The sequence below is a fragment of the Aulonocara sp. 'chitande type north' Nkhata Bay genome, linkage group LG5, assembly GCF_057382095.1.
Source record: "Aulonocara sp. 'chitande type north' Nkhata Bay isolate Kocher_YH1m ecotype deep benthic linkage group LG5, A_spYH_male_GT1.1, whole genome shotgun sequence".
NCBI classification, from domain to species: Eukaryota; Metazoa; Chordata; class Actinopteri; order Cichliformes; family Cichlidae; genus Aulonocara; species Aulonocara sp. 'chitande type north' Nkhata Bay.
Window position 1 is genome coordinate 16,924,318 of NC_141348.1, and position 288,358 is coordinate 17,212,675.

The 288,358-nt window shown below is 41.2% G+C and overlaps 10 protein-coding genes and 2 long non-coding RNA genes across 18 annotated transcripts; 7 read left to right on the forward strand and 5 right to left on the reverse strand.

Moving 5' to 3' along the window:
- The first annotated feature begins 29,513 nt into the window (after positions 1-29,513).
- On the forward strand, positions 29,514-76,463 carry adamts9 (ADAM metallopeptidase with thrombospondin type 1 motif, 9). The gene is made up of 39 exons (XM_086291684.1): positions 29,514-29,792; positions 30,085-30,482; positions 31,772-31,934; positions 35,144-35,481; positions 36,103-36,186; positions 36,267-36,391; positions 36,529-36,569; positions 36,683-36,788; positions 37,731-37,877; positions 38,361-38,502; positions 39,053-39,157; positions 41,429-41,574; positions 41,936-42,117; positions 42,247-42,383; positions 42,728-42,845; positions 43,029-43,124; positions 45,427-45,593; positions 45,769-45,898; positions 46,819-46,945; positions 47,040-47,250; positions 47,371-47,535; positions 49,922-50,083; positions 51,349-51,468; positions 56,740-56,847; positions 56,947-57,114; positions 58,457-58,699; positions 59,580-59,741; positions 59,876-60,052; positions 64,311-64,481; positions 66,008-66,184; positions 68,223-68,393; positions 68,595-68,789; positions 69,874-70,003; positions 70,342-70,436; positions 72,148-72,242; positions 72,392-72,525; positions 72,907-72,998; positions 73,356-73,460; positions 74,278-76,463. The coding sequence occupies exons 1-39, from the start codon at positions 29,696-29,698 to the stop codon at positions 74,365-74,367; spliced, it is 5,820 nt and encodes a 1,939-aa protein (XP_086147810.1). The 5' UTR covers positions 29,514-29,695; the 3' UTR covers positions 74,368-76,463.
- Positions 76,464-85,644: 9,181 nt separating this feature from the next.
- prickle2b (prickle homolog 2b) lies at positions 85,645-179,944 on the forward strand. Of its 3 annotated transcripts, XM_086291685.1 has the most exons (9): positions 85,645-85,826; positions 86,275-86,357; positions 166,931-167,114; positions 171,406-171,519; positions 172,237-172,374; positions 174,298-174,501; positions 175,098-175,284; positions 176,302-177,186; positions 177,343-179,944. In XM_086291685.1, the coding sequence occupies exons 1-9, from the start codon at positions 85,785-85,787 to the stop codon at positions 178,287-178,289; spliced, it is 2,784 nt and encodes a 927-aa protein (XP_086147811.1). In that variant the 5' UTR covers positions 85,645-85,784; the 3' UTR covers positions 178,290-179,944. The 3 variants fall into 3 exon arrangements, with proteins under 3 accessions (XP_086147811.1, XP_086147814.1, XP_086147812.1); XM_086291688.1 differs by lacking the exons at positions 85,645-85,826; positions 86,275-86,357 and adding an exon at positions 124,201-124,272; XM_086291686.1 differs by lacking the exons at positions 85,645-85,826; positions 86,275-86,357 and adding an exon at positions 160,837-161,358.
- LOC147330125 (uncharacterized) lies at positions 131,614-136,605 on the reverse strand. The gene is made up of 2 exons (XR_015129069.1): positions 136,214-136,605; positions 131,614-136,083 (listed from the first exon to the last, which is right to left on the reverse strand). It is a non-coding gene; the product is annotated as an uncharacterized LOC147330125 (long non-coding RNA).
- Positions 138,183-141,659, forward strand: LOC147330126 (uncharacterized). The gene is made up of 3 exons (XR_015129229.1): positions 138,183-138,316; positions 140,933-140,992; positions 141,529-141,659. It is a non-coding gene; the product is annotated as an uncharacterized LOC147330126 (long non-coding RNA).
- A 16,140-nt stretch (positions 179,945-196,084) lies between the features above and the next one.
- LOC147330127 (uncharacterized) lies at positions 196,085-197,218 on the reverse strand. The gene is made up of 3 exons (XM_086294171.1): positions 196,972-197,218; positions 196,768-196,885; positions 196,085-196,636 (listed from the first exon to the last, which is right to left on the reverse strand). Exons 1-3 carry the CDS (start codon positions 197,041-197,043, stop codon positions 196,476-196,478), a joined length of 351 nt encoding a protein of 116 aa, XP_086150297.1. The 5' UTR covers positions 197,044-197,218; the 3' UTR covers positions 196,085-196,475.
- A 150-nt stretch (positions 197,219-197,368) lies between these two features.
- Positions 197,369-205,262, forward strand: LOC147330128 (solute carrier family 2, facilitated glucose transporter member 9-like). Of its 3 annotated transcripts, XM_086291690.1 has the most exons (13): positions 197,369-197,431; positions 197,911-197,969; positions 199,066-199,161; positions 199,250-199,410; positions 199,486-199,610; positions 199,693-199,822; positions 199,944-200,092; positions 200,295-200,482; positions 200,782-200,892; positions 201,031-201,132; positions 204,406-204,481; positions 204,624-204,751; positions 204,851-205,262. In XM_086291690.1, the coding sequence occupies exons 2-13, from the start codon at positions 197,946-197,948 to the stop codon at positions 205,034-205,036; spliced, it is 1,476 nt and encodes a 491-aa protein (XP_086147816.1). In that variant the 5' UTR covers positions 197,369-197,431; positions 197,911-197,945; the 3' UTR covers positions 205,037-205,262. The 3 variants fall into 3 exon arrangements, with proteins under 3 accessions (XP_086147816.1, XP_086147817.1, XP_086147815.1); XM_086291691.1 differs by lacking the exon at positions 197,369-197,431 and having other exon boundaries at positions 197,518-197,969; positions 200,295-200,428; XM_086291689.1 differs by lacking the exon at positions 197,369-197,431 and having other exon boundaries at positions 197,519-197,969.
- Positions 205,263-216,703: 11,441 nt separating this feature from the next.
- On the forward strand, positions 216,704-221,870 carry LOC147330129 (solute carrier family 2, facilitated glucose transporter member 9-like). Of its 2 annotated transcripts, none has more exons than XM_086291692.1 (12): positions 216,704-216,839; positions 217,542-217,637; positions 217,726-217,886; positions 217,962-218,086; positions 218,169-218,298; positions 218,420-218,568; positions 218,769-218,956; positions 219,253-219,363; positions 219,502-219,603; positions 221,027-221,102; positions 221,245-221,372; positions 221,472-221,870. In XM_086291692.1, exons 1-12 carry the CDS (start codon positions 216,816-216,818, stop codon positions 221,655-221,657), a joined length of 1,476 nt encoding a protein of 491 aa, XP_086147818.1. In that variant the 5' UTR covers positions 216,704-216,815; the 3' UTR covers positions 221,658-221,870. The 2 variants fall into 2 exon arrangements, with proteins under 2 accessions (XP_086147818.1, XP_086147819.1); XM_086291693.1 differs by having other exon boundaries at positions 216,705-216,839; positions 218,769-218,902.
- Positions 221,871-229,831: 7,961 nt separating this feature from the next.
- On the forward strand, positions 229,832-233,423 carry psmd6 (proteasome 26S subunit, non-ATPase 6). Its single transcript, XM_086291696.1, has 8 exons — positions 229,832-230,119; positions 230,722-230,927; positions 231,333-231,478; positions 231,584-231,803; positions 231,890-231,998; positions 232,153-232,321; positions 233,050-233,127; positions 233,207-233,423. The coding sequence occupies exons 1-8, from the start codon at positions 229,975-229,977 to the stop codon at positions 233,301-233,303; spliced, it is 1,170 nt and encodes a 389-aa protein (XP_086147822.1). The 5' UTR covers positions 229,832-229,974; the 3' UTR covers positions 233,304-233,423.
- Positions 233,424-233,458: 35 nt separating this feature from the next.
- atxn7 (ataxin 7) lies at positions 233,459-263,374 on the reverse strand. Of its 2 annotated transcripts, XM_086291695.1 has the most exons (14): positions 263,215-263,374; positions 260,778-260,879; positions 259,950-259,992; positions 256,282-256,494; positions 255,995-256,063; positions 247,412-247,516; positions 241,296-241,584; positions 240,549-240,868; positions 240,117-240,199; positions 239,177-239,457; positions 238,837-239,026; positions 238,606-238,727; positions 237,356-238,502; positions 233,459-236,631 (listed from the first exon to the last, which is right to left on the reverse strand). In XM_086291695.1, the coding sequence occupies exons 4-14, from the start codon at positions 256,484-256,486 to the stop codon at positions 236,614-236,616; spliced, it is 2,829 nt and encodes a 942-aa protein (XP_086147821.1). In that variant the 5' UTR covers positions 256,487-256,494; positions 259,950-259,992; positions 260,778-260,879; positions 263,215-263,374; the 3' UTR covers positions 233,459-236,613. The 2 variants fall into 2 exon arrangements, with proteins under 2 accessions (XP_086147821.1, XP_086147820.1); XM_086291694.1 differs by lacking the exon at positions 259,950-259,992.
- Positions 263,375-265,798: 2,424 nt separating this feature from the next.
- thoc7 (THO complex 7) lies at positions 265,799-270,322 on the forward strand. The gene is made up of 8 exons (XM_086294172.1): positions 265,799-265,932; positions 266,167-266,287; positions 266,389-266,516; positions 266,623-266,709; positions 268,041-268,098; positions 269,825-269,891; positions 269,998-270,067; positions 270,160-270,322. The coding sequence occupies exons 1-8, from the start codon at positions 265,914-265,916 to the stop codon at positions 270,219-270,221; spliced, it is 612 nt and encodes a 203-aa protein (XP_086150298.1). The 5' UTR covers positions 265,799-265,913; the 3' UTR covers positions 270,222-270,322.
- Positions 270,323-270,695: 373 nt separating this feature from the next.
- Positions 270,696-275,639, reverse strand: LOC147330133 (interferon-induced GTP-binding protein Mx-like). Its single transcript, XM_086291697.1, has 12 exons — positions 275,246-275,639; positions 274,653-274,790; positions 274,374-274,528; positions 273,778-273,916; positions 273,408-273,606; positions 273,229-273,307; positions 273,011-273,133; positions 272,769-272,910; positions 272,532-272,690; positions 271,724-271,800; positions 271,359-271,607; positions 270,696-271,247 (listed from the first exon to the last, which is right to left on the reverse strand). Exons 1-12 carry the CDS (start codon positions 275,430-275,432, stop codon positions 271,023-271,025), a joined length of 1,872 nt encoding a protein of 623 aa, XP_086147823.1. The 5' UTR covers positions 275,433-275,639; the 3' UTR covers positions 270,696-271,022.
- Positions 275,640-276,744: 1,105 nt separating this feature from the next.
- On the reverse strand, positions 276,745-288,005 carry LOC147330134 (interferon-induced GTP-binding protein Mx-like). Its single transcript, XM_086291698.1, has 12 exons — positions 287,736-288,005; positions 280,713-280,850; positions 280,453-280,607; positions 279,944-280,082; positions 279,429-279,627; positions 279,258-279,336; positions 279,043-279,165; positions 278,765-278,906; positions 278,494-278,652; positions 278,313-278,389; positions 278,005-278,232; positions 276,745-277,139 (listed from the first exon to the last, which is right to left on the reverse strand). Exons 1-12 carry the CDS (start codon positions 287,920-287,922, stop codon positions 276,858-276,860), a joined length of 1,908 nt encoding a protein of 635 aa, XP_086147824.1. The 5' UTR covers positions 287,923-288,005; the 3' UTR covers positions 276,745-276,857.
- Positions 288,006-288,358: the final 353 nt, after the last annotated feature.

Sequence of the window (288,358 nt, forward strand, 5' to 3'; positions counted from 1 at the left end):
TTAACAGCTAAAAAGCTGGTTTCACATCTCAGGAGTTGTCCTGGCCATAATCTAAAAGGACCAGTGATCTGTGCACCCTTTTATGGCAGCTGCAGCCCAAAAGAAATAACTTCAGTTTCAATTTGAAAGACAGAGGCCCGTTTGAGTCCTCAAGCGAGAGGAGATAAATCAAGGAGGCTTACAGGTAAAATACAGGAGTTACCAGGCGCTCTTCATTAATCTTCCCTTCTTTTCTGATTTCTACAAACACAGAGAACATCGTTTGTCGCTGTGATTTGGGAGAGGGGGCAATGTTTATAAGAATGCATCTCTGTGACAACTATCCTTGAGGGCATTATGTGTGCCTTTTAATTCTGTATTTGATAACAGCCATTAGCAAATTAAAGCAGTGAGAAGACAGTTTTTGTTTATTCATCTTTGGAGTGAAAAGTGGTTTTATTATCACTGCCATTGTAAGAGGCCCACATTTACAGTAAAAATACAGAAGGCAATAGCCAGTCAATGACTGAGAAAGTCCACATTTACTGTTAAGTTTGCCATTCTCAGGAATCAGCTTTGTCACCTGAGGCTCAAACAGAAAATATCTCCCTGGTACCTGTTACTGATTTACACGGGAAATCCTCGCAGTGCAGTTGTAGAGGCATGGCAGCGAATCGCAGAGGGCACAGCTATGGAGAAAAAGAAACTGCATTTAATATTTTCGATTTCTTTGTGGATTTAATGTTGTTATTGGCAACCGTGTGACTGTAGTGCATTTTTGTGTGAGTATGGTGATCCTCCACAGGATGTCTCAATAGTTTTTAAAGGGGTGTAAGAAAGTTGGGAAAGGGGGTGGGGATTTTTTTTCTCTGTTTTGTACCAGAAATCCTGACTGATCTCTTTCAGTTGGGAAATCATAAAAACTTCATGTACTAAGATCAGAAGAACAAACAGGAGCGCTTCCTGCTTCTGTTTAGAAATCCGCATCTTAAGCCAGCAAACTCTGATTCTGATTCTGATATTTTCTTGAGCAATAAAAGTTATTGAGTGATGATATCGCATGCGTCTCATGTTGTACGAGCATTGGACAAGTTTCTGTGTGTGTGTGTGTGTGTGTGTGTGTGTGTGTGTGTGTGTGTGTGTGTGTGTAAAGGAGAGGGAGTCCATGTTCCTTCCATGAATTCTTCTCCGTTCTCCAGGGTATCCTCTGATGGTAAGTGTGAGTAAGCACGTGTGTGTCCAGGATCTGACGCCCAGCAGTCAAGGGATGAATGAAGACTGTGAAAGGTGTGTGCATAAGTTGCTCCAGTGGGTCAAAGGTAACTGCCAATACACACCCACATCCCACCCTGTGTTGGACAATGCAAGGGTGGTGGGCTGGTGATTAACAGGACAGGGCTGTGGCTGGACGAGAACGTGGTCTGTCTCATACCTGGCAGAGCCGGATGTGTTGTGTGAAACGCCTGTGAGCTCAAACGTGTACTTCCCCATGCATGTCTGACTGGGGACATACATCCTGGAGCGACTCACGGAGCCACAAGTTTGAGACGGAGGGAGTAAATGGCGCACGGGAAGGGGTTATTTATAACTACTGACCCCCCCGAATATAGAAAGACACTGCTATCAACTTATCACAGGTTTTGTGTTTTGGCAATATTCTCAAGGCAAACTCGGGCCAACAATGTGTTATAAAATCGCTGACTTGGCAGGGCCTCTGCTGACCAGTGGTTTCAAGGAAGTGACAGTTCTCTGGGCAGCATTACATGGTATGTAGGAGCCAGGATATAAACTGAGGCAGTTCTGTGGGAAAGAAGCACTGAGCATGCTCCGTGACCCCCATTGACCAGCTTGTCCACTTTCTGATGGGGACTTCTCAAGAGGAAGAACCCCAGAGGACATTTCTCTGCTCTGCCTGCTGTGCAGAAAAAAACCCTTTTTTGCTTTTCTCTCTGCATGTTTTTACACAGCAGTTCTCTCAGGAAGGATACGTTTATTTAATTTCTGCTTATGTTGACGCTCGCTATGTGCATCATTTCTTCTAATCGCTGTGTATTTGTCCGGCCCTCTGTGTGTGGACAGAAAGTACAGACAGCTCTGTACAAAGTGAGCAAAACACTCGCAGAGATGCTTCTCAGAAGATCGTATCTTCTTAAAGAGTGTACCCAACCCAAAATTTCCCCGCCCATACTTCACCCTGCTGATGTCACATGCCTGCGAAAGCACTGTGGGACTAATAGCACTGTGACGTCTGCTGAGTGAAGGAGTGGGGTCTGATTTGTGTCACTGGTACAGAGTCACCCATAAGAACAGCAGCAGTGTGATGTCAACGCGTTTACGGTAGCTAGGCCTTGTTATTATTAGACATTCTGTTGCACTTGTTTTTTTGGCTTTGCTTCCTACTCTGGGGTTTGACTTTGGCAGCAAGTTAGAGGTTGTTCTCCCTTCTTTTTTTTATTAGAGCTGTCACTGTGAAAATGCTCTATATCCACTTGTGTGAAAGAAACATAAAAACCGCTAAAAACACTAGAGCGAAAACTGCCTGACTGCACGAGCTGACACAAGGTCCTTCTTTTCCTTCAAACACCCTAAATCTCCCCTTTGTGTATATAAGGGAAGTCACTCCAGCGCCCCGCTTACATCTATCTGTCAGTGATGATGTCAGACAAAGAGGTCACCAGAGGTTATCGCATGACTCTCAGAGCAGTTTGGCCCCTGATGTTCTGAACGCTCCCACGAGACTGACTGCGGTCAAATAAGCCGCTCCACGCTGAGTCAGCGTCCCCCGTTCTCAAGCACAGACACACACACACACACACACACACACACACACACACACGAGGGATGAAGTGGCCCTTGAGCACTAGCAGACCTCCTGATTTGGAGTCTCTAGACTTAACCCTGGATGTTTTCTGTGTGTGTCTGTGTGGTGATTCTCTACGCTACTTTACTTCTCAAGGTCTACAAGGCTTTTTCGTTTGACCTTTGATCTTAATGGGGTGTGACTCGTGAGAGGCTCTGGGCGTAAGTGAGTTCTCTATGGAGCTGATGATGTTTGCCAGGAGCCCTCAGATGTTTAACACCCATACAGCTTGGTAAACTTGCAGAGCGCCCGCGTGGATGATGAGTCGAGCTTCTAAGGGTCATCGAGTTTTGTTGCGTTTGCCCTTTGAAGTGAGGAAAGCCATCATTTACCAGATGAAAAGAGTCTGGAGTGTGGCTCTACAGAGTGTCTGCAGTCTCTTTTTCTAAATATATTTTTCATTTTCATTTTGGAGGATGCTGAGGAACAAAGTCTCATCCACTTTTGTAGTTTCTTATTTATGACACGGAGTGGGTTGAGGTTGTGCAGTGCAGCCACGTATCAATATCTGGGGGCTTAAAAATTAAGCAAACATACAGTAGAGGTGCCAAGAACCACAGTTTCTTCTATGACCATTCAAGGGTAACTGTGAATACCAAGTAGATCCCCAGAGAAGGTTAAAATACACAACTTTTTTTTAATGTGGAAACTGTGTTTAGCCTGGCTAAAGTAGAGCCAGGCGCCCTTTGTGACCTGTTTTTAATTGTATTAAAGTTATGCATTTGAGTCCTTGACTTTGCACACGGATGCTGACACAGGCAGCTTTAGCTAGTGCACATAATATGGCTGACTCTGCAGATGAATGTTTGAGTAAATGAATGAGAGCATCGATTACAGAGTACAACAGTATGACAAAACATGCAATCCACACTACAAGTGTACATTGCAAATGATGGACATCTCCTATGTTGTATCCTAACATGATAGCTGTTTCTCTTTTTTGTCTTTTATCATTTTGTATTTTCCAAATTTGCCAGAAAAGGTAGGCCAGAGGAGCAAAAAAAAGAAAAAAGAAAAAAGGGAAGAAGAGGCAGGGGAAAAAAAATCCTTTCCCTTTCATGTGTCTCTCAGGCTGTTAATTAGACAAGGAGTGTTTTATGAAGGCATAATCCCTGGGTGTTCAAACTATCAGTACTGTAAAAGGATGCCAGCAGCACAAACAGCGGGCGAGTGGGAGCTTGCGTGAGTCTGTGCTATGTGTGAATTTATGGGGCCTGATCGTAAACAGAGGAACAGTGAGGCGGGTACGATCAAGCTGAGAACACTGGATAAACTGGCGGTGAAGACGCGGCAACATTATTATGTTATTCCACTTTTAGTTTTCCTCTCTTCCTCCTCCTGCTCGGCACGTTTTTGTTCCGTGTTCACCGTACTTCCAATCTTCCAACGTCTCAGGGATCATAAAAAGCTGTTTTTATATTCACGCCTTCACTCACGTTTCCTCCTTAAATTAATACCCGCTCGTACTGTATGCTTACCACTTTTTGTGAGCTTGTGTATTCTAGCCACAAGGTATGGAAAATGTAGAATGAGACGAAGACTCCACTGAGATGCTCTTTGAAGATATGTCTTTATTTTTATTCCTAGGCCAGCCCAGTGTCTTCTGCTCCCTGAAGGCGTTAAACAGATAAAAAGTCTTTTCAGCGCTGCATTTACAGACGAACATGAAGAAATATTTTGACAGTTGGAAAAATGATATTTTTTACCTTCTTATCTTGAGGTAAATGGGAAGCCTTTCCTTTCTTAAATCAGTTGATTAAGAAGGCACAGTCAGGATATTGTGTATTTTCTGAGAGCAGTTTACAAAGCGGAAAAGACTACTGCTTGAGCTGACCAATTTCTCTCTCTGCTCTCACAATCTAATCCCGTCTTATCTGCACAGCCCCTTCCTCTGATTTTCTCTCTTGCTCTCTGTCTCTCTCTCTCTCTATTGCTGTCTCTCTGTAGGTGGCCTTGTCTTGTTGCTCAATCTAGCCGCAGCCATTTGCACACATGCAGACCCGGTAAATCGCCAATACTCCATTACAGGCCAGGTTTCTCATCATGCAGTCTGCCAGGCTTCCTTATCAGCCTACGGAGCTTTTCATCTGACTCTCTGGTCCTCTGCCACACCACCAGGTTCAGTTTAGCCTCCCACCCCGGGAGTGAAGCTATTTAGACAAATTATCTTTCATCTTTGTGGGCGGACGTTTAGATCAGGGTGGAAACGATGTGTAGGTTAGTTTAGTGTACGTTGGACTATTTGGACTGAAAAGTTGTGGGAGACTTTGGTTTGAAGCCCCGCTCTCCCCATCGGGCAGTGTATAGGATTAGCTGATTTTCAAATAACCGGACTTTCCACATCTTCGTGGCTGCTCACAGTGTGTTTGTGTTTGTGCAAAGGGTTGAGGTTAGCTTAACTGTGTTGCACCCACTCCACTGGGTTTCAGAAGGAAGTGTTTATGGTGAGATCCAGATTTTAGACAAGGTTAAGCGGATTTGAAGCCAGTTTCTGTTGAGGAAATGTAAAAAAAGAAAAAGGGAAAAAAAGACCTCTTGGTAATACTGGCGCTAGAGCAAATACCAAATGCTTGGGGCTCAGTAGTTCCCTGTAGTGCCTGGACTGGGTAACTGGGAGCTGCTGATGGAGACAAAAGCCCACAGCTTTGGACCTCATCTGCCCCCAACTGACTGACTCTGCAGGCACTAATTCTCCTGTTAAACCCTGTCAACCCCTGCTCATTACACCACTTACTGGGAAATCTCTGGTGTATACCTCGGCACAAAAATGGGACAATACCTTTGTGGAATGTGAAATAACAACATTGCACTGTGGGAATATCACACAGGGCCTGAGAATGGAGAACTGCTCATTACGAATAACCATGTCCTGTCTGCCTGTGCTGAAAAATGGCCGGTACTATAACCGGCCACAAACACTTGCTGTCACCTCTTTCTGTCTGCTACAATCACCGTGCACTGCTTTGCAGTTGTATGCAGGTGAACTCTTTCATCGGGTATTCTCAAACAGATTTAGAAGTGCAGAAAGACTGCTGCTTGTGCGATTCAGAGGCTGCATGCTTTTTTTAACTCTGAGACCAAACTGCTCATTTCATTGACTTGACAAAACCGTTCCAGTTTTGGTTTTGTCTGTGACCCCAAGCCATGTTTGCACATGTTCACATCATTTCCATTTTTGTGTTTATGGTCTTGTTGAAGAAGTTCACAGACTAGATATATTTCACCCCATGGCTTTGGATGCCATATTTGTGGCTTCACTTCCCTGCTGCATTTGCAGGACCGAGTCTGGGGAATGAGGGATGATCTTTGATCTGGCAACCCCCCTCCACTCCCCATCCCACCCCACCCCTCTCATTCCTCCCTCACTCATGTTCAAGCACACCCCGTAAGATGCAGCTGGTCTGTGAGCTCATCCCTGCTCCAGCAAAGTGTAAATAAACTTTCTCTGTCCTCTCCCTTGCACATCCCAACTCCATCTTTCTGCTTTTGTCGCTCTTATCAGTTCAACCTTTCCTCAAGGAACTCATCTTTCTCCCTTGGTTGCTGATTTGTCTGACATGCTGTCAGCAGGCCCGGTGAATGCTGTTCTAACACACTTTAGAGGTGGCTGTCACTGAGATGAAATGAAACAAGGATGTTAGGTGGCTTGTAGATGACTAATGCAAAAATATTTTGGGGTGTGCACTACAAAAATACAGAAGTAAAAAGCTGAAAACGTCACTCCTCCGCTTGTACCTGTGACTGAAAAAAATTAGTCATCTTTTTACAGAACTTTGCGGTCACATCCATATGTAGGTGTTTCGATAGCGATAAAGGTTACCTAAAGGTTATCTGTACTTTGTGTGAAGCTTTTCCCTTTCTCTTTTTTCCTTAAGTACATGCTTTAAAGATTTGTGTCAGCTAACCTTGAACTTCAGGCCAAAAATGCGTCTCATACCTCCACTTATGGTGGTGGAAGCCAGATTCTGCTGATGAAATCTGCCTTAACACAATGCAGCAGCCCGTAGTGAGGCCAGGAAGGAAGAATTAGCCACACATCCTCCAAAGAAAGCCCTGGCCCCGTTCATCATATCATCACACATAACACATCCGCTTATTCATTTAAGCCTGGTTAATGTGTTACCGTCAGTCAGCCGGCTCCATTTGCTTTTCCACACTCTCTTGCTCGCTAATATTTGGGCATGTTGTTCGCACGGTCCACCAGCACTGACAGATAAGGAGACTCGGCTCCTGCAAAAGGTGAAGGGAATTAATTGTATGATGGCATTAAAAAAAAAGGTTTAGTGCGTAGTAGTGTTTGGCAGTCTTTTGACCTCGTTCGGGGTTTTCTTGATGGATGCAGCAGACAGATAAAACCCATTGGTGGTTTGTGGTTCGATGATCACGGCTCGTTATGCACAATTTCAGTCCTGTGAGTCTTCTGTGTTCTCACAGAGAGAGGCACATATTGTTAGCAGAGACGGGTCTTCCAGCGGAATCTGCATGAATATTGAAGATACTTATATTGTCTAGACGGAGGAATAATCACACGTGGGGCATCGGCTTTTCACCGGAACAACACTTAGTTTTTATTATTGAACTCTCGCGTGCACTCTGCAGCATAACAGGAAGCATCCTTTCAAAATAAAATCACAACAGATGACAACGAGGGCATACCTATTAACTAGCTCAACACCCCCACTTGCACTCACGTTGTCAGCTTTACATGCATTCCAAAAGAAACAGTTTTTCTTTACTATTTGTTTACACTCCAAACATATATTTCTCAAACTTCAATAACTTCCCCTTTGTTGCTGGCTTTGTCATAACATCGGCCACCATCAGACCTGTCGGACAATACTCCAATATCAAATTTCCAGCATTAACTGTTGATCTCACAAAATGATATTTGATATCGATATGCTTACACCTCTGTCTGTTAACAGGATTCTTTGCCAATGCAATAGTCCCTTGATTGTCCTCAAAAATCTTTGGCGGTCTCTTTTGATGCTCATACATGCTTTGCAACAGTTGTGTCAAGTACAAACATTCTTGTGTTGTTGCTGCCAAAGCTATGTACTCTGCTTCACAAGTTGACAAGGCAACAGTTGGCTGCTTCTTTGTTCGCCATGACACCAAAGTACCTCCTTCATTCAGGCTTACGCAGTAACCTGTAGTACTCCTCCTGTCAGTCACATCCGCAGCCCAGTCTGAGTCACTGTGACCTTGTACTCTCAAATCTTTGTCACTTTTCCTGTAGCACAATGTCTTGTCTTTTGATTGTTTCAGGTACCTTAGAACATGTTTCACAGTAGTCCAATGTTCCACAGCTGGTTCTTTGAAGTGCTGTGACAGCTTACTTACAACAAAACTCAAATCTGGTCGTGTGCAAGAGGTCAAGTAAATAAGGCTACCTACTGCCTCTCTGTACATTCTGACATTGTTCATTTTCTCAGCATCATCATTGTAGTTCAACCTTTGTTCACAAGGAGTTGATCTTGGTTTACAGTCTTGCATTTGAAATCTTTCCAGTATGTTTTCTACATATCTCTCTTGTAACATTTTTACACAATCTTGGGTTTGCTCAAAATCAATACCAAGAAAATGTTTGAGTTTCCCCATATCTTTCATTTTGAATCTTGCAGTTAGCATTTCCTTCACAGTTTTCAAAACCCTTTCATCACTGGCTGCAATAATAATATCATCAACCCATATGATCATGATCACTTTTTCTTTTCCTGTTTTCCTTGTGTAAACACAATGATCTACAGGACTCTGCATGAAACCGTTCTCTATCAAATAGTCATGTAATGTCCTGTTCCAGTTTCGGCCTGACTGTTTAAGCCCATAAAGTGACTTTTCCAGCTTGTAGACCAGTTTCTCATCTGTTTTTCCTTTTACTTCATAGCCTTCTGGCTGCTCAACATACACTTCAAAATCTATTGGTGCATGCAAGTATGCGGTTTTTACATCCATCTGATGCAAAATCAGGTTTTCTTGTATTGCACACTGCATCAATACTCTTATGCTTGTCAGGTTAGCAGTCGGAGAAAAAGTTTCATCATAGTCTATCCCAAAACACTGGTTGTAACCTTTAGCTACGTACCGTGCTTTATATTTTTCTGATCCATCACCACTGTTTTTCTTCACATATACCCATCTACCCCCCACTGCTTTCTTTCCCTCAGGTAAGATTGTTAGGGTAAAGGTGTTGTTCTCTTTTAAGGATTGCATTTCTTCATCCATAGCTGCTTTCCACTCTCTAGAGTTGGGTGACCTTGCAGCTTCACTGAATGTCACGGGTGAGTTACTTATCAGTCTGTAACAGTAGTCTATGTTAGTCAGCACTTGATCATCAATGTCTTCTCCTGACTCATATTCATTTAGATAATCTGGTTTCTTTCTTGTTCTAGAAGGATACCTTCTGGAGTTTTCAGTCTCATCACTAAGTGGGATCTGACTGTTCACTTCTGGTTGGTTGTCAGTATCTGGTTCCTGTGAACTGGTACTGGGGCTTTCCCTGTTCACGTTTGGTCTCTCCCTCACCTGTATGTCTTCATCCTCAGATGTCGTATCAGTTTGTGTTTGCTTTTCCTCATTGTGTTTGGTTACAAACTTAACCAGCCTAAACTTTTGCACTTTGGCGCTGTCTGGGAAATAAACCTTGTATGCTGGACTGTTTTTGTCATAGCCTACAAAAATCCCTTTTGTACACTTAGAATCCAGCTTACCCTTGTTTTGCTTGTAAGCATAACACTCACACCCAAACTTTCGCATTCTGGATAGATTGGGCTTCCGCCCAGTCAGCAAAAAGTAAGGTGTCTGCCCTGTCCGGTTGTTAAAGCATCTGTTTCTCACGATAGCCGCTGTTTGAACTGCATACGTCCATAATTCCTTTGGTATGGCACTCTCAATAAGCATGCACCTCCCCATATCAAAAAGTGTTCTCCAGCCACGTTCCGCTGTACCATTCTGGTGAGGGGAATATGGGGCTGAAGTTTCATGTCTTATTCCATGTTTGTTTAACAATACCTGGTAACTCTTTGCCATGAACTCTGTGCCGTTGTCTGACCTGATACACTTTACCTTCCCGAGTGGGGCTGTATCGGCCAAAAAGATTTCAGTTGCTTGCATTGTTTCACTTTTGTTTTTGAGAAAATATACAAATACTGCACCGGAAAAGTCATCGGTAAACAATAATGCATATCTGTGTCCATCTCGTGATTCTGGATCTATCGGCCCTGCTAGATCCGTATGTACCAGCTCGAGAGGTTTCTCAGCTCTCCTGTCAGGGTTTCTATTCCTAGTCTGGACAAATTTTCCCTGAATACACACCTCACAGTTCAAACTTTCTTTGTCAGTTTTCCCTTTGATTTTCATACCTTCAACCACATTTTGTAGCTTCAGAATGTCACTATGATTGCAATGTCCCAAAATTTCATGCCATGTCTGCACATCAAAACAATTATTACACTTATCATCGTACTCACTTACAGTCTCAAGGTAATAAAGTCTGTTGTGCTCATGGATGTGAAACTTTGTACCGTCTCTGTGTTGAAGGACATTCCTTCCTTTCTTAAAGATGATAGTGGCTCCGTTCGTGGTGGCCGCTCTCACAGAGAAGATATTCTGTGGAAATGAGGGAATGCATAGGGCGTCTTTCAGTGTTGTTTTACACTGTCTCCCTCTGCTGTCAATCAAGCACACCTCTGCATCTCCTCTGCCTTCAGCCACTCCTTTACACCTGGTGCCATCAGCTAATTCCACACAGTGCGTTCCCGGCTGGAAGTTGTCATTAAATTTCTTGAACGCTGTTTTATCATTCAGGATGTGTGATGTTGCGCCAGTATCCACCATTAGGCCTTTGGTCCTGATGTCTTGTGGCTGTTGAGGTGCCGCGTAGTCATCGCTCATCCGGAAGACATAGGTGTCGTCGCTCTCTGCGTTGTCGCCCTCCTCCGAGGCTATGCGTGCTTCATCATTCCGTTGTCGTCTCCTGCAAGTCGACTCTCGATGGGTGTTGCTCCTACAGTGACCGCACCACTGTCTGTAGCGGCATGCTCTGGCCTTGTGTCCCCGTTGGCCACACTTAAAACAGACTATGTCTGACATGTCTCTCCTGTGGTCATTAGCAGCTGCTGCGGGTCTCACGCTGGGTTGCACTCTCGCCTTCATGATGTTATCCTCTTGTTCCATTAAGCGCATTTTCTCAGTGTCCTCATAGCTGCGGAGTTTCGTTTTAAATTCCGCAAACTTGATTTCTGATTCACTTTGCGTAATGTGAACGGAAAAAGGTTTAAATGTTTCTGGTAAACCTTTTAACACCATCGCTACAAGCAGACCATCACTAAGTGTCTCTCCAGCATTTCTCAGGGCTGTAATAAATGTCTCTGCGCGTATGATGTACTCCGTGACGCTCTCACTGCTTGCTTTCTTCAGAGAAGTCAGTTCGGTATAAAGGCTGATAATTCTTGGTTTACCTTTTCCTGCGTAATAGTCTCTTAAAATTTTCAGTGCCTCGCGTCCATCATCGGCAGCTTCTCTCATCACGAGCGACAAACTCTTATCATCCAGGAACTGTATTAACTCTGCATAGGCCTGGGCATTCTTATCTTCGTCGTCCTCATCGTCGTCATCACTTTTCAATATTGTGTCTTTTAGACCTTGTAATCTAAGATGTCCCAAAAATTTTGTCTCCCACAGTTCATAATTCTTCTCATCTCCATCAAAAACCAACCTTGCCCATCGGCCACTGGGTTCACCAGCACGCTTATTCATGGTGCTAACTTAGCACGCTAGCCCCAACCGAACACGCTGTACTTTGCGACTTTTCTGGTGGTAAACTTTCCCCTGGCGTAGCTTCAATGTTTTCCTGGGCCCATAACCTGTTAGCAGAGACGGGTCTTCCAGCGGAATCTGCATGAATATTGAAGATACTTATATTGTCTAGACGGAGGAATAATCACACGTGGGTCATCGGCTTTTCACCGGAACAACACTTAGTTTTTATTATTGAACTCTCGCGTGCACTCTGCAGCATAACAGGAAGCATCCTTTCAAAATAAAATCACAACAGATGACAACGAGGGCATACCTATTAACTAGCTCAACACATATGTGACTATTCTCCCTCACAACATGAAAGAATATGCCTGATTAAAACTATTTCATTATATAACTAACTACAGCAGTGCTAAAAATGGGAATGACCACAATGGAGATTCATAGATTCCACATGGGCAATGTTGGAAGTGCTGACAAAAAGCAAAAACAAACAAACAAAGAAAAATGCTTGTATTCCTTTCAACAGTGTAATTACAAACGAGTTTTGCATTTTTGTAGTTTTTGTAATATTTTCAGACACGCAAGCAACGCTGTGGTCAAACAATCCCCAGAGCACATATGTTCTGATGTATTTGTCAGGAAGCTGGAGATCCCGTTTTAAATCTGAAGGAATTCAGTGTGTGGCAGAAGGTTTTTGTAATGACAGAATAGCAGCCCAGATTCATTTTGAGGTTGTAAACACATGAAGTTCTACAGCATTTCTTGCATATAATAAACAAACCATCTACTGGAGTCTGGAGCAATGGGGTTCAGTCTAAAACATGGACTTGCAGATTGGTACCAGGTGATGCCAAACATGGGTCCATGGTGTCCTTTCAGTATTGGCTTTCATCTGGCACTCAGTGCCAGTTTAGTGGAGGTTTATTCAGTCGTGTTCCCGTTTTGTACATTTCTATTTTTCTGTTCCTGTTCCATGTTTGTGTGTCTTAAAATATGTTGTAAGAACAACTAAGCTGTAGTGCCTCTTCACTTCACTGTGCAATACCTTTTGTGCAATACTTTTGTTAATAGTCAATGGTGCAATAGACCTCAATACTTGAAATGTGCAATTCACTTGTATTTTTATTTTTATTCCTATTTATTCTATTTATCCCCTTCGTATATTTTATTTATATTTGTCTCTGTATTTATATGTGTGTGTGTGTGTGTGTGTGTGTGTGTGTGTGTGTGTGTGTGTGTGTGTGTGTGTGTGTGTGTGTATATATATATATATAATATTCTGTAACTCTGTAACTTCTGTCGGTGCTGTGCTTTTGGAAACCGAATTTCCCAGAGGAACCCATCCGAGGGATTAATAAAGTTTTATCTTATCTTATCTAGATTTGTTGTTTCCAGTGCTACAAAATGTTTGCTTTCTAATTGAAATCTGACTGAAATTCATCTGACCAGCAGCCATTGCGGAAATGAAGTTTTTCACACTTCGGCATTAATAATAATGGATTGCATTTATACAGCGCTTTTTGAGACCCTCAAAGCGCTTTACAATTCCACTCTTCATTCACTCTCTCTTTTTTTTTCTTTTCTTTTTGCCTGTCCCGTTTGGTTCTTTTGCCATCAGAATTATTGTCTAAAGGCGAAGAAAGATGCCCAACGGATTTACTTTACCAAATTTACCTTTTATTGTTTATTTTATTTCGTTTTTATTTTCACTTGCTAGATACGGGACAGACTTGAATGAGGAAAAGAAAAGGGAGAAAGGAAGAGGGGGAAAAAACAGCGGAGAAGAGGGACGGGGATAAAGGGCAAAAAAACAAAAACCAACTAAATAAGCAGACAAAAAAAAACAAAAAAACTATTCATTCACTCTCACACACTGGTGGAGGCAGCTACAGTTATAGCCACAGCTGCCCTGGGGCAGGCTGACAGAGGCGAGGCTGCCATATTGCACCATCGGCCCCTCTGGCCATCACCAGTAGGTGAAGTGTCTTGCCCAAGGACCCAACGACCGAGACTGTCCAAGCCAGGGCTTGAACCGGCAACCTTCCGATTACAAGATGAACTGCCAACTCTTGAGCCACGATCGCCCTAGTGGCATTAGTGTCATTTTTCAGTCCTGGAGGTTACAGCTTGATAAAGTCATCTTTACTTACTGGCAACAAGAAACAGAAAAGACCAGAAAAAGTCCTTGTTTTTATTTCATGTTAGACATTTGAAACGTCTGGATACAGTCTGTTATTCATCCACTTTGTTTCCTCGGTAGTTACTGATTGAATAAATTACCTATTTCAAAGTGAATGTATTGGATTTAAATAACCATATTAAATCGACTATTGTCACATCTGAAGTTGTGCTTTATTAGAATATTCTTCTTTGCCTTCCTTTTCTCCCTCCTGTTTTCTTTCATTGCCTCCTACTTGCTATCCTCCCATTTTCCTCCCCCTTTTCTTCCGTTCGTTGTCAACTGATCCTGTTTACTGGATTTACACACGTACTGTCATTCTAACTTTAGGACACATTATTATTATGCTGAGCTCCAAAAACAGTGGGAGATGAGAAGGCAGCTGTAAATAAACAGCTTTACAAAAAAATAAGCATTACACCCTCATCAATCTTCATACCCAAACTAGATCTAAAAAGCCACAGTAAATAAGTAAAGTAATTGGACAATAAATCTACAAGCTGTATGGCAGTCATGACGGAAATCCACAAACTTGTGTTCTTGGAGATACTTTTTTCTGTTTAGCTTCTCCTGCGTGTCAGAGGAGGCGTAGGCAGAGACGGCGGGTCCCAAGTGATCCTGCCATTTCTACCTATAGGACTTTAAACTTGAAAATCCTATAAATTATTTCACACCCCAGGTGCTGTAGCACTAGATGTCATATGCTGTCAGGTGTTAACCAGTGGTGGCTACGCTGTAGAAATGACACCCAGCAATTGTTAATCTCAGTAATGTTTTCAAATGTATCTGACTGAAAAATAAAGATCTGTCAGCACAACAATCTTAACCCCATATTTGCCCTAATGATTTTTTCCCCAAGGCTGCATAGAATAGGATTTTTGAGTTACAACTAAAGAAGCATGTAGGTAATGGCATCACAGATGGACACCTTTTTGTGGGTATGTGTGTATACGCTCTGTACTTGTGTGTTGTGTGAGCGAGTCAGTTCCAAAACCTTAATATTTCTTTAAAAGAGAAAATATAACAATAAACAGAGACATTTTTTTCCACCACAGGCCTGATCAGTTGATCATGATTGCACCATAAGCAAAAAACAAACAAAAAAAAAACTCTTTCCAGAGGCTTTGTATTGTAGTGATTAACACATGTGCCTTACATGGAAAAGATCCCTGGTTTGAAACCAGGAGGAGACATAAACTCAGCCTCACAGGTCATAACCCAGTGTACTCCTGTTACTGGTCCCCAGCCCAGTTAAATGGGGGAGTTGTGTCAAGGGGGGACATCTGTAAAACCTGGCCAAATCAACATGTGGATCCATCTACAGTGGTGGCCTTGGGGAATAAACGAGCAACTGTGGAAGAGAGCCAGACATTAAAAAACAAATGATTAAAGGCAGAGTGGTGTATAAACACATAGATAGAGAAAAAAGGTGAGTGGAGAAGAAACACCCAATGCATTGTGGGTCCATTGGAGTGTAACTAATGGAGGATTCAATGACAGTCTCAAGGATATAGCTTTCACCAGACTGGCATGCAACTACTCTTTAAAAGCTCCATATGTTACAAGCCAACAGAATATAGATGTTATATACACCCTCTCCTCCAATATGTTTATTCATAGCCCCAAAACTCCAAGCGTGCAGCAGCCACGAAGCTAATGTTAAGGCTTTAAACCAGAAAAACAATATCAATCTTTAGTCAAGAGTCTATGTTCTGAAGAGAAAAAGGATGTTAAATAGTAGCTGTTCTGACCCAGTGATTTCGTCTTTTTCCTCCATGTGTTGGCACACATGTAATGTGATGTGTCCTAACACATACACTCGCATCTATCTGCACTTGCATTTCAGTGGATACCATAAATGTTAACTTCTATCATATCATCTTTCTTTTTTTTTTAGTGTGACAGACCATATGGCTCAGCTCCTCTCCACTTGTGAGCTCATCTCATGTCCTTTCATTCAACTTTCCTAGAAACACTGCCATATGGTAGCATTTCGCAAGCACACCCGTTTTAGAAGCAGACTGACACACAATCTAGCTTAGAATGAAAACACTGCAATATTATACATTTTATGAGCAAGGATTAACAGTCCAGCTCTTTGAAGACTAAACCCAGGTTCACAGGATTTTTTTCTGTTTGTTTTTTCATTCCTTAACAGGGAAAAGTATCGTTTCTGGGGGGGACTTTCTGATTTTTTTCCTCCTTATGGGGTCGAGTTAGCTGAAGGAGATGAAGGGTACTTACAAAGCATAATTAACAGCGTTTAAAAATACAGTTGGGAAACTCGGCAATAAAACGTTTCACTCACTGGTGAGACTGCAGTGAAACGTGGAGTTGGAACACTTTGTGTTTTGCTCAGATGCACATTTTGATGTTTCTGCTGCTAAACCAAGGAGGTTTTGATAACAGTCACTGATTCTGTGTATTATTTTCAAGAAAGAAACCCTGCATCAGCATTTTTCAAAGAAGATTGCGATTTCCATAAACAAAGAGGCTTACAATGTGTTTTGAAAGCACATCTGGACCCCCCGTCATTCTCAGATTCAAACATCCCGAATGGGACCTGAGCTGGAAACGATTTGTTCACCCGGCAGAGCGGGGCCGCCACTCCTGCCAAATTACGAAGGGGTGTGTTGAGGGATGCTGGTGTTTGGGGTGGGTGGCAGTGGATGTTGACTCCTGTGAAAAATTATGATGAGTAGTATCCATAGTTCCTCTGACCATGGGATGTGGTTGTATAGTAATATGGTCCGTTTTTTGTGTTTGAAGATGTAATCTCATTGATTTCCATTCAGCGAGCAGGATGGGAGGGGAGGATGCTCCCCTGGGCTACTACATCCAACCCTTATCAGGCACAGGCAGATTCTCATATAAACACTGATTAAAAGGCTGGAAATGACAGCCTGGCTAAAAGACGCTGCAAAGATCCAACAACACTGAGCCTATGAAAGACTAACTCTAATGAAATTAAACTCCATTATGTATATTCTGTATATCTTTAACTACAGATACATTTTTACTCCTTTTATGTGAGCGTTCATTTCCCCATTTCCTTTTTTTTTTTAACCATGGCTTTAAATCTAAATGTTGAGCAGAAATTCAGTTGTTTTTTTCTCCCTAATTATCTCTGTCATCTCTCCTGTTTATTGGATGGTGTTTAAACCTGTAAAAGAGAACGACATGTCATGTATCGCTAACAACATCAAAGCATGCAGAGCACGACCGTGCCTATCTCAGCATTGAAAAACAGATGTCGCGGATTCAAGGGGGAATTCTGAGTTGATTTCTGCACTTTTATTGAAACCAGAGACTGAAAGAAGGTGGCTGATGTCAGTATCTGGAGCCCCGCATGGAGCCCGTATGGAAAGTTCTCTGATGGTGTTTATGACACACAGTAACATAAGTATGAAAGTGCAGCTTCATCTGGCAGCACCTCTCCTACTTTCTTACTTAGAGATGATGACTGAATTTCATACTTGCAGGGTGAAGTAATGGAAATGACACAAAGATAGTGTTTTAGAATTAACTGCTGGACATTTGTGTGATAACTGCTGTGAAATTCCACAACAGACAGACCTAAAACATATGGGTGTTTGATAAATCCATGCTTTCATGTTGAGAACAGTAAATGTTTTTCCAGAGCCGTTTCATCAGAAGTGTGGGAAAACAAATGAAGACTTAGATGAATACTGGCAAACTGTAATAAGACCCGTTTCTGTGTCAACACTGTGCTGCCACGTACAGGTTTTCCCCTCGGTATCCGTAGCTACGTGGACAAATGTGAAAACCTGCAAATAAATCTGTTAAAGCTTATTTAACTGACTCTTTGGGGATGCCTTAATGTCGGATGGAAGCTTAGTAATCGTGCTAGGGGAAGTTGGCCTGGCACATATCTGCCCTTTACCCTGCAGGGCACTCAGCGACTGTCTTATCAGATACAAAACAAAACTAGAGGAATAACCAGGTTAAGAGCTTTCTGCTAATGAGATGGAAATTGTATAATTCGGTTCATCTGTTGTTCATTTGATGGACCGGTCCTCGTGTAGCCACTTGGGCTCTGGGGGGTGTTCTGAGTGAAGTTTGCAAACACTGATGAGAGAGAAAAAGCTGCAGCCAACTGTGGCTGCTTCACTCAGTGTGGGCTGAAGTTTTGTGGAACTCAAGTTTTCTGTTTGGCTTTGAATGACCAACTTTTACAGAGTTAACAGCTGATATCAGCAACTTTAGAATTAAAATGACTTGAGAAGGTCTTTGTAGTTGCTTTGACTCTGACACAGAACACCGTTTCCCCCAGAGGCCAAAGTCTTTGGGGAGACAGTGTTACAATAAAAATGATTTTCCACAGTGACTTTTGACATGTTTATGCATGTGCTATTGTCGTATAAAACAATTATTTACTGGTTTTACCAAGAAGTCCTCAATTGGAATCACTGCATGACATCTTTTCTTGCTGTGGTTTTCAAGTGATACTCAATTTAAGCCCCAGCTGCAAAATGAAAGGGTTTGTAATTTTCTGTTCTCTGTGGATGTTTTTTTCCTGGATAAATAGTGAAGCAGTGACTCTTTTCTCATCACCTCCCATAGTGCACTCACTTAGTCACTTGGGCACTTTTCCCTGTTTTCCCGCAGCACATCTGAATCCAGACTGCAAGCTCCTGAAATATTTTAGAACTATAGATATGAGGCTGCTGATTCCAGGAGGTCAAACATTAATCGCGTTTCCCTGGTGCTACTGCTCACCATTCTACAACTTTAATTATAACAATAATGGACCATCATTCATCATCAATACTAAAACTGGGCTCATACAGAGAAAAGAATAAAGAAATAAGTACTGAAAAAGGAACAAAGTGAAAGCCGAGAGATGGCCTTGACCATTCATGTGCCTCAGTTTTTCTTTTTAAAGCAGATATTCATATTGAGGTAAAGGACTTTTCTAACAGAGATTCTAATTGAGATGAGGAAAAAAACCAAAACAAAAGCATTTTTATGAGCCAAAGTAAGGACTAGAAAAAGAATGAATTCCTTGTGGAAGGCCATACAGTATATGAATCTGCTTTGTTTGTGTCTGTCCTCTTTCCTCAGGCTATGCACAGAGAGCAGAGCAGTTGCAGATGGCTTGTTTCAGAAAACCACACGTCCAAAAGGGCTCCCTCTCTGCTGTGCATTTAGTATACAAACTACAAAGGCTGTGGTCAGCACACCCTTGTGAAATGGGCTAAAATAGTGTCAGCAGGATGCCCAACAGATGGCAAGCAAGTGATGGAGAGAGCAGAAACCTGCATGAGAAGGACAGAGGAGCAAGGCTTTCTCCCCACAGTTGCTTGAGCTTCTGCTATAATATTAAAGTATGATCTGAAAAACCACTCCAGTAATCATCTGATCAATTGAAATTACTGAAAAATTGCTCACTAAGCGCTTAAGTGGTAAAAAAAAATCTGGCTTTGAGGTTTTCTTTTGCTTTGTATGGTTCACTGCAGACATGCATTTATGTTTCTAATACTGGCCCATGCTTTCCCGCTCAGGTCACAGATTTTACTTTGGGATGATGCCACACGTGCTTTTCAGAGCTCTGAAAAAGTTTCTCCAATTCTAATAAAGAACGGCTGATAAAATAGCAACCCAAATATATGAAATAGAGTAGAAAAACCTGAAACACTATTCTAATTCTAATAACAGCTGAACAAACTTTTGGTCTGGGACAGAGGCAGGCAAAGCGTCTCCATCTTTCACTTCCCAAAGTTATTTTCTTGTGGACTGGCTCCTGTCAACACCGAGTGTATGGCTTAATGTAAGTCTTATGCTCTAAAATGGCTTACCTCTCATATGGTTTCACATTAAATGGAGTGTAAATTGATTTGCGTCCACAGTGCTGCTCATGAATATGTTCAAATTCTCTTTGTTTGCCAAAAACCCGTCAGTGTTGCTCGTTTTCATATGGGAAATGACGTGAGATCCCAGCAGTGCAGATTAAAAGCCAGCCCAAACGTGACCACCATTAGCCGATTGTGGCACACTTCTTTGGTTTAGCCTAAACTTTCATCCCTACTCCTTGATATTTGTGCATTCCTTATGAAAATGGTTACATTTGCACTGTCTGATGTCGAAAACAGAGGCCTGCTCCGCCTACACAGCCATTAACAGAGCAGCTTTCCACCTCTCTTAACTCCACACGCTGCCTTTTAACTTTTAGCTTTGTCTTTGTGTCTAACTTGTCATACCTGTCATAATAAGACATTCAAAAATGAAGAAACAGGTGCCACAATGAGATTGATATGAAGAATTTTTACCTTACTTTGGCTCGCTGATGTTCATGGCCCCCACAACAAAACACGCTTACACATAATAAGAGAGTACCATAATAGAGTATGTTGTTTGCGATGAGTCACACTTTCAGAATGTCTGGATTTACTCAACAACAAAAACCAGAGGCATTTTACAAAGAGACCGACTAGAATTAAAAGTCACCTGTGAGGCTCGAATAAGATGACAACTAGTTTCAAACTAATGTGTGATGATGTGACCTCAGCTATGAGACGCCAACGCTTAAACAGGATAGAAACTGAACCTCAGGGTGATCCAGGTAGGAGTAAATGCAAAAAACACGACAAAGAAGACGGAGAGAGCAGAGCAAGTGTGGGCAGTCCTGATCTCTTTGGATCGATTGCCTTCCCCTGTGTATCTGGAGGCAATAAGAAGCAATGAAGTATGAAACATCTGCGATTTCATTTGCAGATTTTGGACGTTTCACTTGAACTGCACGAAGAGCCAAGCTGTCATAGCATGTCCATGTGACATATTTTTTATTCGGCTGCAGTGCAGTGCTCTTACCTTTGTGTCTGTCTGGAATGGCTGTTTCCTTAGCATTTAATCTAAAGGAATCCTAGATCTCTGAAATGGGATATTACCTGTACTGCTGACGTCTTAAACAGAAAGGTACACAAAACAAAGGCACAGTATAGAAGACGACCAATTTTTCTACAACAGTTTTTTCAGCACAGATCTTCATTTGTCAAAACGGCACGGCCAGGTGTCGAACAAGAGTCAAAATTAAAGTGACTGTCCGTGCTCGTGCAACAACATATAGAGACATTTGTGTGAGGGCTGCAGATTTTTGACTTTTAATGACATTACAGCAAAGCCCAGATCTAATCCACCACCCTCTGGCCACAGAGATTTTTGGGGTTTTTTCTATAGTTTTGATCCCAGATATAATCAGGATCAGCCTGCTACGACTGCTCTAATTTAATTTTAAAGATGGCTGCCTTTTGTGTATATCCCATGAATATTCTGCTTTACATCCTGTTGGAAAAAAACAAAACAGAAAAACATGAAATCATTAAAGAGGTGACTCACAGCTTCTGCATATGGAGCCAATAAGAGCAGCCAAGACAAAGCTGACAACAACAAATTGGTGGTTCCTTCTTTCTTTTAGATTGAACGTTGCAGTTTGCACTTGAAAAGCTGCATTGCTGGTTGGTTGTTTATACCAAATTTGTCATTTTGTTTACCATTTTTTATGCTTCATAATTACAGTGCAGCATACATCATGTTGGATTGTTTAAAAGTTGTAGAACAAGGTTTTTGTGGTTCTACTGTATTGTGAGAAATATGTTTAACTACATTCTTTGAGTTGGATTTCATATCTTAACTCCACCAGTTCTTTTTTTTATGTTTGCAAATAAAATACTACATTTTTAAAGTTTTGCTTCCATTTATAAGCATTATAAATCTTTTGTGTGTAGCATGACGTAATGCAAGTGAGATATTTCTGTGTGTGTGCTCATATTTTCCACTTTCATGCTGTCAGTCAAAGTCACTGTGGCCTTGGTACCATTCACCTCTCTGTGTTAATTCCATGATGCGATTATTGATTGATGAAATCTGATTTGGCCAAAAAATTATTTCTTTGTTAGCTGATGAAGCTAATCCTAAATGGCCTCTGAAAGATTAGATTAAGGCAGACCAGGATTTATGGCCCCGCGATGGAAACATTTCAGGTGACAAGTTGAGAGAATTTTTATATTTACAAAGACATTTTAAATTTTCCTCCTTGTAGAAGAATCATGCACCCCTATTATAAGCCCTTAACCCCCCCCCCCTCACACACACAGACCTTTTTCATACCCTTTTCATTGAAAATTTCTTTGTATTATCGCAAATTTTCTCTGTGGTAAAGCACTCCCCCTGACATCTGGCTGCATACTGGTGCACACTGCTGTGTGCCTGTCAGCTATAGTGAGCTTGCTGGCTCCTCTAGGTCCCAGATGACCCACTTATACGATGGCCTTGCCAGCAGGACCTAGGCTAGCCTATTCTACAAGCTCTGACAGGCACAAAATAGAATCCTTGACCCAGAACACTAAACTATATCCAATATGACAAAGAAGTAGATGAAGCAGAGGAGAAATGGATCTTACTGCAGACTGATGAGTGGCTTGTTAATGAAAAAAAAAAACAGAAAAAAAGTGAAAACGCATACATATCCCACAACCATACAGCGATGCAGAGTATGCAGGTTTTAGTGTCAGTGTCTTTAAACACAATTACAAGTTTCTGACATACAGTCATGTGGAAAAATTAGACAAGGAATCCCCCTTTGAACAAGGCTCACAGACAAATAACACCTCACTGAAAAGTGTTTGACTTTACCTCCACATTTCTGCTTTCTGGTGAAATGGAGGGTGGATATGCTAATGCGCTTAAGATGTCCTCTTCTGTTTGAAAAAAACAAATCAAACACGGTGATCCATGGATTTTCTTTACACCGCCTTAATCTTTCGATTTAACCACAACGTTTAGACAGATATTTATCTGCACATTATCTTTAATACAGTTGTCACAATACTAGATTTTATACTAAGTACCATTGATACCAAGAATTATATAGCACCTTTCTACAAATTTTAAGCACTCAATGCACTTTCTACAACAAGTATCATTCATCCAATCATACACTCCGACGAATGCGTCCAGGGTCAATCCGCGGCCCCTCTGTTTAGTAAATGACCTGCTCTACCACCCGAGCCTCAGCTATATCACAACACAAGGGAACATATCAAAATTAATGACAAAAATAACAATGACGAAATAAAGAGGCATGCATTTAAAAAAAAGAACGATTAAAGAACAATATTGGTCTGTGCAAACATCTCAACGTATGCTACTATATACTATTTAAGATCATGTGTTGATATCTGTCTAAAAGCTATCTCTTGATGTTACAGGTGGACAGGAAAATATTTGCTGCCTAACTCCCATGTTAATATTATCAATTTACTACCAACTATCTTAATAATGACTATCAGGTAAGTGCTAATAGTTAAACAGCTAACGTTAGCATGTGTGCTGGCCAGGTTAACATGTGTGATAACTATGGAATACTTAAATGCTGCTGAAACAGGAGCTTTACTAACCTTGCAAAATTCCTCATCAATACTGGTTGTCAGTCTTTAAGATTCCAAGTTTGTTGTGCTGCCTTCGTGTGTTCAGCTGCTAGTGGGGCTTTACGCCTGCCTGTCTGCAACTGTGATGTATGAAACCGTGTATCAACTAGTTAAGTATCTTTTTTTCTTAAATTGCTGTCTGATATAATGCAGATTTCATAGTTAAACCAGTGACTCCAAGCTGCAGTTCCAGAGGCAGCAAAACAACCTCAAACCAAGACTTTTCCACCACCAAGATTCATAATCGGTGTGATTCATAGTTGGTGTCATGTCAAATAAAAAAGTCACCATAAAATGTCAGTTTTACATGTAATTTGTCTCGATATACCGTCTTTATTTTTAGACTCGGCTTCAAAGAAGTTGAAGTGGTGGCCTGAAAGCCAACAATTTCCATCTGATGTTCCTACTTTTTCACATGACTGAAACATTTGTTGTGTGTACTAATACGCAGAGTCACTTTCACATGAGAAAAAGCATTCTCAAACGTGAATAAGACCAAACTACTAAAACTCTTATCATAACACCATAGTTGTCCAGAACCTCCTACTGCAGACTTTACTCTTCACCCTGTGGATGCATCATAATATTGGTGTGAAAGAATGGATTACCTTCTACAAAGACTTAGTGATGAAGTGGTTCTGTTTGCTCACTCCTCTGTAAACAAAAGAGTTCATTAAAGAAAGCTTTTTGGATTTTAAAGGATCACAGAGGTTGGATCCCCTACTGTATGAATATGGTACCTTTTGTCACAGTGCTACACAAGCTGTGCTGCACTACACCTCTGATGACTATCCCCCTCCCCTCTTGAATCTGTGGAGTGATTAATTTGGTCTCTGGCATGAAGTCTATTGTTGCCATTCCACAGAGAGCCAGAGAATCTGGGAAGCATTCTGATTTTGGAGAGACCTGCTGACAGCTGCTGTACGACTTGGGCAGAATCCAGACCTCTATCTTGTGGTCTGTGAAAGCTCCACCAAAGCCTTAATTGCACTTCAGATGTTGAACAATGTTTTCGCTCAAGCTCTCACCCAACATAAACTTGCCTGAGACTATCCTAAAAAGCCCATTTACAGGATCACCTCCCCCTCCCTCCATTCCTCCCTGGTAAAACTCTCAGTGCCTGCTGTCTGCTTTGCTAGTTAAAGAATAAGAGCATGTGACTTAGCTTGAACATGTGCACCCATTTGTGTTTGTGTGCGGTTGCCCGTCTTTGCCTGCAGGTCTTAGGAAGCCATGCGTCTCTGTGTCTGGTTATTTACCAATGTAGTGTTGGAAGTCCAAGTAGTCTCATGTTGAAAGATGTAGTAAGTGTGCAGCCACAGAAACCATATTTTTTTCTCCTAGGAATACATCTGTTTCATGGCCTGTGGATTATACTGATGTATATTATGTACAGGCCACAGAAATGGAAGCTCTGAGGTATTTATTTGAGACATTTTTCCATTTTAGAAATCACAAGCACAAACAGACGTATGCAATGGAATCACAAAATATTCAGCAAACAAAATAACTCCTCAAGAATTAGCGATATGTATTTTCTGCCTTGTTGGGCTATGGTAAAACATTGGCTTAATGGATGGCAATGTTTGCCAAGTGGACTTTTTTTGGAGTCCACTGTAATATCTCAAAGACTCCTGAATGAATTCATGTAATGAACACAACCAGCATAATCATGCATGGGTAGTCAGCAGGAGCTATAAAGAGCTTTTCATACCTATGACTACATGTTATGCCTATACACTATCACCAGGGGGCAGTATAAAGAAAATACATGGATCATTTGATTATTTTGATTATTCAATCAATGCATTAGTTATGCTATGCTATGTGTTGAATTCATACACAGAAAAAAAATAATGTAGAAAAGTGAAGCCAATGCAGAAGTGACATAAAACTGCATTTCAGCTGAAGACCACCAGATGGCGATAGCTGTGGCTGCAAAAATACTTATAAGTCACATATAAGTCTACAAGAAAATGCCTTTTTGTGTCGACCTCTTTAACACTTTCCTGCTAAATTGACAGGGTCAGTCACTCATTTTCGATTATACTGAAAAAATATTTTAGTATGTTTTGTAAATCTTGGTCATACCATGTTTCAAAATGGAGAATTATCTTCATAAGAGAGAGCATGCTTATTGGCTAACTAACTGTCAATCACATCATTGGTGAATGACCATGCCATGTCAAAGTCACATCCATTTTTTGAGAACCAGCGCTCATTTCGAGACTTTCAGAAGCCAGCGGTGATGTCACAGTAGCTATGTCAGTCTGTCCGTATGCAAACAGGTGTGGGATCATGAATTTAGCATCACATGTGTTTTAATGTGAAATATCTCAACAAATATTGGAGTGCTCAACAATACATTTGGTACACAAATTAATTTCCATCTTAAGAAGAACTATGTTTCCTTTAACACTGATTAAAACTTAAGTGATGTAAAGAGGAAAAAACAGGACAAAAGGAAAGGGAACCCCACCTGACCCACAGCCTGTTCACCCGGCAACCAGCTGACAAGTAATACTGGTTGCCATGCGACCAAACTTTGGACAGTCTCTTCACTCGCATTACTGAACTCATCCTTCATGCTTCATCATGAAAATCTTTTATTTTTTAAGACCTAATTGAAGTCAATTTTGGTGTGCATGCCTATAAATGAATGATCTTGAAATAAAGATTCAGCACTTGGTCTTTTTCACATTCACTACACTACACAGGGATATTGCCTTGTCAAGATCACTGGGCCTGGAAGGTCTGTTGGGTGGGGGCTGAGAGTAAGATCAAGTAAAGGGAGATTTTAAAAGCCAAACAATTAAAGTGTATCTCTTTGAAATCCCAGGCCAGGCTTGGCTACTTCATTCAAGCTTTCCGCCTCCTATCAGCTCTTTATCTGATCTGGAGGGGAAGTGAAGTTTACACTGCTGATAGCTCTTCTGAATGATGCTGCCTGCACACAAATCAGGAAGGGTGACTCTGATGACCTCAGTGACCACCATTCATTGAGAACACGCACACACTACACACGCCCCCAGTTGTAGTAACCGCTTTGTTGAGAATCAAAATCAGCCCATCAAAGATGTTAACCATATGCTGATATTTAAGGTGGAAAAGTAGCTTTTTAATCCATTTTCATAAACGCTGTGTCAACAGTGACTTCAGTAACTCAACTAGCCATTCGTTGAAAAACATAATTATAATTTCTTTTAAATGAATAGCATCTGTAACAATGCAGCAACTGGAACAAGAGTAAATAGCCCTCTGAAGTTGTATTTGCTGTACATAAACATGCTGCCTAAGCACATTTTCTCCCAACTGTTATTACTTACCTGTGATCCAGTGTGCTGTAAAACTGTGTTAAAAAGAATTCTTGGAAAAGAGACTAACTGGAGATAAAAGGGGTGTGTTTAAAAGGGGTTTGTGACCCACAGCTGTCCCTGGGTTGTTATTTGGGATGGTTTTCCAAAAAAGAAAAAAAAAAAGAAAAAACGTGCTCCAGCTGCAGTGGAAGGGCTAGGAGGCTCGGGAATTCTTTTAAGTCATGACGTAAAGGTATTCTTAGGAACCTCAAGTGTGGGTCATTACAACCAGTGATCTCAAATGCTAACATTTTACTGACCCCTATGATCATACTAAACTTGTTCATGGTGGATCATCCATCATACAAAATTAGCCCTTACTGGTGCAAATGGGTGGCCAATTGCCATTTCGCCAAGAATGTTGATTTTGTGAAGAGGAAAAAGCCATGATTAAAAAGGCTGGTGTGAATTTATTTAAAGATGTTCTCTATTAAAAAAGAAAGAAAGAAAAAGAAAGAAAGAAAAATAGATTTCACACGCATATGAAATCAACATAATTACAGAAGCAACTGAGCTATTTTCTCCACTTTTATTTGTTTTATTTTGTGTTTTTGAAGATAAGAGATAAGATAAGATAGAACTTTATTAATCCCTCAGGTGGGTTCCTCTGGGAAATTCGATTTCCAAAAAAGCACAGCACCGACAGAAGTTACAGTTACAGAATATTATATATATATATATATATACACACACACACACACATATATAAATACAGAGACAATATAAATAAAATATACGAAGGGGATAAATAGAATAAATAGGAATAAAAAATAAAAATACAAGTGAATTGCACATTTCAAGTATTGAGGTCTATTGCACTGTTGACTATTTACAAAAGTATTGCACAAAAGGTAATTGCACAGTGAGGTGAAGAGGCACTACAGCTTAGTTGTTCCCCCCTCCTTTGTCCTCCTGTTTCCCCTCCCTCTCCCCTCCAGAGAGGAGTTAAACAGTCTGATGGCGTGTGGGACAAAGGAGTTTTTAAGTCTGTTAGTTGTTGTCTTTGGGAGAAGCAACCTGTCACTGAACAGACTCTTCTGATTGTTTATGGCCGTGTGCAGAGGATGCCTAGCATTGTTCATAATGTCCATCAGTTTCTTTAATGTCCTTTTCTCTGCCACTGTCACCAGAGTGTCCAGCTTCATGCCGACCACAGAGCTAGCCCTCCTGATCAGTTTCTCCAGCCTGGATGAGTCCTTCTTTGCTGTGCTGCTCCCCCAGCACACCACAGCATAGAAAAGTACTCCAGCAACCACCGACTGGTAAAACATCCTCAGGAGCTTCCTGCAGATGTTAAAAGACCTCAGCCTCCTGAGGAAGTACAGTCGGCTTTGGGCTTTTTTATACAGGTGCTCTGTGTTGCATGACCAGTCCAGTTTATTGTCCACCCACAGCCCGAGGTACTTGTACTTGTTGACCACCTCCACCTCCTCCCCCTCTATCTGAACCGGCAGTGAACCTTCTCTGGACCTCCCGAAGTCCACAACCAGTTCCTTAGTCTTTGAGGTGTTGAGTTGCAGGTGGTTTGTGTGACTCCATGCGACAAAGTTCCTCACCAGACTTCTGTACTCCTCTTCCTGATCATCCCAGATACACCCCATGATGGCTGTGTCGTCTGCAAACTTCTGAATGTGGCATAATTCAGAGTTGTAGCCGAAGTCAGAGGTGTACAGGGTGAAGAGAAGAGGGGACAGCACAGTTCCCTGTGGTGCTCATGTGCTGCTGACCACAGTGTCAGACGTGATGTCCTTCAGCCTGACGTACTGTGGTCTGTCGGTGAGGTAGTCGGAGATCCAAGCGACCAGGCAGGGGTCCACCTCCATCCTGTTCAGTTTTTCCTGAAGCATACAGGGCCGGATGGTATTAAAGGCACTGGAAAAGTCAAGAAACAGGATCCTGACCGTGCCTTTTCCCCCATCCAGGTGTGAGTGGGCTCTGTGTAGGAGGTACAGGATGGCATCCTCCACTCCGACACCCGCCTTGTATGCAAACTGTAGTGGGTCCTGGGCATGTTGTACCTGTGGTCGGAGGAGGTTGAGGAAGAGCCGCTCTAGAGTCTTCTGAACAACACAGGCATTCTATATGAGGTGCTTAATTTCAGCTATGCACCTGCACACCCAATGTTTCATGTATAGCCTCATTCCAGGCCACGTGTGTTGATTGCACACAACAAATGAGCTGTGAAGTCATATGCCAGCTGCAAGCAGTTATCACCACATAAGGTTATGTGGGCTGGGAAGCATGCACAGATGCCTTCAATCAAATGAGTCTAAATGGAGTAATCTACCTGAGTACATGTCAGAATCCAGATTATGCACTACAGTAACGCCCGAGTAATTTTGTTAAAGTATCTTTCTGGAATATCTCCCTGAGAGATGACTGACCCAGATTTTTCAAGACTACCCTAATGAAACCATTACCACTGTCCTCAGACAATACCTTTTCCATCACCTACTTAAGACCTAAAGCAATGCCTGTATACGGCTGTATACGGTTGCCAGTTTGAATTTTGTCACTCTGTGATCCCGTGAACTTCTAAGTATACAGCTAAGATTATCTCATTTGCCCCCAGGGCAGGCATTTCCTATATGGGCCCCACCTCACTGTCATAGTCACCGATCTGCTGCGCATCTGTCCACCCCTCTGAAACGTGATTAACTCAACAATAAAAGTCGGTATGTCACTTTGTGTCACGATGCAAATTTGCAGCTGGATTGCGCAACACGTTGTCTACACGTTATGTCAGATTAGTTGGGCAGCTCTCTCTGAGTATAGGTGGTATAGATTGAAACAACACAACTGATAATATTATATTAGACTGATCCCGCCCCTCTAAGCTAGGGAGAGTTGGTTCACGGGCAAGCGGAGCCCATCGCAGTTGAGTGTTGGAGCAGCCCACTCCTCTCTGCAGTATGCATGTTCGTCAGGGAATCCGCGACGCGCTCACGTCCCAGCAGTGTACTTCATCGGCCAGAGACCATCAACTCAAGAGTCTAGGATAATAAAATTGGATGTGGCAGGCGGACCGGAGGCGGAAAGCCCGGAGTTACCGCAGGAATACAGTACTACTAAGGGAATACAGGCTGGCTCTCTCCTCTGAACGTGGACAATCATGCATGTGCTCTTCTGGGGCTTGGGGTTCCTACTATTCCCTGATTTCTTGAATGTAGTCGCATCTACGGGGACATTGCTTTTGAATTCAAGCACGGGTAAAGTATTTTGCTGTGACAACCCCCGCATTTCTTAAAATTTCTCATGCAGCTGTTTTCTAACACTGACGGCAGAGAATGAATGAGTTTTGAATTCAGTCAAGCGAATGACTTGCAGCGTTTAGATGCCTGAAGTTCACTGACTATCGTTTTCTGACTAAAACAACAGATTTTCAAGACAGAAACAACTTTGATAGAATAATAATCCTTAAACCTTTTTACCCACTGATTTATAATGTAAGTAGACTGTTTTTTTAAACCACATTTACATTCTTCTACCTTTATTCCACAGTAAACGAGGAGATCGGCGCTTATGAGGTTGTAACACCGGTGCGAGTGAATGAAGCCGGTGACAAGTTTCCAACCAGTGTGCACTTCAAAAGGAAAAGGCGAAGTTTGGATGAGGGCACAGGCAATAGCACGGATCACTGGGCCTCGCCGAATATCCACTACAGGATATCTGCTTTCGGACAGGACTATCACCTCAACCTGACGTTGGATTCGGGATTTATCGCACCTCTCTACACTGTGACAATACTTGGAGTAGCCAGAGGAGAGAACGTAACGGATTTTGCAGCAGATGAGAGAGAGGAGGAGGAGGAGGACACGGAGTTAAGGCACTGCTTTTACAAAGGACAAGTAAATGCACATGCAGAGCACGCCGCAGTCATCAGTCTGTGCTCTGGACTGGTGAGTTTTTACGCGCGGTTGTACTCGTCGTGCGCGTGATCATTTTACATTCACTTTACTTCTGCAGCATGAGGGCATAAAAAGTTGTGTACGTGTTTTGGAGACTTTTGAGTGAAGCTGTAGTTGATTTAAGAAAAAATAAATAAAACTTTGAAAATTGTTCAAAATTGTATTCGTGGTAGGATCGTGTAGTGGGGCGCATCCAGAAAGTAAGTAACTGATCATTTACCGAGAATCTCGGTTGTGGCTTGCTGCAAAGAGCCCAAGTCGGCTGACTGCACTCAAGTTTACTCCACATTTGTGTCTCTTTCTGGTCCACCGGTAGTCGGTGACGTCTTTAAGACGAAGTTGTTCCAGTTCCCAGGCTTCCTAAAGAGGGAGTCCTGATGAGTGATGCTTTGTAGTGGAGGAAAAGTGCACTCAGAGGAGTTTATACATAAACCACAGTGAGGTGACAGACAAGAGTAATAAGCCAGCTTTGTTCCCAAATGACAAATCAAACATAAAATGCTTTGAATCCTCTGCTCTGCAGGGAACTTTTGTGGGGCTGAGCTGACATTTATGAAGCATATATTATTATTTATCCAAAACCTCCATCCTAAAACAGGCAATGCTGCCTTTCATTGCAGTACATTCTAAAATAACTTATTGTAGTGAGATCCTCTTTTGTCTTGCCAGACAAAAGTTCAAGTGCAGGCCTTTGCAGAGTAATAGAAACAAAATGTAAGCAGAACAAACAGCATCAAATACTAATACACATAGCCAAATCATTTTTTCCTTATGATACACCATATATATATTTTACCATTGATTATCTGGGAGTAGAAACATATGGCAAGCAAACATTATACCAACCTTACCCCTCAAGCTTTCATGATGGTTCTCCATATGTGTGCTTTACTGTCCACGAATCTTATCTGGAACATCCTAGACCTCTAAGTTAACCAACTCATGCTAAACATGCCAAACGCATACAAGGTTTGCAGCATACTTGCCAAGAACATACAGTCTTAGTGTTTTCCTGATAGACATCAACGGTCTCACATTTAGACCTTTCCTCTGTTATAACATGAATGCAAATGTACTTTGTTTTTACCACTGAAAGCTGCTATGTCTGTGTTTTGCTTATTTTTTTACATTCCTACGTTAAGTACAAACTGGTATGTGATCTGCACAGAGCTCAGTACTAAAAGATCCTCGAGATATAGATTATTCTCCTTGGTTTTATAAGCACTTAGAGAATATAGATAGCTGTAGCCTAACTGCTATGTGTCTTCTCTGTTACCCAGCTCGGCACTTTCAGGTCTCCAGAAGGGGAGTATTTTGTGGAGCCCCTTCACAGCTATCAAGGAGAACACTATGAAGAGGAACACACAAAACCTCATATTGTATACAGGAAAAGTGCACCGAAGAAACAGACCACTGAGGAGACCTCAGCTTGTGACACTTCAGGTACGGTACATTATATGATGAGTAAGCATGTATGCCATTAGGATATATAACAGACACGGCTCTGTACCTAAAACGTCAGATCCAGACCTTGCTACTGAGGTGCTGTGTTTGACCAGTCAGCTGACCTAAATATCTGCTCTAGTAAACCCTCACCCAGTGTCCTCTTTCTATCAAAACGGCATACTTCTGCTGCTGAGCATGGACCTCCCAGTGTCTAGAAACAGTATATATTGGTTAGATGTAATTGGTTAATGCACATCTTAGTGCTTTAGTGCGACAGGGGACAGAGTGATTAGGCAATTTTGACATTTGTGTGCCACTATGTACATGGGACCTTTAAATTGGTTTGCGCAGAAATAATCACTGAAATTTAAAGTCTCCACTATCAGCTGTAACAGGAACCAATTATATAATAGTCAGTGAGCTATTACAGTAATTGTACTAAGGCCCTCTAGGATGATATGCTGCTTATCTGGTTAATGCAAGCACAACTTTTCAATTGGTGGGAGGGGCCTCTTTTTCCTTTCATTTGCTTTTTTTTTTCTTATTGTATGGAGTTGAATTCCATACATAAAACTATATCGTTGTGGCGCACTGAAGAAGAATAGTTCATTTCTGACAGCAAAAATGGTCCAAGCTTTTCCTCCTGTGCTTGTCAGGCGGTTGAAGTTTTATGACAAATTAATGCTAGCTGGGAATACTCAGTTTGACAGGGGGATTGTGCACACATGCACAAACACATACACTTTGTGAGGCAGCGAGCAGAGGAGAGGAGACAAAGTAGACTAAGATTTCAGTGTTGATACTGAAGATCACACCTAATCCAAACCACACAGGTATATATTAGTAGCTAACCTTGTCTTTTGAATGGGAACTTCTCAGAATCTCTGTTAGCTGAAGTTTGGTCTGTTTCCATGTCTTTTTCCTGCCATGTGATGGTATGTGTCTCTGACCATCGAGCACCCTCAACATAAACCTTTACTGAGGAAAAATGTATCCCTCATCCTTCATGCTAATGTATTTATATTAGCATAACCATAGCTGTGTAGCTAACCACTGCATAGTTTATATGTCACTGCTCTTTAGTCCTCCATAGACAGCAGAGTTTGAACATTTAGGTTTTTTTTTTTTTTTAAAAACTACCTTAATAAGAATCTGGCTCATCATTTCTAGATTGGAACTAGCAACATAACTTCCTGCTAACTTCTAACGTCACTAAACCTTGTAAATCCTCTTTTTTTTAGTGAATTATTTTTATTGGAGCTGTACTGTTTTTAACTTTCAGTGATGCCTCAGTGTTGGGTTGATTTTGGGAACCGAAGGAATGCCTGGACTCATAAATGACTGTATATATTTTGTACATATATTATTTATTGCAATTACAGCTTGAATTTCTTTTGGCACCAATGTGGAACAGTACTTACATTTTATTGTAGTACTGTAGAAAGTATGACTGTGCAATGACCATAAAGAGTTAAAGTGAACCCGAATGGCAGGGTTAGGGTTAGAAAAACCCCCCCACCATCAAACTAATAATGCAACTGATTAAATATTAAAGTAATTAAAGTTCTATATCTAAATAAAAAATACATTCTGCCATAAATAGGCTACAGTCAGAGATGTAATGACAAGATTAAAGTATAGTATGAAACTATCCTGGCTTGCATGTCATGCTATAGCCTGCACAGTGCAGTACCCACAGCTGCAGTACAGTAATGAGGAGGTTTTCCAGCTCTCGCACAAGAAGAATCATTTGGAAGCTCACACTTATATCGACTCATCTCAGTTTACTGGCTGAACTTCCTGTTGACTCTTGTACTTCCTCTGCTCCTTTGATAAGAAAGTTGGTAGACCTACTTCCATGAAGATGTAGTGTAAATTTTTACATAAGTGATGGCAACTTCAAACGGTAAAATAATCAAAACTAAAAGCAATAAATATGGAAATCGTTTGTCTTTGTGTGCTGGAGATCCTTCTGAAGATGCTTGCTCTCACTCCATTTGAGTGATTGTTTGTGTTTTCATTTTAGCCTCAAGTGACATAAATGAGACTAAACGCTATTCTGGACACGATTCATTCAGCCTTGCACAAAGTGCTATTGAATCTGTAGACCATTCTTTTTATTTTGAACTGAGAATGGAGACACAACACACACACACAAACAATGTACTTTTGATTTGATCAAAATCAGTAAAAAAAAAAAAAAAAAGAAGATAAAAGACAATAAGGAATTAGAAAACGGGCAGGGACAAAATATGAATTTAATATTTAATCATTCACACTGCATAAAATGCCAAAAGGCTTCAAACTTCTTTGGCTGTTGCATTTGACCAGCCTTCAGCTTGCACACAGATTGATCCCTGATTGACTGCAGTGAGCTGACTATGACCGCTCATGCAAATGTGTTTTTTGTTAGAGTGGTGTATGAAAGTTATCCAGTGGTAGCCTTCAGTTTATCCAATGTGACATACCAAAAAGAAGCTGTTACTAGCCACTCCAACAGACTACAGTTTTTAACTATACAAACAAAGATGGAGCTAAGGATGCTGTAAACATATCATACAAGAAAAGACTTTTAACATGATATTTTACAAAATACTTCTCAGTTGAATGTGAAAAAAATATACATGGATTACATTTCTTTCTTGCGGGTGTTTAGGAACGGCAAATTGATCTTTAGCACTCTTCATTAATCATCCCTCATAAATGGTGACACATTGGTAATGGTCTAGTAAGGATGATCTGAAAACAAAAAGACTCAGCAGTTCAGCAGATGTTATCTAAGGACATAAAACCTTTCCAGAGTTAAAGAAAAATGCTTCCCAGTTGTTGGATTGTTCTCGTTTGATGTGTGCACAGCAATTTGTGTACTCTTTTTATGGCTGGGTTCCAGGTTTACCTTGCCTGAACTCTTTGCCCTCTTTTCCTCCCTTTTCTGAGAGAAAAAAAAGGCACTTCAGGCAATGTTCATTTGTCAGCAAACTCTTTTCAGTGGAGGGGGGAGCTTATTTTGACAATATCCACTTCCAGATCTCATATAGCTCCATCATTTAAAAGTTAAACGTGACTTCAGCTTAATAGCAAACACATCTTCTTGACAAAGAATGAATTATTCCTTGCCTTGTTTGAGCGAATATGCTTCCAGTCTTCTCAGGCCTGCACTCTTGTATATTTACATTTGCTCCATTTCTTTTGGCTTCTCATTCTAGGACACAAACACAGACATAAGAGACACAAGGTGAAAAGAAGGCCAGCGGCTGGGGTCAGCACTGTGATTAAAGCAGTCCCTGTGGTCAGTACTGGTGTATTCAATGACCTGGAGTCACTGAGCGCTGGCCTGACCAGCAATGCTTTGCTCAGATCACAGCATGGCAGTGCTAGCGCTAGACCGTCAAATGATAGCAGCGGTGACTCAGGACCTCACAGGAGATCAAAGCGCTTCCTCTCCTACCCGCGCTTTGTTGAAGTTATGCTGGTGGCCGACAGCAAAATGGTGGAGCATCACGGCAGCAACCTACAGCACTACATACTCACGTTAATGTCTATAGTAAGTTCTGATCTCTATGTTTGGTTGGTAGAAATCTTTTGCGCAGATATGGACAGAGTAGGACATCTTCGTGCACACTGATGCACTAAATGTACACACGTGTTCCTCTTTGCTGTTTGCTGTTTGCTGTTTGTGCTGCAAGTCAGTCAGCCTTTGGAGGAGAGTTGAGGGAGGTAAAAGGGCACCTTAGGGCAGGGGTAAACAACATTTTCAAACGGCTCGGGGGAAGAGAGGGCAGCTTGAGGGATAGCCTGCCTGACAGCTTTGATGAATGTTAAAAAATAGGCTCAGGTATGTTACTTAGGCTGCATACTCTCGACCACTTCAAACACCAGTTTCCGCCTGCATCTGGGGCTGAACTGAAAGTCCTGGGGAGGCAGCGATGACCCATATTCTAGTCTGGGGAAAGGCTGACTTGTCCACAGGGGCTCAAGCTGTTATCATGCTGATCCTTCAATCAAACAAAATCTCTGGTACTTGCTTGAAACTGCAAGTAAGCAGCCCATAAAACCACTAGCACTAAATATACAATGTCACATCCAATCTGGCTCAACTTAATTTAAACATTGATTTTCTCTTTAGGTTTGAGGTCACGTTTTGTGTCTTTGTTGTTTTTTTCAGGTGTCTTCCATATACAAGGACCCCAGCATTGGAAACCTGATTAACATTGTGATTGTAAAGTTAGTTATAATAAACAACGAGCTGGTAAGAATACTTAATTTGCTTCCACGCTACAACATGGTGCACGTTCCTATAATTTATTATTTTTTCTGTGTCCTTCTCAGGATGGTCCAGTTATTTCATTTAATGCACAGACCACTTTAAAGAACTTCTGCATCTGGCAGCAGAGTCAGAACGTCCTGGATGATAACCACCACTCCCATCACGACACTGCCATCCTAATCACCAGGTGCAAGAGGAATTGTGGAAGCTTTCATTTTTCAAAATGCAAATATTCCGTGAACCAAAAATGTAGAGGGATCCTGACAAAATTCTAAAATGTAGACTAACAATGACCGAGACCAATTATCTTTGTTTTCACCACAGGCAGGACATCTGTAGAGCGAGGGATAAGTGTGACACCTTAGGTAAATGCATATTTGTTCTTTTTCTTTTTTTTGTAACAGAGTGATACAAATTATAGTAGAAATGTACATTAAATAAATACAAAAGAAAATGAACTGAGCTTCTTCTTATTCAGGACTTGCAGAGTTGGGGACCGTGTGTGATCCCTACAGGAGCTGCAGCATCAGTGAGGACAATGGACTCAGTACTGCATTCACCATTGCCCACGAACTTGGACATGTGTAAGAGCAGCTGACATTTTTCCACTGATTTGTTTTTTCATCAGTCATAAATACTTGGTTTTGTTCTTAGTTACACATCACTAGAGCTTCAGAACACTTTCTAGGAATTTATAACAGCTGATACCATAAATTCTGCACATCTGGATAAAAAAATGTATCCCTGCTTTTCATTTTGAGAGCAAAAAAATCTGTAACCTGGATTCTCAGAATTGAATTTAAACCACTTCTTGGTTTCCTTTGCCCTTCAGCAAACTCTCCACTGTCCAAAGTCCTGAGTAAGCGTTCTACTCTGGAGACTGTTACAGACTTTAATAGTCCTCATCTCAAACAAATGCTCCTTTTCTTATTATTGGGTTGCATGTTTATCTGCATCAGGCTGGGGCAGCATGCTTGATGACTGATTTGCGACAAAGCTCGGTGTTGTAGGCGGACAGCTTAGCAACAAGGAGTGTGATGCCGTACCTGTCCACCATCGACCGGGAGCACATTTGTTTACCCTGCAGGAGCTTGAATGCTTCACTTATTCTTCTCTCAGTTTTCATATAATTTAATATCTTTCTATCCAGTCTTGCCACAGGCAGGCAATACAAATGCTGTGCATTATTTTGTATAGCAACCTTGAATGAGTTTCCCAAAGCCAATAAGATGGTGACAGTAGAAAAATAGAATTGCTGTTTAGATGTTGCTGAAGAAATGAAGTACAGTCAAACACAACACAAATTGCTATTTGTCACTGCCACTTTGTGAAGCACAATAAAACATATCAAGAAGTTGACGTCCTGCCAAGAAGCAATAACCACACTGGCAAAACAGAGCCATGCAGGGCCATGGAAGTACAGCTAGTGGGGACATTTGAAAATGCTCTATTTGTTGCTTGTTAATATAAATAGCTTTTTTTTTATTTTTTATGCCTGAACATGTTTTTTTCCTCTATTCTTCCAGGTTCAACATGCCTCACGATGACAGTAACAAGTGTAAGGAGGATGGAGTAAAGATTCAACAACATGTGATGGCTCCCACACTTAATTACAACACAAACCCTTGGATGTGGTCCAAGTGTAGCAGGAAGTACATCACAGAGTTCCTTGAGTATGTCATACTGTTGTCTTCATCATTGTTCCAAACATGCATGGGGAATAGAACTGGGAAAACGTAGCAAAAATGACCCCCTAAAACCTGGCTAAATATTCTTTAATAACTGTGCAGGTTTACACAAACACACACACGCCAACACACACAGTGCATTGGTAGCCACAGTCAAACTGTCATCATTTCTCAGGGCTGTTGCACCCTCTGGTCTCGTCTCTCGTACACACTGAGAAAGACCCAGAACTCTTGGAGTAATAATATTTAATGACCTACCTCCAAAGCAATGCATAGTATCCCTCCATCCTTGACTTCCTGAGTTCCCCACCACTTACCACATATAGCTAGTTCAACACAAGACGTTTTTCAAGATGTTTTTGTGCAGAAAAATAACCACTCCAGCTGTACTGAGTGTGCTTTCTGTCTGTTTGTTTCTCTTGTTTTTATCCCTTTTCTTTAAGTCATTTTATTTTTATTTCTTAATAGCACAGGATATGGTGAGTGCTTGCTCGATGAGCCCGTTTCTAGACCGTACGCTCTCTCGCAGCAGCTGCCCGGGCGGATATACAATGTCAATAAACAGTGTGAATTGATATTTGGGCCGGGAACGCAGGTGTGCCCTTATATGGTAAGCGGACTCGGTGTGCAAATCTGAACTGTCATGTTGCACGTGGGGGTCTCAGAGGGGAGCGGAGGGAGTTGAGATTCAGTGCAGCAGAGGTTCTCGGATGACTCTGAAGCCTTTAAAGTCACTTGCCACGTTTAACATGTTCTCTTCTGAAACACAAGCAAAGTGAAGCCAGATTTAATTTGAATTTAAGTTAAAAAAGTGACATTTCAGTTTAATAATACAGAAATGTCTTTAAATATGTGACACTATAGTTTCTTGGCTTGTGGTTTTCACTCAGTCTAAAAGGTCACGCAGGCTTAGAAATACCTGGCAAATGAAATTGTTGATGCAGCAAATTTAGTGTAGGGAGGCATATTGTTTGATAGAATGTGCTAAATTGGAAGTCTGCTGGCTTGAGTCCATGCTGTATATTAATGGAGTTGTTTACAGTCAGGGAAATAAACATGACATTTATGAGCCATAGCTTGTTCTTTTAGTTTATTTTTTTTCCTGGAATCCCAGCATTGACTCTTAATGTGTGTGTGTGTGTGTGTTCGTGTGTTCTCAGACCCAGTGTCGAAGACTATGGTGCACAAGTCCAGAGGGCGCCCAGCGGGGCTGCAGGACTCAGCACATGCCGTGGGCAGATGGCACCGACTGTTCACCTGGAAAGGTAAGAGTAATGCTGATAGTGTAATGCATTAGTGTGTAAATGGTAAAGGAGAAGACCCTTGAACTGATTTTAATTAAGCCGGAAGCTTGGGGATAATTAAGTAAGGGGTGGAATGCCATATTTTAATCACTTCAGTTCGGCTGAAGGTGGCGATTTAAGCCTACCACAAGAAAAAAAGTCCATGAACCTTAGCATTGCCTAGTGTTGGTGGCCAGGAAGAGGGGACGTTATACACTGAAAAAAAGGCCATGTTGGATTTACTCGATTCAATAGTGGACATTGGTTGCACACAAATGTTTTGCTTTGGCAGAAACTTAAACAATTGTGTTCAATCAACACAACTTTTTCATATTCAATAAACTTGTGCATTTTGTGTTCATAAAACACGATTGAAACATGTTTAGATGAAGTAAGTTGAGCTCTTGGAATATTTTAATCCTTCACAATTTTGTCATTGTATTTCAACACTATTAAATAACATTTACCCCAATACTACTTGCTCATTTAAATACTACATGTTGTCTTCATATTACATAATGTTCAACAAAGTCTAGAGTCTGGTTAACATAAAAATTTAATGGATCTACAACAACTAACATCCTATCTTTATCCTGGTTGCAGGGGGCTGGGAAATAACCCTGAATTGTTAGGCAGGGTACACCCTAGAAAACTCACAAGTCTGTCACAAACAACCATTTGCACTTACATTGACAGGTAATTTAGAATCATCAATTAACCTAACTCTACCAACTGCACGACTTTTAACTGTGGGAAGAAACCAGAATACCCCGAGAGAAACCAGTGCAAACTAGCCAGATTGTGGATTTGAACCCAGGATCTTCTTACTGTAAAGCAACAGCACTAACCACCATGCCACCAATCCAGACTTAACAAAAGTAGGAAAGCTATGATTTCAAGGCTTGATGCAGAATTTTTTTGTACGTTTTTGTCCTTGACAGGTTAATCCACAATAAATAGCAATAGCATGCACGTGGTGTGTCGTAGTTGTCTGCCTCTTATAACGCCAGTGATTTTCCTACAGTTTGACATCTCGTGCGATCTTGTGAATTTCATGAGTTCAGCAACTAACCACTCTTACTAGATTGTATCATGTCCTCTCAACAAGGACAAATTAAGTTGTTGAATTTCGTACAGATCCTTCATGATTTAATTACGTTCATAGAAGCATGTAATTATTGTGTTTAAATTACAAGTTAATTTAAACATGTAATTTTGTTTTTAATGTAACAAACACCCAATTTCCTTTTTTCAGTATACCAAAAAAAGTAAAAAGAAAAATCTTGCTATTGTTGGTTTTAAATATTCCTTTTTAGTTGGATTTATTAAATGTTTTCTTATGTCATTTGTAATATTTGAGGGAAACACTGGCAGGTTATCTCAACATAATGGACGATAATTTGTTGTGCAAAATGACAAAACAAGACTTGCCAAAAGTCAAGTTTCCACTGACACATGTAAACTCTTGTTACTAGTAAATGAGTGGTGGAAAGCTATGAATGATGCTTACTCTGCCTGAGCTTATAATGAGAACTTTTGCACTGACTTCCTGCTTCCTGTCACTAAGACTGAGACATGAAAGCACCATGGACCAGCCGAACTACACCTCCAGGTCCCAAGACCTGCAGATGCACACACACACAGGCACACACTTGTTTTCATATCTTAGTGAGTACATCTAATTGACATAATGGTTTCCCTAGCAACTTACCCTAACCCTACCATCAAAATCGAATGTCTAACCCTAAGCCTTAGCGTAAACCTCACCATAACTTTATTGTAATCCTAACACTAAAACCACATTTTGAGCCTCAAAAATGCATTAAAACTTGTGGGGACGGGCATGTTGTCCCCATAAGTCCCTGTTGGTCCCCACAAGAATAGTAGCATGCCAATTTTCTGTCTAAACATGTACACTCACACACACAGACAAGCTGAAACCTTTTGGTGTTTGTCTCATCTCTTGTCATGCCAGCGCACACCACACTAATGACTAAAATGAAGTCTGTTTTTTTAACAGTATAAAATGATCCTTCTGTTTGGAGCTGAGATATATTTATTGACTGTAAGGGTGACATTTTCTTGTCCTCTCTCCAGCCAGACACAGTTGTGAATTTTTTTTTTCCCAGTTCCAAATTTCTCCCAGATTAGCTTTAAAGCACAGAAGAGCAGATGGATGTGTTGGCATTTCTTTTTGTTATCTTCTCTTCACTCATCTCTCCTTTACTTTTCCCCTTTGTTCCTCTCTTGCAGCACTGCAAACATGGGCTGTGTATAGCCAAAGAGCATGATGCCTCACCTGTTGAGGGAGCGTGGGGAGTCTGGAGTCCTTTTGGCACCTGTTCGCGGACATGCGGCGGAGGCATAAAGATTGCCATGCGCGAATGCAACCGACCCGTGTGAGCAGCCCGTTCCTTTGTAGTCACGCATGCCTATTGGACCTTGTCTCCAAAGTCAGTGTTCCATAGATCAAACCTCCTTAAGGGAATTCTTTCCATAGCTAATGCTCATCAAAACAGGCTCTCTGATGGCATATCTTACAGGATTGTTTCCTGGTAAATATGGAGATCAGTCAGTCTTCCTGAATAATGGACGAATAGAAAAGAGTAGAGCGTGTGGATAAGTTGGAAATTAAAAACTAACAACAGGCTGAGCAAAGAGAGGGAAATTGATAAACTGATAAGTGTCCTCTGAGAAAAGGTGCTTAACACAAGGGAATGATTCGGTTTTACTGCTTTTATCCCACGTTTTCACTCTCAGGCCCAGAAATGGAGGAACGTACTGTGTTGGTCGCCGGATGAAGTTTCGTTCCTGCAACTCTGAGCCCTGCTCCAAGCAGAAGAAGGACTTCAGGGAGGAACAGTGTGCTGCTTTTGACGGCAGGCACTTTAACATCAACGGTCTACCTCCAAATGTTCGCTGGGTGCCCAAGTACAGCGGAAGTGAGAATCGTTTTTTTCACATCACAGTGGCATCTTAATACTTACTTCATGAATAACAGCCATAATGTAAGCTTTGCATTTATTTGAGTCACCATGAAATAATTATCTGTATTCTATCTCCTGTGTCAGTTCTGATGAAGGACAGATGTAAGCTGTTCTGCAGGGTTGCAGGCAGCACAGCCTACTATCAGCTCAGGGACAGGGTCATTGACGGCACGCCATGTGGACCCGATACCAACGACATCTGTGTCCAGGGCCTGTGCAGAGTGAGCTTTCTAATTCTGTTCATTTAGCAGCAGCGGTTCATGGTTATTTGTAATAATAGCAGAGCAGGGACCATTCTTGAACAGTAACAGTGTTTAGTGGATAAAATAGTAAGCACCTACATTACTAACATAACGCGTGATCTCCAAACCACGCACAGTTTTCAATATATTCCAGCTCAGACAATGGGATTTTTATATTCATAGATGCACTAAAGTTAAGCTAAAATGTGTCTCAAAAGAATCAATTACATATTTGCTATGATTTAGTGATTTTCTAATAAAGTCCTTTAATTAAAAATCCTTAATTTTCTTATTGTGTATTTCCTACTTCCCGTACTGAGCAGCAGGCGGGCTGTGATCACGTACTCAACTCTAAAGCCAGGAGGGACAAATGTGGCGTATGTGGAGGCGATAACTCTTCCTGCAAAACTGTAGCAGGCACCTTCAACATTGTACGCTATGGTGAGTAACAACCTCTTTTATTACCCCCATCAGTCTCCATTTCAGTACATATAAATGGTAATAGCTGTTGTGGCAGTTATTATATTGCTTACACACCTCAGCAGAAAAGCATCGATGGATGGGTTCACTTGTTAGTGCATTTACAGACCTGGGTGCGCTAATGCGCTGCATATGTATTTGCAGGCTATAACGAAGTGGTGCGAATACCAAGTGGTGCTACAAACATAGATGTGCGTCAACACAGTTACTCAGGGAAACCGGAGGATGACAACTACCTCGGTAAGACAGCCAACAATTGTTAATACTTCGATTGTATTTTTACATTTCCAGTCGTGCTGTTTGAAGTCATTTCTGGAGGAATGCGCTGTTAAAAAGATGTGTGTTTATGAGATGCGCTTGAGTGTTTATGAGAAGGACAGCGTTCAGCCTTCAGTGTAAAGCCGGGCACTGCATAACTGCTGTAGATTTTGCAAATACTATGCATGCAAATCCATTAAATGCCTGCGGGTACCAATCCAGCAAGGTCCCTTAGTTTAAAAGCTTTAGTACTTGCTCTAAGGCTCTGTCTCAGCCTGTTCGTACCACTGACCTACTCATGTTTTTTGTGCTCGTGTGTTGTTTTTATTGTGTGCATGTCCTTGATGCAAACTTCTGAACATAGTGTCATCCTTAACTGTGTGTTTCAGTTAGAGCTGGGCGATAGAACGATAACGATATGTATCGCGATATAACTTTTACTCGATAGAGAAATTAAGCTATCGCGATAGACCTCGCCGCTCTTGTCCTCTTTAAAAAAAAAAAAAAAAAAAAAAAGGTCAGCCGATCCAAATTCAGTAGCGCAGAGCCGAACCAATCACAGCCGCAGCGTCACGTCGCGTGACTTGTTACCTACAGCACAAGTGCCAAGCCGCACGTGTGTTTGTTTGGGAAGCAGCCAGCGCGTAATGGAGGAAATGAGTGTGCCGACTAGAAAAATCAACCGAGCGTGACCGAAGAGAAAACAGATGATGGTTCCAACGCCGGAGAGATTGTCGAACGGAAGAGCCATAGAAGTTCCGTAGTTTGAAGGTATTTCGGCTATTTCAAGTCTGACAAAAAACAGAGTAGCGCGCACTGTAAATTGTGCCGAAAGCAAGTCTGGAAATACAATAAACTGGTGCATACGTCACACTGTGCGCCACGTTATTGTTTCGGTGAAATGAATTTCTACAATACTGTTACTGTTAATTCTACTCTCTGCAGTGTTTAAATGCTTACATATACACACAGTTACTGTCCCTCCACACATACGACTCGGTTCTGCTTCTATGCCCCAGCTTTGTTTACTTTTTCCCACCGAGGCTTCTAGACTTCTGATTGGCCAACATTTCTGCACGGTTAGGAATCTAGCGCCACCTGCTGCTTTGGCATGTTCATAGCAGCGTTTTCCTTCATTTCTGCCTTTATGTGTGGACGGGATTATTTTTCAAAACGAAAACGGAAAATCTCCGTTTTCAAAAACACCCGTGTACGTGTGGACGTAGCCTCGGTCTCTGACTGGAAGCGCTAATTCATCATTCGGCTTTTGTCAGACTAAAGTAACTGTTAAAACTGTTTGAAAAGCTCAGCTATACAACAAGGAGAGATTGAGAATTTCCTTTTAGTTCTCAGTTTATTTGATATTGACAAAAGTTAGTCAGTTTTGTCTGTTCTTCTGTAAAACAAACTAAGATTTATTTTTAGAATTAATATTTTGTTTCTAAGTGGAATTGACAATTTAGTCTGTTTTGTTTGTTCTATTTTGAAACTTAAATGCTTTAGTGGCTGCCTTTTGTGTAGTTTGCAATATTTGCCTTTATTTATCTGAAAAAGTCTCATGTTCCTTAAGTACATCTGCCCTGTTGAACTTATTATGGGAAATAAATATTTAAATAAAAACAAGCTGCTGATTATTTCACATTTTACTTGTGAGCAACGGCACATTTAAATCTTACAAATATAGTTATTTGGCTTATATCGTGATAGATATCGTTATCGCCTGAAATGAAAAAAACATATCGTGATATGAAAAAATCTCATATCGCCCAGCTCTAGTTTCAGTGTTTCTATATATTGGGACAACCCAAAGCGGATTGATTGTTTTTTTTGTCTGTGTGCGTGTGCAATAAATGCCACTCTCCACAACCATATTAGTGTAATGTGTGAAATGGCGAGGAAAGTAAAGGCAGGAAATTAGCTCCATAATCGCATTAGGGTGAACGAGTGCAGAAGACTGACTGTTGAACAGAACAGGGTGCCCCTGGATGGGACTTCTTCGGGAACAGAGGATTATTTTAGCCCAATAAGGCTTTACTGTTACCCACTGTGTGTGCCTTACTGTAAATGAACATTTTAAGCCACTGTGTTTTCTAAGCTGCTCTGCTGCGCGCAGAAATAAGTTCATGTTTGTGCAGGTTCCTGCCATAAACAGTGATTTGCACAAATTAATTCACCTTTATGCATATTTTTTTTTTAAATCAGCTAATAAATCAAAACTAGCTTGAGTTTACACAAACTCTTTTCAGTGTGATGAAGCCAACTAACTGTTTCTGCCTCCCTGTAGCCATATCAAATAGCCGCGGAGAGTTCCTGCTTAACGGGGAGTTTGTGGTTAGCATGTTCAAAAGGGAAATCAAAGTAGGAAATGCCATCATCGAGTACAGCGGTTCCGACCATGTCATTGAGAGGATCAACTGTACTGACCGCATAGAAGAGGAGATCGTTATCCAGGTAAGCTGTCCTTATCATGACAATTTGGTATCTTTTGCAGGAGATGTGAAGATAGAAGATGGTGATTTAATAGAAGAGAGGAATGCAGAATCATAAATCCTTCTACAGACTTGATCTTTCAAATTTACAATTGTAAGGTTGTGTAATGTATATCACATTGCCTGCTTTTTCCCAGGTGCTTTCTGTGGGGAACCTTTACAACCCAGATGTCAGGTATTCCTTTAACATTCCCATAGAGGATAAGCCTCAACAGTTCTTCTGGGATGCTTATGGGCCCTGGCAGGAGTGTAGTCGTCTGTGCCAAGGTGAGGGGGAGGCACATGTGGTTTGCAGGGTGAGATGATGGGAAAGGTGAATGATAAACTGTGTGGTCAGAGTAAAAATGAGATGGGATGGAGATGGAATGAAGGAAGAAGAACATTTAGAAAATGCTGAGCAGGAGACCCAGGAGATGGAGGATGCTGTAGTTACCATTAAACATGGTCATTGTAGGCATTTAGCCTTTGTACAAGTGATTAAATATCAGTTTTACACTATGCCGTGGCACATCTGCTTGGCATGACTGTGGAGAGGTCAGAGTACGTGGGTGTGCGGAGGAAGATTGCAAGCAAACTCGAAAACCTGTTATGTGTGTTACAAGTCAATTTTTTTTCTGTTTAAGAATGCCTTTCTCCACTTTTTGACACCACCCTGCTTCAGCAACTGAAGGGAAACCAATAACTCCACAGTTCACAGCAGGATAAACATCTAGCATATAACACATTAAGCTCTCATAGCGTTCAGCTGCAAAACTTGGTAACATGAGGTGCTGATCTATTGCCACATTAAGGTTCATATCGTGCTGTAATTTTACACAAAAGCCAAAGTGAGGTGTACACACTTTTCACGCTGGCATTTATTGCACTCCCGACGATGAGCCATATTTTACTTGAGCCAGATGGTGCATCAACCCAGATAACTACTTGCAGGTCGGGCAGTAAAAAGTCACTTTCATCTCAGGATAAAGTTATGAAACCCGAGATTGTAACTCAAGCTTGAGATTCTGTTTACATCTTTGTAAATTTCTTATTAGTTATAAAACAGATCTCTTTATTTAAATGACACAGCTTTTCTTCAATTTCCTTTGCCATTTTGACTCATGTTTGATTTATTTTTTGTTATAGTGTGTTGCCAAGATGTTTTAGAGTGGCTGTCACTTAGAACCTCAATATTTGTACCCTCACAGGAGAGCGCAAGCGGAAGATTCTCTGTAGCAGAGAATCGGACAGGGTGGTGGTGTCAGACCAGAGGTGCCACGGCACAGCGAGACCTGCTGTCATCACTGAGCCATGCAACACTGAATGTGAACTTAGGTTTGCATCATTACTCTAAACCATTTGATCCATCTGACTGACACTTTATTTGGTCTTTGCAGTGCAAAGATTTACCCACTTGTTCTTTACGCAGATGGCACGTTGCTCGAAAAAGTGAGTGTACAGCCCAGTGCGGCCAAGGATATCGTACCCTGGAAATATACTGTGCTAAAATCAACCGTGCAGACGGCAAGACCCAGAAGGTTGATGACCGCTACTGTAGCGGTCAGCGCAAACCTGATGACAAGGAAGGCTGTCACGGAGACTGTAACCCGGGTGGTTGGGAGTACTCATCCTGGTCGGAGGTACGAACTCTGTTGGAAGTCTGGGGATTTGTTTGTCTGCACTGACCAGATGTTTGTCCAAGTTTATCTCGGGTTGTGTATGTGTTTACACTTGCTGATGCTCAAATGTTTGTGCTGCAGTGCTCCAAGAGCTGCGGTGGAGGAACCCGCCGTCGAGGGGCAGTGTGTCGAAAGGCAGCTGAGGCTGGTGGCGATGAGAGCAAATGCAGTCAAAGGGACAAGCTGACCGTCCAACCCTGCAATGAATTCCTCTGTCCGCAGTGGAAGACTGGAGACTGGTCTGAGGTCAGTTTAGCAATTACTGTATTGTCTTTGCGTTTAGAAGAAAATAAGACCCCAGGGGTATGTGCGCTGCACTCTCTGCACCTTTGGTGGCTTGCTCTGGGGCCGACAGTTTCAAGTGAAGAAAATGAGACTTTTACCTAAGTAGTTAAAGTGGACACCTTTTCAAGCTGCAGATGTATGTGTTTTTGTGTTTCTGTGCAGGTTTTCAACTCGCTCAGTGATTTGTTTGTGAGATTTTTAGACGAGTATGTGTCTAGGGCTACTCAACGTAAAGAATAACAGACTTCTTTGTAAATGCTGGAGTATTAAAGCAGCGGTGATCTGGGTCAAATGTCAAATCCCAGTGCTGATTGTGAATGTCTCAGCTTTAGGAGAGTTACTCCCCTCCTTCCACTCCAAATGAGTGTTGGGTAAGAGGTGATTGCAGGGTGAAATCGTTCTTAAACTGCTGCACAGTTTACACATCGTAGAGCAAGGAGCTTGCAAAGCTGTGGGCTGCATTCCGGGAATTTTTCAGATCTCCCGTGTGGTGTTGCCAGAACCCGTATGCTGTAATATATACATACAGTGGGGCAAAAAAGTATTTAGTCATTGTGCAAGTTCCCCCACTTAAAATGATGACAGAGGTCAGTAATTTGCACCAGAGGTACACTTCAACTGTGAGAGACAGAATGTGAAAAAAAAATCCATGAATTCACATGGTAGGATTTGTAAAGAATTTATTCGTAAATCAGGGTGGAAAATAAGTATTTGGTCACCTCAAACAAGGAAAATCTCTGGCTCTCACAGACCTGTAACGTCTTCTGTAAAAAGCTTTTCTGTCCCCCACTCGTTACCTGTATGAATGGCACCTGTTTGAACTCATCATCTGTATAAAAGACACCTGTCCACAGCCTCAAACAGTCAGACTCCAAACTCTGCCATGGCCAAGACCAAAGAGCTTTCGAAGGACACCAGGAAAAGTATTGTAGACCTGCACCAGACTGGGAAGAGTGAATCTACAATAGGCAAGCAGCTTGGTGTGAAAAAATCAACTGTGGGAGCAATCATCAGAAAATGGAAGACATACAAGACCACTGATAATCTCCCTCGATCTGGGGCTCCACGCAAGATCTCATCCCGTGGGGTCAAAATGATCATGAGAACGGTGAGCAAAGATCCCAGAACCACACGGGGGGACCTGGTGAATGACCTGCAGAGAGCTGGGACCAAAGTAACAAAGGTCACCATCAGTAACACACTACAACGGCAGGGAATCAAATCCCGCAGTGCCAGACGTGTTCCGCTGCTGAAGCCAGTGCATGTCCAGGCCCGTCTGAAGTTTGCCAGAGAGCACATGGATGATACAGCAGAGGATTGGGAGAATGTCATGTGGTCAGATGAAACCAAAGTAGAACTTTTTGGTATAAACTCAACTCGTCGTGTTTGGAGGAAGAAGAATACTGAGTTGCATCCCAAGAACACCATACCTACTGTGAAGCATGGGGGTGGAAACATCATGCTATGGGGCTGTTTTTCTGCCAAGGGGACAGGACGACTGATCCGTGTTAAGGACAGAATGAATGGGGCCATGTATCGTGAGATTTTGAGCCAAAACCTCCTTCCATCAGTGAGAACTTTTAAGATGAAACGAGGCTGGGTCTTCCAACATGACAATGATCCAAAACACACCGCCCGGGCAACAAAGGAGTGGCTCCGTAAGAAGCATTTGAAAGTCCTGGAGTGGCCTAGCCAGTCTCCAGACCTCAACCCCATAGAAAATCTGTGGCGGGAGTTGAAAGTCCGTGTTGCTCGGCGACAGCCCCAAAACATCACTGCTCTCGAGAAGATCTGCATGGAGGAATGGGCCAAAATACCAGCTACTGTGTGTGCAAACCTGGTAAAGACCTATAGTAAACGTCTGACCTCTGTTATTGCCAACAAAGGTTATGTTACAAAGTATTGAGTTGTATTTTTGTTATTGACCAAATACTTATTTTCCACCCTGATTTACGAATAAATTCTTTACAAATCCTACCATGTGGATTCATGGATTTTTTTTTTCACATTCTGTCTCTCACAGTTGAAGTGTACCTCTGGTGCAAATTACTGACCTCTGTCATCATTTTAAGTGGGGGAACTTGCACAATCGGTGGCTGACTAAATACTTTTTTGCTCCACTGTATGGACTGTACTCGCACATAAATAAACACACTCACACTTTTTTTGTTTTTGCGGCTAGGGGCTTTCTAATGTGCATATACTGCTTTACATAAAACCAAGAGAACTTCCTCTATCATGAATCTGAATACTTGTAACTGCTCATTTCTTGTACTAATTTAGCGATTAACTATGTACGCAATTCATGGCGTTATAACCTGTAACATTTATTTATTTATTTTTTTAGTGCCTTGTGACATGTGGTAAAGGCTACAAGCATCGCCAGACGTGGTGTCAGTTTGGTGAGGACCGTCTACATGATCGCTTTTGTGGGTCGTCTAAACCTGAGTCAGTGCAGACGTGCCAACAGCAGGAGTGTGCCGCTTGGCAGGTTGGACCTTGGGGACAGGTGAGTCACCCCTGTATTTATGATTTGTGCAGCATTCAGTACACAGTGCTCGATTGTTTTTGTTCAAAGCTGTAAGAAGTCGGGTCATTTATCAGGTCATTATAGAAAGTAAACCCCAACAATCAGACGACTCCCTATGAGCAAGCACTTGGCGACACTGGGAAGGAAAAACTCCCTTTTAACAGGAAAAAAAGACCCTCCGACAGGACCAGGCTCAGTGAGGGGCGGCCATCTGCCACAACTGGTTGGTAGTGAGGGACGGCAGACAGGAAAAAAGACGAGCTAAATATAAAGGAAGATATGGTAACTGACTGTGGTTGGTTCTATCTATCTCAAGGGTTCCATGTAAAATGGAAAATTTTATTTGCATACTGACATGAGTAAATCTTTTCATTTAAAGAAGACATAATCTATCTTTAATCAATCAGTTTGGTTGAATAATTTTTATAGTTCTATAGCAGATCTTTTTTTCCAAGGCATTTAAAAGAGTATGCTGTATATATAGATTTAGAGCCACTGCTTTCATACTTGCATACATGCAATATGAAAGTCTACCCAGTTGATGGGTCACAGCTCAGCAAGAGAAATTTGCTATTACTTCTCTGATGAATTGGTCTCTAATGTAAATCATCGGGTGGATACACAGACAAGCTACGCTCGTTATTTAGCACTGAACTCTCTGCTGTTTAGAGTCACAGGACATGTCATGAAAATGAAGATACAAAAGCAATGGACAGTCTTCATAGCAGTGTTCCCAGAAAGCCCGTTATATATCTGTGTGCGCACCCATTCTCATTTGTGTACGTGTGCAGAACAGAACACCCAAAAATGCGAGCTATTTTGTGCCCCTCGTCAGAGGATGTGCACATTTTAAGGTATATTTGAAGTGGTTTAATGAAGCATGATCAAATGGTAGCTGAAGTTGCCGCCACACAAGTTTGACCCCGTTTCACTGAAGGCAGTGAGCCAGAAGAAAGCGCGGGATAGTACCCTCTGACTGAGCTGCAGTGGGAAAGCGGCCAGTCCAATGTATATGAATATCCTCATGTATGATTTTTGTTAGAAGACCTTTTTCTAAAGTGAGCTAACATTTTTTCTATATGCTCTATATACTCATGTGTGCAGGGGTTGCTCTGGTGGCTCCAACAAAACATCTGTTTTTTGCTTGCCTTTCTTGTCTTTTTCTCAGTTTTCTTTTTGGCTGACTGTTGCAAATGTTTTCCCATCACGCCTCCTTTGTTTCTTTTTTCTCTCTTTGAACCCAGTGCACTACCTCTTGTGGGCCAGGCTACCAGATGCGAGCAGTGAAGTGCGTGGTGGGCTCTTATGGTGCCGTCATGGACGACACCGAATGTAACGCAGCCACGCGACCCACTGACACCCAGGTAAGAGGTCTTATCGTCCTTTCTTTTCCCCCACAATCTGCTTATCATCTCCTCACTCTGAGAGCATTTTTTTTGCTCCGTGGTTGAGTGTGAAGGAAGAAGATGCACGCTTGTACTGAAAATGTACACAAAAAACCTGGCATTTCATTTCCACCTGGTCTCAATAAAAGCTGTCCCGCCTGCTCCAAATGCAGAGGGAAGTTTACCAGCCTCACTATCCCACCATAAAGACAAAACTCTGAGACAGAATCCCTAATATGTTTCTCTTGAAAACAATTTCACTTGTGTCATCTAGCTGACACTTGAAATGTTTGGCAGAAGCAATGATTGCGTTAAGCCTGGGGCACATGAGAAGGAGGTGACATGCACAAACACTTGCGAGACTGCACTAAATTCGAGTTTTTCTCTGTAATTTTTACTAGAGATGGCACGATACCACTTTTTTATGTCCGATACCGATACCGATATCATAAATTTGGATATCTGCCGATACCGATATGAATCCGATATAGTGTTTTTTAATCAACAAAACTGTTTTTTAAATATCTTGCTGCATTTTGTATAAGTTCATACTCAAGTTTAAAACAACAACTACACTAAAGCTATTCTGTTATACCTGTATGCAAAAAAAAATATTTCATAGTTCAGCAATACTGATCAATCTAATAAACTTAAACCTACACCATTCTCCCTATTCTGGTATTTTAAAGAGTACTTAGCATAAATATTAAGCAACCTAACTAATAGGGTTCCAACTCCCAGCAACAACAAAAATAAATAAATAAAAAATAGGGAACCACCCCTCACGCTCCACCTCATGATGCTTAATCGACGTAATCAACCTTAATTTGATGCAGTGTGAAAAAAAATGCACAGAAATCAATTATTTTTCAAGAAATATTAAATAGATTCAACATCTTTCTTCAACAAAATTGCAGACTGCACAGATGGTACCTTCCCAAAGGAAAAAGTACTATAGCTTACTAGGGTATATATATTAGACTTAATAGTTACTATATACAGTAATTGACTTCTATTCATTTTACATCAAATTAAAACTTTGGGTGTCAGATAATTATTTATTAAAAGCTAGACATTTTAAATGAGAATAAGAAAGAAAAGTATGTCTTTGTGCCCCCTTTTCCCTGTTAATGCCCTATCGGCCCCCCTGGCTAAACTTTGCTAGATCCGCCCCTGCACAGTTACCAGCGTCAGCTACGTAGAAAAAGATCCTGGTGTAGAAAGTAATATTAAATACATTCTAACAACAGCTGATCAAGCTTAAACGTGCTGCTGTTGTTCAGCCGCTGGTTTCTATGGGCTCAAAATGTGGTCATAAATATTTTGTACTTGTAAAAAAGATTTGTATGTGTAAAAAAGATTTGTGTGTGCGTAAAAAAGATTTGTATGTGTAAAAAGAATTTGTGTGTGCGTAAAAAAGATTTGTGTGTGCGTAAAAAAGATTTGTATGTGTAAAAAAGATTTGTGTGTGCGTAAAAAAGATTTGTGTGTGCGTAAAAAAGATTTGTGTATGTGTAAAAAAGATTTGTGTGTGCGTAAAAAAGATTTGTGTGTGCGTAAAAAAGATTTGTATGTGTAAAAAAGATTTGTGTGTGGACTTAGAAAAAAAACCCCTGCAAGTTACAAGTACGGATTTTTGACCCTATTTTTCTACCCTTCATCTGATTGGTCAATGTCATGTCAATCACACATGTAACAATCCAATCAGAGAACAGATGGGTTAGGCTGTCAGAGGGGCGCTTTTTTGAACTGCAGGTCCTTGAAGGGTGATACCGTTTGAAGCTGGAGGATCGCTATATAAATATCCGATAGCAGCTAGGTCCCCTAACTTTCAGTAGCTGTTGAAAGGAAAAAGTTGTGGTATATCAGTGGTTAGAAATAACATTATTACTTTAGGATTAGTTTAACACAAAGTCAGGGCTGACCCAGGACCATTACTGTGAGTCACAGTGCGCAGCATAAAAGTCCTTTCACATCGGATGCAGGATACGCTGCTAATGCTAACTGCTAACTAAAAGCAAAGGATCCAGAATTTGTTACGCTGGCTGCTGGGCTCTGTGGGTTTTTGCAGCTGCTCTACCTGTACTAGATGCACCTGCTCCTTGTCTTTTCTATCTCTGACTTTATGTCCTCTACAAGAGTTTGTTTTTTTTGCTAGTTCTTCAAATGTTCAATAAAAACATGTATGCTAATTCATAACGAAGAAAGCTTTGTAATGAAGACTGTCATTTCCAAAACACTGCCCGCCCCCACCCCGCGGTCCGCAGCGCTGTTGAAAAGGCTGTGGAAGTCCCTGTATTAAACACGTAGACCTGTGACATAAAAATCACCAAACTCGGACAACCACAGACTGTTTTCCTTCGTGGTGATGAAGGAAAACGCTGGGTTGGCATGTAAAAGGGCATTTATTCCCTTCAAAGACCTGCAGTTCAAAAAAAGCGCCCCTCGACAGCCAAACCCATCTGTTCTCTGATTGGATTGTTACATTTGTGATTGACATGACATTGACCAATCAGATGAAGGGAAGAAAAATAGGGTCAAAAATCCATACTTGTAACTTGCAGGGGGTTTTTTTCTAAGTCCACACACAAATCTTTTTTACGCACACACAAATCTTTTTTACACATACAAATCTTTTTTACGCACACACAAATCTTTTTTACACATACAAATCTTTTTTACACATACAAATCTTTTTTACGCACACGCAAATTCTTTTTACACATACAAATCTTTTTTACGCACACACAAATCTTTTTTACACATACAAATCTTTTTTACAAGTACAAAATATTTATGACCACATTTTGAGCCCATAGGTTTCCTCTTTCTGGTGCAAAGTGGGCCAAAAGCAAACTAGAGACACGGACTCGCACAGAAAAGCCGATCAGCTGATCGTTAAGCAGTTTCACCATTGAAGTAGCAGCAGGAGAGGCAGTCGCTTGTTAAGCTTAACGCAGGAATGCTTTACAAACATTCAGAGATGGACTTACACACTTGCTTTACTTCTCTCGGGGATAACTTTGTCGGAGATGAAATGCCGGGTTGCTAGCGAAGCTCCAAATGCTATCCAGACCACCGACAGGTCCCGCATGCCACAGCCGCTCTATCACGTGATGCATACTGCTCCGACGTGCTAACGTTCTGAGGTGAGTTAAGGCGTGTTGCAAGTTTTGTGAGGTGCTTTCGTGATATTTAATGGATCGGATTACATTTTTTATTTTTCTCCGATATCCGATCCAGTAATTTAGGTCAGTATCGGACCGATACCGATACGTAATATCGGATCGGTCCATCTCTAATTTTTACAAACCCCCAATGCACAATCTTTAAAAGATTTGTTGAATTTCTAAACCAACTTTCCCAGACATAATCAGACTGGGTTAAATACAAACAGTTCTTTATGCTTATAGAAGCATAGACAGGAACATCAGCCCACTGTTTGACCAAACCTGCAGCTTAAAACAGCAAAGTTTACCTACCCTGCTCTTACCTCAGCATACAATGGGAATTTGCTTATTATGGAAACCATCAACTAATATAAGCTCCTTTTAAAAAATGCAGTAAGATGGTTTGGGGTTGGAGTCCACCAGCCAGCTGGGTCCTTTCTGTGCATTTTCTCCAGGTACTTTGGCTTTCTAACTCAGTCCATAGACATGCATGATACAGAGATGATCTAAACTGACCTTAGATGTAAATGTGAGGGTGACTGGTTGTCTGTCTTTCCATATTAACCCTGTGATAGACTGATGACCTTCTATTATCTAGCAAACATATCATAAGAGCCTATCCCTGCTGCCTCCTACGATATGCAGCTGGGATAGGCTCCAGTTAGTTCCCTCCATGGATGAATGTTTTAGAAAGTGGTTGGACTGAAGGATGTATTAACTAATTTTTTCCAACTTACAAGCATTATTTTTTCAGACCTGAAGAAGCACTACCTTGCAATTTCTCTGTCTCGTTACCACTTAACTTTCCAATGATTCCAGCACCACGAGTGCACAGTTATTTACCCCCAGTTTGATTTTCACGCATGTTTTGTGTCAAAACATCCTGTATTTGTGGCAGCCATAAATAAATCAGAAATCACAGCTATATCACAGAGGACATGCTTCAAATAAATAATTACCAGTATTTAAAGTAGGCTAGTTCAAAGCCGTGCTTCTCCTCCACTTACCCATGTTGTAGACTGACAGAGGGTTATGTCAGTCTACATCATACGATGTTGGGAAATGACACTCACCCAGGTTAATTTTCTTGCCAATTGTTTGTGTGTGTGTATATGGTGAACTTTGCACACAACTTGCACAGAAACCCCGACAGAAACTTGCAATATTTTGAACTGAATGAGAGGTTTGTTTGGTCAGCGTATGGCGTAAACCCATTTCAGAGCGCTTAGCATGCAGACTCAGGATGAGGCCCCCCTCTAGTCACAGCAGCTCGCAATTCCGGTGCTTGGACCAGCAGAGACCGGTGACCAGTGACCCTGAAGCAGTCGCCCCACCTCGTTGTGATTCTAACCAGCCAGCCATGAAGTGGGCCACCAGGCCACTAGTCCCACCACCACCCTGCACCAGGGCATAGGATGAGAGAGACTGATAGATGGAGGGAGGTTTTAGTACAAGGTTGTTCATGTCTTGGATTTCTTGTAGTATATATTTGTTAATATTCTATTGATGCATGCAAATGCAAGTACAACAGGAAGCATGTGGAGAGCTTCCTGTTACTTTGTTTCTTTTTGGAGGCTGCATGCTGAATGTGTAGCCCAAGTCTGTGCGACCTGATCCAGCACTCATTCCTAAAGACACGGGGTCAGAGGGCACCAGAGGGCATATGGAGGGGAAAGAGGGAAAGGCGGAAGGTGCGGGACAAGGGGGTGGATTAGGGGTGGAGTTTACAACCACGCCAGCATAGGCATTGGAGCCCTGAATACCACTCCACTATGACCTGTTATGACAGGGATCAGGGCTTTATGCTGAGTGGCTTACTGCCACAATCCATAGTTTGAACTGACGGGGCGGACCCTGTTAATGTTGTTTTGGTAAGTTGAGGGGAAAGGGTCGATGGGAAGCATAACTACTCTCAAACGTAGAGCCGAAGGAATATAGTTTAAGTTGCTCACGACTGTCCCATGTCAGAAAAGCTATCTCTGATATTCATGGTATTTTGTTGTCAGGGACAGATGTTGTTACAGTATATTCATTTTGCTAATCACTGCATGAATGGGTGTATGTGTCTCTTCTTCCACAGGACTGTGAAATAGCCCAGTGTCCCAGCAGCCACCCTGTTCCCCCAGGGACCAAAGTCCCTTCCCACCCGGGCCACAAAACCCAGTGGCGATTTGGTTCCTGGACCCAGGTTGGCAGTGCTGTCACATTTTTTGTTTATTTTACTTTTTATCTGCTTTTCTCATTTGGTTGGTTTCCGGTTTCTTAATCTTTCTCTCCCGCAAAACAGTGTAGCGCCAGCTGTGGCAAAGGGACACGGATGCGCTATGTGAGTTGCCGTGACGACCAGGGCGGCGTGGCCGACGAGTCAGCATGCGCCCACCTACCAAAGCCTCCTTCAAGGGAAGTGTGCACAGTCGTGGCATGTGGACAGTGGAAAGTGCTGGAATGGACAGTGGTAAGAAGACCAACATGTGTATATGATTGACTGACTCAAATAATTCAAATAATTAAGAACTTGCAAAAGAGCTTTTCTGCTGACAAAATAATTATTTCCTTATAGTGACAGATTAACCTACATTGTGTCATCAATATTTGCCATCCAGATGTGTTTCTCCCCCCTCCATGTTTGCTCCATTGTTCACTGTAGACTCATTTTAACCCTGACAGCCAGTATCTGCACATGCTATGCAGATGTTAATGTGTTAGCCAGCCAGGATGTGGAGACAGGGTGGCAGCTGGAATGCGTGGATGTTAGACTGGAGGAGGGCTGCAGTGAAGTTATAGGAGGAGAGAGAGAGTGTGTGTGTGTGTGTGTGTGTGTGTGTGTGTGTGTGTGTGTGAGAGAGAGAGAGGAATCAGGAATGAAGTTCTTGAGCTGGGAGATGCAAGGGGCTGTAGTGAGGGGCTCCAGTTTTGTTTACAGATGTTTCTCATCAGAGCCTTAGCGATACAGTTCAGGCAGACTGCAGGTCTGGTCACCATACACATACACAACACACACAAGCACACAACCATGCACACCCACACATGTACTGCCAAGCCAAAGACACTGAAAATAAATATCCTAAATCATCCCAAGGCCACTAAAAATTTCAGAGGCCTATCCCATGTTTACACACACACACGAACAGAAGATTGACAACGGCAGATTTATAAACCCAAAGCAAATCATCTTTTTCTGGCTCGCTGTTACAGAAAAATCCAAACTGAGAGATTTTTGTGACTGCTCTCCAGCCAGTGCAGCTTGCAGCACAGTACAGCTCGATGTAGCGTCACAGTATATACATCAACTTAATGCATGCAGAACCATGTTACAGTATCTGTAATAACATGAAACATCGTGACAGAGTCATGTAAACCTCTGGATAGGTCATGTTTTTTATGAACTGCTGTTGCATAAGTGAAATGGATCACGCGAGACACTGAATGGACTCTGCTAGGGAGGAGCAAGATTGGAGACACCATTAGCATTTGGTGGAAGATCTGCCTTGTGTTATTTTTCTAAAAAATGTCTACTTGGGTCATTTAGAGTGATACTGTAAGTTTTGCTGTAACCTTAACACCAGGTTAAGTCTGGGTTAGCTCTTTGGTAGCATGAAGATGACATCTTTTTGTATCTGACATGGTTCTGTTCATCAAGTCTGGTTTGACCACCAGCAGGTCACAATGAACAGAAATGTCAAGAATCTGCTATCAAAGAAAGTCAGCTTTCCTTTTTATGCCAGTTGGATTTGTGTATATTTGCATTTACCTTTCCTTTTCATTTCTTCACCCTCTCCATGTGTTTGTGCTGTCAGTGCTCAGTCACCTGTGGCCAGGGAAAGACGACGCGACAAGTGCTGTGCGTCAACTTCAGTGACCAAGAAGTGAACGCTAGTGAGTGTGACCCAGACGACCGTCCTGCCACAGAGCAGGACTGTGCCATGTCTCAGTGCCCGTCCCGCTCCAGTGATTCCCGACCTCCGTCCTCACCAAACACCAGCACCAGGAACCTGCCACGTAGCCAATCCCACCAATGGCGGACTGGACCCTGGGGCGCGGTGAGGCTTCCTAAACACAACATCATGCTGGTCAACAGACCTCAGGGGTGTGATATTTAAGATGTTGCATTAATCTTGTGGGACCAATCACTTCAATAAGTAAAAGGTTGGCAGACTTTGTTACCTTTGTGCTAATCTAAGCTAACAATCTTCAAATTCTACTTAAATATCAACCATAAAAACTTCCTATATAGATCTATGCTCTTCTTACAGCAAGGGCAGAGTGAGGATAATTTGGACTATTCTTTTAAGGCGCCCTAAATCAAAGTCGTACCTATATATTATCTGTGCTTTGGAGCTGCAGGGTAGGGTTTAAGAAACATTGTGTAATGTCACACAGTCCTGAATAAAAGCTCAAAAGTTGGACTCTGTTCTTTAGGCCCTTCATTCTTTTTAGGATGAGATCTTTAGAAATAGCACCGAAGGACATTGTGACCTAAATGCCCCAGGCTATCCTGTCCCACTGAGCTCCTTCTCTGTATTGTTCCTGCAGTTTTTTTTTCTTTGTTGTTTTAACTGGGTTACTGATAATCTTTGACAAAAAATAGCCGTGACCTTTAAATAACTCTGGGAAGGATTTAAGATATTTCTGGTCACGCTTCCTTCCTCAGAACGTTATTTTAGAAGCAGAGAAGTTTAGCCATGTCGCATGTGACGTCTCTGCGTTGTCAGAATTTTGTGTGGGCTTTGTGTTCACATCATATACACCTCATATTACACATACTGTATGTGCACTGATTAATTACCGCGAGGCTGAGAATATGTTTGCTAATCGCTGCATTTAAACGAAGCATAAAATACCCACTAAACTCTTTTACACCTGAATAATGAGGAACTATTTTTGTGCCCTCTTATCTCTGTTAAAAAAACACAAAAACAGTGCTCCAGCACATGTGCAGGAGGCTTCCAGCGGCGTGTGGTAGTGTGCCAGGATGAGAACGGCTACCCTGCCAACAGCTGTGAAGATCGCAGCCGACCCAGCGAGCAAAGATCCTGCGAATCGGGGCCATGTCCACAGTGGGTGTATGGCAGCTGGGGAGAGGTAAGAAGGACACACTAAAGTAGTCTCACATAAGACAGGCATATTTTGACATGAAAACATGGCGGTCAGCTCCTTTTTTTTTAATCCACAAACTTGCATCTATAAAATGCGACCTCTCTGTGTGCCGTCCTCAGTGCACGAAGCCATGCGGAGGTGGGATAAAGACAAGGCTGGTGGTGTGTCAGCGTCCAAACGGCGAGCGTTTCAATGATCTGAGCTGCGAGATCCATGACAAGCCCCCAGATCGTGAGCAGTGCAATACTCAGCCATGCCCGTCTAACCCCCACTGGAGCACAGACCCATGGACCTCGGTACGCTCATAAAAAAAACCCAAAACCAAATACTCTATAACCGTTTTTTATTGTTGGTTTTTTTAACCTCACATATGTTCAAATGCATGTAGTCTTACTCTTTCACAAACAGTTTTAAAGAGGCAGGTTGACTGTGGTGCTTTTACACTGGAGATGTCACACTCCAGCTTCTCCAGCTTTTTACCTTTAACCCCCTCCACTTACTGCTCCCTCTCTGCAGCCGGCAACTGCTCAGTCAGTTTTTCCTCAAGACATTTGGAAAGATTCATTTCTGTTGCACTTGAATGGCAAACATGTGCTTAATATGCCAAAAAAGTACGACACACAAAAAAATAATACTTCAGTGACAGCTGTGACCGTAAGAGTTTTTTTCATGAGTAGTTAGAAAACTGTTGTTGAGCCTCGTACTAGTTTTCGCTTCTTTTTATTTTAATAATTCAGGATTACGTTGTATCACAATCAAAGTTAGTTTTGTAAAATATTGTTTTTAAAAGATAATTTATTGAGAGATGTTTTCCTTTTTATCTCTTGTAAATAGTATTAACTTTAAAAAAGTGTCTTATTTGGTGTCTTAGCTCTTTGTATTCGCACATTTAGCCAATCATTGTTCATATGCAAATACTGATGAATGTTTTTGTATATCAGGAATATACAATATGCTGCCTTGTTCTTTTATTATCCAAAGAATGGCCCACGATCTCCACGTATGAGGTGCTACATGATATAGTCGATGTTCTGTTAAGAACGTAAAAGGCACCACCTTACATATTGACTGTATATGGGCTGTAAACTATATATACATCTTTGTACTATATGCATCTATGAAATGGCTATTATATTAGGAATTCAATTTGTTTTAAGGCACATGTAGAGAAGTTACTAATCTTATTTAGACACTTTATTTTACAGTTTATGTATCTACCCCCCTGAAAGCAACAACGCTGTTGTCCCGTAATGACAATGACAGTGAAGGAGACATACGTCAAGTCAAAAGTGCCTGAAACGTCCAGTATCAGTAGTAAACACCAGCGAACAGTGGCTGTACTGCCACTGTAAAATAAAGTGTCTCTTTCCGACGAGTTTGTGGTAGTTAGGCCGGATAGCCTTTGTATTCCAGTTTTGGGTTTGCACCCAGAATTCCTTAGTGTGGCCAAAACAGTAGTTTTAAATCCTTCAAAGGTGCTTAATATGAGTGTATTTATATTATGTTAGTTAATGTTTGCTTTGTACAGTAAGTACTTGGAGTTGCTATATATGCTATGCTCAACAATACCTCACTTGGAACAAAACACAACTCAACTAGCCATTAAACAATGATGACCTGCATAACAGTGGTGCTTTTTCCAAACAAGGGAGATATGAGATATAAATATTTTTTCAAAAAGAGAACCTTTAAATTTTTTTGGTTGGTTAGGTGTTTATTGTGGCACGTTGCCTCTTCTGTACTTTTTTTTTTTTCCATGAGCAGTTTGCACTGATCTGATTGATCAGCTAAATGCAAAGTGTATCACAGATCTGATGAAATAATGTTTGAATTGTCTTTGACTGTCTCAACTTTAAGAGAACGGGCTGTTAAATGTCATGCTTTGAAACATGTAATACCTGTGACCACAGGGGAAGTTAATGGTGTTTTGTATTCAGAGCTCTTACTCTGAGCCAACCTAATGTGTCTACCTCAGTCTCTGTTATGATTGCCCCCCCTGCCGTATCTTGCTCTCCCTTGCACTGGAGGGATTTTGGCTGGCTAAGATTAAGCATGAGTTATCGATGCTACCCTGCGCAGATGCTGGCCCTAAACACAGATCTGTAGCGCGTGTCATCTCCTGCCCCGTAACGCTTAACATTACTGTGAGGACGGTTCAAACTGATCCAGAATCTGTGGTTAGGGTCAACTTTGCCTGAAGCCCACCCAGTTGACTTCTCTTGGTCATAAATGTCTGTACCAACATCACACCTTATTTTAAGGGCCTGTTAACACAGCAGTGAGTACATTTTTACCACACGTCATTTACTAATGAGAACTTTTACTTGTAATGACTCCCACGTGTGACTGTAAGGCAGCACAAAACCAAATCTAGGTTGAATCAGTGAAAGTGGAACACAATAGTGAATTGTATCATAATCCCCTCCAGTTTCATTTGTCAGTCTAAGCAGTCAACCTCTTGTCGCAGAATAGCAGTATAACACAAACACTATATCAACAGGCTCTTGAAATAAGTATAATGTATGTCTCTTATTCACAAATGGCAGTATTAGTCTATGTTTCAAGAATATTTCTGTATATTTATGTAATTACTTGTATTTATTGTTCATTCATTATAATGTTATGTCAATATTTAATTTTTTTTTACAGATTTGTTGGATTTCTGTTCATTTGCAGAAAAGGTTACAATTAAAGTGAAGTAGAGGTACTATCGAAGGCTTTTTTTCATTCTTGCCTGAATAAAAAGGTTTACATCACATACAGCGACCACACCGAGGTCGCTTTAAATTGAGGGAAAGACACGACTTAAAACTTGCTGGTGATTTGCACTGACTGGCTTTAAAAATAAATGAAATGCTGAAATTGCAGTAACTGATCCCTGCGCCAGCCTTTAGCAACATTCATTAATGCTAATAGCATCAGTGCTTGCAACACTATACTCCTGCTGCTAACCCCCATATTAGGATTTCACCAGCCCAAGCTTTTTGATAATTGCAGTGTGTTCATGCAAAGGAAGTGGCTTTTATTGTTTAGTGCTTTAGGTTAAAAAATGAGAAAAGAACGCTTGCAAATAGGTTATAAAGAAGTCCTCTTTTCACGAGCGTTACCCTTGTTGTTTTATGCGCTCAGGGCTTCTGATGACCTCTGTCAGCGAGTATGTTCTCACCATGTGTCAAGAGTTCAAAGCTGTTTCCATTAAGGTAAATCTCAGTCCTGCGGGACAATGCCTCAGCGTACTTCCCATTGCATTTACTGTGCTCATTCACTCTTAATGCACGCTGAGGCTTTTTCGGGGAAGCTCGGCTATGGAGTTGCTAGCGCCCTTTGCCCCCTTTCTGGCAGGCCCCTCTGCTCTGGTCTAATGCGGGTTAATGACAGTGGACCATTGTGGGGGCCTTTGACAGTGACTTGAATAAAAGGTGGCGTCAGCAAGACTATTCAGTGGTGCATTGGCAGGTCAAAGGTCACATTTGATCTAGTGAGGGGCCCCATCCTGATTCATCCCTTCAGCACAGACAGACTTGTGGGAAATTACTCGTGATCTAGATTTAGAAAAATGAAATAAAAGACAAAAGCCAAACAAAATAATGTGACATTGGTGGAGGGCAGATAGATGCCATTCCACAGTGTGTAGACCAAAGATCTGCCACTAAATTTCATGGGTGGAAATCGTCTTCTCAGCTATGTTTATACATCAGCACTGTCAGTTATTTTACACCAATATATGAAAAATAGTAATATATGCTATAATAGTAATATGTCTCCTTAAAATAACCACACTGTGTCGATATGACTCACGTTTGTCTTTATTGATTGTATAAACAATTTACCTGTAAGACAATTACGATAAATTAAGTACATTACAAAATGCACTGGCATGCCTGCGTTTATAAAGGGGAACAAGCACTTTAGTCGTCCCTCCTTTTACAAGGCTTCCTACCTTTTCACCTCGTTGAATGAGGCGAGGGGTCACAGCTTGTTCCTGTCTGGTACAGTCCCTTGCTGATCAGGACAGAGCCACATGCTGGGCCACGTACTCGTTCAACTCTGAGCCTGTCGCTTCCCATCCATCCCCACATGCAACGCCCCCTTTGATTATCCAAGCACAGTCCAGCCCAACTCACTCCTCCCTTAGTGCTGCTGTGTGTGTGTGAGTCTGCCTGTCACACTGAGTTAGCTTTTCAGTAACGCGGTGAACCCGGAGGTGAAACAAACTGCTGCCGGGATGATCAGGCACGCTTTACCATTGGACCACCTCTCCCCATGTAATCGGGTCTCACCTCCTTTTTTTGTGAGTGACAAATAGGGCCCACGAGTTCACAAATACTAATGAGATTTTTTCTTCATTTCTTGTTTATTAAATCCCATTTTTAATGCTGAATAATCAATTACAGTTAAACTTGATATCAACAAAATACCCCCTCAATAAAAACAATAAAAAGGAAATTATTAATCTGAGTTTCATTGTTTTGAAATGTGTCACTTTTTACGCTTTCTGCTTTAGGTTAAAACATACTTCTGCTTCTTATTGGCCTCCTTATTTCCATCTTGCAGTGCTCAGCCTCCTGTGGAAGAGGCTTCAAATCCCGCAAAGTGAGCTGTGTGACCCGGTCAGGACGTCCTGTCCCAGAGGAGTACTGCCAGCACGCGTCGTCCAAACCCAGCGAGCGGCGCCGCTGCAGAGGTGGACGATGTCCTAAGTGGAAAACTGGCAACTGGGGGGAGGTAGGACTCTCTGACCCAGCCATTAAACACTTCTCAGCTATTTGTTCTCACGGTGCCAGACATGTTGGATTTGTTTCTCTCTCGTAGCCCCACTTTAATACTTACAGGCTTACAGGCAAGTATATCCATATGTGTGAAACAGGCCACAGCTGAACCTGACTGCCTTCATGGACAATGCTAAGCCACTAACTGAGGCGTGATTGCTTTTAAACATCACATGGTGGTTTGCCAGGGTGGAGCCAGAGTCTGAGGTGGTGTACGCTGGTGCTACGGTACCGCCGTCCACCAAGTTGGGCAGCAGGATGGATGTGCACCCCTTCCTTTGTATTTGAATTAGAGCCAGTGTAAATCTACCCCTTTCATCTCTATAGCTTCTTTTTCTGTGGTCCTCAACTTCCTCTCCTCTCTGTCTCCATTCATCCCCTCTCCCACGTTTTCTTCCATGCCCTCTTTCCCTTCTTTCTCTTTTTTTAAATTTTATTTTTTGCCTCACCAATGGGAACCACATGTTGGTCTTTTGAATGTGCTACTCGAGGCAATACACTCGCATCATCACGCCAAACAAACTCAACAAAGTGCACCTGGTCGTTGCCTTTCAACACCTTTTCTCTCAATAGGAGTGGACTGAGCACACAGAAACATCTTACATGTCAGAGAGGATGTGCGTCCCCCTCTAAACAGCTGTGGAGCATGACGCAAGGAGAAAATGATACTCCACTCGAGGCTCTTAGTCAAGCACAGCACAGCACACTGGAGTGCCTCAAAGTTCAGCTGCTTCACTGAGTTACAAATAAATGGACACATAAATATGCCTGTAGTAGATGCATCTTTATAGGTTGAGCTCCAGAACACAAACTGCCTTACACCTCCATCACTTTATTTGTCTCTAAATCATCTGTTATTACATAGGCGTTATGTGATCCAGGAGCATTACATTTATATCAGTGAAGTGTGGTCTGTCTGAAAGGAGACAAAAATTGGTTAGTGTAAGATATCGTCTTACAAATATATCTCAAACAGTCAAAATAAGACAGTTGTTTTACGTTTCAGTTAAGGTTAAGGGCAGAAAACGACAGGCATCCCCCCACCTCCCAGTCTCATTCATTTTACCCTCGACACGATGTGCTCTGTATGTCAGCAGAAAGGACACGCTTTCATTTCATCATTTCATTTCTGCTCTAGATTAAACACAGATGTGCCAAACCACTTTCCAGACTTCAATTTTGATTCTTTACATATCTGTAGAACTGGCATTGATCTGATACAGCTTGAACGTTTACACAGACGCTTGGTTGCTTTTATCATTAAAATGTAATTTGCATAGTCTTTTATTATCATTGTTATAAAAGCATCTACCTGACATTACAAATGAATAACATAGTCATTTTGGCAAAAGCATTCCCCATAAATAAATACTTTAGACTAAATCAGTTATGAGTCTTCTATATAAAAATATATTACAATGGATAACTACTAACACAGATTGAATGATTTCATTGCAAAGCTCTTACCTGCCCTGTCTTTAGTGTTCAGCGTCCTGCGGCGATGGCATCCAGCAGCGGGAGGTGTTCTGCCAGTTTGAAGACCAACGGAGCTCGCAGGAGACCGGCTGTCCCCAGCGCTCCCGACCAGCGTCCAGCCAGAGCTGCCGGGTCACCGACTGTCCCTCTCGCTACCGGTGGAGAGAGGAGGACTGGCAACCGGTAAGCCAGTAGAAGTCTGCACAAACAAACACTGTAATCTGCATGCTTAAACAAGTAGTTCTAGTGCCGCGGATGAATTTGCTCTGACATATCTGGGCAAGGATGAGAGTCTCTGCTTCTGTAGGAGGCACAGCTGCCTGTCAGGAGGCCAAAGGGGAGGGGAGCAGAAGAGGCAGATGAAAATCAGGCAATCCCCTTTTTTCCCCTACCCCAAAATAACTCAAGTTCCTCTCATTAGCGAATTAGTCTATTTACTTAAACTCAAAGACGACGCAAAAAGTATTCAGTTTGGCAAAACTGTTAACTGGCACTGAGGATCCAATAACCAGTCAGATGGTTATTCTAATCTATACTCAAACAAAAGCGCTTGAAAATTGGTTGAGAATTCAGTGAGTTGTAATGATTCTCATTTACACAGATCTGCCTGTTACTTGCCCCATTATTAGTGCCAGGAGGGAAATGTACTCTTTACTGCTAAGAGATGGAGTTGGAGATCTCCAGGGTGGAAATGTTACCTTTCTTTTGGATATAAAAAAAAATCAACTTTTGCTGTAAGCTTTTATTTAGGAACTATTTTCTTCCTTCTCTGCTTCGGTCAGTTTGGATAGATGAAGAGCAACAGAGAAAAAATAACTAAATGATTTTGGGGTGAGCTGTCCCTTTAATATTAACCATTTTTATTTGGTGCAAAGTAATGATCAGCTATTTTCTGCAGGATAGAGTCTGCACATGTTTGCTGTTTATTAGAACGGGAAATGCACCAGGAGCTCCTTCTTCACTTTGCTAATGTGATGGTGAATGTGCGTCACTAAACAACATGAAATGCCTTTCTGAAAGAAGAGTCCAATCACTCTGCAGAAGTGCTCGGGGGTCCCTGCCTGGGTGTCCCATTTAACAGCTGGAGGCAGTTAAAACATTTCAACTAGGAAGTATTACCGTGTTTTAGACACTTACACTGTACCCACACATAAGATAGTTACATCTCACACAGGCAGTATTTCTTACAAGGACAGGACACAGTATCCTGTCCCGGTACATCTCAGAATGAAATATAGTATCTTTGGCTACCTAAAACCTGAGTACCTCTCAGGACAGCACAACTCGCTATGACAGATTAAGGTAATTCGGTTGTTTGACAAAGTTAAAGATATTAAGAGTGAAAAAGACCTGCTGGTTGACTGCTGAGTGTTTCTGACACATGTGGAAGCCTTTCTGGACCTTTGATAAATCTTTATGACTCTTGCAAACTTGAGTGTTGTAATATCTGAACCAGCACATAAGCCCCTTTACAAGGCATTATTACAGTACATGATTAAAAAAAACCAACAAATTAATCCCAGTCACCTCATTCTGCTGCTCTTATGCTTTTAATACTTGCCACGGTGACTTGTGCAATGGCACGAAATGGTGCTAACTGGTTTTTATTGTGCCCATTTTGCTTTTCCAATCTTTGAAATGGAAATTTATCTAGTATAGGTCAGGGGCTGATCACGCAATTCTGCACTTACTATTAGATTGTTACACCCTGATCATAGATATCTGTCTCTCTTTCCAGCCTTGTATACCACAAATCTCCTCAGAGATATATTAAGCTGTGCTGCTGATCTGCGCTAAAGCAGCTCTGTTTAGAAAATATACATCATTTATATTAGGTCTGATCTAATGGGCTGTTATAAAAGAATGGGATGAATGGGTACCATGCTTCAAGTTTTACTTTCAAAATAAGAAGATGATTGTTGTCTGACAGTAAGAAAAAAGCTCTTTTTTTGGGCCAAGGGTCTAGGTGTTGAAACTTCATCTATGATCAGACATGCTGTTGGCACGGGATGTGAGCACTGTGTTTTTCTTAACATCTGTATAGCCCAAAGCAGTGCTTAATGACTGAATGCATGCTTTGCTTGAACTGGAGCTTCCTTGCTGTGTGTGCATTGTATATTGCAACTTTAATTTGGCAGTGCCACAGAGTTTCCAATAGTACCGCTCTTTTTCTATTTGTACTCTCTGTGAAAGATTGTTTCCTGTCTTGTCTCCTCTACAGTGTACTAAGTCGTGCGGATCGGGTCGGCGACAACGAGCCTTGAAGTGCGTGGACCACAACCAGCGGGAGGTCCACGAGATGTACTGCGTGAACCAGATCAGACCCCCAGAAATAGAAAGCTGCAACACCCACGCTTGCGAATTCATCTGGATTACAGGGGAATGGACTGAGGTGAGAGTCAAACAAGCAGACATCTAGATCATTTTTTTGTCTTCAGGTCTTAATTGTAAAAGTTGTGTTTGAGTTAAATTGGTAATGCTTTGCTCTTCAGAATGAGCATGCAAATCACCACCTTTCAGTCCAATGACGCGCACATGATGGAAAGTACACTGTTCTCTTTTTTTCATGCCGGTGATTTATGCTATCCTCCAGTGCTCAGCCAGCTGTGGCCAGGGCTACCGCCAGCGTCTGATCTCATGCAGTGAGGTGCATGTGGAGAATGACAACTATGAGTATGGCCATCAGTCTTTGTCCAACTGCCCTGGGACCCCTCCTGAGAGCTACATGCCTTGTAATCTGGGCCCGTGCCCTCTGCTGCAAGAGTGGAGGGTTGGAATCTGGGGACCGGTGAGTGAGTCTGGACTGCCTAAATGGGATATAGCGATTTATCAGTATATCAAAGGCAGATTGATGTCAATCCTAAATGCATGATAAAATGGACTGTTTTTCACCTCGCCAGGCATGACTATTGACTTTAAATTTTATATATATATAATTTATTTTTTTAATAGAATTAATCCAAAATATATTTACTCTCTTTTTTAGTGATGATTCATGGCTTTCTTTGACATTAAAACAGTAGCAGTTGGCTGATTGTATGTGAAAAATCTTGTCTTCAACTAGTGTTTCAGCATTGAGCTTAAACCCTGGTCGAATGAATCGTGTCCATTTTTTTAAAAAAAGTGACACTTCGAAGACAGAATGTCATGTTTCGGCTGTGTGCAGGCAGGAGAAGGACCCAAACGCAAAGCTCACCACGCAGGAATTAAACTCAAAAAGCTGCTTTATTGCAGAATGGCACGAAAAATAACTAAATTAAACTGGGTCATGGATAAACTGACACATAGGGAAACACAGCCATGAGGGCAACTACAACACTGACGAAGAGAAACACAGGGCTTAAATACACTGAGGGATAACGAGGGAATGAGACACAGAAGGAGAGCACAGCTGGGAGTAATCAGGCTGGACGAGACAAGGGAAGCAAAACTAGAAACGCTGACATGAGACACGGACCTTCAAAGTAAAACAGGAAACACACTGACTGAACTCTAAACATGTAAACTTAACAGCAACTGGGGAGACAGAACATAGGAACCTGAAACATGGGACAGAAAGGCACAGTAGACACAACGTGGACATAACAACGCCACAGGGAAAGAGTAAAACAAAACACAGAACCTCTTAGAAAATAAAATAGGAAACCTAATGAAACGCAGACATGACTGCATGAACTTGACAACATAACAGACATGAAACACTTGAAGGGCAAGGGAGACTTAACAGGGACACAAGGGGACTCTAATAACAAATGAACTAGAAAACCTAATGAGCTTAACCATATACTATAAACATCAAACACAGAATTTCTGACAGACTTTCACCTGCAAGAATTACCTTCGGACTGTTATGATAAGTTGCTTCCTTTCAGTGTTCAGTGACTTGCGGAGATGGAGTGACGGCGAGGACGGTGCAGTGTGTATCAGCCGGTGGTCAGAAAAGTGACGGGTGTTCCCCAGATGTAATGCCAGAAGCCAAAAAGGTCTGCAGGAATCCAAACTGTGAGTGCTGAGATAAAACTCCTTTCTTTTAACAAAGGTCAAGACTACTAGGATTAGACAAAATCCAAGGAATGGCTCAACACGACCTAGTCATTTCAGAAATCTGGCCTTTAGTGAAATATTTATGAGCCGAAGCAAACATCAAAGATTTACTGTTTAGCCTGTTTGCTTCCCCACGGTACCGTGGGACGTCAAAGTGTGAGGGGTGTTTCATTTTCTTTGGTTCGATAAAGAGATTTGCCCCACTTGATGTGACTGCCAACATTTGCACATTTGTGCACCGTGCGAGCCCGTATCCCCACAGAACATATATTTATTTCTTCTTGTGTTTCTCCAAGGCCGTTTGCCTTCTAGCTGTCAAGAGATCCAGACCATGAATGGCCCCATGCCAGACAGTGAGCATTTTCTCAGCATACAAGGCAAAACACTCAAGGTAAGATAATATCAGCTTATTACACCACAAATGCTCAAAGCACAGTGTGAGGCCACAGCTGATTTGATTAATAATGGGGAAAACGCAGCTGAAAAGTAGGTTGCTCTTGAAATATTTCTAATATCTTACCCGTTATTTTATGTTTTTTTATGTTAATTATTCCATTTCCTCTATCCAAACTAAATAATTCAGACCCTGTCCGTACAGGGATTTTTGTGGATTCTCCAAATCTTTTAGAATATCATGTACCAAACAAATCCCTTAAAGTGCAACGAATCAGTAGATAAAATGATGATACTGACACAACTCAGGACTTTATTTCTTGCTTGCTAACATATAAAATAGGAAGTGACAAACTATTTAAAACATATTTGCTTGTTCAAATGAAAGGACACATAATCGGTGAGCATTTCACCAAACAGAAAAGATTTTTCTTTGATTATTAAGCTTTACGTAGTTAAGGTGCTCACACACAGTAAAATATACAAGGCTGCGAGCTCCTTAACCAGCGCAGTGCCCCAGAGCCCACGCAAATTATCCTGAAGGTCTTCCCTCCTGAGTTAGCTCTCCGTGTGTGAGAGAGCTCAAGGTCCCAGCCTTGTGCTGCTTAGGAAGGCCCAGATGATTTGTAAGTGTGTGGCTGCCTGTGCTCATAAGTCCTACGTGACACTGCTGCCTGAACCTCTCTGCCCCACCTCTACTTCTGCACCTGAGCAGAAACCCCCACCACCACACCCATATATGCATATCCGTCTCCTCCACATCCCCCCAGTTGTGTCTTTCAGTGCATCTCTCTCTGTTGGCTGTGTTTATCAGTGTAGTTTTGACTCCGTCAAGAACAGTTTGAAGCCAGGTTATGGTGCATCTCGTCTAGTCATCCCGATAACGCTCGCACTCAGCTCACAGCCAAAATCTCCACTCATATTGTCAGTCGCCTGCACTGTGTCCTCTGCCCCAGCGTCATGAAAAAGGAGCCTCCCAAACAGTTCTGGTTTAGTCATTGTGTTTTACAGAAGACAAAGATCTTAAAAAAGCTTTATATACCAAATATATACACCTTTATATTAGTTAAATGAAGGTGTTCCAGCATGTCTTGAGGAGAGATCCTACTGGGAAAAGTTTCTGTCATATTATGTATATTAAGATGGACTTGGCTCCCAGGTGTGGAAAGTGAAGCCAGAGCAAAAGTGCATCAAACCTGCTTTCTGCTTATTTTCCTTGAGTGGAAGCTAAGAAGGTCCGATTTGAGGATCAAAGAATGCTCCTCTACACTGCTCACATCTTTGATCTCCTCACGTGCACACTTAACTGTGCCGGCTGCTTAAAATGAATTCTCACTAAAATCTTTAGGTACTTTTCAGCCACTGAGGCTTGTATATGAGGTTGCAAATAGATGTAGTACTTTTCATGTAACACAGGAAATCTGTCTTTTTGTCTGACCATTACATACTATCATTTGCCAAAATATCCACAAGCTCTTGCAGGATTTAGGGGGTTTTAATTGTTCATTTTAACATTTCTCTTCTTGTCGTTTTTTTCAACTCCTTACGAGTGTTATTTTTATTTCTTTCCTCCTCTCTGCACCTTGTTTGTACTTTGACAAATCTTCCTGTATCTTCCTATCACTTCTATGCCTTTCCCTTTGCCCCACCTCTGGTCTCCCTCCTTTACTTACCCTCTTGCTCCTCTGCTGCTTTTTCTTCCTCCTCAGGTCTTCTGTGCTGGAATGCAGACAGAGGCTCCGCGGGAGTACATCACCTTGGCGACGGGTGAAGGGGAGAATTTTTCAGAGATCTTTGGCTTCAGGTAAACAGGAGGATAACAATAAAAAGCCATTTTCATTACAAAAACTCCACCTGACTCCTGGCAGTGTTATGTTCTCTGTAAATGAAGAAATTCCATGGAAGTGTAAAGTTAAGATGTCAAGCTTATTTGGCAAACGTGTGTTTTCCCAGGCTCAATGACCCCACCCAGTGTCCAGCCAATGGCTCTAGAAGAGAAGATTGCGACTGTCGAAGAGACTACAGTGCCGCTGGCATCACCACCTTCTCCAAAGTCCGCCTGGACCTCAGCAAGATGAACATCATCAGTAAGTTGCCCACAGTCTCACAGCATCCTGTGCAAAATGTTAACTCCACATTACTTCAAAATGAGAACTTCCTTTGGCATTTAATTATGTTCATGCTCACGAGGGTTAATGGGCTCAAGATGTCTTTAAGGTCCATTTAAGGAACACATAATTACAAGGCTTGAGGGGATTAAATGAAACTGCTCTAACTAGATGGAATTATACTGATATGAGTTTGGCTCAGCCTGAAACGCAGGCTGGATTTATAGGTAAATAGCATAAGATTTGCTCACCATGGCAGATGCAAGTCACGATTATTAAGGTTCATTCGAGCTACTATAGCGACTAATGCCTAGAGAGACCTTTTACGAGATCACTTTGTTGCTTTATCTTGATCTATAGCTACAGACTGGCAGTTTGCGTTTACCCACCAAGGCAAGAGTGTTCCATTTGGTACAGCTGGAGACTGCTACAGTGCCGTTCCTTGTCCGCAGGTGAGGATGACGACATCTATTATAATTATTTTGCTTTTCATATCAAGAAAAGCCAAACTGTGGCAAAAAATAGATAAATAAAATGTCAAATAAACTGCTCAGCTGACCAAGGACTGCTTTTCTTATAATCTAATATCTAATCTATATGATAAGTTGTCTTTTATGTAAATAATACAATTCATTTGCAGTCAAATATATATTTTTAATAATAATAAACCCCTTTCCTACTCTGTGATGTTGTGCTTCTTTATTTTTCTGTAGCTCACTGCACATCAGGCACTTAAAGGTCTCTGTATTGAAGCAGAGAGCAAGATTTACTCGCATTTCTGTCCTTTCTCCATCCATCTGTCCTTTTAGGGCCGCTTTAAGATCAACCTGTCAGGAACAGGGCTCAGGCTAGCTGACGACACCTCTTGGATGTCCCAGGGCACCTTTGTAGTGAAGACGATAAAAAAATCACAGGTAAAACATCACATACATGCCCAGAGGATTAATTCACATACTTGCTTTGTGTTTGCACAGGCTGCAGATTAAGCAGACATAGCTCCAAAGGAGGTTCGGTGTTCAGAGCTCCTTGCTGAAAGAGAACCTTTATTGGGCAGCTGCTCTCTCTCAAGTGCCCCCTACAACCACCCTCCACTTTTTGAAATGGAGATCAGGCTGGAGAGTGCTTTTTGGCAGGGCAAAAATAGGAGGAAGTAGAGATGCCAACAAGTGTTCGGAGTCTGACATCCAAAGCCAGCTGGCCCTCCTTTGGGCACTCCAGGCAGTTTAGATAAAGCCTTGTTGGGACAGCGGGATGAAGACAACACTCCAGTGAAAATCAGACAAAGCGCTTACTAGGCGCTTTGGCTTTCATGTCATGGGATAGTGAATTTGGAGCACTCTTCTAATGCAGTTTCCGATTTGCTTCTAGATGTTTGCATGAAACTACTATTAAGTTGCCTGCTTCTGTTACCTACACTAGTGAAATTCTGTTAGCTCACATTTCTCGCTTGTTTCTAAGAGGCTGTTTGCCAACCTTTAGAAACAAACCTGCTTGGTGGGCCTCAGACATTGTGTGTGGTTGGTCTTTTAAAAAAAAAACCCAAAAACAACACATTTCAGGGTGCATTTAAATTTACGCGTCAGGATCTTTTCTACAAAGATTCCTAAAATCATTAACAAGAAAAGCAAAACTTTAAAGAGAAGAATTCACTCAGCTTCTTTTGTACCTATCCTCAAATTCTTGAAACAGCAGATAGTCACAGTACCCATGTTATTATTCTCGTGTCCACAGGATGGCAGCAGAGTGTCAGGAATGTGTGGAGGCTATTGTGGTAAATGTATACCGTCCTCTGGTCACAGTCTGCCCATAACAGTGGAATGAACACAAAGCCATCAAACAGGTGAGGTAAACATTGTGTGAACATGTCCCTCCTTGGTGCTACAGCCAACTTTGAGTTCAAACCGTTCCAAACAACCTCTTTTTCCTCCTGTGTGTTTTTAGCGTAATTTAAAATGATGTAAATACTGTAAAGAGATGGATAAAATTTATTATTTATTGTACTGTGCCATTTATTTTTTATACTGTAATGTAATTTAAGTGTTTTGTTTTCCAAAGCACCACACCGTGCATCAGGCAATAACACCACACAGTTGCCTTTTTGTGAGATTTTTACCAAAGTAATGCGCTTTGTATTTTGGCATTTGCCTGTTTAACTTTTTAATACTGTCATTACGCCACAGTAATTCTGTTACAGCCATTTTTGTTGTAGTTGCTGTTGTTGGTGGGTAGTTTTTTTTAAATAACTATTATTAAAGTTGTATTTAATCCAGTAATGTTATTGTGATGCTCACCAGACCTGTGGTTCTCATGCAGCGAGGTGTCTCCAAGCTATCGGCCTTTTTTTTTATAGCTTCAGAGTTTGTAGACGCATGTGTAGATGGCCATTATGTTGGCCACTGAACGGAGGTGTTCATGTTCCTCCTTTTGTGTGATGAGATGATCTCTTGCAGTAAGTACATCAGACTCTATGTACAGCTACTTCAACTTTTTTCTACATCCTGTCAAAGTCCAAATTTCGCCGCCTCAGTGAGATGTTGTTTGATTTTTGTCAAAATCATCAACAACTACTTCATCTATTAATTGTAGGTTTAGGTCATCAAGCACGTATGCAGGGAAGAGGAGAGTGCATCTTTCGAACTGAGTTACAGCCTCATCAGATGATGAGTACCAGGGTCAGGTGCAATACAGGTCAGGTGTTAGTGCCATGTATTTTTACCGCTATCCTGGAGATGCTGAAAGTTTAGTAAAGGTATAGGTTATAAAAATGGTTGAGTTAAATGGACCAAACATCAGATTCTCTGTGTTCCTGCATATCTCTCAAGTAGTGTGCAGTGGCTGGGGAGAGCCATTAGCTTTTAGATCTTACAAAACAAGCAGGTTATCTTATCTGGAGCAACTTGAAAGAATTTCATAAGAGAGAGAAGGGGGGGGGAGACTTCACCTCAGGCCTATAAAATCCTAGCAGTTATTCCGGAGATCTATATAATGTGATGGTCCATCCCTGGAGACACCCTTCAGACTGCTGAGCTCACAGGCCCTGCAGGCCCCGATTTCTGTCCAGATGCTGCTTGCAAACCATTACCTCCTGTACCTCACATTCTTTTATTCCATCTTTGTTTTGAAGAGTCTATCGAAACTGTGCATACTCATCTGCTCCTGTTTAGATCAACCTGACTTGTTGTTCTGTGTGAAGATATCAGGGTACTTCTTATTTTGTGTAAAAAGTCTGGGTTTTGTATCTATGAAGCCACTGATGTGCAGTATTGTGAGCTGTCCTTGTATTCTGTTTGTTCTGTGTGGTACATCATGCAGCTACATCTGATTAAGAAGCCTTATTTGTGCATGTAAGCTGCTCCATATGGTGCTGTTTCAGTGCCTTATATAAAAATGTGCACATTCAGCCAAAAGGGAATTCAGTGCAGTTTTAATCTGCCGCCAAACAAGTACAAAAGACACAGGGAAGAAGACGTGTTGTGTCTTACTGAAGACCACAGCTGACAGGTGCTCTTCTCACTGCGAATGTCAGAATGCAGTTCTCAGGTGTCATAAAAGAAGGGATTCTTGTATTTAACTGTATTTATCTTATTATTATTTGTTGCATACCTGCTGCATTTTTATCAGACATATAAAAGTGTATTATTGTCTTCATATATATTCTTTGTTTTATATGCAAATATTTATTATTTTCTTTTCTTGTGAATGTACATAAGCCTCGATCATAAACGACTATGAATCACAGCACAGTATTGCCATAAAATGAAGCATCTCGCCAAGCGTTTGTTGTTTTATGAGTGCGTTTATTTATGTGTGTCATATTTGCATAAATTGTATAAGCACAGTTTGGTGGTGCCGCGTGAAAAGGATGATTTATGTATGAGAGCAGATGAAGCAAAGATTGGTGGGTAATAAAATGCCTGGGGTGCACTTGTCTGTCTGCTTTTTGCACTTATATATCATTTTCACTCCAGTTTGTCCTTCACGTGTCGTCCGATTTTAATACCCGCCATAAAAAATAAAATAAAAAAATCATGGGAAGATGATAGTCTGGTTAATGTTTGCACCATAAAATTCTCGCTCCGTAGCACTTCTGATTTATATGGTAACACATTTTATGCCATCGTTGTAGCAGTCGGACTTTTAACCGGGCAAGCATGGAAGCTAATCCAACCTCTGTCTATCTTCATAATTGTGAATTATCGGGTCATTTACCAAGTGTCAGCACTGGTCCTCCAAAATAAATCTAATTCACCAAGTTTTCAGCAGAAGGAAAAGATGAATGTTTATAGTTGGCAGATCCCTAAACTGCAGTGCCAGTTTAGACTCACATCCAGTCATTGTCAGACATTTTCTGTCCATAACAAAATGAAACAAAATCTAAATTTTATAAGCAAATATTCTTCATTTCAAAGGGAGCACAGAGGAACTTGGCCTCTTGAGCAGATGCACATCGGGCAATATAAACAGAAAGAGTCTGGTTCTTTATTTCTAGGAAAAACTGTAAAACTAATGAATACAGTTAAAGTTCAGAGTCTCCAGAGCCATCCAGTGGACTGGATTCTAGTCTTTGCCAGTCTCGTTCTGTCCCCCGGGCCTTATGTTTAACACTGTCTAAACCAGGTCCACAAAGCTCAGTTCCATGTGGAAAGCTGCACATAAAATATTTGCTTGATTGTATTCAGCAGACAGTACGTACGTAACCTGATATTAATATTAAATGGAGCAAGGAATGAAGTGCCAACTGTGTGGAGGCATGAGTATGCAGCACTGACCACCTTGCACCAGCCTCCGTGTTCTAGTTTTTCTTACTGTTTGTGTTGGTATTCCCAGGTGAGCCATAGCAACAGGAGCTGGCCAGTCACTCTGAGGCTGACTCTTCAAATGTCTGTCAGCAGGCTGAGTGAAATGCTGCTTCAGAGCAGCTGTTTAGCAGGAGATGGGGAAAAGTGTGAAAAGGAAAGAGAGAGAAGTCAGTTTGGTGGAGAGAGGAGCTCTCAGCAGCTCCACAAGGCTTGTCTAAACGTAACTACGTGATTCAGGTGTAGATGTGCAAACAGCCCTGGGGTCAGTTGGAGAACTCTGTGTTTCCCCTTTTTAAAAAAGTCTAACAGCGTTGCTATCATGACTGCAGCATGTCAGCAGGTCTCCGTTGCATCAGATATTCCAGAAAAGGAAAGAAAACACTTACGGAGAAGCCTTCTCTCCTCGGCAGATTTAGACAAATGAAATCCTGCTCCGAGTTTCATCGCTCCTAGAAGCCAGGATGAATTTCTCAGGTATGGTAAAAATGCATTTAACATAAAGATTAAAAAACAAACAAACAAGATATGTTTAGCTGGAAGACTGGATCTGCCACTGTTTCCAGGTTTTCATCCAAGATGTCATATCTGATTAAATGACTGGATTTTACAATGACACACTAATACACTTTTAATCTTTACAGCCTTTATTTGATATCATTTCTTATTAACATCTACTCAGACTCCAGCAGCGTGTTATCTCAGGCTGAATACAAGTTCTTGTTATTTTTCTTCTTATCTCCAGGTTCAGTGATCCACAGCACTCATCAGGTATGTTTCCCTTGAAGAATGAGCACTTTTATCGCTGACTGAAGAAAACCACAGAGGTGCTAGAGGTTTCTCTTTCCTCTAAAATGCCTTTTGATTAGTCTGCAAGTGCGTTACCAAGATAGTTAGGGATAGGTGGAGACAGAGAACGGGCAATATTTGATACAAGTGTTCCAACAATAAGTCCGCAAACTGACACAGTATATATCAGATTTTTCCACTGTTGGGGAAATGAATAAACGAACATTTACACATTTACATACTCATACTGCGATCAGTCTGTGTAGCCTCCATACCTTTATATGACTGTTTTTTGCACCCTTGTCTCACAGACCTTCCCACAAGGATTATATGTGTGATCTAAGCTGCTGTATTAGACTTTCTCAGAACCTTTGAACGGCATTTCCAAAAGCTTGCGAACAATGACTCAAAATCAGCTCTGTCAGACTTCTGTAGGTCAAAGGTTCACAGGCTACATGGTGAAAAAATACAAGCAAAAATTGACCTAATTAGAAGATCTGAGCGTGTGGCAGCAGCAGTTCACTGTATAAAAAAAACTCACTTTACCCTGTTTAGCATGCAACCAAAAAAGGAGCTTTTCTTGACTGCCACCTAGTTCTTGCATTGCTCCTGGAAATAGCATGAAAGCTGTTTTTGATTCTGCCAAGCTTGTTTAGACTCTTAACCTGAGAGTTAATGAGGGGAATTTTAAAGTCATGAGTCCCCAGGGTCAGCTTCCCTCACCATCATTATCATCATCATTCCTAAAGGTAATCTGGGCTGACTTTGAACTGAGGCTTAGCAGTAAGCCTGAGGCCCGGCATGCACGCACAAATAATTTGGATACCCAGATACACTGGCGTTATGTGTTACACTTGTTCCTCAACTGCCTTGCCACATTTTTTGAAACATTATCAAAGCACTTGAAAAAGCATTTTCAATAGAAAAATAGAATAGATCTACTATGTACAATAATATCCATCCATCCATTTGCTCCCGCCTATCCTTTTCAGGGTTGCGGGGGGCGCTGGAGTCTATCCCAGCTTGTGCAATAATATACTACAGTAAAAAAAAATTATGATTAAAATGAAGAAAACAAAACTGCCTAGGTGTTCTTCTACAGATTACATTGTTTTGTAATCTAATCCATTTTACATCTACTGTTCTGCATTGTTACTGTAGTTGGAATATGTTCCTTGCAGTTTCTTGCCTGTTCCCCTTCCTTTGTATTCCTATTACTATACTGCCACAGATGCTTTCTCTTTTTCTCTTCTGTCACCAAGTTATTTATCTGAGCAGGCTCCTGCATGTTCACAAATTGTATTTGTTGCATGCAGTAAATATGTTTCAGAAAATGCTCAAAAATCTTGAGGTACTCCTCATTTCTTTTTCCTTCTTAGCAGCCAGGCTTTGTTTAATTTTATAGTGGTCATGACTAATAGTTCTCCTTCTTTTTCACTCATTTTCAGTTTCATTGTTTCATTGAACAACTTAACACTGACCTAGGAATCATTCAAGCACAAAAAGGCACCTAACTCAAGGTATGAACCAATGTTGTGTCATAACAGACAATTTGGCAAAGTGTGCATTTTTTAAATTGCATCTTTAAGTACTTTGTTGTTAGCAGCCACTCACAAATGGTCTGAGTGGAAAAATGGCTTAATGAACGGAAGCAGGGAGACAAAACTGGACAGAAAATCATTGGTAACAGGATTTATGGAGTGATAAATCCAAATCTGAAATTTTTGGTTTGAATCATCATCAATATATATGGAGTAGGTCAGGAGAGATGGACAGTGAGTGTCTACAGCTATCTATAAAACATGGTGGAGGCTTTTTCATGGTTTGGGAATCTTGTCAAAAATGATGGACTTATGAATACAGAAAAGTAGCTTCAATATTTGATCCACCATGCAATGCCATCTGCAAAGTGTCTGCATGCATGGCCAGCGTTCAGCATGCCATTGTTCCCAAACACCGCCAATGCAGAAAAAACATACCTGGATAGGAAAGCACAATGGAACAGTCGGTGAGTGGCCTCCCCAGAGCTCAGATCTAAACATTACTGAAGCAGTTTGAGATCATCTTGATGGAGAATATAACAAAAGGCAGCCAACATGCAAAGAAGAGCTTTGAATATCCTTCAAGACATCTGGAGAACTATTCCTGAAGAATACTTCAGGAAATTACAAGAGAATCAGAATTCTACAAACTCAATGCATATTTGCAGATGTTTCAATAAATCATTGCACTCATTTCCCATTTTCCTGATGCAATATAAAGAAATGAAAGATGGCTAAAGGCCTTTGCACTCTACTGTATGCAACAATGAAGAATCACAATCAAAGAATCACACATTTTCTTCCCCATGTGCTCAGGCAACAAAACACTGAAGAATTTCGTGTAGCTAAAAGGTCATTCAAATGATGACCCCGAGCAAAGGTGAGCTAACCTGAATCTTGAAAGGTAATTGTCTGTTTTGTGAGCAAATGTGGATTCATTTTCCTGTTTCTCTGTTATTCTTTCACACTGCCATCGTTTGACTATTGATGCTTTTTGCCTTCATCCATTGCTACATCTGATTATCTCAAGGTTGTGATTCAATTCAATTCAATTCAATTCAATTTTATTTATATAGCGCCAAATCACAACAAAAGTCGCCTCAAGGCGCTTCATAGATACAGAGAAAAACCCAACAATCATATGACCCCCTATGAGCAAGCACTTTGGCGACAGTGGGAAGGAAAAACTCCCTTTTAACAGGAAGAAACCTCCGGCAGAACCAGGCTCAGGGAGGGGCGGCCATCTGCTGCGACCGGTTGGGGTGAGAGAAGGAAGACAGGATAAAGACATGCTGTGGAAGAGAGACAGAGGTTAATAACAGATATGATTCAATGCAGAGAGGTCTATTAATACATAGTGAGTGAGAAAGGTGACTGGAAAGGAAAAACTCAATGCATCATGGGAATCCCCCGGCAGCCTACATCTATTGCAGCATAACAAAGGGAGGATTCAGGGTCACCTGGTCCAGCCCTAACTATATGCTTTAGAAAAAAGGAAAGTTTTAAGCCTAATCTTAAAAGTAGAGATAGTGTCTGTCTCCCGAATCCAAACTGGAAGCTGGTTCCACAGAAGAGGGGCCTGAAAACTGAAGGCTCTCCCTCCCATTCTACTTTTAAATACTCTAGGAACAACAAGTAGGCCTGCAGAGCGAGAGCGAAGTGCTCTAATAGGGTGATATGGTACTACAAGGTCATTAAGATAAGATGGGGCCTGATTATTTAAGACCTTGTATGTGAGGAGCAGGATTTTGAATTCAATTCTGGATTTAACAGGAAGCCAATGAAGGGAAGCCAAAACAGGAGAAATATGCTCTCTCTTTCTAGTCCCTGTCAGGACTCTTGCTGCAGCATTTTGGATTAGCTGAAGGCTTTTCAGTGAATTTTTTGGACATCCTGATAATAATGAATTACAGTCGTCCAGCCTGGAAGTAATAAATGCATGAACTAGTTTTTCAGCGTCACTCTGAGACAGGATATTTCTAATTTTAGAGATGTTGCGCAAATGGAAGAAAGCAGTCTTACATATTTGTTTAATATGTGCGTTGAAGGACATGTCCTGGTCAAAAATGACTCCAAGGTTCCTCACCGCGTTACTGGAGGCCAAGGTAATGCCATCCAGAGTAAGAATCTGATTAGATACCATATTTCTAAGATTTTCAGGGCCGAGTACAATAACCTCAGTTTTATCTGAATTAAGAAGCAGAAAGTTAGCGGCCATCCAGGTCTTTATGTCTTTAAGACATTCCTGCAGTTTAACTAATTGGTGTGTGTTATCTGGCTTCATGGACAGATAGAGCTGGGTGTCATCTGCATAGCAGTGAAAATGTATGCTATGTCTTCTAATGATACTGCCTAAGGGAAGCATGTATAATGTAAACAGAATTGGTCCTAGCACTGAACCCTGTGGAACTCCATAATTAACCTCAGTGTGTGAAGAGGACTCTCCATTTACATGCACAAATTGGAGTCTATTAGATAGATATGATACAAACCACTGCAGCGCAGTACTTGTAATACCTACAGCATGTTCTAATCGCTCTAATAGGATATTATGATCAACAGTATCGAACGCTGCACTGAGGTCTAGCAGGACAAGCACAGAGATGAGTCCACTGTCAGAGGCCATAAGAAGATCATTTGTAACCTTCACTAAAGCTGTTTCTGTGCTGTGCTGAGCTCTGAAACCTGACTGAAACTCTTCAAATAAACCATTCCTCTGCAGATGATCTGTTAGCTGTTTGACAACTACTCTTTCAAGGATTTTTGATATGAAAGGAAGGTTGGAGATTGGCCTATAATTAGCTAAGACTGCTGGGTCTAGAGATGGCTTTTTGAGTAAAGGTTTAACTACAGCCAGCTTGAAGGCCTGTGGTACATAGCCGATTATTAGAGATAGGTTGATCATATTTAAGATCGAAGAATTAATTAATGGCAGGACTTCTTTGAGCAGTTTTGTAGGAATGGGGTCTAAAAGACACGTTGATGGTTTGGAGGAAGTAATTATTGAAGTTAACTCAGAAAGATCAACTGGAGAAAAAGAGTCTAACTTAATATCAATGGTACTAAGAGTAGCTGTAGATAATATTACATCTGTGGGATGATTATTGGTAATTTTTTCTCTAATGATAAAAATTTTATTTGTGAAGAAGTTCATGAAGTCATTACTAGTTAACGTTAAAGGGATGGTTGGCTCAAAAGAGCTCTGACTTTTTGTCAGCCTGGCTACAGTGCTGAAGAGAAACCTAGGGTTGTTCTTATTTTCTTCAATCAGTGATGAATAGTAAGATGTTCTGGCTTTGCGGAGGGCTTTCTTATAAAGCAGCAAACTATTTCTCCAGGCTAAATGATGATCCTCTAGATTTGTGACACGCCATTTCCTCTCCAGATTACGAGTCATCTGCTTTAGGGTACGTGTTTCAGAATTATACCACGGAGTCAGGTACTTCTGATTTGAGGCCTTAGTTTTCACAGGAGCTACAGTATCCAGAGTCGTACGTAGTGAGGAGGTGAAATTATTAACAAGATAATCGACCTCTGTTGGGGTAGCGTTCAGATAGCTGCTTTGCTCTGTGTTGGTACAGGGCATTGGAGATGATAACAGTGGGTGGATTATATTCTTAAACTTAGTTACAGTGCTTTCAGAAAGACATCTACTTTGATAAAGTCTACTCTTCACCGCTGTGTAATCAATTATTGTAAAAGTAAATGTTATCAGGAAATGATCAGACAGGAGAGGGTTTTCAGGAAACACTGTTAAATGTTCAGGTTCGATGCCATATGTTAAAACAAGATCTAGAGTGTGATTAAAGTGGTGGGTGGGTTCTTTTACATTTTGAGAGAAACCAATTGAGTCTAATAACAGATTAAATGCCATGTTGAGGCTGTCATTTTTAGCATCTACATGGATGTTAAAATCACCCACAATAATTATTTTATCTGAGCTCAGAACTAAATTAGATATAAAGTCTGAGAAATCAGACAGAAACTCTGTCTGATTCTGTCCTTAGACAAGCAGACATCTCCCAGTTTGTCTGTCTGCTCCTTGTTTCATCCTCTTTAAAGGAAACAACACCTGCAGGGTTGTCTGTCTTCGTTCTTATCAGCCAAAACCCAATCTGACAAGAGACGCTTTTTCAAACAGTCTAAACAGATGTCGAAATTCAGCCTCCTTTTCTTAAGCTGTGCACCGCAGCAGTACGACTGCAAGTCTCTAAACTGACCGTGGAGCTGTATTAGTCAGCAGTGACATTTGTGCAATCTTACCACTTCATTTAAAAAGAAAAAAAAAGAAAGAAAAAGGAACCCCATTACGTCTAATATAAACGACCAAAACGGTGCACGGCAACCATCACACATTACTGTTGCATCCCTGAACTTTACGTTGGCTGTCAGAGCAGCATAAAAGCTGCCTGTGAGTCAGATCAGTCTTACACTGATGTTAAAAAGCCTTTTCTCTGGTGATAAATGGAGGGCGATTGTTGGAGAGTCAACGCTGTCAGACCAAAGAGAGGAAGGCACAGAGGAGAGCTCAGTGCAGGTTTGTGGTAAAGTAAAAGAAAGACTGCATTATTTACTCGCTTTTTTCTTTTTCCATTTTTTTTTCTTTCTTTCTTTTTTTTCTTCTTTTCCTTTTTTTTTTCTTCTAAGACACTGAAGCCGAACTTCCTCAGTTCTTCTTTTCAAACTTGCAGCTTGTTGATGCATAAACCAAATACTGAAATCAGCTGAACCTGCTGGTCCCTTATATTTCAAAAAGTTTCATTTATTCTGCATAAGTTTTAAATATTCAAAGCTTCTCAAATATAAGAATTTACTTTTAGGTTATTTGAATTCAAACTGCTGAATTGGTATTTCAACATAGGCAACCCGCCAACTTCACTTTTGGAGCAGATTTTAAAAATAGAATCTGTTTTGTCTTTCTTCTTCTCTTTAGCCCAGCCGGTGCTGTACTGGTGCTCAAGAAACATGTCGGTGTGGAGTGGCATCTCCTTCAAGCTGGTTGTGCTCATGAATCTCCTGGTCTGCTTCTTCTACCCCCTCGAAGGGGTACATGGAGGTCAGTGAGGTGGCACCCGAGTATGAACTGTGACTGCGCGCACATCCTGTTGCTAAAATAGGCGCAAGCATTTCTGCAACATTTCCAGTTAATCAATCGTTTTAGACTAAAACTTTGACACATTTCATTTGACGTTTTCTGTCAGGTGTTCCGATGAGGCTGCCTATCAGTCATTCATGCATGTGACATGCTCACAGACAGTATAGAGATTTTCTTTTTTTCTTTGAATGTAGATATTGTTTCGATGCTGTTTTGCTTGAGACGATTTGTATCTAGCGCCATGATGTTGCAATCAGATTTCTTTCGAAACAAGGGTCAGACAAAGGTTATGTACTCAGGGGGAAAAAACCGGAAGGACAGGGGCTCACTGACATGTTTTCTTCCTGCTTCAAAGCACATCTATAACATTCTATAACTCACAATGGGTTGAGAAATGCAAATATAGACAGCTGTGTAGAAGTTTTCTTTTTTTTTTTTTTCTTTTTTTTTTCTTAAATGTTTTTCCATTTTGGACCAAAGTGCTATCATTAATTCATTCTAATAGAGGAAAAACAAGAAACAGGAACATGTATTTCCTCAGCGATAATTCTGTTATTTGTACCCATCCACTGTAATAAGTGGACATCTCTCTCTCTCTTTTAAAAATATGTGACTTTTAAAACTTGCTCAACTTTCAGCCCAAGTTTGCTGTTAGCTTTTAAGTAAAACACAACAAATTGATTAATTAATCACCACTTTTAACAAAATTTTGTAATAACCTGCTTTCTTTATTTCTTTTTTTGTCCAATAGAAGAAGAAAAAAACCCCCACACTGCCAGATTTCCATTGGCTGTGGATAAACAGGGTGGAGCTGTTACCCGGAACAGCGAGGCTTCATTCATTAATGAAGGAGGTTAATAGGGCAGGACAGCCGCCAGCGCTTTGCGCACTTTTAGACAAATCTTGAGGGGTATTTTTTAAAATTATTATTGTTATTTTTAATCCCGAGTTTTCTCTGTGCTCAGTTTGTCTCTATAGCGCACGACTGTACATCTGCTCTTCTGGGTTCAAGCGGTCATGTTCAGTCGCAGCTCCAAGAGAAGAGATCCCAGCAGATCGGTAAGTTGGCAGGATAAAGTTAGGTTTCCATAGCGCTGCTTCAGCTCCCACTGCACGCGGTATGCTCGTGTTTGTTGTGTGGTTTTCTTCTCTGTATCTGCTCTGCCCTGTTGCTAAGGAGATCCAGTATAATCTGAGCTGTCGAGATATGTAACTCAAGATGTGACACAACAGCACAGTCAGCATGATGATGTTTTCTGTTGCGCACAGTTGCTTTCTGAGCGAATTCTGAAGCGCACACACATATTTCCATTACAAATACCCCCCCCCCATGTGTTTTTAAGTCATATTAGGGACGTCATTTAAAATAGTGTTACACTGTAAAAATGCAATGCGTTCAATGCGTTAAATAGTCTAAATTACCAGCTAATTAACGACAGTCATTTAAAGCCCCATGCAGTGAGGAGTTTAGGGGACCTGCTATTGTGACCTGTGTTTCTTTCTGTAGAACCCTGCAGATGAGACTCAGAGAGGACAGCCCTGTGTCACCTGTGGAGAGCAGTGTCCTGGCTTTGCCCTGCACAAATGGAGGTACAGCACTTGTTCACCCAGATGGGTGAGCGATCCATATCACACCAGTGATGGGGGAAGGTCCAATGTTTCTTTTGTTTTTTACATCTTTACAAGTCACTGAATTCATTCATTCATCGAAAAGGGTTAAAGCGAGAGTCATTTGCTGTGCTCCTGCACCCAGTTTGGCAAAGCAGCCGTTCTTAACACTGTGATTTCTTCTTCAAGAACTGTTCCAAACTCTTGGGCTGTTGAATAGAGTCAGCCATGCATCATACTGTGAGGAAACAATTGTTGTGCCCCTGTGTGCTCCAGGATAATAGTTTTACAGTAGAGACCATTCATGCAGCAGGAAGGATTCAAGCCTGCTGCTTCTGCAGTCACGCTGTCACAACTGTGAGGGTATAAATGTGCTTATGCTGCGAAACAAACTGCATATTGTTGGAAGACGTAATCCTGCTGTGGAGTACGGGAGGATTGGGTTAGAGTGTGAATGCCGGTGACTGTGCTTGTGCAACTGTGGAGATGCTGTGAGCATTGGAAAAGAATAGGCTGCCTGACCCCGCCCCCTAGTAAGGCTTACATGGAGAAGAGAAGTTCCAAACTATAAGTTCAGTAACACTGAGAGGTTTGTGTTTTTACACCTGTGCAGCCTATAAAGTATGACCTTGTTCTGCAGCATGTTAGAACTATTTTAGTACCATTTTTCTCACAGATGTAGAACGCATCAAAAAGACGTTATAACTCACTGCAGTGTTTTGGTAAAACAAAAGTCAGCTGGGTCGGAGACATTTCATTCAGAGAGCGTGGATTTATGAAGTGTTTTGTCTGTTTGATAGGAATCCACAATAGGCTGGGAGTTTCTGAGCCATAAAGACCATCCAGTCTCCTTTGCCGGTAACTATACAGAGGCAACGGCAGCCTCAGGAATGCAGCCTTTAATTGCTCGTCTGTGCAGTCCCACAATAAAAAGTCAACCCACTCCCCACCCTCTACCCCCACCAAGCTGGAATAAAAAAGTCAGTGGACACAGACTGCCTGCAGGAACACGACTGTGTGCTGAGGCAAAAGGCTGTTTTATTGCTCCAGCAAGTCTTTGTGTCTGAGGCTAAACAGAGAAAAAGACAGGGTAACTTCTTAAGGAATGTCCTACTTCCATACCAGGCCAAACTTAATGGGTTTTCATGCTTAAAAAAAATTATTATCCTTTTTTTAAGGCGTAGTTGTAATGTTTTGCAATGCAGTGGACTTAAAGTGACCCTTGGGTCAGAGATAGGAATGAGAAGGGGGGAAATGTGTGCGTGCATGTGTGTACACTTACTGTATGCTCTGGTCACAGTAGCTGTTTGACAAAAACAACACACATTTGTAATAGATTATGTGGTAATATCCACCCTACTGGATGATCTGCCGTGACATTTTGGTTCATATATCCATGTATGCTGAAGGTTCATGCTTTGCTGATGGACTCAACTTAAAACACTGTTGTACTCTTAGTCTTTTCTTTAAGCTGAATTTAAATTTGATGACGAGCTTGATTTCTTATCTGGGATAATTTAGGATTAGTCTTGGGAGTTATTGGGATTTCAGGTAGTTGCTCTCTTTGTGTTGCTGCCATATTTCTTAATATAAATTTAAAACGCTGATAAATGTATGTATTGAAAAGAGAATTTCAGCATTGACATTTTCTTTGCCATTTAATCCTCTAAATGTATTGTGTATGTGTTAGTCCGTAGGGAAATTACTCCTCTGCATTTAACCCATTCACCCAGTGAAGCAGTGGGCAGCCACCAATGCAGCGCCCGGGGAGCAGTGTGTAGGGACGATACCTTGCTCAGGGGTACCTCAGGGTATCCATTCAGTGGAGTCGAACCCCTGACCTTCTGATCATGGGGCAACCACTCTACCTACTGAGCTATCCCTGCCCTTATATTGTCTATCATTGTGTATTATATTGTCTATCCCTTGTTCTTATATTGTGTTATTTGCCATTTGATAAAGTAGCAAAAAATACCATTCTAAATCTGAGGGTAAATGCCCCCTCTGATTATTATCTTTCCCAAATACAGTCTGAAATATTGGGATATGTTTTTTATAAGAATATTAAGAGGAGTAGAATAGGAAGGATCATGGCTGAATGTCCTGTTAAAATTTTGAATGGAGTAAGGGGTCTGGTTAAATCTCTTCCATTTCCACATTTTTATAGAAATGAGCTATTTGTGCTAAAGTGAGGAGGCAATCCCTTTGAGAATATGCTATAGCTGTTGTTTTACTCAAATGCGATCATAATAATTATTATTGATACTTCATTTATCTTGCTGAGATTGAGAGCTCTTTTTCTGGAGAGACCTGTGCACAAAAATAAAAACATAGACAGACCAAAGTAAACCAAATGGTTCTGGTCTGCTTAATGTTAAAGGTTCAGTGGAAGGTCCAGGACATCTAAACGTCTTTTGGGATCTTTGAAGTTGCTGTCCTGATGTGGATACAAAATGGACACATGAAAGAGTTTCGGTTTGCTGGCTGCTTGTGTGTTAGTGTCCATGTGTAACAGAGTAAGTCAAGTTGGCTGCTCTGGGTAGGTTAGTGATAGGAGCGGATTCTCTTCGCTCAACATGTTCCTGCTAAATATTTAATACTTGCCTTTGGCTTGATTGATTTTCTTTGTACTAATGAGACTCATTACCAGCCTTATTAACATTAACCCTGAGTGTGAACGTGCTGTCTGACCCGCCGGATCACATGACTCTTCTGCATGACGCCAGTGTGTTTTCACACCTGAAAAGTTACTGTCGCTTAACCTGTTTTTAACCTGTTTTTGAAGCCTTGAGTCAGTCCAGGCATGAATCAGACTGCAAATCCAATGAGATCTTGCCATTAGCAGTTTTTCATTTCCTCCAGCAGCACAACATAAAACTTAATTTAAGGCAGTAGGTTTAGTTCAGGTTTTGCCAGAGCTGACTGGCGCTGGACAAACCCTGCCCTTGTGTGCAGCGAAGCTTTGGCTGAAACTTCAGCTGGCTAAAAGCAGTTCTGAGCAGATAAAGAGAGAAGCAGAAAAGGACAGAGGAAGGAGGAGAGATGATGTTTGCAGGAGAATAAGAGGGATCACGGTTGAGTTTTAACCCGGCCCTGAATGGCTTGCTGACGTCTGTCCCCTCGGTAACCTGGTGTGATCTGCATAACACAGGCTGGGCCCCTCAATTCACTGTGTTAACAAGACGATCTGGCAAATAAAACTGTCAGGGTGCCCGGCCATTTGAATGGGTTCTGGCTGTTGCAGCACTGAAGAAGACTCAGTTTTAGGTGAGGGGGAAGGGAGAAGGAAGCCAGCGGTGGCCGGTGCCAGATAATGGAAACTTTAGATTTATCACCAAAGCTGTGTCAGTGTATTGGCATGTAGATGGTAAGCATCTTTGCTTGATAGTTTCCAGGGATGAAAACATTCCCTGACCTGCTGTGTTTTCTCCTTTTCAGGGCTTGTTTGGATGCAGAATGCGTCAGCAGTGTCTCCTAATAGCATTCATATGGGTCAGGAAGCAAAATACTTTACTAATAAACTTGGCTTTTTAATGTGTGAATGGCATGTTTTGTTTCTGCCCTTTGGCGGTTTATTTTGAAGGGGTTTTATTTTCACAAACCTGCAGGAACTTTGGCTCTATGCCTGATGTTTACAGATAATGCAAGCCTAGGGAGCTTTGACTCCGTGATATCAATCATAGTTTGACCTTTAGGTTTTCGGACCGTGTCGGGCTAAAGTCAACCCTTCCTATTTCTCTGCTTTCATTAACTACTGGCTTTGTCCCTCGCTCCTTTCCCCCTGCCATTTCTCCTCATATTCCTCTTTATCCAAATCACCCCATAATTGACTGTAACAGGCTGGTCTAGATGGGGATTACGTATGTTGGTCACGGAAATGAGGATGGCCTACACATGTCGCCGGCTGATTTCCTGCAGGGCTGGTGGTTGCCTGTTGAATTCCAATGATATCCTTGAATCAAAATTGAACAGCCAGGCTGAGATTATAGGCTTGAGCAAAATTCCCGTACTATGCCTTCCCTTCTGCATTTGGGAATTTTAATGATAAGCATGGGTAAAGGACTGTTTGTTTGAAACAAGCACACGATTCTAACATATTCCCTGCTTTCTAATACTGATTGTGCACATTGTTGCAGAAAATACACGAACACGTTTATTACTTCTTTTTCCCGACACAATAGTATCGACTGATCTCATCCACTGTGATGGACTGGCATTATACTGGATTTCTTCTTTTTTTTTTTTCTTTTGGTTTGGGACTCATTTGTAGAATCTGTGAGGACGGAGCCTCACATCTGGTTTAGATGCAGCTTGTGGTGCATTCACCAACAGATCAATTTGATCCCTAAGAGAAGGATGGGTGTAGGTCAGCAGGCGGCGTCATATCATCCACCAGGTGGGTTCTGGAAGTGTAACAGGACCCCCTGAGTTGGGTTTCTAAACTCTGTGCTTGCATAATTGGCTTTTGTAATTCTCTATCATTAGAGCTGTAGTCGTTTACTGACAGACTACGTACAGGTAAAAGTAGATTCAATGATTAAAAAACGGTGTGCCTGCAGTTTACAGTATTCACATGCCAAGTTTCAAATAGTTTAATATAACATATTATATAATCACTCTGTGTGTGTGTGTGTGTGTGTGTGTGTGTGTGGGGGGGGGGTGTAACAAATGTCATATAACACAATTTATTAACAATTTTAAAATGGTTTTAAATTTCAACATTCTTAAAAAGCAAAACTGTAAAGACCAGTATATTCATATACCACATATCAGTATGATCTAAAAAGCACTTTTTAAAATTGTTTTCTTGTTTATGTGGTGAAAATAAACTGACCAGCAGGGGGCAAACATGTCTAATAGACACTGAACTGTATTAACCACTTTGTTTACTGGTTGATTGGCTCCATTGTCTTTTAATTCATGCCGTCAGCTTGTTAATTCTTTTCAAAAGGTTTCCAAATTCTTAACAGTTCCCCGTCTATTCCTGAGGTATGACATTAACTCATTATGATAATTGCCATATACAAGTTTGGCTTTTGGCCCAACATCCTGATAAGCCTTCAGCTCTCTCTTGCTTTAACTTTTCCAACATTAGCGCACATTGGCAACTCCCCTTGATTTACATTCTAGTCATGTTCATTCATCCTGGCGTTCGCCCTGGTGGTGATCCATACCTTAAAGGCTTTGTGTGTTGAGCTGCCTTTGAACTGTCATTGAGAATAAAGCCAGCAGGTCAACAAGTGTAACTGTCTGTCAGCTATGACTGTACAATATTTTGTACTAATCCAAGTTAGTGTGGATACCTACAGAATAAGTGGAAGGGGAATCCATGACAAACTTGCATTTGATCCTGTGGCAACCTTTGATATATGTTCATTTAGTGTAACTTAAACTGAAAAAGGGGGAGACACTAAAGTCATCAGGACTGACTTTATGCATATCTCTATTCAGACTGTCTTAACCCTCCCTGCAGCCTTGTACCCATACAGCAAACATGACTAAGAACTGAAATAAATAAAAAGCTCCTAGAGACTGCAAATAGTTTCTTGATTTGTCTTTTAAAGGACTGATAAGTCATTGAAGCTGAAAAACAAATTATTTGACCATCAGTTCATCAGTAAACTGATTTCTCAGTTCAGGAATAGGTGGGTGGTTAGACTGACAGGGAAGGTGAGACTGGTGGAAAATGAAAGATTGACAGTAGTATAATGTCACCTTGTTCTGCCTCTAAAATAAAATGCAAGGGTAATTAGCTTATACTTACCCCAGTCAATAGTTTCCATTGCTTGTTTCCTGCTCATACACCTGTAGTCATTCTGTCTCATAGTGCCACTTATCACTGCGTCACCTCAGCTCATTAACCCTTCATCTTGTGGCCTCCTCTCTCAGTCCTGGCATCCTTCCATTCATGCATCTCCTCATCTCTGCAGTTTAAAGACTGCCAGACCGCTGCAGAGGTTTACACAGTGCTCCACTTCAAAGCCTTCTTTGATTCTCTCCTCTTGTTTTATTCCCCCCCTCCTCAGTTCTCACCGTCTAGCCACCTGTTCTCATTCGGGCTGGGTGTGGAAGGGAAAAGCCTTAAGGAGCTGTGCTAACACCACAATTTGAACACACAATCCTACAGGCATTTCTTGTCTTTGGAATACTTCCTCAGCTGTGGTGATTTGGAGGGGATAAAATGTTCTTTGGTTTTGGGTTTTTTGGGGTTTTTTTGCAGCCAACAGAGGACAGCATTGTACAAGCGCAACATGGATTCATCCAAGTTGAAATCCTCATTGACTAATGTGTTAACTGGAATATCAGAGATGAGAGATTTTTCCATAATAGCAAAGCTTCACACCTGCAGCACTAGAAGACACTGGCGTGGTGTGGATCATTATTTTATTGGGGAAAACTCATATGTTAGGAAAGGGTGACAGTTTCCTTTTGACGTTCCCATTACTTTAATTACTTGTCCTGTTTTTTACAGACCCCCAAATCCCAGTGGAACACAAAGCCTTGTTTGTCTTAATTGCAAAACAGAAGCTTGATGACTCTGCATTGTTAAATTATTTGATTGGTTTATTGATTCAGCCAGCCCCCTCAATATTGGTTGGCTTAAGTGGCATGTGGACCTAAGAGAATTGAGTGTCATCTATTAGTCAAGAAAGGAACCGGATAACCTCTCTATCAAAAAGGACTGAGTTTGGACCATGTCGATGCGTCACTTTGACCAAGTTTGTTAGCTGAAAAAGGAAATTCTAACGTTTTGGATGAATTGCACACATCGCCACAGCTTTGACCCTTTGTCTTCTATTCCTCCAAAGCCCCTTTCACTCTTCATCTTTGTTTCTTTTCCCTTCCCACGTCTGTCTCTGTGTGTAATTTGTCGTCATCTGAAGAGTGGGCGAGGTGTCGTCTTCGTTCTGCTTGCAGGTTTGCGTGAGTCAATGCTGAATCTAATAGGCATGCTGGATGAGCTGTAATGCTCTGCTACTGTTCTGCTGGTTCATGGACTTTGTCTGTTGTGTATCTGGCATTTTCTTAAGCGTGTGTGTGTGTGTGTGTGTGTGTGTGTGTGTGTGTGTGTGTGTGTGTGTGTGTGTGTGTGTGTGTGTGTGTGTGTGTGTGTGTGTGTGAGAGAGAGAGAGAGAGAGTATTAATAGCAGAGAGGCTCTTAAGTGAAGCCTATATTTCATGGATGAGAGAGTAGGCTGGCTCTCATTGCCAAACTGTACAGGTATCTATCAACTGATCTGAGTGCAGTCAGAATGGAGAGGGGGCAGAAAAAAGTCGAAGACAGCTCTGAGGCATGGCCAGCTACCTCTGATAAAGGCCAGAAGTAGCACTGCCTCACCGAAACATTAGAACTCACACACACCAGCAAATGGATAACATTTTATTTTTGTGGCTGTGGTTGTAAATTTTGGGGGCATTTTGGTATTGACAAAGTGTTTGGAAACATTCTGCTATAGCTGGCAGGTCTGTATTCATTCCTATGGTGTTTTAGTCAAAAACTGGTGTCAATAACTATATTTAAGAATCTGATGGTTATTTATTGATTATTCTTATTAGTTTTATTTATTTGTATGTGCTCTTTTTTTTTTTTTTTTTTTTAATAAGAACCTCAGTTGAAATATTTGGATCTGGATCATCTAAGATACTCTAGTACTACCTGGTCCATCAGATAGTACAAGAATAGCTCTGAGGTGTCAAGGCGTGGACTCCAAAGGTGCTTTGTTGTGTTTGCAGCAGATGCTTTAAGATGAGGAATTTCCATGTTAGATTTGTTCAAGCACACTGCTGCCGGGTCACTGTGTGTCCCTGCTGCTGTTATAAGAGAGACAGTCAGTATTTGAGTGGCTGTAATTTTTTTGGCTTGTTTGTTTTTGCAGTTGCCCAAAATTAGTTGTTAGTTATAGGGTGTATGCGAAAAAACTACATACACCCTATAATTCAGTAGCTCGTAGAAGCACCTTTAGCAGCGATAACACAAAGTGATCTTATTCTGTATGACTTTATCAATCTCATATTGTTGTGGAGAAACTTTGGCCCACTCTTCTTTACAATCTTGTTCATTGAGTTTTGCAGGAATTTGTTTATGCACAGCTCTCTTAAGGCGTCACCACAGCATTTCAGTCAGGTTGAGATCTGGAGTTTGACTGGGCAACTGCAAAACTTTAATTATTTTCTTTTTCAGCCTTTCTCTTTAACATATGCTGATGTGATTAGGATCATTGTCCTTTTGCATGACCCAAGTTCAGCTCAGTTTAAGCTGTCGGACAGACGCCCTCACATCTGACTCTTTTCTTTATACTTTGCAATCAACAAGGAACTTTTCTGTATACCAAAGTGCTTTTTTCTTAAATGCTTTGTGTTACTGTTTAGGTACAGAGTGGAGAGACATGATCTGGAAAAGGTAAATGGATAGGCTGATGATATGTGACAAATTACTCAGGTTGAATTTAAGTGCATTTCACTTGCATGATACATGTTTTAGCCAGTTCAGACATGTGGATGTGAAGTAGCTTTACGTTCTCCTATAAGGCTGTGTGTTGCAAAAAAACAGCGTGGGCGCTAACGAAAGACAAAGACATTGAATCACTTGGATTAAGATGGATAGAAATGAGAACTGGTAATGGAGACACCTGACAAAGTTATCTTTGTGATTTGATTGAGGCCATCATCACCCTTATTTTGCAAAATGGTTCTGTTTCTCTAGCTTAACCGCCAAGAGCTCTGCATATTTGAAGGTTAGACTCATTCTTTTTCTCTTCTCCAGCAATCTTTATCACTCATCTGACCGAGTTTATTTGTGCAGGTTGACCAGTTGCCAAGGCAATGATGAATGTGCTCTAAGTTTGCTGCTGCCTTGACAACAAGCCAGATAAGTTGTGTATTATCAGTAAGACAATAGGAGGACCAGTGAATATGGGCGGTAAGCAGACATGGGAGAAGGGGAAAAAAAAACCTGGAAATGAAGAGGCTAGTGTTGCTCATTTGACGTCAGACTTTTTGAGTGGGTTTAAAAAAAATGTTTCTTTTTATGTATGATCTTGGTCACAGTTGAATGAAATGTTAAGCTGCATGATCTGAATACTGTTTCAAAAACCTCCCAAAGAAGAGCATGAAGAGTTTTCTGTTCTTTATTTTAATCAAATGTCAAATTTAGCTACAACGTGTTTGCAAAGATGAAAAGTCACTATGAAACTGGCCCCTCATTTTAAATGGTTACCTTAAATAAGTTATTTAAGGTTATCAGTATCAAAACTTTTGCCAGTGACATTTGGTTAACTCCCTCACCATGAAACGTGGAACAGATGCATCAAAAGAATAAAAAACAGACTTTTGTGGAGTGGTGTGGCCCCAAGAGTGCTTGAGTTGTGGAGGTATTTGTATTATTTGAAAATCTTGTGAAACCAGAGAGCCAAGTAACTCACCAGCAATGTAGCCTTCCCTTGTAAAGTCCCTCTGCGATTTATTTCTCAACCTGATACTCTTGTAGTTGTGACCAGCACACAGACTCCAACAATTTTTGAATGTGATGTTGAAAGAGTTCAAATTAGCTTTGACTGTGATTAGGATATCCAACACTGGAAACATGCATGGCCAAATAGGTTTTATAAAAATAAAAGCCAAATATGCACCTGCAAATGTGATCAGAAGTGCCCGCAGACTCACCTTTGACTCTCTCCATGAATAGTGTTGCGGTTTTAGTGTCTGTCCAGCGTATGCAAAGTATTGTGCTGTAACACTTAGACAGTCTGCACAGTCCCAACTGCCTTCTGTCACATAATAAACCCATGTTATCCTGTTAAGGCTTGACAGTGAATGTGACAGAGTGACTGCAAAGTCCAGAGGCGGAAAACAGAATGAGCTGATGTGCTGAATCAAAAGGCCGTTGTATGCATGTCAAAGGTCAGCTTTTAACCAGCAAATCCCCTTTTCTCTCATCTAATCCACCAAGCTGGGGTTTTCCCACACCACAGGGCACATCTCAGACCAACCAGCGTGCAGACAGACAGGCACGATGGTGCCTGATAGCATCCACAAGGCTCAGACCACAAGTAGTCTTATTTCCATCAAAGATCCTTGGCCTGCAGGTATGGAGGGACTGTGGGTCCAAATTTATTTGAGCAAGTGTTCAGATAAATTAAAGCATAGAAAACATGTCTCTTTGTTATAAAATGCACAACTACCGATTCATTTTTACTGTTGAACTTCCGTTATGGTCTGTCCAAAGGCTAGCGGGTCTTAGAAGATTGGCTCAGTACAGCATCCATGCCACAGATGGCACTGTAGTAAAAGTAGCTTGCTTGTTTCAGTAATGTACTGTAGACATGTTTTCTTTTTTCTTTCCAAAGTCCATTGAGACACTTTTCTAGCTGTGCAGAGTCTCATGAGGTAAATTAACCCTCTGTAAAGTTGGGCATTACTCATTTTCTCCATTATGCATTGTTAAAGATTTTAAGAACGTGTCATTAGCTTGAAACTGATAACAGCTGGCCATATCTCAGTTTCAACCATGCACTAGCTAGTTGCCTTCATTAAACATGTCTTACTATTGCAGCATTTACAGGGTCTAGATCAGACCTTTAATGCCAAAAGCTCAGCATTCTGGTTGTCTATTTAAATTTGAAAGTATTGTCACACATTTCGAATATTACAAACTGTCAAGTGATTCTTGGAATAATGGCTACAAAGGCAAAGTTCCAAGAGAGAGAGAGAGAGAGAGAGAGTGTGTGTGTGTGTGTGTGTGTGTGTGTGTGTGTGTGTGTGTGTGTGTGTCTGGGTTCAGTTGTTAGTAACTTTGTACCACAAAGTGTATAATTTTAGCTATGCCATTGCTATGATTAAAGCTGGCACTGGAGGTAATCATTGTGGAGTAATACATGAGCTGTGCTTAATGACAATAATGGATATCAGGAAGGAAAAGAAAGCAGTTTGGGCTGTAATCCATTTAGCTAAAGACTTTCTTTTGAACTTCTATCCAGACTCATCTGCAGGGGTCCAGGTTGTCTGCACATGAGTTAGTTGCACATTTTATTCAACTGAAAGTTGGTCAGGAATTTATAGCATCAAAAGTTACCAAGTATTACTGCAATATATTAGTGCTGGTAGTCTACTGTATTTTCTTGACTCAATGGGAACCTGGAGGCGAAAGCTAACATACACTGTGAGCAGCATCAACGCTTCTTACATCTCTCTCCAGCATGGCATCATCAGGTTACACGTTTACAGAGAGTCAGCAGTTTAGCCCGGTAAAGCTGACTGGCCTTGCTTTGTCAGAAAGGCTGTGATGTGCGCTGTATATCTCTGCATTCTTAAACAATGAGCTTAACTTCGCCTGAATTCAACCCCCCTCTAACATTATGTTGCCTGTGGCACACATCACATCACACACACACACACACTCATCATTTCCCCCACAGACTGAATCGCTCATTTGGTGTGGGGATCAAAGACTCCAATATTTATAAGTGGTCTTGGGGTGTAATTTGTTTCTCGTTTGATTCTGACGAGACCATTCCCCGTCTCCTCTTTATTTATCTATGTGTTTATTTATTTATCTGTTTAAGCCAAACTTCTTCTTCCTCATTACAGCGGCTTTAATGTCCTCGCTGAGCAGAAGCTAATGGCGATATAATGAACGGCGTGCAAGCACATTGAGAGTAAAATGTAAATTGTTTGCCTGGAGCGCTGGTGGTGAAACAGGAGGGAGACAGATTGGATAACCCGCAGTGTATGGAAAGTCCTGTCTCCTGTCATGTGGGAACACAAAGCTCACACTGCTTTAGCCTGTGTGTGTATATATATATATTTTTTTTAAATGCCACATTTTATCTTCCATCTGGTTGGCTTATGAGACTCTTGACTTTATTTGTTTGTTTATCTTTTAATGTATTCTAAGACCATTTCCAGCCTTTTATGAGCCTGTGTTTGATCTGCATCTGTGACAAGTTTGTGTAATGACGCCACAGTTGTTTCCAGGTCTGGTTTGTCACCCCTTTTCACCTGTTTTTGGTCATTTTAAAAATTGTTTAAAATGTTTCGTTTTTAATGTGTGTGTGTGTGAATGTTTGGTGTTTATCGGAGGGGGTAATAGGAAGCTTCTTTCTTCCCCTGTATTCCCTTAATTGATATTTGATTCCCATAACAGGTCGAATGCAGACAGTGTGCGCAGGTGTGTGTATGTTTAGAAAGACATATCTAAGTGGGGTGGTACTGTGTGTGTGAGAGAGCAGGTGCTAAATGCCAGACACTTTAACTCGAGGGATGTCTTAGATTGTGTAGCCCACGCAGAACTCCGTGCACCTGTGTTTTGTTTTTTTGTTTTTTTTCTCGTTAGCACCGCCACACGTGCCTGCTCGTGCTCCCAGCCATACGAAGAATGGACTATACAGACTTTAAGCTTGTAATATTTAATAGCTTGACACCTGAGCCAGGAAGCGTGTCTCCGTTTATGCCAGATGGTGTTCAGCTGAAATCTCATGTTCCATACTGACTACAGTTCAAGCTGGAATGGAAAGCAACAGAGGACCAAATTGGTGTCTTTACAAAAACCACCCCAAAAAAACCCACAAAGTCGGTGTGTCGCGTGAGAATAAAGCCAAAGGCCATTTAATTAGGCGTGTGTGTCTGCCTGTGTGTGTGTAGGGGGGGTTATATCTATTAATTACTGTTATGTTGTATGTTCCACCTGTGTCTACATGGGTCTCCTCCGGATGCCCTGTCTTCCTCCAACAGAGCAAAGACAAGCATGTCAGGTTAGCTGTGGATGTCGGGTAAAATGCTTAATGTACATAGACATTGGTCAGGAAGCCCTATATAAAGTAAAAAGTATAAAGTGAGGGCAGCGCAGTGGCAGAGTGGTTAGCACTCTTGCCTCACAGCAAGATCCTGAGTTCAATTCCACCATCAGGCCAGGGTCTTTCTATGTTCTTCCTGTGTTTGCGTGGGTTCTCCCCGGGTATTCTGGCTTCCTTCCACAGTTCAAAGACATGCAGTTAGTGGGGTTAGGTTAATTGGAAACTCTAAATTGCCTATAGGTGTGAATTTGGGAGTGAATATGAGTGCGACTGGTTGTCTGTGTATATGTGTTAGCCCTGCAACAGACTGGGTACCCTGTTAGGGTGCCAGAGTGTCAGATTGCCTTTCTATTTGTGCCTCTCTCTTCCTTTAGGTAAGCAGGTACGTCTTGCTATTTGTGGTTGCATGAAGATGGAGTTAAAGGTACTTTAGACAGGCTGGAGAGGACTGTTCGCTCAGTTTCAGCTCCACGTCTGGCCTGTTTGAGTTCCAGATGCTCTAACTCAGACAAGCTGTGCTCGAGAAGTCCCTGAATAATGAATCTCAAGCACAAGAAGACTGGTTGATGTGAGTGTGCAGTTCTTTGTGTCTTGTTTGTGAACTTTTGGCACATTAGCATTCCACTGTGTTTGCTCGCAAGTTGCTTACATTTCTGTTTAATATCTGAGTGCGTGACAGTTATTTGTACTAATTATTGGACGCATTACATTAGATCAATAGAGATGCATCACATACTGCGGGCGCAGTAATAAGCAATCTCATTATTCAATCAGAATAACGACTAAATATGACTATCATAGGTTATTGGCTCCTTTTTTCTTAAAAAATTAAAAAGATATAGATAAATGTGGATATTTGCTTTTTTGACAGAATTTGCATGTTTAAGAAGATCAGTCCAACTCATTTTGTTTATGTGTAAACAGAGTAAGTCAAAAATCAACTAATTGGTTAATTATCTTCAAATTCAACTGAGTGACGGAGCTTTTCCTGCTGTAACTGTTTTGGGAGGGTGTGTGTAAGAAGACTCATTTGAGTTATCTTAGGAGCTAGTGGTGCATGTTATTAGCAAAGAGACAATCCCCCCTGTTGAGCCTGATTAATGATGTAGGACAACAGAAGGGTGTGTGGATGAGGCAAACATAACAGACCTACACTGGACACACACGCACAGAGCCATACACATTTTGTTTGCTCTTACCTCACTGCCTGCCTGGTGCAACAATCAGATTTTAGTTAGCTGACACCTGTGAGCTCCAGCAGGTCATAACAGGTGAAGACGAGTTTATTTTTATTTTTTTAGTGTGTCTGAAACACTTTATTTATTGAGGTTTCTCACATGATGTCATGTGCACATTGAGAGTTGTCTGTTGTATTGGATGCGATAGGATCAGTGATTGCTAAAGAGAAATGTGTATTTCCCAACTAGTTGTCAGTGGTTCCCAGTGGTTTCTGGGCCATAAACCTTCCCTTGACTGCTTTGGTTGCTAGCTGATTGCCACGGCTGCCTGTAGTTTTTCACGGTTGTCTGCAAATACTAACTACTAACTAAGCAGCAGTACAACTGGAAAAGGTGTGACACAAACTGGAAATGGAGGTTTCCCTTTAAAGTAAGAGCAGATGGGCAGTTTTTGTGAAAATGGCCGTCACTTCAATTCAAACTAGCGGTGGGGAGAAAAAATTGATACAGCATAGGACCAAGTTGCAATACTCGTGACCACTTTGATTGGAAAGCCATTGCACATTCGCCTGATAGAAGATAGGCTGCAACTGCTTGCAGGTAGGTTGACTTGGACGGACTGCAATCACTCTCAGAGAGACTGTGGAACATTTGCAGATAAATAAATAAAATGCAGACCAATTGGCAACATCCTGCCATCAGTCTGAATGACTCTTGGTCCATGAGAACAACAAGGGGATAAATCGCAATATATGTTACAGCAAAACTCAGCGTGTCACAAAATGCATGTCACTAAAAAGAAGCAGGGTTGAAATAATACTGTCTGGTGATTCCCAGCTTTAAATCAAACTGCAGCCATAATTTTGGCTGATACTGAGTTTCACAAGCCTCAGTGAAAGTGGAAGCCACTGCCTGACAGATGCGAAGCATCGACAGAGCACTTGGTGGATTTGGCGGTTCCTCTGGAGCATGAGCGTACTTGGCCTTAAGAGTTTACAGTCAGTGTTGCACAACAAGAAAGACATCATTGCCTGCACACGTCGTGTCGAGCATCACTTGTGCTGTCAGGGGCTTCTGACTATGCCGTTTCTTGGAAGTGTTAGTTTCATAATCAGTGAAATGGTGTTTTTTCTTTAGCAGCCACATCTGTGCCACATTGGGTTGTTTTAACAGTGCTCAGCTTTTAGTCAGCACCCTTCATAGTTGCATAATACCAGAAATGGATAGATTTATAACAACAAATGTCAAATTCAATTCATTTCCCAGAACGCTTTGTGGTGCTGATTAAATGGAACTCGTCTTTCTTCATTTATCACTTTCGCTGTGTGAGACTGTGTTCTTACTGTGTTCTTACTGTGGGAAGTTTTTGTCCACATCTGGGTTTTTTCTAAGTTTTTGGAAGGAGAGGCACATCAGGCATCTGCAAAACTAAAAGGAAGTATTTTGAAATTTAAAAAAAAGAAGTATTTTGCCGTATTTTGCCGTTAGTCCACAAAAATTTGGGGACGGCAGTTGGGTGCCCATCTCTGAGCCTGGTTCTGCCAGAGGTTTCTTAATGTTAAAAAGTAGTTTTTCCTCCCCACTGTCATCAAGTGCTTGCTCAACGGAGATCGTCTGATTGTTTAGGTTTTTTTCTGTGTTATTGTAGGGTCTTTACCTTACCATATAAAGTACCTTAAGGCAACTACTGTTGTGATTTGACACTATATAAATAAAACTGAATTGAATAGTAACAGTTTAACAGTGTTACGGCCCCTGGCCTCGTGTGACATGGGGAATCATCTTAACTCTACTATATTTACAGTGGGGCAAAAAAGTATTTAGTCAGCCACTGATTGTGCAAGTTCCCCCACCTAAAATGATGACAGAGGTCAGTAATTTGCACCAGAGGTACACTTCAACTGTGAGAGACAGAATGGGGAAAAAAAAATCCATGAATCCACATGGTAGGATTTGTAAAGAATTTATTCGTAAATCAGGGTGGAAAATAAGTATTTGGTCAATAACAAAAATACAACTCAATACTTTGTAACATAACCTTTGTTGGCAATAACAGAGGTCAAACGTTTACTATAGGTCTTTACCAGGTTTGCACACACAGTAGCTGGTATTTTGGCCCATTCCTCCATGCAGATCTTCTCGAGAGCAGTGATGTTTTGGGGCTGTCGCCGAGCAACACGGACTTTCAACTCCCGCCACAGATTTTCTATGGGGTTGAGGTCTGGAGACTGGCTAGGCCACTCCAGGACTTTCAAATGCTTCTTACGGAGCCACTCCTTTGTTGCCCGGGTGGTGTGTTTTGGATCATTGTCATGTTGGAAGACCCTGCCTCGTTTCATCTTCAAAGTTCTCACTGATGGAAGGAGGTTTTGGCTCAAAATCTCACGATACATGGCCCCATTCATTCTGTCCTTAACACGGATCAGTCGTCCTGTCCCCTTGGCAGAAAAACAGCCCCATAGCATGATGTTTCCACCCCCATGCTTCACAGTAGGTATGGTGTTCTTGGGATGCAACTCAGTATTCTTCTTCCTCCAAACACGACGAGTTGAGTTTATACCAAAAAGTTCTACTTTGGTTTCATCTGACCACATGACATTCTCCCAATCCTCTGCTGTATCATCCATGTGCTCTCTGGCAAACTTCAGACGGGCCTGGACATGCACTGGCTTCAGCAGCGGAACACGTCTGGCACTGCGGGATTTGATTCCCTGCCGTTGTAGTGTGTTACTGATGGTGACCTTTGTTACTTTGGTCCCAGCTCTCTGCAGGTCATTCACCAGGTCCCCCCGTGTGGTTCTGGGATCTTTGCTCACCGTTCTCATGATCATTTTGACCCCACGGGATGAGATCTTGCGTGGAGCCCCAGATCGAGGGAGATTATCAGTGGTCTTGTATGTCTTCCATTTTCTGATGATTGCTCCCACAGTTGATTTTTTCACACCAAGCTGCTTGCCTATTGTAGATTCACTCTTCCCAGTCTGGTGCAGGTCTACAATACTTTTCCTGCTGTCCTTCGAAAGCTCTTTGGTCTTGGCCATGGCGGAGTTTGGAGTCTGACTGTTTGAGGCTGTGGACAGGTGTCTTTTATACAGATGATGAGTTCAAACAGGTGCCATTCATACAGGTAACGAGTGGGGGACAGAAAAGCTTCTTACAGAAGACGTTACAGGTCTGTGAGAGCCAGAGATTTTCCTTGTTTGAGGTGACCAAATACTTATTTTCCACCCTAATTTACGAATAAATTCTTTACAAATCCTACCATGTGAATTCATAGATTTTTTTTTCACATTCTGTCTCTCACAGTTGAAGTGTACCTCTGGTGCAAATTACTGACCTCTGTCATCATTTTAAGTGGGGGAACTTGCACAATCGGTGGCTGACTAAATACTTTTTTGCCCCACTGTAAATCTACTTAAACATTTAGCTACAAAAAATTGAGCAGTTTAGGTGTGTGTGTGCGCGCGTGTGCCTTTGCTTCTACTGTGTTTAACTAGAAGTTGACTGTGACAGAGTTGGACTAATCCTCAGGCTGCCATCTGTTGTTTGACCTCCTCCTTATCAACACATAACCAGCCTCCACAGGTCCAGTGTGTGTTTGTGTCCCCATTCCCAGTAATGAGGTGTGTTTGTTTGTGTGTGCAGGGCATGACTGTCAGTCAGCCATCATGAGCCAGACAAGTTAGGAGGGAGTGGGGTGGGGATTGTCATTAGCACAACCTAACACAGGCCTTGTTTGAGGTTAATAGGGTCATGCTCCTGCTAAAGGTACACATGTGGGACTTATTTCAGACCAAAGGTTAGATTGGCAGAGAGGGGAGACCAGTTTTGGGTCCGCTTGCCTTATGGGTACATGTCACGATCATATTTCAGAATAGTTCCACTTACGGATGTCGGCATGCATTGCAGTTCATGAAGCTGATTGAAATTCATTCTATTCATTCTAAGACCAGCCTGAAGAAATGAGAAGTGAATTCATTATTTTTGTCATTTGTTGTTCCAGCCTTGGAACTCCTTTGTGTTGATTTCCATTTGAAATAAAAGTTTAGACAAGTTTTTCTTCCCCTTTTTTTGCTTTGTGTCCCATTTAAAGCTTAATTGTGTTTGTGAAATATTTTTGTACACAGCAAATCCAGCATGTCCAAATTAACACTGTCAGATTTGATTTCAACACTATTAAAGTGTCTATATGGGTCCACACCAGAGAGTGTTAATTTAACTCTTTTTGGAGAGTTGGTACGTTAACTCTGATTTAGTGTTAAACACCAAATCTGTCTGGAGTTGATAATTTAACACTTGGTGTTAAGAGTTTATATATTAACTCTCAAAGAGTATTTTAGTTTAACTACGTAAGAGTTATCTTCTAATCCATTCTAAAAAGCAGGAATTTTACTGTTCTGACCTTCTAGAAATTTCTTTTGGAAATAAACATTTACTAAAAAGATGCAATGGTTTTTGGAAAACATTTATTCTGAACTGTGCAACACAATTTCAAAACATTTTCTGAAAGATGTAACAGTGTACATGTTCTCGCTTTCATTAGAATTTTGTTTATCAAAAGGTCTGACATAGGTGAGCTGGTAAATGCAAATAACAGCATTCTCATCACTTATTTCTTCAATACAATATGCATGTCCTTCATTCATCCCTTTGTGGAACTTCAACGCACTTCTGCTCTCCCCCATATTCCATCTTCACAAGCATATCCTGTGTGGAGATTGAATAAAAATTGGTTGACACTAATTAATGGCACAAATAATCCAGTAAACAATTGCAGCACAGTAAAAAAAAAAAAAAAAAAAAGGAATCCTCTTATTACTTGTGTAAAGTATTTTCCCAAAAGACAAGGACACAGGCAACAGGTAATACTGAACTAAAGGTAAAACCTCAGCCTTTTTAATTTTTACTTAAACCGTGTGCACAAAACTCTGGAGGGATCTATGCTAACGTAGAACCCAGTCAGGACTGCTGTTTGCTCGTTTTTTTTTATGGGCGATCGTTTTCAGGCTTCAAGTAGCACCATTATACCAACATTTCACATTCTAGACATTGTTTTAGGTGTATTTGACCAAAAGTTTGACTGAAAATTCACATGCAAGCTTTTTTTCAAGGCTGTGGTATTTGCCCGCAAACAATACCTTTCAGCTAGCTAAAACAGAATATTATGCTATCAGCGAGCAACATGGCTAATGCCTTTCACACAGCTTTGTCTCAACTCCAAAGAGCCACAGAAGTAAAAGCTCATAATAATAATTGAAACAATCTTTGAAAAAATGACTTACCAAGCATGGCAAACAACTCAAATATGTAGAGCAAAATGTTCTGAAACGGCTTCACTTCAGCTTCGATTGGAGCCGTGCTGGGGGCGGAGTCTGTGAATTTACTCTGTTGGTGTCATAGCCCCTGTAGGAGTTCAGAGTTAAGAGGTCAAGAGTTAATGTTTCCATTGTAACACCTCCAGATTTGACAGAGAAACACTCATTTTTAACACTCGATTTTAACTACTATCATTTTACACCTCAGAGTTACATTAAAAGAATGTGACTCTGCTTAGAGTAAAATTAACTCTACTTTTGCAAGAAGACTATTAACACCAAAACATTTAACACTTTTGAACTCTACAACAGATGATATTAGGCAGTGGCCCTCGGTGAGCTATGGAGGGATCTTCTACTGCATGTATAACAAACCTATTGTATGTGTTGTGTTTGGGACGCTAACTCTGCCGTCTTGATGTTGCCCTAATTACAGTAACTAACGTCTTTTTTTCAAATATATATTGCTACAGGTTTTTGATTAAGTTCATTTGTCTGGCGCCAACAATCAGCCCCTTGAGAGTCTTGGCCCACTAATCTTGGCTAACAAACCAGTTCTAATCTATCTAGCATTATCATAGCTTCACCACAGTAAGCTAGGCAGCTGCATACTAGCCACTGTGAGACTTGCTATGGTTCATCTTTCACGCTGGAAACAAAGTCCCATCTGTTTATTCTTGTTTTAATTGTTGTTTTATTGGTTCTTGAACTTCTGACAGAGAGTTGATGAGATTAAAATTTCTCTTGTTTACAATGTAAATTCTAGTGCAGAGCCTGATCAAAACATAGCTGTGTGAAATAGGACATTGGGCCTTTTGCTGCCATTTATGGTTCTCTCTTCCCCTCTGCTTTCTTTCACTGTTTGTGAGCAGAGAGTTGTTCAAAGGAACACAATAGGAAAAGGAAACGATAACCAAAATATGAGACCTGCTCATCCAGACAACTTTAAACTTGACGCTTGACTTTTTAGCTACCCAGCAATAGAGCAGATGAAGGACTCTAGCTGAAACTCAGATCACACACAGCTTTTTTCTTCTTTCTTTTTTTTTTTTTTTGCTATTGCCAGCAGCCCTGTTGCTTAGCACCAGCCTTGTCCAGAAGTAATCAAATCAACCTACAATCCTTTTAAAGATCACAAATTAACCCATTTTGTTTAATCTGTACAAAATCATAGTGTAAAACAAATCTAGTTTTTACACGAGGTTGTGAGACCATTTCTTGACTGGGAAAAGTCTCGTGGTCACTGTGGAGTTCTCAGGTGACCAGCAGAGACTACAAGAATTCATCATCACCCCCCCCCCCCCCCCTTTTTTTTTTTTTTTTGTAAAATTTGTTATCTTTGGGAGGAGTAGGGTAATACGTGTTTCTGTGGTTTTCATACTTTGTGCTCAGCGAATTATGTTTAAAGAGAACGATGTTTCCATCGAGAGGAGATAAGGGAGCTGAGAAGTTGGCTGAGCTATGTGGCTCACAATGAGCAACATCCACACGTCACTTCATATCTTACACACTCGCATGTATGTATATTAAATATAATATTGATCTCAGTGGGTTTGATGAGGCATGTTTGTTCTTTTTCTTCTCGTCATACTGAAAAATGTGATTTCCTCTCTTCACCTCAGTATATTTTTACGCCCACTCTGCTTCTGTTCTCTCTTTTTCCATTTCTACGTCACGTTCTTTGACTATTCTCAGTGATATTTCTGACAGGCTTTTTTGGTGTGAGTCATCCCACTTCACTGCAGTTTTGTCCCTAAATAGGTTTGAATTGCGACAGCGTCAGTCTTTTTTTTCTTTAGGAAGATAGCTTTTAGCTCTGCAATGGTAAAACGGTTGAAGCTGAGTCGTGGTTTGTGGATGAAAGCACAGGATGATGTCCGGAGCTGCTGCGTGGGATGTGCACTGTTGGCTGTTTGAACTTTCTCATTCACAAATTCTTGCCTAATGTCCTATTTTGGTATATGTTTCCATGGGAAGACAGAAATTATTTGAGGCAGAGGATTGTTAAGACCTTTTTTTTCCAGGCTTTGCTTGTCGATATATTAAGGATGACAGAGGTGAAAGTAAAAGATGTGTCCCATTCGTAAAACGCTGAACAGAACATCCTTCCTTCACACGACAGTCGTACACTCCTGGCAAGTGTGGACAGTTCCTCTCAGCATTGTTCAAATCCCACAGCTGGGGAAGCATCCAAGGCCAGACCTGTTCAACACACTAGACTGTCTAATGATTTGTGCCGTGTCTAATTTGTTCTCCATATGGTGCATACACACACACACAGACACATAGACACAGCGAAACCTGTCTGACCTTTGTTCCAGCTCTCTCTTTCCAAACTGCTAATATTATTTGCTCTGCTGTTTGAGAGCTGTTTCTAAGGGAAGGTGCTGGTTAGCTGTCCTGATCAACTAGCATTAATCCACTTGATTGGATTTAATGAGCCACACAGGATTCATTTACCACTCAGACCTGACTGGAGCTATGTGCAGCGTACAGTAGGAAATTGGAAAGAATTGCGATGTAGTCTGGAATCAAAACATAGCATCTGTGAATACCTAGCCTTGGCCAAATTACATAGTTACTTTATTAGAACATCTTCTCTGATTGAATCAACAAGGAGGAGCAGTAGGGGATTTGAGGTGGAATTAATAATGCTTTACTCGAAAACATCAGGGAAACGGGTCAAATCATCCCTGGATGAGCTTGAGAGGGTGCAGCGGCAGGTTAAGCCCTTAAGAGCTTCTTCTTTCTATAAGAAAGAAGAGCGAATGAGGTGGGAATGAGATGGGCAGGAAAAAAATTGTATTAGGATATTTGCTTTGTACCCAGGTGGTGTAAATTGACCTATTGCACCACCAGTACATGTTATTAGTAGAGCAGTTCCTTTTTCTCTCCTTTTCTCTCTCTCTCTTTTTTTTTTTTTTCTTTTGAGCTCCTCTTTTCATTTTTGCATTGATTTACATGTTCATGGTTTCAACCTTTGTAGTGCAAAAAACCCTCTAACTTTCATTTTAGCTAATGAGTGCTGAATTTGAATGGGGGTATTTTTTTTGTGATGAGGAAACCATCTCAGGTGAAATTTGCAATGCAAGTGGCATGGATAGTATCATTAGGAAAAATAGGGCAGCAAGGCACATTTGGATTATTTTTTGATTTGAAGAAGTTCCTTTCTTCTACAATTATAACACGAAGACAAATGTAACACTTTTTTTAACCAGTTAGGAAGTTTTTTTGCAGTCTGACTTTACCAAACTTCCTTTTTTTAGTTTGAGTGAAGAGCAATTAATTTAAACTGCAAAGATGTTATAAAAATGTACCACTGTAAATGTACAATGAAATTGTGGGTGCTCCACACCAACTGTGCTGGAATAAAATATAAATGGTCGACAGCAGTAATACATAGCATGCAGGAGAAATATATACAGTGAAGAGGGATGTATACAAAACGAGAGAAATGTATACAAAAGTGACATAAATTTTGTCATCGGGCAGCGAGAGCGGATGTCTGTGTGCCTGTTTTCCAGTCTTAAATGAAAAATTGACGATACCCATGATGCTTCATTTGGGTACAGCTGTTATTTACTTTCAAATGCTCTGAAAAAGCTGATGTTTCTGCTGCTGGGTTCTTTCTGTCCTTCATATTCTAGTTAGATTTGTAAAAGGTTTCTAAGCCTTGATCAATAAGTTTATTAAAAGATAATGACTATCATTATTTGTGAGACTGATACAATTACTGCTGCTCTTTTCTTTGTTCTGTTATCCAATTTTCAATTGGAGCTAACCAAGCATCCAATTGAAGCCAGTTCTTTAAATTAAGCAATTACATCTCTCTTTATTGCTTGTCACAGAAGAAAATCTTTTAATTTACCACCTTATTTTCTTGTGGCGCTCTTCTTTTAGGTTTTGGTGTTTCAAAAGAAATACCTCATGGTGGCTGTCTATAGCCTGGTAAAGCTGCTCTCTTTTGGTTTTGCTAACTACTTCTAAAGTGTTTTTGCATATTTAGAAACCAAAACAAAACGTAAACAAATATTAGATGATTATTTCTCTGAAGTGATTATCTTATATTCCATTGCTGCATGAGTGTTCTCAGTCTTTCTTCCTTAAGAAACTGTTCTGTTCAATACACAGCTGACACAAAGCAGTGTGCAAGATGGCACCACTCCAAATTACTGGTGGGTCTTTCTGGCCATTTGTATTTTTTCTGTGTCCGAGGCTGGCTGGGGCCGGGCTGGTAGCTGACAGCAGATGATCCCTTTTTTAATGAGATTTTTTTCCCCTCCCCTCTCTGTCTCGCTTCATGGCGCCACAAGGGAATCATCTTAGTCAGACAGAAGCCCTGAACCATGAACAGAAAAGCCTGGACACAGATAGGACACCAGCAGACAGGCAGGGAGAACGGGAAGGATAAAAGGAAGGACGGAGGGAAACCTTGGGAGGGGGAGAGGGAAAGCAGAAATTATAGTTATTGTTATATATTGACAGACAGTTCCCCTAACTAGTTGTCAAGTCAGTTGAGATTCTGATGTGCATTTGAAATAAATGAGTTCAGACTTGAATTAGCTTTAGGTGACAGATTAGGCCAAGCCACGTTTTGCTTTTTAACTTTAGATTGAATAGATGCTGTTTTCAAGGACACAATCTATTTCTCATAATGACTATGCATAACTGATGTCTTTTATGTCAGTACTTAGTAATTTTCACAGTATGTAATTTATGCTACATTTGAGACATGGGCCTTATCAAGAACATTATTCAGGTTCTAAAATCTGAAAACATTTTCATCCAAATATTAGATTTACAACTAACAGCCTCAAGCCAGCCTGGAGTCAGAGAGTGACAGGCTCTTTGAGGATAATACTATACTGTGAGGTCTATAAGATTTGATGGGGCCTAAATAATCAAGACTTTCCATGTGAGAAGGATTTAGACTTCTGGTTAGACACCATATTTCAGAGATTTTTAGGGTGAAATATAATGACTTTTTTTTGCCTGCCTGTATCTAAATGTTTTGTGTCATCTGACTTAATAGATCATTAACACTGGGTATCATCAGCACATCAATTAAAATGTTTGGATGTTTTCTAATAATATGGAAGGATGCATAATGTAAAAATATATTGGTACCAGCTCAAAACCCTGTGGAACTCCATGTTTACATCAACAGGGGCTACTGACTTTATATTTACACAAAAAATGAAATTTGCTACATCTTAAAGATGGCTTAGTTTTACAGAGGGCTTTGACATAGAGCAACAGGCCAAATGAAGATCTTCTAAATGAGTGCAATACCATTTCCTTCCATACTCTCATGTTATCTGCTTTAATGCATGCCATTTGTGATTGGTACCAAGGAGTCACCAGACAGTCACCTCTCAATTTTTTTTTATTTTTTATTTTCCCTCCAAGAGGAGCTACAGAGTCCAGCACTGTACGTAGTGAGGGTGTAACACTACTAACCAGACAATTGGCCTCTGTGGGAGTGAAGTCTAGGTAGTTGCTTTGCATTGTGTTGGCACATGGTGTTAACAAGATAACTTAAGCACTTAAGCACTACTTTAAATTTCGTTACAGTACCTTCAGAAAGACATCTAGTGTAATTGCATAGTTGAGTGTTTAGTTCTTCGCTATTTTAAAATTAAATGTTAAAAGATGTGTTAGAGTTAGGGGGGTTTGAGGACATCAGATGCTGCTGGACCCGTCACCCAAAGGAGTGGTGCTCAAATGGTGATTGTAACAGTTGGTTGGTACATCTGAGTAGCAAGAGGAAGATTGGTCATGTGGTGTAAACCATAAGATCCACTCACCCATCCATTAATCATCTGTTTTGTTAGTTTACAGTTAATGTGTCCGGACCGTATTTGCATACATTCATTACATTTAGTCTAGTGGAAAACCAGAGCACAATCTACTCTTGTACATTATGTTAGATTTTACACATACAGGGAGAAATTGAGTTTTTTATTTAATGCTGCTGTAATTATATTAATTTTGTGTGATGGGGAAGACTTTTGAAATAATCAAAGTGGCAAGGCTCAAAGGAAATGGGGTGTTATTTGATCTGTTGATCAGGCTTGTCCACTAGTTTGGTTTAGTTTAAAATATTTTTAAAACTCTTGAATGGGTTTGCCACAGAACTATGAAGACATGCATAGGGTCCACAGACAACGTAGCTTAAAGAATTAGCTGAACTTTGTACGTTTTTGAAAACCTAGTTTTATGATTAAAATGTCTACCTCAGTTGTGCTTTAGTAGTGTCAATTATCAAATGTTAGCATAGCATGCTAATACCCCTTATTGAAACTATGGTTATACTCTGTTATTGATATGGACAGCTGGAGACCCAATAGTCAACTTGGCGTTTTTGCTTTACTTCTTTGATGTCTGGTTGACATCCAGCACTTGGCGTGCAATGCGTCGTTGGTGAGCTGTGAAGTAAAATTTTCCACAATCAGTCTGTGTGGTCCCAAAAAACAGGGAGACACACAAACGTATGCTCTCACTGCCTGATGATGAAGTTTACATCACTTGAACTCGAGCCGACTGTAGCTGACCTGCGGCATGACATGGAAATATAATCAAGCCTTAAGATAGTGATTATCCTAAACAGCAGACGTGCAAAACAGTTTTTATGTGACTATAATGTTGGCAATTCACGACTTCTCTCAAAGCACTGTGATGGACTGTTTTTTTTGTTTTTTGTTTTTCTCTATTTATAACTTATGTTTAGCAGGCTGCATTGTAAAATGACTTTAAATATACTGTACTTACAGATGTATCTCAGACTGCACATCAATCTTATTTTAATAATGTTTCATCAGCATTTTTAGAAAACATTTACAACCAGATTTCATGGGTTTCGTCTAATTAGTGAGTTACTATAATTGGCACTAGTTTATGTTAACACCAGATGTATCGGGGTCATTTATCTGCCCATTAATCTACCAATTTATCTAATCACCATCTAGCCATACTGCCAGCTACCTCCCGTCTTTTCTTTATGACTGATGACTTCTGCACAGCACCAACAAATCATAATGAGCCCATCTGACAACCTTTATGGTGCATTTTAGCCTGAAAGCAAAGGCACAATGGGAAGTCTCAATGGAAAAGCGAGTTCACCACCAATTACTTCCTTTATTGTTTAGGAGAGAAAATCTTGATGGTAGAAGAAATGAAGGAGAGGAAAAGTAGAGTCAAAGATCTTGTGAATGTTTAATGCACAATGCTGTGGTAACCACATCCTCACCATTGTTCAGTGGGATTGTCTGTGTGCATGCATTGTAGCATGTGGGGTCTGATATTCTGCTGCCTGCTGCTTCTAAAAGGCTTTCCCGATCATTCCTTTGTTCCTTGTTTTGTTTTTCTCTCTCTCTCTGGTTCCTTCCTTGCTTGCTGTTTTAGTGTAGCGTCCTCAGAGAGAGGTTGATATATGACATCTGTTTGATGAAAATTGGACTGCGAACATCCCATGTGGCAGATGGAAACGCATCTCCAGTATTTCTCGATGCGTTGTGCATCTGGGTTGAAAAATGAGACTTTAGAGAGGGGAAAGAAGAGGTTTTCTAAAATGACTCCCTCAACCATCGACAATCCCAGACAGAGTAAGAAAGAGAGGATGGAGAAGGTCGGGGAAATATGAAAACGGCAAATGAGGCAGAATTCATTGAGGAAAAGCAGGAAAAGTAAGGCTATAAAACAGAGGAAAACCAACACCAGGCCTCGTTAAACAGGCCGTTACCATGAAGCTTATTGTCCTGTCTCCATCTGCGTTTAAGACTATCTTAAGACCGTCTTTACTTTGAATGCATTTCCTGTCTAAATGTACATCCACTCATAAAGTACAGGAATTAGGCACTTTAACAGCTTTATGTTAAATCCATTAATGAGGAGGGATTTCCTTTGTCACAGTGAAGTTGTTGACCCTTTTTTCTCAGTCTTCTTACTAAGTGTCAGAATAGAGGATGTTCACTGATGGGACCAGTAGCTTAGCTTCCTCACACAGATGCTGATATGACACATGGCTGACTGGAGCTGCATCAGCCGAAAACGTGCTTCAGTTACTGCTTGGGGAATTTGACATTGTGCTTCTTACCTCCCCCCCTCAAAGGATTTCATTTTATTACAACACATTACATCCTGTTAGTTACAAAAACAGTGTCAGCTCTAAAACAATTTTTCTTGCACTAGAGCGAAATGATGAATTCAACAAGCAAGAAACACGAGAAGTCACACGATCATGCAAGCTGAAGTGATTAGCATCTTATTTTATTATTTGTGATCTATAACTCAATACAGTGGAGATATTAAAATAGCCTGAGCAATAGCATGACTGTCTTGATGGGCTTTATTATAATCCAAGCAAGAGGTTTTTTGAGATAATTCAGCATTGAAGTGTTGTTCACGTGAAACATATTCATTCCTAAAAGGAAAAAAAATGGAAATGTGACACACACTTGCATTTAGAAAAGCTTCAAATTAATCTTTGTTCTGACAAATGGCTTGGAGGCAGACTTTAAGTGGGAATGTTGAGGTTTTTGTCTGCTTTGCTACAATTAGGGAGTGATCGACCATTTGCCGCTGCTGTCTTATTTTCCATTTCATTTCCCTGTCTTAAACCCCCACCTTGCAGCACTCATCCTTAAACTGTGACTACATTATGCATGGACCAGAAAGTGTATCATAGTAGATATGAAATATGCATGAGCTTTTGTGCAATGATGCCCCTCCCCATCCCTTGATTTATCCCCCAAAAGGAAGGAATCATTTTGTGTTGTCTGATTCATTTAGGGGCTAGGATCACTGAATTCTTGTGGGGAGGGGGTGAGAGGTGTCTGGTTATTTGTGGTATTTTCTTCAAATGGCGATAGAAATGAAAAGAATGATGGTGGTGATAGGGACAGAGACAGGAGTACGGGATGAAAGCGCAGAAAGAAAATGGATATGGACTTAAAGGTCAGACTTGAGGCTGAAAGAAGGAACAAGGAAACGGACGAGTGAAGTAGGATAGAGAGACAAAAGCAAGTGTGACACATCAACGGAAGATCAACAGAAGGAGTCTTCTGGGGACTGTCAATAGAAGCGATATCAACTGATTGATTGTGTCAGTGTGTCACACGGAGCTGATCTCTAGAGACTGTGTGTGTGTGTGTGTGTGTGTGTGTGTGTGTGTACGTCCTTGTGCGTGGCGGGGCTCAGGGCCTCAGCTGTTGTCAGAGCAGAGGGCCACGCGCCTCTTTTGGAAGCACTCCAGAAGTCCCATATTGTGAAGCCACAGTCCCCACAAAGGGAGCGCCTCCATCTTGTGGAAATGTTTTTGCTCCTCCACCCTGTTCTCAATTTCTGATCGCATTTGTTTGGGTGCAGGAGAGACAGAGCATGGAGATGGCTTTTTAATGATACTGGAGCGCAAGGCACATGTTGTGTGTATGGTGAGAGGTTTAACTTTGCAGTGTTATGCTTGGATCTGGTTATTGAGAGGTTTCCACCCAATATTTTACCCCTCTGAGGTCTAAAGTGAGAGAGGGCTCATTTTTAGGATTTGCATGGCATGCGGCTTTCGGCCACAGTTGTGGCTGTGGTGATAAACAAAGGCATCATCTCTCCCACACAGAACCACAGCTGTGCAGATGAACACGCTGTGCACAGATGACACAAGCACAACTGTCTTGTAGAGAATCTGTTTTAAAATTTGTGGTTCGGTTGAAAGTTTGGTGCCTACATCACTCTGACATTATCCAGTAAGTGGTGACTACTTGCGTGTGCATCACCATGACAAATGGAAACACAAACACACAATGATTATACAGCATACATCCTTAATGACTTTAAAAAGAAGAATTGGGTGCACAAGCTTAAATTTATTTTGGCCTTTCTCTGATCCACACATGGTAAAAAGTATACATACAGTCTTAAGTATATACAGAGACTTGCTCTTTTAATATGTTGTTCTATAAGGTTCTTTAATATGAACCATGAGGCCTATTAACTTATTGTTAGTGATCATGATTGACTACAGCTGGTAGTTTCTTTTTGCAGCATTAAAATGAGAGCACTCATTGTTTTGATCAGTCTGATCGTCACTGTGTTCCTCTGACTTTCCTTTTGCTCTAAAAAGAAGAATTTTAGGTTCGTATGCTGTAAAGTTCTCTTCGATCCATTTCTAAACAATTACATATTCCAAGATCATAAAACAATGATACACGAGTACAAGTTATTTCGATGTTTCTCCCAATTTCTGGAAGAAGACTCAAGCTGTCACCCTCAGATGAGAGAAAACTGTTTTAATATATTCAGAAAAAAACAGGAGCCACCAGGACTCACGTCATCCATGAAGTGCTGGAACACCAGCGTGGTTGTCCACAATGAAGTGAGTTTTACATCGCTATGGACTAGGGTATTGTATGGGGTGTTGGCCAAGGCAGAAGCCCCTACTTAAAAATTGACGTCTTAAAGCTTGACTAAAATTTGCAGCTTCCCACATAGACGAGCAAATTGCCTTTAGAAAAAAGCTTTATGGTCGGACAATGATAAGATTGCGCTAGCAACAGTGACAAGAGGTATGTTTAGAGGAGTAAGGCTTTCTAACCTAAGAATAGTGTATGGACTGTCAAGCATGGTGGTGGTAGCATCATGCTGCGGCTGTTCTGCCCCAGAGCTGGGGCTGGGGTTGTTTTGCTGGATGGAATAATGAAGGAGGACTACCTACAAATTCTCCAACTGGATGTTCCTACAGGAGAGTGGTCCCACATACACAAAACTGGTTTTGGAATTGATAAAGCAGGCTTAAGCTTTTGGAATGCTTTTCTAAATTTTCAATCTCAACCGTATTAAAAATTTATGGGCTCAGTTCAAAGGAAACTAACCAGTTTAGATGAACTCCAGAATAATGCCAAAAACTTGTTGATGACTACCAAAAGCATCCAGTCACCTCTAGTGCACCTTGCTAAAGGACATTTAACAAAATTGTTCCTGAACATCCCAATATATACACATACATACCCTTCCATATGTGTATATGTCCTTAAGTGTATTTTTGTGGATTAGAACTATGTATTAATACATTAAATATGTATCTTGCTTAATCATTCCGCCCTGAAAAAAGAACCAAAGACATTCTTAAAAGTCTAAAATTACTTTGACATTTATGTTCATGATGACTGTAAACTTTTGTATGTAAAATCTGTAGTTATGGTAAGTTTAAAGGAAATTTTTCACAGTTAGTTTAATTTCCTCAGGACCTCCCTTGAGTTCCCCTGCCGTGCATGGCGGATGCTGTCATAACCCTGACTGGAAACTGATTCACCAAACAAATCATTAAACATTTAACAGATGATACTTTCTGTAACTAGCTTCACCTCCTCAGTCCACTTCAGCATATTTGATCTGTTTGTAAATATTCTCTTAGAAGACTCATCTGCTTGGTCACGCAACTTGAAAAGATCCAAAGTTGAAAGTCTTGTCACACTTCTAAAAAACTTAATACAAAACAAGCTATTAACAATGAAATCAGCCCTTTATATGTCCTTTCTTGTACATTCATGGGAAATATTTGCGTAATGAGATGTATTAAATAAACATTTTTGGGAAAGGGTTGGGTTTTCTTAAAGTTTGGAGGCTGCATTTGAAAGCTAGTATGAGACCAAATGTGTAATTTCAGGCAAACATCGGAAAAATGGTGTTTGAAACATCTGGAAGATCATTTAAATTAATCTGAAATAATGATCAATGAATGAACCTCTGCTGCACACTGCAGTTTGCTAATTGTATATATATGTGTGTTTTTTAATTAGATCGGATGCAGTAGAAGCTGAAACAGGATCAAATTCTGCTAGAAGCATAGCATGCATCCTGAGAGTTACACATCTTTAAATTAAAGTCATTTCTCTGCTCATCACTGCAGTGGTGCTTTTGCTTTGGATTGTCCAAAATTTTCAGTTACAGAGCAGTTTCCTTGTGTGCTGGAAAATGTGCTGTACCAGAGGAATGACCCCCAGAAGCGAAAAGAACTCGTATTTTAAGAGCGTAGCTCAACTGGCATTTAGCTACATCACTTCCTTCATTTCCCTTTAAATGAGGGAAATAACTGGGAAACGTTCTTTTGCATCCTGATACATTTCTTAAATTGCTATATAAACCAATTAAAATTTGAATGTGTTTTAATAAATCTCTTTAACTTCTGAAAATTATTTCATCCAGTTCAGTGTAGCTAGCCTTTGCCACTGCACTGACAGCTGATTTTTGCTTTTTGGGGTAATGTGCTGTTTCCTGTTAGTTTGGCTGACAGCTCTATCAAATACTACGAACATGCTATTACCTTGTGTGTACCCGGCTACAAATTGACTGATTGACTGAATAGTTAATATTCAGTCAACTAACTGAGGAGACTACAGAATTCCATTTTAGTGAATTTGCTGTGAATAAATATCTGTGCGTCCACTATTCCCAAGAGATTTCTAATATCCATTGATGGAATAAGATGAACAAATTAAAAGATGAAAAGAAAGAGAAGAAGACACGGAGGAAACGAGGCCCCCTGTGAACTTAATGCCTTGATGTCCTTGAGCTCATTCCCATAAGAATGTGTTTCAGAGTGCATGTGCGTCGTAAGCAGGAATTTTCATGGGCTTTACTTGTGCAAGTAAAACAGCTGGATGTTGTGAAATCCAAGCATCAGTCTAAGTAGCAGGCTCTCAAGAGCTCAGCAAGGACATTGTCAATTCCTAGAAGACTGTTTGCACGAGGTGATGGCTGCTGACTTATTATCGCAGAATAAGACAGCATCTCTCGCCGGTGCTTCTCTCTTTCCTTTCTCACTCCCTTCCTTCCCTTTTATTTCCTCGCTTTTCCATTCCTCTCTCCTCCTCATGTTCCCAGTCCACGTGAAGCACAAACAGATCGGAAACAGCTGTGAAAATTATTCTGTCTAATAAGGGCCAATCTTGGCTTCTCGGTTAGCCTCAGAGTTAAAGAATGGGGGGGGGAAAGCACCCTGCCTCGAAAATCCCCTCAAAGTTTGCGGTGATGCTTTGACTTTGCTCCCTGTATTTGTGTGTGTGTGCGTGTGTGTCTTTCTTTCTCTGCAGGGTTACCCATATGCAATGGATACCAAACATTCTGCCAAAAGGCTGACTGCCAGGCCAGAAAGAAGAAAAGAAAGGGTGCTAACTCCTCTTTCTCATCCCCCTCTCTCCCTCTCTCTCTCCATTTCACTCTCTTGACTGCTCTCCCAGCAGCACAGTCCATTTATTTTCTTCTCTCCTCATCACTCAAGTTTGTATTCTCCTTAAAACAAAGGCACGGCTATTTCGGTCATTATCATCTTCTCTCTCTGTACGGGCCCACTCCATCTTTTCCATCCATATAGTTTTTGCCTAATTGTCAGTTAGTGGTCTTTGGTCTCACCACTCCCCTCATCACCAGGCACACTGTGTGAGAGGAAGAAGCAGTCGAGCTAAAGAGCAGAATGAGCTGACAACTAGACATCATGAGATGAGTTCACTGCTGAGCTGTGTGGACATACCAGGTCACAAGGCAAATTCCAGGGCTTTTTGTGGCTGCACGCGATAAGCGTGGCCTTGAAAAGTGTCTGGATCACAGCTCACACTCTCTAAGGCTTCACTCGTTGAAACGTGAAACTTTGTATCAGGAAATCGTCTTGCACCTGAGCATTTCGCGAGATGGCTGAGATTCTGTTCTCGTTGTTCAGTCATTTTAATGCTGATCAATCTGATTTTAGCATGAAAACTACTTGACTGCTGAAATGGGTACACTGCATTAAACTAGTGGAGTGGGTGCAGCTTTTTGGAGTTTCCAAGGATTTTGCATTATTAACTCAAAATGTGTCTATGTCTGTAAACGTCTGTGCTAACAGCAGCTCCAAGAGCTACTTGGAATCAAATGATCAAATTAAGAAGATGAGGTCAAAAGAGAAACTCGCATTGGTGGTCCTCCCTATAAATAAAGTTTTTAGTGTCTTCTCAGATTTAAATGATTTGGCAAGTAAATGAAAGCAGTGTTTCATGAAATTCCTAAATAAGGCATGTTATTTAAAATATTGATATAATAAAATGGCTCTATTCTATAGAATGATTCAGATTTATTGTAAAGGAATAATCTAAAGTGTCCACTTACTTTTCCAGTCTGATTACTCTGTTTTGCAGACACTGTTTGATCAGTCAGATTGTATGTTTTCCTATCATTGCAAGCTAGATGAAGGGGTCTTGATCAAACTGATTCAGAAAGCTGAGCGTGTCAACTGATTGTATTGTACTTTCTTTTAGTTTTACTTTTTTTCTTCCTCTGCATTTGTTCGGAGCAGCGTTCAAGTTTTCAGAGAAATTTGTTTCTAGATTCTACAATTAGGGCTCAAGAAAACAGCATGTTACATCTACATAGGTTCTCAGTGGGTACTCCAGCTTCCTCCCATACTCCAAAGATATGGTTAGGATTTAGGTTAGTTAATGACTCTAAATTCTCTCTTTTAACCCGGCAGCACATTGGTAACATGTCCAGGGCCTGTCAACCCATGGCAGCTGGGATAGGCGATGGATGGATAGATGGAGTCTGCAATTACTTTGTTCTATTAGCAGATGTGCCTTGCCCATTTATCTTGTGTGCAAGGCATGTGTCTGTATCTTAGACATCAAAAAATAAAAGAAAAAAAGTCTCATTTACAGCACCGTAGAATTACTGTATATACTATACATCCTTACGTAAGATTAAGAATCAGTTGTTTTTGGATTTTTGTTTTGTTTTATTTCCTTGTAAAACTAATATTTCCATATTTATTTATTTTTTACTTTCTGATATCCTCCTTTTTAAAAAAATATGTTGTATAGATGAGAACTGTTTCATATATAGATCGTTTTAAATTGATAAAACAAAAAATCTTTTATAGCAATAACTTACTGTGTATTGAGAGAACGCTGGAATATGAATAACTGCAAATCACACACATAATTGATCTATACATAATGAGCGTTTAGTACAGCTCTCTGCTACAATGCTGCAGGCTTGCTTCTTAAAACAATCAACTTTTATTTTGCAGTGTTTTTGGCCACCTCAGCTTTGCTCTCTTCATGTCTCTGGCCCTCATTTCCTTGTCTCTGTGGGACTGTGGGGTTGATTGATAACTTCATTTGTTCCTCAAGGGAAGAGGGGGATGAGTCGATGACTTATCCTCACTGTGTGTAGATGGAGGGAAGAGGAGATTTTTTTCTCTACATTTTCCTGGACTCACCTCAGGCTCTCTTCACCCACAGCTTCTTTTCAACCATGACAAATGGTCTAATTTTTTAAAAGCATTAGGTCGGTCGTTAGGAAAGTGAGGTGTGAGGGCTTTCTTTTGTCTCAGCAGAGCTCTTGCAGTGTAGTCAGGGGATGCCCTTTTCCTGCTTGTTGCTGCTATTTTCTTCTGCACAAATGGGACCAATTGTGCCTGGCACAGCAGGCGGATTCTCAGAATATTTTGAGCATGATGGGAGGCTTTTGCACCAGATTTGAGTGATGTGGACTGCAGCAGATCAGTTTCCATAGTAGCCAGAAAGAAAACATAAGATGTGGTGATTTGTTGCCTAGAACTGCTTTAATCTATGCAGATGTTGCCAGAAATTGTGTGTTTTTAAAGCTGGTGACTGTAATCTTGTTATCATAATTGTTCCTGTATGACCGTCTTTTTTGGGGGGGCTGTCATGTTTAATCCGTGTTTCTGTCTGTGTTTGATGTGTAAATGTAAGGAGAAAACCTGTGCATGTACTCAGGACACAGAACAAGTCTTTGTTGTCAGGTGCGGACAGGAGCCTCCTCTCTTGGCTGCGGTCCTGCTTGTTCTCCTGAAATCCCTCTAGATTTACAGCTGTGAATCTAGCAGTTCCACACTTCTGAGAACAGTAGGTGCACAGTGTGAGCGCCACTGAAGAAGTGATGACATCCTGCCCACATCACAGTTGCTGAGTGTGCCAGAAACCTCAAGCTCACACCGGTGCAGAGAGATCCTGCTTTCCTGTGCTCACTCTCACTGCACCGTTTCTCTTCCTGTATTTATTTGACATATGACTGGCAGGGAGGAATGGGGGTTACCTCCCTTAAGAGTCAGCCATTTTGGGCTTTGGTTGGTTTAGGAATCGGCATCCCGAGACCCATTACAAGGACGCAGTCAACTCGGGCTGATTTAAGTTATCCGTTGCTCACTGAATGAACATTAGTGCAACTTTGACAGCAGAGGGCTTTTTTTGAAAGTGCTCTAGCAGATGTTTCCATAGACTGCTGCCCCTGTGGATATAGAGGAGGCAGAGCAGACTGATTAACTGCTGAACAGGGACTACTACATTAATACTCTACTTACTATAAACTTAAAGATCAGTCCTTGTACAGCTGCGACCATCTAATTGGCATTAAAATTTAATACAGTTGAACACTGGTGCTCATTCATGCTGCATCCTTAAAGTGTAATATCCACATCTTCAGGGTCAAAATATTAAGCTGCTGTGTGGAAAAGACAGAACACACAGGCTTCATACATTCATGTGCTGCCACATAAATTCGGAACATTTTCCAGTTAGCTGGAGTCAAATTTGTCGCCTGTTAGTTCAAGAAGACCAATCTTTCATCGAATTCATACAATAATCCCATAAATAATCCCATAAACCCAATGTTGGCATAAAAAAGCGCTCTTAACTAAAAGAATACTTTAACATTTGTCACTGCTATTGGCCAAAAAATTTTCCAACATAAAAATGAGGTAAAAGGGAAATCTGACAGTTGTATACTTTAGTTTAAACTGTGTATAATTTGTTAACGCCGGTGCTGTAGAGGTACTGGGAGGTGTGGTACGATGCATTGAAACAGAGCTCAGCTAGACATTTCTACGTGTTCCAGTCTAAGCCAACTTTCTCCTGTCGTTACTAAATATTTACCGTAATCGTGCAGTCATACCTTCCAGTGACAGGGGGGGGAAGTCTGGTGATTGCAGAGAATTTTTTTTGTCTTTTGTCTGAGACAGATTGCAAGAAGTTGCGGTGACCCCTTTTGATCACAAGTCGATTTGTACAGCTTGTCTGGTGGGACACAATCTATCTCAGAGCAGTTGGGGTCCTACTCAGACTGTCTGCAATCACGCCAAACAGATTGGTGAACATTTGCAAATAACTGTCACTACTTTGCAAATGCAGACAGATCACCAGCAGGTTGCAATCAGTCTGAGTCGGTCTGCACCGATGAGTGCAACTTGTCTATGACACATCTCTTTGCAGCAGGGGACTCAAGTGTGAAAGTGACACTGTTGAGTTACTGGTCAATCTAAGTTCCTGCCCTCACCTGTGAACACAAGCTCCGGGTGGTGACAGAGTGAGATTGCAAGCAGTGGAAATGAGTTTCCTCTGAAGGGTGAGGAGCTCGGTCGTTTAGGAGAGGCTCGGAGTAGAGCAGCTACTCTTCCACATGCTAATTTAGCCAACTGATGTTGTTGAGGTATCTGACTAGGATGCCACCTGGGAGCTTCATTGGTGAGGTGTTCCAGTGTTCCAGCCATGAGCAGGCCCTGGGGTAAATCCAGGACATACGGGAGAGATTACACCTCTCAGCTGATTTGGGAGCACATTGGTGTGCCACTGGAGGAGATAGAGAGAGGGAGGTCTGAGCTGCTTAGACTGTTGGCCCTCATGACCCAGACCAAGATAAGCAGCAGATGATGGATGGATGGCTTTTTTTTTTCAAACCATATGTGGTGAAAAGTCATAGACATTTAGGGATGAAATCAAAACCGCTGCAGAACTCCATGTCAAGCATTAAATAAAAATGGTTGATTACTTATTATTTTTGTTTTTATTCTGGAATGTGTTCTTCTATGAAAATAAGAACTACCAATAACATGTTAACTCTTACCCACACGTTGTGTCACTTTGCTCATCCATCAACTCTCAACTGACTTTAATCTTCACTTGTACTTTCTAACTCTCTGAAAAATAACAGAATGTGCATACTCCAACCAGGAATGTTGCTTTTGTTTGCACCAAAGTTTTAGTCTAAAGTTTGAAATCCTGCTTGGTCGTCTGAATCCTCATGCATCAACTCTACATCCCATTATCGCATGATGTCAGCAAAAGAAAACTGCCAGAGCATTTATGGGTTAAGTGTAAGTGGGGAATGAGCTTAGGAAAAACGCTGACTGCTGCTGTCAGGCCGTGGGTGGGGTTAATGTTGTGGACTGTTTGCCCTCTCAGCAACCAGCTTGGTGGTCAGCCCTGATTGCATCCGTCTGTTGAAAAACTCTCGTTCTGTCACTTCCTCTTTTGCTTTACTCACACACATACTGCCCTCACCCTGCTGACCATCTGCAAGCTCATCTCCTCATCACCCCAGCTCAAGGCGATCCTCTCTCTCTCTCTCTCTCTCTCCCTCTCTCCCTCTCTCCCTCCCTCCCCCACATACTCACTGATCACAGAGCAATGAAAACAGATTTTTTCAATTAAGAAGTGCCGCTGAAAGTGTTTGCTTCAGGCTTCTGCCCTGCTGCGGCTCTCTTTGCCCCCTCCTGAGATTGTCTGTCGGTTAGTGTGTTTCTTCCCCCCTTCCACCTCATTCCCAGCACAGCCAGGGGGGAGGGCAGGAAGCGGTGAGTAACTTTTAAACATTGTCATCCTTTTTCCTTGAGCTGATTTGCGGAGACGAGTTGTCTTTGGCATGGTGTCAAGATTTTTCCCCTGGGTGGTGTAAATTGGGCATTTTTGACACCTCCCCCTTTTTTTGATGATTGATTAGTTTTCTTAAGGCTTGTCTTAACAATATAGATTTGAAGGAATGTTTTAATTTTTAGGAGTGTGTGCGCATACCACAACTATCTGGCCAGTCTGTGATGTGCTTCTGTAGGTTTACATCTGCACATGTCTGTGCTTCCAAAAGCATGCGTAACGTTAAGTGACTCTGCCAGCAAGTTGGTGTGCATTTGCATCTCTGTGATGTACGTTCTCTTTTTCTTAGCAGTACATTATCACAGAGTAATGACGGCTGAGTTAAAAACGTCACTTCAGTCTTGTCTTTTCCGTTCCCTCGAGTGCTGCTTTGTTGGGCTGCCAGTGAAGCTGTCAGAAGTGGGTTGCTTCATCTTTAAACAAGGGGGAAAACATGTGTGTCAGGGGAGAAAGAGTAAAAATGGTTAAAGGTGGTGGGATGGATTGAATTAGAGGAATGGAGGAATCAAAAGTGAACGACAGAATGGAGAAGAAGGAAAGGCAGTTGAGAATCAGCACCTTGTCATCTCAGCTGTTGTGATTTAGATTGGCTGACAGCACACAAAGCTCCCAGCATCTCACAGCTGTGCGACATGCCTACCCTGTTTTATTTTTAACCTGGACACCTAAATTAGGCTCCTAGGTCCAAGCAGCATCCACACCATTGTCTCCAAAGCCTGTATGTATGTGTGTGTGGCTCCTTATCTTTAGATATGCATGTGCCAGTGTCTGTGTTTGACTGCGTCAGTAGATGCCTATATATGTCAGTGCTATGATATTCTACCACACAACGCTGAGCGCTCCTCTGGGCTGTGCTCTGACTCAAATCGAGTCAGATGTGACAAGTTTAAGAACAGTTTACATGTGCAAGATCCGGGGTCGGCTCACCAGCCTTTATTGACCGTGTGAGTGTGTCCGTAAATTGCCAAAGTGCATTCCACACAGACGTGCTGCCAGCTCTGTTGATGGCACCTTCGTGTGAGAGGCTGGTAAAAGACTAACATGGAGGGGGGAATAAAGGGGAAGAGAAAGAGGGGCTTGGATAAAAAGCAACTTCCTGTGCTCCAGGGAGCCGACAGTATCTTCACCTGGCCTGTGAGCAACGGTCCACAGAGACTAGACCTATTTAAAAAATATTGAGCAAAATCATATCATCAGGAGAATTAAAATGGATTTATTGACAGTTCCTCTCCTGTCATCCTATTACCACTTGTTTCCGGACCTCAAGACAAAAACATCCCTCACTACAAGGTTTCTCTGCAGTGGAAGAGTAGAATCTGCTTAACTCACTAAACTGGAAGGAAGACTAATGTAAGGGGTCAGGGATGATCGGAGGGGCATGCAAAACAGGGGGATAAATGGATTAAATTCTGAAAGCAGATCTTTAGATGCTCCTCAGGCGGTGAGTGTGGCAATTGATTTGATGAGTGAGCGGTCCCCACACCCACATCCCCCATCCTTCCTCCTGCTGCCGGTCCTGCTGCCTGCATTTGTGCACCATGAACCAATCAATATCAGGGAGTTGGCTCGCAGTGGTGTATCAACTTAGAGTTACATTGATCTTACTTGCATTGATCTAACTCCTAATTATGTTTTATAGTCTGAATACGTAAACACATCTATACACTCTAAATGTAATAGCACTAGAGAAAACATCATTTTTACTAATCACAACATCAAATTTATAAATGATGGAATTTTGGTTGCATTATTTTGAAGGCCCACCTTTTTAACACTTTGGATTTTAGCTGTGAAATTTCACCTCCCACATCATTCCTCACATGTCCGTCTTCTCCTGGCGATGTAGCACCGTCACAGCCGTGAAACGAGATGCATGTTAATAAATAAGATCAAGAATCCGCAGCCATGTTTGTGTGGTCAAAATAACAATGATACTGTGTAGCAGGTATAATTTTTGCCATGTTCAGTACATGGAAAGTGTAGCTGTCATAGTTCATCCTCCAACACATCACAAAATCCTGTAGGATTCGTCCTCTAGGCGCTGTGAATATCTGTGCTGTTCTAACTAGTAGCTGTGTGACTTTGTGGCAGGTGAAAGATCAAAATTCTGAAATGCTGATGTCAATACATGAAGAGTGAGGCTGCCAGAACTCATATTTTTCATCTTCTTCTTCTTCTCCATGACTCTTTTTGCACAAACATTCACTATAATTTGTGCAAAAATGAAATGATAAACATTCCCATCCTGCTGCCAGCGCAGCAAAAATGTGCTTGTACTTGTCAGGCTCTATGCGCCTCAAACAGCTGGACGAAGAATATAATTTAATAGCAGATGAAAAGGCACGAGATACAAGGCGACTTTGTACCTAGAAGAAACAGAGTTTCCTCATGTGCAGTACTTTATCTCCGTCCAGTACTGGACTACATCAGACACATAGGAGACATAGCCAGATGCTCGCTCTCAGTTTGGCTAAATTAGAGCCAGTATGATGGTAGTTGAATGAAACGGCAGAGAAATTGGGTAACTGGGTCATGTCACATTTACCACTCCTTGCAGGGGGATGAAGGGAAGAGAGTAAATGGGGTCATTTTAATTTAAAAATTATATCTGCAGTAGCCTAATTAAACAACTGATTGCAATTAGAATTCTCTGTGTACTTAGACTTTTTATCACACTGGCCTGGTCTTGGATGTGTTTGAATATGCACACGCATGTGTGTACACAAAGCTCTGGAGACAAAGAGTGCGTCCTGAACAGGCTTGCTGCCACTATGCTCTGCCAAGCTCAGCCACTGATAAGGTTGACCACAGGGAGATGTCTGCACTCAGGACCCGTCAATCAAAACACAAGAGTCTGCCTCCACCCCTACTTCACAAGAGTGCGATAGGAGAGATTAGGGGGAGGAGTGTTGTGAGTGAGAGAGATGGACAGGCAAGGAGACAGATATAGAGTCTCACGGGCATAAATGGATAGAGGTAGTCAACTAAGGGAGAAGGGGGAAAAACACGACACAATCCATGAAACTGTAAAAGATTAGTAAAGTGAGCAGACAGTGATAGTGTGTGTGTGCCTGTATTCTCTGTGTAGTGGATCTATACAAGGATTGTGACCCGCTTGTCATGTGGCAGCCAAACCACCTATCTTTAATAATGCTCCATACTTTCACCCACTGTTTTTTTTTTTTTGTAAAAAAAAAAATGTACGCCTAAAGCCTTGATTAGGTTACAGAGAATAAGTCAGTTACCATAAAAATCTCATGGAAATCAAGTCATTGTCATGCTGAGACCTGGATGGAACAATAGAGCTTTGTTGAAGGCTCGCGGCAGAAGACATTTTTGGTAAACACAGCCCAGACTAAAAAATGTGGTCTTATAGCAGCAGTGTTTTGCAGCATAAGAGGTTGCTGTGAGGTGCAAGATAACTTGAGTGAGGAATGGAGACACATAGCATACTCTAGTTGAACTTTATCTCTCAGAAAATTTCTGCTGACAAGGGAGGAAATTTGTTTTTGCTTATTTTTGGAGATCTTTGCGTCACACTTTATTAATTTCTGTCCTCAATAAGACACAGAAAGGGAGAAATATGTTAACACTTGACTCTCTTTATCCGTTTTTGCCTCCTTCCTTTGCTCTCCTATGTAGACTCGTCAGTGATCAAAGATGCTCCAGATGTTTGTTTTTTACACATCATCGTTCACCATCTCTTGGCATGGTTTGAAAGTGGCTGAGGACCTCTTCCAGTTCTGTTGAGTGTTCATTAAAAGAGAAGTGATGGATTAGGCTTTTGTGGGATGTGCATTAGCTTTAGATCTCCTGCAGGATTTAATAGGGGAAAGTGACACATACACAGCCCAGTTGCAGTAGTAAGGGCAAACTCGTTTGATTTTTGACTCTTGTTGACGCTCTGTATTCTTATCATATAAGGAATAAAGTGCCCTGTCACAACACAACAAACTACAACACACCACCTCTGTCTCTGGAAGTAGTTTCATGGTGGAAAATTTGGCAGTGGAAATTCTTTGTTTTTGATCCATCTGCTCCATGTGCCACACTAAACAGAGCTATTTCTGGTTTCACAGCAGGCTGAGGAAGTGCTGGCTCTCTTACAGTTCATTAAAGTTTTGATGGAGAATAATAATGAACTGAATCACAGCTCCTTATTACAGCTGTGTTCATAGCAGTTTTTCTGTTTTTCCCAGTGCATTCAGTTTCACTATTTACTGTAAGCAATTCCCACCTGGGAAGTTTGAGGACTGAAGGATATAAAAAAAACAACAGCAGCAATAGAATAATATTAAACACAAAGTGAACCCGTCTTCCTTCATTAAATAGGTTCTTTTAGATGTTAAGGAGGAATTGACTTAACCAGGCTGGCGGAGAATGAAGACAACCGGACACCTGCTGCAGATGGGGAATCAGTGAACTTTTATTGAGACAGAGACAACCTCTCAAAAACAGCTCACATCAAGAGATTCCTAATATTTGCTGTGAGGATGGGTATATATTCTCTAAAACTTACAGGAGGGGGTTGTGAGGAAAGTGCTGCATTAGCAGAAAAACAACTCCATAAAAGGAAATCGGCCTTGGGTGTTCTAGTCTCTTCGCTTGCAGATATCTTTCACCTGCAGGATGAGGCGATCGCTTCTTATCGCTCTCAAGGCCAAAGTCGTGAGCACATTTTTATTACACAGTTGCACAGTAACTTTAAAGCTGAACAATATTTAAAGCTGAATAATGTTTGATCAGATTATATTTTCTTCAAATCCCCCTTTTGACCCATCTTAAATGGGTCAACACACAAAAATAAGTAACATTCAAAGGAACACAGAGACGTGTCGAAGCCTGGCTCGAAAAACTCCTCGGGTCTTATCATTTGTCTTTATCTGTCATTGCAGATGAGGAGAAAAGAGTCCAGGCACCACCCTGCCCAGGGGTCGGCTGCAAGCAGTCTCGGTTCCCGACGAAAGCAGTAACAGCTGTCCTGCACACAAGGGTACAACGAGTTAGTGCAACCAGGGTAGTGACACAAAATTAACAGTTCCTGTAACTCAGCAACCAAAAAGCATAAGTAATGATAAAAATGTGGAGAGTACAGAGTATACTATAATAATGAGAGATATAAACGTGAAAATGTGAAAGAATAAATCAACCGTAAAATAAACTCAGAACGGTAACTGCTAAGGACATTCAAAAGTGAATATGGTAAAACTGGAGAGGAAGTGGTGGGCAAGACCCTAGGGGCTACATTTGTCAGATTGGGACTGTCAGAAGGGGGCGAAGCTTTTGAACTTGAAGGTGTCAGAAGTGTCGGGGGCCCTTCACAGATCAGGATTATGCCAATGGGAATGAGACCCAGGGCCAGGAAGCAAACAAAGACGCAACATCTTTGCCTGCCTGTCATTTCAGGGGGAAAGGGCCAAGACATGTTTACTTAGCTTGGATGTCGTCTAATAGAGGATGATGGGGCACAGAAAGGTGGTCCAGTTCCCCCCACCTCGCCAAGGGCGTGTTCTAGGAGTTAAAGAGCAACAACCTGCAATCTGTACCAAAAAATCTTCATAGTCCCACCGGAAAATCATAAGAGTAATAAACGATTCAGCTCAACAGACAAGTATCATGTTCAGGTTTCTCCAATCATTAAATCACTATTATTGCCACAATTTGCTTTATTCACCCTTTGGGCAATGTTATTCCAAGAGAGAGAGAGAGAGAGAGAGAGAGAGAGAGAGAGAGAGAGAGAGCGAGAGAGAGCCCCTAATGGCCAGTTAGTGGGCTCTAGGTCAAACTGTCCCCAAATTTGTTATTTGTTATTATTACTTGTTTTCATGTCACTTGTCTGTTTTCTACTGCACCCCTCTCACCAAAGCAAAGCAAACATTAGCAGCACATTGACCGTAGTCAGGCATCCTCATTCCATAGGTGCTATAAAACATTTCCTGTAAAAGAATCACAGTTTTCAAGACAGGGTGTGTCTCCCCCAACACTCTCACCAGAATACAGTTTAATAGCATCCCCAACTCCTAACCCATAAACACCGTTTCTTCACACATCCGCCCAGAAATCCTGTAATAGAAAAACATTAAAACTGTAACCCTGTAGGGAAGAAAATGTAAATGGTAACGCTGCGCAGTTACCTCTGTAAGCAACACAAGACACAAAAATGGCATTTACAGGTTCACTCATCCTCGAATATTTTGTCATCCTTCTACTCCTGTAAAAGAAACCCACATAAATTCATCCACCCTTTTATCCTATCTAGGTGGAGGTGGTTAACCTTGAGTCATGGTCAAGTCTTGTCATCTTTTACCAGTCAGTCCGTTTGTTTTTATTCCCAGTCTTTCATCCATTCATCCGTTCTTTGCTGATAGTGAAACCTGTCGTCGCATCTAGTTTCCACACTCAGCAAAATGACGTCATCTCAAAAAGAAACAAGAACTTGAGTTTGGATTACCTCGCTGAATCCTTTTTTAAACAGGGACTCTCGTTTCTAATTGTCCCCACAAGTGTTTCCTCCAGAACCCATTTCAATGCGGAGAAACTCACTTACAACAATTTTCTCGCCGACGTGTAATGCTTGTAATTTCCGATGTGCAGATCTGCTTAAAGAAAAGATTCACAAACAAAAATCAGTAAATATAAAACAAAATAAAATGAAAAATAACAAAAACAAAATGCAGACGCCCGGGTCTTAGGACTTGTCACTGAATATTCTTCCCATCAATAAAAAATACCAACCTAAACCTACACAGAGTCAAATCAACACCACCTCAACCTTTTCATATTCATAAACCTATATGTTTTGCGTTCGTGAAACAAAATTGAACCATTAAGTAAGTTGAGCTCTTGAAATGTTTTAATTCTCTTAATTCTGCCAGTTTATTTCAACACTTATTCAATGACTTTTATTCAACTGCTACTTGGTCACTCGACTTTTACCTGTTCAAATTGCCTAGGGTTCAACAAAGTCTAGATCCCCGTTTTCATGAAACTTGAACGGTGTACGATGATTTACTTACAGTAATTTAGAATCATCACTCAACCTAGCTCTACTACTGGCACTGCGTGACTTTTCTCACACTGGAAACCAGAATTTAGTACAGAACTTTAATGCCTCAGGCAATCGCGTTCAAGGGCTGCCCCCCCTTCTCTTCTTCTTTGTCCGTGTGTTCCTCCTTTATTAAATCTCCATCACAATGACGTGGCGCTCTGAAATAAAACTCACACTGTTAATTCCTCGTTTTCACTCTGCACCACTGCTCAGAGTGTTTTCTTTTCTTTTTAGTGTAGAGTAAACAATTAAGTCGAGGCCTTAAGCCCCAGATATCTCGCACGGGCATCATTTTCATAACCAAACCGCTCCGGACTCTGCTCCCCAGACCACACAAATGCCCTCTGGGCTTATTATTATAGCAAATTCTGTATTTGACTTTGTTGTGTGCAGCATTGAGCCTTTGTCAGTAAAGCATTCTTCATTGCAGCAGCTGGAGCATTGTGTGTCACTTCTTAGTAAATTAAATCAACATTTTGATTTTAGTGCATGGGTATGTATCAGTTTTTACTCCCTCAACAAGTGCATAAGTGTTCATGTGTGTGTTTCCCTTCATTCTAAGTAGGCGCATGCAGAAGTGTGTGTTCGTGTGTTGGTATATGTTTGTGTTCATCACCTTCCTGTTCTGTAGTTTAGGTAAACCAGCGGCCTGACGCATGGCCTAGGGTCCTCCCCTCCTCTTTGGGTCTGTTTATGTTGTCCTTACTTTGCTCCACGGCCTTCTGCAGCTCTGCTGTTCGGCTCTTCTCAGAGGTCAGCATCCTTCTGCTCACCGTCCCTTTTCCTCCGGGCTTAATGCGCGTCTCGTCACAGCTCTGTCAGCTGACGCAGCCTGGGAATTTCCCCCGTGTAGTGAAACGGGCTTTAGGTTTAGTGCTCTCCGTCTCTGCTGCATGAGATCACTCTTTTGCAGCACTGTTGACATCCTCAAGTTGTTGTTGTGAGTCCAGCTGCTGTGGCCTTCAGGGGTCAAAGGGTCAAAGATGGTCGCGGAGAGGGCAACGATGGTAGAGGGGAGGGTAGGAGTCCAGGTCAGCTTCGGCTCTCAGAAAAAACAAAAACAAAACAAAACAGGCGAACAGGAAAATGATGTTGTGTTGGCTGTGCTGTGTTGGCTGTGTTATCCCGAGAGGGGAGAAACAACGAGATCTCGTCTCCCCCCTTTTTTGTTTTTGTTTTTTTTTTTTTTTTTTTCACCATATAATCAACTCATAATCCCTCAAGTTGACAGGACAACACAGGTACGTGTTAAAATTCTTAAGATCCTGTTTAGAAACCTAAAAAGGAATTTCCTATCATTCAGTAGTCATTTGTCTTAAACAATCAACAAAAACATGTCCCAAGTCGACCCTTTTAACCACTAAATTTGTCGTGTCCTCACTTAATCCTCAGACCAGTGTCTTTGTCTTTTGACGTTACGTTGTTGTCCTGCAACCCAAAGCGTTTAATTGTCAGTAATGTATAAACTATATCATTTAAAAACAGGTGTATGTTAAGTGTCGCTACTTTAACCTTGCATGTACGTGCACATGTATGTAAGCTGTTTCTTCATTGCATGTATGGGTGCGTCTGTATATGGGTTACTTTAACTTTTTCTCAAACGAGGCATGTCTCTAACACGCACATGTGTCTGTTCCTCACCCTTCTCATATCTTTCTCTGGTTGTGTGTGGTTTTATTTGTTTCAGTGATTTACCAGGAACATCTTTTCCTTTTCTCCATGTCTTCCGCCAGAGGTTAACACTGGTGAGATTCAGGGACACAGCACCCAGAGCAGTTCAGCGAGAAAAACCCGCCTCAAACTACATTCTCTCTTTTTTGTTTTACCGGGAGGGGTGAGGACAACTCTGGTGTCCAGCCGTGAATTTTAGCCAAAGCTTGGCCTGTCTTCTGCTGCCGTACTCAGGCTTCCAGGTTAAGAAAAAACACCTGTATGAAGACACTAAACATACATTTAGTATTTGTATAAACATAACTGCCTAAATCATTGAACTCTTGAGGAGGGTGTATTTCAGAATCAGAATCAAAATCAAAAACTTTATTGTCATTGTCATGAGACCGACGACATTAAGAATGGTCCCCGATCATTGCATCATCCCTAGTAATATCAAATATAAAAAAACAATAAAATTCAATCAATAAAATAGATAGAATACTTAAAATACTAAGTATTCCCACCGTCATGCTTCAGACCGTGCATAGATTAACACAAGAGTGGCATGGTGGACATTTTTGTAGTATTCAGATGTGTTATTTGCAGTTGGATAACAGCTGTGTTTGAGTCTATTAGTCCTTGCTCTGATTGCCCTGTACCGTCTGCCTTAGGGCAACAGTTCGAACAGGGAGTGGCCAGGATGTGAGGTGTCTTTTATGATGTTTTGGGCCTTTTTAAAACAGCGGGCGTTGTTTGACTCTTTACTAACTTTAAAACCCCACCATAACAATTTCTCACTGACAAACTTCTATGCATCCATTTAAACATGCGAAGCCAGCACAAAATCACACACATACCCCTACAGCAAAGCTTTAACATAACCACAATGCAACTCCTCCCTTAAACGGGAGAAATCACCCTGAATCAACCAACTCTATATAAAACGTCAAACAAAGATAAACCACAAACATTTCTACACTTCTGTGTCTTCCACGCAGCACAATAGGCAGAAAAACACCGATTACTCACAGTCTACAACAAAAGAAAAACCTGCTCTTTTCACAACTCTCACAGCTAAAGTCAAAACTCTTACCCAGTGCCTCTGAAATAATAAAAAAATCACCAAATACTCGATTACTCTTTTCACTCGCTCCCTCTCACTCCCTTCTTCCTCATACAGCATACACGCTCGCTCCCGCGGACCCGCTCGGCCCCGCGGGCTCACTCGGCCCCCACCTTTTTTCTCTCACAGAGACAGAGAGAGACCCTTTTCCTTTTTTTTTTTTTTTTTTTTACCTCGGTCTATCTGCACAGAGTTTACCTCATCTCTTTCCTTCTATGGGCATGCACACTTCCTGTCTCACACACACAGCCCCTCTCTCAGAGAGAGCAGAAAAGAGTTTTTCCTTTTTTCAACACTCAGGAGAAATTCAACAGACAGTTTATACCACTATTTTACACTTTATTTACACACACCGGTAATTTATGTTCTATTTACACACGGGCCCGCATAGACATATGCCAGAAGAGGTTACCCCTAACTTTTTGACTAATTTAAAAGCACCTATAGCCCAGGCCTAGCCTTGCTGATCAATTACCGTTTCAAGTACGCCGCCTTGAAAACGGCCTCATTACTAAGTTCTAGTACTTTAAAACTGCTTCCTTTCTGTGTCTCACCCCGCTCATCACACCTGCACCTGCTGCTGCTGAGTTGGCTTCTTCCTCTTTCTCTTTTGCCTGCATAGCCTTATTCTGCCAAATTATTCCCCAGTTACCACTACTCCCCTCGTCCTTTCCCTTTTCTTTCATTAACCTTTCAGCTGTTTTCCTCAATGACTCTTTCTGCTTTTTTGCTTCTTTAGGCTGGTGTGTGGAGTTGATGACTGTCTCAACACATGTTAATTGTTCTCCCAATGTGCTAAGAATAACACCGGGACCCCAACCATCATCATTAGTTTCTCGATCTAATTCTCCATCCATTTTACTGTCAATGGAGGAGTATTCTTTTATTGATTTTAAAGGAGAATTTGGGCCAGCTGGGTTTCTGCCTCTGTTAGGCACTAATCAGCTGGGGCGCTGCTTTAAAGGTGAGTCAGCACTGAAATATCCCTTCAGGTGTTACCAAGCTTCTACCAAACCGGAGTCTGGCGGGTAACCTTGCCTAGAGCTTCCTGATAGGGGTGCTAGTTGGTTGTCACCTTGTTCACACGTCTCATTCACACTTCATACATTACCTGCAGTCACTCATTACCCTCCTTATGTATGTAATAAATGTGTAAAAAAAATTCTATGTGTGGTGTATTATTTTAACCAAAAGAGGAACCTAGTTCCTTTAATTGTGTAATCTGTGAACAACGGAGAACCAAACTGTCCTGCCCAGTGTTCCACAGCAAGCATTCAGCGTGTATTTATGTGTGTCCAATATCAAACAGAACATCAAAACATTTAAAACACTAAAATCATCGGGGTTTTAAGAAGAGATCCGTTTTCTCCTATTGATCAAAGGGACCCGTCCTTTGGACTCCAACCAGTACTTCTCTTTTTTAAGTTTTAGAGGATCTTTTCTAATAAAGTCCTCTGGGCCTTCCTAACCCTTCTGTAGTTTAGAGAATATTACTAAAAAATATTCTCAAGGCCTTTAACCTTTTAATTTGTTTAGAAAGGCGTTACTAATAAACCCTTTCAAGGTCCCAGACCTGCACTGAGGTATTTATCCGACACCGGAGAGCAACCCGTCGGCTGCAACCGTGGTCAGACCTCAGTTCACTCTTATCTTTATTCACTTATTCACTTATTTCTTATTCACTTATCTCTTATTCACTTGTCTGATTCTCAACAAGCCTTAAGTAAGCCAGACAATTTTGGTTATGAATTACTAGGAGTTTGGACACTAAGTATTTTTATAATGTTCAATATAGCAGAAATAAAAGGTCTGCTTACCTTGTTTTTGTGTGCACACAGCTTTTGTCCAAACTCCGTTCACTCAGACCACGGCCGATGTCCTCCCATCCGTCCAGTTGACCTGGAGCGGATCCTGTTCCGTGACGCCAATTGAAGGATATAAAAAAAACAACAGCAGCAATAGAATAATATTAAACACAAAGTGAACCCGTCTTCCTTCATTAAATAGGTTCTTTTAGATGTTAAGGAGGAATTGACTTAACCAGGCTGGCGGAGAATGAAGACAACCGGACACCTGCTGCAGATGGGGAATCAGTGAACTTTTATTGAGACAGAGACAACCTCTCAAAAACAGCTCACATCAAGAGATTCCTAATATTTGCTGTGAGGATGGGTATATATTCTCTAAAACTTACAGGAGGGGGTTGTGAGGAAAGTGCTGCATTAGCAGAAAAACAACTCCATAAAAGGAAATCGGCCTTGGGTGTTCTAGTCTCTTCGCTTGCAGATATCTTTCACCTGCAGGATGAGGCGATCGCTTCTTATCGCTCTCAAGGCCAAAGTCGTGAGCACATTTTTATTACACAGTTGCACAGTAACTTTAAAGCTGAACAATATTTAAAGCTGAATAATGTTTGATCAGATTATATTTTCTTCAGGACGGCTTCTCCATATTGACCTCAACCAGCAGGCTCATGATGATGTATTACGTTTCTACTGTCATATGTCTTCTGTTTGGGTCACCCTTACCTAGTCCCAAACATGGGGTGTACTCTGAAACTCATGGCCACTGGTAGGCAAAAACAAATATGCCTATATGAAATTGAGAGTTGAATAAAAAGCATTTCTGCCCAATTCCAAATATAATGAAGGCACTGGGTTGGCTAAAGACCTTAGATTTTTGTCATGTCAAAGATTTTTCTTTTTACACCATATGTCTAAGTTGTTAGAAAATCATTAGCTATGTTAGCAAGCTAACAAATAGGCCTATGTGTTAGCAAGCTAACAAAGCTACACTAGCTTGCTTACTTTAGTTAGTTCATCAGCTCATTAGCTGTAGAAAAGCTTTAGCTTAACATATATGTTAGGGGTATAACAATTCACCAGTACCACATTTCATTTCACATGTGATATTGTAAATGTTTCTACTGGGTTCGGTCCTAATTTCAGAATGAAAATGTAATTTAATCTTATACAGCAGCAACTTGTCAATCACAAGTTAGCCCCATGCTAAAGCATACCCTGTTTTGTCCTTATCTTTGATGCTAAAGCTGGACTACAATTAAAAAAATGAACATCATGGTGTATTCAGAGACTTCAAACCAATGACTGAGACCATAAACTCCTCAGGAAAATGTTTATTGAAGTCACCGATCGAGAGAGCCAAGAGTCTTGTCATAGATTTTTGTCCAACCAGACTTCTCTTTTGCATTGTTTGGAGTTGCTCCATTTGAGCGAATGCAGGTTTAAGCCATTTACACACTGCGTTTACTTTTCAGACCCAGAAGCTATGTACATCTTTTTATAGACAGGATGTTATATGGTCAGGATCCCACAGTTTTTCCATTCCTCCTGCTGATACCTCATGTCTTATTGCACTGTTATCCACTTGGCCTATAAAAGGCTCAGTTTTACACTTTATAAAATCTTACTCCTGGATTCTTTACCCTGTTGGTAATCCATCTTACTGAACTGCAGCTTTTGGACCGTTATCAGGGTTTTTTATGTTTTCTATTTATTTTATTTTTTTGTTGGCAGACAGAACTGACAAGGAAGCACTTTCACGCTATGCAAAGTCAATGGAGAGTCATGAATTGTTTTCCCCTCTGGTGTGGGCAGCACTTATATGTGCTCTGTCTCTTTAGAGAGTGGAAAACACTGTTGAGGAGTCTACTGTAGGCTATATAAGTGTCAGTATGATCAGTGTCATAGGTGGCAAAAGTGAGTTGGGTAAGGGTACATCTGTTAATCTTTCAACAAAGCGTCATTATTTTGGCTATTTGGTTCAAAATGATTTTTTGGTGTGATATGCCTCATTAAAATACATCTTCATGACTCAAAGTCAACTAAAAGATGATTAACAGTGAAATCACATGTTAAAACGCAGTGGAACGATTTACAGTCATAATGTGAGCATGTAAGTTGGCATTGCTGGTTAGCTGCTGTGTTGCCTGGGAACTTTTCTCCCGTCTCTATGGCAACATGCACAGAAATCAGAGTTTTCTCCAGTCTCCTTTTATCCTTGTCTATTTTAATGCCAAGTTGCCATAAATACAGGACTTAGAGGAGCACTTCTGGTAATACACCCAGTTTGTGGGCCAACAAATGCTTTAATTAGGCTGAATGCCAACCATATGGGATAGCAGGTAGGCGCCCCACTCTTATAGTCTAAACACACCCACACACAAAAAATGCAATGTATACTCACATTATTGGGGTTAGGAAAAGTTGTGTGGGAGCCAATCAGTAGATTCTGGTAGATTCTGTGCTGTATGTGTATTTTTATCTTTTTTTTTGGGGGGGGGGGGTTGAAAAAACTTTAAAGCCTAACTGCTGCCTACACTGACCAGTAGCTTAACTCTTTGGATACTATAGCTGTTTGCTTCGTTTCTACAACCCGAATAGGGAGATTGATACCTGAATAGGGAGATTGATACCTATGGCATTCTTGTTTCACTGAGCTCCATAGTCTATTGGCCCTCAGCACTCGCTAGAGAGAATGGAACCTCTCTCTCTCTTTTCCAAATTTAATAATATAAAATAAAATTTGCCGACAACCACGTCTGAGCCTTCCTAGTTTGTGCATACCTTGTTTATTAAATCAGTGTATAAAGGTAAATGTATGAATACTAGTGCAGGGCAGAAAAATATCTAGTAGCTGGATGACAAATTGTAGCTAATCAATCTGTTCAGCAGTTCTGTGCAGAATCACTGTGACTGTAATGACATGATTGGGAGGTTTCTTTACTCAATTATTTGTCCCCAGTTCAATTTTAAAGCACTTAAATTTAGCGTTAGCCAAAAAGGGTAGGAACCTAAGGTTGAATAGTTAGCAAAATGATAGACTTGCTGTCGTGCATGTGTTTTGCATGCATAAAATGGACTGGCCTATAATCAGACACGTGTGAGGCTAACCAGCCAGTCGCTGGTCTTGGCCAAAAATGCTGGAAATCGGCTGATTCCAGTCCCTGGCTGATTGATCGGTGCATCTCTAGTTTTAGGGCTGCTCATTAATCATAATTTTGCCAGTTGTCAGAACTAGATTCAGATGTTATCTACAACAATTAATATACTCGCGAACTTTGTAAACTTTTTCACATGTAGATAACTGAAGCACATCTAAATACTTTATTTGTGATTGTAGTAACTTACTGTATTGTAACCCTGTTGGCTTTCATTACACAGTGGCTGTCAGTATAAGAGTCCGTCAATTCCCACAACACTGGATCTACGTCACATACAGGTTACTTACAAGTCCACATTCTTTAGCAGGAAAGGCTCGACCGGTAACACTCACTCAACCTCAGATTTGAGCTTCTCTCATCAGTTAACCACAAGCAGAGCACATGTTGCTCCATGGATAAGTGAAGGCTTGATTTGAAGAGTCACAGCCAAATTAAAAATCTGACTGTTGCTTCAGAGTGCTGACTTTTAGAGTCTTATTGTGTTTGTTTGCGTAGGTTTCCTAACAATTGATTGATGGGTTTGATCAGTATTGGTGAAAAAAAAAAGTGTAAATGATGGAGCTTAAGTATAATGACCACGTCATTTTCATCGTTTTGCATTTCCGTGGTAACATAACAACAACCTTTCAACCTTATACCTTATATAGCAGTGGCACAGAAACGTCCTGCTGTCTGGATTGTAGACCACATTCATATGTGCTGCTAGGAGTCTTTTTGTTTATTTCTTATTTAATTTATTTTTGAGAGCCACAGTTGTTTGATTCCCTGTGCTTTCAGTCCATATGGTAAGCAAGGCTAATAGGCTCCCAATGCTCTGTGCTTGAGGCACATATCATTGCATCAATCTTCTTCCTTCTTCTCTTGGAAAAAAAGAAGCAAATTGTGTTTTTTTTGCAAAGCGCCAGACTGTTTACTTATACACACAGCATTATACATCAGTGGTTCTCCAGATATTTCTACTGTCAAACTGTGATCACTGAGAGAAGGTGAAAATGTAGTAGCTTCTACACTTGGCTAATTCAGCAAACAACAACGCAGAGTCGTTATAGGAGGAGGAGTAAGAAGAATGAAAAATGACCTGAGTTGAGGGGGAAAAGGAGACAAATCCAGAAAGGCAGTTAATGAATGCATGGGAGGAAGGTTTAAGACAGAGGGACACAGAGGATTAGAGAGAGTTAATTAAAAACTTGTAAGAGGGTATTGAGTGAAGGTTAAACAAAGGTAAGTAAAGCGAGAGAGGGGAAACACTGGAGCGAAGCAACAATAAGAGAAAGTAGTGCCAGGCCAGGGGAAAGAAGGAGGAGAAGCACAGAGGGAGTGTGTGCTAAGAGAGGGAGGTGAGGTGAAAGATGTATAGGAGATGCTGAGCGAGGGACCTGTACAGCTGCAAGTAGAGAGGTGAGGTTAGAGGGAGGCAGGAGGAGAAGGAGGAGGAGAAGGAGGGGAACTGAGAGCATTGCCAAGCTGTCCCAGGGGTGATGAATGAGGCCATAATGAAGTATCTGTGCTCCTCTGCCTCTGCTGCTGGCTGGAGAATACCGCAGCCTTGGCACGGCCAAGGGGCCCGCTCAATCATGCCAGGAGAACGAACACACACACACACACACACACACACACACACACACACACACACACACACACACACACACACACACACACACACACACACACACACAGAGCTAAGTGCAAAGTACATGCACATATGCACACTGAAATGTATGACAGATGATCTCTCCACCCGTAATGTCTCCATCACAGACATTTTTACCTCCGCTCCGTTTCTGTCTCTCCACCCAGATCCAAGGAGGCAGGAGTGTGGTTTTTGTAAAACAACCCATTGTTCGGTATGACAGGAAGGTAATGCACAAGGCACTGCGGTTCTCCACAGAAACACATGCACACAGTGAGCAATTGAAGTCAAGAAGATTGGTAAATTCCTCCTCTGCAGTAAACAAGTCCTGCTGTCCTGTGGTTACCAGTGCTGTCACCAGTACACAATGATATGTCAGTCTGCTATTTAGTCATTGTCTTCTCTGCATACTGAAGATGCATTGTTTGTGCAGCATTGACAAACGGTCTGTGCCACTTGTACACGTGTCTACACGCAAAAGGTTGAGCAGACTTCTACAATGGGCATCAGTGGGGGGAAGCTGCCTCGTGACAAAGAGTGATTGAAACCACTGCACAGTTTTATTGTTTGTGTGTTAAAACTGACCAGAACAGTCAAGGCAGCACAATCCAAAAAACAGCAGAGCTTGACTTATTCTCTGAAGTGCAGGCATCACCTCATGTCCCTTTCTATTTATTGTTGTGTTGCCTGGCAGTGATGTAACAAATGAAAGCATGACCAGAAATAAAACAGATTGTTGATTTTTTTTTTTAATGATATTCAGGGTGCTTTGACTTGCAGTGTGTTTCACCTGCAAAGATCGAGATGTAGGCTAATATCAACAAAGCTCTGGTGACCTTTTCTACCAGCATCTGCATGTGGTTACCTGTCTTCTTGATTGTGCAACGCCCCTATTTAGAGGTAGGCAGTTGAAACCACTCATTCACCCGTCAAATGGCAGAAGTCATCTGGCATTCTTTGTCATGTAAAGGAATTTTTCCCTCCCAAAAATAAAATTTTTATAGTGGATGTGTGCACTATTTGCATTCTTACTTGTTTATGGATCCAAGCACTATGAATTTTTCCCTGCAGTGTAAAATGGATTTCTGCTGCTCCTCTACTGTCAGCGTTCCAGAGGGGAAGCTTTGAATTAGGAGGAAACAGCACTGGATGTACAGTATAGCCTGAACTTTGCTGACAAACTATTTTTTTTCTTTTTTCTTTTTTTCACTGATCTTTCCCAGAAGACCAGAAATGGGAGAGAGAGAGAGAAGGAGAGCTGTAAGGGAAAGTAGGACAGGGACGATGGGATGGATCTCTCATACTCTCTCTTTCCTTTGTCCGTGGCTGTCCACAGCATCTCTTCTCTGTGCCCATGCTCACATTTTAAAATAAACTTTCCAGTGCAAATGAGAATCCCGCCCCACAGTCTTGATGTTGCACATGTATAGTTATAGTCTTCTATCTGGTGCTGTGCAGGTAGGATAGACTTTTTTTCTGCCAAGCTGCTTTTGGCTATTGCCTTATTCACAAGGGGTCACCACAGTGGGTAGTTTTGCATGCCTTCCTGATGCAGGCTCCCAAAGTGATTTGTGTCTCCTCCTGAGGTTGAACCGGAGATATTTCTTTTTCTTGTTATGCAAATGTGTAAATCGCTATACTTTGGCATGCTAGCTCTAGCTAAAAACAATTTACAGTACCAGGGACATCGGGGTGAACCAAAAGAGGAAAGTTGTGGTTTGTAAAACGTTGAGGGGATTTAAGATTTAAGAATTCTAGATGCATCATTGTAAGTGACTGCATTCAGATTGCACATAGGTCTGGTATCACACTGGTATTGCAGTTAACAAAAAAACATATTTGTTATAATTTCTTTAGGGCGAGCCCCTTGGTTGTGACTTTAAGTAAGGCAGTAGAGTTTACAGTAGCTCTGTTTGTCCACACACTGCAGCTCAGCTGGTTTGTACTCCACTGTGGCCAGTTTATCTACAGGGGCTTTCCTCCTGCTTATTATAACAAAAACTGTAAGTTAACCATGTGCTCTCACACACACACACACACACACACACACACACACACACACACGGATCCTAAAACTCAATGGCTCGTGTGTGTGTGTGTTCCCTCACGCTTTCATTCTTTCAGTTATATAGATAAACACACACAGTTAGAACTGGAGCGTGTCCTGGCTTATCATGTTCAGGGTGGTGGAGGTCACTGGAGTGCTGTGTGTGTGTGTATTTTGGCTCAGTTTCATACAGACATGTAGCCTGTAGATTGGTCTTGTTCCAAACAAGTCATCCTTCCAGTGAACCAGCCCACATACAGTACTCCGTAACATGTTTCTCAGTCACTGAGTTGCTCTTTTCTCTGCTTCATATCTTATCTTTGGGGCATTGTGCTTTACTTCTGTTAGCCTTGCCTTCTTTCTTAATATCTTTTATGAAATTTAGCCACTAATGGTTTAGACATGAATTCCTAACAATCTGTGATCCATGTCTCCACTGCTGTGTTTTGCCTAATCTTTACAGAGAGGAATGCCGCATTGAAAACAGACATTCACCCAGGCATAGCGTGGATTGCTGAGTTGTCACAATGAACTGCTAAGGTTTTTGCCACGTCTCTTATTCAGTAAGAGTTTGTATGTAGACTTGTGTTTGATTTGTGAAGGAGAAGAATGGAGTGAGAGATAAACATCAGCTGTGATCAAATACAAAGGAATGCGGAGCGGAGGAATGGGCCGAAAAGCAGGGAATGATCTAGTTTAGCTCATGGAAGATGAGGAAACCAAAAGATGCATGCGTGGGTGCAACTATTGAAAGATGTGCATTTTTTTTTTTTTGTGAAAAAACTTTTTAATTGATTTACTGCCTCTGCAACAGCATGTGTGACTCGAAATTGTTTTAACGCCATTGTAGCCCAACCCTTACTTATCGAATGCTCCATTTATGGTTATGGAGAGACACGGGAAGAACAGCTGTGTGTTTTGGCCTGCTATAGGATTTAGGCAGCAGGTCAGTGTTGTTTAACAGTTTAGCCTAACAGGTTAATGCAACATTATCATAGACTTTCTTTCCTTTTTGGTTTCTATAACCTGACAGGAATTCCCCGTCTGGCTCCCATATGGCAAATTCTCAGTAATCAGTTGAAACCTGCTTGATAATCAGTGAATGCTACTGAAACGGTGGTTCTAGAGGAAAGACTGTTCCCAAAAGTGTGTGGGTGTATGTAACCAGGCCAGAGACGGGCCTTATCACCAGCCCTCCACTCCTGGCCAGACCTTAATTAGCACATAACTGCTTAGCGCAGATCTGGCTGAGCCCAGGGAAGTTACACGCACCCCCAATCACAATCAAGCAATAAACATGTGAATGCATATTCTGTACGAAAACCCAATGAGTGTGTGTGTGTGTGTCGGTTGTGGTTTATAGATTGTGTAAATGAATCTGTGTGTGAAATCTTTATGTTAGTTTTGCAAAAACTGTCTCAGTGTTTAAACTGAACTAGCTCACACTCACATTTCCAAACCCAACATTCTGAAGTTCATAGTCCCAAAAGTGAATTCATTTCAGGGTTTTCTAAAGGTTTCTTTGTTGGTTTAACAGTGTTTTCTTTTTTTTTAAGCTATTCTTTCCCAGTAGAATCTCCTCCCACTCTCCCTTGCAGACTATTGATGCAATCAAAAAGGGATTACTTTTAAAAGAAAATAAGGAGTATTAAGTGTTTTTAACTGCCCCATAAAACCGAACAGTAAAATTCAGTTCTCTAGGAATTTTTCACTCAATAGATTGACCAAAAGCTTCAGCTCAATATGACACCTCAGATTCTCGTAATGTGTGTGTGTTGTTGTTGTTTTTTTCAGATCCAACAGGTACAATTTGCACTAAAAATGTTCCTGAATTAATCTGAATTAGCTCTCTATTAGAGCAGGGTGATATGACCAAAAATATTTATCACGATATACATTTGAAAATTTGCGATAACGATATAACTGACGATATAATTAACACTAGACAAAATACTTTACAACTCCACAACTTTATTAGTGCAAAAAAACAAACATCAATGTATTTTCACGTAAACAAGCAGCTTTTTTAAATGCATTAAAGTTATATAAAAAATTAACAGTGCAAATGCAAATTCCTTGCTGACAGTTTAACCAAAAGGCATTTCCAGTGGAAATTGGCCGACATATCCTCAGCATAACCATGTATAATATCCACAAAACTTAAAAAGAGGTTATACACACACAATACGGTAATATTGTGTTGAAGCATAGTACGTATCACTCTGCGAGGCTCCTGCCTACGATAGCCGTAATGCTCCAACAATCCATCAAGCGGTGCGGCTTCGTAGCTTAGCAAAGTCGTACTAAAACATTTGACAGATTTTCGAGCGCCGTGTACATAAAATCGTTTCGAGGTCAGTAAACACAACCAGAATTCACACATAAGGCACACGGGATTATAAGGGGCACTGTCGATTTTCAGAAAAATCAAAGGATTGATTTTAAGTGTGCCGTATTTTCCAAACAACGCGGTAATAACGACGGCCCGCCAGCATTCGCTACCAAAACTAGTGCTTTGTTGTGTATCTGACGGATGAAAGCCAAACCAGTTCCACACCACTGAAGTTGCAGCATTTTTACAAACCAGTTCTGGTTCATCCGTTTCCTTCGACGATCCACTTTCGCTCTTCTCATTCTGCATCGCCGTCATGTGCTTATGTAAACAAAGGCACTGCGCATGCGCGTTTTACCCATATTCTATCGTGATATTTCATTTTCTTATCGTTGCCCATCATTACACCGGTATTGCCGTGAACGGTATGATATAGCCCAGCCCTACTCTCTATTCATTCATAAAAATCCCGCTAATGGTCACGTAGGCTGGCTTCAGCAGTATCACTTGTCTAAACCGCTCCTAGCACCAACCATGCCAACAAAGCATGCCATGACATCAGTCGACTCTCGTGAGAGCAAAGTCGGCTCACGTTACATTCTTTAGTTGCGTACACCATTCATCCATTTCACCGTTCATTGAAAACATGGTTAAGCTAAATGAACGCTCTCTTTTCAGCAAGTTCATGCACAGCACTGTTTATAATGGCACTTCCACAGTATACGTGAATCACCTCCCTCTGGACTGGCAGCCTGGTCTATCACTAACCTATAACTCACACAGTTAGGTTGTGAGACAATTATTACGTCTCGGATGGCAGATTTCACTCTCTGGAAAACCCAGACCACCCCTGAATGTTCCCACAGTCTCCTGCAAGTCCCTGACCGCAGATAAGACACCCCCAGCCCCCCCAGTACTTTGAAAGACTGTTATCTTAATGCACCCACTACTGTGTAATGAAAGCAGCTGATTTTTAAAATAAAGTTCAAAGTGTTACTTCTCTTTCTGTTTCCTCTTCCTGTTTCTGTATGCAGTTTCACACACTGGCAAAGTTTTATAGCTGTTCCTCTATTACTTACACACAAACACCCTCACGTGCAGGCGACAGTCATGGTCTTTAACCCCCATCCTCCTGCCAGAAGTCAAAAATGGCCCCCCCTTTGCTTCGAATCTGTGCTAGTCGCTGGAAAGCTTTTAGTTTCGTCTCCTCTAGTGACCAGCCCTCTGCCCATCTATCCAGCCAACCAGGAGTTGCTGCTGGAAGTTTTAATGGTCTTTCTGCCTCTCGTAAATCGGCACATGAAGTCAGGAGATTTGGGGGCTGGGTGGGTCCTTTTGATCTTGGACAATGACCTCTAACTTGGTGGTTTCTGACATCCCCCTTCCTCTATATGTCTACACACCAGACTTCAACAACATCATACTACAGCAGAAAGAGACATTTCCTGGATGATGCGCTTTGAGCTGGCCTTTTTTCCTTTTCGTTTTTTTTAAAGACTGTTGATTTGTTGGGGGATGCGAACATCATGGAGGAAAAAAAAGATGCTTCATGGCCCAAACTCTGTTTTAATGAGAACAGACCACAGCTCCCCTGCGCAGCGCTGCATGTGGCTGTCGACCCCCATCAACAACCATGTGAAGATAATTGGGAACAGATCCACGCTATTAATTAATCTAAATAGTACAGCTAGATGGAATTTGGTCCACAAAGTTCCTCCACATATTAATGAAGACATGCACAAGGACATCCTCCTATTAGTGGGGAATTTGTCATTCATCTGTCCTAAGTTATTGAGGGAACATCGCAGATGTCCACGCAACACGAGGAAAACGTGACACACTGTAAGACTCCCCCAGAACACGTGTTTTCATGTTTGGCCTCAAGTCGTTATATTGGAAGTTCACTTGTCATGTGTCTGATCAGAGCTGCTGGAGTTTGCTCCATTGATCCAGCTTCACTTCCTCCTTCTCGAAAGCATGGCGTGTCTGTGTGTAAGTGAGAGCGTGTGTGTGAGTGCACGCATGTGCTCTGGTTCTTGCATGATGGAAGACGCTGAGATGGAACCACGTTGATGTGAATCTCCACTTCCCAGTTGTATCTGATCATTTATTCGACTGCGCTCGCTATCTTTGTCTCCTCCCTTCGGAATTCTTACGAATCCACTCGCAATCACGTTGAGGCCATTACTCTCATTTGTACCTGCAGGCACAAACATGCCCTTTGGCTGGCGTATATCTTCCCCCTCTAAAACTCTTATTTAACCCAAATCTGTCACATTCCACACTAAACAAAGGTGCAGTTACCTGGAGCTCCTTTTGATCAGGCACCACTTTAGAATAAAAATAAATAAATACAGAACTGATACCCAACCATGACAAAAACTCTTTCACTGCTACCAGTTGAGGATTAGCCCTTCGGTTTTTGCAAACATTATTCATCCTTCCTGTTAACTTCTTTGTTGACTTCACCAAGGGACACGCAATAGCTCCTCCCATCCTCTGCTTATATCCTTTGATGCCACATTTAACATCTGCCTGTATGTGACACATTAGCCACCACCTGCTTCCCAGCTTAATTGTTCACAGTATCTACAGTCCAATTCTGGTAGCTGGTAGCTATCTTGTCATTCTAAAAATACCCTCCCCTTCTTTTTAAAGCCGTAATCCTGGCCTTTAGTCTGCTGCTTTGTACAGTTTGTTTCCACAATGTCTTTTTCAGATCATCTCTGCTTAGGCGAGCCGTGGTGCGTTAGTACAGTTCAGCACAGAGATGGTATGTGCTGATTAGTGGCCAAATGAGCTGCAGCAAAGCACCATTATACTGTAAAGTGCTGACTGCTCAAACAAACGTTATACTCGCATTTGCACTTTAATCATATTCTTTCTTTGTGGTCCTGCGCTGTTTCGCAGCTGCAGTTCCCCTGACACCAGCATCCACAACTAAAGCTGTGCCCCAGCATCATAATGTAAGCTCATTCTGAGGGAATTATGCCCACATTTTCTCGTGACTGTATGACAAGCATGTGCAAGCATGCATCTGTATGTGGAAATCCAATTGAGCTGCTTTATTTATTACACAAAATTGGGAAAATGTTTGGAAATTTCTGGTGACAGTTCTAAACTGCAGTCGTCAGCTGATAAAGAATATATATTGAATAGCTTATTGTCTACTTCTATAGAAGCAAGAAACTTGTATTGGATAAGTAGGTTTACTGGTCGTATTATGTGTGCACTGGAAAAGAGACCTACAGTAAGTAAAATACTAAAAAAGGGCACCGAAAGATTGAAGGTTGGCAAAGTGAAGCTATTGCTCGCTGGTGTCTTTCATTGCGAGAAATGTATGATGTCGGTTTGTGGTTGGGGTTGGGAAAAGCTCAAGGATGGGATCAGTAAAATCGTACCTAGATGAAACGCAAAAGTGTTTCTGTTATTTAGCGTTTGTTCTGCATCAGTGCCTGCCTGTTCCTTTTTACTCTCCTCTACTTCAGCCAAGCCCACATGAATGCCAGTCCTTCCAAAAAGAAGAGCGAGATAAGTGGGTACCTTTTAATCTGACATGTGAAGGAGAACCTTATATTTATTCATGGTGGAGCACAACTGCTTCAAATTTACTTTTAGTTCCAATTTCTGTGTGATCCGTGGAAGGGTAAGGAGCACACACACACAAACGTTGTGATATGTACACACCCAATCCCTGGTTGTGTCCCTGACCTCTGAGGTTTGGCTGAATAGCAGACCATGGTGGAGCTCTGAGTGCCGGCAGACCAGATGTGGCTGTCTAACCTCACAGACCTAACAAGCGGCTGCTTGGCCAGTAGCCGTACAACCGCTCAGCTGCTTAGCATTCTGCCTAGAAAGCCACTGGTCACGGTAGCAAGCCACCAGTAGGGTGCTGGCTTTAAAGAGATGAGGTTTTCCCTAATGTCAGGGAGCTGTGCACACCATCTTAAAGCTTCACGTTAACTAGGTTTATTAAAGCCATATCCTTATGTCTTTGTTGGTTTGTGTGCTGCCTGTTAGGATTTAATGTGGCTTTGGGTCAGTGGTAGAATCAGACAGTTTTGGATTCATGCTGTTGTTGCTCATTGCTAACAGCACCGAATTCGAAAGTACTCATTAATGTGAAGAAATTGTGACTTTTTCCTGCAGAGATGCATAAAGAATCACCAGTGCCGACTCACTGCAAACTAGCATAACGAATTTGATCCCTCTGCAGAGGTTTTCATTGTTTTTCTTTTTTATCTAGCGTAAAACTGTAACTGTAAGCTCATGGCATTCTAGACCACCCGTCCCCCACCCCCCAGCCCCCTGATTACTCATGCGCCACCACAAATGGAACGTTTTAAATATAAAAGAATGCATAAATGCAACGTTTTTGTTTTTTCTGGGGGGGTTTGGGCTGCTGGTTGTGTCCTCCACTTCCAGTCTAACCATCACATGATGGCAGGTTTCAGTTTTAACAGGCTAAAAGCACAGTCCAACCATCTCTGCAAAGAATTCAATTCATTGTCCTTCTCCTGTGTCGTAGGTTTCAGTCAGCTCACTGTCAAGTTGTCCAGAAATCCTCAAGTTGATGATCAGAGCTTTCAGGGTGACACAGGAACACTAAAGTTTGCCCAGCATGCCCAACGTGAGGGTGATAAATTTCACCCTTCTGCTCTAAAATACTCATTTACAGCAGTGAAGAAAGCCCAGTGGTAAAACAGCTACGCTGACATTGTAGCATTGTTTCTCTTTAGCAGACCAATTTAAATTATTTCAGCTGAAAGTCTGTACTTTTCTCCGCACCCCTCAATCACTTTTTGTCAGCTCCCTTCAGGAAAAAACAAAAAACTTTTCTTACAATGCTGAAGTCGCAAAAGACAAAACCATGAACAACTGGAATAAAATCCCATCAACAGATTACAGGCTTGAGCGTGGCTTGATTTCCAGAAATATGTAATACATTGCACATGGGCACCAAATGTGTCCCAGATGTGATGGGGTTCATGTGTTGTTCACGCTGTTCTGTCTGCACCCCGAGATCTGTGCTGTGTCATCAGAAAACTCTGCTCTCGCTCATATCGGCGTCCCACCACGGGAGACATTTTCATGAGCTATTGTTTATGACTACACATGCGTCTATTCATTTTCCAATTAAGATCTGGGGAGGCTTGTGATTATTTTCAGTAAATCCAGCTGACTCATCCCATGTATTGATTGAATATTGTTTGAGAAAGCGACTGTCTGACTCCCCGCTGTGTCCGTTCAAACTCTCACCTTGATTTTTTTATTCGTAATCAATAAAGTTCACAATAGATAAACGGCACGCTGATCTCTCAGTAAGATCAGGGGATCAGATGGACAAGCAGCTAAATGCAAAACAGCTCATGAGCTTTTCTCAATGTTTCTGTGTCAAGAGGTTGATCCTCGAGGCTGGAAACCTACCTTCTGCCATCTCGAGCCCACACAAAGCCAAGTAAATTTAGATTTACGTCTGTATCTCCAAGACTAGAAAGGCGTTATTAGTACCTGCAAACAGAGCTAAAATTGAATGAGTAGCTTTAGTAATGTGACTTTTTCTCATTAAATCAGGATAACTCAAATAACAGCACTTTGATTTCATAAAAAAAGAATTAAAAAAAGAGAAACTCTTACATTTTTTTAAAAAAGCATCTGAATATGAAGAAGCGGCAGCTGCTAAACACTAAATCAGCTTAGAAAGACTGACAGTAAATGAGTATAAACACCGCAGACAGCTTATAGTAAGCTGTTTCAGTTACAGATGCTAATATTCAGTAAAGCAGACACGATATACACGACATTCATACCACACCAAATGTATTGGAGCTTCTTGATATGTTTCTTTTTCCACTCTGTGAAGATGATATTTTATCCAGTGGGTATTAAGAGTAGATGCTGAGCAAATAAAGGGTGGCAATGTGAAGATTTTGTCAGTGAAACCACATCTTGCAAAAGGTGAATGTTTGTTACTTTTTTTGTAATGATCTCCACCCAGACCTTTTCTGGTTTACCTCCCCTTGATTCTCCTCCCAAAGGTTTATAGCTTCACATCTCTCTACACATAACATTAATTTTAAATTAGTTTTGTGAAATTAAGTATTTCAAAAATCCAAATGTAAAAAATAAAAAAAAACGTTATGATCCTTTTGCGTTTGTGTGGCTGACTTGCTTGTCTGGCAAGTCTTATGCATTTTGTGCCTTACCTGCTTTTGATTGTTTAATATGGACACAGGTATTTGCTGAAGCAAGCAGAAACACCTGATATTTTGGACGTGTTGTTTTTTGTTTTAAAACCATGTAAAAAAAAAATGTAGCCAGCTTACGGTAAATGCAGACTGAAGCCGGCAGAATTTTGGTAGAGCAAAATATGCCTGCATGTTGTGGTGCTCAGATTTAATTGGGGTCTGCGAGGTAATCTTCTATAAACACAGCAAACAGAATACATTAGTCTTGCCACAAAATGATGGTAATTTAAATGTAGGTGGGAACAGATAGACATGTGCAACTAAATGGGACTGCAGGAGGTTCTGCCCAATTATTGGTGTTGCTGCAATAGCTTGTATCATGACCAGTGGTCATGATACATAAACAGTTCTCCCTGACACTCTGTTCTAATGCTTGCATACAGTCAGGGTTATAGGTTAATTCCAGAGTATTCGTAAATGTATTGGCATGAGGTTTGGCTGCAGATGGATGGGCTTGGTGTTACCATGTGCTCCTCCTCCCCGCTGTGTGCCTTCTCCTCCTCATTGTGTTTCCCTCTCAAGCTTTGTCTCACAAGCCTCCTGCCTTTCCCTTTTATGTTTCCCCCTCTCGCTCGGTCTATCACCCATTGATGTTGGTTTTATGATCTCTTTTTATGATCCCTCTCTCTCCCTCTGTGTCTCTCTCACTCTGAGAGCCGCTTGGTGTGTTGCTGGGATGGAAGAGCAGACTGAATGTGATTCATTCTGACGCCAGAATCAGTCTTGTGGCTGGCACAGTCTTGGCATGCAGATACACACACATCGTGACACATGCGCTTGCACACATACACACACATATATATATACACAGCAGCCTTTCTTGTCCGGAGTTTATTCTACTGGCTGGTATGCTGCCCCAGATACCAGACGGAAGTCAGAACAGGCACCGAACACACTTGAGCTGCAGCGCTGTGATGTGATTAGACATGGCGGATATCGACTGTGCCTTTTTACAGATTAGTATGTCACTCTCTGTTACACTACCAGTGACTGAGGGCTTTGCTTGATTTTTGTGGAAAGCGGTAGCTTGTAAAGACTGATACAATTGTTTGCATGGTTGTGAGTATGGGAGTGTAAAGAAATGTCGCACATGTGTTTTTTGGCACACACACACACACACACACACACACACACACACACACACACACACACACACACACACACACACACACACACACACACAGTGTGTGACTGTGTCTTTGTGTGTTTCTCTCCAGTCAAAGGTATTTATGTGCAACCATTGCCAGCAACACATGTTGAGCCCATCAACAGACTCAAAAAAACCCCCCCAAAACCAAAGGATAATATGCAGTGATAACCTGTTCATTGTGTCATGAAGAAGATTTGATATTTTTAACTTTGAGGAAGTGATTTAAGAGCCACTCTACTGGTCATTCCTAAGCCTGTATGAAAACTAGCAGATGTAATGCTGATGAGCACTGATTTGTCATTCCTTTAACTCAAACCAGCCTTTGGCTGTTTTTCTTCCTGTCCTCTCGTGCCGTCTTTCTGTTTAGAGGTTCTTCACACACGCACGCACACACACACAGAGGGAGCTTTATTGTCATTTCGGTATGTTCATGGTTGCCGCTTAGAGCCAAACACACAAATAATACTGAAAGCAACAGAATGCCTCATTAAGGACAACAAATTACACATGGCCAGCTCTCTTTTCTTTGTTTGTGTTCTTATTTCACACATATATAAGTGTCTATCTTTAGTGAGTCCTTGTCTTCATGTCTGAATACTTGAAGGCTTATATAGTCCTCTTCCTCCTCTCATTCAGTCAGCAGTTTTTAAACACTGACTTCATTGATTCTCAGCTCTTCTTATCCTTTGCTCCTGCCTGGGACAGTTCTAACTAATCACACACTAACATTACTGTTTCCTTGTGTGTGTGCGTGTGTGTCTGAAATCACCTTAGTCTGAATGGAAATCGCTATACATGCATACAATTGCTCATGTGTGAATGTCTGTGTTTGTGTGCGAGTATGTGAACATGCCCGAACCAAGCTGTGATGTCAGATGCAGGTCAGCAGAAGGACATTATTATTAATATTATTGTGTCTGGAGCTCCACAGTGGGGGTAAGAAGTCTGTTTTCGGCTTCCCTGTGGCTGATCACTGCGGCCCCAGTCGGGCTACACAGAGGCCCGTCTGTGGCCTGCAGGACCAGGAGCCCGCGGGGCGAATAAAAATGCTGTGAAACGCGTGTTAAGAAAGGTGTGAATGAAATCCGAGGGCGAGACGCTGCGTTTTGTGTGAAACCGCTCCCTCCTCTTTGCCACTGCCGTGCACATGCTCCCTCTCTCACACACTTAAACACACACACAGACATACGCTTGCACTTTTCCTTTCACACACACCTGGCATGGAGGTTCACAGTTTAAATAAACAGCGGCTCAAGCAGCGGGGCCAGGTCTGGCATAAACGGCAGCAGACCGGGATGATTTTTCTCTTGGGGTAATGCTCTCTTTCACATATTCTTAATGATGCTTTAAAAGGGTAACGAAGGGGAGCAGCTGTAAGAGGGGAGTGAACTAGGTGAAGAGAAAGCTACAAGTGGGCAGAGACTCCAACATGACTACCTTTTTATGAGTAAAAATAATTACTCAGACCCGGCATTCAGAAGACGCCTGCAGTACATCTTAAAATGTAGTAGAAGGTCTGCATTTACTCAGAGACGCGCTCAATTGGATAAAAGTTCTTTAATGGGATTTGTCTGTCTGTGTGCGTGTGTGTGTGCTGTTTGCTGTGACTCATCCCTCCTGAGCCTTCTCCTGCAGCTTTGTCTGTCCTTGCGTGTATGTGTTTGTTGCCTACAATCTCAGCTCTCAGCAGCAATCGGTCAATAACACTTCAAACTCACCGTTTTCATCGACCCCCGTGATGAAACACACAGCAAGTCTGTCACGTCCTGGAAATGGCAATTTCTCCTCCAATCCATAACGTCCACAGGCCTTTGGGACCATCTGGGGATAGGGCTGCGGCGGCTGTATTGACTGAGTGGCGTGTTGTGTATGTGATTGAAATCTACTATTCATTCATTCCCGTAAGGTAAACATGGTAACGGGATGAACTGAGGGAGATTAAATGGCTCAAATATGACTTTGGTCACTCACTACAGGCTTTCAGTGTCTGATCTTCTTTTAGATTCAGATGTTTATTATTTAATATACCAAACAAGCTCATATAGACATAATCTAATCTCCTAGTCTTGTCATTTTGTCATTTTCTCCAATAGATTTTGAATAAGTTTCTAAAAAAAACTTCTTTCAATAAGTTGCTTATAGTTGACAAGGTCCTATATCACTGTTCTCAGTCTGACGGCGAAGCTGGAAATAACAGACAAATTAGAAATGGATTTGAAAACTTTTCCGTGACTTTTGAACAACATGCTCTGCCTCTAGTTCCATATTTTCCCCGATACCTTTTAAAGCCCCATAAATATAGTTTTCCCATCCGTTTTACTGATTCATCTAACAGCCTCTAAATGTATTGTTTGGGTATGTCTGCGTTTCATAGGTCCGTGTGTGTGTGTGTATGTATGTGAAACAAAGTCGTCCTTCAAGCTTCAGTTGCCAATTAAATGCTTTGCGTGGAAAGACTAAAGAGCCTTGAACAATGCCGAACAGTGCTACTCCTCCCACCACAATTATGTTGCATCTTAAAGTCGGAGACAGTATAAGTGCAGCAAACCCAACCTCAAGGTGTATTCCCACATGACTATCATGACCCATGCTGAAGCATTTTTGTTGCCGTTAATTATTTTTACCACAAACTGTGCACAGAAACAGAGTCTGGTTTCCTGATGGGAACACGCAGACACAGTTCGTAATAGAGTTAAAAGAATACTCTTCTTTCCAGTCACATGAGTTGTGTGGAAAACAAGTTACAAACTAAACTCGTGGCACAGTTTTGCATAAGCTCAGCGTCCGGTTTTGTGTACATTTTCCAAGTGTACTTCAGAATGGATTTAATGCCCTCGGGCTGAGCTCCGTTTGATAGACTTATCCTGTCTGTCACTACTCTACCCACAAGTCCTCCGAAGTTAAATATTTGAGCTTTTCATAACTGAGTGTTGGATTTATTTAACTAAAAGTCTGAGCTTAAACCATGACAGAAGGGTTCTGGAGAAAGTGCACAGAATATGTCTGAATCACAAAGGCATTTTACAGTCTCCTCATTCTCCACCTCCTTGTTCATGATTGTGACCTCATACTTAACACATTTCTATTAATTTTAGTTAGGTTTATTTATTTATTTATTTTAATCACATGTCTCTAGAGATTGGCAGCTTTGTTGTGTGGAGTGTGTGGGCTGATCAGTACTGACACCTATGCTTCTCGTGAACATGATGACAAGGTGGCGAGCTGGAACATCAGTGGAGACTGAGAGTGCTGAGTCAGAGAAACTGCTGCGGGGTTGTGGATGTGGGCCTACTGGAGGTGGGTGGTTCATTCATGGAGTCGCAGGTTCATCATCTGTGGAGTTGTGGCTTTATGTGCTGCTGAGAGAGAAATGAGACCTTTATGCATTATTTTGCAACATTGTGGTATTCGACGCAGACGGGAAGACTGAGCAGACACGCCCTCTCACAAATCCTTCTATATTTCCCCTCATATCAAAATGTATTTATATTGCCTCTCCTTACCCATTTGTCATATCCCACTGGATACACTACAGTATTTTTTTTTTTTAACTACTCTTTCCCCGACTGCTTTTTTTTCATACCACAGCGTGACCTAATTATGTTTTGAATCAAACTCCACATGTGGATTATGAGTGAGAAATGCTCAATGACAAACTGTCGTCGCTGGGCACAGCTAGCTGGAAACTGAGCCACATCGTCCTGGAGAGGGTTGGCTAGAGTGGAGATTGATGGCCTGATGGATAGATCAGGTGGATAGAGGTGGAGGGTTTGGTGGTTGTTTTCTTTTTTTCTTCTGTGCTGAAGTGCCTTTGAGTAAGTGGGGCAGGAGTAGCAAAAATAGTTTCCAGTCCCCTTGAAAAGTAACTCTCTAAGGTCATCTCCTTGCCCTGGGCCTTTATGCGTGAAGCTGAGTGTCCATATTCAGTCTTTTCCCTCCCTCCTGTCTTTTTTCTTTCTTTCAGTCTCTCTCCGTTTTCCTTCTGCGGCTTAATGGCTTACACAGGCCTCTGTATCAGCAAGGCTTCTGCAGCAGGAGTAGAGTTTGTGTGCTAACGAACCCTCGAGCTAATTAGAATTTCAGCCAAGCTGGCTGCTCTCCTCATTTCCTAGCCATTTCCCTCCCTTCGGACAAATACAATTTCACCCCTCAACTCGTGCAGAATTAATCCAGTTAATGTTCAACACGGGATGAATAATGGCCACTTATCTGCTGGGAACAAGGGTACAGAGGAGCTGCTGGGCCCAGTGCTGTGTGTCACTAAATCTGCTTTCTAGGCAGAGTAGTTGGGCCAAAGTACTGATAGCCCCTGGAAAAAGGGAGGTCGATGTGCTCTAACTGAATATCAGCCCACTGAACCTTTTATACTCACTGGCCTCTCTTTCCTCTTCTTTTCTAACAGAGTCCAAGTGTTCCCATGAATCATTACACCCCTAATGTAGCGTGGGGGGATGTAAGCAAACAAAAATAAAGATTGAAAGCAGTCCTCAGCTTACCAGGATTATCTGGATTGCTTGACAACAATTTCCACATCGTCTCCAAAGTGCCATGCACTCTCCAGGGATGCTTCATTTGTTAATATGTAACCAAGTGCAAGAATTAAAAATTAACCCCTGTCTGCTCCTGGTTTTCTTTTAGACTGGGTTACACTTGAAAGTCACCAGTTCAAGGAGAGTGTCACCACATCTAAAGTGTGTATAGCTGATCCGAACAGTTACACAGGGAGGCGGAGTTAAAATCCTGCTGTTGCAAAGTGTGATATTTGACAGTCTGCAGTAAAAAGGAGACTTTACAATTGCGTAATATGAATCCTGATATAAATGTCCACTGAAGCGTCCACTCCTGTGGAGGAGGGGAGCTTTTCTGTTTGATAAAGAAGTCTATGGCGACACTTCGCTTTGGCTTCCTGGATCTGTGGCCTCAGTAAATGCTTTTCTAGTCCGTTCATTGTCTCAGTCACTCATTTCAGGTCCTGTTGAACAGGACATAATGTTTAGGGTGGGCCTACCTTATGATTGGTAAGTCCAGACCATGTGACCACATTGTGTCTCTCAGTTTTTCAGTTAGATCTACCCCTCGTTCATCAGAGGGTTCGCAGCAGAGCGTGGCTAACCAGTGGGTGACAGCTCAGTGTCTTTGTCCATCTTTTATATACAGTGTATAGATAACAGCAGTGTTCCTTAAATTAACCAGTTTGTCGTGTGACTGCCAGCCTTTTCATCATCTCATTGAAACTGTTCTTTCAAACTGCCTGACTGGAGATCTAGCAGCACCAAACTTTTGGTGTTACAAAGCTGCTTCTAATATTGAGCTAACTGTAGCAGACAGATAAGAGTTTTATTGACCCCCCCTCTTGGGAAATTTACTTGTCAACGCAATAGAATAAATATAGCGACAGAACAAGTAAGAAAGATAATTTAAAATATTTTTTTTTAAACTGTAGCAATAGAGATTATTATAAACAGATTATTTTCAGAAAGAAATGTAATATATATACTTTATAAACTTTAAAATAACTTTAGCTTTATTCAGGTTATGACCTGGTCTTAATGAGAGGGGAAACACATTTAGTAATTCAGACTGGGTTAATGCTGCGTGCTTGTGTTTATGCATTTGTTATAAAGATACAGACCGTAAAGAAGTAAAGTAAAAAAAATTACAGAGTACATGTGATTGACAGTATAATAGTGCAGTTCACTTTTGTGTTACATGTGCACTTGACATATTTTGTAGTCTAGACAGTATGGAACTGCACAATGGCGTCCACGCAGGGAACCAAGGGCACCCCTGCGAATTAAGGCCGTTAACGAAATTACTTCACGTGGACCCTTGTGACCACTCACAGACCGTGAATGGGCTTTTACATTAGTTGGTGACTTACTTAAGAAACCTTCTGCAGTGGTGGGAAGTGAGGCTATATGGGAAGTTGGTTCTCTACCTCCCTCCCAGCATGTCAGAGCTATCAGCTGTTGGGTTGAGTCCCAGCTGCCTCGTGTGTTGACTCTACGGTGATAGCCATCAGCATTTGCCACATGAAAGGAGAGGAGACTAGTGTTCCTAAAAAAGCAGATGAGAAGTAAAGATGCAGAGGCCATGTTGGGATCTTGGCTATGTTTCAAATCTAGATAAAGACACTGATTTATCAGGAATGCCTTTTGACCATATCAGACATTATATAAATCAGTTCCTTCCTTCTGGTAAGACCTGACTAATGTTCTTGTAGGATAAGATCCTTTGAGCCAGTAAAACTTTCTTACAAATTTCAGATATGCACCCAGCCCAGGGGTTAATGTATTTACAGTTTTGCTCATCCTGTGCTTTGATAAAGACAAAAAAACACAATATGCATACTTAGGAAGGAAGGGAGTAAACCCGTTTGGCTCACTGTCTAAAATTACCAAGCAAAGGCTCTCTGTGCATGCCAACAGCCTATGCAGGCAATGCTATCTGTGGTATGTCCCTTAAGCTGGCCCCTACACTTTTATTCAGTCCTCTTGTGGCATTTGAAACAGCTCACTGCAGGTCTGGGAGCAGTTTATTAGGAAAAAGGGAATGACTGATCGAGGAAAGCGGCTGGGCCCGAGCCAGCTGACCCGTAACCTGATTGTTACGAGTACAGGACACAGTCGTTTAGGGCTTATAAAATCTTATGGAGTGCTTGTGAGTACAGCCTGAGCTGTTACTAGTATTCTTAGATTTCTAAAGGAGTTATAGACGCAATGCTGCAAGATTCATCCTCCACATCTGAAAGGATCAGCAACAATGTCTGCGCAGGCTTTTATAAACCTTTTTTTTTTTTTTCACCTCATCTCTCATTTACCATGTTTGTGTGTGTAAGAGAGAGGGTGAGTGCCATCGTGGCAGATGTTCTTGTGCAGATGCCTACTGTAACAGAAAGTACAACACAGGATGTTTTGAGAACTTTTGCAAATGTTTGTCATAGCCTGTATAAAAAAAAAGATGAATGTAGGCATCATGACATCACCCACTCGTTTTGAACTCTGACGAGACTGGTTGAGTGCTAACTGTAGATAACTTGGTTAGCAAGCTGCATTTTTTTTGTGTGGGTTCAAAACACAACACGATACCTGCTTGGATTATTCGTGCCTAATTAGAGAACTATTGGCTACAGCAGGAGACATATTAGCGGAGAACTTTAGCATGTGTGTGCGTACTGACTGAGGTCACTGTCTCAGGCCACAGCACTATGAACACACAGACACACACCGTCAAACAATTGTCCACTGTATTTTGGTGAGCTAGATCTTTTTTTTTTTTTTAAGTAAAGGGAACAAAATGTTCACGTGTGACATGAAACTCTTAAAGATCTCTAAATTCATTTTTCATACAGTGGATTTTCATTGCTCTCTAAGTCTTTTGTCCTTTTGTTTCAGCTAACGTCTGTTTCTCATGTTAAAGAGAGCTTATCTGCCTCTCTCTCTCTGGATGAGCGCTCATGTCCTTGCATGACCAAGTCAGCGTCCTGCTGCTGTTCTCTTTCCTGCCTCCCTTTCTGTCTCTCTTTTGCCCCCAGCAACTGAGTCAGGCAAGTGGTTTGATTCACATGCAAATCCTGCCAGACCACCAGTCATTCATGCTGCTAATTACACTAGTGTAGGGATGCTGACTTACTGACATCACACTGGCATATTAGCATGCAGGACAGAGGAGAAAAGTGCGTGTGTGCGCGCGCGCGCCACATGAAAGGAGACCAGAGAGGGCCCACAATAACACAGGAAGTGAACAAATCTGCCTTCAAATAGAAAGTTGACATTGTGCTGTAATTTGAAACAAAATGTGAAAATAAAATGCTAAAAGTGATGACGTTTACATGAAGAACAAATATATTTGCTACTCAATATCTGAACAAAATAGTAAATTTGTATACTCATTACTCATTCATCACGGACGGTATGAATTGACAAAGAAGAGGGAAAAAACTAAAGTAGATGCCCCCCATGCTATCGGTGGGTTTCATAATTACATGCAAACTTTTATTTTTAGTTATGTTATTATAAATAAGAACTTAAGGTCCATTGGCCTTCTTTTCACAGAATCATTTGCACTGCAACGGACTTTAATTTGATGTCAAAAAGAGAAGAAACAGCGTTTCAGTAAATAAAACGGAATATGCGTAAATAAATGCTATAAACACAAACGAGGAAGAAAATAATAGATCGACCAGTGAACCAAACTTTTGACGCCATGCTTCTATTTTGAAAGGGTAAACCGGAATCGAGCTATTAATCTAAGCGCACTTGACAAACGGGGGGAGGATTAAAGCGCTGCTGCTGTGTGGCTCTGTCAGCAGAAAGCAGAGCTCTTGGAGCGCTCTGGGCTTTTACGCACCGAAAGTCCGCGCCGATCTTCTCTGAGACTCGGCAGCAGTGTTTAACGTTACTGCCAAAGGAGAGCTCTGTTATTCTCGTTGAGCGACAAAATCTGTTTTTTTTCTCCCTCTGGTGGAATTTGCGCACTTACTGGACATACTGAAAAGAGGAATCCGCTTTTACGCACTTCATACTGGCTCTTCGTTGGGGCTTTTCCTCGTTTGCAGAGCCCCCCTCCCCCCCCTCCCCCCAGAGTGTATTTGCGAAGAGGAGAGGGTTGACAAAAGGCTTTTAAACGGCCGGGATAAATGTAGCAGAGGGGTGCGGATCACGCAGCGGGCGAGAGTGGCGTGTTTTCGTGGCGAAGCTGTTGGAGTTGGAGTTGTGTGACAAATTCTGCAATGAGGAACGCGTATTTTAAAACCCGCAACACCAAAGCCTCCGAGGTCACGGTAATGGCTTCTCTCGGTTGCAGTTTGTAAGAAGGTAAGGGGCACATTATTGATAGTGTTTGTGTTATTGTTTGGTAGCTCTTGTGTAAAAGCGCAAACGGAGACGGGGACTTTAAAGGCTCGATTGATTGGGGAATGCGCCACCAGTCTGGTCGTGAACTTTTAGTCCTGTCTGGCTTAATCCTGATTTGAATTTATGCGTAAAATAATCGCAGGACTGTTAAAGCACACTGCCTTTTTTTTTTTTTTTTAAATGTATAAACAAGTTGAACCCTCTACAAGATTTTTATAGGGTGTTGCACTCTTCTGTTTCACAAGTGGGTGTTTTTTCGATTGTAAATAACACTTGAATGCAGATTGCTGAACTTTCTCTCTGTGGACGTGTTCTCCCTGGTTTATATCCCCCACCCCACCTCCTGTAGCGCACTGGTCCGACCAGTAATGTGTGCTGTGGACCGTGTAGCTGTGTGACATATGGATTGTATTTTGAACTGACACAACAGACAATAGTCTGCCCGAGTAAAGGTCTGCAAATTAGTATTTTCTTCTCGACAGTTTGCATTAAAGAAGGATCTGTATTTTTCTTTGTCTGATTATTTATGTCGTTTTTTCTCCTGAAGTTTGCTGCTGACTGTACGTCTTTGTGGCTTTGCATTACACAACTCAATGCAGATTAATTGATCTGTTAAAATAGTTTACTTATTACTTACTTTTAGCAGTGAAAAGCGCCGCTGGATTAGCACATGAATGGGCGACAATGAATAATGTGGAATAATGTGTGGCAGCTGGCTGCAGGATCGCTGTGCACCTCTGGTCCGAGAGCAGACTGACAGGAACCTAAACGCCTGTCCAACATCATTTCTGACATACACAACTGTCTTTTGGGGGTGTGGTGATTCGGATGCTCATTGGTTCCTGCCTTTTCCTCACTGGTGCTTTGAAAGAAAAGTCAGCGTGATATAACAGCAATATTGTACTTTCTCTGAGAGTGTATCAAGGCCATTTAATGTGTGTTGGGAACTGAAAGAGAATGACTAACGACCTGTCACCAGAGTGCTTCCAAAACAACATCTGTATTGATGCAAGTTTGACCCTTCCATGACCTCCCATCCCATCGAAAGTATTGTCAATTTATTGAGAATTCACATTGAGTAATGTGAGCCTATTTCATGTATAGTAAAAAAGTGTCCCAGTGTGATGTTATGCAAACACAGTCTCCTTTTATCCTTCCGTTTCATATTGGACCAACTCAGGTCCAATATGATGGCCTACATTTCCCATAATACAACTGTTAAAATATCCAAGATCCCTTGAGTTATGTTTTCAAACTTTGGCCATTACAGACTTTGACAGCTGGTTTTGCAGGTGCTCTTGCTGCTTGTGACAATTCAAAGTGCCCTTGCTGTGTTAACTTGTCAATCATCTACTAAAAAATCAGCTCACACTGTCAAAATTCAGTGCCAACATAATAGTTTTTTTGGGGGTTTTTTTTTTGTTGAACATGCTGTAAAATAATGTTGCCCATTAGTGTAGACCAGGGCCTAGTTCAAAAGAGCAGGCTAATCTATAAGTGGCCATGACAGGTGGGTGCGGGCCTAATCTTGGCCATCAGCAGCACGTTGCAGCAGGTTCTTGCTAATTGGCCACACATGGAAAATGCCTTTATCAAGCCTGGGTTATGCCAGAGACACCTCAGTCGTGTTTGCCTGTGATTAACTCTTAATAGCTCTGAAGTCGAAAATGTAGACCATAGATACGACTTTGTTTGCTTGTGTAGCTTGTATAGCTATAATTTGTGAAAGCAGGGCTGTTTCTCAAAGCGCCTTTAAAATTTATCTTCAAATATTACTGCCGGAAAGCTTGCATTTGCTTAACAAGAGGCCGTTAAAGACAAAAGACTCTATCTTCTTCCGCTTCTTGTTCCAAAGAAAACAAAAGCAGAAGAAGAGGGGGGGGGGGACAAAAAAAACACTTGGAGTGTCCTTGCGCCCAGCTGTCTTGTCCTCTCCGTTCTCCCTTCTTATCATGCAACCTCTGCTTTTTGTGTAGAGCTTGCATTTAAAGATGAGATTTTAATCTGACCTTCTGATACCATGGAAAAGCTGCAGTGGTTTCGGGAGAAAATGACGACTTCTGCTCAAAAGACGCACTTCTGTGAATTGCTCTTTATCAGATGGGGTTTTTTTTAGTACCTAACTTACCTTCCTAAAACTTAATCACCTTTAAATCAGCACTAGAGCCTAACCCCACATTTCAGGCTTCTAAAATCAATAAAATAAATAAATTCATTGAGCCCACTTTTGTTTTGTCTTCAGATATTCAACTTAATCTTACAGCCTGTTTCATTAAACTGTGAGACTGTGCTTGCTAAAGAGCTTGCTGCACTGATTGACAACAGTTAAAACAACTGTACGCAATTGTAGAGCAGCCCAGTAGACCCTAGTTACGTATTAAAATTACCCGTTACCTGGGATACGGTGCTCATCTTGCAGCGGTGAATAATGATTATAATTAACTTGAAATAAGAACCATTGTCCACTGACATCATTGCGAACCACAAACATACCCCAACCACCCCATGGGCTTGATAAAACCCTCACTCCGATTGACCAATGATATATCAGCTCTCCCAGGGGACAAAAAAAAGAAGCCCAGTCACATTTGAAAAAAATAACAAGCCTCTTTACTTCCTTCCCTATATCTCAGTCATTTATGAGGCGTCAGTGATGCGCTTGACTTGTTTTACCAGAGTTTCTAAATCTGATTTAATTGAACTCATGTAGCTTACACGGGGAAGCTCAGGGATTACGTTTCAGTTGAGGGGAAATCCCAGGCATGTCCATGAAGAATGTAAATCATGGGGAAAGCAGGGGAAACGGACCCTCAAGGTCTACAGACTCTCTGCTTTTTCTGATTTGAGAAAATCAGGACGTGTTTGGAGGAAGGTCTCTCTGAAGTCTCTCTGACCCACATCTGTACAGATGTGGGTCACCTCCTTCTGAGTGGACACATGAAAGGTGTGGTGTGAAGAGGCTTTCTTTCAGGTTTCATCCTTCTTAGCCCAGGGACAAAATACCTGCCTTTAAGTGTTCATATGTGCTTTATCTCGTGTGATGGATCCACCTTGTGCTTTGACCATTTTCATTGTGATTGTGTATGTTCTCATAGATTCATGAGATTCTGTTCCCATCCAGCAAATCATCTTTAAATCAGTAATAACTGTGAAAGTGCTGGGCTGTACTGAGGCAAGCTGCTTTGCCTCCGGCTATGGCATCATCCTCTTGGGACTGGGATTTGCTAAGCACCCTTCTCCCAGTCTGCCTGCTTGACAGCTCATTGATGACTTCATCTACATCTGTTCTGTTTATCATGGTCATCAATATTCATGACAGGGATATTTGCCCACTTCAGGCATTTTCTTAATATTTATGTAGTGAGTGTGTGAAGTCTGTGGCTGCCCTTGCACAATGACAACAGAAGTTTAGAGGTCCTTCTTTAGCTGGAGCTCAAAGCATGAGCTTTTTAGGCTTCTGCCTGTCGCTAAATAATCTCTCATCCATCTTCAGCTATGTATATATACATATATTACAGGCATGTGGCTAGTTGTGGCATGCCAGTAAGACGTTTTGCTCGAACTAAATAAAGTGAGCTCCATGTGTTTCATTGTCTATCTCATCACTCAAATCAATCACTGCTAAGTCAAATTGGATTTTGAGCTTTGTTAACTAAGGCTAAACCCTTGGACAAGAAGTGCTTTTTTTCAGGGAGAGACACGATGAAGCATTATAGCCGTTTGGCTCAGAGCACTTTACGTTAACAGGTAGTTGACACAAACGCTGGGACAGTGCCAACTGTTATTGTGACTGAGTCTTAGCTTCGCAGCCCTGCACCCATCACCCATCGGTGAGCTCAACAGACTCAAGAGTCCACAGCTACAGTACAGAGCAAAGTTAAGAAAGGCTTACGGACATATCCAGTGGCAGTGTTTGAAAATAGGATTGACTCTGCACATGTACCTAGATTGAAATTCCAATCAGACCTAATTGCTCAGTAGTCATTATAGTGGGAACAGGTTCAACAAGTACCGTAAGGTTTAAAAATTAAGTCTGCAAGAAATATCGAGCAGTTACACGCTGAATATATCACACTGCAAGAACTGATTCACAAGAAGCCAGATATTGCAGACTACTTTGCATTCATTTGTTCGGATAGACTGACACCTTGGATGGCTGAGGATGTGTTACAGTGTCCTGACTGCCCCTAAGCTCCTCCATACGGCTGTCTCTCAGACAAGCCAGCATCCCTCTGAGAAGGTAATGGGATTGTCTCACCAGTTTGGCTGCCTGAGCGGCAGCAAGGGTTAGTGGGATGTGACCTCGTTGCCCACCCAGTTTCTATTTGCAGGGTTTAGAGCTGTCAAGGACACGGCGATCTGTATGGTTGCACTGTCTCTATGCTTTGCATCAGAATGCAGACCTGGTAGTGTTGGGCTACATTTTCATTTTGGCCCATGCACTCAAGTATTGAACCCATATATTGCGATCCTTTTCTGAGCCATCTCATACACAGCTGACTCTAATAGTAGCACAGTTACAAGCTGAGGTGTCTGCAAAAATACAGCTTTACTTTGATGAACAGCAATGATGTTATGGGCTTTTAAATCAACAAGACAGGTGAGCAGTCAAACCCAGAATCATTCTTTATAAGCTTAATTTCAATCCTGTAATGATTAAATGAGCTGTATTTGGTGTTGAAGCTAAAATCAGACAGTGGTACTGTGATTGGTGATGAATTATTTTATGGAAATGAAGGGGCGATATTCTAACTTGGGTTAGGAAAATTATAGGAAAGAGCAGCTCAAATGATTATAGACCCCCTAGTGCCTTAATTTGACCTTGCTCTTGCATCTAAGTTTTCTGTGGGAATTCTCACACAGATTGCTTTCCCTGTTATAGATGGGTGGATCCCTTTGGCTAATGGGGGTGGGGCACTGTCCTCGCAAAGCATCTGCAAGTGGTTCTCGCTAACCTTGTACATAGCAAAGTGCCTGTGTATTGTGTTTGTGTAGTGCTGTTTTCCATCACTGTCGATGGCTGTATTCGGCTTATTTCCAAGGCACGCTTGACAGTAGATCTTCATACCACAGACGAGTGATGAGCATTGCATTTGTGGCACCCTCTTTTACTGGGGAACCCACAGTGGGAATCCTCGACATTTCAACTGAGATGAATAAGAGTGCCGGTGGAGGGGGAAAAGTTGTTTCACAGACTTCGAGTTTGTGTTTCTTGGACTAATTTTGAAAGAAAAGATTTTTTTTAATGGTTTATTTTCGATTATTAATGATGGATGCTAGAGGCTCACACCATGTGACCTCTTGTTCTTCTTTATACATCACTCTATCAAACACAGAACTTGTTTAATAATGATCAGGGATATCATGAGGTTTAGATGCACAACACTGCCCAAACTATGAACCAGACTTTAAAGCTACCATTTAGACGATTGCTTTTTTCCTAGACCATTATATCTGTCCTTAATTTGCACATGTAAGCACACATGTGACATTGAACTGACAGATGGGGGGGGGGTTTGTTTGTCACCGGCAGGAAGATCTGTGTACACTGTAAGTGTCGTCGTGAGGAGCATGCAGTGACAGCCATGCCCGTAGAGATGGAGAAGACGGTCACCAAACTGATGTACGACTTCCAGAGGAACTCAACCTCGGATGATGACTCAGGCTGTGCCTTGGAGGAGTACGCCTGGGTTCCACCGGGTCTCAAACCTGAACAGGTATGTTTAGTCTTATTCTGCTATGGAGCACACGGTCTTCCAGCATTTCAGTCTTGTTAGTAACGCCATCTTATCACTTCTCGTCACCTTTTTTGTAAAATATGTGTAATTGTGTGTACCGGTCCAATCCTTTCATCTATTTTTTTTTTAATCATGTGAAGCTGAAGTTTTTGTAAGAAATTAATTGTTGAGCATTTGAATCCACAGCTTTTTCGTTTCCTCCAGTGTAGAGAATACAACACAGAGGCTAATTAAAGCTTGAACGTAAATGAAATGACGGAAGACGTGGGATCACATTACAGCGCCCTTTCAAAAGCTCCGATTTCACCATACACTGTAGTGGCAGTTGAGCAGTGTAAGTTTATACAGTGAATTAGGATAAGGCTTGGTGTTGTAAAATATGATCATGGGTTAAAGCTTAGTCTTTCAGAGATATGCACAGCCAGGTGTTAGTTCAAATATATAACACACTTTTAGTACAATAATCAGAAATCTAATACAAATTCCAACTATTCGTTTAGACCTGCATGTCGCCATGTGTCGGCATATATTACATGCTGACTGCACCTTCTCCCAGCTAATGGATAACAAGGATTATGTGCTTCCAGCAGTTAAATTAATCTCCAATTCCTTCTCCCTGCAAACATGTTTACAGTAGGTTACATTGCCCTCACAACCACAAAGCTAAGCCTGCGTTAATACATAAGCACATAAAATGGACCCGTGCAGAAAATCCTCTATTACAATACTTCACTTAACTGCAGGTGCGCACACGTGGGAGGGTTTCCAGCTTTATGGGACAATAACAACGTTTATTGAAGCCGGTTTCATTTTGTTGATGAGCTGAGCTGGTCAGTACATTGTTGGCACACTGTTTCGACCTCAAAGGACTGAGACCAGCTATTATTCATCCCTCTCCAGGATCATGCTTACAACTCCGTAGTCACTTAGGTTCTCATTTGGTGAAAATATAACCTCGGGAACATTCAGGAAATAAAGAGGACTGGGCTGATTAGTATGGCAAGACCAGAATGCTAAACAGCCTAGAGAAGAGATTCAGGATTGTTTTTTTAATACTTGATTGACTTGATCATCAGAATGGAAAGAATATTAGACTGTTAAACTGAATCACTTCTAGCTTTAACCTAGCAGCAGGCAGCACATGAAATGTGCCAGAAGCTGTAGCAGTTTCTGTCTTCCAACCCTGACATGACAAATCATTCAAGCTGTGGAGGCCTGGTGTGACTTTTTTCAGGAGAGTGGACATAAAGCTGAAACTTCAGGTTAAAAACTGCAGATCAAGAGTCTTCCTGCTTTGAACCGCAGAACTGTATCTGTCTCCTGTTCAGCCTCAAGTGATGTACTGCTATTCTGTAATGAGACATTTCTAAGCAGGACTGGGGTCAGTCAGGTGTGTCTGAGGGATAACTTGGGATTGTTTCTGTCAACCAAACAGTGCCGTCAGCTCTACTTTCCACTATCAGGGTGCTGAAATGCAGACACGGCAAAAGAATCTTTAGCAACAAATGGAGCCATTATTCTGTGCGTTTGACATGTTATTGGGCCATTTTCCTCCCTCGCTAGTCGCCTCGCTCTCTCCTCTTCATCGTTTAAAATAGATTTATTGGATGTTGCCAAGTTACCGTTTGTCAAGGGCAAGAATGATAACTAGCAGTGGTCTGTGAGAGATAAGCGTTTTCTTCATGTGTAAGAGCTGCAGTCTAATATTGAAACTCTGCTAGGCATCAATTCCATGTGCCATGTCTATATAGAAATTCAATTTTAGGTTTTTCATGCAAACTTGTATCTCTGTCAGGTTCTAACATGGGCCGAGAGCCTTGAAGTAGATGAATTAAATAGAAAAGCGCCAGGTAGAGAAAGAAGCGAGGGCAGTTTGACCTTTTCCAAAATAGACCAGAGGGCAATTGGACTCATTCCGATCTGAGATCAAGAACAATAAAACCATCAGCCTCTGACTTGATTGCAGCCAGCAGCCGTGAAGGACGAGTAAATGATGGGTCAGTGGATGTAAAAGCTAGTTGGGTATTTGACAGAAAATGTGTAAAAATCCATAGTCCCTGGAGGATGAAGAGGACTAATGACTTGAATTACCTTCCTCGCTTTACCTTTGTTGCACCACAGCGAGATTGATATTTGCTGAATTTGACATCGATAGATGGCTGCGATTCTAAAAATTAAATTTAGTGCCACCCTGCTGTCCAAATTCTATTACTTCATGGATCATGATCACGTATCTTTAAAGCTAGTAATATTCCTATAAACATCACTTCTGCTTTGTGTTTAGGTGTCATATGTTAGCGGTGTTTGGCACAGTTTTGCACCATGGGCATTCACACATGTCAGCAAAGACGTGAGAACAGGAGGGAAATGAATGAAAACTGCTGTTAAATCCTCTCTCTTCACAGTAAAAACACCCTTTTTTTCCTCCGCAGTGTTTGACTATAGCTACCAGTATTTTCTCAGCTATATAATATCTGTGTCTACTAACCGCTGCAAAGTGGCTTGTTGTGAGAATGTCAGAACTGGTGCCTGGTGGTGTCTTTTTCCCCTGCCTGCCTGGCCATTAACAGCAATAGAAACCAGCTGTGTGAAGCAATCTCTCTTGTCACTCATCTGTAAGTCCTACCATTTGCTTCAGCCTTAAAAAACACTCCCTTCAGTACAGTTTGAAATTCTGCCCTGTCTTTACTTCCGTCTGTTTTCGATTACAGTTATTATCGCAAGCTGCTTCTTCTAGCTCGCTCTGGAATATTTGTGTGTGTCGTGCGTATGCATGCGTGTACGTGTGTGTATCTTTCTTTAGATCTTTTCCTCAGGGCAGTGTGCCTTTCACCTCCAGATTGTAACCCTGCTGTTCTTGGAAGCATGTTTTGTAATTTATCATTAACAGTGGGTGTGTGCGTGCATCACGAGTCTGTCTTTTTTGTTTGTCAGTGCTGTGTAATATATCGGCACTTGACCACAGTCGGTCGTTTCGGGACTATCCAGAGATTCCACCCCACCCTCAATGCCCGTCCTAAATTGTGCTCCTGAGCACAGATCTCGTGTCCATTGCCAACGCAAGCAGACAGCCAACAAAAGCAGAGCAGAAGGAATTGGGTTACATTTACAGCAAAGAGTCTCCTGCTATAAATTCATCCCAGTAACAAATACGCTTGTACAAGTGGATACTTCAAGGAAATGAAGATCGTCTTTGATGCTGGATGTGATGCCGCACCTTTAAAGAGAGTTTTCGAAAGCTGCTCAGTTTTGATTCGGGTGTTTACACACTGATGCACGTCTGCGTTAATCTGTTTTTGTGTGGCAGACTGTGTTATTGCCAAGGACAAGGCTAGTCGGTAAATCCATTCAGCTGACCTGTAGGCCATCAAGAAAGACGTGATCTTGTCAGCAAGCATCGATCACACATGCTGTCTCTCTCATAAAGTCCTCTGTGTACATTTTGCCCATTTTTGCGTCTCTCCGTACACAAAGATATCTTCCTCTACACTCACATCTTTTTAACTTTTTCCCTCTCATGTCTCCTCCTCCACCTCTCACCCGTTCTCTCTTTTTCATCTATCCTCAAACCTCTCTTTAAAAACCCTGTGGCTTTCTTCATTTGCCCCCCTCGCCAGTCACATTCATATATAACTGCCTGACCTCAGTTATACCCCAGCCCCCCCTCATTACAGTGTAATAAAAAGAGTGTAATAAATAACACAGAAATGACACTCATTGTCTGCTGTGGTGATGTAAAGAATGTCCAAGTAATTTGAAATGTCCAGATTAGCATTAATCTGCTGCCACACGCTTGCATTGCTGGGGGCATACGTGTTGAACACTATTTCGTTTTCTCGTGTGTGTGTGTGTGTGTGTGTGTGTGTGTGTGTGTAATTGTGACAGGTCAGTAATGCATTCCCTTGTCAGTGTGCAGAGATGGAGAGGTGGGGTTCCATTAAGTCTCTACTGGTGGGCCATAAATCAAAGTGTGTGTGTGTGTGTGTGTGTGTGTGTGTGTGTGTGTGTGTGTGTGTGTGTGTGTGAGAGAGAGAGAGAGAGAGAGACTGACTCCCAGTGGCAGATCTTGATACTTTGGTCCTTGCACAGTTTTACCTTTTTAGCCCTGAAATGATAAAATCAAAACAATATCAAATAAAGGCTGAAATTTCTCAGTTTTTGTAGATGGTACAACAACAAAAGAAAGAAGTCACTTACTGCAGAATATTTGAGCACTTACCTGGTAATGAAAACAGCCCCTCAGTCCAAATGTTCTCCGTCTCTCCCTCAGGTTCATCAGTACTACAGCTCCCTGCCTGAGGACAAGGTGCCCTACGTGAACAGCCCAGGGGAGAAATACAGGATCAAACAGCTGCTCAATCAGCTCCCGCCCCACGACAATGAGGTGAGTCCAAACAGATGCCCTCCCCCACCACCTTCCATGCATCCATCCATCCATCCATCCATCACCTCACCTCCTTCAGGGCAATACAGAGATAAGAGGGGGAGCGGGGAGAAGACAGATGCTTTAAAAATGGAGTCTGTCTCCCTAATGGGTGAGATAGGGAAGTGTTTATCGCTGCCTATTAAAGTTGGTTACATGAATAAATTATTACCACAGTTTGTTTGAAGAGATTAAAAGACAGGATCCCCGTGAAGGTCGGCTCTGTTTCCCACCTTAGTTTAGGCTAACAGTCAGCCTGAGCTGTTATTTCTTTTCACTTTATTAAGTGGGACTTCACAGAACCAATTTGTGGTCAGGTAGTGGGTGGGTTCTTAATTCCACCTACTAATCTGATTGGTCAGTCGTTTCGTCAGCTGCGATCTGAGAGCCAGTTATTCGTTTGGTGACGTGGTTCCTGGTTAATCCTGATTCACAATTTTCACCCAGCAAAAGCAGAGCACAATATCAGCACTTCTTAGCAATGACAAAAACATGATGACAGTTAATTCAACTCTGGGATCAGTCACTGACCTGGCAAACATTATACAGATATTGAAATCTTAAAAAAAAAACTACTTCTATTCACTTTAAGTAGTATTCATTCATCCATCCATCCATTTTCTGTCACCGCTCCAGTTCATGTTCTCGTGGTTTCATGGGCATGTGATCTTCATCCAGGTGCGCTACTGTAACAGTCTGGATGATGAGGAGAAGCGAGAGCTGAAGCTCTTCAGTAACCAGCGGAAGCGCGAAAACCTGGGTCGGGGCAACGTCCGCCCACTCCCCGTGACGATGATGGGGGCGATCTGCGAACAGGTAGCTGAAAGAAATATCGAAAGCATAAAATATACATTTGACCTCCGTGTTATTTATTGATTTATTTTTTTTATAAATGTCATTTCTATGTGGACAGAGAAGTGACAGAAGTGAGTGATGTGGCAGACATATGGAACGACCTGCTGGCATGTCAGCAGGGTTTAATGTTGACGTATATAAATGAGGGAGATGCAGTTAAATTACTATTGTGACCTTGTCTCACTTCAAACTCTTAAAGTGATGTGTGTGGGTATGGTGCCCGCACTTTATTTTCTTTTTTTTATGCCTCACCAACTATAAAAATTCTGAAATACAGCTGAGTTCATTATAGTTGAGTTAGACTGCTCTAAATTCTCTAGATGCTTAGTGTTTGTACTCTTATATAATGGAAGTTTGGAGCTGAATGGAATTCCCGTTTAACAATAAACACACACACTTAATGCATCCACTGGCCGTTTGTCATTTTATTTACAACAAGCTCAAACAAGGTGGAGATACTCAGTGCTGTGCTGGTGCTCCGGGTGTACAGCTGCTTTATAGCTCGTGTTTCTTATCCAGTTAGCAGACACACACACACACACACACACACACACACACGAGGGAGTGGATTGTTGGGAGAGTTTGTATTGATTGAATTCTCCCCCCCTCTCTTTGGTTTCTTGCAGCTCTAGGCTTTGTGCCAGTTAGATAACCTGATTGCAACTCTACCTCCGTCTCCACCTTCCCACCCCTCTAAATCTGCTTTGCCTGCCTGACCTTTCCTCTCGTCTTACTGGTGCTGCTGCTCGTTTATCTTCCCGTCTTCTCTGATTGTACACCTCCATGCCTCTATCACACTTTTTTTAATCTTCCCTACATATCTCTCCGTTAATAAATCTATCGTTTGTCCCACCAGTGTCCTCCACCAGCCCTTCAAATTCTTTCTCTCTGGTTCCCACCTCCTGAACACACCTTTGTGCTCGCAGCCTTTTCGACTTGCATAATTGTGTTACAGACAGAGATTTACTGATCCGGCATGTTCGATTGGTATCAGCACTAGCCTGACCTTATTAGAGATCCAATAGAAGGTGGACTTTAAGTTCATGGAAATCTCTTTATTTGTTGCATCTTCTGTAGCGCTGATGTGACTGTTTAATCCGTGAAACATTTTCAGTTAACAGAATGGTTTCTGGTGTCTTTTGTGAGGCTAAACTGTCTTTTCCAGCCATTGATTGGACAGAACAACCAATTTACAGCTATTAACTTCTGCTTTAGTATATGTATTACTTGACTGTAACTTTTTGTAGACCAATCTATCAATTGTATTATCAATTAAGTAACGGGTGATATTAAGTGATGATGACAGTGGTTGGAATTGCGACCCTTATCCTCTGATGCTCCAGTAAGTTTGACTAAAGGTCCAATAAATGGAGTTCATCCCAGATTTAAAACTATTTTACAGTTTTTCACTTCCTGTCAGATTAGATTGTAAATCCATCCCTCTAAATGGAGCAAATTGGATTAGACTGTCTTATGTCCTGTTTCCAATGAACCGTTTTAACAGGAATTACTTTACATTAAGCAATCAGTGATGCCATACAACAAATCAGGATGCTGGCCTGTCTGCTCATTAAAAAAAAAAAAAAAAAAAGCTCTGCAGGCATGGACTTTCAGCTTTCCTTATGCTTTGAAAAACTAATTTGAGCCATGTGACTTCTTGCTGGATCATGACACATGAGTCTCACGGGGTGTTTTGTTTTTGTTTTTTTTTCACATGCAAAGATTTTACATTATTGTATCAAAGAAGCGTTTCACTCAATTCTGTACTTTGAGGTTTAGACACTTTTTAAATAAGAAACGAAACAGTGCAGTAAGAGAAAGCTGGTAAATTGTGACAAATAAACCCAGCAATCATTCAGTTGTTTCATTTCATTTTCTGTTTAGTGTGGAGGCCAGATAAACGGCGGAGACATCGCTGTGTTCGCATCCCGGGCAGGTCACGGTGTGTGTTGGCACCCTGCGTGCTTCGTGTGCAGCATGTGCAACGAGCTGTTGGTGGACCTCATTTATTTCTACCAGGATGGAAAGATCTACTGCGGCCGGCACCACGCCGAGAGGCTGAAGCCACGCTGCACTGCCTGCGATGAGGTAAACGCACATCACACGCAGACACACAAGGCTACACGCGGATGGTCATGTCTTAATAGGTACACGTCACCCCCTTGGACAAGCTGTGCCTGTAACTGTGCCAGCAGGGCTATTTTTAGTGTTTACACACATGCACTCTGCACTTACACATGCCTATATACACACCAAATTGCTGTCATACGACGCTTACGAGTTCACAGCACACTCCGTCACAGTTTAATGTCTGCTGAGGTTTATCCAGTTTAAAGGGGTTGAGTTTCAATATCCTGATCTCCCAGCCCATTAACGCCGACTCTTACTCTGCAAATGGGGACAAGGACTCTTTTGGCACTTAAATGCATCCCAGCGGTTTAACAGCAGCGTAATTAAAAGCAAATGCACCACCAAGATTTCAGTTCCTCACACACATTAGCCTCCTACACGAACTGGCGACAAAGAATGATCTAAGAGCGCCAAGCTGCAGAGGAGAAAATGGTATGGAGTGGGAGGGCAAGCAGTCTTTGTCCTGTCATTCAGCACGCAGTAATAACCCAACTGAGGTTTTATCTCTATGGACTTTCAATAAACGATACTCTTTCTTATGTCTTTGTTCTTAGATCATCTTTGCAGATGAGTGCACCGAGGCAGAGGGCCGTCACTGGCATATGAAGCACTTTTGCTGTTTTGAGTGCGAGACGGTGCTGGGGGGTCAGCGTTACATCATGAAGGAGGGACGGCCCTACTGCTGTTCCTGCTTCGAGTCCCTGTATGCAGAGTACTGCGATTCCTGCGGGGAACATATTGGTATGCTGCCTCACTCCCCATCATCCATCACTTCCCTCTATTGTTTCCATCACTGTTCATATGGACTGCATTAATGACTAGAAGCTCATGCAAAGAATTGGTTGCTGAAAGGTTATTAAAGTTCCAAATACATAATTTATATATAAGAGGATTCAGATGCAAGTTTGCACAGAGAAGAAAAGAGTTACAGTAGCATGACTGTGGTCTTGTTTTCAGCATTTTTTCATGGAATAAAGTTCAGAATATTTGTGGCAGGGGTGCAAAACTGAACACCACAGACTTACCTTTACAAAGCACAGAACTGTATACAATATACATCATGCAGTGTGGAACTCAACATAGGGCAAAGGGATGACTATCACGTGACTTTTCAAATTATGGGCCAGTTTTTGGTTGCTATTTTTGTTTTTTTAAGTTTATAAAGGCATAAAGTGCCAGATAAGTGTAGAGACAACCCCAGCGAGAGAAGAAAATGGGGGATTTTTCAGCTGGAAACATTCCTATAAGCAATTTTTCTGTCTTCGAGTTTGTGCTCATGTGCATGCATGTGTAACTGCACACGTACGTGTGTGTTTCCCAGGACAGGATGCCCAGGTGTGATTTTTGGCACATATTTCTCTACAGATTTGCGCTGTAATTATTAGTCAGACAGGATACAGAAAAGTATTTGGCCTCAAAAATAAAACTGATTACAAATGAAAACCACCAGAAAGCACTCTCAATCCAGATGGCAGTCATTAGCAAATAGCTGGTTTTCTTTTCCCCTGCAACAACTGGAAACATTCTCAAAATGCTATGTGTTTATACAATGCTGGGCGAGCGTCATAATGAGTTTACCCTGAAACACAGCAAAGTTGCCGCCTCTAGCTCAATTTTCCATTTTCTTACTGTATAAGCTACTTGCAGTATGCTGCAATTTTACACAACACAGCTGGTTTAAATTAAATTTTTAAATGTTATGCCCTTTGAATACATGTGTATGAGTATCTGTCATTTATGTGTTTATCTTTCCTGCAGGTATTGATCAAGGCCAGATGACGTATGACGGGCAGCACTGGCATGCTACAGAAGGCTGCTTCTGCTGTGCACGCTGTAAACGCTCTCTGCTGGGTCGGCCTTTCCTGCCCAAGCAAGGTCAGATCTTCTGCTCCCGCTCATGCAGTCTAGGGGAAGAGCCTAATGGCTCCGACTCTTCTGATTCGGCCTTTCAAAGTGCTCGCTCCACTAGAGAGTCCAGACGCAGCTCTAAAACAGCAAAGAATGGAGGGGGAGGCGGGGTGCAGACTGAAAGATGTTCAGGGGAAGTGGACCCACTATCTTTACAAATGGATCTTCTGAGTCTGTCCAGCCAAACACCCAGTTTGACTCGTGAGCCACCTTCCTGGCAGAACCAGGAGCAAGCAGGCGATGGTTACACTTATGAATCCCAATCTGATCCAACTGCTAATCCCACACCTCTCCAGCTTCTTAGCCAGTGCAATGTCAGAAGTGTCTATAACCCCACCTGCTCTGGACAGAATAATCAACAGCAGGATTACAGGATCCAGGAGAATGGAGGTTTAAAGCGACCGCCTATTTCAGCCATGAAAGGCCACTCTCTGAATGAGACGTGGTTCCAACAGCAAGCTCCAGAAGAGTACTATCCATCCAAACTGAGGACCCAAAAGAGCTTCACTGAGGTGTCCCACTGCACTCAAAAACACAATGGCTTCTCCTCAGACAAGCGTTCGATTAGTTTGCACGGTTTTCAGAGGGACAGAGATGCGGGGCCTTCAGCAACTACCCAACAAACAGCAAGGAGCAGGAATCCAATAAATGCACTTAACTTGACAGAGCAACTGACCCCGTTAGAGCAGACCCCAAGAGGATCCATGGAGTCTCTGGCTCTCTCCAATGCTACAGGTTGGTGTGGTAGTAGTACTCACTAGATCTTGGTTTGACTTACAGTTTCTGTTTGGTGTGTTTGCATGTTGTTGCATATTAAGATGTTTCCTCAAGCTAAAGTGACAGTGAGTAAAAGGCAGTCATTTCTCCAAATTCTACTCTGTTTCCTTACAGGCAACTCAGATGCTGGGGGAAAGCGTCAGGAGCACCTTTCACGGTTCTCTATGCCGGACCTGAGCAAAGACTCTGGAATGAATGTGTCTGAGAAAAGTCATGTGGACACCCTCAACTCCTCAGGGCAGTTTCGCAGCTCTGAGTCTATTCACAGTCTCACTGCTGGTCAGTCCTATATGGAAATGAACCCTCGCAGACCCACTCAATACCAGATGCAGTACTGTGACCCTTCTGGCATGGGTATGGGCATTACTCGTTTACCACCTGGCTTCACCTTTCAGGAGGAAGATGGGCTTAGTTTGGTGAGCAACGCCAACGCTTCACGCTTGCCTCCCATTAGTGAGCGCAGGGTGGGTGGAGGTGGTGGTGGAGGTGGAGGAAGGGGAGCCAGTATCCGGATAGATGCCCCAGAAGAGACTCCACAGAGGCGTAGGCACCACCATCACCGCTCTCGGAGATCCCGTCGTTCTCGTTCAGAAAACGCTCTCCACTTGGTGGCAGAGCAAAGACAAAGGCCTCAAGAAAGACCACAGCTACATGTCCGAGAGGATTATGACTGTTTCCCGCCACCAAGGAGTGCAAGGGACCAGTTTGGTGGAAGAGGAGGAGGGGGAAGATACCAGCCCCAACTCTTCAGGCAGTGCCCCAGGACCACTTCAGACCTGAGTCTACAAAACCCTGGGGCCAACAGACGCACTGGCTTGAATCAGTACTCCTGGGATGATTATGATGACGATGACTGGTGCTCCACTTGCTCATCATCCTCAGAATCAGAGGATGAAGGTTACTTCTTGGGTGAACCGATACCCAGGCCCATCCAGCTGCGCTACCTCAGCAACCAGGAGCTGGTCCACAAGTATAACAACGCAGGAATGGGAGGACCCAACCGTAGTGGGCAGTTACACACCCGCAAACGCAGAAAAAGCAAGAACTGCATTATCTCTTAATATCTTGACATTTGCTCATTATATAACTTTTTAGCCCTTTTCAGACATGCATTCCTTACCTTTAATCGAGCAACATCTGAACATGTTACTTCAGCAGTGCCAATCTTACAAAGCACTGGATAAGTTTGAAAGTATGCCGTAATATTAATGGATTGGCTTGGACAATAGTAGGGATTATGTGTGTCTGCTCTGAGTTGTTAAGCTCACTAACGGACATGATTATTTTGGAAGTTAAAAAGCCAGTAACTGGCAAATCAGACACCAGTTCTCAGTAGGTGTCTCATGGTCTCACTCTGTTCAAGGAAGCCACAAACCCATTCCTTTTTTAAAAAACTTAAACACAATAAACTGACCTTTTCCCCCACACACCGGAAAAAGTTTTAATATCCTGCATTTTCCACATTTAAGCACCAATGCTGGTCAGTGCATACCTCATGGACCAGTGACTTCATGTATATATAATCTTAACATACCGTACTGAAGATAGACTGTGAATGATGACTTTAACCTATTCTGACCTGTTCAGAAAACATTATTAAAAAGCAATGTAAACAAGTTAGTTTGCTTCCAGCTGTTTATGGAAGTCTTTCTTCTGAGCATATTACATACCTGCAGTAAGTTAGCTGCAAGATTTTTTGTGGCACTTGGTTTTTAAATTACAATAAATTATCTTTAACGTGGAGACAGGGATGATGACCTTGTAGACTTAAGACAAATGACCTGTTATAGTTTTTAGGCTACAGTTTATAAAGTGTCTAATCTGTTTACAAAAATGTGTGGATGTGGATGTATTCCCATGACTACAAATCGACCTGGCAGACATATATATATTTATTAAATGAGAGCTGATTACAGACAGAAAGTTTTAAAGATTTTACTACGTATATATGACATGAGGACAGTCTCCTTCCTTCAGTGCTTTGAGTGAAGCCATGAGAACATTTATGTAAAATGGACCTACATCTGAATGACAGAACCCTCTGACTTAAACAAATTCATGAAGCTAGCAATGTTACATATATCCCATGTCTGAAAAGGGCTGTTGTTCACCTTGTGTACACTAAAATTCTCCATCTGGAACAAAAACAAAATCACCTACTCCAACTTTTCAGTGTTATTTATCATTGATTATGATGTAATTGAAAGTCAGTGATGAATTACAGTCAGTTAACAGTAAAGAAAACAAGTGTTTGCATGTTTTTTTCCCCTTTTTTTTAACTTTTCACAATAACTCCTGATTATTAAGGCGAACAGTTACATGTGCAGTTTTGTCAAGTCCCAATGTTTATCAAAAGCTGAGGTGCAATTTTTTTTTTTAAACTTAATTTCCACGCAGCAAACGAGTGTACACTACCAGATTGGTATAGTTTTGCTTTTTCATGCAATGTGATTTAGATATAGGATATAATGTACTATTGAATTCAGTTTAATAGTATGTAAATAGATAAAAGAATTAATAATTTCACTTAAGTTAATGAAGTCAGTGTACATATGGTTGTAAATGAAGCCTCACATATTTTTATATTTGTATAGCTGGAGTCATTTATGTATTAAATATCTATAATGTAGAGATAGAAAAATGACCAAAACAACGTTATGCATGTGTTATTTGGCTGACCTGGTCCTGCATTTGGAATAAAAGAGTACTTCAGTGAGTTTCACTGAGTGACCTGTATTTCTCTCCAGAGATAGGGGAAGTGCGCAAAAGAGTCACTTTGTCCATCTGTTTAATAAATAAATGAATGACAGTGGGCTGTAGAAGCCAGTTAGAGTCATCCTCAGATGAATTGTTCGACAGTGTATGCACTCATATTCAAACACACAAAGGTCCATTGTCCTGGAAACAGATGCCACTGCATTTCTGGTTTATTGCATCAGCTTGCACAAGTTGGAAACTGCTGACAAAGGTCTAGGGATTTAGTTATTGAAACCTGGTGATGCTACAAATATTCTTTGTTACCCATGCTAATGGGGTGGCTGAGACATTGTTGTTCCTGAAATTGGCCAAATTAAAAGCTGGTTTTCATGATGCCTAAGACACTGACATTTAATTACATTTCTGTGAGGGTGAGCTGCATATTCAGTCTCAACCAGACACACTTGTGTCTAATTTGGAATACTTACGACATCTGCGTCTCATTCAGGGGCAAATATGGCCCAAATGTCACAATGCACCTGACATCTGGCCCATATTATGTGAACCTGTGGCCATGTTGAGGCAGCCCGACTCGCCCTGATTCAGAGCCCAAAAGAAAGCTGCACATGTGGGCCATTTCTAGGGCCAATCATTCCCTGGTGTCTTATTAACATCAGAACATACTGAAATAGTTTAACATTATAGCCAATAAAACATTATTCAAAGTTTACCATGTTGAAGGACATGAAGGACAGCAGTGCAAGTTGATAGCAAACACATCTTTAGAAGCCAAGGTACAGCTCTACAAGATAGCCAACAGGAGCAGATGTACCAGGTGTACCAATGTAGCAAGTCTGCTAGCATCATCAAAGGCACTTGTTGAAATGGGCTAATTTAGCTCAGGATTAAAAACTTGGCTAGTACCGTATTTTCACGACCATAAGGCGCACTGTGCTAAAAGGCGCAGTCTCAGTTATGTGTGCCCTTACTGTATTTAACACACACATAAGGCGCACTGGACCATAGGGCGCATACAAGTACCGTATGCGTATTTAAAAATAAAGCGGGAGCAAACCTGAATTCGGTACCTTACTCACATTTCTATTGCCGGTAATCGTCATCATCAACAACACACAAGCATACAAGTGTGCGTATTTAAAAATAAAGCAGGAGCAAAACAAAGTTTGGTACTCACATTTTTATCATCAATCAAACCCATCGAAGTCCTCATCCTCTGTGTCTGAATTGAACAGCTGCGCTAAATCTCCATCAAACATGCCCAATGGCGTGTCCAGCGGGGTGGCCTGGGGGGGGGGCACAGGCCACCCCCCAAACCAGACTGGCCACCAGAGGAGGAGCCAGACATTTGAAACACCCGGGGCTTAGCCCTAAAGGGTAGTATGCATGTGGGATTTTTTTTTTTTTTTTTTGAGGGGGGGGGGGGTGTAGAAATGACTGAAAGATTAATAGGCTCTGTTTTGAGTTTTGTTCAAAAAAGAATGACTTCATATAGGGAAATATATATATCACACATGCAGGACACCTTAAACTAGTTTTTTAATTAAGCAGCAAGACAGAACGAAGTCGGGGCTGTATCAAGACACAGGGACTAAACCCCAATTCAACCAGACGCAGAACTGATCCAGAATTAAAACAGGACTACAACAGTTCAAAAGCAGGACTACTGAGGACTTAACCAAGACAGAACCAGAATCAGAACTAGATGATAGTAGCACTAAAAATCATCATAGACCTGCACTACACTTATTTATTTAATTCTACCAAAGTACAATATTTAGATTGAGAAAAGTTTATATAATTATTTTGGCCTTGTTGTGCAAACAAGCCTGCATAACTTAATAAATATAGAATTTGAAAAATAGCAAACCTAAAAAGAAACACTAGGTACGAGATACATGAGTACCTATGATACAGTGATACTTTTGGTAAACAACCATTTGACTAACATGTGTGTCTCACCTGCTCTTGTTCATCTGTTCTGTCCTCATTCTGCTCTCTCTCTCTGTTCCTCTCTCTCTCTCTTTGTGCTGACAATCATCAAATATACAGTTGAAACCAGATATTTACAAACTCTTCAGATCAAAACACAAACACTTTTTTAATTGTAACATCAAATCAGACTAAATGTTTATTTTTTTTAGATTGATAAATATAAAAACATATTTGTTAACTTTAAGAGTAAAGAGAGAAACTATCTGTATTTTTTAATTGCAAATGGCACCAAATTGTATTCAAACTGAGCCACACTTATGCAGCTCCACAGTTCTTTTCCTGGTGTTTTGGTTGACATCTCTTGATTTTCCCATGTCACAGAAACAGGCTTTGTGTTTTGCCTTATATGCATCCACAGGTGTGCCACCTGTTTACTCACATGGACTCTACTAACCTATCAGAAGCTTCTTCAGCTCATAATGGAATCGTCTGGAGTTTTCTTATTAATTAACAATAAACTTAGTGTATATGTACTCCTAAATTTAATGAAAGTGATAAAAAATAGACAGCTCTGTCTCTCTTTATTCTGACATTTAACTAATTCAAAAGATATTTCAATATTTATCTAAAACAAAAGTTTACTCTAAATTGATGTTGTACAGTAAAAATGTTTTATGTTTTCTCCCTAAAGTGTATGTAAATATCTGGTTACAAATGTGAATATCCTGCTGTGTACTGAAATCCCTCTTGTTTTGCATAGAAATATACTGAACAACATACAAAGCATAATATATAAAATAACATTTAACTGAGTTTTTTCTTTGAAAGAAGCCTCTAATGTCCATTCTTATATTTCAGTACATAACTGAAACCGATTTAGTCGGGGAGGGTAAGAACTGAAAATATGAAATAAACACACGTAAGCTAAGACTCTAAAAAAATAGCATTTGTTCTGCTTTTCATTTCGCCATTTGTTGATTCACTTGAAGAGCAAGTAACGTAATATTGGTCAAGTGATCAGTTTCATATCAATCTTTCGTGATGCACCGTCATATTTACATTATTTGTACGGTACGAATGATTTGCTTTGGTACCTGGTCAAACTTAAGCTCTCCTTAGTATGGCTGGCTCTGTTTCTCCAACAGCGCACTAACAGGTAGCAGCTGCCCCGCCCCCTCGCTCAGTCGCTTAGTGCCTGAGCTCGGATCATACCAATATCAGGGGGGGATTCACGCACAGTCGTAAATTCCCACAGTGTGCACTATGTGCTTCGAATATTGTGTGTACTTTTTGTTTTATACAGTTGTCAGCCAGGCATCTAACTATGAAAAAATTACACTCCAAAAGACCCCGGGCTTCTGACAAAACAACCCGGGCTTAAGCCCAGTAAGCCACCCCCACGCTCCGCCCCTGCTGGCCACCCCAGGTGCCACCCCAAAGGCAAAACAATAAAATTCAATCAAATATCAAATGTCCGATTATGTTTTCACGGTGACGCTCAGATATCCGAGTGTAAGTGGATGCAGCATCGCTTCTGCGCTATGCGCATCACGTTAGCAAAGGTAGGAGAGCCAAGCGCGAAAGATGGCACTGCAGGAAACAATTTTTCGGTGAAGGAAAATGAGGACAGAATAAATGTCCCGGTAAGTAATATCAAGTTTGTTGAGTTTAGTAAACTTCGGTGAAATTAGAATACCAAGGAAAAAAAATAACACTTAAAGAATTATTGCAGCTGTGGAATATTTCAGACAGTATGCTACTGAGGGCAGCTAACATAAGAGTTATGAGTTATAAGATATAATCTAAGTCGTAACATTGCTGTATGGAGCTGCAGATTTGGTTGCAGGTTAACATAGCTGGACTGGCCATCGGGCATACCGGGAATATCCCCAGTGACTTATTTTTTATTTTTTTTGTAATGGCATGAACAATGAGAGGTGGTGGATTGGCCAGATGCAGGTCGATGTGTAGAAATAACTCCGTTGTTTGGTGGTGGCTATGACGGGGCTTCCACAGAGGCAACAGGTGGATGAGGGAAGGGGAGGCTGGAGGAGAGCCCCGAGGCAGCCGCCAGTCCGAGTATCAGGTGAACTGAACTTCAGGTAAGTATGACCTGCAGTCTATCTGGGTCAGATATAAACCAAGTTTAGGTGGAGTTTATTTTCATGTTGCTGACTTTTTACTGTCAGTTGCAATAACTCATACTGCGTTCTAGCCAGCTTGGAGTTTTTATACAGCTGGGTGGGTGCTATGATGTTACTGATAGTGAACTTTATTTTATTCATAAGGTTAGTTAGTAGAGTTGCCAACGGCTCCTTAAAAAAATGGAATGGTCCCTCATTCAGAGAAAATATTACGAGTTTCGTATTGAGCTGAGAAGGGACGCAGTTTGTCCCGGACTTTAGCTAGAATGGAAAAAAGACACAAAGCTGGATTTATTCTGTCTTTATGCTGCACAGCTGCTTCTCCTCTCATTCTCTCCCCTGCCTCTCCTGTTGCTACTTCAATCATTAAACTGATCAATGATCAGCTGATCGGCTTTTCTCTCTTGTTTATCGCCCACTTTGCGCCAGAAAGAGGAAACCAGCAGATGTTGCGCTAAACAACAGCAGCACGTTTAAGCTTGATCAGCTGTTGTTAGAATGTATTTAATATTAATTTCTAGTATCAGCTGATGTTTGCTGGAGCCACAGCTGTAAAGCTGCTGGTCATGATGTCGGTTTGGATATGTGGTGAGAGGGAAACATGAAGATGAAACCAGGAGATGTCCTTACTGAATCATCAGAGCTGAACAGGTGATGGAGAAACAGGTTTACCTTTTAGGTCACATGAATGAGTTGAAGGGAAGTTATGAACTGTTTCTGAGAGACAAATAACACCAGGATCCTTTTTTATGTAGCTGACAGCTGGTAACTGTGCAGGGGCGGGTCTAGCAAAGTTTTGCCAGGGGGCCAGGTAGGGCATTAACAGGGAAAGGTGGGCACAAAGAAATACTTTTCTTTCTTATTCTCATTTAAAATACCTAGTTTTTATTAAATAATTATCTAAATCTTACAACCAAAGTTTTTATCTGACGTAAAATGTATAGAAATCATACATATACCAACAAGACTGTACATCACTGTCACAACAGGGTTTGTTTTCAGTCAAAGTCTTTATGGCTTTACTACCTGGTGGGTCGGTCTGTAGTAAAAATGCCCAATTTTTTTGTCCCAGTCCAGCCCTGCAGGTTAATACTGGCAGTGTCACCATGCCAGCTGACTGTATTTCATCATCAGCCAGTGTTGTTCTTTATCAATATTACCAAAGTTTACAATAAGGCAGCATAGAAAGTATTTACTTGCTTTCAGGTTTTATTCAAATGTTAGTCTTTTCAGTTGTTTCCCCACTTTTTTCCTGTTTCAAAATCAAACACCAGTTTGTGAGAAGATTATCTTCTTTTTTTAACAGGCAGATAAAGTTTTGCATTGGCATTGGCTAATTTGTCAATTGTTTGTTACAAATGTTCGTATTTTAATTTTCAAAAATGTTTTTGCCCAAAACATATGTGCACTATATGTCAGTAAAAATACTATGCAAATATTGTTGTCCTTGAATGCTGAGTAAACACTGACAAAGCACTGATTGTATCTCTTGTACTTTATCAACGCAGTATCTAAAAACTTTGCACCGTAGTGGTTAAAATCTCATTCTAATAAGAGTTAAAAGTGCATTTGGTTATTAGGTTTATAGGATTATTGAATTATGGTTAAGGGTTGGTAGAATTTTTTTTTTAAACATTATCTGCCAATTAAATCTGCCACCCTTCTCCAAATCTGTGCCCCTACCTGGCCCCCCCAACAAAAATTTTCTAGACACGCCACTGAACATGCCAGGTTCACTGTCTTCACCAGGGGTGCCCAATCCCGGTCCTCGAGAGCTACCGTCCTGCAGCTTTTAGATGCATCCCTACTCCAACACAGCTGAATCAAATGGTTTGATTACCTCTTCAGCATGCCATCGTGTTTGGCAAAGGCCTGATAACAAGCCATTCATTTGATTCAGCTGTGTTGGAGTAGGGATGCATCTAAAAGCTGCAGGACGGTAGCTCTCGAGGACTGGGATTGGGCAGCCCTGGTCTTCACCGTCAGAGTCACTTTCCGTGCCGTGCGGCTCCTCGGAAATGATGCCGGCTTTTGCGAAAGCTCGAACAACAGTGCCAGCAGACATGTTAGCCCAAGCATCTACAATCCATTGGCAAATTGTGGCGTAACTCGCCCGGCGCTGCCTTCCACTCTTGGTGAAACTGTGGTCTCCATCGGTCATCCATCGCTCCCAGGCCGCTCGCTCGCAGCCTTACTTTGAACGGGCGGTTCACACCGATGTCCAGCGGTTGGAGTTCCTTTGTCAGGCCTCCCGGAATGACAGCAAGCTCACAGTTCATTTGCTTCACAAGTTTTTTCACATCGGCTGTGAGATGGGCACGCATAGAGTCACAGATCAACAGCGATGGTGATGCGTGGAAAAAACCACCTGGTCTCCTTACATACACCTCCCTCAGCCAGTCTTTCATCATTTCCTCATCCATCCAGCCCTTTTCATTTGCCTTAATGATGATTTCTGCTGGAAACTTCTCTTTAGGCAAAGTCTTTCTCTTAAAAATCACCATAGGCGGCAGTTTCTGTCCATTAGCATGGCAGCCAAGCACAACAGTAAAAGAAGACTTTTCATACCCCGTTGTGCGTATCGCTACCGTGCTGGTCCCCTTCTTCTCCACAGTGTGACTCACCGGGATGTCAAAAGTGAGCGGGACCTCGTCCATGTTTGTGATGTGGCTGGGCTGGATGTTTTTGTCGCCGATGTGTTTGCTGCAGTAGGAGCGGAAGATGGCCAGCTTTTCATTATAATCCGCTGGAAGTTGCTGCGCTACCGTAGTCCTGGTCCGGATGGAAAAATGGCACAGTTTCATAAAAAGTGAAAGTGAAACTGCTTTTAGCCGAATGGTGACCGTCGAAACGCTTCTCCCGCTCGCTCTTTGCTCGATGATCCACCGCTCGAGTCTTTCCTCCAACTCGAGCCACCTCGCCTTATGTCCGCGGAAACTCAGCTGCGTTTTCTTGACCTGCCGGAGCTTGTTTTCCAGCTTCCTCCATTTGCGAACCATCGATTCGTTAATCTTAAATTCTCTCGCCGCTGCTCGATTTCCATGTTCCTCCGCGTAGCTGATGGCCTTCAGTTTAAACTGTGCTTCATAAGCGTGTCTCTTTGCCATTTTCAGGGTTGTTAAAACAACGATGTCCTGCATAATGCACATACCTGTTCTTTTATACAGGTATGTGCGATTGTCCCGGTATATACGATCAACGCCCACACTTCACCCTTTAACGTTCTCATGGTGTTCTCTACTACGTCCTCCTTACAACACATAGGGCGCACCGCGCTATAGGGCGCGCCGCACTTTTTGAAGAAAATCTAAGACTTTTAAGTGCGCCTTATGGTCGTGAAAATACGGTAAGCGATCACTAGCAGCCGAACATCAAACAACTGCGACAACGCGAGATATGGTTCACTGGCTAATATTTTACTAATCCAAAGGCAAGGCCAACTCGACATCCATCGTACATCCTGTGTAAAGCTCTCTTACCAACTGAAAGCCAGTCCACAATATACTCTTTACACCCTCATGCTTTGTATCATTCCCTTTGCCTTCCTCTTTCTGTGTCTCCTCATTTTTGCCATGATGTTTGTAGTAAGAATACTAAGCTAAATTCTTCTTATAGCTGGCTGAAGACCCAGAGATTGTGGGCTTGTGAATGGTTTTCAGTTAGAGAGCACACAGAGACAGATCAGCCTAGGGTTACCTTGCCTCTTGGCCTATGGCAACTGGAATAAGCCCCCTTCCACTCTGAATTGGATAAATGGAAGAAGATGGATGGATTTTACTTTACTTTGTGTTTGTTTTTGTACTTTGTTAAGGTAACTAGTGCCATACCTCATGAATTACCAAGCAGAGGAACACAATGTGCTACATGAAATGAGCAATTTGGAGGACATATCAGATGATGTATATTTGCTTGCTAATGAGCACTACGGGGGGACTTCCAATTACACCCCCCCTCCAACTGTGGCCACCTCCAGAGAAATGGTACTAAGGAGGGAAACTTGCTGACTCAAGCCAAGTAAGATTCTTCAGCCATGCTTGAAAACCTGTTCGTTAGATTTCCTGGCAACATCTTGATGGATGCTCTGACAGTTTTTATTTCATCTTAAGTCCACTTAAATTCAAAACAAATCTGCAATGTCAAAAGTATTTTACTTTTTGAATACTCTGACTAAAGAGAAAAGATTTAAAATGGTAATAGAAACAACAAGACATGCACAGAAGGGTTAATTATTTGTACAGTAGAGCAGGTGGTATTGGAAAGTGTTAAGCAAAGTCATACTGTAAATTGGACTGATAATGTCCATGTGGTCTGGGGATTACTGCTGCTAGCCCCATAATCCCACCCCTCCCCTCACACACACACACACATACACACTTGGAACAAGGTGTGCAAATGCCAGTCTCCTGACTTGGAGCCATTGAAGCTCTAATGTTGTTGGCATAATGGTCACATTAGTATGTTTGCCTCACCTGAACTCAGCCACTAAGGCGTGTAGCCCAGCTTTCATGTTTACTTGGGGATGTGCAGATAACTCATTGACGGGAAGGAATGGATCTGAATTAGTCTGTCATTATACCGCAAAGCCAGCTGCAAAAATATGAGTCACATTATGTCTGACTGCTGCTGATGGCCTGGCCAGTAAATATGGACTTTGCTGCTTTAAGCTTTCATGTTGCAGACTGTATATCATTGGGGTGTCTGTCACTCAAATCCTTTTACTTAAAAGGTACTGAGACATACAGTGAGAGTCAGAGTCTTTGGTCTGCCTTCAATAACGTGAATATTATTGCTCTTGAAACACGAGCTTCCCTTACATCATCACTGCTTGCCCATATTAGTTTGTTTCTTTATTAGTCCCTCACCCGTGTGTGTGTGTGTGTGTGTGTGTGTGTGTGTATGTGTGTGGGGGGGGAGTCTCCAAGTGTTTAATTAAAAGCAAATGGAAGCCGTACACTGAAGGGTGCCACAGATTGCAGCCATATGCTTCCCGCGCTGTGCCGTATTCAAGATAGCGGATGGTGGGGAGATAATCCTCGAGTGGTTTGGATGCTTCCAGTTGTGACAGTCATATTGTCAGCCAAGCGTGTAATTTAGAGCCATGAGCGGTTAGGTGTCTTCGCTGTACAAAGAAGTTACAGTCTGGTGATAGTCGAACTAGGTGTCAGGAAGAAGAGGTTTAATCGTTTCGTGATCATGACTGACATTGTCAGTGTTGAACAATAATGTTCTCCAGATCATGTGGATGAAAAGCATTTCTATTTACCCTCTTATTTTGTTTGAGCAGGTGTACATTTCAGTTATTACATACAAACTTAGATTAATAACATCTGGGGCTACAAATGCCCTGTTTGAAAAGGAGTACAAATTTCTGTCTAATCCCAGCTCTACTCTTCTTTTTTTTGTCTGCCACACAGTAAATTTACAAAATGCTCGATAAAGGTTTGACAAGAATAAAAAAAAAGCCCTTGTAATACATGCATCCTAGTAGTCCTCATGTTGTATTTGTGCCTTGAAAGCCACTTCATTTAGAAAATGCAACAGTTTCATTAACAGCCAGACGTGCGCGCGCGCGTGTGTGTGTGTGTGTGTGTGTGTGTGTGTGTGTGTGTGTGTGTGTGTGTGTGTGTGTGTGTGAAGGCTCAGATGCATGGGTTGAAACAGTTGGAGTTGTTTTAGGAGACTCTAAAAGCTGTAATTACCGGTCCTTAAGAGCAGAATGGCTGCAAATTACAGCTGCACTCTGAGCAAACTAAAATAGCTTGATTCAGTTATTTACAAATGAAGAATGCCAACGTGCTATCGCACATGCACACGCAACCAGCTCGCTATCGCTGGCACGCAAGTAGATACAAACTCCAACGCATATACACATACGCACACATGTTCACTGGCCTTGCTGAATAGAAGACGCGTGACAAGTCTGACTGAGGCCTTACCAGCCAGCTACTCTCCTACAGCTCTATCATGTGTGTTCAATTAGTGTGGAAAGAATGCATAAATACAGTTATCACTGTGCCAAAAATCACTTTCTCAAGTGACTGAAAATCACCCGTGGCAGATCTTCAAGTTTAGAAGATTTGTTATGTTGTTCGGGAAGTTTTTTTTCTTGTCCAGTGGATTGTGAATCCCCGTATTCTGAGACCGTAGTAGCTTTTAAACAGATCAGCCACATTAAAACCACCTGCCTGTCCCCTTCATGCCACAGCTCTGGATTAGTTAGGACTTTTTGGGTTGGCCTGTGGTGTGTTGTAATACTCAGAATTAGGATTTAGTGAGTCTGGACACCACATCAGTGCTCTGTGGACTCCTGTTCCCCTGGGCATTTATTAGTGGTTTTAGCAATATAGTGTGAGAGACCGTCGCGATGGTGGGGGAGGCCACTGCTGATGCATACTGTCTTTTCTATGATTATTCTACAGCACATTTCTACCCTGATCTATGACTCTCGCAGTCGTTTCTGTTTAGCCTCACTCTCCTGTGTGACAGGGTCACTTCTCTCACAAAGTGGATGTGCTAATATCATGTGACAGTAACCCTGCTGTCCATCTGTCTTTTCTCTGCTCTACTCACCAAGAAAACATGGCTACCACACCCAAATTGAATTATCTCCAACAAGTTCCTTGCTCCTCTAATTTAAGGAGCTCCAAAGTGTCACAGGCCAGCATTAGACTTGTAGACCTTGACTAAACCCGCTAATCTCAGACTTCATTCTCACCCACTTAAGGCTGTGTGACCTTTGTCCTTTCCACTGGCTTCAAGTGTGGCTGGTCAAGACTTTATACCCGGATTGCCTTCACTTCTCAAACTAATTCCTTGTGCTAATAGACTTGACAGCAAGTTTTTAAAGAGCGCTGTAAATAGGACTCATGACACGCACTGTATTATTAATTAGAGCCCATAAAAGGCCTCTGTGGGGGCCGTCATTAGGCCTTATTGTTGTCATTCAGCCACAGTGAGACAAAATAATCTTTCATTTTCAGTGTTTGCTTAGTATGACACGTGGCGCAGTGAAATGCTGCCAGGTTTGGATTAATCTGCAGATCCAACAGCTCGGAGGGGAACCCCGCCATAATGGAGAACAGCATGCTGGGTATTTTAGTGCTGCACTGCCAATGAGTTCATGGTATCGGCTCACTCTACCCGTTTTCACCACTGTGACTCATTAAGAAGCATAATTCCCAGGAGGGATCCCATCTGCATGCCACCTGTAGGAAGTTCCCTCTGAAAGCAACACTTAATGCATCCTGCATCAACACAATTTAAACTCAATGCTTGTGTTCATCTCTTCACTGCCCTTTCTCTCTTCATTTTCCTATTACCCACATCTTTTTCTGTCTCTGTTTAGCCCAGATGATGGATAGACTGATTAGGCCTTCAGCTGTATCTGAAGCATAGGTGGTCTTGGAGCTAGGAAAGCCCCTTTTCAGACAAACACTGCCGCTTTCTACGCACTGCATGTAAATGGCAGTTGGCGAAATAAATACTAGCTGATGAGCTCGCTCCACCAGTGGGACGAGACCATGAAGGGGAAGGCAGTCCAGAGTGGTTCACCGCAAAATGTGCTTTTTAAACTATCCTCTAAATGTGTAGTCTGGTGGCAAGTCTCTGCCGACATTGCAGATTTTATCGCAGAAATGGCCGATCTGGACGACCTCAGGTGTAAACTGGATACAAGATTCAGGGTTCTTTATCATCATTATAAAAGAAAAATACAATGACATTAGATTAGCAAATATAAAAATAAGTTGAATAAACGTTAAATAGAAATACATTTTTCATTTAATTAATGCAGACACAACATCCATCAAAATTTTCTACTATGCAATACATTCACTGCCATTGTATGCATTAAAAGAAAGTCGATTACTGCACATTAAAAGTCCATCAATGTGCTTGACTATGAACAACAAACTATGTGGGGGGTTTTTTATTGTTAATGACCTTATTGCAAGGACAGAGCAAGCAAGTGTTACAACTGCAGTCTGACACTATTTGTAAAGTGAAAAGCTTCTTGTACACAGTTGTTGAGCAGGTTTTGTTAACACGAACTGAAGCTGTCCTTCGGTAAAGCGAGAGACTGGTATCGGTATGACCTGCTAATTCCCCTGTCATCCGCTCCTCATTCTCTTCCACTTAGAAAAAGTAGATAATCTTCACACACAATGGTCAGTTTAATCAGGTGGAATGTTTTTTGTTCAGGCCATGCACTAAAAAGCATTGTGTCATTTAACCTCCTACGACCCGAATTCTTCCACGGCATGCATTTTTAATTTCTCTTTGATATTTGGGCTGATTGGGGCCCGATGAATGTAAAAACAAAGAAGTACCGGATTTTTTTTTTTTGCCCAATATTTGTTTCTAAGATAAATGAGAGCCACAAATGAGGATATTCGTTTAAAATTTCAATAGAACAGTAGCAGTATAATGTCCTCGTAAGTGGATATCAGGCCCTTGTAGAGCAAAATTGAGGATTTGGTTCTAAATAACCAAGAATGCGATGTCCACATATGTGGACGGAGGGTCCTAGGAGGTTAATAAATCTACCCACATGACTCAGACAGAACAAACCTGGAGAAACCAGCTTGTCCCAAAATCTTGAGACTTATAAAACAATGATTCATTTAATCTGTAACACATGCAGCTGTGTTCACTCTACTCTGACTTGCAGTACTGTCTGTGAGCTCAGTGTTGCCAGGCAGAGTGATGGCTGAACGATGGCCCTCATTTCACCCCTTCTTCAATTTGCATTGTTGCTCTGCTGGAGGAGGATTTACTTAATAGTTAATGCTTAAGTGTAAACCATGAAAAGCTTTCTCTTCTTTTTTCCCCATTAGATACGTAATATGAATAAGACGGATGTATGTGAATTAACCATTTTGAATTTCAATGAAGTTATAGGCAAAAACACCACGGTCAAAACATCAAAAGAGGCACACTGTATCGCTAAGTGGCCAAGCTACGTTTTGAACTCCACACATCTCAGAAACAATCAGACACAGAGGAAACAGTTGCAAGTGGAGAATTTGACATGTGCTGATGAACAGTGAATTCTCTCTGATCAATGGGTCAAAAATGTCTGAAATATTTATTTACTAATTAACTATAATGACAATAAATGATAATAGATATGTAAAGCCTTTATTTACCTCAATTTAAGCATCTATGAAAACCAGATTTAGTTCATTTGTCCTGTTTGCTCTGGGCTACAGTAACTGCACTGGGTTGGTGTGCATGCTCCGTCGAGTTACTGCCTCCCAGCAGAAAGCTAATATCGCCACCTGCTGACGTGAATATTTCAAAATAGCTCTGCAAGTAAGAAATGTTAACAAAGATTGCTCCAATTAGTTGTTTAATTACTCCTCCCTCGTTGTTATCAAAGCACAGCATGGTATCGTTTCAGAATGATCAGCCCAGCCAGGATACTGCCAATCACAACGTGGACCACCAGAGTGCTGAACTGTGGGCAGAGTGTTATTAACAGCTAATGAAGACCCCGTGGCTGCTAGCAGCTGTTGGTTTGTGATAAGGAAGAAGACACTTGTTATGTACATCATCATAACCAGCCATACACAGCCACTCAAAGAGCCCAACGGAGGTGAGGAAAACTCACAGGCCAGGAATTCAATTTGATTTGCTCTGCCTGCAATAATAAGAACAAGGACAGTGATGAAAATGTATGAATAAAAAATGAAATCTTGCCCAATAAAATGTGTAGAAGGTTATTCTGATTTTTTTCTGTTCAAAACGGGTTAGAAATACTAATAATAATAAAATCAACATATCATATTTATATCATGTTAAAAAGAGTAGTTGCTCGCTCTGTGCTTTTGGTTGTTGCTGTGTTAGCTAATTCATCTGTAATTTTTTTTTAATGACAATGTCAATGGATCAGTGGCCGCCAAATTTAATATCAGTCACATAAAATATTTAGGGAAATTAGCTCAGTCGGGCAGATTCACCACTGGTTTTAAACAGCTTCAGGTTCTGATGAAGAGTCACAAAACATTGTGACATGTTAGATTTTTATTAGGACTATTAACAAAATCCATTATGGAGGTCACATCATATAAACGGACATCACAACCTGTGTTGTTCTTAAAACTTCTCACTAAAGCTAAAAGGAACCAAAGGAAGAAGGATGCATCCAAATCAATAAAAGTCCTTATGGCTGTAAACTAATAAGCATGGAGAGCCACGAGTGCCAAAATGAATTCAATAAATATGTCATCAAATAATCCATCTAATGTGTTATTAATTAATAAAAAATGGAAATAATTATTTTATTAACTATATAATACATTCATTAAATGTCAATTCATTTCATTTATAGCATTGAATAAATTATGTGTTTTTCATTTCCAGTTTTAATTATTTATTTTTAATGAATTAGTGTAATAAATGTGCATGTGATGTAGTAGATCAGTAATACAGAAAGAGCTATTTGTTTAACCTGGGCTGATTCAGGGACTAAAAGAATGTCTAATGTAAAAACAAATAAATTAAGTAATTAATTAATTAATATAAATCCTTCAATCATGAAGCCTCATTTCTTGAAACGGGATCTCATATCATATCATATCAAATTTATTTGTATCGCACATTTAAAGACCAAAGTACACTAAAGTGCTTTCCAGTAAAACCATGATACAGATAAAATCACAATATAAAATCTAAATTACAGATATAAAGTAATTACATAATATAAATGCAGAGCCAGATGAAAATTACACTAATTCGCCTTGAATGCCAGGTTAAACACGTACGTTTTTAGACATGATTTAAAAGATTGAATAGAATCTGATGCCCGAATGTCAAGAGGAAGATTATTCCATAATTTGGGTGCGGCAGCACAGGCACGGTGTCCTCTGGTCTTCAGCCGAGACCTAGGTTGCACTAAGAGCAGTTGACCCGATGATCTTAGTGCTTTCTTAGGCGAACAGACAGAGGAGATCCCCAAAGTAATCAGGTGCCATATTATTTAGGATTTTATAAGTAAACAATTAGATTCATACCTTCTAGTGCCAGTTAAGAGACATGCTGCAGCATTTTGGACCAACTGCAATCGATGAAGGAGGGAAGATTGGAGGCCCAAGTAAAGAGAGTTACAATAATCTAGTCTTGAAGTGATGAATGCATGAATAAGTTTCTCTTGATCTTTACGTGGCATATAAAGTTTAGAAAAATCACAGACATACAGTATGAATAGCAACATGTCGATCACAAACCCTGGAGCATATCCTGTTTTATCATGTATTTTACTCAACATGGAACCATAATTGACATTTTAACAACTTACACATTTGACCAACAGACGAAAGATCCCCAATCTAACCCCAGAATAAGACAAATATACCTAGGGTTGTGTCAGGAAGGGCATCCATCATTCAAATCTGCCAAATTAAGTATGGGGAGCTACTAACTGTGGCGACCACTTGTGAATAAGGGAACAGCCAAAATGAGGTTGGTGTTTTATAATAGACTTCTATAAATTGCGACCAAAGGAAGGTTTTTTTTTTCAGACCAGGAGGTCATGTCCATCTTGGTTATAAAGCATGTGGTCAAAAGTATCATGCATAAAAATGCCTCAATTCTTGATCTGTTGGTGGCAGCAGAGCCACGTGTGAAAACAATCTGATCACTGTCTTCAATCAGAAACAGAAAAAAAGGACAAAACATATAAGAAAAGGACAAAATAGTCTGGATGCTATTATGCTTGCTGCACTTAACACACTGCCATAACACCAAGAGCTGTTGCTGTATATGGCTCTTCTTTCTTCAAAAAAAACAAACAAACAAACTACTTTTATCCTAATTGTCTCCTATTGTCAAAGCAGCTGAAGTTTCTTTTTTAACAAAATAGTCCCTTTGAGGTTATATTATATATACTCTGAGGTGTACAAACCCAGCCAAGCCTGATAGCAAGTTTGCCACAAATTGACATGTCTAAAGAAAACCGTGGAAACAAAATCACGGCATCACAGGTATCCTTTTATCCACACCTGACTAGGTGTGGTCAATTAGCAACAGCTGAACCTAGTGATGGGCAGATGAAGCCCCATGAAGCACTGAAGCTTTTCATCCAATTGGTTCACCCCAACGCGAAGCTTCATGAAGCTTCATTTGCTCTAGCAGGACACCTACTGGACGTAAAAATAATAGCTGGCATGAATTTGAAGAGTGTGGCATTTTGCACACAGCCTGTAAATGTCAACAACAAAAGGAGTGTGTAAAACATGTATATTGTAGTGATGGCAGTATACTGTGTATATTTATAGTGGCAGTATGGGAAATGATTATTTGGAAATGCTTGAAATGGAAATGATCATTTACTGTGAGGTGAGGTGTGGTTGGGGTGTGGACAGTGGTTGTGCTTTTGTAACGTTGAGGTATGGACAGCTACACACTGAGGCTTTGAGCCTCAGTCCTGCCTGTTCACATTTTATTCTGTAAAAACTAAATTTTCACTGCTTTTATGACCTTTTTAGTGGGGAGAACATAGCTAGGATTTAATGATTTAACAAATCTTTTGAATCCTTTGTCCTCCACAATGCTAAATGGCTGGGAGTCCTCAATCACCATGCTGACCAGGTCTTCATCTATTTGAGATTGTTCTCCTGAGGAAAGACAATAAAGATAAAGCACAAATATAAATATCACATACGTAACTTATAACAGTTGTATAATATTGTTATATCATTTAGTAACATTACTGCATGCTATATTATCATGGCATTTGATGGCTCACCTGGTCTTGCTCCACAATCGGTGTCCCCCTTATTCTCATGCAAAGCTCTGTAGTGCCTAAGCATGGATGAGGTGTTGTTGTTATATCCCAGCTCCCTGGCACATAGCAAACACTTCACCTTGTACAAAAGTCAAGACAGCTCAACATAAATTGTATTGCACCATCAGTATCATGAAAATACATCTTCTGTAGAAATTTACATACCTTGTTGGGAGGAATAAGATCAAAATGTTCCCACACAGGGGAGGACATCCTCCTCTTCTTAGCTGGCTCCATTCTCTCCTGACTTTCCTCACTCTCATAAACCTCCAAACGGTCTCCAAACTCTCACTAACCGCAACTCTCCATCAAACACCCACATTTTTGAATGAAGTCTGAGGAGTTTATATCGCTGTCATATCTCGCGGCAAAGTTCGAACCACTTCATGAACCAGTCACGTGGTACAGCCGGGCAGCGAGGCTTCGGACGTCATCATTTTCAGCTCCTCCCATAAATGAAGCAAGCCTCGATACGCGCTTCGCGGAAACGCCCCCTCCATTACTCGACACACGCTCCGAAGCCTCGATACAGAACGTCCCATCACTAGCTGAACCCACTGAAGAGATTAGGGGCTGCAGAGGGACGTAACAGTGACCAACAGAACAAAACATGTTTGAACATTATGTAAGACTTTGTGGTGCCTCATTGGACTGAGAAAAGTATTGGATGACTTATTGCTGGAGCCATGATACTATATTGCATAATAGCTGGATTGCACTGATGGCTTTTTTGGGGAGTTTGTTTGTTTTTTTGCAAGTTTAAATGAGAATTAAGAATTAATTAATTTATTGAGTGTATTCCTTTTTCAAATGTTCATAGACAGCCACAGTTCTTAGTCTACGTCTAAACTCTGCTGGCCTGATAATAATAGAGTTTATCTTTCCACGTGATTTAAATAAGAAGAATAAGAAGAAACAGGAACAGAGAGAAAAACATAAATCAAGCTACTGGCAATAGGACGAATCACTTATAAAAACATATGCAGCACCAGTGTTGTGTACAAATATGTACTGATAATGTCCTTGTGATGACACCAAGTTACTTTATTTCTGAAAAGTTAATAATAAGCAGGGTGAAACACTGAACTGTGTCCCCACTGTTAGGACATATGTGCTGTTAAGGTCCGTGTATCAAGAGAATGGAAACTTTGTTTCAGCAGCTGGTAAGATTTTTCCTATATTTGCGCCATAAAAGTTAATGTATTGTATGTACATGAATTGTAAATATGTACATGTGGATTTTAAATATAATTTAAATATTCTTTTCACGTTTCTGTTAAAATGTTTCGTGACAAATCTGTCACATTGCACATGTCTAATTTTATGCGTAATGCGGATAATTTTCTTTTTAAATTGTATTTATTTATTTTTTACAAAATCAGAGTGGCTTATTTTTAGTTCCTGAACTCAGGGGAGTTATCTAAACCACAGTTTCAGCTGAGTCACACTACTCTCTCAGTTATTAAACCATTTCGCTGGTACAGCTAACATGACACTGAGCTCAAATTTACATGATTACAATCTATGACTGAGGTGTGATCATGAAAAGATTCAAAAAAGGTGATTATTATTGTTTTTCTGTGAACTTTCAGACACAGCTAGAAATGAAACAGTTACAGTTTATGAATCAGACAGGGTAAACTTAAGTCTAATCTAATCTTTGTTTTATTCACAACTTGTGTTTAAAAAAAAATCAGTAAATCCAATTTTAAAATCTAGATTTTCTCACTCATTTAACCCTTGTGTGGTGTTCGTATTTTTGTTACTCAGCCAGTGTTCATGGGTCTGGTGGACCCGCTAGAGTTTTGGCTTTCCAAATTAACACTATCAAACAATTTTATGTTAAATTACTCAACAGATGTTTACTTCATCCCAATTACAAGACATATGAACAGCAAACATGGTTAATTTTTTCCCTTTACCTTTGTTAGATCACATTTATGAATTAATGTGCTTCTCGTTTTTCTTTTATATAAAATGTTATAAATAAATCAGTTATAATCAAGTGGAGTGAGTGGAAAGACACAACACATTTACACGTAAAAAAATAATTAATTGTTTAATTTTTCTGTTGAAAAAAACTGAACACGGGTCTCACAGACCCGAACACCATACAAGGGTTAAACATGTTTGAAATCTTTGTTAATACCCATTCTCCAAAAGTTTGACTGTGACTTTAAAAATATAGGCAGCATCTTTACAGGTGATAGTAAACACATTTATAAAAGTGATTCATCGGATTTCTCTCCTTTACTTCAGACCCATGGCAACGCTCTATTCCTCATCCTTGTTTTGGGATTAGGAGGAAGCTTTCAGGTCGGCTTCCATATCACTGGACTGAGTTCTCCTTCGCCGGTGAGACACGTCGCCTTTATCATTTCTTCTCCATTCTGTCTCGATTATCTGGATCACATTTAATAACAGTTTAGATCTATCTCCACAGTACATCCAGCGCTTCATCAACAGCAGCTGGTATGACAGATACGGAGAGCCTCCACATCCGCAGACGGTCACAATGATCTGGTCTCTTATTGTTTCCATGTTTGCTGTCGGGGGACTCTTCGGTGCCATCAGTGTCAAATTTATCTCAGACTTGCTGGGAAGGTGAGTATGAAGACAGATGTTGTACCAAGCTGTATAGCCTACGGAGACCTGAAGTCATGAGCTTTCCTTCTTCAGAAAAAAGGCAATGATCTGCAACAGCTTCATTGCTGTTCTTGCAGCAGGATTCATGCTGACAAGTAAAAATGTCAACTCTTTCGAAATGATCATTGTGGCAAGATTTCTGTTTGGTTACTCAGCAGGTAAGTTGCCATATTCTACAACCTCCTTATTAATATGTTTACACCACCTATACTCACCATGCTTGCTTTATGTGACCTGCAGGCTTGGGAATGAACACTCACTTAATATATCTTGGGGAGATTTCACCCAGAAAGATAAGAGGGATAGTGACTCTGACCTCAGCCACTTTTACGTCACTCGGGAAAGTGTCTGGACGGGCGTTTGGGTTGAGGTAAGCACCTGAAGTTGATATGAAAAAGAAAAATGGGCTTTAACCCATTGTCAAAAGCTACTGCAGCATATTATGACAATAGATTACAAATTAAACACAACATTTCATTTTGATTTTTCAGCGAGATCCTTGGCCGCGAGGACACGTGGGACATTCTCCTTAGTGTCGCTGCACTTTTCTCCTTTGTTCAGATTGTGATGTTGCCTTTTTTTCCTGAGACGCCAAGATATTTACTCATAGAGAAAGGTGATGATAAGGCATGCAAAAAAGGTTAGTAGCTTTGCGCAGTTTATGTATCAAACACGACCCCAGATGTTTATGAAAATGTGTTCTACAAACACATACTAGTTAAAGATAAATGATAGTCTTGTGAAATTACAAGTCAATCAGTCCCTGCGTGTTTTGTATTTGAGCAAAGTTGCACATTTTTCAGTTCTTATCCCCTCCGTGATTTGGGATTTTCTGGTTTCAGCTCTCCAGAGTCTGTGGGGCCAAGGTGACTACCAACAAGAAATGGATGAGATGTTGACTGAGCAGGCAGCCATTGAAGCAGCCCCACCAGTGAGCCTTCTGCAGCTGCTGAGAGACAGGACTGTCCGATGGCAGGTCATCACCATCTCCACCATCTACTGTTGCAACCAGCTGTCGGGCATGTCTACAGTATGAACAATACCATATAGTATTAGTATAATACCATATGATACAATATGATATATGATATAGGATTGCTAAATTGCAGAATGATACAACATTACAACAATTTTGTGACTTTTGGAGGTTCACGCACATGCATACATGACATATCTGTATAACTACAGATCAATATATCTATTGATATCTGTATATATGAGACTTCATTGTTCCTTCCATATCAAGTTTCTATCAACAGAATAGACTAAAATATAAATCAGATTTCATGCTGACTGTTTATAGCCTAATAGTGCCTCTTTTCTTCCCAGATTAGTACCTTTACTTATGACATCTTCCTGGAGGCAGGTATACCAAAGAAGAAGATCCGCTATATCACTCTCGGTCTTGGAGTGGCTGAAATTCTCACCTCGCTCACCTGTGTAAGCAAACACTCAGTCTGTGCCTGAGCTCATCTGTGTAAATGAGCATTTTAAGTGTATACATCCTTTCATTTCTACCATTAGAGACAATCTTCTTATGACAAGTCTGTCATTATTTTCTCCCTTCCTCAATTTCAGGGTCTTCTCATTGACCTCACAGGGAGAAGACCATTGCTGTTCGGCGGTTACGGTGTCATGTCTGCTTGCTGGATTTTTGTCACTGTCACACTCAACCTGAAGGTAAACCATTACCAGTGGTGGGCAACATAATATTAATAAAAGTAAAAGCAATGTAAAGAAAGCAAAACAAAAACAGTTGATTTGTTAAAGACAACAAATAGAATAGAATAGAATTCAACTTTATTGTCATTGCACATGCACAGGTACAGGGCAACGAAATGCAGTTTGCATCCATCCAGAAGTGCTTTAGTGATATAGATATATTACAATATATATTAGCAATAATATAGATATGTGAGTATATTACAGAAATGGGTCTATTATGGTATGTTATAATGTACACGGTATGAAGTATGTTGTGAATATTCTATAACTATAAGTATGTACAGGCTGTAGTGAGTACAAGCTATGTACAGGATATGAACAGGATATAAATATGAAAAACTATACAGAATATGAAATAAATAACTTTACAGAATCTGGGATATACAGCTATACAGAAATGGGAACTATGCAAGTTGTAAACAGCTGTAGGATTAAAGATTATCGAATGTACAGAATGATTATTTACACAGAGCTATACAGTAGTGCAGTTAAGATAAGTGAGGGTGTAGATAGTTTCTACAGAGGCTATATAAAGTGCTAGTGGTTGTGAGTGGTGGTTCAGTCCATGTTATTATTGTGTTTGAGGGTACAGTTGTCCATTGTGGGTGTGTGTATGTTCAGTCCATGAGTTTAACGTGGGTCAGATGTCAGGAGGCAGAGTTCAGGAGTCTGACAGCTGTGGGGAAGAAGCTGTTCCGGTACCTGGTGGTCTTAGTCCGGAGGCTCCTGTGGCGCCTCCCAGAGGGCAGGAGGGTGAAGAGTCCATGTGATGGGTGACTGGGGTCTTTGATGATTTTCCCAGCCCTTTTCAGACACCGCTTTCTGTAGATGTCTTTTATGGCAGGAAGTGGTGCTCCGGCGATGCGCTGGGCAGTTTTCACGACCCTCTGCAACGCCTTCCGGTCCGAGGCAGAGCAGTTCCCGTACCAGACTGTTATACAGTTGGTCAGGATGCTCTCGATGGTGCAGCGATAGAAGTTCACCAGGATGTCTGAGGACAGGTGGTTCTTCCTCAGAGTCCTCAAGAAGAAGAGGCGCTGGTGAGCCTTCTTGACCAGCTTGGAGCAGTTGGTCGTCCAGGTGAGATCCTCAGAGATGTGGACTCCCAGGAACTTGAAGCTGCTCACACGCTCCACAGCCGTCCCCTTAATGTGGATGGGTGGATGTGGGTCAGCATTCCTCCTGTAGTCCACGATGAGCTCCTTGGTCTTCTCGGTGTTAAGCAGCAGGTTGTTTCTGTCGCACCACTCAGCCAGACGATCCACCTCCTCCCTGTAGGCGGCCTCATTGTTGTCACTGATGAGGCCAATCACCGTGGTGTCATCTGCAAACTTAATGATGGTGTTGGAACCATCGGCAGGTCTGCAGTCGTGGGTGAAGAGGGAGTAGAGGAAAGGGCTCATCACACAGCCTTGTGGTACACCGGTGTTCATTGTGATGGTAGATGAGCAGCGGTTATCCAGCCGGACATGTTGGGGGCGGTTGGTCAGGAAGTCCAGTAACCATTTGCAGATGAGGGAACTGATACCCAGGTCTGTCAGTTTCCTGATGAGTTGTGAGGGGTGGATTGTATTGAATGCTGAACTGAAGTCTATAAACAGCATTCTGGCGTAGGTGTTGTTGTTGTCCAGGTGTGAGAGGACAGAGTGCATTGCGATGGAGACTGCATCCTCTGTGCTCCTGTTCCGGCGGTATGCGAATTGGTGGGGGTCCAGGGTGGGGGGGAGACAGGATTTGAAGTGTGCTAGGACCAGTCGCTCTAAGCACTTAGTGATGATGGGGGTGAGTGCTACTGGGCGGTAATCATTGAGGCAAGATGGGTTGGAGTTTTTAGGTATCGGGACGATGGAGGTGGATTTGAAGCAGGCCGGTACCACAGCGTGGGCCAAGGACAGATTGAATATGTCAGGTGTGTGAAGAGACTGAGGACCCAAGTGCAGGCAAACGGAGACGAGGGTGGATGATAACAAAAAACGAGCCTTTATGGACAGCTGAACAAAAACTACAAACAGGTGGAACAGAGAAAACTAAGCAAAACCTAAACTGGGAAAAACTATGCATAAACATATAACCTGAGGGTGGAAACCACAGGCCAGAAAAGAGAGACCAGGAAACGCGGGTAAAGCTGACGGAAGAAATACAGAAGCAACATGGAAGAAAACAAGCAGACGGACCAACAAGGGACAAAGGGAAGTACACACAATAAATACACACAAGGTAACGATGGAAATGCAAACAGGATGTTCCTTGAGTTGACTGTTGTTGTAATTTGGTGCAATATAAAAAAAATTGAATTGAATTAAATTGAATAGGAGGGAGATACAGCTGAACCTAATTAGAAGTGATGAGACAGGGAGGAAGCAAAACAGAATCCACTGACATAAAACACGGACTTTCAAAGTAAAACAGGAAATACATGAACACAGAGACCTGAAACGTTGGCACAGGAAGGCACAGAGTGGGCATAACACGGAACACAGGAGAGGCACATAAACAAAACCTAAAGACTGGAAAATCACAGATGACACCGTTTCTACTCGTCAAGATCAAGGATCAAGGAAGTTTTCTTTTCATTTGCAACACGTTTACATGAGGTGGAATGAAATTACGTACACACGGTCCCGGTTATCCATAGAAGGGAAAAGAAACAGAATAACGAAGAAACTAACAAATAGCAAGTAATGAAATAATACAATATAAGTAGAGTGCAACAACCTGAGTACCAGTATGGAGTGTAAATATAGAAATATAGGTATAAATATTTTAGCAGCAAGAGGGCATGATGACCAGCATTAATAAAGTGATGGTGTCAGTAAAGTATCAGTAGTATAACAGTTCTTGTCCATTTATGCATTGAGAAGTCTCACAGCTTCTGGAATGAAGCTGTTTCTGTCTAGTATTTTGCATTTAATGCTCCTCAGCCTCCTGCCTGAGGGGAGCAGGACAAAGAGTGTGTGTGCTTGGTGAGTGGGGTCCTTCATGATACAGGTAGGCCTCTTCCTGCATCTGGAGGTGTACATGTCTGTGACGGTTGGGACAACAACTGTCTGTGTAGCCTTCACTGGAAAGTACACTAGTAACAATATTGCCAATATGACTGAAGATGACCTGTTTCATAAAGGGGAAAATGTGTATAAGCTATCACTGCTGTGATGATAAAAGGCAGAAATATAGAAATTAATCTGATGCAAAATCAAATATATGCATTGAAAACTGTCTTTCACACAGGATTCCAGCTACTGGGTTCCATACATTACTGTGAGTTTGATGGTTGTCTTCATCGTGTTCTTTTGTGGAGGACCTGGTAAGGGTAAAGCACTTATACATACTGTATGTAGCTTAACGTTTTTAGTATCCAGTACATCACACCTGTAGCGGTTATGGAAAACGTGTCTATATGCAAAGATAACAAGGTCAATTCCCTGTTCTTTCTCTGATTCTCACAGGAGGAGCCACACCAACGCTCAACAGTGAGCTCTTCATTCAGTCTAATCGAATGGCATCACTCGTCCTCACAGGGCTGCAGCGGTGGTTTATGTTTGCAGTGATGGGCCTGGTCTTTCCATTCCTCATTGTACGTACGACCAAACTGAAAATAAGCAGCGCATTACACTATAACACCCACAGGGATCTATATGTTGTGCTGAAATTATGAATGTCGTTTCTTTCCCAGGATGCTCTCAGCTCGTACTTATTTGTGCTGTTTGCCTCTGCCTGCATGCTGGGTAGTCTTTATACCTTCTTCCTTTTGCCTGAGACTAAAGGCAAGACCCTGCTGGAGATCTCAGAGGAGTTTAAAGCCATCACTGTCTGTGGGAAATCCTTTGCAGAAGAAACGAGAACAGAGACCAGGTTGTGATGAGGACCACGTATAGCTACAGCAAAAAACATGAGGAAAAAAACAATTTTTCTTTCAGGACAAGATTGAATGACTGTGGAAAAAACGTGCTTTGCAAATAAATGACTCACAATGACATTAAACAATGTTACAATTCCCAAAATTTGGAATCTTTCCAACTTCAGTTTTTGCTTTTTAGTTGCTTCTGCTATTTTCTGTTTGTCCATAAATGGTGACTGTTGTGCAATCAGATCCTGTACGAAGTTTTTTCTTGGCCCACGTTTCTTTACAACTAACAACAACTAACCTGCATAATGGGCTTCCATTACAATTCTAAGATGCAGTATTAAGTAATCATCAGGTAATGGCATAATATCATTATGCAATTTTCCATATGCCCAAACACCAACATAAATACATATCCTAGTAATGAGAACATGCATAAAGTTCTTCTTTTATGCTCTTAAATGCCACTAGTTTAGCCAAAAGCAAAGTTGGAGAAAAGGAGTGCTTCAGAGAAAACGTCGTAGTGAAAGGAAGGCTCACTTTATGATGTTTCACTAAACCCCAAAGGTGCTCTGTTGGCCTGATCTGGTGACTGTCATGTTCAGTTTGAGATGATTCTGGAAACAACCATCAGAAGATGGGTACACTGATCGTAAAGGGATGGACATGGTCAGTACCATTTTGCAGGTAGGTTGTGGCATTAAAACAATGCTCTTTTGTTACTAAGGGATCCTGCCCATGTCCAAATGCACATTTCTATGTTGTTTACACCAGATTTTGAGCCTACTATCTGAATGTTGAAGCAGAAATCAAGACCAGGGTATTTCCTGTTCCAAGTTGACTGGAGTGGCACCCTGTGTGGTGTTTAAACTTCAGTATGTGTAGTGTGCATAGTGTTAAGCTCTTCCACATACCTTGGTTGAAATGAGTAGTTATTTGAGATGCTGTTGCTTGTTTATCAGCTTGAACAAGTCTGGCCATTCTCCTCTGATGTCTGGCACGAACAAGACCAAAGTCACTTAAATCACCTTTCTTCCATCTTGAGCTGTTGCTGATTAGATATTTGCCTTAACAAGTAATATAACTTGACAACACACCCCTTCACGTTTACACTGTGTCCCTTCCTGTTTGTGGAAGCTACACATGCTGATAAAACGAGAAGTGAGAGCAGTGGAGAGGATCGTAGGTGTTTCTTTTCCCTCCCTCCAGGACACCTATTGCACCCGCTTTAGACTTTTATTTTATTTTTAGCTTTTTATCTTTATGTTGTTTTAGTGTACACTGAGGGCCGTGGGAGCATTGCAATTTAAAATTCCTGTGGATGATCTGTACACGTTTTTTTTTTTTTTTAAATAAAGCTGACTTTGACTTTGATTACAGTGAGAGCAAAACTGTGAATACAGTGATGAAAATGGTCAGTACTTTCAAGAATGGTGTGTATATAGCTTTAATATTTAGATATATTATTAACAAATCGCACAATAACAGTGGCGTTGTTCACACTAATCTCCAAAATCTTTTGCTAAATAACTAAAGAATCTATTCATGTAATGAGCTGCAGCGTCTTGTTTCAATAGTCCATGATGGAGTATTTCATTAAAATCCAAATGGTAGTGGTAAATGGACTTGCCTCATTCACAAAAGCACTTTTTCTAAACTCTTGCTATTTATCATCTGATAGAAGCATTGGAGACCTGGGCCCTGTTTCAGGAAGCCGGTTTAGTGGAAAAACTGAGTAAGTATACCCTGAGTTAACGAAAACTCTGGGTTTTCGGTTTCACAAAGCGAGTTCAGCTGCAGCCTGAGTGAGTCACTATGACGACACACTCCGTGAAGCTAACCTGCCCCCTAGCAGGTTTACTACAACTAACCCTGACTGTCTCCGCCCCTTTGTCGGAAACCTGACAGTAGGAAGTGTCGGACATGGCGTGCCACTTCCTTGAAGAGCCAGTAGATCGTGAAGCCCAAATTCTCCGCAGAGCTCTCCGCCGGGAGAGAGTGATCAGAGCGCGTTTGGACATTTTATCATTTCCTGATGATTTTCTGTGCGAACGTTACCGTTTCTCAGCACAATCTATAATTTATTTGGATAACATCCTCAGGCCATATATTACGCATGTGACACATCGCGGACATGCTCTCAGTTCATTGCATATTATTTGTATTGCACTTCGGTTTCTTGCAAACGGGAGCTTTCTGTATAATATTGGTGACGCTGAGCACGTTTCCAAGGCTACCGTCTGTCGGGCAGTCAGGAATGTTAGAGTTGCACTGAAACGTCTCCTGTACTCGTTTGTGGTGTTCCCCGGTCACAGACCCACAAGATTTATCAAAGAGGGATGCCACAAAATTGCAGGTATCAGGATGACCAAAACTTAATGTATGATGTGGTGATACTTGGACTACTACTTAAATTGCACATTTATTTTTAGGGTTCCCAGGCGTGATTGGCTGTACAGATGGCACTCACATTCCAATCATTGCTCCTTCAGTAAATGAAGGAGACTATGTGAACAGGAAGTCTTTCCACAGCATTAATGTACAGGTACATAGTTCCCTGTAGCATGTCAAACTAACAAATTATTTCATTATAGTAATGGATGCTAATTTGTGTTCTCTGCACTGTGAAGATCATATGTGATGCTGCCAACATTATCACAAATGTGGAAGCCAAGTGGCCAGGCTCTGTCCATGACTCACAAATATTCCGTGAATGTACACTGAGCACAAAATTTGGACATGGTGAGTTGAGAATACTTTAAAATATATAAAGACCAATTGCTTCAGGGACATTTGAACTGAAGTGTACCCTTCTGTCTTAGGAGAGTTCACTGGCTACTTGCTTGGTGATAGGGGGTATCCATGTTTACCCTATTTGCTTACCCCTTACCCTGACCCTGAACCGGGCCCACAGCAGCGATATAATCTGGCTAATTGCAGGACAAGAGCCAGAATTGAAATGACTATCGGAATGCTTAAGGCCCGGTTCCAGTGCCTGCAAAGACTCAGGGTCACCCCAGAAAGGGCATGTGACATTATTGTGGCATGTGTGATTCTTCACAACATTGCCACAATTAGAGGAGAACACTGTCCTTCTGAACCAAACATCAGCAGTGATCCAAACCATGAACATCCTGACCCTCGCACGGACATACAAGATGGAAGCGCAGTCAGAGACACCATATGTCACAATCATTTCTTTTGACCCATCACCTCAACATGTTGAAAGAAGAATAAACAGATTTTTTGTTCAACTGGCTTTATTGGTCGCCTGTATTTCCTGTACACAAAGTATTAAAAGATGTAAACCTCATAAAGTGTCTCTGTTGCTTCCTCCTCTGTAACAGCTGTCAATGTTTCTTCATTATTTTCCTGTAGTAAAGAAATAGACAACATTGCTGTTCTACTGTAAACTCATATAATCTGTGGAGTATTACTTACAACTGCATGTTGGTCTGGCTCAACAGGAGGCTGCACCAGATGCAGTACACCATCACCATCAACTGATAGAATATGAGGTTTATACAGGTCACTTATAACTTACAAGGGACCAAATGGCAATTAACAAACATACCAAGCACCTTACACTTCATTGTCATTATGCTCTCAAAGACAACCAAGACTGAGGGAAGGCAAAATCAGTCGGAAAATAACTTCACTACAAAATAATTCATTATGGTAAAGAGTTTATCAAATGAATGTGTCGCACTGCAAAGGTGACTGTGAAGAAAGGATGTATGCACATCATGTATTATTTTGAATTTACCCCTTATGTAGGCACTTGTGTCTTGCGGGGTTATTGACTCAGAGGATGTCCCCGCAGAGATGCCTTCGGCCACAGGGCGCCCACTGTTTTGGCTGAGGGCCAACTGCTCAGCCTCTGTGAGTGGTGGTGGTGGAGGACCCCCACCTGTTTTTCGGGCCTCCGCTTTTTTTCTGTTGGCTATAACGGGCCACATTTGAGCATACAGAGTAAGCAAATATGTATTTGTAATGTGCTCAGATAATTTCAATAAGTGCTTACAGAAAGAAAATTAATGTAGCCTCTAACTGCAATTGATTTACATAGGACAAACAGACCAAGCACTATGGCTCATAATACAATTACACCTTACCTGTTTGGACTATATTTTTATATTTCATTTTTACTTGCTGCCAGGCACGTTTGGGGCCTGTTGGGTTGCACCTGCGCTCACATCACATCACAAAATAAAATGTATAAAATAACAAATAAAATAACATATGATAAAATAACGTGTTAAATGGGTGGAAATCCCTAGATCAATGTTTATATTAACACTCACGCATTGACTCTGTCGGCTATGTTTTGCCATGCATGCTCCCTTTCTTTTGCAGCTGTGGCTGTGTTACTTTTTTCCGCGGAATTTGCATGTTATCGGCATATGCTGCGATCAGAATTTCGGCCTCAAGCGCTGTGAAATACATTGACCGCGCCTTCTTTCCCTCCGTCTCCATGGTGACTCGCTTAATCTGTGCTCCGCTTATCAGGGCTTTATGTATCCTCGTCCGCGCGCTTCACTTGGGGTTAAAGCAACTCCGCGTTGACTGAACTAATTGTTATCAGCCTTTCTGAAACGGAATATTCCGAGTTGGACAGTTCGGGGTTACTCAACCGTGAGTGTCGTTTTTCACTCTGAGTTTTCCAAACCGGCTTCCTGAAACAGGGCCCTGGGGCCTGTTCTTCGTACCTCGCTAAGTAAGTTAGCTGGATTAGATTGTTGACAATTTTGCGTGATCCCGGATCGTTCGGTTCCCCGAAGCTCATCCGGGACTTGCTGTCATAGCAACAGAGCCGTAAGCGTAAACCTGCTCGGGAGCAGGTTTACTTTATGTAAACAGGATTAGATCGCGGCCACGCAGGTATGTCCGCTTCATTTATACGAAAGCAACAGCGATATTCCACCACTGTTTCACCATAAATAAATAACATCAATGTAACTAAAGATAATGCAGCACTTGATCCTTTTATTGATGTCACACAGATACATACAGGTCATTTCCTAAAAAAGGGAAATGAACTATTAACATTCTATTACATGTATGTGATTATTACAGATGTAATTCATATTTCAGAGTAGTAATTGTAAATTACTTCGTGTAATCAAGATGAGAGACCACGGCTATAAAAGCGAAGGTGGATTTGGGAAGCCTGTCGCAGCCATGTCCTGTCCGTATACGCGAGCCACCCATTGCGGAAGGTGCAAGATTGATAAGGAGAGTCCTCAGAATTCAGCGTATATTGCGGGATAGACAGGATCCTTTAGCTCAGCGCGACAGTGTGCTCATTGAGAGATATCGATATTCCCGTGAGGGTATTATTTACTTAACCAACTTGTTGACGAGGGGGTGCAGGACCACCACCTGTCTTTTTTTCCTCTGCCCTTTTCTTGGTTGCTGTTATGAACAAACTAACAGAGTATTACAGGCCAGTATTACCTTGCCAAGAGACGAAAAGCAATCTAAGAGATAAATATTACCATTCTGTAGAATACTCCTGTATTCCACTTTTACTTGTTCCCATGTTCTTGTGGGTCCTGTTGTGGCTCTAATGTGAAAGGGGATATAATATAACATATTATAATATAATATAATGCCATATGATATTGGACAATATAGTGTCATATGATAGATCTACCCTACCGCCTACTGGTGTTGGCCAGAGGGGCCGATGGCGCGATATGGCAGCCTGGCTACAACCGTAGCTGCCTCCACCAGTGTGTGAATGTGGGAGTGAATGAATAGTGGTATCGTAAAGCGCTTTGGGTGCCTTGGAAAGCGCTATATGAACCCAATCCATTATTATTAGTATTATTATTAAATTACCTACGAGTTTGATTTGTCAGCAACTTTCTGCCAGCCCTCTCTCCTTGCTTTTGCAGCCTTTGCAGTGTTCTCTTGCGTTTTAATTAAACTCTGAAACTCCTGAAATCCCTCACTCATGAGTTCTTGCTCTGCTGCCGGAAAATACCGTGCACGCCCCTTCGACATTTTCGCCGACCAATCAGCGGGTTGCCGATCAATGTTTCTACTATCGATGCATAGCCCCTTTTACGACACCCAGTGATGTCACATTACTGCGTCCAGCTGTACTAATCGTCAACAGCAGGCGTGTTCGGGGAACCGGATTAGCGAGCTCACGGTTAGCGCGATGGTTTGGTCTTGGATGTGTCATTTGATCTTGGATGTAGTAAGCGACGTACGAAGAACAGGCCCCAGCTTGGGGTAGCTATCATGCTCAAGGATATTTGGCATGCAGACTGGAGGGATCGCACCACCAAGCTTCAGATTAGCAGGCGACCGCTCTACCACCTGAGCTACAGCCACCACCATGCAACTATTGTGACAGGTAATGTCACTGAAGTATTCTTATGCCAGCTGTAGACCATACATAAAGGATGGACATCATGAAGTAGCCATATTGGTGCTTTGAAATCAGGCATAATAGATTGAGTGGCTGAGTCTGACTATGAAAGTGTGAGACACTGCAAACTAATAGAAAACCAACATGTCGGTCACAATGTCAGCCTGCCTTAAAGAATATTTTGCACATTTTGGCTACCTGGATTTTTTAAAATGTAAATGCAGATGACAAATCTGCTTGTTAGTTGACACAAAACTGTAGATTTTAAAATGAAAAATACAAACTGCTTAAGTATAAGCTGGAGATTCAACATTTGCTCCATAGTGTAGTGGTGTACACATGTAACTAACAAGTAAAAGCTCCCAGCATTGATTCTAGGAGGATATATGGATCTCTTTGGGATTGTGTCAAAATTACGCAACGCTACCTGCCATGGTGGCCTGTTATTATTACAAGAAGTTTCTTCTTAGTTGGCCGTCCGACTGCGGTCTGGAGTGTGGGGCCTTCCTGCTGCTGCAGAGTCGGGGCGGTCTGCCTCCCCCCACTGCAGGGAAAAGTGTAACACCACCTGGGTCTGGGTGCAGTTCCCCCCTCCAGGGGCAAGGGTACCTAGACCTGGTTCGTAGAGTACGCTTGGGGAGTGTGATCGTGTGTACAGCGTCTCTTTATGTCTGTCTCCACGTTGGTTGAGTGTGGAGTAAGTGCATATGAGAGCATGAGGGTGGGAATGAATGTTTGTATCTGTGTGTGCCTGTATGTCTGTGTCTATATGTCAGGTTGGGTGTCAGGCGCCACCTCTCTGGGGACATCTCAGGCCCTCCAAGGTTTGGAGGCCTATCTCCCCCTACCACCACTTCCCCTGCCAGTGGCGGACTCCCTCAGACATCGGTGCGTTGGTGGTTCTTTGTGTCCGGGGATGGGCGTCCAGGTACACACCGGCTCACTCCTTGGCGGCCGCTTATCGGGGCCTGGAGCCTGGGGCTCGCTCGGGCCACTTCGGAGGTGGGGTGCCCCCGGCCTCTCGGCCTGGGGCTCGGTCACTCAGGCACGGCTGGCTGCCGGCGGAGCTCACGGGCGCGTCACTGCAACTCCCCCTGGCTTCTGCTCCGCGGCTGCTGAGTGAACCCTCATCTGGGACAGCTCAGCTCTTTCTGGGACAGTGGCGCGGCTGCCCCTCTGTTGGTCTTCCTTGGTCTCTTGTATTCTGGGGGCTTCTGGATGTCTGGAGTTTTGATCTCCTCCACACCTGCTTCATGCCCTGGAGGACGGGGCTGTGGCCCCCCCCCCCACACCCTCTAGCAGATTATTACATGAAGGAACCTTTAAAAAAAAAACAAAAAAAAAACAAGCGCGTCCATGCTTACAGGTGTACACACGGGTGATCACACCCACAAACTACACCCTTTTTGGCTCCTACCTCAAAGCACACTGTGTTCTGTTGATCTTATGTGCTGCGCAATAATGTTTAATATTTAGTATTTACTGTCATATTCCCATATATCATTGTGATGTTGTTTATTCTATTACTCTTGTTCTCTTCTGCTTGTTTTCTTTTTTTCTTTCTCAGCAGGTGATTGATATATGCATTTTTTTTTCTCTACCCATTCTGTTGGTTTATGTTTTTTGCCCTTCTCCCCCGTCCCTCTTCTCAGCTGTTTCTCTTTCCCTCTTTCTTTCTTTCTCCCCTTCTTTCCCCCAGTCAAGTCTGTCCCGTATTCAGTAAGTGAAAATAAAATAAACAATAAAAGGTGAATCAAATGGACCATTACGGCAAGGCTGGGATGGTCAATTTGGTAAAGTAAATCCGTTGTACATCTTTGTTTGCCTTTAGACAACAATTCTGATGGCAAAAGAGCCAAACGGGACAGGCAAAAAAAAAAAAAAAAAAAAAAAAAAGTAGTTTCTTCTTCTATAGGATGAAGATTCAACAGTTTTTCCAGTGCAAATCATAGCTAGCAGTGTTTGCTTTAATTTATTGAGTGTATTCCTTTTTCAAATGTTCATAGACAGCCACAGTTCTTAGTCTACGTCTAAACTCTGCTGGTCTGATAATAATAGAGTTTATCTTTCCACGTGATTTAAATAAGAAGAATAAGAAGAAACAGGAACAGAGAGAAAAACAAATCAAGCTACTGGCAATAGGACTGTGACAAAGTGGGTGAGAAGACCATTTGTCTACATTCTTAGTTAACATTCTTGCTTTGAGTTAACCATATTTCACATGTAATCTGCAATCCGGTTGTTCAGTGATGACGCGACGAATCCTACTTCCGGGTCTAAAGTTGTCTGCGTTTAATATGGCTTTTGTGTTGTTAACATGTTTAATGTTATGTATTTTCTTCTATTTGATCTCAAAAAGCTCCTAAAACAGTCAGTGATCACTGTTGACCTCCCTCTGCTTTTATTACTGCTAATCATTTATTTAAGCTCAGTTTTTAAAACCTTAGGATCTAACTACTAGTGATGGGACGTTCTGTATCGAGGCTTCGGAGCGTGTGTCGAGTAATGGAGGGGGCGTTTCCGCGAAGCGCGTATCGAGGCTTGCTTCATTTATGGGAGGAGCTGAAAATGATGACGTCCGAAGCCTCGCTGCCCGGCTGTACCACGTGACTGGTTCATGAAGTGGTTCGAACTTTGCCGCGAGATATGACAGCGATATAAACCCCTCAGACTTCATTCAAAAATGTGGGTGTTTGATGGAGAGTTGCGGTTAGTGAGAGTTTGGAGACCGTATGGAGGTTTATGAGAGTGAGGAAAGTCAGGAGAGAATGGAGCCAGCTAAGAAGAGGAGGATGTCCTCCCCTGTGTGGGAACATTTTGATCTTATTCCTCCCAACAAGGTATGTAAATTTCTACAGAAGATGTATTTTCATGATACTGATGGTGCAATACAATTTATGTTGAGCTGTCTTGACTTTTGTACAAGGTGAAGTGTTTTCTATGTGCCAGGGAGCTGGGATATAACAACAACACCTCATCCATGCTTAGGCACTACAGAGCTTTGCATGAGAATAAGGGGAACAGCGATTGTGGAGCAAGACCAGGTGAGCCATCAAATGCCATGATAATATAGCATGCAGTAATGTTACTAAATGATATAACAATATTATACAACTGTTATAAGTTACGTATGTGATATTTATATTTGTGCTTTATCTTTATTGTCTTTCCTCAGGAGAACAATCTCAAATAGATGAAGACCTGGTCAGCATGGTGATTGAGGACTCCCAGCCATTTAGCATTGTGGAGGACAAAGGATTCAAAAGATTTGTTAAATCATTAAATCCTAGCTATGTTCTCCCCACTAAAAAGGTCATAAAAGCAGTGAAAATTTAGTTTTTACAGAATAAAATGTGAACAGGCAGGACTGAGGCTCAAAGCCTCAGTGTGTAGCTGTCCATACCTCAACGTTACAAAAGCACAACCACTGTCCACACCCCAACCACACCTCACCTCACAGTAAATGATCATTTCCATTTCAAGCATTTCCAAATAATCATTTCCCATACTGCCACTATAAATATACACAGTATACTGCCATCACTACAATATACATGTTTTACACACTCCTTTTGTTGTTGACATTTACAGGCTGTGTGCAAAATGCCACACTCTTCAAATTCATGCCAGCTATTATTTTTACGTCCAGTAGGTGTCCTGCTAGAGCAAATGAAGCTTCATGAAGCTTCGCGTTGGGGTGAACCAATTGGATGAAAAGCTTCAGTGCTTCATGGGGCTTCATCTGCCCATCACTACTAACTACAGCCCAGCCCATGCAGCAGTATATGAATGACTAACCTCGTATTGTGGATGGATTATCTCAGTTGTTCTCCTGGCTGAAGTTTGGTCCTTTTACAGCATCCTGCCATGCGATTACATTTGTTTCTGACCACCAACAACACTCACGTTAACTTTTATCGAGTGGGAAAAAAAGTTAGCTTGTTTATATTATGCTAACATAGCTGTGTCGCTAGCAGTCACGTAGCACATCATTATATACCAGCTAGCCCAACTTCAGTAACCCTACAAACGTCACCGCTGTTTAGTTTTCTGTCTTCATTTATGCTGGAAGTGATAACAGAGCTGTACGTTTTAATTTGTTTCCAAAACCCCGCAGTCAGGACATGCTATATTGTATTTAGATAGAAGCTAGCGAGCTAACTCCCTGCTAACTTCTAACTCCGTTAAATGTCATAAATTCCGTTTTCATGGATGCCTGGATGTTAAACTCAATTGTTACACCTGGTAGAGCAGAACGCTGATCATTTTATTAAAGATGAAAGACTTTAGACAGTTTTTCAACTCTCAGTAATGCCACAGTGATCGTTTGATATATGGACCTGCAGCGGAGTTTAGACCCAGACACGGCTAGTGATGTCAGACTGAACAACCGGATAGGCAAACATCTACTATCCCAGGTTTGTTTATGTTTTGCACTTTTACAGATTATATAATATAACATCTTGGTTTAAATCAATTCATACAAGTTTGTTAAGTTAACATGTTCTTTATTTCAACTGTTAATTTGTATTGTTTAGAACTTACCTTACCTACCTGTCTTGCAGAAACAAAAGGAGGAAATGTAGTTTTACTTCCTGCTTTATACCTTCTGGGTTCATTTGAGGTCACAGGAAGAGACCAAGTGCAGAAGGGGAAGAACTCTTATAATTTAATAAAGTTGATTTTAGAGGGTTTATGAAGAGATAGATTTATTGTTGTAATATGTATTGATTACACCAGAGTTTATGTTGCCAGTAAAGAGGAGTAGTAGAGGTTTGAATATAATCATGTTCATCTTACCTACCTACTGAATGGAATAGTCCAGAGGAGAAATTGTTTGGTTAAGTGGACTATTTAAGCAGAAGAACTCTGAAGTGTTTCAGAGGAGAAAGGTTCAGGTCAGTGTAGCTGTGTGCAGTTTGACCTTAATTTCTGTTGATTTAAGTTCAGTTATGTTTATTTGAACTGAGTTAATTATAGAGTTGAGTTTCTTATTTGTTTTTTTGTAAATATTGTTTGGGCCACAAAATGGTGAATAAATCACTTGCTACACTGGGCAGCATCAGTCTCCTGCACTTCTTTGACCGCTTAAGTCGAGTCCTACCACAAGGACGAATCACTTATAAAAACATATGCAGCACCAGTGTTGTGCACAAAATGTACTGATAATGTCCTTATTTGACATTATGGTTAAATCTATACATTAGCTTGCGTGTGACTGTGAACTCATTCAGTTTATATTGTTTTCAGTCTGAAATAGCTGCAAGTTAGAAATGATCCAGTGATTGTCAGGGTGGTGTGATGACACCAAGTTACTTTATTTCTGAAAAGTTAATAATAAGCAGGGTGAAACACTGAACTGTGTCCCCACTGTTAGGACATATGTGCTGTTAAGGTCCGTGTATCAAGAGAATGGAAACTTTGTTTCAGCAGCTGGTAAGATTTTTCCTATATTTGCGCCATAAAAGTTAATACATGTATTGTAAATATGTACATGTGGATTTTAAATATAATATTTATATATAAATGTATAAAAAAAATTACGTTTCTGTTAAAATGTTTCGTGACAAATCTGTCACATTGCACATGTCTAATTTTATGCGTAATGCGGATAATTTTCTTTTTAAATTGTATTTATTTATTTTTTACAATTTTTTTTTTTATTTCCTGAACTCAGGGGAGTTATCTAAACCACAGTTTCAGCTGAGTCACACTACTCTCTCAGTTATTAAACCATTTCGCTGGTACAGCTAACATGACACTGAGCTCAAATTTACATGATTACAATCTATGACTGAAGTGTGATCATGAAAAGATTCAAAAAAGGTGATTATTATTGTTTTTCTGTGAACTTTCAGACACAGCTAGAAATGAAACAGTTACAGTTTATGAATCAGACAGGGTAAACTTAAGTCTAATCTAATCTTTGTTTTATTCACAACTTGTGTTTAAAAAAAAATCAGTAAATCCAATTTTAAAATCTAGATTTTCTCACTCATTTAAACATGTTTGAAATCTTTGTTAATACCCATTCTCCAAAAGTTTGACTGTGACTTTAAAAATATAGGCAGCATCTTTACAGGTGATAGTAAACACATTTATAAAAGTGATTCATCGGATTTCTCTCCTTTACTTCAGACCCATGGCAACGCTCTATTCCTCATCCTTGTTTTGGGATTAGGAGGAAGCTTTCAGGTCGGCTTCCATGTCACTGGACTGAGTTCTCCTTCGCCGGTGAGACACGTCGCCTTTATCATTTCTTCTCCATTCTGTCTCGATTATCTGGATCACATTTAATAACAGTTTAGATCTATCTCCACAGTACATCCAGCGCTTCATCAACAGCAGCTGGTATGACAGATACGGAGAGCCTCCACATCCGCAGACGGTCACAATGATCTGGTCTCTTATTGTTTCCATGTTTGCTGTCGGGGGACTCTTCGGTGCCATCAGTGTCAAATTTATCTCAGACTTGCTGGGAAGGTGAGTATGAAGACAGATGTTGTACCAAGCTGTATAGCCTACGGAGACCTGAAGTCATGAGCTTTCCTTCTTCAGAAAAAAGGCAATGATCTGCAACAGCTTCATTGCTGTTCTTGCAGCAGGATTCATGCTGACAAGTAAAAATGTCAACTCTTTCGAAATGATCATTGTGGCAAGATTTCTGTTTGGTTACTCAGCAGGTAAGTTGCCATATTCTACAGACTCCTTATTAATATGTTTTCACCACCTATACTCACCATGCTTGCTTTATGTGACCTGCAGGCTTGGGAATGAACACTCACTTAATATATCTTGGGGAGATTTCACCCAGAAAGATAAGAGGGATAGTGACTCTGACCTCAGCCACTTTTACGTCACTCGGGAAAGTGTCTGGACGGGCGTTTGGGTTGAGGTAAGCACCTGAAGTTGATATGAAAAAGAAAAATGGGCTTTAACCCATTGTCAAAAGCTACTGCAGCATATTATGACAATAGATTACAAATTAAACACAACATTTCATTTTGATTTTTCAGCGAGATCCTTGGCCGCGAGGACACGTGGGACATTCTCCTTAGTGTCGCTGCACTTTTCTCCTTTGTTCAGATTGTGATGTTGCCTTTTTTTCCTGAGACGCCAAGATATTTACTCATAGAGAAAGGTGATGATAAGGCATGCAAAAAAGGTTAGTAGCTTTGCGCAGTTTATGTATCAAACACGACCCCAGATGTTTATGAAAATGTTCTACAAACACATACTAGTTAAAGATAAATGATAGTCTTGTGAAATTACAAGTCAATCAGTCCCTGCGTGTTTTGTATTTGAGCAAAGTTGCACATTTTTCAGTTCTTATCCCCTCCGTGATTTGGGATTTTCTGGTTTCAGCTCTCCAGAGTCTGTGGGGCCAAGGTGACTACCAACAAGAAATGGATGAGATGTTGACTGAGCAGGCAGCCATTGAAGCAGCCCCACCAGTGAGCCTTCTGCAGCTGCTGAGAGACAGGACTGTCCGATGGCAGGTCATCACCATCTCCATCATCTACTGTTGCAACCAGCTGTCGGGCATTTCTACAGTATGAACAATACCATATAGTATTAGTATAATACCATATGATACAATATGATATATGATATAGGATTGCTAAATTGCAAAATGATACATTACAACAATTTTGTGACTTTTGGAGGTTCACGCACATGCATACATGACATATCTGTATAACTACAGATCAATATATCTATTGATATCTGTATATATGAGACTTCATTGTTCCTTCCATATCAAGTTTCTATCAACAGAATAGACTAAAATATAAATCAGATTTCATGCTGACTGTTTATAGCCTAATAGTGCCTCTTTTCTTCCCAGATTAGTACCTTTACTTATGACATCTTCCTGGAGGCAGGTATACCAAAGAAGAAGATCCGCTATATCACTCTCGGTCTTGGAGTGGCTGAAATTCTCACCTCGCTCACCTGTGTAAGCAAACACTCAGTCTGTGCCTGAGCTCATCTGTGTAAATGAGCATTTTAAATGTATACATCCTTTCATTTCTACTATTAGAGACAATCTTCTTATGACAAGTCTGTCATTATTTTCTCCCTTCCTCAATTTCAGGGTCTTCTCATTGACCTCACAGGGAGAAGACCATTGCTGTTCGGCGGTTACGGTGTCATGTCTGCTTGCTGGATTTTTGTCACTGTCACACTCAACCTGAAGGTAAACCATTACCAGTGGTGGGCAACATAATATTAATAAAAGTAAAAGCAATGTAAAGAAAGCAAAACAAAAACAGTTGATTTGTTAAAGACAACAAATGTCAGGTGTGTGAAGAGACTGAGGACCCAAGTGCAGGCAAACTGAGACGAGGGTGGATGATAACAAAAAACGAGCCTTTATGGACAGCTGAACAAAAACTACAAACAGGTGGAACAGAGAAAACTAAGCAAAACCTAAACTGGGAAAAACTATGCATAAACATATAACCTGAGGGTGGAAACCACAGGCCAGAAAAGAGAGACCAGGAAACGCGGGTAAAGCTGACGGAAGAAATACAGAAGCAACATGGAAGAAAACAAGCAGACGGACCAACAAGGGACAAAGGGAAGTACACACAATAAATACACACAAGGTAACGATGGAAATGCAAACAGGATGTTCCTTGAGTTGACTGTTGTTGTAATTTGGTGCAATATAAAAAAAATTGAATTGAATTAAATTGAATAGGAGGGAGATACAGCTGAACCTAATTAGAAGTGATGAGACAGGGAGGAAGCAAAACAGAATACACTGACATAAAACACGGACTTTCAAAGTAAAACAGGAAATACATGAACACAGAGACCTGAAACGTTGGCACAGGAAGGCACAGAGTGGGCATAACACGGAACACAGGAGAGGCACATAAACAAAACCTAAAGACTGGAAAATCACAGATGACACCGTTTCTACTCGTCAAGATCAAGGATCAAGGAAGTTTTCTTTTCATTTGCAACACGTTTACATGAGGTGGAATGAAATTACGTACACACGGTCCCGGTTATCCATAGAAGGGAAAAGAAACAGAATAACGAAGAAACTAACAAATAGCAAGTAATGAAATAATACAATATAAGTAGAGTGCAACAACCTGAGTACCAGTATGGAGTATAAATATAGAAATATAGGTATAAATATTTTAGCAGCAAGAGGGCATGATGACCAGCATTAATAAAGTGATGGTGTCAGTAAAGTATCAGTAGTATAACAGTTCTTGTCCATTTATGCATTGAGAAGTCTCACAGCTTCTGGAATGAAGCTGTTTCTGTCTAGTATTTTGCATTTAATGCTCCTCAGCCTCCTGCCTGAGGGGAGCAGGACAAAGAGTGTGTGTGCTTGGTGAGTGGGGTCCTTCATGATACAGGTAGGCCTCTTCCTGCATCTGGAGGTGTACATGTCTGTGACGGTTGGGACAACAACTGTCTGTGTAGCCTTCACTGGAAAGTACACTAGTAACAATATTGCCAATATGACTGAAGATGACCTGTTTCATAAAGGGGAAAATGTGTATAAGCTATCACTGCTGTGATGATAAAAGGCAGAAATATAGAAATTAATCTGATGCAAAATCAAATATATGCATTGAAAACTGTCTTTCACACAGGATTCCAGCTACTGGGTTCCATACATTACTGTGAGTTTGATGGTTGTCTTCATCATGTTCTTTTGTGGAGGACCTGGTAAGCATAAAGCACTTATACATACTGTATGTAGCGTAACGTTTTTAGTATCCAGTACATCACACCTGTAGCAGTTATGGAAAACGTGTCTATATGCAAAGATAACAAGGTCAATTCCCTGTTCTTTCTCTGATTCTCACAGGAGGAGCCACACCAACGCTCAACAGTGAGCTCTTCATTCAGTCTAATCGAATGGCATCACTCGTCCTCACAGGGCTGCAGGGGTGGTTTATGTTTGCAGTGATGGGCCTGGTCTTTCCATTCCTCATTGTACGTACGACCAAACTGAAAATAAGCAGCGCATTACACTATAACACCCACAGGGATCTATATGTTATGCTGAAATCATGAATGACGTTTCTTTCCCAGGATGCTCTCAGCTCGTACTTATTTGTGCTGTTTGCCTCTGCCTGCATGCTGGGTAGTCTTTATACCTTCTTCCTTTTGCCTGAGACTAAAGGCAAGACCCTGCTGGAGATCTCAGAGGAGTTTAAAGCCATCACCGTCTGTGGGAAATCCTTTGCAGAGGAAACGAGAACAGAGACCAGGTTGTGATGAGGACCACGTATAGCTACAGCAAAAAACATGAGGGAAAAAACAATTTTTCTTTCAGGACAAGATTGAATGACTGTGGAAAAAAACATGCTTTGCAAATAAATGACTCACAATGACATTAAACAATGTTACAATTCCCAAAATTTGGAATCTTCCAACTTCAGTTTTTGCTTTTTAGTTGCTTCTGCTATTTTCTGTTTGTCCATAAATGGTGACTGTTGTGCAATCAGATCCTGTACGAAGTTTTTTCTTGGCCCACGTTTCTTTACAACTAACAACAACCAGTGTTGGTCAAGTTACTTGAAAAAAGTAATCAGTAACTAATTACGGATTACTTCCCCCAAAAAAGTAATCCCGTTACTTTACTGATTACTTATTTTCAAAGGTAATTAATTACTTAGTTACTTTTTAAAAACACTATTTACAACCTGAATAGGTGATAAAGCGATAGATCTTTCAGCCCAATTCTACTTTTTCTACATAATCCATCATACAAAATGTAATCAAATGGAAAAGTCCCTTTTTAAAACTTGTTTTATTAGTTTTAGTCTTTTAACTTTATGAATCAAGCAAATAGATGCAAGTAAAACACAGCACAAAATAAATAAAGTCAAAGACTAGCGGTCCTTTTGCTCTATTTTCACCTGTAAAGCAGGAGTGAGGTAGGCGGAGGTTTACCCTGGTGCAGGTGTGCCGCAGAGGTCAGTTGAAGAATCCACGAGTTTTTCTGTGAATTCCCCATTACATCGTAGCGCACTCGGTGCTTGCTTGGAAGTTTAGGGGATTTTTTTCGCTGTAAAAAAATGTTTTCTTCCCACGCACAATGCTAATGGACGCTAATGTTTTTGTCACTTTTTATGGAATCAAACTTAAAGTAAGGTCAGTACTTCCACACTTTAAACGCTGCACGCTCATACTCTCTCCCGCACTCGATATATTATCCATTGTTGATCTGCACACAGCTGTTGTCAGGAACGTTGCAATTGCTTACGTCACTGTCATGCGACATTCACACAAAAAAATCACGGTTTTAGTAACGCAGTAACGCAGCGTTCCTACGGAAAAGTAACGGTAATCTAATTACCATTTTTTCAATCAGAATCGGAATACTTTATTGATCCCTGGGGGAAATTATTTTTTGTTACAGTGCTCCATTATAAACCAACATTAAGACAAGACAGACAATACACTAACTAAGAATAGTACAATATATACATATATATACATACATAAGTCACTCATAAATAAATAGCTGAAAAAGAAACGTGTAGTTATAGCAGCAAACAGTGTGTTAAGTGGATGCGTTGTACAGGGAGATGGCCACAGGCAGGAATGATTTCCTGTGTCGTTCAGTGGTGCTTTTTGGTAATCTCAGTCTCTCACTGAACATGCTCCTGTGACTGACCAGCATGTCATGGAGTGGGTGGGAGGTGTTATCCAACATTGTCTTTATCTTGGACAGCATCCGCCTCTCCGACACCACCTTGAGGGAGTCCAGCTCCATCCCCACAACATTGCTGGCCTTACAGATTAGTTTATTGAGTCTGTTGGCATCTGCGACCCTCAGCCTGCTCCCCCAGCATGCAACAGCTTAGAGGATTGCACTGGCCACAACAGACTCATAGAAAATCCTCAGCATTTTCTGGCATATGTTGAAGGACCTCAGTCGCCTCAAAAAATAGAGACGACTCTGGCCCTTCCTGTAAAGTGCTGTGGTGTTTTTAGCCCAGTCCAGTTTATTGTCAATGTGTACTCCAAGGTATTTATAGTCCTCCACAATGTCAACACTGACCCCCTGGATTGAAACAGGGGTCAAGTGTTTCCTGGTCTTCCTGAAGTCCACGATCAGTTCCTTGGTCTTTGCCACGTTGAGCTGCAGATGATTCTGCTCACACCACGTGACAAAGGAGTCGACCACAGCCCGGTACTCTGTCTCATCATCCCTGCTGATGCATCCAACCACCGCAGAGTCATTTTTTCAATAATAATCCCTTACTTTACTCGTTACTTGAAAAGAGTAATCGGATTACTTAAGTAATCGGCAGTAACGCGTTACTGCCCATCTCTGACAACAACTAACCTGCATAATGGGCTTCCATTACAATTCTAAGATACAGTATTAAGTAATCATCAGGTAATGGCATAATATCATTATGCAATTTTCCATATGCCCAAACACTATGCTCTTAAATGCCACTAGTTTAGCCAACAGCAAAGTTGGAGAAAAGGAGCGCTTCAGAGAAAACGTAGTAGTGAAAGGAAGGCTCACTTTATGATGTTTCACTAATTAAGAATTCTTCGTATGGAGGATCAATCATACAACAGCTATAGAATTAACTGGGGTGTCCCTCAAGGTTTAATTTTAGATCCCTTGTTTTTCTTTTTTCTCTTTTTTTCACTTTTGTTACTAAGGGATCCTGCCCATCTCCAAATGCACTTTTCTATGTTGTTTACACCAGATTTTGAGCCTACTATCTGAATGTTGAAGCAGAAATCAAGACCAGGTGATTTCCTGTTCTAAGTTGACTGGAGTGGCACCCCGTGTGGTGTTTAAACTTCAGTATGTGTAGTGTGCATACTGTTAAGCTCTTCCACATACCTTGGTTGAAATGAGTAGTTATTTGAGATGCTGTTTATTTTCTGCGCTTTTGGTCACTCAGACCACATCACTTTCTCCAGAGATCAACTGCTAAACATCAGGCAGTCGTCTCACTATAGTTCTTATCCATTTTTCACAAACCTGGAAAGTTTTTTGGAGATTTTAGTTGGAGGTGCAGCAGCTCTCTGTGGCTCCTGGAGAAGACGTAGACGGGGGAGTCGCGCTGGTGAAACTACGTTGGCGAGGATTCCGCACGGCACTCCCCTCCATTCACCTCGCGAATCTCCGCTCTCTTCCAAACAAAGTCGACGAATTACTGCTCTTAAACCGGACTAACAAGGACTTTGCACGCTCTGCTGCCCTCTGCTTCACTGAAACCTGGCTCAGTGAGCGAGTCCCAGACGCTGTCTTAAATCTGCCGGGCTTCCAACTTCACCGGGCGGACCGCGAAACAGAGCTCTCAGGGAAAACAAAGGGTGGTGGAGTCTGCTTCTACATTAATGAAGGTTGGTGTACTGATGTCACAGTGTTACAGAAACACTGCAGCCCACACTTGGAAAGTTTTTTCATCAACTGTAAACCTTTTTATTCACCGCGGGAGTTTTCTTCCTTCATGCTGGTCGGAGTTTACATCCCTCCACAGGCCAACGCAAACAACGCACTGTGCGAGCTGGCTGACCAGGGGCCTGTTCTTCGTACGTTGCTTACTACATCCAAGATCAAATGACACATCCAAGACCAAACCATCGCGCTAACCGTGAGCTCGCTAATCCGGTTCCCCGAACACACCTGCTGTTGACGATTAGTACAGCTGGACGCAGTAATGTGACATCACTGGGTGTCGTAAAAGGGGCTACGCATCGATAGTAGAAACATTGATCGGCAACCCGCTGATTGGTCGGCGAAAATGTCGAAGGGGCGTGCACGGTATTTTCCGGCAGCAGAGCAAGAACTCATGAGTGAGGGATTTCAGGAGTTTCAGAGTTTAATTAAAACGCAAGAGAACACTGCAAAGGCTGCAAAAGCAAGGAGAGAGGGCTGGCAGAAAGTTGCTGACAAATCAAACTCGTAGGTAATTTAATAATAATAATAATAATGGATTGGGTTTATATAGCGCTTTCCAAGGCACCCAAAGCGCTTTACAATGCCACTATTCATTCACTCCCACATTCACACACTGGTGGAGGCAGCTACGGTTGTAGCCAGGCTGCCATATCGCGCCATCGGCCCCTCTGGCCAACACCAGTAGGCGGTAGGGTAGATCTATCATATGACACTATATTGTCCAATATCATATGGCATTATATTATATTATAATATGTTATATTATATCCCCTTTCACATTAGAGCCACAACAGGACCCACAAGAACATGGGAACAAGTAAAAGTGGAATACAGGAGTATTCTACAGAATGGTAATATTTATCTCTTAGATTGCTTTTCGTCTCTTGGCAAGGTAATACTGGCCTGTAATACTCTGTTAGTTTGTTCATAACAGCAACCAAGAAAAGGGCAGAGGAAAAAAAGACAGGTGGTGGTCCTGCACCCCCTCGTCAACAAGTTGGTTAAGTAAATAATACCCTCACGGGAATATCGATATCTCTCAATGAGCACACTGTCGCGCTGAGCTAAAGGATCCTGTCTATCCCGCAATATACGCTGAATTCTGAGGACTCTCCTTATCAATCTTGCACCTTCCGCAATGGGTGGCTCGCGTATACGGACAGGACATGGCTGCGACAGGCTTCCCAAATCCACCTTCGCTTTTATAGCCGTGGTCTCTCATCTTGATTACACGAAGTAATTTACAATTACTACTCTGAAATATGAATTACATCTGTAATAATCACATACATGTAATAGAATGTTAATAGTACATTTCCCTTTTTTAGGAAATGACCTGTATGTATCTGTGTGACATCAATAAAAGGATCAAGTGCTGCATTATCTTTAGTTACATTGATGTTATTTATTTATGGTGAAACAGTGGTGGAATATCGCTGTTGCTTTCGTATAAATGAAGCGGACATACCTGCGTGGCCGCGATCTAATCCTGTTTACATAAAGTAAACCTGCTCCTGAGCAGGTTTACGCTTACGGCTCTGTTGCTATGACAGCAAGTCCCGGATGAGCTTCGGGGAACCGAACGATCCAGGATCACGCAAAATCGTCAACAATCTAATCCAGCTAACTTACTTAGCGAGGTACGAAGAACAGGCCCCAGATTACTACCCTGGAGAGGAAATTCCCGGATTCCTTTACAATTATTCTTGGTGATTTTAACAGAGCAAACCTAAACTACGAACTCCCTAAATACAGACAGCATATAGACTGCCCCACCAGGGACAACATCATACTGGATCACTGCTACACCACTCTAAAAGATGCCTATCGCTCTGTGCCCCGGGCAGCTTTGGGACATTCTGATCACTGCATGGTCCATCTTATTCCAGTTTATAGGCAAAAACTCAAACGTGCCAAGCCTGTAGTCAAAACTGTGAAGAAGTGGACTAACGCAGCAAAGCAGGAACTGCAGGATTGTTTTGACTCCACTGATTGGACTGTTTTTGAAGCTGCATCTGAGAACCTAGATGAGCTCACGGACACTGGGACATCATACATCAGTTTCTGTGAAGACGTGTGTGTGCCAACAAAGACCTTTTGCACATACAACAACAATAAACCATGGTTCACTCCTTAACTCCAACATCTTCGTAAGGGCAAGGAGTACGCCTACAGAAGTGGTGACAGGGCCCTGTACAAGCAAGCCAGGAACACACTGACCAAGGAGATCAAAGCAGCTAAAAGCATCTACTCCCAGAAGCTGGAAGAACGGCTCCCAGCCAACGACCCTGTGTCAGTGTGGAGGGGCCTGCAGGAAATCACCAGCTACAGACGCCCCCCACCCACTATTGAAGCAAACAAAGACCTGGCCAACGAGTTAAACACTTTCTATTGCAGGTTTGAGACGGACAGACTCCCACACCCCACCCTCCCCTCCCCAGGGACATTGCTTCAGACATTGACCCCCAACACACCTTCCACCTCTCCCCCCTTCACCCTGCCCCTCCCCAATCCAGTCTCAAAGACCACCCCCACCCTCCCCAATCCAGACCTAACGACCTCCACCACCCTCCCCAATCAAGACTCAACGACCACCCCCACCCTCCCCAATCCAGACTCAACGACCACCACCACCACCCACTCCAATCCAGACTCAACGACCTCCACCACAACTCTCACCCCCCTTTCCTCCTCCCTGAAACTCAGAATACACACTCAGGATGTGAGCCGACTATTCCAGAAACAGAAGCCCAGGAAAGCCCCCGGACCAGACGGCGTCTCACCCTCCTGCCTCAAAACCTGTACTGAACAGCTGGCTCCCATCTTTACTCGCATCTTCAACAGATCCCTGGAGCTGTGTGAAGTTCCCTCCTGCTTCAAACGCTCCACCATCATCCCTGTTCCCAAGAAACCCACCATCACAGGACTGAATGACTACAGACCTGTCGCCTTGACGTCTGTGGTCATGAAATCCTTCGAACGACTGGTGTTAGCCCATCTGAAAGACATTACAGGCCACCAGCTGGACCCTCTGCAGTTTGCCTACCGGGCAAACAGGTCGGTGGATGATGCAGTGAACATGGGGCTGCATTACATCCTGCAACACCTTGACCGCCCGGGAACTTATGCCAGGGTCCTGTTTGTGGACTTTAGTTCGGCTTTTAACACCATTGTGCCTGAACTTCTCTCCTCCAAACTCTCCCAGCTCAGCGTGTCACCAGCTATCTGTCAGTAGATCACCAGCTTCCTGACAGACAGAAAGCAACAAGTGAGGCTGGGGGAGATCACCTCTGAAACCCGGTCCCTCAGTATTGGTGCCCCTCAAGGATGTGTCCTCTCACCACTACTGTTCTCCCCCTACACTAACGACTGCACCTCCAAGAACTCGGCTGTCAAACTCCTAAAGTTTGCAGATGACACCACTGTCATTGGCCTCATTCAAGATGGTGATGAGTCTGCATACCGGCAGGAAGTTGAGCGGCTGGTACTCTGGTGCAGTCAGCACAATCTGGAGCTGAACACTCTTAAGACTGTAGAGATGACAGTGGACTTCAGGAGACATCCCTCAACTCTGCTCCCCCTCACCATATCAGACAGCCCTGTGTCAACTGCGAAGACCTTCAAGTTCCTGGGTACAACCATCTCCCAGGACCTGAAGTGGGAGACCAACATCAACTCCATCCTCAAAAAGACCCAGCAGAGGATGTACTTCCTGAGACAACTGGGGAAGTACAGTCTTCCACAGGAGCTGCTGATCCAGTTCTACACTGCGGTCATTGAGTCTGGCCTGTGCTCCTCCATCACAGTCTGGTATGGAGCAGCCACTAAACAGGACAGGAGCAGACTGCAGCAGACTGTACGGGCAGCAGAAAGGATCATCGGCACGCCCCTGCCCTCCATCCAGGATCTGTACCTCTCAAGAACCAGGAAACGGGCAGGGAAAATCATCACAGACCCCTCACACCCTGCACACAGACTTTTTGATCTGCTGCCCTCTGGCAGACGGTACAGAAGCCTGCAGACCAGGACCACCCGACACAGGAACAGTTTCTTTCTTTCTTAACAGTTGACCTGTCACACTGCTCCCACTGCCAGACTGCAGCTGCACCTTATGTACATTTTGTAGTATTCATTCCACCTCATTCATTTCTGTATTTTATGTATATAAGTTTAGATTCGTTATTTATAGTTGGTTTACACAGCTTTGTGTATGTATGTGTAATGTGTATATATAGACACGTATGTGTGTGTGTGTGTGCGTGCGTGCGTGCGTGTGTGTGATTTACATTGCTGTGCTTAAGAGCCACCATCTACCGGAACCAAATTCCCTGTATGTGTCTGCACATATACTTTGCCAATAAACACGATTCTGATTCTTTATCAGCGTGAACAAGTCTGGCCATTCTCCTCTGATGTCTGGCACGAACAAGACCAAAGTCACTTAAATCACCTTTCTTCCATCTTGAGCTGTTGCTGATTAGATATTTGCCTTAACAAGTAATATAACTTGACAACACACCCCTTCACGTTTACACTGTGTCCCTTCCTGTTTGTGGAAGCTACACATGCTGATAAAACGAGAAGTGAGAGCAGCGGAGAGGATCGTAGGTGTTTCTTTTCCCTCCCTCCAGGACACCTATTGCACCCGCTTTAGACTTTTATTTTATTTTTATCTTTTTATCTTTATGTTGTTTTAGTGTACACTGAGGGCCGTGGGAGCATTGCAATTTAAAATTCCTGTGGATGATCTGTACACGTTTTTTTTTTTTTAAATAAAGCTGACTTTGACTTTGACTTGGATTTTGTTTACAATGAGAGCAAAACTGTGAATACAGTGATGAAAATGGTCAGTACTTTCAAGAATGGTGTGTATATAGCTTTAATATTTAGATATATTATTAACGAATCGCACAATAACAGTGGCGTTGTTCACACTAATCTCCAACAGGGGGCAGCACTTCTCTAAGTCTCTTGTTAGCTTTCAGTCTGTCTCCGCTCTTTTCTCCCTTTGCTGAAAGCTGCTGCGGCGGAAACAGCAGAGTCCAGTGTTTTCCGTAGTCATCGTTCACTAGCGTAAAGGCGAGTCGTTGTAGGCTTTGTCTACTCAAAGAAAGGCTTGAGTTTGTTCATTTGTTTATATAATTTAGCCCGAAAATGCCGTTAGAGAATCTAGAGGAAGAGGGTCTTCCCAAGAACCCCGACCTGAGGATAGCACAGCTGAAGTTCCTGCTCACAATGGACGGTCACCGACAGGATGCTAAAGTGAAGACGGAGCTCATGGACGCTATCAAAGCTAACAGTGAGTTAGCATTTCATCCAGTAAAAGATGTTTCATTGGAAACACGAGTCTCACAGTGCACGATTTTGTCTCTTCATCAAGACACCGGGCACATAAATGCTCCATAGATGTGACTCATGTATAAAATGTTAACTTATAATAAATGACGGGCAGCGCAGGAAAGTTAGCATGCTAGCTAACGATAACAGAAGACGTCAACTGTGGAACTCACTGTGTAGTCTATTTTGCATAGCATTACCAAGTTAGAGAGTTTACATTCACTATGCAGTATTTTAAGCCTTTACATTTCCCTTAAGCTAAGGTGACAACCTTTGCGATGTCATGTTAAAATCCTTTCCCGGTTCGTTAATATGAGACGTAAAAGGTGTACGCTACGTGTTAAGACTCAAGACGTTTATTGTCATTTTCGTATGGTGTTACCCAGCCTGAAATGAAATACTGTTTCTCACCAGCCTCTACAGTGCAATAAGCAATACAGTTTAAAAAGAATAAGTTTCAAAAAGTGCAGCAAAAAAGCCACAAATAGCATAAAAGTTCTAAAACTCCAGTCACATAAGTTAGCGATGTTTCACGTTTTACACCACCTGCTTTCTGTGTTTCAGATATGGCGCCGTATTACGAGAGTCTGTGCAAGGAGCTGAAGTGGCAACTGGATAGTGACCTGCTGAGTAAAATGAAAAAGGCCAACGAGGAGGAGCTGAAGCGCCTGGATGATGTGCTGGAGGATGCAGAGAAGAACCTGGGAGAGAGTGAGATCCGAGACGCTATGATGGCCAAGGCAGAGTATCTCATCAGAATTGGAGACAAGGTATGTTTTCAGAGCAGTCAGAATATTCAAGTTTCCAGGTAGGAAAAAGAACACTGTTAATGCCTGTGCATGTTGGAATATCTTTTTAGTTTTAACACTCTACAACACATATCTGCTTCTAAGTGTTTTGGGTGAAACATATTGAATAAAGTTTAGTTTTCAGAATTTTTCCAACAATAGCTGCTCCTTGGAGTTCCCAGATATCACAGCAAAGGGGTTGACAATTCCCTTTGATGTCAACACTAAGTTTACAGCAGTTAAATTGCTGGAAATGAGTTTTTAATTTTGTTTTCCCTTTATTCTCTTAGAGCTGTTTGCATGAAGGTTATCACAGTTGCCACTTCCAAGTTATATGTACAAAAAGTAAGATTGGCTATTGCCTGATCTTATCTGATGTCACCACAGGAGGGCGCCCTAACTGCATTCAGGAAGACTTATGACAAAACTGTGGCTCTGGGTCACAGACTAGACATCGTCTTCTACCTCCTGAGGATTGGCCTCTTTTATATGGATAGTGATCTCATCACACGCAACTCGGAGAAAGCCAAGAGGTAAAGGCTCTTAAAGCTTTGTTCTGAAACAAATCTGTCAGCACTTTTTTTTTTTTTTTTTTTCTATTTAATACTCATCTGTCTGTGCATCTCTGTTCACCGCAGCCTTATCGAGGAGGGGGGAGACTGGGACAGGAGAAATCGTCTGAAGGTTTACCAGGGCCTGTACTGTGTGGCCATCAGGGATTTCAAGCAAGCTGCTGAGCTCTTCCTCGACACAGTCTCCACCTTCACTTCCTACGAACTCATGGACTACAAGACGTTTGTTACCTACACCGTTTATGTTTGCATGATTGCTCTCAAGAGGCCTGACCTCCGTGAAAAGGTAGGAGAGAGACTCGTGTCTGCTCACAAGATGTGTAACTTGGCAACATGTCTGCTGGTAAATGTACTAAATATGTTTCTCTGTAGGTTATAAAGGGAGCAGAGATCTTGGAGGTGCTCCACAGTCTGCCCTCTGTTCGCCAGTACCTTTTCTCACTCTACGAGTGCCGTTACTCAGTCTTCTTCCAGTCCCTGGGTGAGGTTTTTGTTGTTGTTGTTGTTGTGTGTGTATTCTCAAGAAAAACATCTGAATGCGAAGAGACTGTACTTACAGCCATTATCTATGCTTGTGTTGGTGCTTTGCCATATTCTGAAAACATAAATATTAAATGTGAAACTTTGTGCCACAGCCACGGTGGAGCAGGAGATGAAGAAGGACTGGCTCTTTGCCCCACACTACCGCTACTACGTGAGGGAGATGAGGATTCAGGCTTACAGCCAGCTGCTAGAGTCCTACCGATCTCTTACTTTGGGATACATGGCTGAGGCATTTGGTGTCAGCACAGAGTTCATTGACCAGTGAGTTTGTTTGTTTTTAAACACCTGTGCATATACTATTTAACTCTGCAAGATTTGGAAAATATTATTGAGTGCCAATACATCCAAGAAGGCAACACTGAAAAACTTAACTGTCGGTCTTTGAGTGTGCAAATTTATTTTTCTTGGTATGCTTTGATTGTTTTATTTTGAACACGTAAATATAAAGCAAGCACAAATTACACTGTAAACAGAAAGCAAAGTACATATCACATAATATACATGCTTGAAAAGATGTATATGTATATAGATGAGGTTTAGTGTCTTGGAATAACTTGTGCTATAAATTGTTACATTCAAACTGGACCATCTGTCTAGAACAGTTATCAGGATGGTACATTGGAAACTTACTAAATCAGAATTACTTCTGCTCAAGAATATAATTAGGAGTCTATAGGCCGATGGTCATCATGTAAAACTGGGTGTTATCAGCATAAATGTGGGAGTTAATGCTATGTTAATGCTATGTTTCCTGTTGGGGGGCGATTCTTGCTCCTAATGCCTGTTACATATGATGAAGCTACAGGGCAGCAGTTGGTTGTTGTAGTATTTCTTGGACATTTGTGTCACCATTAAGTTCCTAAATAATTCACAGAAAACATTTGTCAAAATAAAGTTGTCCAAATTCCCTGTTCAGATTTTAGGGAATGCTGGTGTTGGGTTTTTTTTGGTCCTGGCTAACGCAACATATGCCCATCTCCTTCCCACAGGGAACTGTCCCGATTCATAGCTGCTGGCCGCCTCCACTGTAAAATTGACAAAGTTAATGAAATTGTGGAAACTAACAGGTAATGAAACTATCATCGAAACCACAATACTTCGAGTAATTCCCAGAGCACTAAAATTTTGTCCTGTTCTTGCATGCAGACCGGATAGCAAAAACTGGCAGTACCAGGAGACCATCAAGAAGGGCGACTTGCTTCTCAACAGAGTCCAGAAGCTGTCAAGAGTTATTAACATGTAACCACGGAGGCCGCCATCTTCATTAAAGCAAGGGGCTTGTATTATTCTTTTTTGGCATACTGAGACCTTTTGTTTGTCAAAGTAACTCTTCAGTTGTGTAAATAAAACTTGTTTAACTGTTGACATTGCATCACCTGTTTGTTTTAAGAAAGAGGCAGACACATCGTTTCTTATAAATAGCAGTATAAATTATTTTATTTACAGAAACTTGTTACAAAACAAATATACTATACAATCTTTACTTTAAATATTAATTCTAACCTATGTTTTGTTCATGAATTACATAGCAGCCAATACATAAGTCCAGCTGAAAATGATTCTGATAATGTATACCCCAAAAACAAAACCAAAAAAAAAAACTATACACGCTTTTACATAGTATGAATGGTGGTTTTATTTTTTTCTTCCCAGACAAGCTGTATTTTCTCTCACTTTCACATTCCAAGTCTACGGTGCTAAGAAAGAAAACATCCTCGTAATGTTTCCTTGTACTGGAAACAAAGTCGAGATGTCAGTAGAGATTGAGGGTAAACAAAACACTTGAGTGAAGTTTTTAAATACAAACCCTAATAACCCGGAGGGGGCTTAGGCCACACACCGATGCTAAGAAAATCTCAATGGAAAACAAAAACAGAACAAGTGTTTCGCAATGGGCAGCTGACAAGCTCAAGTTCCACTACATTTAGGGTTCAGAGGCAGACTTAAAGCCAAATCCCCTAAATACTTTGAACATTCAAGTAAGGGGAAAAACAACCCAACGAATACTGTCCTCAAGCAGTTGGGATGAAACAAATTCAGGCACTTTCTTAATTTGATATTTCTTTTAAGAGCTGCTCAACGCGTTCTTTAAAAGCTGTGATTCAAATTACTCGTTTGGCAACAACGACGCGAGCAGTTGGACCGTAAAAATGTTCCTATTCCTTGCAATAATTTCTGAAGTCCCTTCAGCCTATTTTCTTTTTTTTCGGAATAAAAGAACATGTTTCAATCATGAAATGTGTTTAAGGTTTACAAAGTGTTACGACTGAAGAGTCCACAAAAGATGGTTAGACAGCGGGGGCACAGCTTCGAGCCTGCACGACATCGCAGAATCACAGGCTAATTGGGTCACAGAGTAACTTATTTTATTAATTCGTAGGCAACATAAAATGTGTTGTAAAAGCACATGTGATTGAGACCTTGAAAAGTGAATAAAGGTTTCCTGTCATACAGACACATGCTACAGTGACAACACTTCTTTCCCTAAAGGATCCCAGTACACGATTCATGAGATGCTTCAGCTTCCACATATAGGCATATTGCATTATATAGACTTGGCAGTGAACCACTTCAAATAGTCATGTTCTCTGACTTTCTTTTTTTTGTTTTTTGTTTTTTACTAAATAAATAATGATTTTTCAAAATTGTACCAAAAATTCTGCGTGTACAAAAAAATGCCTGTGCAAAAATACATATTTGAACTATGTACAATTTGTTAACAAAATATGTTTTCTCAAATAGGGATACTTCAATACTTGTTTGATACATAGGCTACAAGAAAAAAAAAAGCTAACTGAAGATTTTTTTAAAAAAAAAAGTCTACTAGGTTTTCCACACTAATTGACATCAGTGGAGGTTCCATAAAACAGGTGTTGCCAAAAGATCTAAGATCTATATCCAGTGAAGCCATCTCCATGAATCTCACACTGTAACGCTCGTCCCCGAGACCTCTTGACCTAAGCTATTTCCCAACGAGTGGGGCAAGTATTGCCTGATTTAAGACTATTTTGACAGCGGAACAAGAGTACAATGCCTCGTCTACTGTGACAAATCTCTTCTGAACATAGTGTTACTGCGAGGCATTCAAACTGTAACGTCCAGAGCTTGGGTAGTGGTTACACACAGGAGGGACAATCATACCCACAGAAGACAGGTGACGTGCAAGTTTGCTCCAGTTAAGACGTACCATACCTGATTCCCTATGTTTAAAAAATAAAATAAAATACAATTCACATCTGCCCACATACAGCTGTGGAATTCACTCAGCGGTGTAAGTAACTTGTGGCTATAGTTATACAGCTTGCACAGATTTTCTTCAATCCACAAATGCGCCATCACCGCTTCATAAGCAAGACTGCCCACCTTTTACTTAAAAAAAAAAATAAAAAAAATAAAAGTAGTTGGCAAAGCTGATAGCAGCTTTTTGGCTTGCTTTGTGGACAACTAAAGCAGTGCCTGTGGAGAAAGTAGTTATTTAGTGCTGTTCACAGTTGGGGGTAGGTCTACTGTGGCTATCATTTTGCACGCTGAAAAGATTCCGAAAATTAACAGGCTTCCTCGAGACCGAGCTCTCCCTCTCTGACAAAAGATCCAATCGAATGGGCACATCAGGTGTCCTTTTCACATTTAAAAGCACAACCGTCTTCACCAGGTCTACAAAGCCCCATTGTAGTTCAGTGTAAAAAGATCATAAGAAATCATAGAAAGGTAACACTTGCATAATTATTCCGGGTAATAAAAGAAGTGACCAGATCATCCCTACGGGCTCGTCTCAGGCTACTGCATGTTACCCGAGGTAACTCAACATGTCACCAGGGAGAATCACACTAACAAGAAGTGAAACAAGGTGATTGTGTGTATTTTTCTTAAGGTTTTTGCAAGTAACAGTTTGCTTCTCCTACTGCTTTGCTTGCAAGGCTTCTGAGATCAGGCGCTGGGGGTGTAATTAAGTTGGAAATTCCAGTAGTCCAGCAGAATTTGACATGAGAAAAAACATTACTCATACACACATAAGCACACACACACACACACACACACACACACTCTCACACAGTCTTTTTTTTTTCCTTTTTCTTTTTTTAAACAAACACGGAAGAGATCTGCTCGTTGTCTCCCCAGTTGCTCAGTGTCATGACGGCTTGTTGCAGCAGCCCTTAACCTGAACCCAATGACCTTTGAACTACAGGATAAGAGACCGATGGCTGTTGCAATTGTTCCTCCGACCAAACAGGAAGACCTCTCAGAATACTGGGACAACAGTGGCGTGGGGGGGGATCCTTGGCTTGCGCATTAGATCCCTGGCGCTCCACGCTATCCCCCATTCAGTTCCCCCTGCCCGCACCTCACACACACATGGCTTTGGGAGAAACGGTAAGGACCACATATACATCATTGGGCAGTCCAAATTATCTCCACCCTGAGGATTGTGGGAAGCTGAGAGTAATGTGGATTTGATTTCAGAAGGCCTCATGCATTCCAGAGCAGTATGCGGACCACTCTGGATTATTTCCCGCCCGCCTGCCAGTTTCATACACTGAAGCCGGACACCACTGTCAGGGACGAGCCTTTGGCTGGAAAAGGAGAGGAGAAAAACATAATCTTAAAATGGCTGTAAAGTCATCAGTCCATAAACTAGTTTTGCAGTTTAAGATGAGGCTTTAATTTCTAGCAAGAATTATTTCTTTGTCTTTTTTTTTTTTTTTTTTTTTTTAAATCGGGAGATTCAAATGTCAGTCAAGATCATTGAATGTAATCAGAAATGTCTTATCACCTGATACTTTTGGCATTATATATCAAATACTATGAATACCTCATTTCCTCATCTTTACTCAGTTTATATCAGCCCTTCAGGTTCTTTAATATTTCATTTCATTCATTTTGATAATTCACATGAAAAACAAAAGAAAAAAGTTTTTGTTTTTTTTAAAAAGGATTATGGCTGAATACTACTTGGGCACTTTGCTTGGAGGATGCAGTTTATGTGCATGATAGCTCAGAACTGTGAGGTGTTCATAGTCATACTTTATTCATTTATTTTGAAGTAATACACTACACTTTTATTAGTCTGTGTTCAGAATAAGAAAATTGCCGTGACCTAATATATATCTGAAAAATGTGGAACTGTAATCATGGTTTAATGTAGTATCCTTAAAATCTTAATAATATCCATCCTTATCCTAAGATGACCCACATCCCAAAATTTTAAGTGCAGTGAACTGAGAAAGAAACGAAATCTTTCACAAGATGCAATCAGTGAAAACGAAAACACATCCTGAATGTGTCTCAAAAACCAACCTGATGTAAATGAGAGTTGTTGGGTAGACCCGGTGTCCCTGGTATACTCCGCCCATGCTTCCCATGGATGTTGTTAATGGCAGGTGACTTGGCCACTTTGGGTCTACCTGGTCCTGGCCCCCCACCTCCTACTCCGAGCCCACCTTCCCCACCTCCGCTATTTACGCCACTGGAGGCAGAAGAGCTTTTGCGCTTCTTGGCCTCCAGGCGCCCGTCTGAGGAGTGGTGACTAAAGCTGGTGTGGTGGTCAGATGAGGATTGGTGGTGGACAAAAGGTCCCAATGAAAGTGTTGAGTCACTGCTGTTCATTACCACGCTCATACGCTTGATGGACTCTGCAGGGCTGCCCGAGGGAGGACCTCGTGCTGGTGGCCCAGAGGAGCCACCGGCGGAACTGCCAGAGAGCTCGGCCTTGAGGCTAAGGGAGTTTGTTCGCACAGTAGGCCCACAGTTAAGCCCCACACTGTGAACCCCACTATGGGAGGAGGATGACGATGAGGACGAAGGACCTAATGAGCTGTGGTGGTAGGTGCTCCCTGAGCTGCCGACATTTGCACAGTTCTTCTTAAAAGAGGAGGAAGAGAAGTTGGCATTGGAAGAGGAAGATTCAGTGGAGCCATGGGATGAAGAGAGGATAGAACTGTTCTTCCTCTTCTTCCCCGAGCTGAAGCTAGCGCCGCTACTGGTATTGTTGGCTCCAGTGCTTCCTCCACTGGTGGCGTTGGGGATGACGGTTATGGAGGAGCCAGACGAGCTCTCCTTGGGCTTAAAAGATGATGACGATTTGGTAGTGCTGCTGCCAGAGGAACGGGACTTAGGCACCCGGCCTGAGGTTAGGGAAGGAGCTGAAGAAGAAGAGGATGAGGACAAGTGGGCTGAAGGCATCTGCGGCGACGAAGACACTTGTCGGGCTTGTGTGGTGCCATAGGCCGGGTGCTCAGCCCCACCCTGCGGCGAGCTGCGGGCATTTAAGGTGGTCCCATAGGAGAGCACTGACTTGCCCTCGTAGGATTGGCTGTAAGGAGTCTGCGGCAAGGTGGCAGGAGGGCCCAGGAAGCCTGAAGAGGGAGTGCTACAGTGGGAATTTGTGCTTGTCCTATAGGTGGGTGCAACAGAGGAGGAGTTCTCCAAGGCTAAGGGGATTTTCCTGAAGCAAAGAATATCAGAAATTAGCCAATTATTAACTTGACTCATAAATTTAAAAAAAAAAGAAAAAAAAAGAAAAAAGGACGAGTCCAAGACTGACTTACTTCCACATTTGGGAGTTGACATGCTTTTCCATCATTGTGGTGAGGGTACATCGCACTTTGTCCCATCGCCGGTCAAAGGAATAATAGCCTCTCCCAAACAGTCGACTCCCAAAAGTACAGTACTGGGAATAGAAGGGAAGAACAGATGAGAACTGTAATCTTTAATGGCTTGACCAGTGTAATAAAAAAAGGAAAGTTCCTTGGGGGTAACAGCAGATGAAGTGCACTTACAGCTGCCGGTCGTGGATGATAACCTGAATAGTGACAGTCCAGTTTCTCAGCATTGTCCTCACGCTCCTCATTCTCTCCCTCATCACTGGATGGTCTAGAAAAGCCATCGGGGGTCGTTTGGGGATGGTGTAGCGACTCGTGGACTGCTGCAGAGTCTCCAGAAATACCACCTCCGTGACTGCTGTTTAGTCTAATGGAGAGAAATTGTGCCCAGTCACTTTCACCATATTCATCAAAGCTGAATCAAATTAAAACTGTCTGTTTTAAGCCTGTGTGAGCAAAGCTACACACAGACACAATACAAGCACAGCAAAAAATCAAAGTGTGGCACAGCAATTACCGTGGAAGACCAGGGCTGTGAAATTTGGGCTTTCCAATTGGCAAAGGCTTAGTGGCATCAAGGGCTGGGCCGTTTCCATGAGCCACCTGGTGGGCATCATGGCCAGAAGTGAGGTGGGAAGAGGGGTGTGGGTCCCTGAGAGGGGGGTTTTGCTGGGAATGATTTTGGTGGAGTTCTCGCTCCCTCTCCCGCTCCCTTGTTCTGTTCTTGTGCTCTGCCAGCAATGTGTCAAAGCGCTTCCTCCGCCCTGGCACCGCCCTCCGCTGGCTTAAGGAATGTGTCTGTTGAGACATTATAAAGTCAATAGAATTTTCATTATGGTAAGAGCTGGAGAGAGAGTTCTCCTTAGAACCGCTCTTAATTTCCTTTTTTATTGCTGTTTATACTTGGCAGCTCTGGCTCTAACAAATTTTTACAACATCAATTACAATCAATCACAACCATCCTTTGAAATGCAAATAATAACTTTTGTAATATTCTACACATTAAATAGAATAATACGACATAATTGAACTGTATGCCAAAGTGCTCCACTTATATTAAAACACAACGAGTGACGGCATTTTGCAGTTTCATTAAACACAGACATTGTAGTTTCCTATATTTCACAGTAGAGTTCATCATTACAGGCTCCTCAGAGTTACGCTGTGCTCCTCTTTGTGGCAAACCATCTGAGCTGACAGCATGTGTCCTAGAAACACCGGCCCTCAATTGTCAGCCTGTGGCTGCCGTGGGAAACGCTCACCCAGAGGTTTGAAGCTTGCTGCCTCCACAAGTATGTCAAGAACACGTTAGATCATCTTGTGAATCTAGCAAGTGTGCTTTGATCCTCATTGCTGACAACAAGAAAGACTGCTGAGCATTACCAGCCCAATTCTCTTTAAAAATAAAATGCATTTATACAGCTCAGTTGCAGCATGCAAAGCAGGGACTTTGTTACCTTGCATGTTAGGGATCTTGTGCAGGGTTTTCGAGATGTCACATCTATAACGCCACAGTGGATATCTGGATTAAACTCACGTTCTGATGGCAGAGCAAAGGGGGAGGAGAAAAACATTTGTTACCTTCATAATTTGGGACAAGTTGTGTTAACATTACATAAGCCTTTCCCCTCTAAGATAATGTATGGGACATTTTGTTTAAGCTGCTGACAACAGCTTAAACAATGTCTGAAATGATGTCTGCTAGTTACACTCTTTCATAGGCAATAAAATAGGAACCTAATGGGAGGTTCGTCTAATAGATTAAAAAGCAAGGTTATAAAAAACAAAAACATTCAGGCTAAGCATGTAATGCTGTATGAGACTTTTAAATACTCTGAAAAAAATGACAAAATGTAACTAGTCCCCCCTCGTTCCACATTCCAGCTGACCTGTGACTTTCTTGTTAACATGACGTCTGCTACTCGCACTGCTGCTGTCCTGCTTCTTCTCCGAGAGGACAGTGAGGTGGCCCTTGCCATTGGGAATCTGGCCTGGGGCCAGTAATGGAGGCTTTGGTATGGAGGGACAGTTAAGGCCTGCTTTTAGGGCTGATGAGGAGGTCGTGATGGCGGTAGTGTTGGAGCTCACAGTGGTGCTAGAGGAGGATGTAGAGGAGGATGAGGTGGTGGCGGGGGCAGATGGAGCTTGCGCCGGCTTAGCTGGCGTGTCCGGCTTCGGATGCATCTTGTCCATCTTGACAGCTGGAAGGCTGGAAGAGAAGATGACAGCGATGAAAAGGGTGGTGAGGAGGAAGCTGAGAGTTAGAAACAGTGAGCCAGTGACAAGCGTATGGTAAGAGACAGATGTGGACATATGGATGGCCCTGCGAGGACAATCACTACTAATGTTCCGCTATATATAAAACACCTTCAAAAGAAGAAAAAGGTCAAAATCAACACTCGCGTATAAATGACTGAATCAGATTTCTACCGAGAAACAAGCAGTAAAGGCAAATAGCTCTGACTGCCACATAAACCATCAATAAGCAGTAGTACCTTATTTTCAAGTACTAGTATTGCTACAAAAACTATTACAAGTAGTCTCCATTTCAAAATAGTTTTTTTTAAATTAGACTTTAGTATGTCTGCCAGAAATGTGGTTGTAACAACCCTGCACCTGTGCAGAGTGAAACTTACATCTTTTCTGGCTGGTTCATCCTGAAGGGGGCAAAGGGGGGTCTTCGCTGAACGCCTGGCAGCTTCTCTTTGGCTGGTTTGACAAGTTTGGGATTGGAGGACGACGATGAAGAGGAGGGTAAGCTTGAGCTAGCAGCTGAAGGTCGACCAAGGATGCCTCCGGTAGCCACTGCAGCTACGGACACCGAGCCCACCCCGGGCCCAATCCCACTGCCGCTGCTCCGGTTCCTGGCAGACGCAGGAAACGGCGAGGTGGACGCTGGTTTGCTAGCCGAACTGTGTCTTCTCTCTAAAATGATAACAAACAAACCAGAAAGGCATTAAAACATAATAGTTAACACACTAATTATAATCCAACACTACTATAGGACTAAACATAGTTGTGACTCATATAAAAAAAAAAAAAAAGAGAGAGAGAAATGGAAACATTAAAAATCTCCCTCTAACAGCTGTGAGCATGTTAGCTGAACAGCTAATAAGCAGTATTGGTGATTCATGCGCTGCATCTTGAAATAGAACTGGCCAACAGGTCAAGAGCTTTCTTTCTTGCCTGAGCTTCTTATAACAGCTGCTGTGCAAACTGATGAAAGTCAGTAAGACAGCAGAAAAGGTTAGAGTGATGCTTAGTTGTGGATGGAAAGACAAAAATAGAACTTGGAGGGGGGGGAAATGCTCATCTGCTTAAATCCAAAACTAGCTGTCTTTAAGCACACTGCTTTCTAAAATGAACAAACTGTGTGAACACAAATCACACCAATTACACATTTACACAAGACAATTACAGATCTACTTTCAAAAAAGGCTCACATCACATCCTATTTTTAGTAACAGCGTACAACAAAAGCTGCTGTCCCAATGTCACCACTACACAAGCACTTCATAGTTTAAGGTTGATTAGCTGCCACTGCATAAACAATTAAAAAGAAAAAGATAGACAAAAACATCATGAAGGATTTTTTGTTTTAATTCAGAAATGACTGGAAGCATGAAGCAGAGAGATCTGAATCTTGGCAAAAGCAGCAGCTCTCTAACAGAAATAGTGGGCGCTCTGGGTGACACAGACCGACATACACTCCTGCTGCTCTGATTACATGTAGAGAAAGAGAGACTGACAGACGTGAGCGTGGGTGTCATACGCCCTGCCTCGATCACGCTCAATCCAGGGAGCTCCCTCACCTAAACCAAACTGAGAATTTTCAGCAGTGAGGAAACATCTGACATGGAGAGAATCTCCTGCTGGAAGCTGCATGTGAGCAAAACTGAAGGATATACAGAGGAACAAGACAGACAAGTCTGCCAGAGATCAGTAATATCTTCCCCACTCGCTGTCTGAGGAGGGTGCACAGTATCCTGCGGGACCAACATCACCCTGCGCGCCACCTTTTCCATCTGCTGCCCTCAGGGAGAAGGTACAGGTCTATACAGGCCAGAACATCCAGACTGGCCAACAGCCTGTATCCACAGGCTGTGAGGCTCCTGAACTCTCTGCCCCCCTCTCACGGACAATAACCATATCCAACTTCTTAATAGCAATGAACTGGTCTGCATTGGTGCATCATATCTTTATTCTCTTCCCCCTCCTGCCCCCCCCCCCCCTCTTTCTTAAATAGATAACTATCATATCTGATATCATATCTCACAGTACAATAATATTGAATGGGTTGCATTGTTGTATTTTGTCATGTTTCTCAGGTCTTTGTCTGAATTTCTACAAACATTATTGCTAAGGATTGTCTTATTGCATTGGAGTCACACTGGGTTAAATATGTACACTTGGGTTTTAAGGGGTATTTATTATTTTCTTCCTTTTTTTTTTTTTGGGTTGTATGGAAGCCCCAAACGCAATTTCATTATTCTTGACAATGACAATAAATAAATAAATACTAAATACTAAATACAAAGGTGACTAACGAGAATTTCAGAAGAGAGACGGCAAATAAACATTTGACTAAACACTCATAGTCAGCTCTGAGAAGCAGCAACGAAAGACAGGACAGAAAATAACTGCATGCTTAAAAGAAATGAGAGATAAAAGGTGCATCAGCACCAGAAGCATTAGTAATTTTCTACCAAGAATCTGTGTCAGCTGGCTAATGTCACCAGTGTTTTTCCTGCATGATTAATAAATAAATAAAAACAGGCACCTCCACGAAAGAGGTTTTGGCCAAAGGAAAACCACCAGGATTATAGGAAAAAGTATTTTAACTTTTTTTCAAAGCTTCTTAAATGGTCAAAAAATAAAAAAATAAAAAAATAACATGAAAGGTCTTCTGCTAAGTATGGTCACCTAGACCCTCTGCCCCAAATCTGCTTATGTGTGCACTCACCTCTCAACAGTCTTTTGATTTAGTCCCATTTTGTGTGATTATAGCTAACTATATGGTAAAGCTGGGGAGTGGGTTGTGGGACAAAACTCACTGTCACAGGTGACAAAAAAAGTGGAGTGGCTACAAAGAATACGAATGCTCAAAAAAGGTACCACTCCCATTTGCCTTCAGCTATATTCCTCAAGAACGCGCGCGCGCGCGCACACACACACACACACACCTAACTGTTAAACTTCTGCTTTCTGAAAGAAAAGGGAAAGAAGTGCTTTTAAGCGTGCCCTCTCCACACCTAGGGGCCTCTCCCGCACATCCATTCAACCTACACTCCAGATATTTTCCCCTCCCACTTCTAAGAAGCCAAACAACCCAAAAGCTTTTCTTTCACTGCCTCCCTCCCACTTCCTCTCACTGTCTTGTCCTGTCCCAGTCAACAGCGAACCTCTGCACACAAACTCACAACAAGATATCCAAGTGAGACAGTGGTGCTCTGTCTACAAAACAACGAAAGCCAACAGCAGCACCAATGGTAGTCATAACTGATGTAGGGGAGGAAAAAAGGTAAGGAAAAAAAAAAAAAAAAAAAAAAAAGACAGACAGACACAAGACATAGGAGGAGCCTTAATATCATGTTTCATATTATCAAACAGCTGGCTCAGTGGCATGGGGGAATCCCAGCCTGCAGAAGTGAAAAAAAGAAAGAAAATCAAGAAGTGTAATGGCCTTACTACAAACTCCACAGACATCATGTTTAAGTAAAGACAAAGTGTAACCTATTTAAAAAAAGAAAAAAAAAGAAAAGAAAAAAAAAAGACAGACAGACACAAGACATAGGAGGAGCCTTAATATCATGTTTCATATTATCAAACAGCTGGCTCAGTGGCATGGGGGAATCCCAGCCTGCAGAAGTGAAAAAAAGAAAGAAAATCAAGAAGTGTAATGGCCTTACTACAAACTCCACAGACATCATGTTTAAGTAAAGACAAAGTGTAACCTATTTAAAAAAAAAAAAAAAAAGAAAAGAAAAAAAAAAGGTAAAACTAAAACCTTGAGTTAACCAGAAACTCAAATCCACCGTGGTTCCCTTCTTTTACCATTTGAGCTCAAGACACTGAGTGTAAAATTCTGTATGTCTCGATCTCTGAGGAGTCTTTGTTAGACAAGTTCATAAACAAATGCATAAAACGCCAAGCAAAGCAGCAGCTTCCCGTTCCGTGGTGAGTGTCACCCTTGCTGGGCTCAGCCTCAGCCGAGAAGCACAGACACCTAAAGGGAGACAGATGGTCTCAAAGAAGCACGCTAATATCATATTGAGACCATCTCAATGGTGCTGAGATCAGTGCCTTTTCCCCACGTTAACGCTGCACGGGTCCTCCCATAATGACATCACAGAGAGGACATGGGGTAAAACACAGCAAGAGCACTGCTGCTATGTATGGCCACACATACATGGCTACAGAGTTTCACTTAGATTTAGACTGTGTGGTTATAGCTGATGCAATAAGTTCATTAAGTGAAACTTGTTTTTTTTTTAAATAATTTTGATATTGCATAGTTTAAAAGCTTCTTTAAAAAAAAGTAATTATTTGCATCCAGCGGCTCAAATCGGAAGATTTACTGTGATGGGGAATCTTTGGGTTTAGCTTCACCGCCTGATTTTGAGAACAGAACTTAAAGATGTTGCAAAAGACGAAAAAGAGACTGGTGCATTCATTATGATAAACACACTACAGACAATCTGTTCACACAAAGAATCAGCAGCAGCAAACAGCTGAAGAAACAAATATCAAGAAACATGATGAAATCACTGTAAATCTCTGGGTGCTTCTACACCACGGACCAAGCAGAGCACAGTCTGCATTAACAATGCAACCCCTGTATATGGAGTAAAGCCACATGTTCTGATAATGATTGTTTTACTCTACACTTGGTACTGCCATCCAGTGTTTATCTACAGTTCCTTCAAAACCCCCTGACACCTCAAAATAGAGGCTGTATTTCAGAGACACCCATATATCTATACTGTTTAACAATGATGGAGAAGTCTCTGAGTGATGTTCACACAGTTCCAAGGACAGTTTTACCCTAGAAGCCACGTGCTGCTATACCTCCCTCTTGTGGTTGACCTTGATAAGTGTAATTGCTGCTGCACTTCAGAGAACAGGCACTTCCAGGTATTTAGTGGTAGGGCTGCTCGATTATGGCAAAAATGATAATCACGATTATTTTCACTGAAATTGAGATCACGATTATTTGACGATATTTATTTAACCCTTTAAGACCTACCATAGAACCAAGTCCACCAGAGCTTATATTATTTTTTTACATGCTGTAGTGCCATTTGTGGGAGCATTTCAAGTTGCTATACATCAATACAACTGTTATAGCCCATATTTTAATAATATGTATGCATTAAGTCCATAGTAATTACATAAATTGCAAAAAAGTGCAATAAACTACAAAAAAAATTGAAAATCGCTTTTGTTTTGTTTACATATATTTCTACTTGGAGAAATTTAAGAGGCTTATCCCTCAAAACTTTAAATACAATAAAGTTGCAAAAAATAGTTTCCCACCACAGGAAATTTATTTTGAGTGTCTTCATAGTTTTATTTTGGAGATACAGCAATTTTTATATACTGCAGGAAAAACAAAAAACAATCCTATGATGCAAATTTGCAAAGAAAACAGCATGTGCATCATTTCACTGTGGGAAGTGTTACGAACAGCTGATGGATCGGCAAAGCGTGTTTCTGGAATATTATGCTTTTGTTCCTGCAAGCGCTTTTTATGCAATTTTTGCAAAGCTATATGTGGAACGAAACCATGACCGAGGACAAGCTGATGGCATCAGATGTAAGTACAACTCCTCCGGTTTCATATGCAAAACAAATTATTGCGCTAGCTTACACGGTTCAGGTTCTACAGGGATTTAAAAATAGTTACGCAAAACGGAGCGTGCTGCTCTGACCGGCTTTAAAGGGTTAACAATGACTTTAAAAAAATAATATAAAATAGTGTGCAACACCACTGAAGTTTTTTTTTTTAAACTCTCTTTTCAACCAACGGCAGTCACTCTCCAAATAACTTCTGCTTAGCTTTCCGAGCTTCCCTCGGGTCCTCTTAATCAGCGGTCTCCAACCTTTTTTGCGCCACGGACCGGTTTATGCCCGACAATATTTTCACGGACCGGCCTTTAAGGTGTCGCGGATAAATTAGGGAGGGGCTAATAATCGGCTCAGTCATTTTTAATGATCGTTGAAAGCCCAGATCGTAATCGTGATTAAAATTCGATTAATTGAGCAGCCCTATTTAGTGGCCATTGAAACATCCCCAGTTTAATGTCTTAACAGTACTAGAAATCTTAACTGAGCTGTATCTGTTAAAACAGCCCACTACTGGAAAGACTTGAGAGAGACCTATCAAATATTAACACAAGAATTTATAACACACAAACAGTAAATAAATAGGCTACTGAGTGGAGTGGAGTAGAAAACTGGGTGGGGGGGGTGGGGGGGTGGGGGGGGTACACAGAAAGAAGAAGCACTACTAGGAATGTGTTAATCAAAGTAACATCACATTACTCTTGGTATGGGGGGGTATGGATATAGAGTCCCCCCAATTTTTTATTCCCAAACCTTGCTGAGTATCTGCAGTAACAGCCACCTCATTGTTGTAGTGGATTATTGCTACTACGTGAATCTAGGAAATCTAGCTCTGCACCCCAGCTGCATGAAAAATAACTGAATATATAGATACATCAAGGCGTGTGTGTGCGTGTGTATCACTTACCAAAGTGTGCTTGAAAGGCTTGTGGCTTGACTACCTGACCACAGTGGCTGCACATCACCAGGTAGAAGTCGTCCTGTGCGGGACACTGGCCAAATATGGACATGTCTGTAAACGGGAAGATAGAAGCAGATGGGGCTCAACTCAAGGAGAATAAATAAAAGCGTGACCGATGCCACAGTTGGCAGCAGACTCTGCAAAATACACACTGTTCAATGTGCAACCAAACATCAACTGCTTACTTTGTTTTATATTTAATGTGCATTTGTTGGGGAGTGGGCCGAGGCGTAAATAGACAAACGCAGCAGACCACAAGAAAATGCATTCTTGGCTGAGCCCTAACAGCAATTCTGAATTATTGCCCAACACATACAGTAGGATCCATAAATGTGTGAACAAGGCCATACTTTTCAGAATTGTCCTTTTCTAGTCCATCCTAGCAGAAAAGGAAATTTAGCAATCACAGAGTCATAAATGTAGACTCAAGTTAAATTCAAGTGGTACAAAATACTGCCCCACCCATTTAGCAATGGTAGATATTCTTTTACATAGCTCCTACATTTCACGGTCTCAAAGTTCAGTGGACAAACTAACATAATTCTAACATTTTCAGATTATAAATAATACATTAAAGTCAATATCTGCTTTTCAGCCAGTCAGTGAGAGAACCTATAAAGTAGCCAGAGTTGAGGTGCTTCTGGAGCTACATACTTTCCATGCTGAGGCTGTGTGCAGTGGCTTGTGTTCTACTAATCTGCATTGAAGGCAGTGACCTGAAGAAACTGCTCTGTTTGGCCTTTAACAGTCAGGGGGTCCTTTGTACCCTCAATGTCCTCCAGTACAGACAGTAGGAGGCAGTATTGGTTTAGTGACTGAGATAATAAAAACCTGTGTAAACCTACTTTTTCTGCACACAGAAAACTGAAACCGATAAAGACTGAAGCAGGTGTGAACAAAATCTTATCAACATTCATTCCTAAATGACGCCTCGCTGGTCAGAATACTCATGAACTACTAAATGCTAATTTAACACTTGAAAACAACTCCTAGCCTTTTATCTTCTTAATTTAAAATGAAACAACAGGCCACACCTGGCCACGAAACTGCATATCAGTTAACTGTCCAATTTCTTTTGAACCTTTGAAATAGATGAACTATGTAAAGCACTGCTGTAGCAAGAGCCTGCACAATATATCACACAGTGCTACTTTATTAGAAATCCACTGTGGTGGTTTACAGAGGCAAAGTTCAGAAACTGTGCTCTTGTTCAACAGCTTAGACAAAATAAATTTGTAACACAATCCATAATAGGAATTTTAAAAAAATTAACAAGCTCAGGAAAGCAGTTTGGCCAAGTACACATGCAACCCAGGAGTGATTTGTAAATATAGATCACTTATGAGCCCTTATTCACCATGGAGAACAAGTACTGGTGATAAGCACCAATCCAAAGGTTGCCTTTCCAAGATATAAACAAACCCAGGACTGGCTTAGAGCGTGCGACATTTCTGACTCAATAATTAGGAGATATCACTAAGGAATCAGGTTTAATAAGGTGGGTGCCATCTCCTTAGTGCTTTCTATGTTGTTATTAAGAAACAAAGAAAGTCTGCCTTTTGGAATGCCACACTCTGAGCTACCAAGGGAAACTACCAGATATTCTGAGATGGGGCAGTTTTGCAAAAGGTCCAAATGAAATTCTGAATCTCGCCCAGGTCGCAACGCTTGTTTGAGGTTTTCTCTGTCAAACATGGCTTTAATATTTAATTGATTGATTTAATTGGTAAAAGTAATTATGAAATTAACCTATAAAGAATGAATTACTTTTGCAGTTGGGCAGACTAAATGGAGTTATTTATGGTGTTTTTCAAGATGTAAAAGCTGGCAGTCCCAGGTGTACAGAAATGCTTAAAATGCAGCTTAACTAAACTAGTCATGTAGGTTACCACCTTGTGAAACCTGATCCCTAAAGTCAGGTCATATTTCCATGAAGATGACAGTATAGGGTTAAAATTAAAATGCTGACGCACACAACATCATGGATCATGATGCATTTCTTCCTGGATAAAACTGTAAAAACAAGAATTTCCCAATAGTAAATAGGCAAATACAAAGAAAACCATAAAAAGCAAGAATGCAAAGGTGTCTTCAGCTGGAGAACCTCTGCCCAATGACAAACCTCACGCTTTAAAGGCACTCCAAGGCGAATCAGAGGGAAGTGCTGCTTCTCAGCAGAATGTGATCAAAATTTACTCTGGCGGAGAGAACCAGAAACCACCTAATTAAGGAGGCTAATTAAGAGATTGCCTGGGGCGTTATGATGAGATGAGAAGAGGAGAGGATACAAGAGCAGAGAAGTGGAGCCCCTGTTCAATATGTACTCCGCCAGGACCATCAAGGGTTCTCCAAACATCACTGGCCAAGTCTTGAAGGGATGAGGGCCATTAAGCAAAGACCGTATAAAAGATGTACCTGGCAGATTCTCTCTCAAGGAGGTCAGAGGCAATCGTGTGTGGATGAATTGACAAGTCCAATGCTACTTAATGTGTTTCAATTGTCTGAAGCTATTTTGCCAAGTGTCTCCTTCAACAGCAATGGACCAAAAAGACTTGCTTTCAAAGTATCTGCTTGCTACAAAGAGGAAGGAAAATATCCTCACTTAATGGACAAAGGCATGTGAATTACGAGTGGTAAAATGTGACATGGAGTATTCACTATGCCAGTTGCAAAAGAACAAGCCATCAAAACAATAGCTAAATGCTAGCGTAGGCAACTTCTATGTTCAACGCATCTACTTTAATTCTATTCTGTCTCTACCCAATTTGCTTATCCAAGTAGCAAATTGCAGATATAATGAGAGAGCAAACATATTTGCCAAATCAATAACTTCCTGTGTATTTTTCATTAAAAACGCCTTTCTCTCAAATCTACTGAAACAGGACAGGAACTGCAGCATCCAACCACATTTCCTCACTGGATCAATAGCAAGGTCAAACAAGACTCGTTTCCGAACTGCTGCAGCAGTTCACGTGCAGTATTTTTCATTAGTATTTTTCTAATGGGATGCTCAACTATGAAAGTAGACATGCTATACAGCTTTGCTACTCCACATTCAGTGCCATAGCACTAAATGGCCTTTACTGCTAAAACTGTCCGACTTCAAAAGTGGTCTAACGCCACTGTGTCTGCCCTCGTCTCAACCTCCATTTTCTTCTTTTTCAAACATGAGGTGTTAAAGACAGAGAGAAAGAAAGTCAATGTAGACAAGAAATAAGACAGAACGGTGAATTTAAGACAAAAGGAAAAGAGCGCAAAACGGGAACAAAGTCGCAGTAAACGAACAGAGAAGCCGTCTGAGGCCTCTGCGAGACAAAGAGGCAGTGAGCAAAGGACATACGCTTGAAGGAGGAGGAAAAGAGAGCCTGAGAGCACGAGGCAGGGGAAGAGAATGAGAGTCCAGTTAATTTCAGCATCCTCATCCGTGGCAGTGATGAACGAGCTAGGTGCAATCGTAGCAGCTCTGGCTGCCGATGAGTAGCGCACATGCTGGCTGCATCTGACCTGTGGCTGACAGTGGCACTACATTTCCCAGCTTCCCTGACTGTGACAGTGCCACTGTAAAATTTATCAACAGCGTGACAGAATGATGAATTCATCAGTCATCTAGTACCATACATTCTTATAATCTGTGTGCGTGCATGTTATTCATCTGCGTGTGGTAGAATGGCAGTAACGCCACAGAAGGAATCTGGTGGTGAGTCATGGCAGAGCGATGTAGTCATCCACTTGTAATACCCCTACCAGACGCACGCGCACACACAGGCTTTCTATGAAGACAGACTTCTGCCACGAGCAGCATGTGTTGATGAGCCCCATGACACAAACAACAGTCACTGACAGACGCCGCAACATGATAAAGACATGTTTCATGACAGCGAAATGTCAACTGACCCCGCATCCTTGAATTTCAGATGAGCATTCTGTCTCTGTCCTTTATGCAGAAAAATGTTCTAAATGGTTGACAGATGAAAAGATACAGTGACTTAGTGGTGTCCTACGTCTCGTACCATCAACACCGCTCCATTGCACGTTGGCGCTGATTCTCCAAGTTTCATGAACTCTACACAGGACAGAAATTTTCCGAGACATAATCTATCATTTTGTGTTTTGTTGACAGCGATCGAGAGCAGCATCTAACTATCTCCCGTAAGAGTTCAACTCGGTTTAAGGGGTAGCTAACCAAGCATACGACTTACTTCATTTTCCTACTCAAACTATTCCCTTATCTGCCCAACACATGTGAGCATCATAGCATCAAGCACATAGGACACTGCTGACCACACACACACACACACAAAAGGCAATATTAGATAAGTCCTCTGTGAAGCAGTCTGCAATAAACCCCCTCCTTTATTCAACACATAAGGAGGAAAACCAAATAAAGTTGGATAGGCAATGATGACACAAGTGTGGGACAAAGTAATGTGCCAAAAACGAAGAGAGGCTGAACCGCCAATCTCCACACTCATTCAAAGTGTGACTTCAAAGTGCATTACTACTAAGACAGTGAGGCCTTAGGACTGTCCCACTGTTAAACTCTCAAACACACAAGGGCTCTCTCAGGTTTTGTGAGCCCTTTATGCTCACACTGCATTTCTGCAAACACTCCCATAGGGAATTACCCACAGTTCATAGTGTTGTGACGTTAAACTGCGGGTTAAGGGGGAAAGCCTGAAAACATTAAAAAAGTAAATAAACAAAGGAAGGAAAGAGGAAAAAACGCTAACATGAACCAAATGCTATATAATGTGTTCATCTATTCGTCATCTGTTCATACTGTGTTCGTTTTTGTTGCTGCTTGTCAAAAGCAAGTGAATTAGTACTTCTTAAAGCTACTGCCGAGAAGATGTTCAATTCACATGAATGGCTCAGCCTTGGCCATGCAGAAAATAAACAGTGTAACATAAAATGCCCCAAACAACAAATATGTTTTTGAGCCATCAATGTAATATCACATGGTAAGCCCAAACCTGCCGTCCTATTCCTGTATATACCATTTTGAGTGCCCAACCTCTCGCACACAACCACTAAACAGGTAACATCATCAGTCTGTGAGGGCTCAAACACTGGGCCTTAAGATGAATTTATACTTCTGTCTTAAATCTTCAATGTCATGATGTAAACTACACCGTTTCCTGATGATCACTTCCTGAGAAATGTAACTGCACGTCAAACTGATGCAGTCAACAATTACAGTAATTGGAAGATTTGACAGTAGTAAACAGGCCAATGTGTTTCTGGGCACTTTTTCACTCCAGTTTTTGAATTTATCAGTGACAGAATAATCATCATCGCCTCAATTTAGCAAATTCCTGGATGGACACTTCTGAAACTATTAGTATAGATTTGAGGAAATGTTCAAATAAGTGGAAAAACTTGACAGACAAATATGTTTGACCCAAGGAGGGAAAAACGTCCGAGCTGTCTTATCTGTCACCATCATGGCTTGCGCCACATATAAAACAAGAGGGCACGACCGCAAGGCAAATAACAACCCATCACATGCAAATTCGAATGCTGGCACCAGCAATTGCCACTTTTATAGGTTACGTCATAGCCGTATGTGAAATGACTTAAAAATACTGTCCATCCAATATGTCGATCAATGCTTTAACAACAACGATGAGAATGCGAACTACTAAAATTTAACATTTGTGCCTTCACAATGTGAATCACCTAGGTCAGAACCCTGTTAAATTCTTTTGATGATTAAGCACACCACAGCGAATGATTCATAGCTGGCCGGAGAATTATTGATGGTGTTGATGTCTAAAGGAGCTTCTTGTGGTTTTTGCTTGATTAGCACCGTTTTCTCTTGACCAAAATGATCTAGGGCTGCTCGATTATGGCAAAAATGATAATCACGATTATTTTCACTGAAATTGAGATCACGATTATTTGACGATATTTATTTAACCCTTTAAGACCTACTATAGAACCAAGTCCACCAGAGCTTATATTATTTTTTTTACATGCTGTAGTGCCATTTGTGGGAGCATTTCAAGTTGCTATACATCAATACAACTGTTATAGCCCATATTTTAATAATATGTATGCATTAAGTCCATAGTAACTACATAAATTGCAAAAAAGTGCAATAAACTACAAAAAAAATTGAAAATCGCTTTTGTTTTGTTTACATATATTTCTACTTGGAGAAATTTAAGAGGTTTATCCCTCAAAACTTTAAATACAATAAAGTTGCAAAAAATAGTTTCCCACCATAGGAAATTTATTTTGAGTGTCTTCATAGTTTTATTTTGGAGATACAGCAATTTTTATATACTGCAGGAAAAACAAAAAACAATCCTATGATGCAAATTTGCAAAGAAAACAGCATGTGCATCATTTCACTGTGGGAAGTGTTACGAACAGCTGATAGGAACGGCGAAGCGTGTTTCTGGAATATTATGTTTTTGTTCCTGCAAGCGCTTTTTATGCAATTTTTGCAAAGCTATATGTGGAACGAAACCATGACCGAGGACAAGCTGATGGCATCAGATGTAAGTACAACTCCTCCGGTTTCATATGCAAAACAAATTATTGCGCTAGCTTACACGGTTCAGGTTCTACAGGGATTTAAAAATAGTTACGCAAAACGGAGCGTGCTGCTCTGACCGGCTTTAAAGGGTTAACAATGACTTTAAAAAAATAATATAAAATAGTGTGCAACACCACTGAAGTTTTTTTTTTTAAACTCTCTTTTCAACCAACGGCAGTCACTCTCCAAATAACTTCTGCTTAGCTTTCCGAGCTTCCCTCGGGTCCTCTTAATCAGCGGTCTCCAACCTTTTTTGCGCCACGGACCGGTTTATGCCCGACAATATTTTCACGGACCGGCCTTTAAGGTGTCGCGGATAAATTAGGGAGGGGCTAATAATCGGCTCAGTCATTTTTAATGATCGTTGAAAGCCCAGATCGTAATCGTGATTAAAATTCGATTAATTGAGCAGCCCTAAAATGATCCATGTAAAAACAATTTCAAAACAGAGATTATTATTTTTAGTCCACATTTAGTTCTGAAAAGAAGCTTAAACAAAAGAATGCATTTTAATCTTGTTGGCCTACCTACTGCAGTAACTGCTCCTTAACAGCAAGGTCATACATGACATGCCCTGCTTGTTTCTCCGTCAGCAGGAGATAAAATTCCTTTTTAGAAAGTAACTACATCGTGGTGAAATGTATAAAACACAAGAACAAACATGTCCTATCCATAGGTATACACTTTTAAGTAGACTGCCTAATTAATAACTCAAGACAATGTACATCATTAGCTCGGCATAACGCCTTTCATAGAACAAGCTAAGCTTACAATCACCACAGTGACAAAGTTGATTCATCACTTGATTTACTTGTGCCTCAAATGAACAGGTTAGTCCTCACTTCATTTCGCCAGCAGACTCATCCTTATTTCAATCTTGAGGTCTGGCGTGTTATATTTCAGCTTAGAAACTTAAGCATCACATTAGTCTTAAGTAAACAAAATGCAATTTTACTTTTATAACAATTTACCTTTGTGATGAAATTCATTCTAAATCAAGGCCTGCCAGCAGGCCCAATCAGCTGAAGCTAATCGAGGTGTTTCCAAAAATAAAACTGCAGTACAAACTGCTTTGAAACACCTCTCTCTAGCTCAGAAGCCAGGCAATGTGTGTGTTGTACATTGAGTTTTAGCTGCTGTTTAAGATGATGCCCTCTGACATGATTTTACAATTGTCCTTTAAGAGTTTATTAGTTAAACCTACTATGTTTTAACCCTGGAACCACACCTACTAGCAGAACAACAGTCATATCAAGATCAGTGTAGCCTGGTTGATTGTTTTTATCCTATTCAGGGTTTTATATGTTTCATACATGAATAGCTCATGCATACTGGTTGGTGGTTTAAAAGGCCAATAAATAATAAATAAATATTTTTAAGTATTTTTCTTAATAAACAGTAAAACTATTACCATTGGTTAACATCATATGTTGGTTGTTAAACTGAAGTAAGCAAAAACACAACTTAACATTTTAACTTAAATATATTGTACAAAAAGTCCAACTTGCTCTTTTAACAGCAGTAGTTTAACATTATTATGCTGGCTTTTGTTTTGAAAAATCAGAGCTATGCCTATGAAGTAACTTTTTAACTTCTTTATACTTGCATTTCTCTTAGCAACAAACATCAATGTCTTAAGGTAAGGGGAGAGATGTGAAACATGGAAGTTTTGCAAAATGGGAGAAATATGGATGCGAAACAAAGCCCTTTAAACACACCATCCAATGAAATACGCATTATCACTTTAGTCAGCAAGTCCAAGTTGCTAATCGTTAAGTTATTTTAGGTTCATGTGCAAATGTCACCACATGAATTACCGACACGTCTGACTGATTATATCCGGGTGCGCTTGTTTTACTATAAGTTTTGCAGAACGACACGAGTAAAGTGTTTGAATCCATGTTAGCGTGAGTGAATGTATGTATGCGTGTTAACCCCCATAACCAAAATACACCTTTGGCCCTAGAGGGAAAAAAAACACTCACCTTCTCTGCACAAACGCATGGCTTCTCGATTTTTCCCGAAGTCTTTAAAACTTTCCTCCGATTCAGCACCTAAAAAATGAGGCGATCCGAAACACACAAATGAATAGTTGCACTTGCTTCCCTGCCCGTGCTGTTGCTACCAATAGCGTTTCTTCATATTCAACCGAAAACTGCATGCACTCGGCCAAAAAAAAAAAAAAAAAAAAAAAAAAAAAAAAAGACAGGACTGGCAACTGTCGCGCTCTACCTCGCTTCCTCGCAAACATACGGCACGCTGGGGAACTCACCGTCGTTGCCGTGGAGTTTGGCGGCGTCGACCCAGCTGCTCCAAGGCTGTCCCAGCATTATTTCTGGACTAGGCAACGATCTCCGCTCTGCAACAGTCGCCATTGCTGTGGAGCCTTCTCCCCGCTGGATCTGCTGCTGCTTCAGCTGCTGCCTGGCCGCTCGGCGCTGCTCCCCCCTGACGTCATCCTCGGCCCTTTCCGACATTCTTTCCGCTACAATGTAACAACACGAGAGTCAGCGCTGGTAGAGCTCGGGATAGGAGGACTTTTATACTGATTGACACGGGCATACGCGTGTTGTTTTCAGCAAACCCGCCTCTCAGAAAAAAAAATCGCCCTGTGTGGTAACTTGACGTTACAAGTACAAAGCTTACACAACATACTGTTTAACGTCGAATAAATAGGCCGGCTGGCGATTCAGCTGAAGGTTGCTGGTTCCCTTGGCTGTGGCTTACTCGCTAGGTATCATTTAGAAATGTAAATTACATTTAATAATTGTAAACTATACTTAAGAATAACGATCAAATACAGTGCTTTGAGGCAAATTTGTGATTGATTATAAATGAACAACAACAGTAATAATACTAATTTAATGCACAAGTTATTAGTTAATAAGGATCGCTTTTGAGATTTGACTCCATATAAACAGTTGTAAGATATACTAAATACTTTTTTAGTAATTGTGGGTGTGACATTAGAAGATGACTGACCATAACATATTTATAATTTATTATTGATTCTTTGTTTTCTTCCCATACTAAGAAAATGTGAGCTTTAACATCTTAAATGTATGAGCCATAAAGCTGATATCAATATATAGACTTTCTACTGGTGACTTATGAGTGAAATACTATATTATAATGACTTTATGTTTAGAATGTATGCATTAGCTTCCCAATATTTTGAAAAATATGAGAGAAATACATTTAGAGATATTGACTTTGTATAAAAGGATTACGGTCAGTTACATTAGATTCCATTTAAAATAAAAACAGGGTCATGTTACTATTAAACACGTGTCTAAGATGTATTAATGCAAGACTTCAGAGATTTTTGAATGACATGCACAAACCTTTTAATTTCTAAGCATTTCAGATTTACAAAGTCTGTTATAATCTACCAAGTTTACTTTCACTTTCAAAATGAAACATTTCTCATTCTACCCAGACAGCATGTGCTCGCCTAAGTAAAGCTGAACAAGGAGAGAGAAAAAAGAAACAAAACTAGAACTGGGATCCTTTTACATTCTTGCCAGAAACAAAACCTAGAAAAGTACAGATGTCTTATAAAGACGGTGTAACACACTGACTGAAATTACTTATAAATGGCACATCTCATCTGTTGTGGTGTTTAATCTTTAATATTAATCATGCAGTGTTGGACTCTGTGTACCCATTTTACCCCTCTACCTGAAATTCTTACTCCAATTTGGCAAGTACTCCAAAAAGCCTTGGCCCTCTCGAGTACAGAGTTTAGTGTAGGAATGCACTGATATTATCAGATGAACATCAGTATCAACTGGTGTCAGTCTTCCTGACTGCTATCACCTACCAAATGCTGATTGGTTTCTGCTGCGTCAAATAAATCAGGTGATCACACGGTGTGATGAAGAGCTTAAATAGTTCAAGTACATTTAAAACTTCTCTTTGCTTTTAGCACAAAATGGTAATAAATAAAAGAAAAGACAAAATGAGCAAACAAAGGAAGGAAAAAAAAAACAGTATTAGTAAATTGTGATCTCAAAAATCTGTTTGAAAGTCCAATTTTACCATCATGCATTTAAATGCAAATTAAAAACATCATCCTGAATGTGCTGGCTGTGTGTGTGCTCAAACACTGTGATGAAGAGCATTTTTTAACACTGAAACTACAATAATGTCAATTTAACAACCTTGATGCCAGTTGGTTTAATGTTTTAACTGGATATAGTTATTTGACATGCCCTCAGATTTTTCATTTCTTCAAAACATCTGTTGCCTTTATTGCCATAGCATCATATCTGTAAGGTCAAAGCAAAATGATCGCAATAGTGTAGTTTCAGGAACTCTGCCCAGCATAGCTGTGACATTCTTGTGGGAGGAACCAGTTAACAATTAGTGCACTGATCATAACAAGAGCATTTCAAGAGGAGGAGGACTGTGTGATTACCGTCATCCTTTCACGTACCCTCACTCATTAATTTTAGAGAACTACTGCTTCACCGGAGAGGAAATAATTTGCATATGTAACTTATTAGCACCATATGTTAGTAGCTGAGTAAAAGCAATAACATCACAAAGGTAGTGACAACATGCCTCTGACACACACAAGAACGTCAAGCTTACTGTACCTGAAAGACGTCACAACTGCTGCATCTTTCCTGTGGCTTGGAAGAAGAGATTCCCCTTTCTATACACTCCAGTATATGGTGATTGATATTTTGGTAGAGAGCCAACTCTTCAACTGGAGCCTAGTCCAGCCCAGCTGGTCTTCCCTAGTTTTATGTTCTTTAAGATTTTTTTTTCCTGTCCCTTTCAGTTTTACACCGTGATTCACAGCAGACATTTCTACTCTACTTGGCTACCTTATGCTTTACTTTGCTCTGTAAGCACATTTAAAAACAAAAAACAATATCAGTTTGACCCCCTCCTCATGTTCTTGCCGTTTTTATGAAATCACCTTTAAGTAAATACTCTTAGTTAATTCCAGATTGCCCTCTCACAGAAGATTTTGCTCTAGTAAGGTGAAAAATTGAACACTCCCACTGGTCCTCAAGTCGCATCAAGCTTTTGTTGAGTTTATCTTCGTTTTCAGAATCAATACCCATGTCCAGACTGTAAGACTGTATATAAAGATGGAACAAGCAATCATGATGTCATTATTGTTTTTAGAGACAGAAACTCCCATAGGTGAATGAAAGGGTAAAGTGATAAGTTATCAGCTAATGCTAGCTGGACTCAGTATTATTTCAGAATACTTCCAGGAAATCTGAGATAATATTTATGACATTGTAAAGAAAATACTGAATACTTTTTTCTTTTTAATTACTGCCGTTTGCACACAGTGCCATTATTATTATTATTGTTTTTTAAATGAAACAAAGAGTACTTTCCACCCTTTTTTAATGAGTTACTGTCACTGATGACAGACTGCCTAATTGAAGTGCTAATATGTTGAAACAAGGTGCCAGCAACAGTAGCACTCTAGTCCAAATGTAAACCAAAGCTAGCCAAAAGAAAATTTAAATCATAAAATAACTGCTTAATACCTTCATTTAACAATAACTCAATTAACTTAACCTTGTAAAGCATCAAGAGCCTGACCAATATTGTCACCAAGAGACCTTGTACCAGCTACAACATAGCTACATCAGTAATCCTCATCCACTGTTTGCTTTTCCTGACATATAGATTGTAACTATTTGGACTAAAATCACCATCAGAGACAGATATACAGTTCTCACTCTCAGATAGGCCTGGCCTTTCTTTGTTATAGTGCACGCTGGAGGATGCAAATGCATGGTGTTGCTATATTGCTGATGTTTTGACACCTTTTTTTTTTTTTGTCATATGAAGATTTTTACTGGTATTACGAGGAACAGCCCTGCTGTACAGATGGAGCACACAGACAGAGATATCTGCTTATTACTACTAAGTAAAAGACTAATAAAACACTAGAATTTCACTCACCAAAACTGAACCACAAACGTCTAGATTAGGCTGCACCACACACCTGCCAATCAAAGTGACCATGCATTATGAAAGAGGCTTACCTGTCTATGAGGCATAAACTGTTTATTTGTACCAGGCTATAAAGATGTCTTACCGTCATTTACTTGGACATTTTAACATAACAGCCTGTAAAGATTGACTTGCTTTTGGGGCCAGTCTCAAATGGCCATTTATTTATCTAGCACATCCATGTTGGATTCATTTTCTAGCCCAAAATTTGCCACTTGGTCAAACACAGCAGAAGCGTGTAATCATCTCAGATGATTTAATCCAGTGAGTCTAATCAAAATCTATTGTGAGTTCAAAGAACAGAACAAAGCAGATTAGCGGACGCTGGATCAGCCAGCTGATGTTGGATCTTTTAAGCAACATACAGAGAACAGATGCTGTAGTAACGAAGACCTGTGTAACATTAGGTAGTCCAACATAGAAGTCTTGAAATTACACAATTTCTGTAATTTCCTTGATACTTACTGAGGGGCAGCTGCACTGTTGGCCTTTTTTTTTAATTCAAACAATTCATACACATATAGTAAAAAGAAAAACCTAATCTTAAAGCCCAATACAACAAGTAGTATAAAGCATATCCTCAGATGCAACTCACTGATGCTGTAATTGAACACTTCCTTGATACTGAATACTTTACAATAGAAACTGTATTCGGTGTTGGGCTGTTGTAATGGAAGTACTACATGACTAGGTATGATTATTCTGCAGCTATGAGGAAACATAAAAAACCCACCACATGTCAATACAGTTTTGAAATGAACAGCAGCAAGATCTTACCTTGGCAAAACAAGAAACAAGGAATTTATCTTTAAACTCAATCAGATGATCCACATCAGTTTGGGTGATTCCTGGCTGGCACACACACACTGGATAGGAAATCTGGAGACATACACAGACATGCATTGAGGGAAGATGTAACTATACCACACCTTTTCCTTTCTATAGTTAGTAGGTGGAATTTTTGAATTATGTGTAAAAAAACACTTTCATTCCTGTCCCCTTACTGATCAATGGGGTGGCTGTAGCTCAGGTGGTAGAGCAGGTCATCTACTGATTGGAAGGTTGGTGGTTCGATTCCTGGCTTCCCCTAGTCTGCATGCCAAATATCACTGGGCAAGATACTAACCCCAAATTGCACTCTGATGCATCCATCGGAGTATGAATGTGTGAATGTTAGCTATAAAGCACTTAGAAAAATGTGCTTTATAGCGAATGGGTGAATGCACAAGTTGTGTAAAGCGCTTTGAGTCCTCAGATGAGTAGAAAAGTGCTATACAAGAACCAGTTCATTTACCATCCATCAACTTAGTCAACATAAAGAAACACATACATCTACAGGAATCCATTTTAAAGACATGCAGACATTTTTATATTTTTTGTTGTCTTCATACATTTAAGGCATATTGCTGTTTATTCAGTGGTGTACTGTACCATATGGTACCACCAACTTTACATTTGTTAGTCAAATGTTGCTTTGCAACCCTTTAAAACTTACAACCTAAATACCGTCAAAACTAAACCACACATCTTAAGTTTAAGTTATCTAATGTCAAAAATCTGTTATAATGAGCATGAAATCAAAATAAATTCACTGCCGGCGACCTGAATTCCAGGATTTACTGGTGCTACACGTTAAAAAAGTGTATTGCTAATATACACAACAACTTTTAGCAAAAGCAGAAAGAAAAATAAGAATCTTACTGCTGCAAAAGTGGCAGTCCGAAACTATTTTCACACATCAAGTCTGGAAAATGTTCAGAGAGTCAGGTCAGGAGACTGTCCAGTGTTTTCTCTTCTCACAGCTAGCTCACAGCAGAAGATTATTAATTGTTAATAGTTAGTGTGGTTTAGGTGAACAAGCTGCCTGGCTGGAAGATTGAGGACACAGTCACTCAGTGAAAATTCACCACAGTACTATCTGCGCTATTCTCACATTCGACAACATGTAATACATATAGACTATCTATCTATATGTATAGACATCTAGAAGTCAATACTTTCCTGTTAACTTTCAATAAGTTAGAGTGGGAAACAATTACAGAGTATTATGTAAACGCTTGCATATGGGTGTCTGTGGAACATGCTATTTAACCTTTCGACAGCAACAAAAATTCTGACTTGTGACAATGCAGAAGGGAAAAGTTTCAGCAGAACTAAAATATTAGTATTATATTTGATTCTGTATGCATGTGCTGTCAAACAATACTAACAGACAATTCTCACATCTTTGTCATAAATGCCAACACTGATAAAGTGGCAAAGAGCTAGTGCCACCATTATAGCCGTTGGCCTCTACGGTGTCACAGTATTAATACGGGCATGTTTGTCATTATATCAGAAAAATTGCCTAGAATACACTAATATATCATCTGAACATCAGTAACACTGACTTCTGACCAGCATGTAAGATTATGTTTACGGTGGCAGCAGCCGATGTCATCTGTTGTGTTATCTGCTTAATTTATTTATTCTTTTTTGTTGTTTTATCTTTCTCAACTGGGTGGCTAAATAACAAAAGCTACATAAAAACATGAGAAATAAAATGAGATTCAGACAGAAAAGATATGATCCAATTATCACAATGATTGGATTGGGGAACTGGTTATGCTGGATTTCCACCTTTATATAGATTCACTGAAAAGGCCTATACCGGTTAAGAACAATGTTAATAACATTCTTACGGAATATAAACATACCAGTACCCGTAGCTTAGCCTTAGTTCGGTTGTGGTTTTGACTTTATGAAATGAGTATGTTAAAGGCCATGAGTGGAAGAACATAGCATTATGTCACTTCTTTAGAAAAACAGTTGTTGTCATTGGCAGACAGGTGCAACTCTGACACATAGATAAGAGAGAACACAGGAACCAGAATTCGTATTGGCTAGAAATGCTGCCACTTCTACTCGACACTAATTACACTATCGTAGTTATTTTTTTGAATAAAAAAAGACAACATTAACCTTCACCGGAAATACGGTATTTGAAAACAGACCAAATGTCTATAAGCCGTTGTGTCATGACATTAAGCTCAATCTAGTGTGGGTCTGTGACTGGTACAAACGTTACTAAACAACACTGATGGCTAACGTTAGCCTGCTAGCTGGCTAACGTTAGCCAGCCATGACTAGCGCCAGCGAGGAAGCTGACAGCAGCCTGACAGCCCAGCAGAAGTCATTAGCCGCGGTCACATATCGACAACAACTTCACTCTTACCAAGGCTCTGGATCCTGTAGACGTAAGTCTGACACCTGGCTGATATATATCAACTGGATGCACAGGGTGAAGGAGACAGAAGACGGTGGAAAAGAGCGAGTTTAGTGCTCAGCCTCTGTGGAGGTCTTCACCTGGTGCTTCCATGTCTGTTTACCAGACTGCATTCTGGGACAGAGAAAAACGTCACCGCGCCACGACGCAAGCGCGAACTGACCAATGACTGCATGGCACCGCCGAACTTCTTCACCAGGAGATTTTATTTATTTATTTATTTAAATTTATTTCTTTATTATTTTTATTTTATTCCCCTGTTAAATGCAGTATTTACAATTGCATGAAGCCTGGGAGATATGTGATAGGGGAAATCATTACAATTAACATGTGCAATTTAAAAAAAATAATAAATAAAAAAATACTACAACACGTTCACCAAAAATATGTTTAATTCGATTTAAACGATTTAAATCGATTAACTAATAATTGCGGGCAAAAACAGAGATAACTATTATATGGGAATGAAAGAATCCTGAACTAAAATCTATAACAGAAGCAATGGGGGGGGGGGGGGGGGTTTAAAACCTAGTTTCGGTGCAAAGTCAGAACACTCTTAAAGGACTTTTTTATTACAAGGTTTGATTGATGATTCTATTTGCAGTTTTCATATCAGCGAATGCTTCAAACTACCTGCCCAAATAAGAGTCCCTGGGAATTTGAACATGGCTGCAGGGTGTCAAAACGTGCAGTGTCCTTAAAAAAGTAGAGAGAACTAGATAAGAGACATATTCTGCAGAAATAGGAAAAAGTGCAAAGACCTGACACAAGACGATATATGCCAAATTACACAAGAACTGAATTGAAAAAGTAGTGGCACGGATATTATGGAGTCATGAACCCAAAGTTGAAATTTTGGTTCAAATCATCACTATGTATGGAGGAGGCCAGGAGAGAGTTAAAACAGCGAGTGCCTACAGCCATCAGTAAAACACATTGGAGAATGTTATGGTTTGGGGCTGCATTTCAGCCTGTGGTGTCAAGAATCTTGTTAAAACCGAGGGAAATATGAATACATAAAAGTACTGTCAAATTTTGATTCACCATGCACCACCATATGGAAAGGGTCTGATTGACAAACAACTTTTTTTTCCCGGCATGACATTGATCCCAAACACACTTTCAGTGCAGTAAAAGTATACCTGGATAGAAAAACACAAAATGAAACACCATGTCATACACTGGCCTCCCCAGAGTCCATACCTCAACATTATTGACACAGTGTGATATCATTTGGACAGAGAACAGAAAGAAAGGAAGCCAACATCCAAAGAAGAGCTCTGAAGAAACCTGGAGAACTATTCCTGAAGACTGCTCAAAGAAATTCAGAGGAAACCTTACCTTAGAGAGTTCAGGCTATCTTGAAGAATAAAGGCAATCATACACTGACAGACAAGCCAACTGCAATTGTAAAATTGGAATTGGCGTTGTAAAACTCAGTGTTTGCCTTATATAATATATTTCCATGGATGTTTGCACACATTTCAATAAACAACTGTAGCTACTTCTCATTTCTCCAGCACAATATAAATAAATGAGGGGTGGTTTAGGAGTTTCGCACAGTATTATATGCAAGCTAATTAAGAAAAATAGATCACATTGCTCCACTGTTTATGGTCATGTCCAAAAATAAAGGAGTTTTGGGAAGAGGTTAGAGCAATGATAAAGGAGATTTTGTCAATTAAACTTGTGATGGATCCCAAACTTTTCCTACTGGGATTATATCCTGTAGGGTGTAACATAAATCATTTTGAAAAAATCTTCATAAACATGGGAATACTACAAGCAAAGAGAGTGATAGCTCTAACGTGGAGGAGTCTTGGCAAACCAAGTATTTCACATTGGTTCAAAGAATTGTCTTTATGTTTACCATTAGAGAAAATTACATATACTCTAAAAGATAAACAAGAAATTTTCCAGAAAATTTGGGGGCGCTACATCCAGTATATTGGGAATAAAGATCTATCTGGTTTACTGTGTGAGACAGGGACAGCCTAGCTATTTCCTGTACAGGACTACAACCATATGCTGCAATCTGAAAGTTATTCTTTAAAATCTGTCAGAGGTCTCATGGACTCAAGTGCTTTCATTGAATGTACCTTGTGTTTCGTTTATTGTGTAAATTTGTTTGTGTATGTACTTTATATATGTATATATGTAAAACTTTAATAAACATAATGTTGAAAAAAAAGAAAAGAAAAATAGATCACACTTATAGCACTTTGCAGAATTTATTCCAAAACATATAAGAAAGTTATACGTCTGTTTGAAGAAAAAAAAAATCAGTTTAGTGCGATGGTTCATGACACAAATTAAGACACTCTATAAATGTCATCAGTCATCATGTCATCACCAAAACATGGTTTTAACAATATACTTCCGTGTTGTTCTGCTCTTCCCAAAGTTAAAAAAAACTCATCATATAAAGTTTTATCAAAAAGAAAACGCTCTGCATTTTTTTTTCCAACTAAAGGTTTCACTTGTCTCATAAAAATATCCAATGGCACCTATTTTTGCCCACTCCAGTCCGGTTGGTGGAAGTAATTTTTCAAACTAGCTTGCCAACCGAGGACTAAACCCCAGAAGAAGAGCAGGAGACTGTCCACTTCCTGCTGCTCAATAAAGTTTTGCAAAGCCGCAGCACAAACATGGGGGCTGTTACAGATGGTAAGTAACCGTTCTCTTCATTTATATTAGCTAGTCATACCACCTATGAGTAGTAACAATTATCTAAACCTTTAGAAATACTACTATACCCAGGCACATACCCGTCAAAAACGAACCAGTTGTGCATGGAGACGTGGGTTATTTTGGATACAGCTAACATCAAGTAGCCTTGTTAGCCGGTGTATTCGCGTTACCTGCTGTACCTGAATGGCTGTTATTTCGCCCGTATTCCAGATGAAGTTATTCGGAAACGCCTTCTCATTGACGGTGATGGAGCCGGAGATGACCGCCGAATCAATTTGCTCCTGAAGAGTTTCACGAAATGGTGCAACTCTCCCGGGACCCCGGAGGAAGGGTAAGCGAGCTCTACATACCCAACTCGGTTGCCACGCATTTCTCTAAAATCGCCTAGAAGAATTTGGTCTGAGTCATAAAAAGTGCTGTAATTCTGTTCAGATTCACACAGTATCAGAGGATGCTGGGCATTCTGGCTCAGTGTGAATTTTCCATGGGGAAGACGTTGATGGTTTACGACATGAATCTTCGGGAAATGGAGAATTATGAGAAAATCTACTCCAACATTGGTAGGACTGGGTTTTGTGAGACTGTCCATTTATCTTCGCAACTGTTTACAAGTCACATTTTGTATTACCTGCTTTTCCAACTCGTTAATTTGTCCCCATACTACAGAACAAAACATTACATCTGCACATGAGAAGATAGCAGAATGCAAAAAAGAAATTCAGAGGGCAAAGAGGATACGAAAGAATCGCCAAGGTAAGAAAGCTATTCAGTCAGCTGTCCTATTGACAAAAGACTCACGTTTTGTTATGTACCCCTTCTACAAGCTATACCTCCAGCTGTTGTCAATTCTCACCTGTAAATTCTAAAGATCTTGACATCAGTTAAAGCCTTACACCTATTTACTTGACCCTATCCCCACCAAACTATTTAAATGTGTGTTTCACCGTTTCCCTTAAATGTGCTGTAATCACACTGCTACTCGAGAGAAAAAAAAACCTGGCTCCATTGATCATTAATAATTCTAGCCTTAATTGTAATCTTTCATTCTTCAGCAAAGCATTTGGAAGAAAAAGTTTACAAACAACTGAATAAATACCTTTCAAATCATAGTTTTTATAAGTACTAATCAAGGTTGAGAACCAGTCATGGCACAGCAACAGCTCTTACTAAAGTCATCAATGACTCGAGGATCAATAATGATTCCCTGAAAGTTTTAGTTTTTCTTGATCTCACTGCTGCTTTGAACACAGTTGACCATGAGATTCTAATTCATAGGCTTCAGGACAAAGTTGGTTTAACAGGTCAGGCTCTTGATTGGCTCTCATCATATCTAAAGGGTAGAAGTTTAATGTTTCAGTTAGCAGTTTTAGATCAATCAGAGGTTCCTCAAGAGTCTATCCTTGGTCCATTACTATTTAACTTTTACATGCTCCCACTTGGTGCTGTCTTAAAGAACCATAATAAAGCCTACAATTGTTATGCGGATGATACACGTTTGTACTTATCACTTTCCTCTGACGATCTAACGTCTGTTCGCAAAAAACTAATGAGCTATGTTGATGATATTAACTGCTGGATGTCTCAAAGCTTTTTAGAACGGAACAGAGCCCAAACCAAAACACTTTTTGTTGGTCCCAAAAGTCTGGGACATAAAAATAGTTTCTCTGAAACAGAGTGAGCAAATCAGGGACCTTGGCATCATCTTGGTGGTTTCAGTTTTGATAACCACATGAGTGAGGTTACTAGAACTTCTTTCTATTACTTAAAAATACATCAAAGGTTAGAAAATTCTTATCTCAAAATGACTTATGTGTTTGATCCATGTGTTCATGTCAAGTTTGTCAGATTATTGCAATCATCAGGATGTCTTTAGATGATTCAAAATGCAGCGGCTACTGTCTTAATTGGTGTGTGGAAATTTGACCACTTTACCCCAGTGATGAAGGAACTTCATTGGCTCCCATTACAATATAAAATTACCTTAAAATTCTTCTATTACTTCACAAAACTCTGTTTCGCTCACCAGTACATTATGTATATAAGATGTAACTTGTCCAACTTCTCTCTTTCCATACTTTTTCCAGAGTATGATGCTCTAGCTAAGGTTATCCAGCAGCACCCAGACCGACATGAAACACTAAAGTAAGTCAGTCCTTGCCTTCTGGTTAGTCAGATCTTTGCATTAAATTAAATGCATCGAATTTACAGTTGTGGTCAAAAGTTGACATACACTTGGAAAGAACATAATATCATGGCTCTCTTTCCCGTTAATTCTACAACTCTGATTTTTCTCCTACAGAGTGATTGGAACAGATACTTCTTTGTCACAAAAAAACATTCATGAAGTTTGGTTCTCTTATGACTATATTATGGGTTAACAGAAAAAAGTGATCACGTCTGCTGGGTCAAAAATATACATACAGCAACATGAATTAGCAATTTTGGTGACTTAGAATGTTGTCAGTGAAAGGAGCTTCATAGCATGACCTCTTAACTTCTTGTGAGTGATTATGAGTGACTACAGCTGGTGACTTCTCTGAGGCCAGTTAAAGAGGGCTCATTGGATACAAACGCCCACAAATGGTACAATGGGGAAGTCAAAGGCGCTCAGCATGGATCTGAAAAAGAGAATTATTGACTTGAACAAGTCAGGAAAGTCACTTGGGGCCATTTCAAAGCAGCTGCAGGTCTCAAGAGCAACAGTGCAAACAGTTGTTTGTAAGTGTAAAGTGCATGGCACTGTTTTGTCACTGCCACGATCAGGAAGAAAACACAAGCTACCATCTGCTGCTGAGAGAAAATTGGTCAGGAGGAGGAAGAGTCAACCGAGAATCACCAAAAAGCATATCTGCCAAGAATTAGAAGCTTCTGGAACACAGGTGTCATTGTCCACAGTCAAACATGTTTTGCATCTCCATGGACTGAGAGGCTCCCGTGCAAGAAGGAAGCCCTTGCTCCAAAAGCGGCACCTTAAGGCTCAACTGAAGTTTGCTGCTGATGGACAAAGATAAGACCTTCTGGAGGAAAGTTCTGTGGTCAGACGAAACAAAAATCAAGCTTTTTGGCCACAAAAATGCCCAGCAATATGTTTGGAGGAGAAAAGGTGAGGCCTTTAACCCCAAGAACACCATGCCTACCATCAAGCATGGTGGTGGTAGTATTATGCTGTGGGGCTGTTTTGTTGCCAATGGAACTGGTGCTTTACAGAGAGTAAATGGGATAATGAAGAAGGAAGATTACCTTGAAATTCTTCAACATAACCTAAAATCATCAGCCCAAAGTTTGGGTCTTGGGCACAGTTGAGTGTTCCAGGACAATGACCCCAAACACACATCACAAGTGGTAAAAGGAATGGCTAAATCAGGCTAGAACAAGGGTTTTAGAATGGCCTTCCCAAAGTCCTGACTTAAACCCCATTGAAAACATGTGGACAATGCTGAAGAAACAATGTCAGAAAGCCATTAAATGTAACTGAACTGCACCAATTCTGTCAAGAGGAGCGGTCAAAGATTCAACCAGAAGTTTGTGGATGGCTACCAAAAGCGTCCAATTGCAGTGAAAATAGCTAAGGGACATGTAACCAAATATTAGCACTGCTGTATGTATATTTTTGACCCAGCAGACGTGATCACTTTTTTCTGTTAACCCATAATATAGTTATAAAAGAACCAAACTTCATGAATGTTTTTTGTGACAAAGAAGTATCTGATCCAATTACTCTATCAGAGAAAAATCAGAGTTGTAGAAATAACGGGAAACTCGAGAGCCATGATATTATGTTCTTTCCAAACGTTTGACCACAACTGTATGTGCTTTCAGCTTTTGTGATGATCTGGCTATGAGCTCAGTTTTACTTTGTTCTTTGCAGGCAGCTTGAGGCGCTTGATAAAGAACTCCAACAGCTGTCTCACATTAAGGAGAATGTGGATGCCAAGGTAAAACCAAAATATCTCTTAAACGCTTTAGTTTTAACTTTGAATATTTTTTTTAGTTAGCAGTAAAAATTCCTACTTGTTAAAATCTTGCTTTTGTTCCACTCAGTTGGAGTTGCGGAAGAAGCAGTTCCATGTGCTGCTCAGTACCATACAGGAGCTTCAGCAGACCCTTGAGAGTGAGTGCTTTTTGTTTTAAGTAGCTGTTAAAGTGTGCATCTTAGCACATTTGGTGTCACCTCACCTCGCTGATCAACTTTCTGTTTTCTAGACGATGAGAAATCAGACAATGACGACAACAGTCAGGAGAGCCCTGCAGAGAACGGAGAGTGAATATGTGGAGATCCTGAATTTAAAACAACTTGATTTTAATTGATTTTGTTGTCTCTGATACTTTTTTAAAATGTATTTTGAATAAAGCTGACTTGTCCACAGCTGCTTTGTTTAATTTATTCACCAAATTTTAGATTCATATTAACATTGTTGATGTATATTTATGTAAAACAGAACTGATTACTTCAACTTAAATAATAATAATATTATAATCCGAAAATTATAATATAACTATTTGTTTTGCTGTTTTTAATTTACTGTGGGAAACCACAAGAGGGAGCTAAAGTAATTTAAGTAGTTACAAAGTGTAAAGGTAATGGACTGGTTCTTATCTCGTTTTTCTACTGAACAATCAAAGCACTTTTAAGCAACTTACCTGCTCTGCCTCCTGAGTCACAGCCACCCCAGTTATTTACTCAGGTTTTGAGTTAAAACTGATGAATTCAACATCTCAGCCAAACCGAAGCAGTTCAGTTTGATTTGTTATGGTTTTTTAATGAATAGAATTCTCAGAAATTAGAACGCGTCATTAAGTATCTGACACTTAAAATATAATCAGAAAGGTCAAGTTAGAAAAAAAACCTCTTTATTTAAACAAAGTTATGTGATGTGATGTCAAAATCATTTAAACAAGAACAAAAAGCACTTTAGTAGAATTTACTCACTAGTAAACCAGAGAGTTTACAGAGCCCTTAAGCCCTAAAAGACATAATTTAGGATGGAGTGCTACATGTTACACTACATGTGTACATATAAACGGTCTCCCATCACCTGGCACCACTGACTGCAGAGCATTCACATCTAGAACTCGACCAGGTATGCACGGGCCTTCATGAGGCGTGTGAAGCGATTCTGCAGAGCAGCCCTCTTGGTGCCAATGTCAGAATCCTCCTTCAGCAAGAACTCCAACTTTTCCTTGTCTTGAAGCATCTGCAGCATCTCCCTCTGCAGCTGGATGGCAGCCTCTTGCAGCATGTGGTAGCGGATCACCAGTGGGATTTGATCAGCCAGACGCTGCCCAGCAATCTGAAAGAGGAAGTAGAAAAGACAGTTATGAATAATTCCAAAAATAGCCTCTGTGTAAACACTCACTGATTTTGTCCATATATTTTTCCACTAAACATAAAGTAAACTTACTTTGTAATATGATTTAAGGTGTAGCATCAGTTCCTGAAGTGTAGCATGGTTATCCTTGGTGTACACAGGTGTCCGCAGCTTGCCTCTGTGATTGTGTTCCTCCTCCTCATCATCTTCTTGCTTGCTTTCACTCAAGCTGTTGCTGTATGTTCTGTCCTGGGAGTACACCAGCAGCTCCATCTTGAACTGAGTTCTTAGCATTGATTCAGCAGTGGCCTCTTTATCCTGCTTAATGGCTTCGATCTTTGCCTGGAAAAAGACTTTCAGTCAGTCTGAACATTTCTTAAAATGACAAAAATTATACTTTGACATAATGCTGATAACGATTAAACAGTAAAACAGAGGCAAACTCAGACGATTGCTACCTTGGCTGTTTTTATTAGGTTAGGAAATCCAGTGAAGCTTCTCTGGGCCAGCTGTAGGAACACCCTTTTAATAGCATCTAGAGAAAACAGATATAAACAATAAAACCACAGAACTTGAAGTGATCGCATCATGGGTGCAGCATATTTCTGGGTAAATCTATTGTGTAATCCAGGCTACTTCAATAGTTTCAGCCAAACCTCAGTTTTAGAGAGAGGATTATTAAAAAGAAAAAGAGGTCCAACAAGCAAAAGTGCAAGATATCAAAGTCAGTTGCTTTGCCAAAACCAAGAAAATGTAGTAAGTGTAAGTGTTAAACATAGACAGCACTAAAAACATTGAACAGTGAAGAAAAATGTTTTTATAACCGTGGAGATCACTTTTCAGATTGAAGGCATACACGACCGCTTATTCCAAATCTGGCAAACATCTACATTTTGTAAAAACACGTGGAAATAAGCCATTAGATCTATGGAACAAAGTTTTATTAAGCTATGAAACAAAAGTCATTCTATATAGAAATGTCTCAAGTTCACCACCTAATCCGTTAAAACACAGCAGTGCCTCTACTTTTGCCTGAACCTGTATACTGTGAATTTGACATGCTGCTCTTTAATGACCATCTCATATCTGTCTGAAGCAGCAGGCTAAATTCAGAGGTATGTAAAAGCATTCTGTGTGCTCAAATTTAGCCAAATGCATCAAAACTCACTGGATGGGTATTCAATGTAGCATCTACTCAGAAAATCACAAAACTAGGACAAAAAGTGAGTAATTATCCAATATGTACTGCCTAGACTGTAACATCACCTGCTATGTCCTTGAGTTTCTTGACAGCTGGTTCTTCCAGCTGTTTGATCTGCTCCTTCACCATGACCTCAAAGGTCTTGTAGTTGATAAAGCCTGGTAGTTCTCTTCCACGGTACTTGTCTTCATATACCTCCACCTCTTTTTCAATTTTCCTGTTAACTGCAACACGAATGGTATACATCAGAGATGTGAAAATGGACTGCTATACACCAGCTCAGTAAAAATAAAAAGACTCACAGTTTTGTCCAGAGCGGTCCAGGTGGGCATTCCACTTCCCAAACTCTCGCCTGAGAGTAGAAAAAACATTCAAGTTCTCTCCACAGTTGAGCTCCTCTCCTGAAGTCAGGTTGATGGCATCGTGAGTGAATGCGGTCACTTTCTGCAGCACACACGTGTTAGAGGTATTTGATGTTTGTTAAGCAGAAATGCAAGGAAATGAACGTAGTCACATAAATGTTATGGGTGGTAAGGAAGCTCACATCAATGAGGAAGATGAGTCTCTCAGCCATATCAGAAGGAGGTCCATTACCATATCTGTCCAGCTCTGCCTGAGTCTGAGCAAGTTTATCCTCTATCTGCTCTTCCAGTCTTGGCAGAGATCTCTGTAAATCAAACGGCAGGGTCACACACCTTACAGCTAATCACTTGGTTGTACAGGACGTTTGTTATAAGAACGCAAAATCAGAAAAAAAATCACCTCAATGTGATTCACCAGCTCAAGGGTGAGTTTTTCAGCTAGTTTAGGAACAGTGGCGTGGCCTTCACTGTAAAGAGTGCTGGAGCAAGAATAAAACAGGTTCTCAGTACTTTACTAGATGATTCGCACCCAAACAAACCTACAACAAAAAAAGAACAAAACAAAACAAAAAAACTTACTGGAAATAGGGATGATCTTTGAAGAACATCTCCTCTTTTTCTAGGGCTTCAGTCAGAGACACTTTCTCTGTGATCTCCTTCTGACCCCTGCACCTGACAATCATGTAGCCCTTATTCAGGTGGATGACTTCATTATGGACAATTTCAAGCACGTTCTCTTCTGTGCCTTTGTCCACCAGGTCAGGCTTAGTCAAGATACCTGAGTGAGAGAGGGAGATAAAGAGAGAGAGAAGACAACTTTAAAGTGAACTTAGACCTGTCACATCTAAAAGACTGAGTTGGAATTTGCAAATATGTTCAAAAAAGAAGCCAGTATGATTGTGGAATGAAGTTTTATAGCTTTATGAAACACTATAAGGGGTCCTTTTACCCAAAGTCCTCTCTCCTTCAGGATCCACCTGCTGCGCCATTTTCAAAGCCTCTGTGGTTGCAATGTCCACATTACACGGAACAACCACCAAGCTGATGGTTTCTTGTTTTGTGATAAACTTCTGGATCAGTCTTTTTATCTGAAAGTATAAATTCACACCATGCATGTAGTTCTTTCTACGGTACTTCCTATTCTTAAAGTGAAAACACCCATCTAAACCTAAAATCACACAAACTTTTAGAATTCAAGCAGTCGTTGACTGCAAAAGATTTTCACCTTTGCATTAAAATAATCCTTATATTTAAAATGACGTTAGTTTGTCCAGTTATTTTTGAACTGTTGAAAATGAGGGATTGTAATTATTAAACAATACTTTTATTTACTCCTTGAATTAAAACTGAATGAAGTCTGCACTTGAATGCTTGACTTACTATGCATTGTAGTTAGTGTGCAGAGACAAAACTACAAAAATGTCACCGTCCAGAGACTTATGGAGCAAACCACATCTGCCTTATTTACCTGTTATTTGCCCAAGGTGCTATGAAAACCAAAGAAGTCCCTATGAAGTTTTTCAGAGGGACCCTCAACTATGATACCTGATCGCCGATGTTCTCTGGCTGTCCTTTTACAGCCACCCTGGCAATGCCGGGCAGGTCGATGAGGGTCAGGTCCGGGACCTCAGGGGAAGCGATCTCCAGACTGATGAGCTCATCGCTGATCCCCACTCCGACCCCAGCCATTTCATTTTGAGCTGAAGGTACAAACAGACAAACATAACATGATACAACTAATGATTGCAGGACTGATCAGTGAAACCTTAAAGATCCGGTAGCTCAGTCAACCAGATTTAGTAATTATGTGTTTGTATATTGTACCTTCTTCAATCTTTTTATCCACAGTTGTAGGATCTTCTATTTCCTCCTCGTGGCCCTGGTAACTTATCCTTCCAGTCCATTCTTCTCCTTCTTTCTTTCTCTTCATCTTGAGTTCAAGAGGGCATCTTGTTACAATGCCTAGATTAATGAAATGTGAATAAGAAAAAAGGGAAAAAATTAAAGATAATCTGATGAAATTATGAAAAACAGTAGTCTGTGTCAGACAGCACAAGAGTTATTTGATACTCTGTCAACAGCACATCTTAATATTTGGTAACAGTATGAATAGGGAAGAGAAGCAATTATAAATGTTTCCAAATGTAAATGAGGCCATTGCTGTAGTGTGGCTCTTTATTTCCACCTCTAACACATTGCATGATGGTATTGCAAAACCTAGTTTGTTTCAACTATATTGGAACCTTGAGTGAAGGCACAACAGAGTGAACGTTTTAAAAGCCAGGATGTATCAGCTCGGTGTGTCTTTTGACGTGGTTAAAAAAAATCTGTGAATGCTGCGTCAGAATCCCTTATTATTCTTTATTTCTTCATTTGAACCTTTATAATTATTCCTTATTTGCTTCTTTCTTACTCACCGCTGCCTCTCGGCAGTGCCACCCCGGACAGCGCCTCCAACACAGAGCTCTTCCCCGAGCTTTGGTCTCCAATCACGGCGATAGCAGGCAGCGCCAGGTCCTTCTCTACACCGAGAGAGCGGAGAGAGTCAATGAGGTCGATGCAGGGTCGGACTTTCTCCTCATACTGCTGGTTCAGAGTGCTCATGATGGTGATTGCTTTTCTCTTCGAAAGAACAAATGAATGCAGCTAAAATTAAAGTGACAAAGTCGCTGTGGCTTGTGAGCTGTTGTGTCGGAAGAAGACGGACTGAACCGGAGAAGTTTCGAATCGTCAGCCTGGCTGTAAGTTTCGTTTTCCCTCAGTTTCGTGTACGTTACAGGTGCCTGTGTAAAAATGATGAGAGAGAGACTGGCCCATCCTGTCGTTTCAGTGACGGAGCACGCATTTAATAAGGCGTGTCAAACTGAGTGATGATGAACGTTAGCCAACAGTTTACGCTGCAGAAAACAAAAAGGCAGAAGACTTTCTGGAGACCTAGTGGTCACATGCCGGGTGACCTGCAGGTGTGAAATCCTGGAACCATGAACATAAACATGCGTTAGGAAATGTTGGTCTCTTGTTTTTTGTATGGCAACTGCATTGAAGGACAAGATTCAGTTTTCAAGGTATTGAAAGTAACAAAGACTGCAGACTGATTACAGCTGTAAACACAATTTGTTCTTTTTGAGTAGAAGTTAAGGATAATGTCCAACACATGCTTGGTTTTCAGTTCACCTTTGCAAAGTAAAGGATTAAGAGAACTGTAGGCAGTGGAATATACCACTCTGAGGCATTTGAGGGTCAGTCCACTTGTCAGGATTTAAGGTATTGTTTTCTATCTAGCTTTCGCTGCATATTTTATTAACATTATGTAGTTCATGTTGATGTTTTAATGAGTAGAAAAATAGTTTTAAAAAGGGGGCTCAGAACAACTTTATCCTCCCCATAATTTCTGGCAACAGTTTCATTTATATGACCAAAAAACTTTAAGGATGGCACAAAGATTAGAGGGTGGAGGGCAAATAATACCAAGCCTGTCATTGTGAATTGGTATCTGTTTCCATATTTTGTACAGTGGTATAACTAATCTCATTTATTTTGGGGCTGTACCAGTTTGAAGATGAATCCGTTGTTGAGAAATGTTCTTTTAATACATTCTGATCATATTTTTGCAGAAAAAAATGTCACTTTCAAAAAATTCAGCCTTTTAGTATATGTCTCACTTTATTTTAGTTATTCATTTCCCCCGTTAATGTATACACAAACTGTAACACACAATATAACAAAATAGCACATGGAGTGCATACCATTACCAGTGATTTTTATTTCTAACACTCAAAACATTTTTAATAAACAAAAAATATACTTCTGCAACAGCAACATACATGCGTATGACCCTTTAAGATGTTATATTATATATATATATATATATATATATATATTATATATATATATATATTATATATATCTACACACACACTAAAACAATTACAATCTATAATAAAGGCACTCAAAATGTATTGCAAAGCGAATGCTGGGGAAATATTTCTATGATTCTATGAAGTGACGTCCATCATTTTGTTTGTCAGGTTAGAAATCTGGTTTTAAGCTTTGCCCTTGTGCTGAGCTGAAGTTGAATGTGTTCATACTAAACTCAGTCAACAAAAGGCGGCCGTTTGAGAGGCGTTTAAGGCCGTTCTGAAGTTGTTCCCTTTGAATTTTTGTGCCAATGTCCTCTTGAAGCAGGGACTCTTTTCTCTCCTTATCCTGAAGCATCTGCAGCATCTCCCTCTGCAGCTGGTTGGCAAACTGCTGCAGCATCTGATAGCGGATCACCAGGGGGATCTGGTCAGCAAGACGCTGACCAGCAATCTGTGAGCGGAGAAGACAGAAATAAGGACGTAAAAAGCTTTTGTTTGTTACTGTCTGTAATATGTCAGAATTTGAACATGGTTGTTATTTTGTATTAAATTATTAGCTGTGAACAAAATCATAGAACATCTCGATATTTTGTAACCAACTTAGTTGGTTACATTGTGTTCACATCTAAAGAAAAACAGAAAAAAAGTCATACCAGACTAAGACTTAATAAAGTTGAGTAATATTCTTAAAACAAAATAAAACAAAGACTAAAACCACCCTCCCAGCAGATAATAGGGATGCGCTAAAAAGCTAAATCCTTCATGTGCCGCCATCACAAAAATATAGTTGGTGTCTCTAATACTGTCAGACCTGAATTTGGACCTGGCTTTGAGAAGACATTAAAACATTTATTCTGTATTAATAAATTATTAGGCAAAAACAAACTAACATTGTTACTGTTACTGTTACTGTTACTAAGTAAAAGATTTGCTTCTGTACTGATGTCTATGGGCAGATAAACTGGATTTGTTTCTACTTTGTGGCCCATTTTTGTCCCATCAAGCTGAGTTTGTTGGGGCAGTGAGCAAATTCAGGCTCTAACCCAAATTTCCTGTTTGTTGCTTTATGTGACTGTGTCATAAATATAACAGGTGTTCATTTCATTTAACTGTATACATTCTAAATTTCAGCTTTAGTTTTAGTTTTCTTCTTTTCTTTTTGTTGTTGCTTATCTGTAGTCACTGTTTCAAAGAGTCTACTTTTTCTCTTATATTGAAAACTTCAGTGGGATGTATCTTTTGACATGGCAAGAGTTTATGTACTATATCATGTTTTTAAATGCAAACATAAAAAACAGAGTTTCAGTAACATTTACTTGGTAATAGGATTTAAGGTGTTTCAGCATCTCTTTCAGGGTGGCCCCACTGCTATTACTGTTCACCAGGGAATTTACAGCCTCCTCTTTGTCTTCCCTCTTCCTCTTTGCTAACATCTGGCTGTATGTTGTGTCCTGAGTGTAAACGATCAGCTCCATCTGAAACTGCATCCTCAGTATGGCCTCTGCTTCAGCTTCCCGTTTAGTTCTGATGTCTTCAATCTTCAGCTAAATCACACAGAAGATGTCAGTACATATTTATCAGTGTTTATTAATAAATATACAACAAGCAGCAAAGGAGATGTTACCATTGCTGTTCTGATGAGGTTAGGAAAGCCAACCAGGCTGCTCTGTGCCAACTCAAAGAGCTCCTTCTTCACAAGCTCTAAAAAGAGAAAATTATATAAAAAATTAGAAAATGAAAGAATACCTGCAAAGTAAAATGTTCTGTGATCACTTTCAATGATTGCGGTATCATAAAAAACATGCCTGACACATCTTTGAGTTTCTGGACAGCAGGCTCCTCCAGCTGTTTGATCTGCTCCTGGATCATGGCCTCAAACGTCTTGTAGTTGATAAACCCTGGGAGCTCTCTTCCACGGTACTTTCGTTCATATTGAGAAACCTCTCTCTGAATATTCCAGTTGACTATAATATGGTTGTAGTTGTGGTGGGAAAATAGTATTAATAATTAATAATTTCATCTTTTAACAGTAGGTATATTAGAGGTAACTAATTAACAAGTTTTAAATTCACTTACAATTTGTTCCAGAGGTCTCTATGGCTTCCCTCCATACTGCAAACTGACCTCTCAGTAAGGAAAAGATGCTGGACTTGTATCCACATTTTAATTCTTCACCTTTGGTGAGACTGATAGCATCCTGTGTGAATGCTGACACTCTCTAAGAAGGAACGGTTTCAAAGAACAGGAAATGTTGTTTCCAGAAGCTCATATTCATTTTTCTTACACTTTTGTTTAGGAGGTGCAAAACCTGCAGCTGGCAATTTTTTGTCTCCTAAAAAAACTGGTGAACTTACATCAATGAGGAAACCAAGTCTCTCAATTGCATCAGATGGGGGTCCATTGCTTAATTTGTCCAGGTTTGCCCGAGTTTGTTTAAGTTTCTTTTGTATCTGCTCATCAAGCCGTGGCAGAGATTTCTACAAATCACATGGACAAATCACATCAAAGCTGGAGTGGGTTAAAGCTCTCCCCAGTGACCTACAAAGGTAAAACAGTAATAAGTACTTACCTGAATATGATGCACCAGTTCAAGAGTGAGTTTTTCTGCCAGTTTAGGAACAGTGGCCTGACCCTCATCAAAGAGAGTCCTACAGCACAAACAAAAGGTTAGAGTATAAGCAACACAGCCTAACACACCACAAACACTTGTTTGCATAATTTCCAAAAAGAGCAAACTTACTGGAAATGGGCATGCTCTTCGAAGAAGGCTTCCTCATTTTTTAGTGCTTCAGAAAGTGAAACCTTCTCTGTGATCTCCTTCTGACCCCTGCATTTGACCACCATGTAGCCCTTCTTCAGCGGGATGACTTCATTATGGACAATTTTAACCACGTTCTCTTCTGTGCCTTTGTCCACCAGGTCAGGTTTGGTCAAGATACCTGACAGAGAGATATAGTGTTGGATTCCCCACCTTATGAGAAAAGCAGCTGGATAATGATGATGATAATAATCATTAATGAGCTCCAGTCAGAGCTTGGTGCCAGCCATTAAATATTGCTCACATTGTGACAAACTAATAAAAAGATTAAATGAGATTCAACAGTTTCCTCACCAGTGAAAACAGAACCAACATGATAAATGTATGCAGTAAGCATACATAGCAACTATATTTATTCAGTGGATAGAGAATCAATGACCTAAGAGAGACATTTGCTTATAAGCCAGGTGGCACTTTTTAAAATCAGTTCTAGTTACCCAAAGTCCTCTCTCCTTCAGGATCCACCTGCTGTGCCATCCTCAAAGCCTCTGTGGTTGCAATATCCACGTTGCATGGAACAACCACCAAGCTGATGGTTTCTTGTTTTCTGATGTTATTCTGGATCAGTCGTTTTATCTGAAAGTATTAGCTTGTAACGTAACAAATATTAAGCTACGAAATGGAAAAATATAGTTGCAAAAAGTTATACAAACTAATCGTGCCCAAATTAGGATTGTTCAAATCAAGTTGTGAATGAATGTAATACCCATAAAAGATCACAGCCATACTTTTCATTTTTTCACAAGAGAAATATATCATATGATTATATTATTGAGCTGTGGTTTGGATAGTGTTCTGTGGGCTGTACTGATAGCAATCATGCATATATTTATGATGGGGTCTTTCTTGCTTTTCTAAAAATCAAAAGTAAAACAGCAAACATGTGACAGGGATGAATTGAGCTGTATTTTAATCTGACTTGATGCATTCTACCACCAAATGCTACCTGTTCACCAATGTCCTCTGATTGTCCACTGACAGCCACTCTGGTGATGCCAGGCAGGTCGATGAGTGTCAGATCTGGGACATCAGGGGAAGCAATCTCCAGACTGATGAGGTCATTGCTGATCCCAGTCCCATTCCCCACCAGTTTATCTTGTGCTGAAAAGAGGATTTGGTTTGAGTCACACCTGAACAATAAGTTTAGCTGGCCTATCTTCTGCCTCCATCAATAACAGTGACATTTAAGAATACTTCACGCTGTACCTTCCCGAATCTTTTTCTCCACAAGTGAAGGCTTTTTTAGCTCTTCATTATAGTCACGGTAGCTTATCTTTCCATACCACGCCTCTCCTTTCTTCTTTCTTGTCATCTTCAGTTCTAGTGGACATCTTGTCACAATACCTGTGTTTTTTATGAGTGAATGGTGAGACAGAGAGGAAAAGATTTGAGTGAATACCCAGAGTATTTGATAAGATCATAAAAAAGCAGTCATTATACTATATTGCCAAACACATTTTCTTATGTGTCTGCAGGAATATCTAATTCTTAATCCATAGGGTTAAACATGATGTTGGCCCACCCTTTGCTGCTTCAACTCTTCTGGGAAGGCTTTCCACAAGGTTTAAGATTGGATTTACAGGGATTTTTGACCATTCTTCCTGAAGAGAACACGTCTCCACTACTCCAGAGTCCAGTGGTTTATACCCATGCATCTGACTCTTTACATTATGCTTGATGATGTGAGGTTTGCATGTAGCTGCTCAGCCAGCTAAACCCATTCCATGAAACTTTCACTTTCTGTTCTTGAGCTAATCCGAAGGCCATGTTTGGAGGTCTGTAGAAATTGAATCTCAAGCAAACTTTTCTTTCTTTGTTATTATGGGGTGTTGTGTGCAGACTAAGGTGAATAAGAGTGAACATGACAAAAATGTGGAACAAGTGAAGTGCTGTGAATACTTTGCAGATACACTGTAACTGGAAAATAAACAGAGGAAATTATTCAATAAACAAGATGAGAAAGAAAAGGAAACAAGGGAGGGCAAAGGAACCAAAATGAAACAAGACAGAGAGGGAAACAGTGAAGGTCCCAGAAACAGAAACTCAAATAGACCAAGACTCAAAGCAACAAGAATGAAAACAGAAACTAAGAAAACAGAAACAGAAACTGAAATTTATCCAGCCAGCCCGACATTTGTCTCGGCTTATCCAAATATATTCAAACGCACTTCTATAGAACCACGTCAGAGCCCATGCCAGGATAAGACCAGTGGTCAGGTAGTACTGTAAGGATTTGATTTGAACAAGTTGTTACAAGTTGAATTTGAACAGAGAAATAACGCCAATTAAACAAAGGTAAGGGATTTCAAATGTATATACACTACCGGTCAAAAGTTTTAGAACACCCCAATTTTTCCAGTTTTTATTGAAAATGATGCAGTTTAATGTCTCATTGCACCCTGAAATGAAAGCATCTTACAAATAAGCAACTTCAGTTAAAAAAAAAAGAAATAATGGAATCAATTTATAGACTAAAACGTATTCTAAACTTTTGACTCGCCACCTTTGGCAGATATAACAGCTAAACCAAAATCCTCTGATTCAGTTGTGCGCTGGGTGAGCCAGACCTCATCCTTTCAGTTTCTGAGTGCCTTTTGATGGTGAAGGTAACTCTAGTCACTGACGCCTTGACTTTCTTTGCAATTTCTCTGTGCATTTTTAACTGATGGCCTGTCTCTCTTCCATTATTAATTACCTTTTTTTGTAACAATAAACTCTCTGCAGTACAATACTGTTCAACTGATGCTCACGAGGGTATGTGTTAACGACTGCTGTCGTAATGTTGTTTCTCATATGCAAATTTAAGTGTGTAGGTGCCTTCTCGTCATTGGTGGATCCAGGGGACAGTTCCTGCGGATTGGCTAACTACCGGGAGACAACGTATTTGATGACACCGCCATGGACGGCGAGCCTTTCATCCTCGGCCCATCCTAACTGGCAGACTTTATGTTACCTGTCTAGTGATGTTTGTTTTACACAGGGGCATGTAGGGGTGGACTGCCCTTTTCTTTGATTACAGTTTTCTCATGTTTTTGTTAGTTGGGGAGGTAAGTTCCTGTCGTTTGGTTTAATTCTTTTGAGTAGGCAAGTTTGATATATCCTTGAGATAGGCTCCTTTTGTTTGTTGTTTTTTCGTTAGGTCCACCCCAAAGTTATAGTCCGCTCCTTTCCTTTGTTTTAAATCCACTCATTGTAAATAAATCACCATCAAACTGTACTAATTGTGTGATGTGCTGCTTGGGGTCAGACGGGGATGGATCACCCTTATGGTCTGGCCACCCCGAGACGGGCTATAACAGTATGGTACCACAGTGTGTTCCAACACTGCCCTTATGCAGACAGAGGGGATTGTAAGTAATCCAGAAAAGATGGAACACCTGTAGGAATTAGTAGCACCAGCTTTCAAGGCTTGATCGACTTCCATTGCTGCAGAACATCTTTAAATTGTTAACCCATTTTGTGTTCCCTGAAAAAGGCCTTTTTGTATATGTGGCACAATGATAAAGATAAAGACATGAAAATAGCCGCCCCCCATTTTATTTTATACTCAAAGACACTTTCTTTTGGTAAGGCCAATAAATATGTTGCACGGGAGATGAGTTGGCCCACCATTTCGGCAGAGTAACATATAATTCTGAAATGTACTTTTTTTCTTTTTCATTTTTGGGAAACATTAACTTTTTTAACCTCTGGCCTTTCTAACCTTTGTGCCATTTCAAGCTATTCATCGGACTTGAACGACTTGTATTGCAAAAAATAACTGGAAAAATTAGGGTGTTCTAAAACGTTTGACCAGTAGTGTATATTACAAGGGCGTAGATTTGGTTTTGGCATTGGTGGGGACGGATGATTCAGCCACCGAACCCTGCCCTGTTTCTTTTTTTTCCTTTTCGTCTTTGCTTCTTGATAATAAAAAAGGGAGAAATATACTTGCCTACATATGCTATTCTACATGCTTTTAAACCATTTAAAATTACAATTTATAGTTTTATATGTGAATTATATAATGTTAAGTTACTATTAAACAAATGACTGACTAAGTATTTTAGGCTTTAGTTTACTTCAGCCATATTTCATATAAATCAGATATCATACAAAAATAAAAATAGCTTAAAATACAGTCATGACAATAAAATAATATGACTTTAAGGACTTAACAACATTACTTCAGTTATAGTACACCAACATCTCTTATACATTAGTACTAAGGGAACACTGAATGACCTGGTGGGTTTTGTCCATAAAACTACTCATCTAAGATTACCACAAAGTAACAGATCTCTCAGCAAAATTATGCAACATTTTAGGCACTATTGCCCCGATCAAATCAGTGAGCTGGGATGTTTTACTCTAAACATGAACTACTGTTACAGCAACAGACATGGACTACTGGTGTCCCACACAATAACTTAATGTCCAGTATGTGAAGGAGCCAAACACAGGCCTGCTCCTCTCGTTAACTGAGATAAACTGCCGGCATATTTGTTTTACATCTATACGGTCCAGTCTCTCCTGGTGGACATGGCAACACGTTATTCATGGTTACATACAATTTTAGACTGATGTGGGCCAAAGCCTAAAACGATGTGCTGGGAGTTTACTGTTCTCCCCGGTTCAGATATTTGAAGTTTGCACAGCTACATTCTCGCCTGAAATTTTTTTAAAAGTTTATTTTGCAACCCAGAAAGAGTAATAAGAGGGGCACTGAAATTCGGGATTGTCCGAGAAAAAACGGGAGGGTTGGCATGTATTGCCTTGCATAGCCTGTAACGTTATTATGATGGACAGATTTTATGAGTGAACTTGACTTTAAGTGACTTACAGGTTTCTTTGAAAAATACTTTCTTATATCCAGGTTATTTTTGCTGCCATCCTCCTCTCCTCCTTGCATAATGAATTAATTAAATACACCATTAAATAATTAATTAAATGTGGCAATAATTAATTAAAATTGGAATTAATTAATTAAATAAATAGTAATGACACATGTAATTAATTAATTATTGACACATTTAATTAATTATTTATGTATTTCACATTTTAATTAATTATTGACACATTTCATTAATTATTTAATGATATATTTATTTATTTCACTTTGGCAGTCCTGGCGCCTGGCTCTCATCTTGAATTAATTTTATCTGTCAGCCTCACCCATCAAACCCAGGGGGCGGGGTTAACGCTGATCGAGTCAAAACCATTGCTTTGGCCTGGTGGCCATTGTTTTTAGCACACAACAACCGGCATGTGGAAACTAACAGAACTGAACTTTGAAAAACCCTGTTTGTGTGTCACCAAATACAGTTTTAATATTTTTTTAGCCGAGAATGTAGTGGTTTAATCTTCATATGTCTGGTCGGTTTGTCAAGATACAGCCTCTTTGCAAAAGTGCTTCGATGCCCAGTCTCACGGCAAAGCCTGGGATAGACTCGCTCGCCTCGCAAGCTGTTATTACCACCGACAAAGCGCAGGCCCCGGTACACAGCTTTTTCATTGCAAAAGAACCGTCTGAATGGTTAACTGAAGTTAACTTAGATAAATTATAGTTAAGGAGTATCACAGATAATGACCATGTGAGCTGTGTGACTGTTGTGTGACACCACTACACTGAAATCAGTAGGCTATTACTGAAATGCACGTGCTATATCATAAACTATGATATAAATAGGGAGGTCCTACTAACATGTTTAGTTTTAAAGGACACTTTCCTGCCTTTAGTCTCATTCATGAGCAGTATTAGTTTTCTTCTAACATCCAGAAGTCTGCACGATGTGTTTCATAGTTTGTAACAAAACTTTGACAGTTAAACATAACATGACCGAAAAAGCACAAAAAAAAAAAGAAAAGAAAAAAGAAAAGAGAGAGAGAGAGAAAAAATCACACAAATTATATGTTAACCTCATTTATTTTTAGTTAAGTAAACTCTAAAAATTCTAACAGATAGCTGGTGCTTAGAATACAGTTGAATAACTATTAAAAAATAGATGATATAATATTTCTGTCCAGGTTGCAGACTTCATGATGAACATGCTGTTGCAAACTCTGCTTCTCTCGGTGGAAATGCGCCTTCTCTTTCCTCTTTGTATAAAACATTTTAAAAGTCAGTTTAATCTCAGAATTCACTGTTAAATCCAAAACACACCAGATAAAGAAAAGCGAATAGTTCAGTCTAACACATGTGCCAGTGAACCATTAAAGGTCTGTGAAACTATGCAGTTATGAAACGTAACTTTAACCTCAGCCAAACCGATTTGCTCAGTTGTAAATAAAACAGCGAAGTAAACGTGACCCGACAGACAGAACCTGAGTGAATGAAGTCCAGCGTTTAACCACTGAGAGCTAAAACTCAGGTGAGGTTTCAAAGCTGTGTGCCGGTGATTGGACATCAGCCGCTGATGAAGCTGTTCGCCTATAAAGTGCTCTGTAAGGAAACAAGCTCCAGCAGCTCTGCGCTAGGGAAAAATACTATATTTCCTTATCTTGTGCAGAAAAATGCGCTGACATTGCTTTATATCGAGTACCGGCTGCCCAGTTAAACTGTGACTATCACCAGGTAACGTAGGCGTGTTTCTTGAATTAGCAGCAGGTGTTAAACAGCTGACAGGTGAGGAGGAGGATGCATGCAGGTAAACTGAGGGTCTGTTGAGCTGTGGCCTGTTCTTCGTACCTCGCTAAGTAAGTTAGCTGGATTAGATTGTTGACGATTTCGCGTGATCCTGGATCGTTCGGTTCCCCGAAGCCCATCCGGGACTTGCTGTCATAGCAACAGAGCCGTAAGCGTAAACCTGCTGGGGAGCAGGTTTACTTTATGTAAACAGGATTAGATCGCGGCCACGCAGGTATGTCCGCGTCATTCATACGAAAGCAACAGCGATATTCCGGGTTGTCGGGGAACCGGATTAGCGAGCTCACGGTTAGCGCGATGGTTTGGTCTTGGATGTGTCATTTGATCTTGGATGTAGTAAGCAACGTACGAAGAACAGGCCCCAGATCGCTGGTTTCGTGAGAAAAATGTCAGCTCGTTCTTTATGTTACAGAAGCACAGAGACACAAGACCAGGCGGAAAGAGACGATCGTTCGGTGAAAATGAGAATCTGTGAATGCAACATGTGGAACACGGAGAGTGGAATATGTAAACAAACCGGTTAACGTAACCCCCTGGGTGCACTCTGCATGCTGACTGTTAGCAGAGCTAGTGAAATCTCTGAAAACATCTGAGCACTTTTGCAAACATGTTCTATGTTGACAACCTGACCAGACATGTGAAGATTACGGTGCGACATTCGCGGCTAAAACACTGTTAAAAGTGTAGTTGGTGACAGAAAAACGGGGTATTTTAAAACTACAGCACCACCATTGCTGCCTGTGATTTGAAATACATTCTGGGATACCTGGCTGCCCCAAGTCTACACAAGCAATCGATTATCTAGGATCGACCTGTTTTGACTTACTTTGCACGGCAACCAATGAAATGTTAGAGAAGCTGCATGGGCAGCGTTAACCCCGCCCCCTGGGTTTGATGGGTGAGGCTGACAGATAAAATTAATTCAAGATGAGAGCCAGGCACCAAAATGAAATAAATAAATATATCATTAAATAATTAATGAAATGTGTCAATAATTAATTAAAATGTGAAATACATAAATAATTAAATATATCATTAAATAATTAATGAAATGTGTCAATAATTAATTAAAATGTGAAATACATAAATAATTAAATATATCATTAAATAATTAATTAAATGTGTCAATAATTAATAAAAATGTGAAATACATAAATAATTATTTAAATGTGTCAATAATTAATTAATTACATGTGTCATACCTATTTATTTAATTAATTAATTCCAATTTTAATTCATTATTGACACATTTAATTAATTATTTAATGGTGTATTTAATTAATTCATTATGGCAGTCCTATGTTCCACAGGACTCCAGCAGAGAACGTAATTTAACTCTTTCTGCACCGCTGGGTGAATGAGACATTGACAGATCGTTTTTTTTTCTATCGGTTTTGTTTTTCTTTACTCAAAGAGATCAAATTATTGGTGGGGACAATTCAATAACCGCTGGATATTGGTGGGGACATGTCCCTTCCATCCATGCCAAATCTACGCCCTTGGTATATTATTTAAGTAAGGTATGAAAGGATTACTTATATACTGGACTGTCACGAGTCTAATGAACAGTGAGTTTGCTGAGCTGGAAATAAGTGTCTTCTTACCAACTCCTCTCGGCAGTGCCACCCCGGACAGCGCCTCCAACACAGAGCTCTTCCCCGAGCTTTGGTCCCCTATCACGGCGATAGCAGGCAGCGCCAGGTCCTTCTCTACACCAAGAGAGCGGAGTTTATCAATGAGGTCAATGCAGGGACGGACCTTTTCCTCATACTGCTGGTTCAAAGAGTTCATGGTAGCTAATGTTTGTCTCCTGAAAAATGATTTTGTAGAAAAGGTAAAAATGACAGTGTGAACTGTAACCTGCTCTATCAAAATTGTTGGTTTAACCCGGAAAAGAGTTTGCTATAAGTTTCGTTTCTTGGCATCTGTTGTCGCATTGTTTATTCAAACATACAGAGAGGAGGCAGCTTCTTCTTAAAGTGATACTTTCTTTAACTCGCGGTTAATTGACTGTGCAGTGTGCACTATAGAGTCCATCCATCCATCCTCTTCCGCTTATCCTTTTCAGGTTTTTGCATAAGGGGGTTTGGAGCCTATCCTAGCGGCATTACAATTCTTCACTTAAATTATTTTTTCCTAAATCAGCAATTAAGTGAGTTCGGTTAGGTTTCATTTCTTTCATTTCTCCTGTTACTTTAACCTACTTCTTGCAAGATCACGGGAGATA

Coding starts and splice junctions, on each gene's coding strand:
- adamts9 (XM_086291684.1), top strand. CDS start 29,696: ATGCATGTGCTCTTCTGGGGCTTGGGGTTCCTACTATTCCCTGATTTC. Junction 38,503..39,052: donor CGCAGGTGTGCCCTTATATG/GTAAGCGGACTC, acceptor GTGTGTTCTCAG/ACCCAGTGTCGAAGACTATG. Junction 47,251..47,370: donor AGTACTCATCCTGGTCGGAG/GTACGAACTCTG, acceptor TTTGTGCTGCAG/TGCTCCAAGAGCTGCGGTGG.
- prickle2b (XM_086291685.1), top strand. CDS start 85,785: ATGTTCAGTCGCAGCTCCAAGAGAAGAGATCCCAGCAGATCG. Junction 85,827..86,274: donor GAAGAGATCCCAGCAGATCG/GTAAGTTGGCAG, acceptor TTCTTTCTGTAG/AACCCTGCAGATGAGACTCA. Junction 177,187..177,342: donor GGCTCTCTCCAATGCTACAG/GTTGGTGTGGTA, acceptor GTTTCCTTACAG/GCAACTCAGATGCTGGGGGA.
- LOC147330127 (XM_086294171.1), bottom strand. CDS start 197,043: ATGGAGCCAGCTAAGAAGAGGAGGATGTCCTCCCCTGTGTGGGAACAT. Junction 196,886..196,971: donor ATCTTATTCCTCCCAACAAG/GTATGTAAATTT, acceptor CTTTTGTACAAG/GTGAAGTGTTTGCTATGTGC. Junction 196,637..196,767: donor CGATTGTGGAGCAAGACCAG/GTGAGCCATCAA, acceptor GTCTTTCCTCAG/GAGAACAATCTCAAATAGAT.
- LOC147330128 (XM_086291690.1), top strand. CDS start 197,946: ATGGAAACTTTGTTTCAGCAGCTG. Junction 199,611..199,692: donor TCTGTTTGGTTACTCAGCAG/GTAAGTTGCCAT, acceptor TGTGACCTGCAG/GCTTGGGAATGAACACTCAC. Junction 204,482..204,623: donor GTTCTTTTGTGGAGGACCTG/GTAAGGGTAAAG, acceptor TGATTCTCACAG/GAGGAGCCACACCAACGCTC.
- LOC147330129 (XM_086291692.1), top strand. CDS start 216,816: ATGGAAACTTTGTTTCAGCAGCTG. Junction 219,364..219,501: donor TTCTCACCTCGCTCACCTGT/GTAAGCAAACAC, acceptor CCTCAATTTCAG/GGTCTTCTCATTGACCTCAC. Junction 221,103..221,244: donor GTTCTTTTGTGGAGGACCTG/GTAAGCATAAAG, acceptor TGATTCTCACAG/GAGGAGCCACACCAACGCTC.
- psmd6 (XM_086291696.1), top strand. CDS start 229,975: ATGCCGTTAGAGAATCTAGAGGAAGAGGGTCTTCCCAAGAACCCCGAC. Junction 231,479..231,583: donor AACTCGGAGAAAGCCAAGAG/GTAAAGGCTCTT, acceptor TGTTCACCGCAG/CCTTATCGAGGAGGGGGGAG. Junction 232,322..233,049: donor AGCACAGAGTTCATTGACCA/GTGAGTTTGTTT, acceptor TCCTTCCCACAG/GGAACTGTCCCGATTCATAG.
- atxn7 (XM_086291694.1), bottom strand. CDS start 256,486: ATGTCGGAAAGGGCCGAGGATGACGTCAGGGGGGAGCAGCGCCGAGCG. Junction 240,869..241,295: donor ATGAACCAGCCAGAAAAGAT/GTAAGTTTCACT, acceptor CTTCTCTTCCAG/CCTTCCAGCTGTCAAGATGG. Junction 238,503..238,605: donor GTCAACTCCCAAATGTGGAA/GTAAGTCAGTCT, acceptor TCTTTGCTTCAG/GAAAATCCCCTTAGCCTTGG.
- thoc7 (XM_086294172.1), top strand. Junction 266,288..266,388: donor CCCGGGACCCCGGAGGAAGG/GTAAGCGAGCTC, acceptor AATTCTGTTCAG/ATTCACACAGTATCAGAGGA. Junction 270,068..270,159: donor GCTTCAGCAGACCCTTGAGA/GTGAGTGCTTTT, acceptor TCTGTTTTCTAG/ACGATGAGAAATCAGACAAT.
- LOC147330133 (XM_086291697.1), bottom strand. CDS start 275,432: ATGAGCACTCTGAACCAGCAGTATGAGGAGAAAGTCCGACCCTGCATC. Junction 273,607..273,777: donor TGAAGGAGAGAGGACTTTGG/GTAAAAGGACCC, acceptor TCTCTCACTCAG/GTATCTTGACTAAGCCTGAC. Junction 273,134..273,228: donor AGCTGGTGAATCACATTGAG/GTGATTTTTTTT, acceptor TTTGATTTACAG/AGATCTCTGCCAAGACTGGA.
- LOC147330134 (XM_086291698.1), bottom strand. CDS start 287,922: ATGAACTCTTTGAACCAGCAGTATGAGGAAAAGGTCCGTCCCTGCATT. Junction 279,337..279,428: donor GAAGAGCATGCCCATTTCCA/GTAAGTTTGCTC, acceptor TTTGTGCTGTAG/GACTCTCTTTGATGAGGGTC. Junction 278,233..278,312: donor ACCTCATCAGAACAGCAATG/GTAACATCTCCT, acceptor TGTGTGATTTAG/CTGAAGATTGAAGACATCAG.